Raw genomic sequence first — 288358 nt, 5'->3', positions numbered from 1 at the left:
TTATCTTTTTTCCCACCAGACCCTAGAGAGTTTTTCTCCTGTAAGTGCAGTGGAAGTTCAGGCTCCAAAAAGCCACCTAGGAAGCTAACCCATGGCCAACTTAAGACCCACACCCCTCAAGACCCAGCAGTAATGTACCGGAGGACTTAGCCAAAAGCAACATGGCAGGAGCCGTGCCAGGAGAGGAGCAGAGGGGTGAGAAGGTGTGTTAAGATTTTAAAGTTATTTCTTCTTCACTGGGTTCCATTACTCAAGATGGATAAAAATGAAGCACTTGGAGAACAAAAACACATTGAGAAGTAGCCAAAGCACTAGAATCCTCTTCATAAAAGAAGGAGGAAAAAGGAAGGGAGGGAGAGAGAGTGATGAGTGAATGAAGGAGAGAGAGAAGATTTTAATTTTTCTTTAGGGGAAACTAAAGTCTCTTATATAAGGAAGCCTAGATTTAGGGTTGCAAACACTTTCAAATATATCAGTGGCATACAGAAAAGACTGAAAATAAGTTGATAATACATCGCTTTTCAATGTGTTTACTTGCTCTCAGCTCAGTGGGTGGTATGCTTCGATTTGTGCTTTTCCTCATTATATAGTATAAAATGCAGTTAAGGAAGGGTCATCAGTAGACTAAACCTTCCCTTATAATAATCTTCTGTAATAATGAATAATCAGTCACAGGGAAAAGAAGATTAAAATAAAAGGCTTAGTCAAATCCTAAAACTACAGGTTGAGCACATAGCTGCAGTTGTGTGATTGCCTGAATACCTTTGTGTGAAGCCAATAGATGAAGAATATGCGTTACAGAAACGTCCTTATGCTCAATCAGTTCATTAAGCAATAGTTTTTTTTCTTAACGTTTATTCATTTTTGAGAGACAGAGAGAGCATGAGCACTGGAGGGGCAGAGAGAGAGAGAGAGAGAGAGAGAGAAAGAGAGAGAGAGGGAGACACAGAATCCAAAGCAGGTCCAGGCTCTGAGCTGTCAGCACAGAGCCTGATGTGGGGCTTGAACCCACAAGCTGTGAGATCATGACCTGAGCCGAAGTTAGATGCTTAACTGACTGAGCCACCCAGGCGCCCCTATGTGACAGTTTTAGTTCAAAGCCTATCATGCTGCATGGCTAAACACATTAGTACAAACCCAACTTTCCCCAAATTGGAACAACGACAATGACAATCAATCAGTCAATCAATCAATAAATATTAGGCCAATAGACTATTGGACTTTTTTAGGTATAATTAACATACAATATTATGCTAATTTCAGGTGTACAACATAGTGATTAAACATTTGTATACATTAGGAAATGATCACCAAGATAAATTTAGCTTCCATCTGTTACCAAAGTTGTAACAATATTATTAACTATATTCCCTGTGTTCATTACATCCCTATGACTGATTTATTCTATAACTTCAAGTTTGTACCTTTTAATTCTCTTCCCTTATTTCACCCATCCCAAGATGGCCCACCCCTCCAGCAAACCAGATTGGTCTCTGTATCTATTAGTCTGTTTCTGTTTTGTGTTGTTTTGTCGGTTCATTTGTTTTGTCTTGTTTTTTTTACATTCCACATGTAAGTGAAATCATAGGATATTTGTCTTTTTCTGTCTGACTTATTTCACTTAGCATAATACCTTCTAGGTCCACCCATGTTACCACAAAGGGCAAGATTTTGCTCCTTTTTATGGCTGTGTAATCTTCCATTGTATATATACCACATCTTCGTGCATTGGATATTCTTTATCTATTGGATTGTTTTGAGTAAGAATTAGGCTCAAAATGAAAAATGTAAATGAAAAGTATTCTTTATCTGTTTGATTGGCATTCTCTGTATTCAAATTTGCCATCCCAGAAGTCTAGATAAAATTATAAAGCCCAGAAAAGTATAAAGGCTGATAAAAATTCCAGCAGGTATATTTTTGAAACCTGATTTTTTGTAAGCTTCTCTCTAAAATAAATTTCACAGTGTTACCACTTTCAGACTCTAACTGGAGAATTCCAAAGCAGCTGGTTTCTCCCTGGATGATGTTGCATAAGGGTATCTAATAAAGCCCTTCCTAATATACTAGGTACATTCCTGCACTGTGGAATCATTACCATCAAAACAAAACTTGATATTCAGAGAAGTGTGTTTTTCTTCTGTAGTCCCCCTCCTCTTTCCATTTTTGATGATAATTTCATGATCATTCCCAGCTTTGCTCTTCTAGCGTTTTCTTATAGGGTCATTACTGGAATTCTATGGGGGATGATTCCTCATTATTCAGGACAGTCTACGACACTATAGGACAACATTAGTATTCCCAGCCCTCACTCACTACATTGAGTAACACCTCCTAGTCATTCTGACATCACACATTCTCCCCCACATTTCCAAATGCCTACCAGGAGGTGGTACTCCTCTGGTTGAGAAGCACTAATGCCTCTAATACATGCTTCTGTACGGACAACTACTATCTCTCCCAATCCCAAAAGGCAATTTATACTTCTTGTGGCTGGGACACAAGATTTCTTCTCATAATGTGATGATTTCTCTCCATCGATGTATTCCTCTCTGCTGAAGACATGGTTCCTATAGAAAGTGGGCCCATTTTGACCATTACACATGATCAGTGTTTAGTGTTTTCCTATCTTATATAAAGACACAGACCAATGTGGAAGTAGAAGTAAATGTATTTTCTTCACCTAGGAGTTCCCTCTCAAGTTCTCTCAGCACAACTCTGTACACATTCATCACTTTATACCACTTCCTCATCTGAAAGGACAAATGAAAGTGTTCCCTACGGGGGCCTGGGTGGCTCAGTCGGTTAAGTATCCGACTTCGGCTCAGGTCATGATCTCACACTCTGTGAGTTCAAGCCCCGTGTCTGGCTGTGTGCTGACACCTCGGAGCCTGGAGCCTGCTTCAGATTCTGTGCCTCCCTCTCTCTGACCCTCCCCTGTTCACATTCTTTCTCTGTCTCAAAAATAAATAAACATTAAGAAAGATTTTTTTTTAAAAAAGAAAGTGTTCCCTAAATATTGCTGTTGCACCAATTACATTCTTTTCAAGAAAAGGATTCTCAGTTCTAGTAAGAGGAACTACTTTTATTCACTGAGAGCTTTTCCCAGCAGCATATTTGGTGCAACCTCAGCCACATGAAAGAATTTCAGCAGGCCTAGGAAAGGGCTTTTTAGGCTCAGGAACCTTCCTAAAGATAAGAGACAAACAGCTGCCTGGTAGGAAACAGGGAGAAGTTATGGATTAGGAAGAAAGTAGGCCACTCTGATACCACCCAGATACTATCTCATCAATCATGCTAAGGCCTTGAAGAGCTTTGTGTTGAACATTTCTATCCCTTGTGATGGTGGTCTTATCAGTTCTCAGGTCTGTCCTCATCAAGAATTTTCCATTATTCAGATTATTCAGCATGAGAACATAGAAAAAGCAAATCCTTAAGTCCACATGATGTTTGGAGAGAGGTAAAACATTTATTTCGATGCATAGGTGGTGATCTTGGCATGACATAATGCTTGCCATGAACAGTAAAGCATTTTGGAATAAGACCAAACAAATGAAAGAGATCACCCTCAATTCCACCTCACTCCAAAAACTATTTTTTATTTTTTCCTGTATAGATCCTATCTATAATTGCAATCAGTTTACATGTCATTACTTATTGTGCTTTTAAAAAGCACATCACATTTTCTGTATTCTTACTTGCTTACATAACCATTACTATATTTAATGGTGGTACTAGAGTCTCTCTCATTTATAATCTGTAATTAGCTACATTCTTTTCTTATTGTTGAATATTTAATGTTTTTCTTTTTCTTTTTTTCTCTTACAGATAAAAACATCTGTCCTACATCTGTCAAAATATTTCCTTAGGAAAAATTTTCTAGCATAGGATTACTTGGTTAAATGAGATGAATGTCTTTGTAGGTTTTACTTAGGGTTACCTTATACCTTTTAAAAGGAGATATGTCCATTTGAAATGCTCATCGCTACATATTTATATCTCTACTTTACTTTCAACCCAGATGACATAAAATAATAACTCTCAATTGCATTTCTTTGGTTATTAGCAAGAGCACCTACCTTTGATTAAGCTATGCTCAAATTACCTCCCTACTCATTTGCAATTCTTTTGTTAAATGTTTTTATTATTTATTTTTGAGAGAGAGAGGGGCAGAGTGTGCAAAGGAAAGGGGCAGAGACAGAAGGAGACACAGAATCTGAAGCAGGCTCCAGGCTCTGAGATGTCAGCACAGAGCCGATGTGGGGCCACGAGATCATGACCTGAGCTGAAGTTGGAGGCTCAACCAACTGAGCCACCCAGGGGCCCCTCATTCACGACTCTTACAGTGGAAAGTATAAGAGCAATAGCAGTTTATGAGCTTGTGTTGCTTTCATCCAAATTTAAATCAAATTGCAGAGGAAAACACTCAAAGGAGACAGAGGAAGTATCATTTATCCTTTGTGTTTTGATAAACCCTTTCCTGACTTTCTCCTGTGATGAAAAAAAAAAAAAAAAAAAACCTCAAATATTTAGTGAAAAGCTTATATATGAGTTAATAAGCCTATACAATAAGTTAATGTTTCTTTGGCTGCACAAAATATAAATTTACATTAGTTACCCAAGTGAGAAAAAGAATTTGTAGGCAGTATACTAATGAATCTAATAAAACATAAGAAAGATTCTGGGTCATATGGTCTATCATTTAGGATATATTTTATTGCAAGTAACTGAAAATTTAAGAGTGGCTTTATAAATAAAGAGATTTAATTATCTAGCAAAATAATATTCTACATATTCCAGGGCTGGTTCTGCCACTTGACAATGTTATCAAGGAGCCAGACTCTTTCCATCCTTTTATTTCACCAGCCTCAGTATGCCAGCCATTTGGGGGCTTAGTTGTCTCATGGTCACAAGATGGTTGCCTTGACACCAGGTACTCCATTCAAAGACAGGAAGCAGTAGGTGAGGATGGTGGCTAGGGTAGAAAGGAACTTATTCTTTCTCTTTTTCTCAAGGAGTAATAAGCATTTCTCAGAAGACACTTAGCACACTTCCTATTGTGTCATAGTAGATAAAACTGAGTTTATGATTATTATTAGACTTATTAGACTGAACTTGGTTATGACCATCCCTAGCCTGGAAGTTAGGACCACTTTCTATGAGATCAAGGAATCTTCAGCTAACACTGGAGGGAAATTGTAGTGTTTGATAATGGATAAGAATAGAAGCTATGCCTCTAGGTAGACAACCAGATTGTGCGACACATATGGGAACCAGGGAGTTTGTGAACCTTCTTTTTTTCTATAAATGGGTTTTCATTGACAAGAAACTCAAATGTCTGTTTTTTTCCTTAGATCAAACTACAAATGTCTAAGAGTCTTATTGGTTCCATTTACCTTTCAGAGAGCACCTCAGAGTGAAAGTATGGCTTCTGATGCCTCATCTGACAATTCACAGGTGGGAAAGGGGAGAGCATCAGCCTTAAAAAAAAAAAAAAAAAAAAAAAAAAAAAGGGAATTGTCTTAAACAGCAATAAGCACAATGTATATCCCGTACATCTAAATTAAACAAAATACCATCAAAAGATATTTATTGATTCCCTAACTTGTAGAAGAAATTGTACCAGATCCTGTGGGGATGCAATGTATATCCCCTTGTCCTTGTCCCTAAAGTGACTACAATCCATTTCAGGACTATAGATAGCACTACAGGGAATAGATGAGAGCTAATTTTAAGATACAGACCATAAATGTTTTGTACCCTAACAACTTTGTTAAAGAGAATGGCACATAAACTATTTCAGGTGAAAGGAGAAAAGGCCTGGAAATGTTTAATTCATTCAACAACCCTCATGTAGTCAGCTGTGCCACAGCTCTTTCTTGGTCACTGGTCACCCAGGGTCTCAGCCTCTTCTTATGTTATATAGCCCACCATTTTGATGGCATGGGCCAATGGTGTGGCCTTAGCGATAGCTTCAAGAAATCCTGCTTCTTTCAGGCAGCCTTCATCTTTTCCACCTCTTCTTGCCCTTTTCAGGACATTTATTTTAACTCCTTCCACCTCTCACTGTCATTTTCTGAGTGGTTAGTGAAAACTATATTATTAGGGACAAAATTTTTCTAATCTCTTTTATAGCCACGAAGCAAACACATATTATAGGACACAGTTAATGATTCTGCTTTTGGTTTTCTGTGTGATAAAGAGCAAGTCTCTTAAATTTTCTGTGCTGAAGAAATCATTTAAAGGAAAAAATAATATGATTTGTTTCTTTTTCACCTTTTCAACTGAGTTTCTGATGTAAATCAGGGAAATAGCCCACCAAAACTTGTAGTATTTTAGCAAAATATTTTATGAAAATGTGTAGTTCTTTTAAGAAAATACCAGAGTTCAAATGGATTTGTTGTATATTCTCTCTTTTTTGAGAGAGGTAATAGCTCTTCAGCTGGAAAACCCAATTACTAAAGTCTATATATTTTATCTTGGTCATCAGAGCATTCAAGAAACACTATGAATCCAGTTAAGAAAAATAAATGTTCACACCCTTGAATGAATGATAGTAAGGAGGACTAAAATACAATTAGAAATGCTATTATCTGAAACTATTTGTGAGTCAAAAACCAATTGTTTAAACTAAAGCAGAGAGACAGACACCCAAACACTCTGGAATAGCATTTGGGTTGAAAATTTGGTTAATATATTCCTTCCAGACTGAAGCACCCAGATCTGGATCCATTATTGTCACACAGAGGTTCTTGTTTTTTAAATCATTAACTGCTATTCAGGACTTTCCTCAGGAAGCAGACCCTTAGTAACAGGAAGACTTTCTAAAAATTTCTCCTTTCAGGAAAAAGACTGGAAGTCCGGAAAAGGGGAATTCACTATATATTAGACTACATTATTTGCAGATGCAACTGAAAACCACTCCTTTGTAAAACCTTTTTTGATCCCATAAATTAGCAATTAACTTCCCTGTGTTGGAGACTACCAGGGCTGATAATTTTAATCTCTTCCTAGCATTTATGTTATTAACTTACACTACTGTTAGTTATTTCCCCATCAATCTTCCTCACCAAAGTTACAAGTTCTTGGGAGGAAACAACCAGTTCTTTCACATTTTTGACTCCTCCTTGCCCCCACAGTGTCTGGAATAGTTAATAATAACTTGTACTATGCGTCAGGCATTGTGTAAGCTACCAGACAGAAAATGGACAACAAAATTAGTACAGTACTCTTTGCCTCCTGCTTAAAATCTAGAATGTATAAGAGATATGATTGAATAAGCAATAACAACAAAATGCCATGCATCCTGGAATAGGAGTTGAGGTGTTCAAGGAGGGCTCATTTCCGTGACATGCCTGCATTATGAATACCTCATGGGTATGAATACCTGAAGTGTAGTTTGTTCAGTAGCATTCCATATGAGATTGAATATAAATTCATGGAAAGCTGGGTGAGTTCAGATGTCAGTTCCTTGTCTTTGAGTCTGATAAGAATCACGTAAGCCTCACACTCAGACTGTGTATGCACTAAAATGAAAAGGTCCCAACAGGCACCCTGAGGCTTTAGGATGGGGAGGAGGCAACTCTAACCCCCAATGCCCCAGCTTTGTTGATTGTTCCTTTTAATGAATGTTTTTCTACATATTTCTGAAGTCCAGTGTTTGCTTGTGCTAACACGTGTACGAGCTTCATCTTTCATGACAAGTTCAATGAACTGCGCTGGTAGATATCCCTTGCATGAAGGAAAGTACAGGAAACTGTGGAAACACACAGAGCATACAACGTAGTTTCAACACACATTCATTTGAACTATGAGTAAGTGATTATCAAAACTTGAGAAAAAAACAGCATTCAGATAACACTAAGAAAATTAAAATGGAAACAGAAATTATGAATTATTCATTCAACTAATAATTATTGATGACCTATTGCATGTATATTATCTTACAACTATAAAATCTGTGGTTACTTTAGAGTTTGGGGATTGTTCCTTCTCCTTCTCCTCCTTCTTCTTTTTCTCCCTCTCCTTCTCCTTCCCCTTCTTTTTCTCCCATCAAAGAAGTGAAAAGACAACCTATAAGATGGGGAAAAAATATTTCCAAACCATATACCTGATGAGGGGTTTCTATCCAACATATATAAAGAGTTTATACAACTCAATAGCAAAAATAAATAAATAACCCAATTTAAAAATGGGCAAAGGACCTGCGTAGACATTTCTCCAAGGATATATGAAAGGCCAACAGGTACATGAGAAGATGCTCAACATCACTAGTCCTCAGGGAAATGCAAATTAAAACATAATGATATATCACCTTATGCCTTTGAAATTGGCCATCATCATAAAGACAAGAGAAAACAAATGCTGGCATGGATATGGGGGAAAGGGATCCCTTGTGCACTGTGGGTGGGAATGTAAATAGGTATAACCACTATGGAAAACAGTATGGAGGTTCCTTAAAAAAAATTAAAAATAGAACTACCATATGATCCAGCAATTCCAATTCTGAGAATATATCCAACATAAACAAAAATATCAACTCAAAAAGATATCTGCACCCCATGTTCATAGCAGTATTATTTAAAATAGCCAAGATACAGGAACAATCTAAGTGTCTATCGATGGACGAATGGATTAAGATATATATATACAATGGAATATTATTCAGCCTTTTAAAAAAAAGGGATAGGAAACTGTTCTGGATTGTGGACTAAAGAAGTGCAACAACTAAATGCAATGAGTTATTCTTTTTTGGGTCCTGGATTAAAAAAATAAAGCTATAGAGGATATCATTCAGATAATTACAGAAATGTGATAATGGGCCATATATAAGAGAATAGTTTCATACACAAGCTACTTGTACCTCCTAAGGATTGGTGGATTATGATATTTTCAGATGGCTCAGAAAGAGAGAAGTGGAGAAGCAAAGGATTAAAAATGAGCTAGCCTAGATAAATAGATAAATATATAGTTGCTCATTGCTCTCATCTTGCAAATGTTCTGGAGATTTGAAATCTCATCATCAACAATGAAAAGAAAACAATGCAAGTGCTCTGTCTCCAGAGGTGGAGATTTATTTTATTTATTTAGTATTTATTCTCTAAGAGTAGAGAACAGCTTTCTCCATTCAGTCACTGTGCAGAACAGCATGGTGAAAGGCAGCATGGTGTGGTGGTAAAGAGGAAATTCCACCATTTGCAACAATATGGAGGGATTTTGAAGCATTATGCTAAGTGAAATAAGTCAGACAGAGAAAGACAAATATTGATCTTACTTATATGTGAAATCAAAAAAGAAGAAAAAAAACAAACTCACACAAAAAGAGATCAGACTTGAAGGAGGAAGGTTCTCAAAAGGCATAAACTTCCAGTCATACAAAAAATGCATCCTAGGGATGTAATGTACAACATGATGACATAACTAACACTGATGTATGATATGTAGGAAAGTTATTAAGAGAGTAAATCCTAAGAGTTCTCATCACAAAAATAATTTTTTTCTCTTTTCTTTTTTCTTTTTCTTTTTATTGTATCTATATGAGAGGGTGGATGCTAACTGAACCTATTGTGGTAAAGGAATAGGCTCTGGAGCCAAACTTCCTGGGTTCCTATTGCAATTTTTTGCATAGTAACTCTGTGGCTTTGAACAAATCACTTAACTTCCTTGTTCCTTAGTTTCCTATAAAATGGGAATAAAACTAGCACCAACCACATAAAGTTTTTGTGAGGGTGAAAGTATATAAAGTGATGCTGGCAAATAAAGAAGTCAATAAACATAAGCTATTAGCATTTCACCCCAGTGGTCTCTTAAGGCAAGACTGAATGTCCTCAAAAGATGTCAGTGAGAGAATACATCCTTTAAAATGTAATAATTGTGGATCTCACCAATAATAAAAATTATCATCTGGGAATATTTTTATTATTTCTTATTCCCTCTCTGGTATTCTCAGAACTTCAGTTTAGTAGTTTATGGGTTTTTTTTAATGAACAATTTTAATAATATCTTCCTGGTAGGGTTATTGTTATGATTAGAAGTCCAAGAATACTCACAACGATTATTCTGAGTAAGCAAAAAAAGTTAAATTATGTTTGGTAATCTCTATTAAATATGACAGGGAAATATTTTCACTTAGGGTGCCTGGGTGGCTCAGTCAGTTAAGCGTCTTGACTCTTGGTTTCGGCTTAGGTCATGATCTCAGGGTTTGTGAGTTTGAGCTCCGCATCAGGCTCCATGCTGACAGTGCAGAGCTTGCTTGGGATTCTCTCCCTCTCTCTCTCTCTACCTCTCTCCTTCTCATGCTTACTCTCTCTCTCAAAATAAATAAATAAACTAAAATTTTAAATAATTACAAAAATTAAAATTAAAAAAGAAATATTTTCACTTAAAATAATTTTAATTTTAATTTTAATATTTAAATTCGATTATGCTTTCAAAACTGCTTCTTTCAAGACTTTTCTTTCTGTTAAACCCACAATGGGGACTTGAAATAAAACCCAGGGACAAGCTAATGTATGAACCTAACAAAATATGTTCTTCCCCTTCCCCAACATGACTTTTTTCCTTTCATCACATTGACATTTTTTTTTTTTTTTTTTTTTTTTTCCAGGACAGACAGTTATTGTTGCAGATTGTCCCTCAGTTTAGATTCATTTTATTGCTTCCTCATGATTGGATGCAGGTAAAACATTTTGGAAAGGATAACATTTAGACAAAGTGGAGCCTTCTCAGTGAACCATATCATGGGCAAATAGGGTCAGTTTGTGTCGTTATTGGTAATGCTGAATTTGATCATTTGGCTAAGGTAGTTTCTGCCAGATTTCTCTGTGGTAAAAGCAATGTTTCCCTTTCAAATTAATAACTAATATGTAGTGGGGGAGCACCTGGGTGGCTCGGCCTGCTGAACGTCTGACTTGATTTCAGGTCAGGTCAGGACCTCTTGGTCTGGGATGATGCTGGAGGAAAAGGTGAGAAACACTGCCTGCTTCCCTAAACCCTTCTTTCATATGAAGCAAAAGCTCTATACCATTTGGATAGGGGAAGCAAACCGTCGTGCTGAGACCTACTTCCTGAAGGGAGGGTAGAAATAAAAATCCTGCAGGGCACCTGGTTAAGCATCCCACTCTTGGTTTTGGTTCCAGTCATGATCTCATGGTTCGTGATTCGAGCCTCGCATTGGGCTCTGCTCTGATAATGAGGAACCTACTTGGGATTCTCTCGCTCCCTCTCTCTCTACCCCTCCCCTGCTCGTTCATTCTCTCTCCCTCTCTCCTCCCCCCACTCCCTCAAAATAAATAAATTTAAAAAAAAAAGAAGAAGAAATAAAAGCCCTGCTCCTAGGGAAAAGACAGGAGTACCTCCTGGGCTCATATTCCTGTACTGGTATAAATTAAAGGTCTGCTGCCACTGGAAGGAGGGTAAGAATATATAAGAATGCTATTGAATTAATACATAAAGGAAAAAAAGATAAAATTTAGCAAAAGATATGGACATGTGTGTCATTAAAGAAGAAACTCAAATGACAAACATATTAAAAGTATTCAACTTTATGAATAATTAGATAAATGCAAATAAAAATCATAAAATATCATTACATATCCTTAAGGTTTGTATAATTTTAAAAATCTGGCACAACCAAATGCGAAGAAGTGAGTCAGTGGAGATTTTCATGCATTTTAGGGGGTAGAAATGGGGTATAACTGTTTTGAAAACCAATTTTTCATCACTAGTAAATGTAAATTTGTACTTACACTGCAGTTTTAGTAATTTCACTCCAACATATGTACCCTAGATCATCGATTCATGCCCATGAGCACCTGGGGACAAGTGTAAGAATAATCAAAGCAGGATTGTTCACAATAGCTCCAAACTTAAAACAACACAAAGCCTATGACCAACATTTGGGTAAATAAAATATAGATACTAACCAGCAATGAAAAGGAAGGGACTACATCTACACTGTTGAATATCACAAACATAATGTAGAATAAAATAAGCAAGTATAAAAGTATACATAAACTATGGTTGTATTTATAGAAAATACAAAGCAAGGCAAAACTAAAAAATATATTATTTAAACATGCAAACATTGGTGACAAAAATATAAAGAAATAAACTGAATTATAGACATAAAATTTTTACTCTCTCTCCATGCAAAGCGTGGAGCCTGCTTAGGATTCTCTCTCTCTCTCTCTCTCTCTCTCTCTCTCTCTCTCTCTCTGCTTTTCTCCCCACTCATGCATGCTCTCTCTCCCTCTCTCAAAGAAAAAAAGAAAAAAAAAAAGAGATACCAGCTCTCAAGCCTCATCTAGACCTGCTGAATCAGAAACTCTGAGGGTGGGGCCCAGTGACTCTCATTTTTACCAGTTCTCCTGGGTGATTTGGATGTGTGCAGAGTTTGAAGACACATCTCTATACCGCCCTTGGATTTACCTCAGAAAGCCACTAGTTCTCATCTGAACAAGAAAGTCTTCCTCTCTTCTCTTCTGAAAACACATTCCCCCCTCCCCTCTTCCCCACCCCCCACCCCCCGTTTTTTTGTCTTTTTCAGGCTCATCTCTAATGCTACTTAATGCAGGAAGCTTTCCAAGCCTGGAAGAACTAAATTTGGTTTCTCCCATCATCTGGAAAGAGTCACCTCTCTGACTCCCGCCCTGATCCAGCAGAGGATATTCACATTGTTTCTTTAAACAAAAATAAATAAATACAGAAAACCAGAATCAAAACTTCAAACCAACCACAGAAAGCATTTGGTGTGTGTTTAGATGATATGTGAGTAAACATGTGACATGTTTATTTTACTGCTTTAGAACTTAAACTTCTGGACTCAAGGAACAATAACATATATTTACTCTTGGGCAACAGAGGAGCCAAATACACTTTTAAACACTGTATAATTGTGAAAATACTCCCAAATCATGATTATGCCCGATTATCTGCTGTAGAATCCCAGGGCTGGATTGAATCAGTGTTCATGTAATTGCTTGCATTTAAAATTGTTCCTCAGAGGTTATGTCCCCATGGTGCTCTAACTACTGCATGGAATATATGACAGCCTGGCCCCTGTTCCCATGGCCACTTCCCTGTGGCTTTCTGTGCTTCTGGCTTAGCTTTCCCTGGGAAGAAAAACTGGATGCTTTCTTGGTACTGAGCCATGCTCTCATCTGGGATAAATATTAAGAAAGAGGGAGGGAGCTTTTGTTCAGATTATAAATGCCAGATCCTGCCACATTAATTGTCCTGCACATCCCAATGGTGCTTACTTCAAACATTTGGTTTTCAAGCCCTCCTCTCTAAAGGATGTGCTGGGAACTGTCAGGAATCACAGAGGAGTGAGTCCTACACTACTTTCATGAACACTTACTCTAAGATTGCCACTGACAGAATAAAGGGAAATCCCTGGACCATATTGTGGTTTATCAGCTTTCACAGAGCACAATGTTTCCCAGATTGGAGACTTCCATACCCCCAGGGAATCATGAGAATTGTTAAAGAGGTCACCATTTTGGCTTCAAGCCAAAAGGACATAAACCACCACCAATGAAAGGCTTTTTAGCCTTAGAGTTCGTATTGACTTATAGGAAACCACTCAGTTACTATAAATGAAAGAGCTCTTTGACCGTTTTCCTTGCAAAATCTGAGGGAGAGTAAATAGGCCATGGCTGATGGGCAGAAAGAAAGTAGCAAAAAGAAATGTGAGTGAATGATAACAGAATAAAGAGGAAAGAAAAGAATAGTCAAAGAAGAGAATGTGGAAAGAAAGAGCAAGCAGTGAAGAGGGAAAAACAGTGCAACAAGATCAACTCAATTTCTAATCCTATGTTTTTAATCACGGTGATAATTTTAGACACAGCTTTCAAGGAAAAAAAAAGGGGGTTACAAAGGATCCTGAATAAGATTAGTAATATTGACTTTTCTTTGTGTCTTAAGTTCCAGTATGGGCTGGCAAGCACTATTACTGATCCTGCCTTTCTTTAATATTTTAAAATTCTGTTCATCCTGGATTTTTTTATTTTTTAAATATTATTTATCCTGATTACTGTGTTTTTTGGTGTCCCCTAAATTTTGTACCTTGAGGGGGTTGCCTCTCATGCCTTACCCTAGTCCTGGCCTCATAGACCAGGCTTTTCTTCAAAATTTGATTTGGTCTTGTCAGAAAATGAGATGGAGAAAAAATACTTCTTTCGAATGGAAAGTCTAATTAAGTGTCTCAGTTGAGCTGAACACAGATTTTTAGGACTGGAAGGTCTCTTGAGAATCTATTTTCGCAGATTATATGGTTAGAGAAACGCTTGTACCTGAAGAATCAGATGTGAAGACTTTGAGTAAAGTTTCCTCCAAGTGCTCATTGATGTCATCTAGCCAAAGCCAGGCAAGTAATTTTCTCCTGGTTCTCTCTTGCTCTGTCACAGATGTAAGGCCCAAATATGAAACCAAAGACTCTTGTCCTGCCAAATCTGATGAGAAGGGCAAAACAGAAACACAGCAACTCCCAGGTTTAAATTGCAATTTGAGGGGCACCTGGGTGGCTCAGTCAGTTGCACATCCAACTCTTGATTTAGGCTCAGGTCATGATCTCAGGGTCGTGGGATCAAACCCCGGATTGGGCTCCGTGCTGAGTGTGGAGCTCGCTTTAGATTCTCTCTCCTGCCCTCTCCCCTGCTCTCTCCCTCTCTTTAAAATAAAATCTAAAAAGTAATATAAAAAAAATGCACTATGAACCTGACAAGCTTCTCCCTACAGCAATGTCGGAAGGTTCAGGAAAAACATGTTTTGAATGTTGTGGGAAAGGATATGTCAACCAGGCTTCATACGTATTAAGTCTGAATCTGTAGACTCTAGCAGGAGACCACAGAAATGCATTTGGATGAAGAAAATCCTTGTGGAATAAAACTAAATTGACCGACCTCAAAAATCTGATCTTATGCTACCATTCAAAGAAATGTACAATGGTATGTTCCAACTACAAATATGGGTGAAAATTTGGTATGTGTAGCTAACAATAATAGTTTTATGAAATTGTTACCAATTGTTAAGGGAGAACAGAGTACTAAGCATTTTATTTGTGTTACTTTTATTAATCTTCATTTTAACCATGAATAGAAGATTTTACTATAAAGAAACTGAAGCTTAGAAAAATGATCTGTCCTCAGGCTAATGAAGCAGCTTTAGTCATGGGGCTGTATTTTTAACCTGAGTCTATCTTAGTCCCAAGTCACCGTTCTCTCTTCTAAACCAGGACTCTGCAGGCTACAGACCACATGCCAAGTTCACTGGGCCACCTCACAGTCTGCAGACTACTGGTTTTTACACCTTTAAATGGCTGAGAAAAATCCAAAGAAGAATACCATTTCGTGACGTGTGAAAATAATTATTTTGTGGCATGTGACATTCAAATTTCAATGTCCATAAACGAAGCTTTGTTGGAACACGGCCATGCCCATTCGTTTCCTTACCTATCTATGTGGCATGCCCACCACAGTGGCAGAGTTAAGCAGCCACTACAGAGACCTCACAGCCCACAGCCTAAAATATTTACTGTCGGACTCCTTATAATAACACTTGCTGACCCCTGCTCTATATCACTTTGTACCCTAATTTGGTAGTAGCAATTTCCTTAAAATTTCATTTTGAAAAATAATAATCCCAACATTGACAGGCCTTCTTTCCTCACTGTAGACATAACCAATATTCCTGATCCACATCTCTTTTTCTCAATTTCCCTGCTTGCAACCTCCAGCCTGCAAAAGAAATCTCATTCCTACTTAATGTTCTACCAATCAGATCAAGTCAAACTCTTGTCTAATTCAATTCTAGTCTATGTGGAAAAGAAAACCGTAAACAAGCACATAGACATGACTGCTAGTTTCTTGATAAAACACACATTTCTGCCAACACCATGACTGATTATAGGAATCCTACACCAAGCCAAGAGAGAGACCCCACTTAAGTAGCATCAAGAGAATATTTGTTTCAAGCTACATAATCCTATGAATAAAGAATAACAAAATGATGGCAAGGTAAACATCACCATGCCACAATGCAAACAAAACAAAGAAGCTATTGCAAAATTCTGTATAAATATCTAGTCTTTAACATCTTCTTCCAATAGATTTTTGCTGCCTGCATTTCCTCTGACACTTACTCTGCTGACCTGGCATCCCAGACATCATTGTGCAAATGTTCTGGGAATCCAAGAGTCAGTTCTCAGCACCCTTCTTCTAGCCCCCAAGCATTATTCATAATGCGAATGTCATCACCATGATCCAACTGCAGTCTCATAGTCTCCTTGAAACAGTGGAAGGAAGAAAATGAGAGAAATGTCTATCCCAGGGACTTAAAAGGTAAGACTGAGAGCAGTGCTGCCTTCACAACAAATGGGTAGCCTGTTTCTGCAGCCCTTGCTTCTCAGGTCTCAGAGCTGCCTCCCTGGATACGTCCCCAATGTTTTCCAGTGGTACCCTCCAGTTCATAATATTTATGGCTCTTGCTGTCCACTAAAGGAATTCATTGAACAGCAATGAACTATTATTAATGGGCTGGTAGGAAGCTCTTCCTTGGCTGATGAGATTGAAGTTTCTATGCCAAAAGAAATTTTCTTACGTAGAAATTCTTCTTCTTTGCCTGGTCCTTAGTGGTTTAATTTCCCCCCCAATCTTCAGCCTTTAGTTAAATCATCTTTTCATAGGGAAAAATATTCCCAGCAACCTAAGTATACAACCAACTTTCCATGAAAATAAACTCCATTTCTCCATTCCCCTGACCTCCCAGATTTCTGACACTTTTGATATTTTCTAGAGTCTGCTAAAGTCAGAGGAGTTCCAAAAATACCTCACGCACCAATCTGTTTTTCAGACCTACTTGATATGATGCAGTTGAATTTTGACAGGCTAGCAGAAAGGAAATGACTTAAATCAGAAGCAGGCTTGGTTTAAAATTGTCTTGTCTGTCTGATTGTTTTCTTTTTTCCTAGATGGTTCCAGAAAAAATAAATCCAATTCTTTGTGAGTGTCTACTTTGGAAATTTGTTTTTTTTTTTTTCCCCTTCTTTGTCATTCTCTGTGTGAATTCCAAGGCGCTGCTGAAGAAAATTTTCCGGGAGCAAAAGGAAGAGAAGAGTCAGTGAAAGACTCAGTTTGCTTTTACTAACGTAACTCTTTCTTACTTGTGGGTGAGCTATCAGTCAGCCAGCAATGGGATTATCGTTGAAAGCTCACCTAGCTCCTTGACCTCAGGAAAGTAAGTATCCGTTAGTTCTTAAATGAAGACCAGTTTGAAAAGTTCTTTTTAAGGATCCTGCTAATTATGCCAGAAATGACTTAGATAATTAGGTGGTTCGAGACAAAACTTTTAAAATATAAAGTACTTTGGGGAGAAAAACAAGATTTTTTAAAAAGTGACATTCCAAGGAGAACAAAGATAACCCTTTAAAATGTGGGAAGAGGCTGAGTCAGACCCTGTCAGCAAGCTTCACTGAGGCCTGGGGACTTGTAGCAACATGATTAAAAAAAGAAGAGAAGAAGAAAAAAGAAAAAAAAAATTACACAGCAACTTTTATTCAAGGATCTCAAAGTATTCTACAAAAGTAAAATCGTCTAACATTCCATGGTGGGGGTAGATTTAGGAAATTACCATGGTCCTTCTAAATTAGAGTTTCTCAACCTCAGCATTATTGACATTTGGAGCTTGATTAATTCTTTGTTGTGGGGGGGGGGGGGGGGGGGGGGGGGGATCCCCTGCAATGCAGCATCCTTGACCTCTACCCCCTAGAGGTCTACCTCTACCCCCTCTACCCCCTTCCCTTTTGGTCATGACTACCAAAAATGTCTTCAGACATTGCCATGTGTCCTTTGGAGGGCAAAATCTTCCCCAGTTGAGAAACACTGTTCTAAATGAATAAACCAAGGACAAAGCAGTCAATAAACTTGCACAACAGCACCAGCCAGAAAACAGTGGCCAAACTGGAAGAAGAAAATGATGATTCGTGAGTCCCAAGCAGGTGACGCTTACCACCACTGCTGCCTACCTCCATGGAAAGTTGTGCAGGTCCCTAAGTTATTCCCCTGAGTCCCTAATTTATTCCTCGGGTTGGTTAGTTCTGACCACTAACCACTAGGACTCAGTGGTCAATATAAATTTTCCCTCATGATGTACTGGATGCTTGGCTGTGTTCAGTATGTCTGATTGGTGTTATTTTCCTGGGACTCACTAAGGAACTTCTGAGACCAACTCTTCTCTCAAAGGGGGCACGTCCATGTAGTATGAAATGGACGAGCAGCAAGCCTATAACTGTATGTGCAGAATCACTGATACTATAGAGTGTTTACTAAGAGCAAGGAGGCTTGTGGGCAGGATGGGTGCAGGAGGAGCCCACAGGATGACTTAGCCAAGCAGACGGATGCTTTTCGATTTGGTTATCTGGTAAGTCCTTCCACTACATTAATTTTTTTTTCAGGGCATTGCTTGGAAATGATTGCAACATATACTTCTGTTAATTGATTTATTTAAAAGATGGTTTCATTTGCATACAACATTTTTGGTATGTCAGTGCTTGTCTCTTGATAAATTAGAAAATGCCTGTTCCCTCCCTCTTCTTTATTCACATCGGTGTGCAAACTTGTTGATCTCTCCAAGTGAGTCAGGGAAATCAGGTACAGATTAATTCAAGCGATGAGCCACCTCCAGCATTTTGGAAATCGAGACAGGTGTAGAAAAGTATTTTTAAAACATGAGCTCTGAGGGGCACAAAAGAGGAGTGGGGTGGCATGCTGGTGGCAGCCATTTTGCAAAGCTGGATATAAACGTATACCACTCAGCTCTATATTTATTCAATGAACATATGTTGAGTACACACTGGGCCCAAGGCCCTGTACTGGAGAATACAAAACTGCCCAGAATCAGCCTCTGCTTTGAGATATATATTTTTTGCATAGGCTACTTTACAAATGAGTAAGTAATCAGACTGTGAGGCCAAAGGTGATCGGGAACAGACAAAGTCTGTGTCTTTGGCATTCCGCAATTTTTGGTCCTATGATACCACAAAGAATTAAGTTTTCATCATGACAGCGGTGTAGAGTAAAAGACACCGTGAATTTAGGGTGAAAAGTCTGGGCTGAATCCTGCTTCTTCCATTTCCTAGTTGCATACCTCTAAGCACATTATTTAACTTCGAGACTCATTCCCTCATCTACAAAAAGAGAACAGTAGGGCCTCAAAGGGTAATTGTGAAGAGAACGTTAAATTTTCAGATAAGTGCTAAAATTTCTAGTGTTAGGAATCAGTCATAGCTATACTCTGTTTTTGCTTACCTATGCAAAGTCCCTTAAGATACTGTCTTTAACTTATACAATAATCCTATGAAATAGGCATCATTATTTCCCTTTCATAGACAAGGAAATTGAAGGCCAGAGAGTTTAAGTGATTTCTCTGAATTCCTACAGCTGCATTCAACAGACTCTACTGAATCTATTGAACTTCAGCCTATTGAACTTAAAAGCATGCATAATTCCCACAGCATCACGCTGCCATTTTGCTGTGTCTCCATTTTGCATTAGAGAACAAAATGTATTAATAAACAGGTTACTATGGCACTCATTAAAATATGGAGATTAATAAAACAACCATCAAGGAAAACATTGATTTACCATATTTCAAGAAAAAAAAAAAAGAACAAATCCAAGTTACTCTCAAGAGGAGTCTCAGAAAATGAGACAAAGTAACTTTGAACTTGAGACCAAAAAAAGCGGGTATGAGGATGCTCACAGAGGTCCTTGTCCTAGTCTTTCTTTCTTCCAACACTGGAGCAGAAGGAGGCCCTGAGAACCTTGGGAGTTTTTGTGAGTTTGTGTTTGAACTCAGAGCCCAGCAGCACCTCTCTTACCTAGACCAGGCTAAAGCTGTATTCTGCAGTATGAAGAAATGAAAGAATTAGCTAGCTCTCCTCAAGAAATGAAGGCGTTTTCTTTTTAGCCACAGTATGACATATCAGAGGGAAATAATGTATGTTTATGCTTCACAGATTAAAAATGTTGCTTTTCTGGGACAGAACAGGGAAACATAGAATCATGCAAACTACTCAAGGCCAACAAGGATTTAAAGAGACTCCTTTATAAAATAGTCTGTTATAAGCTGGCTGTATACAGCTATCTCATTCCATCCTTAGGACATTAATGTAAAGTACATGCTAGATCACTGTTTTGCAGATGAGAAAATTGAGGTTCAATGACCCTTGTGTTTTCCCCAAGGTGTCTCTGGAGCAGTCATTTGTGTTGAGTGAGAACCTGTCTCCTCCAACATGAAAGGCTGTCCTCTCTCACCCACCAGGCCTGTCTTGTTCCCTGAGCACAGACTTACCTCCATTCACCTGCTCTGCCCCACTCTGCTTACCCTCCATCTGGCACCCAGACACACTAGCTGGCACCTAAATGAGCACTGAAGATGTTTCCAGTAGCCTGTGACCTTTGAACCCAACAATGTTTGACAGCCAACTCTCAGTTATCTGCAAAAGGCTTATGCATCTCCTTGGCAAACTCCTGCCACTTAGGTGTATTCCCACAATACAAGGGGATAAGTCCCTTGATGTAAGAGAATTTTCCTTTCGGCATGAGCAAAGAATTAGGAATATAAATCTGTAGGCAAAAGGAAGTATATGATGCCTCCAAAGCGAAAGAGAAACTCATTCTCTTTAGATTATCTATTGCTCTCCTCCATTAAGGCAGATAATTGGGGTTACCTGGAATCTCTAACCTTACACCAGCACTGAACTAGGTATTAGTCTATTTTTATAGATGATGAAAATAAGTCTCAAAGGTTAAGCAACTTGCCCCAGGCCATACAGCTAGCAGTTGCCAGAAGTGAGGCTCTTGAACCACATTTACCTTTGGTAAGGCATTCCCTTCCCAATGAAACGAACATCAGAGTGAAATGAAGGGGAAACATTCCTTTTCTTTAAAAGCATGATTAAAAACAGTTAAAACTTTGGCTCAACTATCCGGCCTTACACCTTGTCAGCTACTTACAGTAAATGTTACATTTTATTCTGGCCTTTTCCTTATATCTAGTAAGCTTCAGGGCCCTGTCAATGTATGTGCTCATTGACAAGAATCATATTAATATTAGCCCCAAAACATAGCATTGCAAAAATAAAACCAAAATGGGAAAACAACATCAAGATATCTGATTCATTCCAAGTCAAACAGAAAAGACCCAACTTGAAAAAAGCTTGGATCTATCACTTTATTAATTCCAACAATAAAAGTTACCATTAAGTATGGATCATGTTAGCTCTATCTAGAAATTAGAAATTATTATTCCTATATCAAGTTGACAAAACTAAAACTAAGCAACTTGCTCAAGATCGCTGATCTAGTAGGTACTAGAACCTCAATTCAAACCTAGGTCTTTATATACTCGCTTCCTTCCTACTGCACTAATATCTATGCCAAAGAGCTGTTTGTATTTACAATGCTTCATGTGATGACTTCTCAGCCTCTCAAAAATATTGGATGATGGAAAGTCACAAGACTAAGAAATCTGAATGGGTCCAGTGCCCAGAACCCTTCACCGCTGGGCTGACTTAGGGCTTGAAATTTTCACACTTTCAGTCATCTGACTAGAAGAACTAGTTGGTATCAGGAGCAAGCTGGGATAACTGGCATGATAGCAGATCAGCTTTGGGGGAAGAGGCCTGAGAGATACTCAGTCAAAAGAGGTCTCAGTATACAAGTGGTGACAGAAGGGCATTGGATGCCCGGGTGAAGTAGAAAACGTCCTCAGCTACAAGGTTCATCCCAACCGTTGGACCCAGGCTTGCTTTGGCTAGCAGCCCTCCCCTGTGACATGTGGAGAATGTCCTATATAAGATCTGTCGGCAAAGCCGTGGTTAAACCAGCAATGGGGCCTAGGATGCCCAGCTGCTAGTAGAGAAAATATACTTGGAAGACAGAGCTAGTGTTTAAATTGTGTCTTCAGGAAGCAAATTGAGTCAGGGGTGCCTGGGTGGCTCAGTCATTTAAGCATCTGACTTCAGCTCAGGTCATGATTTCACAGTTTGTGAGTTCCAGTCCCACATCAGGCTCTATGCTGACGGCTCAGAGCCTGGAGCCTGCTTTGGTTTCTGTGTCTCCCTCTCTCTCTGCCCCTCTTCGCTCATACTCTGTCTCTCTTTCCTTCAAAAGTAAATAAACATTTTAAAAAGTTTTAAAAAATTGTAAAAAAGAAGCAAATTGAGTCAAAATCCAGATTCGTCCACCAGTTACTGCAGGTTCCGTAAGGGTATCTACAGAGTCATCCCATGTCCAAGTACTTCATCACTCACTGAGGTTCTGACCCCAATCCCTCTTCCACTTTTGAGCTGGGTAAGTACAGCCCCTCTAACTTAATTAAAGCTTAGCCTAGAAGTAGGCTAAACTTTCCTAGGCTAGTGGTTCTCCAACTTTAACCTGCTTTAGCATCATCTTGTAGACTTGTTAAAACATAACTCACTGGGCTCCACCCAGTTTTTGATTCAGCAGATCTGGGGCCTGAGAATTTGCATTTTTACTGGTCCTTTGGTGATATTGATTGATGTAGCTGGTCTGGGGACCACATTTTGAGAATCAGTCTTGTAGACCTACACTCAGGCCTTGACTCCAGGGTCCTACATCTCCAGAAGCAGGAAGAGACAAGACAAATTCAAGGAAAGGGCACTTCCACACCAGGACAAGAACAGCTGGTAAATGCCTCCCTTTCTCAGAGCCCCATTCACTTCCCTCCAGGACTTCCAAAGGCCCAGGACTTCCCTGCCAATTGACAGGCTACCTCAGTTTGCCTCTCTTTGAACCAGCCACATGGAAAAAAAAAAAAAAGAAATAGAAAAAATTGAAAGGACAATCTGAAGATCAAAGTAAGTCCTCCTCCCCTTCCAGAGAGTACTCCAAAGAGTAGGAAGAAATGGTTAACCTCCTTGCTTTTCCCCCAGGAACGCCACTTCTTATCACAACGTCCTAATTATTGATCTTCCTTTCTCATGCGGGAACGGGGTTAAGCTTAGTTGTGCCATTAACAAGGTTTACAGCCTCGGTCTGTGTCAGGAGAACTATGTTTTGCAGAGACATTTACCATAAAGTAAAAGAATTGGCACGTCTACTAAAAATATCTTTTCAGAAATTTTATCCGACCATTCCAAGAAACATGCACAAAAATGAATCTACACATCAACACATGGTAACTCTGTAATTATTTTTTCTCTTAGGCCTATGGTCTCTGCAAGTGCTTTTAATCATGTAAATTAGAGAGGCTCGAGTTAATTCTATAATGCATTAGATGGTTGCTGGGATAACTATTGATTTTTTTTCACCTCAAAAGACATTCAATTAAGGAACATGTACAAATAAATCATCACTGCTTCCAGTTTGAATGGTAATTTATAAAGTTTTAGGGGGTGCCTGGGTGGCTCAGTCGGTTAAGCGTCCGACATCAACTCAGGCCATGATCTCACAGTCCGTGGTTTTGAGCAACCACGATGGGCTCTGTGCTGACAGCATCATGGAGCCCGCTTTGGATTCTGTGTCTTCCTCTCCCTCTCTCTGCCCCTCCCCCCACCTCTCTCCCTCCCTCTCTCTCTCTCTCTCTCTCTCTCTCCCTCACACACGCGTTCTGTCTCAAAAATGAATAAACATTAAAAAAAATTTAAGTAAAAATACATAAATCAATAAAGTTTTAGGGGTTAGAATATACAAAATAATTTTAGCTTGGAAGATGTCTTACAGGAATGTTTGTGGGAAATATCCTCTACATGACGAATTTCTGCTTCAAAATGCCTTGATTAATTAACATAAATAGCTCTGAAGAAAAAGGGAACAGCATCTCTGGCAGGACCCTGGCTGAGTTCTTTGGAAACTACAACACAAGCTAAACACAGTGAAGCCAGGACTCTTCCATTCATGGCTGGTCCAATTCCAGGGAAACGCCTTGGGCTTGGGACAGCTCTGGAAAGGATCTGCTCCAGTTGGCGGTTAACCAAAGTCCATTTCTTCTTCTGCTCCCAGTTCCCCTGAGAGAATGAGTCAGCTTCAGGGCCCTAGAGGTGTGGGCTGCGGCTGAGGAGATCTGGAGGACCTATAAAGAATAACCCTAATGCCCTGCTCTTTTCACTGTGAGACTGTCCTTCCACAATTCCAAAATGAAATGAAGCATTATGGGAAAGAAGTGTAGTATTTACTCAAAGTATCCTTCTGAGCTTTTTTAACATACATTATTTTGTTCTAACATTAATGCTGCAAGTCAGGATTATTGCCTCTGCATTCAGAGAGGTTAAGTAATATGCCCAGCATCACACAGCACATTAATGACAGAACCAGGAAAAGGACCAGAGCCTGTTTCACTCAAAAGTAACCATCTTCTCCACCAGTTCCCTCTAGTTAACTACAGGAAAGGGAACAATTCAAAACAGCTCTACAATTAAGCCACTCAGACATTGAGTGGGAAATAAGTTTTCAGGTCTTTCCCCTCGTCAGGAATGATTCCCACCACCAGGTCCTTGAGCGACATTGTGAAGTAGGTGATGTTGGGTTTACAAACTTCCCATCTCCCAACCTCCCTCTCCTGCCACCCGGGGACTACATTGTCCCTTCTAGGAGAGTTCCCATCCAGCTCCTGGAATCTTCCAGAGCCCTGATGTGGTTCCATTCAATGTCATCAAGACCATGTAGTTACACTAGCATCCACTCCACTGTACAGGAAGAAACCCACCTACCAATAGTAGGGAGGCAAGTGCCCCTTGCTTAAAAATGAACCCTTCCCTTCCCACTACCAACCTCTTAGCAACCCTTCCAACGCTTCCACATTCCTTACCTCAGCTTGCGAAATGAGAGTAAACTGTGGCTGAGTAAAGTAGTTTGTGCTATCTGAATGACAAGCAGGTTCACCTCTTCAAAGAGATGTATGTATTTTACAGCTTTTAATAAGTTGTTAATGCTGCGTGGGGAATTTTATGAGCTTGGGAGGGTTTTCAAAATGTATTTCTTCTTGTCTCTATCAATTTTCACTCTTCCCTAGTCATGGGCAGTCCAAGACTTGGCGTCCCCTTGTGAAAGTTTCTTAAGGTCTTATCTAACATTACCAGGTTTTGACTGGGTGACCCTTTCTGCTGCTGTGATTTCTTCCAAATAAAGAGATTTTATCTTTCTATGAACAATCTTCTGCCTAGAAATGGAATAATGCCAAGAAAACCCTTTGGAGTCAAGGCAGTCATAAGACTTCCCCAAGTTCCAGAACTAAATGGTATAGTTCCCCCCCCCCCCAAAGTATTCCATTGAACAATATATGTCACAAAACTTTTTATGTAAACTACTCAAAATATTCTCCGTTCAGACATACTACTTACTTAGGATTGTTGAATAGCCAGTATGTCTTGCTTAGCATCAGAGCACATACAACTGTAGTCAATGCAAGTTTAAGAAACTGAAATGTTAAACTTGATATTTACATTCAAAGCAGAAGTTACATAAAGTTGTCTTTTACTTACTTTGAAAGAAAAGTTGCCTGTAGGTTTAAAAATCCAATGGTATGTTTTCCAAAGCAGAATGGATGTGGAGTCCCTTACCGGTAGTAAAAGCTAAGCTTTCTTCCTACTACAGTTGGAAATAGAAGGAGGGTAAATACAAATAGTGGGGAGAGGAAAAGCAGGTGAGGTCACAGAAAACCCTACCACCTGTTTTCTATCACTACTCTGTAATCTGCCCAATCACTGGCTCTTACGGCACCTGCTATAAGGCAGGCTGTTAGTGACATCAGAAGAGTGGGCTACTGCAGATGATTGCCCTGGAGGCCCTCTTCTGTCCATAACATGTATTTCAGTCCCACCAGCGTCCTAGCTATTTCTCTGGTGTACCTCAGGCCCATCTGTCCTTGGCCTACACTCAAGCCCTTTCCTCCTCCAGGTACACACTCAGCCCTCAATCTTCCTCTCACTCATTAAATATCAGTCATTTATCAAGGTCCATTCTTCAGAATGTCTTTCCTGGTCCTTCCCAACAGGAGCATATCTCTTCCTGTTGAGCCTCTCAAGCACTATCTTCATATTTATTGAACAGGACTCTGATATATAGTTCTTTTTGTTTCATATTGCCATATTCCCCCTACCAGAACTCCCACCAGAAGGGGAACCAAGGCTTGTCCATCCTTGTACTTTTATTTTATTTTTTTAAGTTTATTTATTTTTGGGAGAGAGAGAGAGTGGATGCGTGTGCAGGTGAGGGAGGGGCAGGGAAAGAGAGGGGGAGAGAGAATCCCAGGCAGTCTGTCAGCACAGAGCCAGACACAGGGCTTGAACCCACGAACCGTGGGACCATGATCTGAGCCGAAAGCAAGAATCAGATGCTTAACTGACCGAGCCACCCAGGCACCCCACCCTTGTACCTTCATCAATGCTTGTCACAATGTCTTGAACACACAAGATAGTCAATAAGTGTGTTTTTTAATGGAAGTGAGAAGAAAATAGTAGCAGGCTAAGGAAGAGAAATAATCCTAGAATATTCCCTTCTTTCTCCCTTGGAAAAGGGAAAGAAGGATGGTTTTTAAGCTGTTCCCATATTTCAGGGAAGTGAAAGGGCTAAAGTCCTGAATATGAAATTCAAGTTATTGTTTTTGTGCTTTCCCCTCAGTTAGTTGTGATGCTGTCCAGGGATGACAATACTCATCCGGAGGGATAAGAGTGGGCACAGGCTAGCGTTCACCATGCAGAAAAAGAAGTAACAGGAGACTAGAATTTAGATAACCAGGATTGTTTATTCGTCTCCCACACTGACTTGCTTAGTGGTTTTGTAGGTTAATCCTACAAGGCTTTATATCTGGTCCAAAAAAATTGTACTTGGTGACTTTCTCACCTCTGAGGACCTTCAACAGCAGAGTCTATCATCCTGTGCTTTAGTAATCCTTGCCAGGCAATAGTATAGACCAGCTTGATTTCTTTTGACCCCAATCAAAATGTCCGATTAAACGGCAATCAGGAAAGATTCTCCACGTGAAGTTTTTAAATTTTGCCCGATTGCGCTTGAGGCATTTTATTTTTACTAAGTAATTTACCGGTTCACCTTACAGCAAGAGTGGACTTCCCCACCAGCCAGCCTCACCCAAGTTCTGCTGCAGAGACTTTTCCTCCCACACCACCACTGCCCATCAGGGGTTGGGGCCAGCCTTCTGTGCACAGGGTGCTAGCACTCCCAGATGGCCTCAACTGAAGGAGGAGAAGTCCATTTGCGGCAGTGTGCACAGTTTCCAGGAGACTTTGGCCCCTGTCCAAGGGTGATGTGAGGCCAAGGAGAGGCTTGCCCTTGGCTCTCATGCTTCTATCCCGGACATTGCCTCGCAGTATTTTCCAATGCAGCCTCCTTCCTCTTCCTTCCTCTCCGTCCCGCACACACTGTCAACCTCGGCTTCAACCAGTTAACTGTCGTCTAGTCCCCCTTTGTTAAGGCATAAACTCCAGGATAATCTATTTCCATTATCTTAAGTCCAGCTTGGAAGTACACAACTGAACAGTATCTGGTTATTCTTCAGCTTTCTCACTAACTAGTCCAGATGTTGTTATTGCCCATGACCTCTTGGTTTTCCTCAGAAACAGCCTAATCAGAGGCTCAGGGAACAGAGCTGGGAGATCCAGATGATATGGTTAGTGTTCTCAGACTAGAGAATGAATCTTTCTCCAATGGGATCCCCAGGGGCACTTCCTAGACAAGTCAGACCTGAGAAAAGAAGAATCAATTCATTTTAGCTAGCTTGCACGTGTGCCTCTCCTGCATACCCCGAATCCCCTGCTCCCTGCCCATAACACCCGTATCAGGTTTTGAACTTCCCAGCCTCAATCATCTCCTCTGTGAGTCTCTCTTCCCACGTGGACCCCCTCCTTTGTTGCCTGGCAACGAAAGCCTGTATAGCAAACTGCTGTCGCTTTCCTATAGGCCAGTGAGAAAACACCCAAAGCCCCCACATCAGCACACTTTCCACCCCTGCAAAGAGTGGTGCTACCAAGTGATAGAAGGTTGAGAGAGAAGCTGAGGGGGCCCAAGACAATGTCTGTCTGCTTTACAGTTTTTCCTGGGGTCACTCTTGAGAATCTTCAACCATTTCTCTTCAGCTCTCTCCAGTAGTACAAGCTGTTCACAAAGGTGCCATCCCATGCACATCACAGCACACTTTCAGTGGGCATGCTGGCTATTATGTACAGAAGTGTCAATTACCGGGGCGCCTGGGTGGCTCAGTCGGTTAAGCGGCGGACTTCGGCTCAGGTCATGATCTCACGGTCCGTGAGTTCGAGCCCCGCGTCGGGCTCGGTGCTGACAGCTCAGAGCCTGGAGCCTGTTTCAGATTCTGTGTCTCCCTCTCTCTGACCCTCCCCTGTTCATGCTCTGTCTCTCCCTGTCTCAAAAATAAATAAAACGTTAAAAAAATTAAAAAAAAAAGAAGTGTCAATTACCTTGAAGCTCCTCAGACACACCTCCTGGGAACTTTTGCCTGGGATGGAAAGATGGATAATTGATCTCTTCCTCACCTGTTTGTCTAATTTGACTTGCTTTGGCACATTTACAAGTGCAAAGGAGTGCGAAGTACAAAGTGTAGTAGTTAAGTGCGAGGGTCTTGCCATAAAAAAAAATCTGGGTTCAAATTGTGACTCCGCAACTCATGAGCTTTATGGCTTTGAGCAGATTATTTTTGTTTTCTTGGCTTTTCTTTTTTTCAAGTGAATAATGGAGGTAACATCTAACCTGCCAGGTGCTGTAAAGATAATACACATCTTTAGCACAGTAAGGATTCAGCAATGGTCGTCATTAACAGTACTGAGTGAGGACTCACGTCCACATGGTAACATGGGTGAGAGATGCTCCCTGGAATTGATCAGCACCATGTCTGCGGGGAAATTTTATTCTGTAACTCTGGAGAGATGTAAGTAAAAGGGGAGACCTTTCAAAGTCCATGTGAAGCAGAAGTTGAATAGCTAGTGGGCAATTCTCAGCAGCAACAATAGCACTTTCATTTTTACCTAAGTGTAAATTTGGTTCAGGGCAATTCTGGAGCTAGGGAGGAGGTAACCCCCTTTTACTAATTTTCCCATATCAGGGGAATATAATGATACCTTGTAGAACTCACTTAAAGGAAAAGCTTGCACATTTAATCAAATAAACACCTTGGACTTTTCAAAAGAGGACTGTAAAAATAGAACTTTATTTTACTATAAGTTCGCGTCAGGAAACACTAAGATTTTTAAGATGTAATGGGGTATTAGGCAAGAACAGGAGGAATATTATGCAGATTAGACATAATTAGATACAATGATTAGACATAATTGTTGCCATCAAGGAGCTTCCAGTATAAAGAGCAGGGATTCTTAACCTGAGGGTTACGGATGAGCCTCAGAAGATCCATGAACCTTCTGAAATTGTATACACAATTGCATGTGTATTTGTGGGCAATTTCTGTCAGAAGGTCTAGGGCTTTCTTCATAGTCTCAACGAAATAAAAAAAAAGGTTAAGAACGACAGATCAGGACTAAAGAATCATTTAATTGTAGTAATTTTTCTATGGAATGCTATAAAAATAGACTATTTACAGTCATCTAATTCTGGGTTTCTCACACTGGTTTGGATAAAGGACCAGCTTAATTCTTGGCCTGCTCAATTTAAAGACAGTCTGAGTCTTTCATTCTTCTGTAAACATGTGATTTTTCAATACATTTGGATTTCTCAGAAATTATTCACAAAACCTGTGCCAAGATCTATGGCCCCCTCGGTATTACATTTGGGCTGCCTTAAGCCACACAGTAATTTATGACCAGACTGCTGTGTCGAGCCCTCCTCCCTGTATGACTAACAGGAAGAGAAGTTTGGCAGCAACACAGTCTTAATGAATGAAAAATGCAAACCTTGCAAATCCCTCAGCATTTAAATCCCCCAGAGTCCTGATGCAGACGCATTTCCAAAAAGCCTGCATTTCCAAGATGCAATTTACTGCCCTGACAGATTTGTTGTAGGCCACCCAAAGTAGATAGGCCTTATTAAAACAGAATTTTATCAGCCAAGCAGATATAGTGATTTTGATGATAAAATGGGAGAAATTTGTTGAAATGAGAAGCTTCAGTGAGAATGATAAGTCACATATTATCATTGCATATTTCAGCTTGATTTGCACACAACGTCAGGAGAGAGAATTGATCTCTGACTCCACATTGGTTTGCTGCATTCCACCACTGTACCTTGAGGAAGGAAGGAGACTTCCAGCTAGTTATACCCTTATGTGGAATTTTCTACATAAAAGTAAATGTGTGCCAAGGGAGAAGCTACCCCTGAATTCTCACGGGTAGTAGCCAGTAATTTCTTTTCATTTGTTGCTTTGAATTCAATGCCATGAAGACTCTGGGGAGATGCTGGTTACCGAAAGGCTGCTTCTTTGTTAGCATATGAAAAATAAGTTTTCCTGGAACGTGGGGGTACTATTCACCCTAGAAACGAGATTTTGTTACCCTATGCAGGATACAAATTATAGTACAGGTCCAGGATCCATGATTCAAAACCCTGAAGGCCAGATGTGTTTCAGAATTTGGAATCTTTCAGATTTTTAAAAGGTTACTATGGGGCATGTACACTACTCTCCAGAGAAGATGGGGCAGCACCCCATAATCAAACAGACTCCATTTTTCCCCTTCTTTGAACATTAGAGTGTTGGTCATGTCTCCCCTCATGGTCTCATGATGGGTACAACAACTACAAGAATATTGTTCTCACACAATGATATTTAAGAGCAGGGAGAGAGGGACATGGGTTTCTCCTCATGTGTCTTTCTTATCATGGAGAAAAGTTCTTTCCTAGAAGCCCCAAGGAGACTTTCCTCAAATACCTTTGCACAAAACTGGGTCTGAGATGTATTCAAATATGAATTCCAGACAACATATTCCTTATACTTGGGACGGATATATCCTTCCTGAGCATGCTGCTGCCATAGCTGAACAAAAGATCCTTATTCAAGCACTAAGGAAGGAATAGTGTTGGCTAAGGCAACTAATGGTGACAACCACCCAGATTATATCAGAAAGTCAAGGCAGGGTCCTGGTTCCCAGGGGAGGAATGGCAGAAATGGCCTAACTGGCACCTAATTAAAGCATTAACTGTCTAGGATCCTAATCTCTGTGCTTCCTCTAAGAAGCCCCTGTAGACACGTGTTACTCAGGTACATAGATTGGTATAACCAGTGGTAATTAATGCCCTATCTTGGATTTGATGCTAAGGAATGGTGTTTGACTCTAAGCAATATAATAGGAGGGGATGACAATGGAGGAGATCAAAGTAAATGAGTAGAAAATGAAGCAATAAAGGCACAAGTTATAGACAAATCAGGGGGTCAGCGAACTATGGCTGCTGAGCCAAATCTAGCCTGTTACCTGTTTTATAAATAAAGATATATAGGTACACAATCATGCCCATTGGTTTACACATTGTCTGTGGTTGACTGTATGCCACAACAGTCGAGTTGAATAATTGTAATAGAGATCATATGGCCTGCAAAGCCTAAACATTTGTAATATAGTCTTTTACAGGAAAAGTGTGCTGATCCCTGAGTTAGACCAACTCGCCAAAGCAAGGAAATAAAAGAACAAGCATAAGATGACATTCTCCATTCTCAGATCAAGGAAGGGTCCCGGAGGAATTAACAGGGATTACAATAGATGGCCTGCGTGGCAACAGGGAATCTAGGTTAAATGTCCTAAAATCTGGGCACAAGGCCATAAGCATGTGGGAACTTGGAAGAAGGAATAGCTAGATCCCAGAGCTCATTGCAGGACTGGAGGATTAAACAGATGACTTGGGTGGGAATTTAAAATGAAAGCCAAAGTAGATGCATGGTTCTTCCAAATGGGCTTTTGCACCAGGGAGTGGGGAAGGGTGTGTGTGTGTGTGTGTGTGTGTGTGTGTGTGTGTGTGTAAATTCAAAAATTTGAAAACAACAACCCCATAATTAGGGTGAGAGTCCCACAGACGAGCAAGCTACAAATCAGGAAATTTGGTGGTTAGTAAAGATTTGCAGCATAGAGTCAGCATTTGGATATTATGTTTGGGATAAACCTGTAAGAGAACGAAAAAGTAATCCTTTACTGGTTTGAGGGGAACCTGAGGCCCTTGAAATAATTCCTGCCTCAAGCCAGAATTGTTCTGGGAACTGACCAGAACACAGCCAGATGGCAAGAGACCAGTAGCTCATCGGAGGGTCACTGGGGGCACTATAGACAGGGACACTGGGTGGCTGAATAAATCTAATTGTTTTCATTGGGAGTAATTACCTGAAATTGTTGATCTAGAATCACCACCCTCTGCCTTAGATAGCACTAAAGAAAAAACAATTATTTCCCAATTCTCTTTTTTCAAGATTCCCTTCAATTTAAGTACAACATCAGCTACATCCCACTTCCCCACTCTGTACTCTAATGATGTTGTTGTAATGTGTTGTTGCAAGATTATATTTTAGGTTAATGTTTCCTGGTGGCAGCTGGAAAGGCACCTTAATACCGATATTAAAAATACTTGGAAATGGCATTGTAAGATGGGCTTCCTGTAGACAGTGAATCCACCCCACGGTGCAAGGATCATTACAGCTCCATCAAAGAGGGTGTTCCCTTCCGGGAGGCAGTGTCCTTGCCTCTTCCTGTTCTTCTGCGGCCCAGATCTCATAGGAAAGCCTCCATATCCCCTGGAGATTTAGGCAGACTTGGTTTGAACTCCCAGCTTGTGTGAATCCAGGGCCTCCTAATTTTTTCCCAAGAACTCCTGGCCTTTTAATCTCCTGGTTCCCTCTCTATCTTTGCTCCTACATCTGTTTGTATAATCTGGGTCTCATCTAGAATGAGTCGAATTACATCCCCCAAGAAAGATATGTCCCCCCAGAACCTCAGAATGTGACCTTATTTGGACATAGGGTCTTTGCGGACGTAGTCAAGTTAAGATGAAGTAATAAAGGTGGGCTTTAATCCAATATGACTGATGTCTTTATAAAAAGGGAAAATTTGGACACAGGGATAGACTTTCAGGAAGGGATGATGAAGTCAAGAGACATAGGAGAAGAAAACCATCCATAAGATAAGAAATTCCTAAAAATACCGGAAGCTAGGATGGATCCTTCCCTAGTGTCTTCAGAGGGAGAATAGCCCTGCTGACACCTGAGTTTTGGACTTCTGGGCTCCATAATGGTGGGACAATACATTTCTGTTGATCTAAGCCATTTACTTTGTAGTACATTGTTACAGCAGCTGTAGAAAACTAACACACATGCCCAACAGGCCTGGGCTCAAGGCTCTGCCCATAGCCCACAGAACACCAAATCTGCTCATGCCAGGCCTCTCCTGAGTTTGCCAGTTAGAGTTCCCCAGAGCAGTGATGTCCCATCCAATTACCCATAAGAGAAGCTGTCAGACACACCGTTCCCCACCAAACCACCCTTCTCCCCACATTTTCTGGTCATCTCTACCTCTTCACTTGCCTCCCCCCTAACTTAAGTCACTATTGACTTTCTGTAGCAGCCACCTAATGGGATTTACCTGTTTCCCAGTCTTGCCCCTCTAATCCATCCTGCAAACTGTAGCAAACTTAAAATACATAAGTCATCTCACTATGCAAACCCTCAAGACAGGGTCTGAAATCCCTAAGTTGATCCAATCCTTTCTCTGGCCTAAAACCCTTGATAATACTTCATTCATGTGGAAATCTCTTCAGTTCTTCACAAATTCTACCCCATCTCTCCTCCCCCAACTTTGCACGTACTGTTCTCCTTGCTTGGCACACTTCTACCTCCTCATCTAGTGAACTCCATCCAACTCATTCACCAAGTCCCAACTGTAAGTTCCCTTCTCTCAACCAGGGGATTCCCTGAACTGGAGACCAGGTTATGTTTCTGGCTCTACATTCCCTGCCCTTCTCCTACCATAGCACTCGTCCCTGGAATGTCTTGTTCAATGTCCGCTTCCCTCACTAGAAGAGGAACTAACTCCTGCTCTCTGCTGTAGTCATCACTTCCAATAAAAAGCCCAGCATATCCTAGGTACTTAAGAAATATTTGTCAGAATTAATGAATTATTTAAATGAATTTGACCATAGAAGTACTTATTTGTTTATTAATTTCATTAATTCTAGGAAATATTGTTCCACTTGTTTAAACTGACCTGGGATTCAAGGCTCTTCAGAATCCTTCCACCTTCCTTATCAATGTTCTCTGTTCTTACCTTCCTGCATCTGGGTCCTAAGGATATTATTCTCTCTACTGGAATGCAAGATTCTGGCCCCTTATCTGCTCAAAATAGAACCACCCATCAAAGCCCAGCTCAGATTCAACCTCCTCCTTGGAGCCCGCTCTTCCTCTACAGCTAACTAACACTAATATCTCCCTTCTCTGAATACTTCTAAGAGCATGAAAAGTCTGCACGAGTAATTTTGCATTTTGTGTTCATGGTCTTCATGTTTTACCATATATTAACCATTTTTTCATATATTAACCATGAATTTCTCCCTGGATTTTCATATATTAACCATTATTTTCTCCCTGGATTTTCCCAATTCTTTCCTCTCCCTGACCCACTCAAGCACATCATCAGACCTGAGCTCTGACCACAGAGAAGGATGCATCGGAAAATAAATCTCTGGGTTTTGTTACCCATACAAGTAAATTTCCAGAATGTTTTAAAAATTAGGTCAAAGAGAAGAAGAGATGACCAAAAGATTCCCACAGACCAGATAGAAGAGTAAGGATGGAGAGGCCTTAAGCCAGGAGACCTCGTGGATCCCCAAGAGGGAGGGTTTCTCCACCTGTTTCAGGGAAGAACAAGACCTCTGAGAGGTATGGGGACTGAAAGCAGCAGTCATCTGCAGGATGCTTACTGCACAGAGCTCCAGGGATACAATAGGACTCCAGAAATCTGTCTGTAAGATGTGCCTGAGCAAATAAGGACATGAACATCGCAAATACACTTCATCTTAGTTTGGCAAGAAGGAAGCAGAATAATTCCTGGGTCTTCCAGGCATAGCATGGGAGTATCTGAGAGATTTGTAGGACCTAAAAACACCATCCAGACCCTTTTGGAATGAAGGACATCTTAGTGGCAATCTGTACACAAAAACAACTAGAACCATGGATCCCTCAGGGACAAATGATTCAAGGACAGATGGATCCTTTCCCAATATCCTGGCACTATTTACACCGTCTAAAAGTTAGACAAGCTGGAGATTAACCCTACTAGACTATAAGTTTCTTGATGGCAAAGATTTCATAACATTTCCTTTTAGTATCTCCTCACACTGGTGTCTTTTACCAGAAAGGTAAATGAATAACTGAACAAATCACACTCCCTGGAAGGATATGTCCAGTTGTCTAATTAGAGTCTCCAAGAGGAATATACTCCCCTAAGTCCCGAAGTCTAGGTAACTGCACGTTGAATATGGGGACTCAGGAAAAAGACTACTTCATCCCAGAGTGGAATGAAAAAGATATGTGAGTCCTGAGAAGAAGGCCCATTGGTTGCTCTAGAAAACAGGGACTGGTGAATGTGTATTTGGGGGCCATGTCTCACCTAATCCAGATTGTGCCTTCATTATGGACAGTAGACCATGGAGAATTTTGGTTTTTTTTTATTTTTTTAAATTTTTTTTTTCAACGTTTATTTATTTTTTTGGGACACAGAGAGACAGAGCATGAGACAGAGAGAGAGGGAGACACAGAATCGGAAACAGGCTCCAGGCTCCGAGCCATCAGCCCAGAGCCTGACGCGGGGCTCGAACTCACGGACCGCGAGATCGTGACCTGGCTGAAGTCGGACGCCCAACCGACTGCGCCACCCAGGCGCCCCAGGCCATGGAGAATTTTGTGATGATGGCCATTTCAAGTAGGCCTCAGAGCTCCTACTTTTCTCACAGATAACAGAGGAAGTGGACCAAGTGCCTTTACTGAATGTTCTCTTTCTATACTGTTGGCAATGTATGAGTTTCCATCAACTTACTAAAGATGTTTGTTTAGGTATCTAAGTGCAGAGATAAAAGAAAAGGGGGAAAGAGAAGGATTGTTGTTGGAATTCATTCGTGACTAAGTTTAAATAACCTGAGAAAAAATTTTAAAACTAAATCCTGAGAAAGTATGGACAGGTTGTAATGGTTTCATACTCTACTACAAGAGCATACATTTGTGTAGTGATTGCATGAAAAATCTTAAGGTATGAAAGAAGAGGATGATAAAAACTTGACTAGAAAACAATGCCATTTTTGGAAATCACTGGTAGTGTACACATTTTAAACATGTTAACTTCCTTTTTAGTGACCCCAAATAGCTCACAATTATAATAAGATAATAACTATGGTTTTGTTTTACTCTTTGCTCATTGCCAGCTTCAACTTTTTGTCGTGCAACTAGCAATCTGAAAATCATTAATCACTTATCCAGGAATTTAAAGATGTAACTATTTCCAGATAAATACATTAGTGCTTTTCAATGAGGAAACCTCTGGACTTAACATTTCATGAAAAGATAGAAAAGGAAAGAGAATCCCACAGTGAAACATGTTTCTAAACCATTCTAATTTGTGCAAGATAACTTTTACAATGAAAACAGTTAGATATTGGGTTCAGGAAAGCATACTTTTTAAACCACCGGGGAGGGAAGAGGGCTTAGAAGTCTGAGGAGGAAGAGCTGGCACCCACAAGCATCCCCAATGCAGCAAAACACTCTCAGGAGCTCCCATGGGTACTTTTCAGACCAGCACCTTGGATTCTCATTCCATTTGGATTCAGCATCTCCTTTTCTCTCATGCTTTCTGACCTCAACATTTTGTAGATTTATAGGCCTAGCAATATCCAGGTCTTTAGTGGCTTTGCTTGGATGTTTCCCTGATCTGTGTTTTTATCAAACAACTTGGAGGAAGGCTGAGGTGAGGGAGAGGGTTGTTCGTGGTGACCAGGTCAGTGAGGTCAATGAGGCAGAAAAGATCACTCATTCACATATACAAGAGCAGTTCTGGGCTGAGTCCTCTATCAGTATAACTGCTTTCCTCATCCTTCCCGTCTGGGTTACTAGAATTTATATCTGCAGTTCCCAATAGTGGTTATTCCATTTGGTTTGCAATTCAGCTTTGCTCCTGGCTGCAGACTTCTGACACCTTCTAAAACCCAGCTCAGTGCCTCTCATAAGAATACCTGTTGCCAGCTCAGCTGTCTAACCACAGTCCAGCCTTCTAGATATTGGGCAACATCTAATACTCAATCAAGACTCCAGTTGCTGACTGAGTATGCCCCCAGACTGGATCAGACAAGCCTAATCACGCTGGGATGCAATAAAGCCAAGTTTTCAAATCTGTGGATGACACAAAGCTAGGAGAGATGGCTCATATGATGAAGATATTTGAAGCTCTTGAGAGGTTGGAAGGCTGTTTCAAAAGCAACAGAATGAGATTTCAAAATTTTGAGTTTGGGTTCCAAATACCATTTCATAAATACAGATGATGGAAAAAATGGTTTGACTATTTTATGTGAAAGGACTGCAGCTTTTTGTTGATCATAAGTTCAGTGTGATATGACTTAGCTGCTCTAAAAGCTAATCCTCTGTGGGCTGCATTAATAGGATTGTGTCCAAATCACGCAAGGCAATAATCTCAGTAGATTCACCTTCAACTGGTCAGGCAACAGCTGACTACCCAGTTGTAACCTCCATTCTCTAAGAGTTGCTGTCAGCAACCACAGCCAACTCAGGGGAAGCAGACCAGGATGGAGAAGTATGAGCTCTCCACTGCGTAGGGAACAGTTGGGACAACTGCTTAGCCAGAGCGGGAGTTCTATATCAATTAAAACTCTTTTGCCACAGCAAAAACTCAGCTGGTTTAGGCAAAGAGGGGGTCATGAATCCTAACGATAGAGACAGGGCTGCCGTTCAGATGAGATACATAGGTATGGCTGAGCTAGTTGTTTATCTCTAGCATCTGCTCTGATTCATTGGTTCCCATAGAGTACCAGCTTTAAATATTTTGAATATCACCCCTAGAAACAGGAGTGCCTCATAGAATCCAAGGGTAGGAATATAGCTGAGCTTTAAGAAGGGCTAGAGCCAGGAAATGGAATGTCACTGGGAAGGCAGTATTGGCTCTCTCCTCCTCCCCTCTGCTTCATTATGCTTTGTCTCTGTGACACAGCTTTCTCCAGTTCCTAGCCTACTTGCCAAAAACTGGCTTTCTCTTTATCCTACTCCATGTTCCCGATAGAAGGGATTCTGTTTGATGTAGCATGGGTCAAGTACCTACCCCTATCCTTATCAATGTGGCCAAGTGGATGGAGTCCATTAGACAAACATGGATGCTAGAAACCCACAACTATGAATTGAGATGGAGATGATTAATGAAGTATTCTGTGGCAGGCAAATACCCAAAATGTTTTGTATCAGCTTCTTAACTTTCCTTGATGTCACATGCCTCTTTGAAAAGCTGAAGAAGCTTGTGTTTTCCTCTACATAAACACACACAATTTTCTTTACCTTTGCAAGAAGTTCCTAGAACCTTGGAATATTTCCAGGGATCCCCAAATAAGACACCCTGGCCAAGAGAATATATCTAGGGATCCCCAAATAAGAAACCCTAGCCCAGATAATGAGGGGAGAAAATATGAATATCTGCCTTCAACAGCTGAAGAATTGTTGGGGGAGGGGGTTAAATATGTAAATGTATGCATAGTAAGAAGTTTAGAATGCTACATAAAAATGAAAATGTGGTTCTCTTTGGGGATAGTAATGGATATTTACTAATGGATAATGGATAACTATCCATTTTTGGTTTGTTCAATCCCAGACGCACAGAACAGTGCCCAGCTAATAGTAGACAGTAGACATTTGCTAAAAGAAGGGAAGGAGGCAAGGAGGGAAGGAGGGGAAAAAAGACTTGAAGTGATCAAGCAAAGACATAGCGGATCTCACAGAAAGAGTTCCTGAAATGGGAGGAAAGTGTGGCTTGGACCACTTGAAAGTTTCCTTACAAGTCTAAAATTCTACAGGATAGAGCTCTTCTCTTTTTGCACCACAACCCAGATTTTTACTTACTTAGATTTATTACTTGCCAAATTTCTCAGGCAGGAGGCATTTGGTTACAAGGAAGAGAAACCTCCCAAGTTATATTAAATAAAAAGGGAAGTTTTAATTTCATGCATGGATTCTTATGGAGTCCAAGAACAAGAACTCCAGCGTGGCCCCTTGAGAGGCTAAAACCAGGATTGTCTCTTTGTCTTTCTGGTTCTTCATGAGATTCATCTCTCTTTCCCTCAGGGGCATCTCCTTTCTCCTTATTGGAGAATTGCAAGACCTCTCAGCTCCCGGGCCCATCACTACCTATTACAGTCTCTGTCTCAAGTCCAAATTCTTCAAGAGTGAATCTGATTGGCTTGGCACAGCTTATCAGTTGTTTTCCCATATGTCAAATGGTACCATCAGCTGTCATCAAAGACAACAGCATTAGGGGGCACAACTATGACCAAAGAAGCCACCCTGGTGGGCTTGGGAAGGGAGGCAGTTCTCAGAGAAGAAACACATGAGCTGAACAAGCAAACTGGCTAGCATGCCAAGGCACCACCCCACTGGAATCTAACTGCATTAACATTCTGAACAATCTAATTTCACTTCCCCAGCAATTTCCTGTCTGGAAGAGGTTGCTGATTTCTTTGAAGCTAAAATAGGCACATCCCTCACTTATAAAAATAATAAACAGCTTTCTGAGAAACTTCTGAGGAAATTTTTTTACCACCTGGAAAAGCACAATGAGAGGATTCATCTTCCAGAATAATAGTGGCAAAGACTTTACCCTGAAACAGATCTGCAACCTGTCACAAAATTCTGTACCATGATCACAGACACACACACACACACACACACACACACACAAATTGTTTTTTATAATAAATAAGCTTTTTAAAATTGAAGTCTGACATAAATACAGAAGTGTGCACCAATCATGTTCAGCTTGATGAATTCCCAAAAGGAAACATTCATGTAACCAGCAACCACATCAAGAAATCAACATTACCACCCTCCTAGATGCAATTTCTCCCCTGTCCCAATACATAGCAACGATAACCATTCTCCTGACTTCCATAGATTAGCTCTTCCTAAACTTAAGTGTTTGACCCTTTTTTCCTATTAAGTTGCCTATCTTGTTTTTGTTGTTGTTTTAGTTTTCAAAGCAGCTTTATGGAGGTATAACTGATATGTAGTAATTGCATGTATTTAAAGTGTACAAATTTTGGGGGGTGCCTGGGTGCTTTAGTCCGTTGAGCGTCTGACTTCAGCTCAGGTCATGATCTCATAATTCTTGAGTTTGAGCCCCGCATCAGGCTCTCTGCTATCAGCCTGTCAACACGGACCTGCTTCAGATCCTCTGTTCACCTCTCTCTGCCCCTCCTCCCACTTGTGCTCTCCCAAAAGTAAATAAATATTTTTAAAAAGTGCACAATTTGATGAATTTGTACACCACAATCAGGATAGTGAACATATCCATTCCTCCCAATCCCAGCTAACCACTGATTCACTTTCTGTCATTATAGATTCATTTGTATTTCCTAGAATTTTTTTATAAATGCTATCATACAGTATATCCTTATTTTTGCCTGGATTCTTTCACTCAGCATAATTATTTTAAGATTGATCCACATCATTATATGGATCATTCCTAGTTCATGTCTTCTTATTTCTGGGTAATATCCCATTGTATGGATATATCACACTTGGCTGATATAACCTGCTAATGGGCATTTGGGTTATTTTTAGTTTGGGGCTATTTAAAATAGAGCTAGTAAGAGCATTTGTGCACAAGTTATTGAATTAACATATGTTTTCATTTATCTTGGGTAGATGTGTAAGAGTGGAGTGCCTGGGTCTTATGTTATGTGTATGTTTAACATAAGAAATTACCAAAATGTCTTCCATTTTATACTCTCACAAACGGTCCATGAGGGTTTCAGTGGCTCCGCCTCCCACTAACACTTGATATGATCAATCTTTTTAATATTAGACATTCTAATAGGTGTATAGTGCTATCTCATTGTGATTTTAATTTCCATTTCCTTAATGATTAATGATCTTGAGCACATCTTTTGATGTGTTTATTTGTTATCCATATGCCTATTTTGGTGAAGTGTTGTACAAATATGCTCATGTTTTTATTAGGTTGTCTGTTCTCTTATTATTGAGTTCTGACAGTTATTTATATTATCTGGATACATGTTCTCTATCAAATATGTGATTTGCAAATAATTTCTCTTAGTTTGTGGCTTGTCTTTTCATTCTCTTAACAGTGCCTGATGAAGAGAAGAGATTTTTTATTTTGATTAAGTTCAATTTAGTAATTTTTGTCTTTCTTGGTCATACTCTGGGTGTCATATCTCACAAACTTTTCCCTAACACAAAGTCACACAGATTTTCTTCTATATTTTCTTTCAGAACTTTTGCTGTTCAGAGGTTTTACATTTAGGTCTATAATCTATCGTGAGCATTTGAGCATGTTCTGCCAAAGTTGGGTTTTGATTTTTTGGGGTTTTTTTTTTGGGGGGGTGGTTGTTTTGCATTTTGATATCCAATTGCTTCAGTATCAATTACTGAAAAGACTATCTTTTCTTTTTTTGAATTGCCTGTGTACCTTTGTCAAAAATCAATTGACCAAATACGTATGTCTATTTTTGGACTGTATTCTGTTCCATTAATCTATCTGTTTATCTTGATGCCAATACTACACTGTCATTACTCTTTTTAATGTTTATTTATTTTTGAGAGAGAGAGAGAGAGATAGAGAGAGAGAAGGAGAGCACGTGTGTAAGCGCACAAGCGGGGAACAGGGAGAGAGAGAGAGAGAGAGAGAGAGAGAGAGAAAATCTGAAGCAGGCTTCAGGCTCCAGGCTCAGTCTTAGCTGTCAGCACAGAGCCAATGCTGGGCTGAAACCCACGAACCATGAGATCATGACCTGAGCCGAACCAGGGTCAGACAGTTGACCGACTGAGCCACCCAGAGCCCCTACGCTGTCATTACCGATGTGGCTTTATATAGATCTTGGGGTCAGGTGTTATAAATTCTCTAACTTTGTTCTTTTTCAAAGTTGTTTTAGCTACTCTAGGTCCTCTGCATTTCAGAATTAGCTTATCAGTATTGCAAACAAACAAAAGCTTTGCTGAGGTATTGTGTTGAATTTATAGATCAATCTGGAGAAAAGTTGATAATAATATCATCTTGTGATTCATGAACTCAGCATATCTTACTTAGGTCTTTAATTTCTCCCACCAATTTGCATCTTTAATCTATGGGTTTACAGTTGCAATAAATTTGGATAATTTTTGGCCATTATCTGTTCAGATATTTTTCTGTGCCTCACCCCTCCTTCGGAGACTCCAATTACATGTACATTAGGCCAGTAGAAGTGGTCACATTTTTATTGATGTTCTGTTTATTTCAATATTTTTCTCGCTGCGTTTCATATTGCTATGTGTTCAAATTCACTACTCTTCTGTGATGTCTAATCTGCTGTTAATTTTATGAAGTATACTTTTCATGTCATTGCATTTTTCATCTCTAGAAGATTTATTTACATCTTTGTAATATCTTTTATGTCTCTACTTAAATGATGTCATCTCTCTATCTTCTTGAACATATAGGATATAGTTTTAATAACTTCTGTTTTTATCAACTAATTTTATCATCTGCGTCATCTCTGGGTTGGCTTCAGTTGATTTGTCTCTTCATTTTGGGTGATATTTACCTGTTTCTTTGTAATTTCTGATTGGATGTCAAACACTGCAAATTATATCTTGTTGAGTATTGGATATTTTTGTTTACATATAAATATATTGAACTCTTATTTGGGACATAGTTAAGTTACTTATAAACAGTTTGATTCCATAGAGTCTTGCTATTAAATTTTCTTAGACAAGACCAGAGCAGCATTTGGTGTAGTCTAATTTTGACTCACTATTGAGACAAAATCCTTCAGAGTACCCTATAGCCCTGTGAATTACGATGTTTTTCTCTCTGGCTGGGTGAATAGGAACTCTTTCTACTGTGTGTGACTCCCTGGTGATTTTTCCCTGTAATCTTTTCCAATGGTTTTTTCCCTAGTGTCAGGTACTTTCTTCACCTGTACCTGCTGATCAGTGTGCAGCTGAAGACTTGACGGGACCACTTGAGTAGGGGATCTCCAGGGTTCTCTCTCCCTGTAGCTATCTCCTGTCTAGTGCTCTGTCCTGTAAGTTCTAACCACATTAGTCTCCTCAAATGCCTAGATCCATCTTCTCAACTCAGACAGAATGCAAGCTCCCAGTGCTGTGAACTAGAAAGTATCTGCAGACAGTAAGCCAGGACCATTGTAATAATCACCTTGTTTGTTTCCTGCCTCCATGTATTACTGTCCTTCAATGTTCGAGGTCCAATGTCACGAAAATTGTTGTTTCACATATTTTGTTCTCTTGTTAAAAAGTTGTTTCAGTACGGTAGGTAAATCTAGTCTCCTTTACGCAATCTTGTTTAGAAGCTGGAGTTTTGAATTGCCTATCATCTTCTTACTGGTTCTGAGGGTGTTTCATATATTCTGAATACAGGCTCTATGGCAAATAGAAGCAATCAAATGTCTTCTTCCATCCTGTCACTTGTTTTTATATTCCCTTAAACAGGGTTTTGATGAAGAGATGTTCTCAGTTTTGATGTTGCCCAATATATAACTTTTTTAATTTTAGGATTAGTGCTTTCTGTTTCTGTTGACCTATTCCAAAATCAAAAAGATAGATTTTTGTTTTTGTTTTGAAACATTCTGGTTTTTTTTCACTTTAATTTTTAAATCCACAGATCATCTGGCATTGATTTGTGCATATGTTGTGCGATAAAGGTCAAGATTTTTTTTTTCCATATGAATGTCCAGCTGACCCAGGACCACTTATTGAAAAGTCTATCATTTCCCCACTGTACTGTACTATCAACTTTTGTCATCAATTTAATGACCACATGCATGGGTCTGTTTCTTTACTGTCTGTACACACTGTTTTTATCTCAGTCTGATAAGTAGCACTGTTATGAAGCAATCATTTGATAATTTTCAGTTTAAAAGAAAACTGAGTTGGGAGTGCCTAGTTGGCTCAGTCAGTAGGGCATGCTACTCTCGATCTCAGGGTTGTGAGTTTGAGCCCCATGTTGGGCATTGAGCTTAATTAAGATAATAAATAATAATAATAATAATAATAATAATTTAAGAAAAGAAGAAAAATAAAAGAAAATTGAGTTTTCTTAAGTATATATAACTTTGACTTAGTAGAATATTGTTGTTCATCCAAAATACAATTTTAACTCAAGACATGTGAAATATAATTATTATATTAAATTACTCTAGTACCATTATATGTAACGGTTTCTTATGTTACAATGACGAAAGTAATTTGGTTTACATTTTACAAAACAAATACTTTCTTTTATCCCAGTTAATAACTTACATTTTGAAGTATTAGGCTAGAGATAAAATTATACAATTCAGGCAGTTTTATCATAATCTGTTTATATTTTTCATGGCCCATAATAATTATAATTGAAATATTCTAAAAACAACCAATATTTTATTCCTTTGTCAAAAGACTGTTTTCTCATTATATCTGTGTAAATCTTATTCCAAGGATATTTTCATTCCAAGAGTATTTAAATAGAACTTCCTTAGAAACGCTTAGGTGTATGAAAGTTTCAACTTTTAAAGCTGAGGTTTAAGTGTTTGTTAATCTAAAAATATTACATGTCTTTTTTTTAACTTGAAATAAAAACTTCCAATTACAAATTTTTGTTATAGAGAAATCATCAAATATACATAAGATAAATGGAAGAATTTTAAAAGAAAAAAATCCACCTTTGGATAATGATACAAAGCATGGTTTGTCACTTTTTGGAGTCTGGTTATTCAGGAGACAACGTCTACCTGTCTTAGTCCATTTGCACTGCTATAACAAAAATACCTTAAAGTAGGTGGCTTATAAATAACAGAAATTTATTTCTCACAGTCCTGGAGGCTGGAGAGTCAAATATCTAGGCACCAGCTGATCTGGTATCTAGAAAGGGCCCTATTTCTGGATCATAGTTGACGCCTTCCTGCTGGGTCCTCCTACGGTAGAAGGTGGTAAGGGAGCTTTTACTGACTTTTTATTAAAGTCACTGATCCTATTCATGAGGACTCTGCTCTTATGCCCTAAGTACTTCCCCAAAGCCCTACCTGCTGATATCATCACCTTGAGAACTAAGATTTTTAACATGTGAACTTTGAGGGCACATAAACATTCAGACCATAGCACTGCACCTTGATGCCAGCACAATCTCTTGTTACCATGTCAGTAGTGAACAAACTTCTGGTTCACTCAGCCACCTGATGAAAGCCCTTCACTTCATCTATTCAGTAACTCATTGGACAAGCATGTGTTTGGTGTCTATTATATGCCAGCATATAATATGTCTGTTGTATGCTATGTGATAGGGGTACAAAGAAACTGAATAAACAAAATAGACATGGTCCTTTCCCTCTATAGAGTCCATTGTCTAGTGAGAAAGTAATTATCAATAAAATAACCTCAGAAACAGGTGCAAAATGACAACTGCCATATTTATTCAGAAGGAGAAGACAATAAATAGCGAGGTAAGAGGGTAGAATAGGGAATGTAACTGAACTAAGTTACCAGGAAAAGTTTCCCTGTGGGAGAAGTGGGTGACCTGAGATCTGAAGGGTGGGCAAGAATTAACCAGCCCCAATAAAACTAAATGAAAGTCACACAAGGGGTATGGTGGCATGCCAGGCATTGGAATAGCAAGAAAATAGGCCTTGTTGGAGGAAGGGAGAAGGGTGTATTTGCGGAACTGGAGGAAGGCTGAGTGATTTGGCACAGAAGGAGATAGGACAGTGGTACAAGATGAGGCTGGATACCTGTGGAGGGGAGAGGCCATACACATCTGTAGGCCATGTTAAAGAGTTTTGGTTCATCCTGTGATCAATGGGCTATCAATGAAGTGATTGTATTTGTGTTTTATAACAATTACTCTGGCTGAAAAGTGGAGAATCTACTGATCAGGGTAAATAAAATGTGGATACATTAAGAACATGACTAAAAGTCCAAGTGAGAGATGAAGTAGTTTTAAAAAGAGTGGTAGTACAGAAATGGATGAAATGGGAAATTATTCCACAGGAAGCTCATCTACATTTGGTAGTGGGCTGGTGATGGAAGGTGAGAGATGTAAGGAATGACTCCAGGAGAAAAGGAAGGAATCGGAGAAGGACTAGATTTGGTGAGAGCTGGGAGCAGATCAGGATTTTTATTTTGTTGATTCTGTGGAGCCAAGTGGCATATAAAGATGGCAGTTAGATTCACAGAATGGTCTTTCAGAAGGGAAAATTCGGCTGGAATAGAAATTTGTGAAGTGTCTGTGTGGAGATAAAGACACAGATACCACCACACAAGAGGAAGCATAGAATGAAAAGAGAGGTGAGCTGGACTTTAGAATGCCAAGAGGGAGTAGAAGAAGAGCCTGCAGAGAAATCTAAGATGTAGCAAGGAGACAGGAAGGTTCAAAGCTGCAGTGTCTCAGGGAACAGGGGTACTGAGAGTTTTAGGAAGGGGTGATCAAGAAATATGAAGACTGAAAATTTGGTCTGAGTTAGTGATGTGGGGGGTCACTAGTGATGTTGGCAACTAAAAGAGAGAAATTGGGATGGTAGCAGATTCAAGGAGGTTGAGGAATGATGAAAGATGAACTAGAGAGAGAAACCATGGTAGCACTTAATAATAGTCTGGCTGTGAGAGAAGAGAGAAGAGCTGGTACCTGAAAAGAAACATAAAATGTAGAAGGTTTTTCACATTGTTTTGTTTTTAATATCTATCTATCTATCTATCTATCTATCATCTATCTTGAGAGAGAGATAGAGTGTGAGTGGGGAAGGGGCAAAGAGGGAAAGAGAGAATCCCAAGGAGGCTCTGTGCTGTAAGCTTACAGCACAGAGCCCAATGAGGGGCTCGAACCCACGAACCATGAGATCGTGACCTGAGCCAAAATCAAGAGTCGGAAGCTTAACTGACTGAGCCACCAAGGTGCCCCTCACCTTGTTTTGTTTTAACAGAAGAGATATAGGTTTAAAATGCAATGGATAATTTAACTTGGTGATCAATTAAAACTGAAGAGAACTGCAGTTTATTGCCTGTAATCCTTTTGTCACCTACAATGCAGCCAATTCTTATTTTAATTAGATAGTAGTTTATTCAGAAGAATAATGCTAACATTAGGGAAGAATTAAATAATCTGCAATTGCATGTTATCAGAAATTTCATATAAGATTCCCCTCACAATACCTATTTTAAAAGGCATTATAGTAATGGTTCATTTCCATTTTAAAAACGGTAGTGCATCTTAATGTACACTTGATCAGATCATGATCACATAAAGCAAACTTTGGCAAACTATGGCCTGTTCGCCAAATCCAGCTGACCACTTGCTTTTGTAAATAAGGTTTTATTGGAATACATACATACACAAAAGGTGATGGAAAGGACTGCATTGAGTGTATTTAGATAAAGAAAGAAGAGATCATTTATAGGGTGAGGTTCTTGAGAAGGTGCAGTGGGATGAAATCCAAAGCATAAGTGGAGGGATTGGCCTCTCGTAGGAAGAAAGTGATGTTCTCTGTTTTCCATAGGAAGAAGGGAGAGTAGGAGGAGTGAAGATAGTATGCAGGTTTGCATATTTAATGGCTACAGGTTGAAGAAGTTTCCATCTAAGCACTCTGGCCTTCTGAGGATGCTGTAAGAAAGATCTTCTTCAGTTGATGGGGGGAGGTAGGGGAGTTTGGAAACTTGAGAAGTCTGAAGGTTTAAGAGTTATTGCAAGCATTATTTATAATAGCCAAAGAGTAGAAACAATCCAAATGCCCGTCAACTGATAAATGGATAACCAAAATATGGTATATCTATACAATGGAATATTATTTGATGATAGAAAGGAATGAGGTACTGATATATGCTACAACATGGATAAACCTTGAACACATTATGCTAATTGAAAGAAACCAGTCACAAAAGGCCACTTATTGTATTATTCCATTTATATAAATGTCCAAAAGAAGCCAACAGAAAGATTAAGTGGTTGTCAGGGGCCGGGGGGGAGGGGGGTATGGGGAGTAACTACTAGTGGGAATTTCTTTGCTAATGGGGTTTATTTTGGGGGCACTGAAATATTCTGAAATAAGTGATAAGGTTGAAGAGTTTTGTAAGTATATTAAAAATCACTGAATTGTGTACTTCAAAAATGTGAATTTTATGGTACGTGAATTATATCTGAATAAAGCTGTTTTTTTTTTTAAGACAAGTTATTGCAGAGGGTAGGCTAGTGCACTGTCCAGTTAAAGAAAGTAGGACTGCTAGGTAGCAGGGACATCCATAACACTAATGTAACTTCAGCACTGGGCCACTCATTTTACAGGCTCCCGTGACAGCAGGGAGCTGCTGGGAGAGGTGGAGTGTCCTAGTCAGGAGGCAAAGCCAGGATGCATTCAGGAATCAAATCTGTATAAGGATTCTGGTAAATCATTATAGAGCTCTCAAAAGAAAGGCTTCTGTATCCCCATGGCTCCAGTAATATGTTTGAGATTTATTTTTTCATTCCAAATACATATTCATCCTAATTTTATATTTGTTATTGTATATTCTATTCCTTTAAAAGAACTCCCCAAACCATAAAAGCTACAGGGCCCAGAAAACTAAGATCTGCCCCTGCAGATAGTTGAGGATCTACTTGAGGTCTTTGGACATGAATTTATAGAGATGCCACTTATCCTGTTGGGTGATTCTCTCCAACAGCACTTGGGTGCAGAAGAAAGTAGAGTTGGGCTTATCCAGAGTTGGGTTTTGGGAGTTGGGACCCAACTCATTAAAAATTAAAAATGTGCACCATGAAATTTAAACTGGGTAAGGGAGGAAAGTGGAGAAAGGAGAGGTCTGATGGATCGTGAGAAAGAAAAAAGTGTCAATAGGCTAGAAATAGACTAGAAAAGCTATTAAGATTACATAGAAAGGGGCATCTGTCTAAATGCCCCTTCAAGAAAGATCGTGAAAAGTCAAGTTGGAAGGTATGTGGTTAAAGTAGGATGCTGGAGGCGAATGACAAAGTCCATAGTGGCGATTGTTTGAGGTGATTTGAATCACAGGAAATTATATGATCATTTGCTCTAAGAAAAAGTTTAATCTGCAAGCATCTGGAACCTCACCCAGTCCAATGTCCCTCACACTTGCTTCACTGCTGCCTTCATTCAGGTCCTCAGGAGCTCCCTCTAGCCTGACGACTTGTGCACCTAGCAGTTTCTCTTTTGTGTGGAATACTCTGTTACTTTGCCAAGCTAACTCTACTCAACCTGAAGATCTCAGTTTAAAGTCGCTTCCTCAGGGTAGTCTATCCCTACCTAGCCATTCTCCTGCCTGGGGTAGATTCTCCTTTTATATGCCCAAATCAGTCTCTATTTTTCTTTTACCCCATTTCACACCACACATGACTGTATTGTAGAAGTTATGGGGTTTATTATCTGTAAAATGTTTTTTTCCAGGGTATTGAAGTGCAAGAGTAGGTCTGGCTTTCCTCCCTATTGTGTCCAGTCCTCAAGAACTTGTACATACTAGGATATACCATAAATATTTGTTGTATGAATGAAATTTAAGATACTCATGTATGATAATTTTTTCTAGCATACATTTTAATGTATAAAGATATAAAATGTGATTTAACAGATAATCTAAAAATGGCATACAATGTAAAAATGCAAATTTTCTTTCTAAAATACATGCATGAAGATGTATCTATATTCAACCTTTCCTCAACCCTTATTTGACCTCTAGAAATACAAATCTAAAACAACACAGTTGAACATAGAGAATATACTTAAAGATTTCTTCAAACATTCTTCTCTCATAGAAATGAGATCATTGAATCCCTTATTTGAAATAAAGAAAAGATTATTTGAATTTTGAAAAGCTAAATAGTACAAGATATACTACAATTTTCCATTTAAAGGACTTTGTAACAGGAATGGATAGTGATAAATTTTCTAAAGCCAACAATTAACTACAGAACAGTGAACTAATGCATGTTAATTATAAATACTCTTGACTCTGTGTACAGACACAGTTCCAATGGGCAAAGTGAAAAACCAATTCCATGATTTATTTTCCTTTGGACTTGTGACAAAATCTGTATTCACACACTTTAAAAGAATTACTTTGGTTTATTAGCTGCTGTAAAAATTATAATCACTGGTGTTCTAAAAAGCCCTACAATTTAAGAAAAGCAAGCCCCCTTGCTTGTTCTTTCTCTCTGCCCTCCTCATGGTTATCCCTTTTATTTTTTCATAAAACAAGTCTGATTCTCCCTTCTTCACACTATTTTACAAATCTGTCTAAATGCCCCTTCAAGGAAGACTTCCCTCTCATCCCATCTGAGTCCACCCCAGTATTCTTTCACATTACTGATTTGTTTCACATTACTGATTTGTTTCCCTCAGGGCACAACATTTATCACCATCTGTATGCCGACCCTTTGTTTAGGATCCTATGCCACCACAGGAATGCCACCTCCCTGAATGCAGGAATCTTTATCACCACCACAGCACCTAATTCTCCACTGCAATTGTACATCTTCAAAAATAGAGGAACTCCAGACTATGAATGTCATGTTAATAAACAAATCCCTGTGTTAACTTATCTCCTAGTATTTTTAGCGCTTTTTATTTGATTATTTATATTCTGAAATTTGTTTCATAAATAAACTGGAAAAGATATTTCTACTACAGGACAATGTTAAGCTCAGGACCAGGTGTCATAATTGTAAAACACACACAAGTAGGCAAATAGAAGTAGGACATCCAGTAAGTGTCCCCGTTCTAGTCCAACATTCCAAGAGTAGATTTTAAACAAAGTCAAGTGGAAGAAACTGGCAACAAACGGAGGGAATGTGAGACTTTAAAATGTCCCATAGACAGAATCAGTCAAATACTCTGGCCACACAAGGCACTCCCACCACTCTGGCAGGCCTGCTCTCGGGACCAGCCCACGCCAGCCCGGGTGGGTACCCCTTTGTCCACCCGGCCAGGCTAGTCGCCATGGAACGCTCCCCCTGGCCCTCTCCCTCCTCTTCTCGCCCTTAAGTCTCCCGGGCCGGGATCCGCGGGGTCGCGGTCTCCCTCCAGGCTGCTTTGATTTGCAGGCTGTCAAGTGGAGAAAACCCGCCCCCCCCCCCAACTCCCGATCTTCTGTTCCGTACAAACTCTGAACTGACATTCGACAGAGCCAACATGGCAAACCACAAACTGACGCTCGAACGTTCCTCGCTCCTCCCAGGGCCCGAGCCCCGGCGGCGCCGGCCTCGCCAAGGCCTCGGCCGCCCTCCCAGACTAGGTGCCTGCTGGGGGCTCTGGCCGCAGCCGCAGCCGGGTGGCCGAGGACCCCGCTCCAGCTTCCTGAACTACAGATCCCAGGGTGCCTCTCGGACTCCCGCTCCCTACCTCTCTCGCTCCCTCCCTCCCTCCGTCCGCTCCCTCCGCCCCCGGCCCTTGTTGTTTTGGCTGGAAGCGCTCGGCGGAGTTTCAGAGAAAGTCTGGGCTGTAACCGGAGCCGGCCCGAACGTGGGAAGGGGAGGAGGAAAGGAAGAGGGAACGGGGAGGCCGGGAGAGGGAGGGATCGGGACCGGGGGACGGGCCGTTCTGAACCTGCCGCGCGCCCCGCGGTGGGGGAGGCGGCGCGGGAGGAGCGTGAGGGGACGGGACAGTGGGGTCCGTCCCCGGAGCCGAGCAGCCGAGTACCTCGTTCCTCCGCCGCTCCCCGCCCTCTCCGGCGGTGGCGAGAACAGACCCACCCTCCGGCGGGACCTGCGCCCTGCCCTGCGCCCGCCGCCCAGCGACGCCCCGCGCTTCGCCGCCACCCGGGCGGCTCCTTGCGTGGCCCAGGACCTGCCCTGCGCCCGCACGAAACCCTCGCGGCTTCCCTGTTTTCCTCTGTGCGCCCCCCGCGCCGCGGGGAAGTGACCCACCCTCTCCAGAGGAGCGGGAAAGAGAGGATCTCGCCGGGCGCATCGAAGCCGAGACGGGCGAGCCAGAGTGGGCGCCACGCGGGGGCATTGTGTGTGTGTGTGTGTGTGTGTGTGTGTGTGTGTGTGTGTGTATGTGCGCGCGTGCAACGTAGTGTCTGTTTCGGAAAGAGCTCTGGGGAGGTCCTGTTCCTAGGGGGCGGAGCGCAGGGGACCGAGGCTCAGCTCTGTGTCGGGGCACAGTGCCGCTGAGCCTGAGCGCTGCTGAGGCGGCCGGCGGGACGGCGCGCGTGGCGGCTAGGCGGGCGCACTAAAAGGAGGCCGGGGCGCCCTCGGCTCGGCGGCGACCCCTGCCCGGAGGTGTCGGCCTTGGCGGCTCTACCCGCTTCTGTTCATATCTGCGGACCCGCGCGGGAGACACTCGGACACTCAGAGCCAGCGCGCTGCGGAGCGTCCTGTCTGCCCCGGCTGCGCCTCGGAAGAGCGAGGTCCTCGCCACCGCGCCGGCGGCAGGCGTCGGCTTTGTCGGGAGCGCGCCCGCCCGCCCCTCAGCTGCCCGGCCGGGAGCCGGAGAGGCGCGCACCATGAGCGGCGGCGAAGTGGTCTGCTCGGGATGGCTCCGCAAGTCCCCCCCGGAGAAGAAGTTGAAACGTTATGTAAGTAGAGCTTCGGCCGCCGCTCGGTGGGCCTCTGCGCCCGCACCCCTGCCCTGGTCGCACGCGGGACTGGTTCTTCAGCTTAGTCCCCCATCTCTTTCCCCTCGGCCCCTTCCTCCGCAGGCTCGTGACCGAGGCTGTACACTCACGCCCTGGCTCCCTCCACTTTGCCGGCTAACTTTCTTCCTCCAGATTCCAGATGGCCTGCTTTGCGGGCCTCATCGGCCCGTGGGAGGCCCCGGGATTTCCACCTAATGCCTGCTGCGTGTTTTTATTATTCCTTGTAGCAGAGGTTAAGGGGAAGAGCATTCTCCTTTCTTTATATCTGCATTTAATCACAATGGGGCTGCTGTATCCTGAATTTCCCGCAATCGGAAAACCGCTGAGGTTTTAGAGCTCAGCAGCCCTCTGGTGCGCTCTCAGTCATACCCCTCGAGGTGCATTGCGTGCGGGAGGCTTGTGGACCTGAAAAGTTGGTGTTAGAAACCAGCATCTCCGATCCCTGCAAAAGAGAAAGAAAAGTTACTACGCGCCCTGCCGTTTGCTTAGCAAGGGTTCGCATTTTCGCGGTTTTGAATCCTGGGGACCGTGGAGTATGGCCGGAGAATCTTGGCAGTTTGCTGCGAGAGGAGGGCACTGGGGGGAGCCTGGCGGCTGGTGTTTGGGCGCGTTGGACGCGCTGTCAAGCCTCGCAGGAGGGGGGACAGCTGCGGCCAGTAGGATTTCTGTGTGTTGCGGTCCTTTTCCAGGCCACCAGGGTTACATAAATGGCATTTGTGTAATTGATACAAGATACTGATTGTGTGTTAAGCTATTTTAGCTGTTAAAAATATTCCTTGAAAGAACCAACCTTACTTTGGTGGAAATCTGTGTCCTCTTCAGGGGTCTGGAATCTTACCCCTTCTCACCCATTGGTTCTTTTGTTGCTGCCCTTTGCAAAGGAAAGAAATGACACGTTCGTCCTGGCGTACGGAGCCAATGTTTTTCTAGTACAGTGTGTTTTCAAAAGCAAAACTTATGCCCCCTTAAATATAAATTCATTGTCAGTGACCAGCACTTCGAATGGAACTTGAATCTTGTTGAAGGATTTTTACACCTGATATTAGAGCCCAAATTAATCCTATTAGTCACTGCTTGGATGGTGGAGTGAAGTGCAATAATTAACTTCAGGGACTCGCTGGAGTTTCTGGTTCACTTTCTGCCAGCCTTTGTTATAGACAAGTAATTCTCATTTAAGGACTTGATGCCACACATCCGAAGAAAGTTCTCCAGAAATCTTGAACCCTTCCAAATCTTGTCTCCTTGTACTTACCACAGTTTGCCTGAATATTCTGGTGAAGATGCTAACTGTATTGCAAAATTTGGGGGGGGGGGTAAGTGTTTTTTTTCAGTTCTTGGTTCTAAAGAGAAGGTTGTGTATGTGTGAGAAGAGGGAGTAGGGAGAGAGGTGTGTTTGAGAGGCATAGGTTAGGCAACATATAGACCTAAGTAGGTTCTAGGAGGAAGCTTAAGGACAGTACCTTTGCCTAAAAAGTAGTGATTATAGAGACTTAAGGCATTCTTTCACACGGTTGGTTTATGGCTCTCTCAAAAGATGCCTAGCACTGGACTAGGCACCAAAAGGTTAGAAAATACAGTAGAGAAGAAGCCCTGCCTTTTGCCCTGCCTTTTGGGCTTGCAATTTAATGTAAAATGACCTAGGACGAAAATCAGCCTAAAAGATTGTCTTAACAAGGACAAAGAAAATGAAAAGTCCAACTTTAAAAAATGTATATTATTTTATTTGATCATTACACCGGTTTTATGAGGTAGGTGTTATCTCAGTTTTATAGATGAGAAAAGTTTCTGTATCCAGAATATGCCATGGATAGGATTTGAACCCAGATCTGCCTGACTGGGCTATATAAAAGGTTAATGACTCATCTAGTTCATTTCAAGTGGAGTGCAGACTAAATCATCTCTAAAGCTCCTTTCTGATTATAGCTTTCTAGGAGTCTATGAATATTAGTTGAGAATGCAAGGAAGAGGCGAGCTGGGGATCAGATGTGCAATGCTAAAGAAACATAAGACCCTTCAGGCAGTTTTCTGAGTCTTCGGGAAGTGAGACAAGAATATGTGAAAAAGTGAGCCCACAACATAAAGTGGTTTCAGATTGTGTGCCCAAGCTGATTGTTATTTATTTTTTTAAATAGATGTTTTGAGGAACAAGCTCAGTGTAGTCTGAAACCGTGGGAATACTTTAGAGACATAGCAGGATCCCTAAGTTGTGTTTTCAACAGGGGGAAGAATATGCTTTACAGCTGGGGGGAGGTGGGGATTTTCTTGCTTGGCTGAGCACTAGTGTTTTCTTTATACATGGCTATGGCCCAGGAAGACAGCGTGCAGGGTGCTACCAGAATTTAAGAGGTCCCTGAGGATGACCAGAATATTATAAGTTAAAGTGAGGTCGGTCTTAATATTTTAGCTGTCAGTTTGGTTGCCCAGAAGATTTTGACATTTCCAGATTTTTGATCTTTTGGCTTTGGTATTCAGTTCGGATTGTTTTTGCTAAACTAGCTTTGACCCTCAAAGACATTCATATGTATATGCATTTCCTATGCTTGTTTTCTTTTCATGTAAAATCTTTATGAAAATAAAGGGTAAAAGGAAACATTGTTGACCATCCAGTACGCAAAATGTTGCTTGATAATGGTTTTTAATGAATGAATTTGCTGTGAAAAGATACCTTGGATGAGTGGTACTGTAATTGTTAAACAAGACATCAGGGAGTTTGAGCATTGATTCTGTTGGGGAACTTTTGGCCCACGGAATTTTGACAGTTGTCTTGCTGTTTACAGTTTTTATAGGGTATTCAAACATTGATTTAGATGATCCTTAAGGGCTTTTATGTGGCAAAAATTGTTTTAGTTTCATCATTAAAGTCATCTCATGTTATGGCCCCGTTGCATTCCCTATACAACTCCATTTTATGTTTACTGTTTCATAGTCAACTACACAGCATTGTTGTCTTTGCACACTAGTGTGTTCATCTGATATGAAGGCTTTTCTTGAATTTCCTAAAGAGAGTAAAAGTGACGTAAAAGAGGAATACTGGAGTAGTGAGTAGTTCCTCTAGCCTTTTCATCTCGTTTTACTTTTTTCTGTATTTATTTGCAAAAGAGTAAGAACCTTTGTATGTGTTTCATTTCATCCTCTGTGAATTTTTTGAAGTCTACTTAAAGCGGAGGTGAAAGTGTTCATGCTTTCTTGCAATTTTGCTACTACCGTGTTTTGGTTTTTGTCCTGTGTTGTATATTAAACAGCTGCTTTTTTACTTTAAGGACCTGAATGGAATCATTTACAGATCACCGTTACTAGGGTTACAGAGAACAAGTAAACTCTTGGTAGTATGCACTAAACAGTGATGCTCAGATTTTTTAAAAGAGATCTTTAAAGACAAATCGGATGGTTGAAATAATGGTAGGATTTTCATCAGGACTTGAAATTTCAGCTGAGAGAAAATGTAAGTCTGAAAACAAAGGATTGATTCAAGCCAGCTGGCTATCACCATATCTCTGTAGGGGGAGCTTCCCTATGGCCTGCCTCAAGTCTGGACACTGAGTTTGCACTCCTCCATGGCCCAGCTGTCAGCATTGGGCAGGTATGCAATCTCAGCAGGAGAACCTACTTCTGAGGCTAGACCAAAGTGGCCTATTAGCTGCCAGCCAGCCTGGGAGTAAGACCTTGGCCAGTTCTTGGGTGTGTAATCTGTACCCAGCTTGGGCTCCACTCTTCCACTGTCACTTAATAGGATGGTTCTTGTCTAGAACATGCCCCTGGTTTTGGAAATGGGCCTAGAAACAGAAATAGCCTTTTCCTCCGGGTGGGCATCTGACATGTTAGTTACATGGAGGAGAGGGGCACAGACAGGCAGGCTGTCCTATTTAAGGACAGCCCAGGATCTGTGCTAAGCATTGTCTCTGCTCAATATTGTTGCTACAGCAAATGGGACTGTGATGTCTGGAAGCTCTTCTTGCACTTTTTTTTTTTCTTTTTCTTTTCTTTTTTTTTTTTTTTTTTGCAATTACCAGTAACAATCAGGGGATTCTGAAGCTTTTGCTTGTAGTGACTGAAGGAACATAATTATTCTGTTGAAGGAATTTTTTTTTCTGGAAAACTTCACTTTAGTAAACATTACACTCAAATTCTTAATGTTTTCTTTTTACTTTTTCTAGTGTGGCAGGAACACTGTTTCTATTAACAAAGATCATCAACTACCAATTACATTAAGCCTTTATGATAGGTAATAATAGTTCATTCTTTGATTGTGCCTGGACTTAATGATGAGTACAAAATTCTCCATGTAAAACTTGCTGGATTCCTAAGTCTGATTGTTGTCTTTTGGGATTCAAAATAACCATTAGGAAGTTCTATCAGTTTGGAGGGTGGTTTTAGAGTTCTGTGTTAAAAATTGGTTTTTAAATTTTTTAAAAAGATCATCTTTGGACAAAATACAGTAATACGACAAGAGTTACACTTGGATAATCTGGTTGCCAGCTGACTTGGTTATTTCTGTGTGTTTTGTCATTGAGTCTGCTTTAAAAATAAGAAAGATATAAAATGACAAAGCACTTTTTATGACTAAATAAAATTCCATATTTTGTAGTCAACATAAATATGTAGATACGTCTTGATAATTTGCAGATTGAGGAAGTTTAAGAGGTGATAGATTCAGAACAGTAAGTGTCATTACTCCTAATTTTCTTACAGAAGCTAACACGGGAGAAAGGACAATACAGCAGGTGGACTACTGCTTTATTTTTTTAGGAGTTTGGGGTAAATTGTGCTGCTGTGGAAGGAACTCTGGACTGAGTGTCAGGACCCAGGATTCGACTTGACTTTGCCATTATCCACCTGATACCTTGACCATTCTGACCCTCAGTTTCCTCGTCTGTAAAATGGAGAAATGTTGTAAAAATTTAGATTTTAAACTCTTGCGGCTTAACATTCCTTAGATATTTGCTTGGAAATGAGAGGCAGAGTGGGGAGCTTCTCAGTAGGCCTCTGTTTTTGGGAAATAAATTTTAATTTCTTGTTCATCTTAAACAGTTTAGTGGATTTATTAGGAACTGCTTAAGCAGAGTTCTTTAGGGACCCTCCAGCATTTGCTTTAACAGAACACAGGCTCACTGAACACAGGCCTGCTGCATCCTGCTGTGTGTGGGTGCCTCAGTTGTGACTCTAGCACCCAGAGCAGTGCCTGGCTCAGAATAGAAGAGCAACAAGTACCTGTTGACTGAATAAACAGGTATTTCTGGAGCTTTTGTAATGTGTCTTGTGTGGAATACAATGGACGGAAAGGCCCACTCCCTGCCCTCAAGGAGTTTCTAATCTATTTGTGAAGACAAGCTGTAAATGCACCTACATTTAAATCATTTTCCAAGACATATGTTATAAGGCCATATATGATTACTTGCCAGATGAATGATTCAGATAATAATTGCTTAAGAGTTCAGACTGGGAGGGAATGGAAGGGGGCTGCCAGGGAAGATTTCACAGATGAATTTTTAGGCTCTGTTCTTGGAAGAACAGAGGTACTTACTGTTGGCAAAAATAGCAAATCCTAAGGGAAGCCTGGCTTTAAAGGAGGAACGAAGACTTTGTGTTGATTTTAGACCTCCTAGTTAAGGGACGGCTTTCCGAACACCTCAGTTTCAAGCATGGAGTTTGGATGTCAGCTGTAACATCTAGTTTGAGAAGTTTCTGTTTCTGCCATGACCTAATGCTTCTGATGGGATCCTGACCGCAAGTGAATTTTATGTGTCAGACAAGAAACAAACAAAACAACTCCTTTGGTCACCTGAGCTTATTCAAATTCAAGGGCTGTGTGTTATTTAAGATTTCTTTATGTCTGTTTTGAGCTAAATAATTCATTCTGGCAAGCATTTAGTTTACAACAGAGAGGGAGCATGTTCTGGTGGGAGGGAGAATAAAAGAGCCTTTGATTCGTTTGCTCCTGAGTTCCAGCAGGAGGGCCAGCGCTGCCTTGGGCTAGTGTCTTATTTTGGACTTTGGAAGCCATCTTAGCCCAGCTGTGTGAGTGCCAGCTAGTGTTGGAGGAAAGAGAAGAACACCACTGGGTCTCATTAAACCCCCTCTGACTGTTGATGGAAGAGGTTCTCTCATTTCGCATTCCTCAAATTAACATGGTGGCTAATTTCCACCAACTTAGAGCTTCATCAGAATTTGCCATTTGAACTTTGGCTTGAAAGTCACAACGTTTCTGTGTGACTCCTTTTATCTCTGTGTGTGGATTTGAGTACAGGAAACTTATCAAGTCACAGGTCTTTTTTTTCCTCCCTCTTTGGCTACAAGCACAAATGAAATTAGCATTCTTTTCTTCTTTAGATTACTCCTGGGGAAAAGTGGTTCTTTGTACCGTGGATTTCCACATCCATTAAATAAGTAGCCTCTTCAGTTGCCAACTAGATGGCTGGAGTCTTACTGAATAGTAGGTGGCAGTTCAGGCCTGTGGAATTACTGGGAAAAGTCACTTTAGGAACTGGGCGTTTTTGACCATTCCAGGCTTGTACGCATGAGCACCTTAATACAAAAATAACTGGACTGGAAAAGAGAGTCTTTTATATCTTAAGCAGTTCTTTTATTCATATGTGCAAAATTCTCCTTAACTAAGGGAAGAATTCTCACTGTTAAATGCATATGAAGTAGAACCCAGCAGCTTTTGACTGTGTGATAGCCTGCTTTGTAAAAAATAGTTAACACGGTGCACCGAAATACATGTTTGGTTGTTATCTCTGTTACATTAGCTCTTGAAGCATTCTGATTACAACTTGTAGCTGCCAAGCCCTGTCCTGCAGTATTTATCTGGAACAAAAATTTTCCATGTGGTTGTTTTTAGCAGAGCTGCTATATGCAAACTGCACATGAAGATGTAAGTTGCAAAGAAATAGAGCTTCCAGAAGAGGAAATGTGAGTTATCTTAAATTTTTTCATTTAATATTCTTTCCTTTATGTGTATTTCAGAAATTTTTATTATCTTTCTAAACTGAGGGTTGTTTTGTTTTTTTTTTTTTAATACTGGAAAGAATGCCAAGTTCACCACGAGTTTTTCTTATGGTGGTGTTTCTTTTTCTTTCTCAGCTTTTTACTTTGAATTCATACTTGGCCTAAAAAATTCCTGTGTATTCAAAAAGAAAAAAAATATATACTAAAAGGAAAAAAAAACAAATGGGTACATTGTTCCATGAATTAAAAACAATATACGAGAGAGTCCAAACATGAGTCCAAACATTTCTTTTCAATGTAAAAATCTTAGGTCATTTTTTTTTTAAAGGAAGAAAAACACTAAACTGTGCTTTAACTATCCTGTTCATTGTTTTTCTTTTCCCTTTTTAATTTTTCTTTGACTCATGTAGTTGAAATTTTTTTGAACATAGTTTTATATGTTCTTTAAGAATGGCACTCATGGAAAAAGAAAACCTCAAAATTCCACTTTACATTTCAAGAGAAAAGTGAGAGGAAGGCATCCATCCTGTGGTCTGAAGAGGGGAAAAAATTGTCCTTTAGCGCCAAGGCTTTGTACATTACTTTCCTGTTGCTTGGTTGAGTTCAATATTTGTTGGTATTGTCCAGAGATATTTAGCTATTATACATGAAATAAGCAAGTAAATATAATATTGATCAAGAGGGTTTGCTTTTGTGAAATGAAGACGTAGGACAGTAGAAGGTTGAGAATTCTGTTGTTGTTGTTTTTATTTTTGTTTTGTTTTTAGTTTATTTTTATTTATTTTTTTAGTAATCTCCAAACCCGTTGTGAGGCTCAAACTCATAACCCCGAGATCAGGAGTTGCATGCTCCACCAACTGAGCCAGCTAGGCGTGCCCCTTTATTTTTGTATTTAATACATCAATTAGCCAGTTGCCATAATATTTTATTTGCTAACTTTTTTTTAAGTGGGAGAAAGGTAAAGGCACTCTTTGTCCTGCGGTTCTCTATCTAACCTCTTGCTCTTTTCCTCTTTGTTTTCACTTCTTTCTCTCTAATATAAGCCCCGCCACCAGTATCAGAGAGTATTTGTGTTAGAATCTTTACACACACATTCTTTTATCTTTTCTCTAAAAGTGGGAAGTTATTTCTGTCCCTGTACCCTGGTAATCAAGACTGGGAATAATAATGTTCAACCCAGCATGCAGATTGTTTTTCTCTCCTGAAATGCAGTTTTTAGTTACTACTGTATTGGGAAATGTGGTCAGGCCACTTTCCGAGTAGCAGATCTCCTCCCTGAGATGACTACCTGATGAAAGAATTAAGTACCTGGTGTGCTTTCTCAACTCCAGTCCATCACACATTCCCTTTAGTGCCTTGGCCAGAGTCAGAGCAGCCAGGATGAAAGTGCTTCTGGTGGAGGGATGACCATTTGATTAGCGGGAGAGGAGTTTTAATCTTGCACTCTTGAAAGAGAAACACTCGGTAAAATGCTCCCTCCAGTGTTTTGAATTCCAGTGGTGTTAGGTAGAACGTGAAGAGGAACGATAACCTCATTCAGTTAAGGAGGTATTATTTGAACCCCCTTCCCTCTGGCAAAGTTATAATTGACCCTGAAGTTGTGTAGGAGTATTAAATTTTACAAGTTCTCCCTGACAGTTTCAGGTTTAAATATTTGAAGTGTTGAGAAAAGGTAAAAGGGAATACTGAACTGGTAAGAATGCAAACTATTTGGGAAGGTAATTTGATCCTAGTGATGCTGTTACATAAAACCAAAGCCTTCTGAGTAATCTTCATTTGGTATATAGGTCATTTATCTCCAAAAAACAGGCTGCAAAATTAAACTGGTGCTGTTGAACAGTATTCCTTTTTTTCTTTTTCTTCACTTAAGTAAATAGTCGAAATAGGAAAAGAAAGCCTAATATATTTAATATATTTTTCTAGATGCTTTTCATAATGACCCACAGTATACACAGTCGAAGGTGTGTACACATGATCTGCTTACAAAGAAAATTATGCCTTCATTTATCATTTTTTAGTGTTTGTGATAGGACATTAATTTCAAGAGGACAAAGATGGCATTTGTTCTGTGTCTAAATGTACAATGTGATCCTTTGCATAATCTCTTGAGCAGCATGACCAAATAATTACAGAATTTTAAACCTAAATTTATAAATCATCTAGTTTGTTGTTTCTCAACCTTTCTAACCTATTTCTCTTTCGTGTATTGTTTGGATGTCCTTTGGCTTTTAATACAAAAGATTTGGATTTCTATGATTACCAGAGCAATAGCTATATTTCATAAATCTCCTTCTTCCCTAGTCAAGAACCCAACCTCTTCATTTTACAGGGAGTGAAAAATTAGCCTTTGGGAGACTAATTGATTTGTCCCAGGTCATACATGCTTACCAACTGTTAAGGCAGAGCCAGATCTCTCACCTCTTGGGTCACATCCTTCAGTCACTGAGGGAATACCCACTATGAACAAGGTACTCTGAAGAATTCAGAGGTGGACCAAGAAGGCACTGTCTTCATTTTTTGGGAGTTTATATGCTACATAGGATGCACTCAGTATTGCTAATTATATTATGATCAGTGATGTTTGAGGCAAGACTCCAGAAGAATCTAGCAGAAGGAGGTAAACTCAGGGACACTTGAAGGCTTAATGAAGGTGGTAAGAGATTTCTTACCACGACCTTAAATGGCGGATTCCATTTTCAAAGATGGAGCTGGAGTGAGACTCTTTTTATTGCTCCTTTTCTAGCCAGACTCTTGAGTAGGTTTTGTACGGTTGACTGCCCCTTCTTCCTCACCTGCCACTCATTTCATAATGGAATAGAGCCTGGGTCCTTTTCCACTGCTCTTACCTAAACAGTTCCCGCTGAGATCCCCAGTGACTCCTGGTTGCCAAATCTAGCAGAACTAGACTTGAACTTTTTAGCTCTTGCTTTTCGTGGACCTTCTGACTACATTGTTGAAGAGATGACCAGTCCCTCTTTCCAAAATCTGTTCTTTCCCATGCCATCCTGATACCAGGCTTGGGTTTCCTTATATGTGCGTGTTCTTCAGTATTCTAGTGCTAGCCCTGGATGGCCCATTCTCCCCTCACATGCTGTTAGTGGTTTGTCATCCAATGTGTGTTTGTGAACCCCTATGAAAATTTGATAAAAGCTCTCAGCTCTCAGTTTCTGCAGAATTCTTACAAACTTACACACAAACATTATCATAGCCTTGAACATTTTCTAACCTTTAAAGCCCATCTCTGGATCTTAAATGGCCCTGAATTATACGTGTGGATGCTTTGTAGGCATTATCTCAATCCGTTTCTCACTCCGCATCTGTGGATCTAACTGCTTAGGTTGAGGACTGCTTAGATCTCCCACAGCAACTGAGACTCAGCATGTCCATGCCAGGTCTTATCATCCTGTCATTAAACCTGGTCCTCTTGTTGTTCCCTCAGTCAGTCACTCCACCAACCCTTGTCTATTGGCTTAAGCCAGAGGTGTTCTGTGTTGTCCTTCCCTCATTTTCCACACCCAGTGACAAATCCTATCAGTTTTACCTCCCAGATCTCTCTTTTTTTAATGTTTGTTTATTTTGAGAGAGAGAGAGAGAGACAGAGAGAGAGACAGGCGTGTGAGTGGGGAAGGGGCAGAGAAGGAGGGAGAGAGAGAGAATTCCAAGCAGGTTCTGTGCTGTCAGCACAGAGACCAACATGGGACTCGATCCCACGATCCATAAGATCATGACCTGAGCCAAGATCAAGAGTTAGATGCCCAACCTACTGAGCCGCTTAGGTGCCTCCACCTGTCAAATATCTCTTGAGTTAATTGACCTCTGCTACCTAAGGTGCCTTTTGCCTTCTCAATTGCTGCAGAAACCAGTGGCCTCTACCTTTCCATTCTTTCACTTCTCCTCCAAACTGGCTCCATTGAGGCAGCCAGAATGGCCTTCTGAAACACCAATCTGAGAATGCTGTTCCCCAGTTTGAAGCTGCTCTGCTGTGTCCCTTTGCCCTTAGAAGTGCCCAAACCTTTTCTCTCAGCTTGCAAGGCCCGTTGTGATGAGGGGCCTGCGTGTGCCCCCCGTAGTATTTGTTGCTGCCTTCTCACTCTTGCCCTTTGCTTCAGCTGTACCGAACTTCCGCGTCCCAGGCCGTGGGACCTGTCTGTGTGGCCTTTGCTCATGCTCTTCTCCGGAAATTCTTGGTCCTCGCCTGTCTGCTTTCACACCAGGCTAAGTTCTGCTTGTTCTCTGCCCCCGAAGCCTCCTCTGAACTTCCACCACCACCGTTCCTCTCACACATAGAGCTGGTGGGCTGTGAATATCTGCTTTATCCTCCTTTGATGCTCTGCTGTTTCCATGGCATGGTGCTTGTGACACCTGATCATACATGCTTGTTTTAATTGTTTACTGCCCTTCAGATGGTGGGACCATATGGTGACTTTTATGAACCCCAGGTAATTTTGCTTTCATGGGCCCCAGTTCCTCTACAAAAAAAAAAAAAAAAAAAAAAGGAATAAAAATTGTACTTTGTATCTGTGTCACTATAAAGATGGATATGTTCCAAGCTGGTATTGTTATTATATTCATTTTTTATTCTGATTTTAAAAGAAATTAATATAAAAACACTTTTTCTGGGCTTCTAAAAAGTTTCATGGGCCCTAGCTCTGTGCTTCCTGTGCCTGATGGGTATGTTGGCTCTGTTACATGGGCATAAATACCTTGGGCCTACTCAGTTATTTTATTGTGTGTCCCTTTTCATAATGGCTTGGATAGCTTATTAAAACAATATTAAGATTTTGTGTTTTAGCCCCTGGTAATAGAAAAATTTATGGAAAAATAGGGTGATATACTCAAAAGGCATATATTTTATATTTATATTTAAAAGCAGAAATTGTAAGGTTTCTTATGATGTCAAAAATATGTTATATGAGCTATTTTACTAATATGAACTTTTCTTCATGCTGTTTCTGCATGGAACAGTGGTTTTTAGTGGGAGTGGGGAGGCGATTTTGCCTCAAGAGGGGACATTTGAGAATGTCTGGAGACATTTTTAGTTGTCACAACTGGGGGTACTACTGGCCACTAGTGAGTAGAGGCAGGGATGCTATTAAACATTCTGCATTGCACAGGACAACCCCAATAATAAAGAATTATCTAGCCCAAAATGTCAGTAGTGCTGAAGTTGAGAAACCCTATGTAGACGAATTCTTCATAAAACCTAGTTTCTACATGTGTTTTATTTAGTTTATTTTCCTATGTCCATTAAAAGCTATACAGTTGACCCCTGAACAGCATGCCTTTGAACCAAGTGGGTCCACTTAGACATGGAATTTTTTCAGTGACTGTATTGGAAGATTTTTGGAGATGTGCAACAATTTGAAAAACACACAAACCATGTGGCCTAGAATACCAAAAAAAAAGAAGAAGAAAAAGGTACTATTGTAAGGATGCAGTATATAATATATATAACATACCAAGTATGTGTCAATCGATGGTTTTATCGGTAAGGCTTTTGGTCAACAGGAGGCTCTCAGTAAAGTTTTGGAGGAGTCAGAAGTTATATGCAAGATTTTCACTAACAACCCCCGGGTTGTTCAAGAGTCAACTGTATTTTAGGTGTAGGATTGTGTTGTAGCACTGGAGCCAAACTTTTTTTTTTTTTTTTTTTTTTACCTCAGTAAGGCTAAGGAGAACAGTCACTGAGATGGCTGAGCTTGTGAACACACCAGAAGCTGCTACCCAGTAACCTTTCACCAGGGTTTATTTGATAGAATTTCTGTCAAATGGTCTGTTGTCATTTAAATCATTACCCAAATACTCTTTTTTGTCCTTGCTAATCCTAGCCAGAATACAACCAATTGTTGTCTGGGTGGGGAGGGGGATGTTGAGTCATTTATTCATGATTTTTATTACCTCTTGGCTTGAATATCCTCATTCATTGTTCATAAGCCGCCCAGCTTGTTTACTTTTTATAAATTACATGTAATCAGTCCTCTTGCAGGTCTGGCTACTGTAATTGGCAGTAGCCACAGAGCTGGGCTGACGAGTCTGCATTTGTGCTGATGTCTCACATTCAGCTTATATTCTACTCTCTGTGCTTTCTTGCCTCTTCCATCTGCTTTTTAAAAGGAAGGTGAAGGGAGAATTGCCACCATGCTCTCTCTTCTCAGATGCTCTGATGGTACTAGTTTATAGTTTAGTCGAGTCCCTGTGTCTTGGGAAGAATCAAGGGTTTGGGACCGTGATCTTCAAGCTTTTGTAGTGTGTTTAACAATCACCTGGCTAACTTTTAACGTGAGGAATCTTGAGCCCTACCCACCTTCTGATATTTAGTAAATTTAGGTAGAAGTCCAGAACACTTTTTAACTCAAGGCCCTGCTGATTCTGATGGAGGTGGTCCCTTAAATTATCCTTCGAGAAATCCTGAGTTGGGCATGGAGGGAAAAAGGGAGAAGAAAGAAAATCCAATAGAAGTAAATACGTATAAAGAGTGGGATAGGAAGGCAAGAACCAAAACTCAGAAAGTAACTTTAGCCTCTCTACTGTAAGGTAAAGGAAATATGCTGCGATTCTGTGTGCGTACTGTTTTCTAGCAGTGATTTAGATCAAACTGTCCCCTAAAGAGGACATATTTAGTGGAAGACAAAAGTGAAAGGGAAATTTTAAAAAGGTTAGCATGTGAGAATACCTGAGACTCTCAAAAGACATTATTAAATCAAGGAAGGTATTATGTAACTATTGATTTAAAAAAGAATGTGCATTCCCGAATCAAGCGTTTATGAATGACTTGAAGACAAAGGAGGGAAGGTGAAGAAGGATTAGTCTTCACCAGAAGTTCTGGTTATTCTGGTTTTTGGATCTGAAAGCATATTATTAAAGTATGGTCCAGATTTCCTAGAATAGTTCTAATTTCAAACACTCTTTCCCATTGTCTTTATTATTCATGTCTTGTTCACCCTAATTTTGGTTAGTTGAAATGTGGTCGATTTATAAAAGAGCACCAAAGCAGTTATACGTGACTAAAGAGGTTCTCTTGTTTTTCAGTGTGTGTGTGTGTGTGTGTGTGTGTGTGTGTGTGTGTGTGTGTGTCTCTGTGTGTGTATATGAGTGTTTAATCTAGACATTCTAATCTAGCTCTTTAAGTTTAAACTTTGATTTTAAAGTCCATTTTAGAGAAAGAGAAGACAAGACAAACAGACAAGACAGACTCTATTTAGAAAACTGGTCAAGAAGTGGACTAGGTGGGAGTGGTTATTTAATCTTAGAGGAATAAAGTAAAACCCTTACTTTATTTCCAGCTGCCTACTGAACTTAATCCATTTCGAGAAAGCTGTCTCTGTTTTTTTGGCATATGAGTTCCTTAGGACAACTTTCTGATTCCATTCAGTTACCTTACAGAAAGCTTGTGACACCCGCCCTACCCCCCACCCACAGTAAAAGGATTTTGGAGAGTTACCTACAAAATGATGGCTATCAGATTTTGTTGTATCATTCTTTTTTTTTTTTAATGTTTATTAATTTTTGACAGAGAGAGAGAGACAGAGACAGAGCATGAATGGGGGAGGGGCAGAGAGAGAGAGAGAGGGAGACACAGAATCTGAAACAGGCTCCAGGCTCTGCTCTGAGCTGTCAGCACAGAGCCCAACGTGGGGCTCAAACTCACGGACAGTGAGATCATGACTGAGCCGAGGTTGGACACTCACCGACTGAGCCACCCAGGTGCTCCTTTGTTAAGTTATTCTTGACCCTGCTCCAACCATCTCTGTGTCAGTATGCGTTTTTCCATGCTAGGAACCCAGGCTGTTGTAAAGCTTTTCACCACTATGGTATCATATTGACTGGCTTTGCTGATCTTTCCTCCCTCCCTTTTACCATCCTTCATGCTGTCTTCCTTCTCCACTTACTTGCTCAGGAATACTTCAGCCTCTTATGTACTCTGTGCATCTGCTTACAAGATCTTCTAGAATCTCCTCCACATCTGCTTTGTAAGTGTCGAGTATCATTACTGTTATTATATGAAGTGTCCACCACACCCTCTCGTTGCACTGTGAGTCCAGGTAAGTTTGGTTAGTAGATCACTTGGCTCCTGAAGTGTGAGTAGAAGGGCTGTTGCTGGATATGGTGGAGACCTAGAGCCAGCTTCTGCCACTTACGCTTGGCAACCAAGAAAGGCTAGACTCCTGGGACCTCTACTCTGTGCAAAGAATTGAAAGCAGGACTCACGACTTGCTCTCTTCATTCCAGGTGACCTTATTTCCTTGCTTTCTTGTACTTTTTAAGCCTTATACTTGGTAAACCTCTTTTGTTATGAGCCTCTTAATATTTCTAGTTATTTTTTCAGATTTTTTCCTATAATTTATTCCAATCCATATGTTCTTTACCATAGTGATAGATGCTTCAGATTTTGTATTTGCTGAAAACAAGGATGAATGCTCTTAGGGAGAACTGTGACATTAAGTAGTCATACAAGTGCAGCATAAAAAAAATATATAGCTTATAAAGTTTCAGTGGGGTATTTTAAATTAAAATTTTCGGGTTTGGGTTTAACTTGGAAAATATATTAGAAAATCTTAGGTAAGCAGATTTGTTGCCCTTTGCATAAGTTACTAGAGGGAAGGGTTTCTTTAATAATTACATATGATTTATTATTAAAGGAAATCTACATAGACGGACTTAAAATTTATAGTATGTTGATACTTTGGTTATTTATGTTTTAAGGTATAGTTTTTAATGCTCACACATATTTAAATGTTTAATATCTCCCTACTAATTTCAGTGATTCTTAAGCAATTCATGATACTCTTTTATGGTAAGTTTCGTACATACTAAATTTTTGAGGAAATTAGTTTTTATTCCTTAGAGAAATAGTACTTGTTGAGAAACCCATGTTTTTACTAAGGTAAATTGGAGCATGAATATTGAAATATTTTTACTCTTTCAAATAAGGTTCTATTCATTCATGTATGTTTTCAAATAGAATCTGTTGTGTTTCTAAACGATATATTTCCAAAGCAGAATACATTTTCGTAGCTTTGAGATTTTTATTGAAAACCTTAGGGAGAAGAAAATGACTCAAGAAAGATAATGGCCAGGTTTTCTTAATGTGATGAAAGGAAAAACACTTTTATTACTCTTCCTATTCCTAATGGGAAAAAATGAGGCCCTAGGCAGTTGAACCTAGGAAATACCCTGAGTCCAAGGCCAGCTGGTTTCGGCAGACAGAGGCGTGAGCACAGGCTTCTGACCCGGTGCCATTCCCAGCCTGCCATATCCCCCTCTGTCTGTAGTAGGTTGGTGTAATTTCTCACATTCAAACACTTAGACATTGTGAGAGCATTTTAGTTGTCCCTGAGAGCAATGGCAATATGGTAAGTTCACCGCAATCTCTCTTTTTAATTTTTATTTTTAATTGTAAAAAATACATACCATAAAAGGTACTGTCGTACCCATTTTTAAGTGCACAGTTCAGTAACGGTGAGTATATTCCCACTGTTGTGCCACCCCAGTGTCTCTTGCCTCTGTCTAATCTGTGTAGCATCAGAAACATCAGAAGGGGCTTCATACCAGCACCATCTGGGGAGGTTGTACACCTCACCTATGTTTACTCCTTCACTGTAGTAGGAAGTTAATTATGTGGGATTTGCTCACCTGAGCCACACAGAAGATCCTACTTGAGTGTACATTTGGAAATCCCATGCCCCTTTCGGCCCCTGAGGAAAAATTCTTTCCTGATCCAGAGTCAGTGTTGAATTTAATCCTGAGCGTATGAGAATGAGTCACCCTGGGGAAGTATGTAATCCCATTTATACCTTCCTTCCAAACTCCCTTTAATTTTTAAACTTAAGGCACTAGATCCTGATTTCCTGCGTAAGGTCTGGTGACTGGAGGACTGATCAGGGACTGGGCAATATTGAGATTGAGATTGTTTGTTTGGAACCAGCACTTTCTGTTCTACTGAAAATGAGTCTCTATGGCCTAAGTTTTAAAATTCAGAGTATGTGTGGAATGTCTGTGTGGATGAAGAAACAAATTAAATGCTTTTTTGGGAGGCAGGAGGAAAGAAGAGTGAAAATTTTAAGGTAGTCAGATTTGGGGGGGGGGGATTTGGGGATTTTTAGGATTTATACAAACCAAAGATGACTGACTAGTTGCTCTGTTATTTCTTTATGTACACAAAAGAAATACTTGATTTCGGGCTAAAGGGATATTGTTGGATAGGTGTATTAACTGATAAAATAACTGAGTTCTGCTTTTCATTTCAGTTACTGTTATCCATACAATGTGTAACCACTACTTGCATTTCTTTATAGAATGAAAAATATTTCACTGGGAAATTATTTTAAAAGAATACTTGTGAAGTACTTTGTAATCTTCAAGGTACTTGGAATGTGGTACTTAAAGAATATAAATCGTTAACCTTTATATTTTTATACCCACAGAGGTATATGGGAGTGGAAGTGACTTGAACCTCACGATATCCATTTTTAAAGACAGCATACATTTGAACAAGCCACTCTCCCTAAATGCTTATTTTAAATTGGCAGTGGGTTAGCCAGCAGTCAGTAATTTCACATAGCAAGTGTTTGGCACGCCTGTTTTAACCTGTACAGGTTCACTTCACACAAAGATAGGAGAGGTGGGGTTGCATGGTGGAAGCACCACGTTAGCCTCATTAACATATTTTGAATAACTGTATTTGAACATTTGCCAGCCAAGCTGGGCTATTTGGATGCCTGCCAAATGAGCAATGGGAATTTCTGAGAGGCCTATAGAGATACGAGCCTGTAAAATGTTTACTTTTTCTTCTTGGAAGGGAAACATTTTAGAAGTTACTATTAAGGATTTTTCCCTTCCCCTTCCCACAGAACAGCTCCCCCCCACCCCCAAATGTTTGTTTATTTTTGATAGAGCCCCTGCATGGAGGAGGGGCAGAGGGAGGGAGACAGAGGATCTGAAGTAGGCTCTGTGCTGACAGCAGAGAGCCTGATGCGGGGCTCGAATTCACAAACTGAGAGATCATGACCTGAGCTGAAGTCAGACACTTAACCTACTGAACCACTCAGGCGCCCTTTTTTTTTTTTTTTTTTTTAATACCGCAGAAATTTGAGATCTTCTCTTCCCACCACCTTTGTGTATTGTTTTTGGAATATGTACTTTAGGATTTGTCTCAGAAATACCTTTGGTAATCTCTCTTGGATTAGATTGAGTTCCTACTCAGCCTGTTTTTGTTCTTTGCAAAATTAGTCCTAAAGCTCTTTCTGTGAGCTGAGCTGGAGAACCTCTTCTGCAGGCTTATCATGTGAACACAGATGGTTGGAACAGGACAGACAGGATAAGCTAGGGCACATGTAGAGTCAACTCCTACCCCGTGGATGCTTGGATGATTAAGATGCCAGCCTGGCTTGGCTCTATAGAGTACAGAAATGGTCTTTACAAGGTTCTGGCTTTGTGGCCTGCAAGTGTGTCCAGAAATATTTTTTTGACCTTGTGTTGACACCTTCTGACTGAAACCACAACTTGGGGCTCTAAAACTAGTTAAGGGAGTAGTCAGCTAAAACCAGGGGTTCTCAGATATTGTGATGTAGCAGATTATAAAGGTAAGAAAATGAGGCAGCACATATCCTTAGTTCTATAGTTCTTATTTTGGGGGCAGGTCAGGGGAGTATCAGAGTACCAGGGAGCTTTTTCAAAAACGATTCACCTTGATTGTTTGTTCCTGTTCACTTATTGCAGTAAAGGGTGGAATGACAATGTAATGAGGGGGCATTTGAATCTACAATCTGTTGAAACCATGGGTGCTTACCACTGTGTGGTAATTTCCATAGTTTAGGCCAGTTTGCAACCTTGTGTCTCTTATTCTTTTGAATGGAAAGATGTAGCCTGGTAACACTAACTCTCACTGCTCCTATGAAAGATTTTAAAATAATATGTTTAATCTACCTTTAATAGGCTTGCCAAAAGAGGGTTTTTTTCCTACTTGGAGCTTTTTTTTTTTCTTTGTCTCGTCAAAGATGGTTCTTAAGACTGACTTTTTAAAATCACACAAATACAGTATATTGAAAACAGGAAAGAAAAATTTGATTATAGCTATTAAAAAAAACCAAACTTTAAAAAATGAGAAGCTGGGGAAGAACTCTGGTACATTGTCAAGTCCTAAATTTTTAAGAAGTATTATAATGAACGTATGTATTTATATTTTATATGCCAATCATGTATGTGTGTGTGTATATATATATATATATATATATATATATATACTTTTAAATATTTAGGCTGAAGTTACCACATTTCAGCTAGTTTTTGTTGAACTTCATTGATTTACTTGTAATTTTGTGAATAGTGTGTGTGATTTCTATATTTACAAAATCACTATCTACTCTTAACCTACTATATAAATATAACTGAGTCTTCATAGTTTTGTTTTTTTTCTGGTTGATTCATAACAGCCCTTTTAAAAGAAAAAATTTATAGGTGAATGTAATCATGAAGCATTGTGATTGATATTAATGAGTACCTTTGATCATCACTTCAGTTATTTATCTTTTTTTTTTTTTTTTTTTTTTTTTTTTTTTCAACGTTTATTTATTTTGGGACAGAGAGAGACAGAGCATGAACGGGGGAGGGGCAGAGAGAGAGGGAGACACAGAATCAGAAACAGGCTCCAGGCTCTGAGCCATCAGCCCAGAGCCCGACGCGGGGCTCGAACTCACGGACCGCGAGATCGTGACCTGGCTGAAGTCGGACGCTTAACCGACTGCGCCACCCAGGCGCCCCAGTTATTTATCTTTTTTATCATAAAATGTTAAATATTGTGTTTGTGGAGTTTCTCTCTTATGTTAGTTTATTGTGTTATGGGAATAGTTATGGAATATTACCAGTTCCATGTTTTGTACATGTTTAACATCTCTGAGGGTGGTAGATATAAAATCTGTTTCTCAAACAAGTACATGCATGAAACAATTTATTCAAGTCCTGTAACAACGCTAGTGAAACTTGAGTTCTGGCACTAGGCCCACATTTAAGCTCATAGGGTGCGTGTGCTTGTGTGCATGTGTGCATGCGTGTGTGAAAAAGATACTAATCATTGATGGTTTCTTTAGAATGTGTTAATATTTTTAGGTCCAAATATGAGTCATTCAGTAGGTATATAAGATTTTAAAAACTGAATGAAATGTAGATACTGACTTTTGTGTCCCTTTTAATTAATTTTAGTGACTCATTAGGTGGTATTTGTGGGGATACATATAATAATTTCTTCATTGGTTTTTGCATTCTCCACATTTTAGTTACAAAGTGCTGGGAATGAAATGTGAATGAAGAGGCTACCTTCAGGTATAGTGAGGTTTAGCTCATTTAACCATTGCTCTGTCTTACCCTCCTGTTAGGTGCTCCCTAGCTCCCTGGCATATTTACATATTATATAATCCAGACTGGTTTGTCCTGTTTGGTAGGTTTGTTATAAACTGCAGGGCTAAGTAAATGGGTGATAACATTTTAAATGGCATTAGAAGTTAAACAGTACTTGAGGAGTGATGTAGCAGAGGGCCCCAGCTGTCAGGTGCTCTGGGGTCTGCCTTCTTTCAGGCCATTTCCGTTTTCTTGTGGGTAACAGTAAATAAACACGAAACTGTAGTAATGCCTGGCCAGAGGACCACTCCATTTTACAGATGACATCCCACATGCATTTCTGATACTGAAAATGTCTGATTCTGAAAGTAGGTATTAACTGTGTCCATTAATTACTTGTATACATAGGCAGAAACCACCAAATCGAACTGGTAGAACCATTTTCATCTGGCTTTGCCCAGTATGAAAACAGTGAAGGAGGAAGGTAACTAGATGGGTTTTGTTCCCCTCCTCCCTCCGTGTATAATGAGAGAACATTTCCACATGCTTTGTGGTGAGCATTTCTTATGGCTGCACACTACTGGGTTAAGCCAACATATGGAGCTTAACTTATCCCCAGTTTATGGGGCTATTGGTTTTTTTAAAGCATCCTCTGACCTTACTTGTTTAACTTTGTGAAAGGTATTCATCTCATGCGAGTGCTCTAAACCCTCTGTAGGGCTGTGTCCCCTTGAGCAATGAGTACGTCCTTCTCATGTTCACTCATCAGGTCCCCAGCTGGAAACTGGGATCTCCTGGTGGGTGTGGAAGTCTTTCCTGGAATGCCCCTCCCCTCCATACAGGGCTGCTTTGAGGTTTGCATGGTACCTAGTGCCTCAGGGTGTTTGTTAAACTTACAGTGGGTGGTGGTGGTGACAACCCTGCCCTGCCATGCTGCACGCTCCAGTCACTCTACTCTCTCACCTGTTTCAATCTCAGGGGTTCTCTTTGAGCCAAGAGACTGGGGACCCTAACATAGAAGATCCTCAGTTTAACAGCAGCCTGCTTTTTCCTTGTGAGTCCATGCTTAGTTTGAAGTATGCTAAAAGAGGTTCTCATTTCTGTAGGTCAGGCAGGTTGCAGCCTGCTTGAGTTTTTAGTATCTCTGGTTAATAATGTTTGAGCATAGAAGAGGAAATGGCTTTTATGAATGTTGCATAAAACTCTGTGGCCTTGTGCAAATGATCTAACTTCACGTGAATCCTGCCTTATAGACAGAATCTGCATTTGTGTGAGTCGATTCACCACCCTGTGTGCTAGTCTGAAATAATGAGGGTTGGAATCATCCCACATTTAGCACATACACTTATTTTATTTATTTATTTTTATTTTATTTTATTATTTATAAATTTAAATCCAAGTTGGTTAACATATAGTGTAATAATGGTTTCAGGAATAGAATTCAATGATTCATCACTCACATATAACACCCGGTGCTCATCCCAACAGGTGCCCTCCTTAGTGCCCACCACCCATTTAGCCCATCCCCTCCACCCAACATCCCTCCAGCAACCCTCAGTTTGTTCTCTGTATTTAAGAGTGTTTTATGGTTTGCGTCCCTCTCTGTTTTTATCTTATTTTTCCTTCCCTTCCCCTGTGTTCATCTGTTGTGTTTCTTGAATTCCACATATGAATGAAATCATACGATATTTGTCTTTCTCTTATTTCGCTTAGCGTAATACACTCTAGTTCCAACCATGTTGTTGCAAATAACAGGATTTCATTCTTTTTGATCGCTGAGTAGTAGTCCATTGTGTGTGTGTGTGTGTGTGTGTGTGTGTGTGTGTGTGTGTGTACATACACCACATCTTCTTTATTCAGCAGTCAGTGGACATTTGGGCTCTTTCCATAATTTGGCTAGCACATACATTTTCTTAAAAAAAACAACTCAGAGCTGGGAAAATTTTCAAACAGTTCAGTTCACATTCTTCTGATTCTGATTTTTTTAATGTTATTTTTGCTATTTTAAATTTGCTTTTATTGTTTGAAATCAAAAATACATTTTTTATTCTAACTTTTTATTTTGGAACTGAAGATTTAAAACTTACATCCGTGGAATTATCATTGTGTCAGTGGTTAATTATCGTAATTTATAATCATAAGATGGTGAGACCTTTGGAGGATAAAATGGAAAATAAAATTAGGTTCGGACAAGGAATTCTACTTGGATATTGCAAAAATAGGAAAAAAAAGGGAATGAATAACTGGCAACACAAACCCGTTTTCCTGTAAGTTCCTTTTTCCCAATCCCTTGCCATCGTGCTAAAAAAAGTTTTCTTGCAAGTTGATTTTTCTCAGAATCCTGCTGCTTACTGTTAGTAATATTTTTTTTCATGTGCCAGAGTTTTGTTTTTCATGTGATTTCTGCAGTGTGATTTCTTACTGAAAATATTTTTTTAAGTGCAGTGGCAAAAGTTCTTGATTATAAGCCAAAAGGAAAATTTAATACGGACTTCTGTACAGTTTAGTTATAGTGATTAGGTGGAATTAAATGTATTATCCAAGGTGAATGAAGTTAAATTATTATAGGAAAAATAATTCTAATTGAAGAAGAACTATGAGTGCTCATTTTCAGTTTCAGAAATTACATTTTTCAGTTTCTACCTGGTCTTTCCCTCCAAGGATGCATATTTTTAAGATTGTTCTATCAGGCTAACGCAGGGTGATGCCGCTAACTGAACCAGCTTAATGGGATGACATCATGGTTTCCTTGGGAATAATTAAGCAGGGTAAAAATTCAAGTTTTTAAGAGGGCGTGATTGTACTTCTTGAGCAGTATGATACTTTAAAATACTTCGAAGATACTCTAAAGTAACTGAATGCTTTTAAGGGGATAGCTAGTGTTCTGCATCTCTCAGTCTGATAGGAAAAAAGAAATCATGTTTTAGATACTACTATTAAAACAGCATGTGATTTTTTTCCTCCTGTTATTCTTTTAAGAAATGATTTCAGAAATGGTCAAGAACATCTTGTTCAGCAGCTCACTCTGCCTCCTTGACTTACTGGGAGGCTCTCACTACATTTGTTTACTTTATAAATCTTACAGTGGCCTTTGACCAAAAGTAATAAAATGTTACCTGACCTGTTATATCAGTCAGGATTCTCAGTTGTAAGCAACAAAAACCCTGGCTAATTTCATGAGAAAAGGAGTTTATTAAAGACATTAAGTAGTGCACAGTGTCTCTGGAAAGCTGAGGACCTAGCTTAGAAGCACATCAGTCAGGAACTCCCTCCACTGGGGGAACACATCATCCCTGCCTCACAGGCCATGACCATAGGCCCTGCATCTCCTACTACCACCACCGTTGACAACTAGATACTGAACACTGCCATTGCTACCTCTGGAAGCTGCATTTGCTGCCCCAACCACAGACCCAGATTTTGTGCAGTTCTTATTTCTTGAGATTTCTTGAGATTTAAAATCTGGAATGAATTTGGTAGAACCAGTGTACCTGATTGTGTACCTGCACTCTGTTGCATGGTAGCTAAGAAACCAATTATCTGGAATTTTCTGCCTTTGTAGTGTTAGGGTTAATGATTTTCCGAAGATGGGGAGGGGAGTACAGATGCTGGACATCCTGAAAGAATCCTATAAGCCTACAGTTCCAGGCATATTGGGGGTAGAGGTAGAAGGATTCAAAATAAGGACAACAGGGGCACCTGGGTGGCTCACTTAGTTAAGCATACAACTATTGATTTTGGCTCAGGTCATGATCTCAGGGTTTGTGATTTGAGCCCCACATCTAGCTCTGTGCTGACAGTGTGGAGTCTGGAGTCTACTTGGGATTCTCTCTCTCTCCCTCTCTTTGCCCCTCCCCCACTGTGCTTGCACACGCACGCTGTCTCTCTCAAGGTGAATAAAATAAACTTAAAAAAAAAAATAAGGACAACAACTACCCTCCTACAGAACTTACAATGTCTGCTAATAATAGGTATGAGGAAAAAATGTCAACAAAACCCTTAATTTCTCAGTATTCTCATCTCAGCAGCTTCCACAGACATAAAAGCAAGCACTCTGTTTATTAAACAGCTGTTGTGTGCTGAGTGGTGGTTTTTTTTTTTTTTAATTTTATCTCTAATCCATAAAACAACCTTGAAAAGTAGACATTATTGCCCTTATTTTTACAGGTAAAGAAACTGGTGTTCCAAGGTAACTTCCCCAAATTACATAACTGGTATATGACAGTGCTGAAATTCAAACTCGTTTGTGTCTGTTCCAGAACCCCTCTTCTTTCTACTGTTCCGGCTTTGTCCTCCCAGAAATTTTGTGAAAGAGCACATACAGCCTCCCTGATTTAAACCAGAAGTTTTTGTGGGCGCTTCTGCATTGTTTCCCTTAATCCAGTACTTACCATTTATCATGAATTGGGAGACCCTCCTCGGCTCAGGAGAGGGACTGGGGCTAGAGCTGCAGATTCAGGAATGATAAGAGCCTAAGTGTCCCTGGGTGCTTTGGACATCTATGCCATCTTCCTGGAAGAATCTGTTGAGTGAGAGGAGTTGGTGAGACCTTGCAGAACACTAGTTTGTCAGGTGGATCAGGAGAGAGGAAGCAGCAAAAGACACAGTGACGGTCACTTGGTAGGAGCAGATCAGAATAGGGACTTGTTAGAAGAGTTTATAAGAAGGAGGGTGTGGTTGAGAGTCAGGTGCTTCAGGAATCGAAATAGAATGAGGTAGAAGAGAGCCACTGAGGTGAACTGGCCAAGCAAGAAGGTATGGTGGCCTTTTATAATTTGGAATAATATTCTCCGAATCTTACCCCGCTCTGTTAACCTACCATAAAGTGCAGTGATGGAAACATCATCCTGTATTTTAGGTTCACATACTCCACGGACATGTACAATTTTGTGTTTAAATTTTTAATTCCTTTTTAAATAATGCTTTGGTAGTCGTTGGGGCCACACCCGTATAGTGAACAGTCCGGGTGGACTAGAGTTTTCCCTACATCCCATTCCCTACATCACATTTATTTATTTAAAGGCCATCGTGCCTCAAGAGTGACTTAGATTGACTCCCCATCAGTCTTGTTATTTTATGTCTGCCCACATGGAAGCTAATCGTCTACTTTCCTTCCTACTCACGCGGACTTGTGAAATCTTCCAACCTCTTATGCTATTTGTTTGTCTTTTGCAAATCAGAGGAGCATCATGTCACCTTGAAACATCCTTCGAATTAAACTTCAGAAAGGATGAGTGATTAAAATTTAACTTTTTATAGTTTATTTAATTCTTCCCTCTCTAGAGAACCTCTTTAGAGTACACAGGCATAGGAGGAGTGAAAATAAAAGTATTCCTGAATGGGTTATAGAAAATTATGGGGAAAATTGGAGAGGTGTTGGAGTAGATTTTAAAAAACATTTTTTTTAATGTTTTATTTATTTTTGAGAGAGAGAGTACGAGCGGGGGAAGGGCAGAGAGAGACACACACACACAGAATCTGAAGCAGGCTCCAGGCTCCAAGCTGACAGCACAGAGCCCGACGTGGGGCTCGAACTCACGAACCCGTGAGATCATAACGCGAGCCGAAGTCGGTGCTCAACCGACTGAGCCACCTAGGCGCCCCTGGAGTAGATTTTAATGTCTATAAGGTTATATGTCCAGAGCAGAGTCTGTTTTGGATGAGCCCTGAGCAAGATAGCTTTTCCTGATTGAGGTACAGCTTATCTTGTCTGTTCCTGATCACAGCACAATTTCTCCTTTGTTTCAGAGTGATGGTATTTCCCTCCTCTCAGACCTTTTGGTTACTATACAGCCCTAGTGTTTGCTAGTTCACTCCTTAGCCCTTGGTCAATGCCAGTCATCTCTGCCCTACACTAGGAGGCATTGGGATTTGTTAAAAGGGAGTAGGGGAGATGAAAATAAAAGTTCTCCCTGCATCTCCTTTTTAGTTATTTCTGTCCCTCATCTCTTCTCACCCCAATGATGAAATGAATGTAGGTAAAGGAAGAAAGAGAGGGAAATGATATCTAATATTTTAAAATTCTTTTCCTTTTCTGTTCATCAAACCTTTCCTCTCTCCCCCTCATCCCTATTCTTATTTCTTACCTTCAATATCTGTCTTCCCTGTTAGAATGTAAGCTCCCGAGGTAGAAAAAAACCCATGTCACACCATTGTCAGTTTTGGTCGCTGGTATGCCCCCCATTGCGTAGCATAGGGCCTAATGTATAGAAGGCACTGGGAATGTGCTTGCTTGGTCAACGAGTGAAGAAAGGAAGCCATGGGAGTAAACCATTATTTCTGTCAGTATCATTCTTGACAACTCTATCCTGGTCTGATTTCTTACTCTGCCCCCCAGTTCTCTAATCCTGAAGGAACCTGCCTCCTGGACAACATCAAGAGGATGGCTCTCACAGTATGGTGCTGGACACATTTTCCTATGGTGCATTTTTCTGCATAGTGATTAGTCTGTTGGAACTTTGTACTTAAGGAAGCTTTTGTGGGTTGGTCAGAGAAGTGAACCATTATGTTTACAACATTGTTTCAATGGGCAAATGCATTCTGAGTTCAAATGAATCTACTTATATACAGACTTTTGGATTACAACCTTTCCATTAGTTGGAGACTACCATTGCATGATCTCCCATTCAGACTTTTATTCATTACTAATATATAAATGAACAATAAGCCATTTCTTTGTAGAAGGACCAGAGCCAGAAGTCTTTCTTTCTGAGATTATAAACTATAACATTAAAATGAATTTCATTCATCCAACAAACATGGTAGTTTATTTCAAATGTATTTATAGAGTGCCTAGCACATACTGGGTTTTGTACAAAGGATTCACATGTGGATAAAATAGGGACTGTATCCTGGTAAGGTCACAGCCAGGTTTCCATTTAAATAGGAATTGGATTCATAGAGCCCACAAGGTCACTTCCAGCTCTGAAATTCAGTAATTCCTGAGTTTTGAATTGCTCTATTCATTGACCCATTTTCCTTGTCATATGTGGCTCTATTATAAAATGTATTTTTAGATAATACTAGAGAAAGCATTGGCATTCACGAGTAGCAATTAATGGCAGCAAACCCACCTTTACAGTTTTTAAGTAATTCTAAATCTGTTTTTATTATTAGCAATGAGAAATCTAGGGGGGAAAACACTTATTTTCATTCTCGCTTCTTTCATAGAAAGAATGAAGCAAGATACATCATGAAATTGACATAAAAATACACTGAATGACGGGGACTTTAGTTTGAAAGCATGTATATTCCACAAGGGTAACATATATAAGTGTTGGGATTAACAAATATTTTTGTTTGTTTTTCTGAATGCTCTTCTGCAATTTTTGAACAGTTTATAGCAAGTACACGTCACTTTCCCACCGCCATCGTTGAACATACTCACGTTCATGTGCATACAACGCAGTATTTCTTCAGATAAGTAAACATATTAGTGAGGTATGTGTCTTTCCTCAAATCATTTACCCATGTGTCTTAATAAATAACTTGATGAACAAAATCTAGTTTCTGGGAATTGGAATGTGGAAAATTTGGATATTTAGATAAAAAATTCTATAGATATTTATAAAATATACTAAGAACTCTGTGGAGCAAAAAATAAGACTTTCTTGAGCTTTCTGACTTGTGACTTGAGTTCTGTCAAAACAGTCTTATTCTGCCCTGAAACTTAAAAAGTTACCTGGTAGTTAATTTCAAATATTGGAACCACAAACTTCCTTATTGATAGATCTCTGATTTTTATTGAAAGTTTGTAATTCAAGTAATATAACTTGTTTCTGGCAAGTGAGTTAATGACTGTTTCCTCCCAGCACCTGGAGAAAACAGGTACTATATTTAGCTTCTAGAATTCCGTGTTATGATCAGGGTTATCCCTGAATTAGTGTCTAGGGTTAAATTTGCAAATGCGTTTTAGAGTGTTATTTTTTTTCTCTACAATAACTAATAAACTACATGTTTTATTGCCTTATTGGTTTCCTATTCATCATTTTAGCAGTTTCTTTTAATGTAAAAATCAATCACTAGCTAGAATATGGTCCCCATAATTACAGGAGATTGAAAACCCACATTTGAGGAGTAATTCGGTTTTAGAGAAAGAACAATTTATAAATTATTCATTAGTTGGCTTCTGTGGTCCTTTATTCTTTGTTATTTCATTTAATGCAGAATGGTAACTCATACAGGTATATAACGCAGTGCTTCTCTTGACAAAAAGAGATCATTATCTAGAGTTGGCAAGAATCTTGCATTACTAAAACAAACTGGGTGCATATTAACTTGGTTTAATCAGTACTTGTTAGTGTTTCACCATTATAGGAATTGAAAGTAGAGGCACTTCCACAAGTTTATTGGAAGATTGTTTTTAACTAAAGTTTCTGTTTTAGGAGAAAATCACATTGCAAAGTAATGATTCACATTTAAAATGAGAGGAATGCTTTTCTTGATGACTGGCAAATACTAGGTACACAATAAGTAACAGTTTCATTTACGACAGAGAAGGTAAATATTCAGATTTAGAAGTTAAGGTCACCTCACAGGTCACAGATCTGCACATCATGAGGTATTTTCCTTCAATTTGTGTACATGGTGCAAAATTGGTAAGCTTTTAATCGTTTTACATGCACTCGTGTTTTTTTCTTTCATTTGCTTTTACTCTTTTTTTTTAATTTTGTTTTAATGTTTATTCATTTCTGAGAGAGAGAGAGAGAGAGAGAGAGAGAACGAACACGAGTGGGGGAGTAGCAGAGACAGAGAGAGGGAGACACAGAATCCGAAGCAGGCTCCAGGCTCCGAGCAGTCAGCACAGAGCCCAACACAGGGTTGGAACTCAAGAACCATGAGATCGTGACCTGAGCCAAAGTCGGAAGCTTAACTGTGCTCCAATTTGCTTTTACTCTTAAAATGAACTTTTGCTCAAGCTAGGTTTTTGCTTGTGATGAGTCACGCTTTGCTTATACTTAAGTTTTTCTAAGTTCACTGTGTATAGCAAAGCACACAATCAGAAATTTATGACAAATATGACCCTGAAGAGGAAATCTTGAGCTTTCTAAACTCTGAGTCTTTCTCAGGGAGACAGATTAGATTAAATACTAATATGAGGCCCACTTTGTGTAATTAAGAACAAATAAATCAGCTACCAACACAAAACAAAAACCAGCATCTGAAAATATGTGATTTGTCTTTTTTTATGCAGTCTTAGAAAACAACACTCCCAGTATAGAATGGAATGGAATGCAGCATTCCCAGGTTTCAAAAAACAATGCCATTTGAAAATTACACCTGATGCCATGTAAAAGAAACTGATTCTTTATACTAATAATTTTACCTTATGTTCAAATACTGAGCTTCATATAAACTTGTGTTTGCCATTTATGTAATACCTGAAATGAATCTTGAGTTGGGGGATTAAGAAGATAAGCAGATGCATTTCTTCTAGGAATGTTCTAGTGCACTGAATCTTAAACTTAAAAATGTCAACCTGCTATTATGTTCTATGCATATGTGATGTCCTCTATACATAGTTAATACATATATCTGGTGAAAAATCTGTTAGGGCATTAACTAGGTATCAATTTTATATAAACATAAATATTCAAATGGGTTAATTTTATTTTTTGTAACAGCTTTATTGAGATATAAATCATGTACTGTAAAGTGTACTTGTACCCTTACGTAGTGTACAATTAAGTGGGTTTTAGTATATTCACAGGGTTATGTATCTATCACCACTAATTCCAGAACATTTTTATCACCTCAGAAAAGAAACCCCATACGTGTTAGCAGTCATTCTCCATATTGCGCCCCCAGCTAACCCCCCACCAGCCTTAGGCAGTCACTAATCCATCCATGTGGATTTGCCTATTCTGCATATTTCATATGATGGAATTATATAATATGTGGTCTTTTGTGTCTGGCTTCTTTCGCTTGGCATAACGTTTTTAAAGTTCCACGTTGTGGCATATTTTAGAACCGCATTCCTTGCTATTGCATGGATATATCACAGTTTGTTTCTCCAAAGTAGATTGGAGATCTACTTTGTAGTAGATCTCCAAAGTAAAGATCTCCAAAGTAAAGATTCTCCAAAGTAAATTATTTTTGAATTGAAAATTTGGCAATCCTCAAAGCCCTCTGTAACTTTCCCAGGCTTCTTTCTCTTTCTTCTCTCTCTCCACATCCCGCACCTTTCATGGCTGGGTTTTCACTGTACTATTTCCTTGTTTGAGGAATGTCTCAAATGCTACTTCCTTTCTGAAATTTTTTTCCTCAATTGCTTGAGTAATAAGTAATCTCTTTCCTTCAAATTCTCACGGCTCTTCGTCTTTGCCATAGTTTCAACTTGTGTTTTGGTTATTTATATACGTGTCTCTCATTTCATATCTTAATGCATCAGACCAGGGACATTTCTGTTGCCATCAGAAATAACCCTGCAGATAGCCAAAAATCAATACATTGTTTTTAACGTAATGAATGAGATCATTGAAGATCACTTGGGTGTCATAAACCAAGGCTGTCATTCATAGTTATTATTTCTAGTTGGGATGCCAAAAACTGTCTTAGGAATTAAAGAAGATAACTATGTTTTTGGAAAAACCTATCTTCTCATTATTAATGCAGTGACTTAGTGTCTGGTACGTAATTGGAACTCAGTAAATGTTTGTTGAATTGGACCTGGTATCCGGTAGCAGGACTGGGTAAATTTTCAATGTCTCTAGAAAGGAAATTCTATATTTGTTTATAAAGACATTTAGAAACCCCAAGTTTAAAAGAGAGAGTGTGGGGCACCTGGGTGGCTCTGTTGGTTAAGCGTCAGACTCTTGATTTCGGCTCAGGTCGTGATCTCAACAGTTCATGAGATCAAATCCTACGTCAGGCTCTGTGCTGACAGTGAGGAGCCTGCTTAGGATTCTGTCTCCCCCTCTCTCTCTATGCTCCTCGCCTGCTCGTGCTGTCTCTCTCTCTCTCTCTCTGAAAATAAATAAAATTAAAAATAAATAAAAGAGAAAGAGTGATAAAGTGAGAGCATATGTTGGTCAAATGAGGAAAAGGCTTAGAGAACCTCTTTGCAGGAGTGCCACGGAGGAGTTGCTTTTCACTGTCCTATTTACATATGTCAGTATTTATTTGCTTTTTTCTTTTTTCTTCCAGAGAAGTAAGTTCTAATTACTACATAAGACTTAATAAAACAGACTGCAATTAAGTTGTCCTGTAAGTGCAAGGTCTGAAGGTACATCTTCCATCTTTTTTGAAGCCCTATTTGGACCAGCCTTACGTCAGGAGTACAGTTGTAAATTTGGATGAAGGTCTTTACGTTCCGACAAGGGGGCAGTCCACAAAATGCTCTTCTAGGGTGCGGCAGGGATCTTGATTCTGAACTAGTACTTTCAGCCACATCCATAGGGCTTTAAAGGAAGGAAGATGTGGGTCTAGATTTTGAAGAAAAAGAGTAAACAGGGGTTCCTGTCAGCATGGCAAACAATTTCTTATTTTCTAGTGTTTATTACTTTATGTGGTCAAAGATCAGAGAAAGGGAAGAAGTAAGCACCAGACTCTTGAGGTTCGCTTAGTTTCTTTTTTCCCCATGACAGTTGTCCCCAGAATAGGACTGTGCTGTTTTTGGAGTAGGTGATGGTACTCCATCATTTTGTGATTATATCTAAAACTTAGATTATTTAAACAATTTGAAAACTCCTTATTGTAGGAATTGTAATATAAAAGTTTCATTTTTATCTTCTCTATTCCCACCCTTCTAAGTTACTATAGATATGCCAAATTTCTATAACTATATACAATCAAAATATTTTCATTATGAAACACATAAGCAGCTGTTCTTGGGAGTAGATTTCCTTTAGTGGTTTTTGGTTATATTTTGTGCAGCTCTCAAAACTTTGTTCCTCTTTATTTATTTATAATGTTTATTTATTTATTTTGAGAGAGAGAGAGAGAGGGAGAGGGAGAATCCCAGGCAGGCTCCATGCTGTCAGGACAGAGCCTGATGTGGGGCTTGATCTCACAAACTGTGAGATCATGACCTGAGCCAAAATTAAGAGTCAGATGCTTAACCAACTGAGCCACCAGGTGCCCTTGTTCCTCTTCATTTAATAATAACTTACAAAGTTATCTTTATTTTCCTTTGTCTAAATTCATCTGTTTTTATGTGTAATTTTCCCACGTGATCTTTTATTTACTTAATTATTTGCTGTGACTCGAGGACATATAAAGAAACACCGACCCTTCCTAACATTTTCTTGCATTTTAAACCACTCTGTTGGCACTGAGAAAAGGCGGTTTTTTTCCCACTTGGTACATTCTTTACAAGGTAAGAATCAGGGCAAGGAGAAAATATCCTATTGCTCTAGTAATTCCTGCAAAAGGTCAGCCTCAATAATGAAAGATGAAAAAGAAGTTTTGTAGTGTTTGTTCTTTTACAAATTCCTATCTGGAGAAAACATAATATATACATGATTTCCTGATAACTGCCTTTGGTGTCCAAAATTTGATATTGTTGCATGATAATCTGACATTGCTTCCTGTTTCTGAAGGAATGATTGGATGTGAAGCCAAACTGCTTGCTAAACCAGGAAACTGCTACTTCAAAATGCACAGGAAATCAGACTGCTTGAGCAGTTGTGCTGAGGCACAAGGCTAACTATAAACTGTATAGGCTGCATGTCTTCCCACTGTTGTGGCTGTTTTTAAAAACCAGCTTCAAGGGGCGCCTGAGTGGCTCATGATCTCATGGTTTGTGAGTTTGAGCCCTGCATTGGGGTCTGTGCTGACAGCTCAGAGCCTGGAGCCTGCTTCAGATTCTGTGTCTCCCTCTCTCTTTGCCCCTCCCCCGCTCATGATCTGTCTCTGTCTTTCTCTCTCTCTCTCTCTCTCTCTCTCATAAATATTAAAAAATAAAAAATTAAAAAAAAGCTTCAAATAAGTGAAAGGCCTAGTGTTAGTATAATAGCACTAAAACTAATGAATAAGAATTACAGAGTTGACTGAATATAAAGGAGACATCTGTAACAATGAGAGCTGAGCAACAGAGCTCTCCAAAATCTAGCGTGGTCCCTGTCCATTCCTGTAAGCATTCATACAGGTCCTGGATGAGGACCTGCTTAGGTAGTGATTGGTTAGGGGCCTGGTGAGATGAGAAGCAGGTGACAACATCCATAATTTGAAGAACATTCAATAAAAAGACTACTTCTTAAAATACTGAGTATAGTGAGAATATAAGGGCACATAAATGGGGTGGGCAAAGGCTAGTACCTATTCCTGAAGAGGACAGACGAGGGAATGTTACCAAACCCCCAGAAAGATGGCAATGTAGAAATAGCTGCCTTGTAGGAGTTGAGATCTCCAGTCAAGGGACATGTCCATCCATTGAAAACAGGGATGCAAGCCAATCAGTCCCCTGCCCTCAGGCTCCTCTCTCTATTATCCGCATTGGCCAAAGCTGACTGAAAGCCAGAGAACAAGGGTTGAAGCAGTCGTTCATAGTTCAGCCCTCCAGGTTCAGAGCATGATAGAACATGATGGAGGGTGGATCTGGAGAGGTAGATGGCAACTACTACAGATGCCATAAAAGATTTCTGTATTGATTGGGGTATCCCTCTCATCCCTATTGATACAATGGAACTCATTTCTATGAAAAATCCTTGAATCTCAAAAATACATAAGGTTGCCTCGTTCAAGCATGCAGAAAATGTACACTTCCTATTCATCCAACGTCTAGCTTAATGTTTTCAGTTATGGAGAACAAAATCTTCAAGAAGCAGCTTGTTCTGTTGTTAAACAGCTGTAATTATTAGGAAGGTTTTTCTTGCATTGAAACCTACCTTTCTGTAACTTGTAGCGGTTGCCAGTTCTCTTGGAGCTATGCAGGAAAAGGCTACCCTCTTCCCATTTTTCTTTTATCCCCATTTAACTTTGTTGTTTAACAGTCATTCATTTATCAATCTTGTATTTATTGAATGTCTGCTGTGGGCCAAGACTTGTAGGTGCTGGATATTCAGTGGTGAACAAGACAAAAAACTCCTGCATTCATGAAGCTTCTATTCTGGTGGGTAGAGACAGACATTGAGCAAATATATAATGTGATGTCCAGCGGTGAAAAGTGCTGGAACTGTCAGCTGTTAGCCATCTTTCACAAGAGAAAACTCTGGTTGAGTTGGGGTCTAAATTCATTATGAGTCCGTTGTGTAATGCAGTTGCCAAAAAGCCTAATTCCATTTTAGGGCTATGTACATAGAATGTCCAGCATTGGAGAGGTAGTGTTTCCTCTACTTTCTTCTTCTTCTTTTTTTTTTCTTAAAGTTAATTTATTGTTTTGAGAGAGAGAAAGGGAGAGAGTACATGCATGTGCAAGTGGGGGAGGGGCAGAGAGCGAGGGAGAGAGTGAATCCCAACCAGGCTCCATGCTGTCAGCGCAGAGCCTGACTCAGGGTTCTATCCCAGGAACTGTGAGTTCATGACCTAAGCCAAAATCTAGAGTCAGATGTCACCTGAGCTACCCAGGTGCCCTTCCTCTGCTTTCTTATTGTCCACCTGGACTCTACATTCTAGAGGGACATTGACAGACTGGGACTTGTTCAGGAGATGTCCTCATTATAGCCTTTTAAATAGTTGAGGAAGGCCACAGAGTATTCTTTAGGCCAGACTTTCCCAGTTTTGTTAACAGTTTCTCATGTGATATCATCTACTTTTGGCCTTCCTAATCTTTCTCAGATAATTAATTTACCCTTAAAATTCTGCTTCTAGAATTTACTTAAAATTCTGCTTCTAGAATTTAACTCCGTTCTCTATATGTGGTTTTAACTTAGGTAATGCCTAATAAACTGTTTCTTCCCTTGATCTAGTTATTTAATTTTAGTAATGCAGCTGAGGATTGAATTTCCTGTTGTTTTTTTAAACAGCTGTGTTACTTCTGACTCCCAACATTAAAGTACTGTTAAGCCAGGTTTCCAGCATTTCTGTTTGTACAATTTATGTTTATACTCAAATATAGGATGTAATATCTATCTTTATTAAAATATCATCTCATCCCTGTCCATACAGTATTCTACATTGAGATTCTTTTGAATATTGTCTTTTTTTTTAATGTTTATTTATTATTGAGAGATAGAGAGAGACAGAGTATGAGCATGGGAGGGGGAGAGAGGGGGAGACGCAGAATCTGAAGCAGGCTCCAGGCTCCGAGCTGTCAGCACAGAGCCTGACACGGGCTCGAACTCACAGGCCACGAGATCATGACCTGAGCTGAAGTCGGACGCTCAACCAACTGAACCACCCAGGCGCCCCTGAATATTGTCTTTAATCGAACTTTTGGTCCTCTGCAAAATTATTAAGCATATTTCTCACACTTCATCTGTGTGATTAATATAACTGTTTAATTAAAGAAAAACAGTGACACCAGATCATTCCTTCAGATTATAGCAGCTCAGTAATTAATATTCTCTTAGGATGGTGTTTCAGAGAACTGTGAACACCCTTAATTATGTCATCCATGTCATATTTCTCTCTTTTATCCAGACATTTTCAAGAAATGAAGATATATTCTGTTTACAGTATTTCTCTCTAATACCGGGCTTATCCAAAAGCATATTAAGATAATTGGACATGACATTGGAAATACAATGGGCTGTCGCTGCCCTTCCCATACCCAAGTCTTTATAATCTGTCTACTCGAAAACCCAAGGTAGAGTTTTGTTCGAGTTGATACCAAGCATCCATGTCTGTAATTTCCCCTTTTTGTATGTACCCTTTTCTTCTTTTCTGGAACTCTAGGGAACTTGCCAGTGCTGATTGTTTGGTTCCTGAAGATGAGATGAGGCTAAAATTTAGAAGTGGCCTTTGTTCCCTTTTTTAGGGAGGGCTACCATTTCCAGTTTTAAGTCTCTTCCTTGATCAGATCTATAACATGGAGGCAATACGGAAGCTAGATGATTCTACCCTCTCACTTTTCCGAGGGTTGTGTCATTTTCCCCAGGATTTTAAAAGAAAGTGGGAAGGAGAATGGATGTGTTGCTGTGGTTGCTGCTGCTGGCCATACCTGAGGTCCTTCTGGGCCCTCTCTAGCCTCCCTGAAGCGCTTGCAGGGAGTACACTCTTACATTCAGCCCTAGGTATGTGTCTAGAGCATTAAGACATGTTTTTGGTTTGGTTTTTAATTTGTGAGCTCCTGTAAGACTACAGTATTTTTTTAGAGGCTTCCTTATTTATGGGTTGGAAAAAAGACAGTATTGGCCATATTCTTCATGCTAGTGTTTTTGTTTTCCAAAGAGTTTGGTGTCCTGTTTTCTAGGATTTTCTAGATTTTAAATATATAACATGTTGACTCTACTCCAATGCCTAAGAGCACATACACCTTGCTGGCAGTGTGACTTTATAGGAAAGAGTTACTGAATGAAGCTGTGTCTTGCCTTGCACACAAGTGGCCGTGGACCTTGTAATTAAACATGCCAGACCTGTAAAGTCAAGTGACTTTTAACTCCTGGTGTGCATTGACTGCAAGTACTAGAGATGTATGTGCCTCTGCTGATTGGAAGATCATTTATTAGCTAAGTTTCAAGACCAGAAGCTGTTTAACAATTTTTCTTGCTTTTCACATACTGCAGAGAAAAGGCTAACTCCATCTGGTGCATGCTATTGTGGGAACCTTATACATTAGATTCGTAAACAGCATGTTCAGGTTTTCTAGATTTGGCACTTCCCTGAGTGTGTTCTGTGTCAGTTTTATATAAGCATCAAATTTCTTTCCTTTTGACCATCACTGAATTTTAGTTGACTGAAAAGAGCAGAAGTTGTACTTCTGTTTAGTACCTGCAGCTGTAACCAGGCTTGCGTGGCATCGTTGTCCCCTTGGGGTTGCTTCACAAGTGCTGCCATGGCTGTCATACTTTAGTCAACACTTAACCCTGTTTTACACCATTATTCTGGCATAACTCCTTCTCCAAAGTGTCTTGGTTTGGAAGAGAAACTATATGGTTCCTTTGGATACATCCCAGAATATCCTAGAAAGCACATGCTTCTCACCATGCCATCATTGCCCTGACCTCTGGCCCTTTCTTACTCACCTTTCCTTACAACAAGAGCCCAGAATGACTTGTAGGACCAGAAAACCCAAAGATCGATGGAATACTGTTTGTCTTCTTGAAGGGGCATTTGATTCCATACTTCCTTAGAAGGATAGAGATGATATTCATGGCAGAGGAGCAACTTGCATCTTGTGGGAGATTGCAAACACATTTTCTTAATGTAACCAAACTTTTTTTGCTGAATGGATCTATTTGAGAACTTGCCAATGATGACTCCTTGGTAATGTCTGCTGTTTAAATGGAGGATCTTTTAAAGAACCGTGAACTTTTGCAGGTCGCATTGCACCTTGCTCTGTCCAAATACTGACCACCCTTTTCATTTATCTGTCCCCTTCTCTGGATGATAGCACCTGGAAGGCAGGGACCATACCTTATTCCTCTTGCCTCCAAGCACTGAGCATTCAGTAGATATGGCTGAGAGAAAGGGGAAGAAAGGGGCTGTGAATAAGCCCTATTGCTTTCTCCTTCCCTTTTAGGAATTGAAGCACCTGAGCTGCCTGTCTAGGAATATGAAAGGTAGTAAATATTTTAGGAAACGTCCTCTTCAATTTTCTAGATAGGGCACAGCACTTAGTTTCCCAGGGTTGTTACTCTGCCCCAGAGCTTCTCAACCTCTGCACTATTGACAGTGCTGGTCTGGATGCTTCTGTAGTAGGGCTGGCTGCCTGTGCATGGTAGGATGTTGAGTTAGCAGCACCCTTGCTCTCTACCCACTAGATGCCAGTAGCACATCCCACCCCCAGCTGACGACCAAAAATGTCTCTAAACATTGCCAAGTGACTAGGGGGCAAGATAGAGACCCACCCCACCCTTTTGAGAACTACTGCTGTACTGGAGCTCCTGTCTGAGATAAATGCTGAGACAAAGAAACCAGCAAATAATGGAAGTTTGGAGTTGGAAGGAACTTAGAAATCATGTCACATATTACTCCTCTGGTTCTCCTCATCCCCACCCCCATTCCAACACATACCACCGTTTTTTTACCTGAACAAACTATGATTCAGGGGAATTAGTGAATATAAAAAAGAAAAAATAGAAGTATTTGAAGTAATACTGAAATTGGACTGAAGGCTTTAGTTTGTTCATAGACCCTTGGAAAAAGAAGTGTCTCCTTGTAGGCAATTCAAAATAAGAAAACATAAGCTTATGATTCATATCACAGAAAAACTAAAGATTAGCACCACTAAAAAAGAATTAAAGATATACATTGAATACTTCTCAGATGGAAAAGAATAGAGCAACTCACTAGGATATGGCTAGATTTCTGGCACAGGCTTGTGAAGCTGTATGGGCTTCATATTAGACTATTTTAAGTGCACATATCTAAAAATAAACAGTGAAGAATATTTGAAGTAATAATAATTTGGCTTTTTCAAAATGACTTGCTTTTTACATCTAGATAATCATGATAATGGCCTACCTGATGAGATATTTCTACTGTAGGTTCTGTTTTATAAGGGTATTTTGTATCTTACTAAGAATTCTCACATAAAGGTAAGAACTCCAAATTAAATATTAGCTGCTTGTGGTTATTTTAAGACTCCTCTCAATAACCAAGAGAATTTGGTTCTCACACTTTGTACCTTTTGATTACAAACAGCTTTAAACAGGTTTATGTTGTACTTCATCAAAGATTATAGAGGATCGGCGGACTGAGACGCTTTGGGACTGAAATTGGGCAATTCAGAGTTTCTCATGCATGTAAGCCGCCTTTTGTTTTGATCCCTATCATTCTGAGTCTGTATTTCTTAAGATTCTGCTGGAAGGACTGTCCTGAGTGAGGACACCAGAGAAAATAGCAGGGTACTGAGGCACTGGGGCCACACGATACCTGCTGTTTGAGGTAGGGTAAAATCCAGCTGGCAGACTTTTGTCAGAACTTTTCTGCTGAGAGTGTCCTATTTAGATTCAGATGGTTCTTTCTTGTTTTTGGTTGGGTTTAAGCACAATACAGTCATGAACTTATACACAGTGTTTCTGAAAAATTGTAGATAAGTCCATTTTTAATAAACTGAACTTGCCAATTGAATTTATCATAATGTTCTTGTCCCCTGTTTCCATTAAAAGAACAGTGATTATAACCATGCTCTGATTTATTTCTTTATATAAGCTGGGGTTTTTTTGTTGTTGTTTTTAATATTCTTAAACTGGGCACCTTGATTCTCAATGAAAACACTTTGAATCATGCATATTGGTGATTTCTTAAAAATTCATAACCAAACCTACCATTCTGCTTTTAGTACTTGAAATCCCTTGGCAGGGAGGCATTTTTCTCAAAACACATCTTTTGAAGGACCTCACAAAGTTCATTATTTTGGCAAGAAGTCTTTTCTGAACTTTGAATCATTATAATAGTATGCTATTTATGTAAAGAGTGGATTCCGACTTGAATAACTGTAGAGTCCTGGCAGACGTGAACATGTCAGATGTCTTGGCACAGTTTGGGGCAGAAGGGGACTTTCCCACTTCTTTATGTAATCCACAATCATAATATGTGGGAGTTTTATGAAATTTCTTCCGTTATACTGAAATGCTTAGCTTTTCATACCATACATGCTGCTCAGTGAGAAAAGGCTCTGTGTATGTATGCATATATTTAAATGAAATGAAAAAGAAAAATGAAATCCAAGAAATTCCTTAAGTTTGCAGTGGTGATTATTTTTAGACTATGTTCATGTGTTAAAAGATCTCTTTTAAATCAGTTGATTGGAACTTGGAACAGAACTTCCCACAGAAACAATAGTATAGTATGTGTGCTGGTAAATTTTCCAGATGAGGCCTCACAGCTTATTTAACCCATCATATGCTAACATGCTTTGCACTACAAGGGACAGTGATATATAGCTTATCAAAACACTGTTGAATGGTATTCAAACTGCAACCTATTTCAGTGCTAGAAATTAAAATTGAAAAATTTTTAAATAAATAATAAATAAATGTTATTTCTATGAAAAGATGGGTCTGCCAGAAAGTAACTTAAAGAGACTTGGTGATGTGGTAGATGAGCCCCAGACCAACCTAAAGATATAACATTTGCTAGTTTGGGCATCTTGGACAAGTAAATGAACCTCTCGAGCCTCAGTTTCTTCAAATGTTGTCATTGTGAGGGTCGGAACAAAAAGTGCACACGATGGCGATCTGTAATCTGTACAGCTCTTTACAAATATACAGTGTAAGTTCTGGTTCTTCCCTTGAAAGAAAATGAAAATGCTATGACCTGATCTTCCTTTTCCTTGACATAGGTGTAGTGGTAGAACTCTTTATGCCTAACAATAATTAGTAAGGTCCCATTTAGCTCACAGACAAAATAAATACATATTATTTTGGCCCACTTGGAAGACAGTAACATTTGCTTTTTTGAGACTAATGAACTCCCACCATAACCTCTCTCTCTCCCTCCCTCCCTTCCTCCCTCCCTCCCTCCCTCCCTCCCCTCCCCCTCTCTCACAGACGTTTTTTTAGTCTCTAAATCTCTCCTGTTCTTTCCTTGTCAGAGTATCCCATTCTTAATCACCTTCTCAAGTTTCACACCAGGGCTCGCACTCCAGGCTGGCCTTCCAGTGGCCTGGCCTCTCTCTGACCTGTGCCTCTGGCCTCAAACCAGCACCACACTGCCCGAAGACCCTGTAGTTGGCCAGCTCTGACTGGGGCCCTCTTCTGCTTAGGGTCTCACTGGATACCAACCAGAGGCCTTGCTGGGGGACCGTGGCCTTGCTATAGTACTGCTGGTGTGACAGGTCCAGTCTTGAACCCTGATGCCAGGAATAAGGCTAGAAGTGCTTGGGCCTAATCTCCATAGAAGTGGTACCAGGAAAGGAAATGGGGACTCTGGCCATCACACAGCAAAGCTTTCCCATTCCCTGCCTGAGGAAGGATGGGCATGGGGATTACTTGTATACTTGTAAGAGTCATATTAACACACCAGACAAAGAGGCAAATTGAAAGGGGGGCTGATTAAAGTATTATTTTGGGGGTCAAAGTTATAAATTTAAGATGAAACAAAATAATATTTAATACTAGAAGAAGTATTAGAGATCAGGAAATGCAACGAATTCATTTTAGAGTAATCTTAAGCTGGACAGGTTAACTGATTTCCAGGTCTGTCGTGCCTTCCAATCCTAAAGGCTTTCATGGGACATTTTTAAGACACTGACACTTTTGCCAGTCCCCACTACCCCTCTGTTCTCTGTATGAGGTTGGCACTGATTTTGTACAGCTGTATACTGGGACCGTAGGATTTGCCTAACAGTTTACAAAGATCAGAAGGGAATCAGAGGTGGTGTATCAGGCTACCCACCTCCTTCCCTTCCCCCACCATAGTGAGAATTAGTAATATTTATTAAGCAAGGCATTTTGTAGAGGTTGGAGAAGCCAGAATCTTACCAGAAATCAGAACTTACAATACCGTATTATCTTACATCATTAGAGGGAGCTAATTCTGGACCATGTGGCACTCATTGAATTAGATATTAGCGCTCTGGGTTCTAGTTTTATTTCTTCCATTGATTCTCATTAAGACTTAGAAATGGTTTCGTTCTTGGGCCATAAAATGAGATTCAGTCCTGAAGTCCTTATATCTCATACCTTTTGTGAGTCACAGTCTCATGATACTTTTTTATTTTAGTCATCAGTCTCTTGAACCCTATTATTTGTTTCAAGAAATTTTTAGCCAGGATGTAGACACTAATTAAATTATATGCTGATGTGATAGGCAGCTTAACAATTTATTGAACCACAGGCTGGAAAGAGTGTGGGAATGTATAATGGTCCATAGCTTCAATTTTAAGGCAGAACTAGATCCCAAACCTATGCAAAATAATTTGTGTTGTTATATATACCTCATTAGCTTTATAAAATAGAATATACCTGCTTTTGAGTATTCACAGACTTAGAAAGTAAACTAGAGAATAATTATTATAAAATAATATTTTATAATATTATTTTACAAAGGGATTTGACCACAGAATTCTTTTCAGTAGTGAGTCCTTGTGCATGTAAAATATAACATGATTTGCGGAAGCTTAGTTTATGTGCATCAGAAATACATGGTGGTTTATATTTACGATGCATAGTTGTCTGCATAGTGCTGAGCATGTGCATGCCAAATGTGCTTTCTGGGAATTTTCTATGGTTTGAGAGGCTTTTTTGCTGTTACGTTGGAACTTTACACACCTTTCTTCCCTCACTCTTCGTGTTCCTCCCAGTCGTTCAGGCAGCGTTTGTTTGTGAAGCGATTAGCTCAATATGGACAGCATCTCTGGTTGTCGGATGAATTGCCCAGTTAGGAGATGAACTTCTGCCTGGGGAGGTTGGATGCTTTCTGTAATGGCAGGAGCACGGACCGTGTACAAACAGGTTTAGGCTCACTAGCATTAAGCAAGATACTTAACCCTCAGAATCTCAGTTTTTCATTGGTAAAATGGGAATAATAATTATAGTAATAATAGTAATGTTGATACATCATAGATGAGAATGTTTATCTTTTCCAAAGGAGACACTCTGCCTTTCCCCTCCAATCCAGGGAGCAGCCGGAAAGCAGGAACAAAATAGTAGCCCTGGGAGTAATAGCTTCTAAGGCCAGCCTCAGGTTTAGGCAAGCAGGGCTGCTGGTACTAGCAGGATTCAGTGTGAAATCGATAGCCTAGTGTGTTGGTTAAACCCTTGGCCTTCAGAGCAGAGCCTGGGTTCTACTGGACTAGCTCTGTGATCTTGGAAAGGTCACTTATCTGGTTAGTGCCTCAGTTTCTTGATCTGTAAACTGGGGATAATAGCACCTGTTTCATCATGTTGGGAGATCACGAGTGTTAATCTGTGTACAAGGCTCAGAACAGTTCCTGGCATATGATAAGTCTTTGTGTTTGCTTCAGTCTGTTGCAGTGAAAATCTTTTTTTGTTAGAGTTTAATGCAAGCTTTAAAAACATTGCGTGGAATGACTACATGCTTTATAAAGATAACCGATATTTTCTATTGAGGAAGCTGTTCTTTCCCAACAGTGCTAGGCCAGGAGATACATTTGCTCTTAGAAGTCTGCATCAGCCTTTCATCTCTTCCTCTCTCCCTGCATGTCCACTCTGTACAGCTTTTGTTATTAATGTGGAGCAGTTGAAGTCACTGACTTGGGTGCAGGCCAGACCAGTGTTTCTGTGGGCATATATTACTTTCCTAGACTCTGGCAGGAGCAGGATGATGGAAGTCAGAGGTACGGGGAAGCTGTCGTTTTAGGCAGCCCACATAAAAGGTGTGTTTGCTGTCTTCGTCACACTGATGCTGATAGATCAGAATCTTATTTAGTGTATGTAATTTTTTTTTTTTTTTTTTTTTCTTACCCTACAATCTATCTCTTTGAGCTGTCATTTTGCTTGTTCTCTGCCTGGACAGACTAATGCTGTTTTGTTATGCGTCTCTCTCCATTGTTGTTTCATTGTTGAAAATCTTCTCTTCAGTTAACTAAATATTTATTTAAGGCAGGTAAAATTTCTCTATAAAGCTGTGTATTTGTGTAGGATTTTATATATCCTATATAGTATATATATGACATTTGGGAATTATACAGTCTATATTGTCTTTTTTTTTCTCTGTAAATAAAATAATCCTGTGGGGAAATATTTATTGAAATAGCAAGTGAAAGTGTGTTTCCCTCAGGAATAGTGTAATTTGAGAACACATTTTTATTTTCAGCTCTGCTTTTGTGTTTGAGGCTGGGGAGACTTATGTTTTTGTTTTAGAAACGTGATGGAATTTTATCAGACATTTTCCTGAAACTCCCTCCCTTCACCTTTTCCTGAAATATTTCTTTCAAAGTCCTGGTTTCCTTTGTTCGAAGCCTCCATCGTTTAGAAAGTAAAGGAGTTTGGTTAGTTTAGGCCTTTTTGGTGATACCCTTGGCTTTACAAAAGAAGAGACTTTCTGAGAACAGCACTAGGAGGATCATATGACCATTAGAGTGAAACTTGGGGCAGTGATTTGTTAGCTTGAGCCGTTAAGATTTTTTTTTTCCCATTATCTACAAACAAATAGGTTGCCCCAGATCCTGTTGTGCCTTGTGACTTGGGGTAGGAGATCCCTTCTCCAATTTTAGACTTTATTCTAACTTCTGTTTCCAACTTGTGGGGATTTTCTATGGTTTTAGTAACTCCCATTATGAAATAGAAACTGATTTCTAGTTGATTTTAGCTACCGCTGCATTGTGACATGTGCGTATTTCTTTTTAATTTGACAGTTGTTTTCTCAATTTGAAAACAGTAATTGTGAATTAGAATTCCTGGAAATATTATTCTTCCATAATGACATGTCACAGATGTTTCAGTGCTACACACACTCCTCACACCATTTTTAGTGTCGATTTAGTGGAGCTGAAGTGTGGAGAATAGCTCTGTGTTGTAATGAGTCTGGACCCTCTCCCCAGTGGCTCTTTCTCCGTAAGTTATGGTTCTTCCTGAAATGTCCACTGTTGGAACATTGAGATTTGGTGTGTTTCGTATGAGTTTCCGAGATGTTCATATAGAGAGATTTGGACATAAAATAACTTGCACTATCCCCCAGATCACATTCTATATCCACTTACAGAACACAATGAAAGGAGAAGCCTGTGCCTTTAGTGTTGTGATATTCTTTATATAGTCCAGCTCTTTTAAAAATGTGTACTTTTATGTTACATTCTAGAAGATATTGAAAATGCTGAGAAGAAAATAAAAACCACTTGTAATTTTACCACTCAGAGAAAAACTGCTATTAAAATGTAGAGGTATTTACTTCCAGACTAATTTTCTATGTATATTTATATAGATCCATAGTCATTCTTTTATAAGAATGTCTACATACGTTTTTGAAAACTGCTTTTTTTTTTTTTTGGCATAGCAGTATATGTGAGAACATTTTCCAATCCCAAAATATTCTTTTAAAATGAGATTTTATTTTTTTATCTTTTAAAAATTAAAAAAAATATATTGATTGATTTGAGAGAGAGAGAGAGAGAGAGAGAGAGAGAGAACAAGCGGGGGAGGGGCAGACAGCGAGGCAGAGACAGAATCCCAAGCAGGTTCTGCACCATGCACAGAGCCTGATGCAGGGCTCAAACTCATGAACCTTGAGATCATGACCTGCGCCAATATTAAGAGTCGGATGCTTAATCGACTGCGCCACCCAGGTGCCCCTGAAAATATGATTTTAAATGGCTGTATAATTTGGCATCCATTTGGCTCTGGAAATACTTAAAAATGTGCCAAATTAAAAAGTCTGTTTTGGGGTAAGGTTCTTACTTCCTGTTTTTAAATAATTGGTTTAAAAAGTAACTGAGAACATGTTAATTTTTTTGCCTTTACTCAAGATAGACTTATTTATTCTTCACTGCATTTCTGTAACAAAACATTTTCTTTTAACTACATGATCCTTAGTATGGTAACAATTAATTGTAATAATTAATTTTTAATTAGCCTTTTATAGCTGATTAAACATGTGAGGTTTTCAAAACTTATCCTATTAAAAATCACACTGTTTTGAAATAGCTCTTGCCTTCAAATTTGAAACAAGGTTAACATTTCTTGGAACTGAATTTTGGTTTCATCTACCATGAACAGTTGGTGCCATTGGCTATGCTTTAATTTTGGGGTGGATTTGACTTTCCTTGAGCCTCTAGGCTGTACAGAACAGGAAAGGCCATGTGGTCGGGGAAATGGAGCCAGATGGTCCCCAAACGAGTGCCAGGCCCCCAGCAGAGACGGATGCTACACCTGGCAGAGTAGGGTCAACGGCACATGTCGGTGGCATTTCTCACCCTTTCCTGGAGAGAAGAAAATCTTCCCCTCTGCTGGTATACTTTGAAACCACTATGCAGGCTCCGTTCAGCCTGGTATAGCAGGTGTCCAGGCAGTTAACTTCTAATGGGCCATGGAGGAGGAGGTGGTGGCCTTAGCTAGGACCAAGTTGGCAGCCCCCATGGCCGTCTCATCAAATCTGCACTCTGGCATTCTCAGAGTCTTTCAAAAGAATCTGGGTACGTTATTAAACTTGTGTCATTTTGGTTTACTTGGCTCTTTAAGGGGAATAGTAACTAAACCAAATGGAGCTGTCAGCGGATCTTAGTGGTGCTTTTCGGTTTGGGAATTGAAACTTGCAGTCACAGAGCCATCTCTAAATATCACCCTAGAATTGACTACCGTGGCTTGTCCTTGACACAAGGGAGCTGATTTGTGGAAAAGTGTATGTTTGAGAGTCACGTCCCCAAGTTTGTATATCTGTGCAGCTACTTTGGAGCAGTATGACTTTGGGTGTATTTCTTAATGCTGTCTGAACTTTGTCTATAAACATGATCATCATGATACTTGCTTTCAGGATAAATGAGAGCTTATGTTAGTGCATGCCACAGAATAAGCTTTCACTTGGTATTAGTTCCTGTGATGGTGGCAGATTCGTGCAGTCATCTGACCAGTGTGTGGGTTTGTGATTGATCATTCCATAGCCGTGCAACAAAGTCATTTCCCCTTCAGAATACGATCTCATATGTTGAGCTAAACCTGAAAATGCAAAGCTTTATAAAAAGATGAGCCAGAATATGGTGGCTTAATAGGCTAAGAGGTTTGGGGGGCTTTTTCCTTCTTATTCTGTCTTAGAATAGTCCAGATGGTCCGTACTGCTCCAGGACTAGTTAACGGTTCTTCACTAGATAGATTTCTGCCATCTTGTTTCTCTGCCATCCCAAGGATATTGCCCCATCTTCACAGTCAAAGATGACTCAACATGACCTCCTTTCAGCCCCAGAGAAGGGGGCTGATCTAGAAGTTGTACAGATCATTTTCACTCATATCCTATTAGCCAGAACAGAGTCACATGACCACGGCTAGCTGTAAAGGAGGCTGGAAAACATCATCTTTAGCAAGTCAGCCTCCCCATGAAAGCTTCTGTTATTGTAGAACAGGGGTCAGCAAACAATGACCTGAGTGTCAAATCAGCCAGCTACCTGTCATTGTAAATAAAATTGTGTTGGAACACAGCCACTCCCATCTGTTCACGAATTGTCTATTGCTGCTTTCACACTACAATGAAAGAGTTGAATAGTTGTGCCAGAGACCATATTGCCTGCACAGCCTAAGGAAGTTATTATCTAGCCCTTTATAGAAGAAGTTTGCTGGCTTACTATCGAAAAACAGTGTTACTGAATGATCTATCTCAGTTGCTAACTCAGAAAACAGGTAAGCCCTGGCACACTGCCCCAGCCAACTGCTCATTCTCTGGGGAATCCCGAAGGGGGTTGGGCAGATAGAAAGCATAGAATCTGGCTGGGCTTGTCAACACTGGTGAAGAAAATCGGATAAACGTTGCAAGAGAAGCCAATAACTCATGAGATGAGGGTTTGGAAAAGCAAAAAGAGAAATTTATTTTGGATGCCGGCAGATTCAAGCCTTAACAGTCAACCTCTCTGCCCATAAGATAGATACCTAGAGGTTTGTAGGGAAAGGTTCAGGGGATATGTGTGAGAGAGCAGGCAGGGAGCACTGTGATCATGGGTGAGGGTCAGTATGTGTTCAGCTCATGATCATGGACAGAAAGGGATGTGTGGGTTGTTGTCTTCTAGGCATTACGTTGCTATCAGGGCTTTTCTGGACTGGTGGTTGGAATCTTCCACCAATTGTCAATGCCTCAGGAAAGTGTCATAAGAAATAGTTGGTGTCTGTAGTTGAACAAGAGGGCTCTCTGACAAGAGAAATGAATATAAGAGGAGCAACTGGTAGTCTCTACCCACAGGAAGGGGCCTGGTAAGCAGGATGAGTCACTGCCTTAGAAATTCAGAGTCAGGACTTTTTGCTTACGAAGTCTAGTGACCCATAGAGCAGAGAGTTGGTATGCAACTGACTGTTGAAGAAGCACTATTTAAGGAAAGATTTCAGGAGCTAAGCATAAAGTGATCTGGTAGAAGTAGACGAGGAGGGTACAGAAGTGAACTTCCATCTTTAAAGTAGAGCATGATAGCCCTTTCCCCCACGCTTCCTGCAGACCACTTCTCCGTCTTGCACGTGGCTTTGCTGTATTTCCATGGCCAGGGCTGTAGGTCCAGTGTTCTTTCCCCACTGTCTTGTCACTGGTCTCCCGGCGCCTCAGCCTCTTCTATATCCTGCAAGGTAACCTTGTAAGTGTGGCTCTTAGGCTGCTCCCCTTTAAAGGATTTCCAGTAGATCCCATGACCTACTCAATAAAGGCCCAGTCCCTTGGGTTGTCACTCCAGGTCTTCCCACACTTTGGCCCTAATCTTAATTTCCTGTCCTGCTTTTCTTCACAGCTTTCCACTATGGGCTATAGCCTCAGAGAAACACCTCACACCCACTCTGCACTTTGCTGTCTCTGCTGTCTTTGTGTACTTCCTCTGGTTGTCTCCTTAGCCTCACTCCGTTGAAAGACTTTGGAGACCTAGAGACTGTGGCTCGCACACAGTAGGCACATTTACAGCTGAAGCAGATGAGGGCACTGACTTCTTTCTGTTATCTCCCACGTTTCTATTTCCCTTTCTAGCTGGGCCCCCTTCTCCCAACCTTGGTTCCTCCTTGAATGCCTTGTTTCTATCTCTTGTGGTGCTCACTGCTTTTCTGTGTGGTGTTAAGAGTTACTCTGTGTGTATTTCTAGTTTTGCAGAGCCTGCAACATCTCTGTGGCCAGGTTCAGAACTCACTGCGCTGTGCAGTCTTCGCTTTCATCCGGGACAGGTTGGTCAGTGTCACGGTGATGCTGTTTATAGACAGTGCCGTCTGCAAATTTAGGTGCAAATGAACACAGAGCTCTGACAATTGTGTTCAAAATGAGTGCCACTTAAGATCTTAAAAACCCAAAGCCATTTTTAACTAGTTTTTGGTGAAAGAACACAGTATTTTTGAAGTGTTTTCTTAAGACCTGAACGAGTATTTGAATGCAGTCATATTTGGAAGTTTTAAACAGTTCCTTGGAAAGCCAAGGCTTAGCCAAAATGAGACCGTGCTTTTGTGAGGCATAAGGGAGGAGCATGTGGGCAGAATCCCTGAGTGCAGATGGGCCACCTGCAGCAAAGCCAAGTAGGCCACTCCTGGTGGAGGATTGGGGCATTTTTTCAGCTGTGCTGCCAGGGACATACCTTACCACAGAGAAGACCCCTCTAAAATCACGCCTGTAATACTCACAGAAAGTAGTATTTTCACAGCTTCGTCTTTCCACAGTTGGTAATCAAAAGAGCTTTTATTTTTATAGGAATGATTGGCACTATGGAGTGCCAACTCTCTTTTCTTCCTCGGTCTTTTTCACCCAGCCTAAAATGAGGAGGCCCATCTAAATCACGAAACACTTGCTCATGCCGGCCAAGAACTCATACTGTTCGCTCATCTCCTGTTAATTAAAACCTAGTGAGGCTGGCGCCAGTGTTGGGAAGCAGATGGATAAGGATGAATTTTCAGTGTGTATTCGGACCTTGTGAAGGATTGGAAGGAAGGATACGACCTAGACAAAGCGGCAGGGCTTCCCCTGTAAGCCCAGGAGCTGATCCTGGAGGCATAAATACACAGTGCTCACAGCCCCTCTGACAGAGGCAGGAAAAGGCGCAAAGAAGGGTTTTCTTTTCTTAGAGTCTCTGCATTTTGCAATTATTAGAATGTAAGGCAATTTATTCTGGAATTTTCACACAAGCTTGAGTTAGGGTAAAAAATCATTACCATTACAAGAAAGTCACGGCTTTACCTCTGTCTCCTAGCACTCTGCTTTTACTTACTGTTCTGTGTCCGTGTCTGATACAGACTCAACAAACAGTGTTCAGTACATATTTATTGAATGAATAAATAAATGGACTCTGGCACTTAATTATAAGAGCTTTCTGGAAGATTAAATGGATTGTTAAAAAAAATGGTTTTTTTAAGGCGTGAAATACAAAGTCCCCCTTGTCCCTTCACCCTGTCAGACCTCTCTAATACATAGATTTCTGGCAAATCTTCTGGTTTGAGTTCAAAAAGTTTGGAAGAAGTGAAGGTTGAAGGTGTGTGGCCTCATATTACTGAAAGGAAAACCCCAGTGTTGTGTAAGTGTTTCATGGGCCCTTTCATAACAAACACAATATTAAACACAGCCAAAAAAAGTTTGTTTTGAATTAATCCTGTGTCTTAACAGCATTGAACTGAGGTGTACAGACTTAGACTTTGCGTGTAATATGATAGAGTTTTGGAAATGGAGTAAAAAGTTTCAACCAGAAGTTTCAACTTGGCCTGCTGATTCCTTTGAAGTTTCGGGGTTTTATACAAATTTAGATCTTTAGCATAGTAAATTAAAGGCATTTATGAACAAGCCAAAAATAATTTTTATTCCTCCTTTTTGAGCTCATAATGTTTCTGCTCTAGGTATATGAGAGATAACACGGAAGAAAAATCTCAGAGTGAGATACTTGCACGGTGATCATTAGTAGTTTCCTTTTAAGGAACACTGTAGTGTGGTTGGGCATCTGAACTTTGCATCATACAGATCTGGAGTTGACCACTGCACCATCCTTACTGTTCTTTTCCCTTGGAAAAGCACTCACCCCTCAAGTCTGTTTCTTCAGCTGGGAAATGGGAATAATAACAGTACTTTCCTCAGAGGCGTGTTAATGAGATAATTCACGTAAAGCACTTAGAACAGAGCTACATACAGTGTTTGCATCAATTATGAGAAAGCCTGTGCTGCTGGAACAAAGAGCCCCGAACTATAATGAATTAAAGGAGATAGGACTTTATTTATTGCTCACGTAACAAAGTAAGCCTTCCAGGCTTTGCGAAACAGTCATGCCCCTTTGTGGAAGTTCAGGGAGCCAGGTTCCTTCTGCCTTGTTACTCCCCCCTCAACATTGCAGAATCCATCTATGTGGTTAAGGCAAGGTCATGGGCATGTCTGTGTCCTAGATTGAAGTTGGGGGGGGGGGGGGATTGTGAAGACATCGTGTTCAGTGCCCTTAGACCCACACCCTGAAGTGGTACACATCCCTGCCAGTCACTCCACTGGGGAGAATTATGTCACCTGGCCAGATGTGGCTACTAGGGAGCCTAAGTGTCACTGCTAGCTGGGACAGCCCTGTACCCAGTTACAACTCATTCACTGTGAAAGGATAGAAGAGCAGATTTGGGTGAGCAGCTCGGAGTTTGCTAACATTGTTTATTTAGTAAAAAAGAACATTTTAAGTAAGCGTTTAAATATCCTTGTTCTAGGGGAATCAAAGACCTGCTGCAGCTGAATTTTTTGCCCCGTAAGATGCTAGTTTTTTGGGGGGAAGGGGTCTTTCAAGTATTGAACCTCGAATTCAGGTAAGCCTAGGGGTAGAAAGGGTGGATACTGAGCCTGAGGGGTGGGATTGTGGGAAAGAGGAGTGAATGCTGATTTAACTGTGCTCCTCCTTCCTCCAGCCAGCCACTACTGGAAAGGCCTGATGTGTAAATTCAACTAAGCCTTTATCCGACCTGGCAAGGACAAAGTACACCAGCTTCTAAAGAAACTTTTTATAGGAGCAAGGTGATTATTTCAAAGCAGACAAAAGAAGGCAGGTTCATAGGGAGAACCTCCATCTTTGATTTTTCTCTTTAAAAGTTCTCCTTTGTACTGTGTTAAGAAACAATTACATAAATAATTCATTGAAATTATCTCTCAGTTGTCACAGTTGTCAAAGAAAAAGCAAAGGTGAAAGGCTCAAGTTTTTTGCATTTAGAAGAAAATGCTTCGGGTAAAAATTAACTATAAAGTAAGCAACTTTTCTCAGCAGAAGAAATGTACAGACTTTTTAAAATTTTTTTTAATGTTTATTTTTTGAGAGAGCATGAGGGAGGGGCAGAGAAAGAGGGAGACACAGAATCCAAAGCAGGCTCCAGGCTCTGAGCTGTCAGCACAGAGCCCAATGTAGGGCTTGAACCCATGAACCGTGAGATCATGACCTGAGCCAAAGTCAGACCCTCAACTGACTGAGGCACCCAGGCACCCCAGAAATGTACAGATTTTTAAGGACAGCCAAATTGGGAGTAAAGATGTAGTGTTACAGCAAATACTTTTAAATTCTTATAAAAATGACTTCTCCAGTCATTTTATTTGTGTGTATTTAGCAATTGCTAAGAAACGATTAGAAGGAATGAAATCATGTCCTGAGTTGCTCTATAGTATATATATATATTTTTTATCTGCATTTTTAGGCTTGGCAGGTAACTTGCACTGGACTCTTGTGTGCAAGTAATGCTCATATGTTTGATAACCCATCATCTTAAAGAGCAGGCATCTGTTTTTGTAAGTAACCCATTGCCTAATTGCTAAAAATAGTTGCAGTCATTTTAAACAGATGGTCCCAAGCTGATAGGAAAGACAGAAGTGAATCTGTTTTTCAGTTTTTATTTTCCCTCCACCAAAATGGCAAAAATAATTAACAGTAGTCCCTGAACCAAGGTTTATCTAGATGTTTACCTCTAAGGAGTTAGGTTTCCTAAGAGGTGGGATTTGTAGATTTATCTGGTTTGGTAGAGTCAAAAGCCAAAATAAAGTGCATAAATTCCTACTTTCTGATTGCATTTATCAAAATGAATACTGCATTGTTGAAATAGAGCTTTTGCTTTTTAAAAGAAAATTAAGCTGTGGTAAAATATATGGAGGCTAAAAATTTTAGAAAATTTTGAAATCATAAGACAGTGCTAAGTGGTGATAACATGTTAATGTGAGTAGAGGCTCCTGGTTGGCTCAGTCAGTTAAGAGTCTGACTTCAGCTCAGGTCACCATTTCACAGTTCATGGATTCGAACCCCACATTGGGCTCTGTGCTGTCAGTGCAGAATCCACTTCAGATCCTCTCTCTCTCTCTCTTCTCTCTCTCTCTCTCTCTCTCTCCCTCTCTCTCTCTCTCTCCCTCCCTTCCTCCCTCCCTCCCTCCCTCCATCTCTCCCTCTCTCCCTCTCTCCCCCTCTCTCCCTCTCTCCCTCTCTCCCTCTCTCCCTCCCTCCCTCCCTCCCTTCCTCTCTCCCTCCCTCCCTCCCTCTCTCCCTGCCCCCCCTCATGTGCGCATGTGCTCTCTCTCTTTCAAAAACAAACATTAAAAAAATATATATGTGAGTAGGACCTTGCCAGAGGACCTGAAGGAATACCAACTGAAGAAATTCATATTCTTACGGATTTCCAAATTCTTCAGGGGTTTTGAGCTAATAGCCAATTAGCTACTCTTCTTTAGTTTCTGACATGGAAGATCGTGAATATTTTGATAATAAACGATGAATTAGTATTTAGGAGGGACTTTGAAAAAGACATTTCTTTCATACGTTCTTAGACATCAAGGAGGAGATTACAATAGTAGTTCTGCCCAACAGATGAAGTAAGGAAGAGGCATATCCAGAGTTTTCTACTTATGAAATTAGGTTGTTGAAACTCACTTAGATTTTTGTTTTTTATTAATTCCCATTTGTAATAATCATACCTGGCTCATGTCTGTAAGCTATATGCTGTTGTGTGTGTCCACAAACCACCTACAATGCTTTGAATTTGATGTTTGTATTTTCTTTACTGTTTCACTGGCAACCCACAATTGATAGCTCTTGGGCGTTCATGGACTATGGATTGTAGACTACCTGTCTGGAATCTTTTACCGTTGCTTCTGTCTGAATTTGTCTAAATAAAAAGTAGTAGACTGGCTCGCAGGAAATAATAAAATCATAGCCCAGGAGTCAGCAAACTACAGTCTATAACCCTGATTATGTCTAAGAAGGTTTTTTACATTTTTTAAAAGATTGCTTAAAGAGACAAAGAAGAAAAAAACAATGAGATTAAGACCATGTGTAGCCTGCAAGGTCTGAAGTATTTACTGTCTGGCCCTTTACAAAAATGTTTGCCGCCCCCTGTCATAGATAGACAGTATAACAGTGGTTAAGGGCACGGGCTCTGGGGCCAGGCTGCACTGGTTCAAATCCTGACTTTACTACATCTGGTATGACCTGGGGCAAGTTGCTTAATCTCTCTGTGACTTGTTTTCTCATCTGTAAACCGGAGTAATTACAGTGCTGACTTCATAGAATTGTGGTGAGGACTATGTTAATGTGTAAAGTGCTTCAGACAATGCCTGGTATTTAGTATTCAATAAATGTTAATGATTATTTTATTGTAGTGGTGGTGGAAAGTCTTTAGAGGATCAAAACTAGTCCTTGCTTTTGACTGATGAATGTCCATAATATCAAAGATGATTTTCTATTTTCTGCATCAAGAATGAAGGGCCAGGGTTCCTGGGTGGCTGAGTTGGTTGAGCATCTGACTCTTGATTTTGGCTCGGGTCATGATCCCAGGGTCCTCAGATCGAGCCCCATGTTGGACTCTGTGTTGAGCATAGAATCTGCTTGGGATTCTGTCTCTCTCTTTCTTTGTCTCTCTCCTCTCCCCCTTCCCCACCTCTGTCCCTCTCCACAACTCCTGCTCTCAATCTCTCTCCCTGTCTCTTCCTGCCCCTACCCCCACTTTGTCCCCGGCTCATGCTCTCTAGTTCTGTCTCTAAAACAAACAAACAAACAAAAAGAATGCAGGGCTATTTTATTTTTAACAGTGCCTGCTGTACTGAAAAAAGATGTCAAGATGACCCATACTCAAATGTAAAAAAATGCTTGAAAGCATGAAAAAAAATAATAAAGAAACCTGTTTTTAAGTTAAGAAAAAGACATTAAATGTGACAGACACTTAACAAAAGCAAATTCTTTGATGTATATATGAAAAGTGTAAGAGGAAATGAACTGGATGAGAGACATGGTTAAAAAGAGAAAGAAAAAAAAGAAACAAGAATAGGAAAAGTAGTCAGTAGAAGAGGAGAAAAATTTAGATGAAAAGGAAGGCTGGGGGTGTCTCCAGCGTGTCCAGTGTTAACATTTCTACTTCCCTACGGAGCCCTCCTCAGTTATTCTCTCTGCCCAATTTAATTACTCCCATTTGAAGGAGAGTGTATTTCTTTCCGATTATTTTTCCTTGGCAGAAGTGAATTTTCAGCATCAAGTAATGTTTATTGAACACATATGTGCAAGGTGTGTTCCCTCAGAAAACCTGCCATATATACAAAACTATAATACTTTATTTATTTTTGAGGCCAAGTAATGTTATTATCTTTAGCCACTTGCCTTATTATCATAAATTTGTTTTTTTAATAACTTTCTTCATTGTCTCTAATACCTCTTTAAAAAAAAATTTTAATGTTTTTATTTATTTTGAGAGAGAGAGAGCATGAGCAGGGAAGGGGCAGAGAGAGAGGGAGAGAATCCCAAGCAAGCACTGCGCATTAGTGCAGAGCCTGACTGACACGGGGCTTGAACTCACAAACTGTGAGATCATGAGCCGAGTTGAAACCAACAGTTGGACACTTACCCACATGAGCCACCCAGGCGCCCCTCTAATACCTCTTCATTCGCTCCCTTACTCTCTCTCCGGTAGGGAAAGAGCAAACTTCGTTGGTTACAAAATGTAGAAAATGTTAAAAGAAACAAAAAAATGTAATGAAGGTTATTTCACGTTCTCTTTTTCCTTCTTTTTCACTTGAATCGTTTACTGTGTTTATGGATATTGGACCAGAGCAATGAGTGTTCCAGGATTGGTATTCGATGATGTCAAGGGACTGAAGTAATGGCCTCGTGTGGAGATTACAGGGTGAAGCCGCGCATTGATTACTTCATCTCATTAGCTGATGGAAACCTTTGAGAAGACAAGATTGCAGACCTTTCAAGCCTGTCCTCACTCCCAGGATCTGATCCTAAGAGCTTGATAATTGTCACTGCCCGGTGGGACTGTGTTAAGAGTAGTGGTGGCTTAGAGTACTAAAATACTTTCCATGAGAGTACTATAAAGTTCCATACACCCTTTGGATTATTTAAATAAGGTTAGGTATTCCAGATCAACTTTAGTTTTCCTTTATAGCAATTGTAGTACTCTAAAATCAGCCATGTTTGCTTGTTTTTGTCTTCCTCCACTAGGAAGTTTGCTGAGGTAGGTGAATTTTTGTTTCTTGAATTACTACTATTCCTCCAGTAGCCAGAGCAGGTAGTCAGTAAATATTTTTGGAGGAGTGAATGAATGAGTAAATTAAATACAGTTACTCATTTGCCACTGAAATACCCTCTTCACACTCCTGTAGATCACCAGTTGATATTATTTTAGATGTTTTTGTGCTAAGAAGAGTATTTTTGATTTTGAATGAATTCTGTTTAACAAGTATACAGTTGTATATAAAAGGGAAATTGAACATGAAGTCCGTGTTTTCATGGGTTAATATTATTGTAACTTAAATGGTAAATAATAAGATTATCAGATACACATGAGTTAGGCCTTTAGTTGCAGCTCAACCCCCAAAAAATGTTTGAAAGAACTTTTATAAATAGTTGTTTCCTTTATTCTAATAGAGTAGCATAACAAATACTCATTTTTTTTAAATGTTGTTTATTTTTGAGAGAGAGTGAGCATGAACTTGGGAGGGGCAGAGAGAGAGGGGGGCACAGAGGATACGAAGTGGGCTCTGTGCTAACAGCAGAGAACCCAGTTTAGGACTCGAACTCATGAACTATTAGATCATGACCAAGCTGAAGTTGGATGCTTAACCAGCTGAGCCACCCAGCCGCCCCTCCCAACAAATACTAATTTTTAAAACTGTTGTTTCAAATAGAAGTGAATTATGAACATTAGTAACCACTGTCCTGTGCTGTCTCCTTTAAGAATGCCTTCCATGTGCCCTTTGTCAGGATTTCAGTGTAACAAAATGAGGACTAAATCAAGAAGACATGGTGTGCAGGGGTTGGTGGACCCACCCTGGGGAAGCAGTGTAGGAAATCCGCAGGTGAAAGCCACAACCAGGCCTCTTAGCACCCAGTCCTGGTGAAGGAGAAGGGTGAGGAGGGGGGAGAGTGGACCTACGAAAGGAAGGAAATTGATAAGAAGTGGAAGTTGAGAAAGACAGTTGGTGAGGTAAAAAACAGAATCTTTTAGACTTTGGCCATAGGAGCGTTCTCTGTTGTGGAACATGGGGTAGTGACACTGACACTGGACAAGTATAGAGGCAAATGCAGTCCTAGCCCCAACTTGAGACTGTAGGGGAACAACACACCTGTCATCATGATAGTGTAAGTACCCTTTGCTGATTTTAAACTCTTGGACTCAACCTATAGAGTGAAAAAACAGAGAAGTGAGGTGGTTATACAACAGCATGTAAATATTATCAGCCTTGACAGTGCAAAAGTATATGTATAGCAGGTGATAACTAGGCAATGGAGGGGGCAGAGGGAAGATGAAAGGAGGGGATGAAAACTGATGGTTCCAAGAAAGTTACACTCTAGGACTGATAACTAAAACCTGCTAAAGTATGTGGCTTGAAATCCCCTCTGTGAGAGACTGGAACTGGTGGTGTCTCTATGTTGGGAGGAAGAAGGAAAGAAGCAGTAGGGGGAAAGTGAGCTGATCGGCAGGGCTGGGTAGATAATGTTGAAAAGTAATAAGTTATATATAAGCATGGTATTTGGAAATATGAGGTATCTTTTAGTGTCTTGGTAAGAGGCTGAATTCAGCTCAGAAGATTCAAATGCAGATTTTAATAAAGGCCTACTTACGGTGCTGTGGGCTGGGTTTAGATGAGGGTCCTTACACCCTTAGGGCTGGAGGGACAAGGGAAGACATAATAAAAGCTAATTTAAAAAAACGTACATAAGACCTGCGAGCTCTGAAACAGTGGAGGAGCCACCGCCCAGGGGCACTGTGCTTAGGAATTAGGCAGCCACCACTGGAAACTAGGAGCTAAAGCCAGGGGAAAAGAGAGTAAATACATTCACCTCTTCCCCAAACACAGAGAAGGGCAGAGAATGGTTAGGGTTAGAGCAACGCGGGGTGGGGGTGGGGGGATTAAAACAAGAATAACCAGCTGGAGAAATTACCAAGAGAAGCCAAAATGAAGACATGTTTGTCTTTAGAACAGAACCGGGGATGTGGATGACACAAGTGGGGATTACTGTGTTAACTGATAGTGTAGAATTTGATGTTTACCCTCCTGTAGGTATGAATTTTATAGGCTATTTTCATATAAATACTCTTATTTATATTATTACTGTTTCATCTGTTGTGCTGTGAGCTTGGTAGCAGGAGTGTACTCAATCTCTGCTCTTAAGTCACTTGTATGTAGTCTACTTGGAGAAAGAAAATGCTAAACAAACCAGCAGAAAAGATAATAAATATGATTACAAATTGGATGAATGCTAAAGTTTAATTTTGTAGCACACAAAAAAGTTAGTGTTGCTTGTATAAACTTAAGTCTACTAACGATACTGCACAGATTTTAAAAATACAATTATTTGAGAGTGGGAACAATTCTGTCTTGAGTAGCTTATTTTGCTCTTTTTAACTATAAATACACAACATACTGCAAATGAGATACACAAATTGAACAGCTGCCTCTTCATTGTTTTGTTCCTTTGTTGTTCATTTTAATGAATAATTTGAGCAGACTCCAAAACATTAAATTAGATGTATAAGCATGCTTTAAGGGTTGTATCATAATGTTAGTGTATTTAAAACTTAGGAGTGATATCATTGCCTAAATATAGTAAATTTTTAAAGTCAATTATTTTAGCTGCTTTACCGTCTATAAATAATCTGGTAGTAAAACAGAAAAGAGATAAACATTAACCCATGGATCCATATCCAAGTACAGAGACTAGGGAAATTCCCCCCCACCTCCTTTTTCCTGACATATGAACCTTGATGATTTGAATAAGTCTTTTGGGGGTCCCTGGTTGGGATTTGCCTTTTCCTGCTTTTCTAGTAGAGATCTGAGCAACAACAGAGAAATTGGGGAAAGCATTAAAAGCATAAGAGTTGTATCCTGTCTTCTTTGATACTTCCTGTCGCTCAGGGTGTTGTCCAGAGGGGAAAGATAAGCGAACGAGGAAGATGGATGTCAGCTGCCTCCTCCTTCCTCGCGCCTTTCATAGCCTTCACAGCAGTCTGAGAACAGAAAAACAATGTTAAGTCCTGTCCTCCTGTATCTTGAGCATTTGCTTATTAAAATAAACCTTTGAACATTTTCTCTCTCCTGATTTAGGCTACTCTGTTTCCTCCATGAAAGAGCTGGTGAGGGTGTTTTAAGCTGATACGGCATACGTGTAAAACGTAGTCATAAATCACTGGAAGCTCACTGCTTTTAGAACCTGCCAGAATTAACGTACTAATGCACTTCTTCAAAGGTTGTTAAAAATGGTCATTAAGTTAACTGTTTTCGTGCCTTTCTTCATCTCAATGTTTTTCAATGGATCCTCTCATTTGATTTTGATACAGTTCTGGGAAACAGAATTCCTACTAATGCAGGAGGAGTCTTACATGTTCAAGTACTTAAATATGGGAGAAAATCTAGAATTGCTTCTCTAGAAATCATTTTGTTTATAATTATCATGAATTATGCATTCAATTGCTCTAGAAGTTAAGAAATGGAACCACGAGATCACTGTAGCCCAGAAGCTGTGTCTAATACTTGCATCTCCCCTTCAGAGATCATTTTCTGATGTTTTCTTCAGTGAGTGTAATTTGTATATGCTGGCTGGTTGTCTTGCAAATGTGTGTCACCAGTCACGGGGGGATGGAGGGTGCCACATGATTGGTTATTTACATCTGTCATCTTCATATATAAAGAGTGTGCATGTTAGTGTGAAACTCTAGTATAAAATGGGCAGACAGTTTAGAGGAGAGTCGGTTGTTGCTGATGATGAGATCATAACCAAAACCCACACTCCTCTCTAGACAGACAGATCCCATGGAGATAAGCATGCTTTTTGAGAGGAGTCACTCAGTGACGCCGCCACTGAACCCTGGTGTCTGTTTCACTTTACCTGTTCCTTGACTTGAAGTACGGCAGAAATCTATAGTTTTCCAGAATCTTTGTTATGGAAATGACTTTGTTTTTAGCTATTCATGTCTGAGATATCTGAAAACCAAAAATAGTGGTCAGATCATGTCAACTTAGAAACTAGCAGTAAGTTGTTTGGTCTTCTTAAACATAGAGAAAACCATGTACTACCTAGATTCAATTTAGAGATGCCAACTCTTCCTTAAAAGGCAATGATCAGAAGTCCAAAGGTACTCAAGGAAATAGTGAACCTACCTAGGTTGATACGAGAGTTTTGTCTTTGGATCATGGTGTTTAGTAGGAATTCATAAATTAACTTTGTGTTCTTGAGTGACTGATTTGTAGGAGTCCAAAGTAAGTGCATCCTGCTTTGTTCTGTTCTGTTCTGTTGTTTTTGTTTGGTTTTCATTTTTGTGCTGCTTTTTGGTTGTTGTTTTCTCTGCTCATAAGGACTCCACTAGGGGGCAGACAGAAGAATAGAGAAGAAACCCATACCGGTGTATGCATTGACTGTAACCTTGAGCCCTATGTTTGCTGCTCCCAGATAGCTTGGGGGAGAGTTTTTCTATTTAGCTGTATTTCATATAGTAGTACGTATTTAAAGTGATTCTTTTTTTTTTTTAATATTTTATTTATTTTTTGAAGGAGAGAGAGAGAGAGAGAGAGACAGAGCATGCGTGGGGGAGGAGCAGAGAGAGAGGGAGACACAGAATTCGAAGCAGGCTCCAGGCTCTATGCTGTCAGCACAGAGCCCGACGTGGGGCTCAAGCCCACGAACCATGAGATCATGACCTGAGCCGAAGTTGGACGCTCAACGGACTGAGCTACCCAGGCGCCCCTAAAGTGATTCTTAATATGCTTGTTTCTACATTTAAAATGTAAACATTTTTATACAAGTTTAATGATAATTTTTTTAATTAGTCGTCATCATGTTTGTTTTGCTTTCATAGCATGTTTCCACCATCAAATCACTTAATAATTATTTATGGATGACCATAATGATGATCCCTATAAGGTTCACCTTACACATGAAGACTCTCATTCATTTGTTCACCTAACTTTAAGTCCCTCCTTTTTGTCAGGCACTGTGTGTGTCGGGTTTTGAGAATAGAGCAGTGAAGAAAAGAGGTAGAGCCTGGGAAACTGGGCATAAACAAATGGTAAGTTTCGGTTTCCTTCTGAACCATTTGATGAAAGAACTAGGATGAGAGGAACCAGAAGAAATTCTTAATGGCTACAGTGCTGGACACTTTTTATTAATGACTTAATTTTTTTTAACTGCTCATAAATATTAGAATGCCATGTGGGATTGGAGTGGGGACTTCAGTTGTTACGTGAGACAACAAGCCCCTCCTCTTAATCTGTGTCTAGGAGGACAGCCAGAGATGTTGTGTTTTGTTCTTCTTAACCATTGTCTTTGCTCCACCAAGAATTGCATCTTAGTTACCAAAAAGTTGTTTACTTCAGCCAACCTTGGGTTATTTAATCTGTAAGTGAAAATCTCATTGCTTTGCCTTTTCCTGGCCAATCATTCAACAAAATAAAGAGCAGTGCTTTTGTTTATTTCATTTTTTAAAGTCAGTCAAATTTTCACTAGAGATACTTTGTTTCTCCCCAACTTTCCTTCGGTTTTTGGAACAAACTATCCTTTGTTCATTATAGATAATCTTATAAATCTTTTAGTTTTTAAGGTATAAACATATAAATGGTCAAGAGGGAGAGGTATGTATTCCAGGAATGTCTTTAGGTTACAACGCCTAACATAAGTGAAATATCAAAAGATCTTTTTGGTGGCATAAATTCTTCATCTATTAGATTTAACAAATCGTTCTGTACAGTATGAGAAAGTAATTATTGGTAAAGCAAGTGATAGCCTTTCTGTCGAGGATTATACACATTTGTTCTGGTTATTATTTGTGTATAGCATAAACTGCATGCTGTCGTAAATTGGACAGGACTTAACAGGACATTCTTTGAGTTTATAATTAAATATCTTGGGACACCTTGGTGGCTCAGTCAGTTAAGCGTCCGACTTGAGCTTCAGGTCTTAATGTCACAGTTGGTGGGTTCGAGCCCCACATCAGGCTCTGTGCTGACAACTTAGGGCCTGGAGCCTGTCTCATTCTGTGTCTCCCTCTCTCTCTGCTCCTCTCCTGCTCATGCTGTCTGTCTCTCTCAAAAATAAATAAACATTACAAAAAAATTTTTTTTTAAATCTTAATTACTAACATGTATCTAGGATGCTGTGCTAAGAAAGTCCACGGTAAATAAGTATCTTGTGTTTGTACAGTCATTAAATATATTTTCTTTATCGGGTTTCAGAAAACATTTTAGCCAGGGCTTCACCTTCAACTTCCATAATTCTAGCGTGATAAGACAGACCTGGGAAAAGTCACAATAAGTGAAATATTAATGGATTGAAATTTTAAACTTGAGAATTTTCAACCTCTGAAAGTTAAGAATGAAGCTCATGAAACCAGAGATACATTCGGGGCGCCTGGGTGGCTCATTCGGTTGAGCATCTGACTTTGGCTCAGGTCATGATCTTATAGTTGGTAGGTTCAAGCCCCGTGTCAGGGTCTGTGCTGACAGTGTGGAGCCCGCTTCAGGTCCTCCGTCCCCCTCTCCCTGCCCTCACCTACTGCACTCTGTCAAAAAAACAAACAAACAAACAAACAAAAACAAAATAAACAAAATAAAAAAACACAAAAATACATTCATCTTATTTAAAAAGCTAGCTACCTAAAAAGTATATATGTACATGAATAAGAATTAGATGAATATATGGAAAAAATGTTTTTTTGATATTGGTAGGATTATATAGAATTTCTCCCTAATTTTTCAGTTGAATTCATTGTTCCTTGTAGTTTAGTAATAATAAAATTAAGAAAATGCCTATGTGACTTACACCATTTTATTCTAGAGAACACTTCACTTGGAAATTGGATAACCTCCAGAAATAAAGATCCCACCACAGTACTTTAAATTTCTTTTAATGTTTATTTATTTTTGAGAGAGAGAAAGAGATCAAGCATGAGTGGGGGAGGAGCAGAGAGGGAAGAGACACAGAATCTGAAGCAGGCTTCAGGCTTGGAGCTGTCAGCACAGAGCCCGATGTGGATCTTGAACTCACAGACCGCGAGATCATGACCTGAGCCAAAGTCGGACACCTAACCGACTGAGCCACCCAGGCAATCCCCACCACAGTACTTTAAAGTAAGAGGTGCAGGGGCACCTGGGTGGCTCGGTCGGTTAAGTGTCCGACTTCAGCTCAGGTCATGATCTCACGGTCCGTGAGTTCGAGCCCTGCATCGGGCTCTGTGCTGACCGCTCAGAGCCTGGACCCTGTTTCTGATTCTGTGTCTCCCTCTCTCTCTGCCCCTCCCCTGTTCATGCTCTGTTTCTCTCTGTCTCAAAAATAAATAAATGTTTAAAAAAAATAAAATAGAGGTGCAGACACTTGAAGTTTCTGACATGAAAGTATAGGGTGAAGTCTGTTGCAGGTTTTTCTTTCTCTTTATTTTTTAAATAGCTGCTACATTTTCAAGATGTCTAAGAATTAAAGGCAGAGGATAAAATTTAAACAAATCCTATCCAAAAATTAATATCAAAAATAATTTCACAGCGGTGCCTGGGTGGCTCAGTTAAGCATCCAACTTTTGGTTTTGGCTCAGGTCATGATCTCACAGTTTGTGAGTTCGAGCCCGACACCAGGCTCCGTGCTGACAGTGCAGAGCCTGCTTGGGATTTTCTCTTTCCCTCGCTTTCTGCCCCTCCCCCGCTCTCTCTTTCTCTCAAAAATAAACAAACTTAAATAACTTTACATAACTCACAGAGAACAAATGGACTTTTTTTCTGCACCAATAAAATGCTTCTTTGAATGTTCAAAAGTCTTAGTATAACCCACCCCACCCCCACCAATCCCAGTTGGTTTTTAGTTGGAAAATTTTCCATGTGTTTGGCTTATTTTTTTTTTAATTTTTAAGTTTTTAATTGAAGTATAGTTGACCTATAATATTAAATTAGTTTCAGATGGGCAACATAGTGATTCAAGAATTATATACATTGCAAAATGCTCAGTGCAATAAATATATTACAATATTATTGATTGTATTCCCTATGCTGTACTTTTTATCCCCATGACTTATTTATTTTTAACTAGAAGTTTGTGCCTCTTAATCCCCTTCACCCGTTTTGCCTGTCTGCCTGCTCCCCTCCACTTTGGCAACCACCAGCTTGTTCTCTGTATTTACGAGTCTCTTTTTCTCTTCTTTGTTGCTGCTGTTGTTGTTTGTTTTCAGATTTCACATTTAAGTGAAATTATAAATGGTGTTTGTCTTTCTCTGTCTGGATTGTGTCTCTTAGCATAATACCTCTATGTCCATCCATGCATTCACAAATGGCAAGATTTCATTCTTTTTTATAGCTGAGAAATATTCCACTGTATGTACATATGCCACATCTTCTTTATCCACTCATCTGTCCATGGACAGGTTGCTTCCATATTTTGACTATTGTAAATAATGCTACGATAAACATAGAAGTACATATATCTTTCCAAATTAGTGTTTTCATTTACTTCAGGTAAATACCCAGGATTGGAATTACTGTTGGTGGGATCGTATGGTACTTCTGTTTTTGGTTTTTTTTTGAGGAACCTCCATACTGTTTTCCCATATTGATGCAATGGCTGCATCAATTTGCATTCCCACCAGTGGTGCACAAGGGTTCCTATTTCTCCACATCCTTGCCAACACTTGTTACTTCTTGTCTTTTTTGATAGTAGCCATTCTGACTGGTGTGAGGTGATATCTTATTGTGGCTTTGATTTGTATGTCCCTAATGATTAGTGATTTAGAATTACCTCACTTTTTAGGAATAGAATAAAAATTAAACATGCCTATGCTCAACATGCCTTCAACATGCCTACTTTCATGTAGCAGCTGGGATGTGGGGACTTTTTCATATATGTATATGTTCCACCTCACTTCCTGTCTACATTTATGTGTTGCAGCAGCATCTAAAGTCACAGGAATGTGGAAGGGGTAAGAGATTGGATCGGAGAATGAATAGGTTGAATGGAAAAATACAGACAGGATATCCTTTTTCAGAAGGTCATGTCCCACCATAAAGAGTTGGGGGTTTGTGGTATTCTGGAGCCCTCTAATTAACTGGGGGGAAGAGGTACCATCTTTTCCTTTTCTCCTCATCTTCCCCATTCCAAATCTGCCCCTCCTTCACTCTAGTTAAATACCACCAATTGCATATTGAAAATAAAATACTGAAATGTGAGTTTCTGTGGTGAAGTGTGGGATGTCTTGATGACGTCCCTGAAAACCCAAAGCCAATCCTTGTCCTCCAAACTCAAGGTTTATATTTAGAAGACACTGTGGATCCTGTAGTTTCAAAATGCTGTAAACATGTTTGTGTGGTTATTTTTAGCTCTTACAGACTTTACTGAACTTTCAAGTTGGCAAGTCAGACACAGTCAGTTGTCGTCTGTTACCTCAGATGGCAGCACTTTGTGAATGACGCTGATTGTCTCATAGGGTTTCTAACATATTTAAAGCAGATAAGTTATCTTGTGTTGACTGTGTGTGGTGTATCTATATATGTATGATTCTGCATACTCTACATAATTTGTAAGCTTTTATGAACTGCGTAACTTGGCTAACAGTTTTGCTTGGAGTTCAAAGATGACTTGGGGACTGCCAAATGGCACTGTTACTCCTCTGGCACAAATAGGTGGTCGTTTTCTCCTTCCCTCAGCCCTTTTCTCCTAGTCCTCAAGCATTAAATCCTCATACAGAAGTCCTTACGGTCACTGTTATTTTCAACCCATTGTATCTATTTCCTGTGGGTCAAAGGTTATAAGGCTTGAGTGGTGTAGAGGGGGAGATAGAAAGTTGACAGAAAAAAAGAAAGCTAGGCTCATTTTAGGGCTGACACATCACGAAATAGGTAAGATGGCATTGAATTGTTGAAAACAAAAAGAAGTCAATGATCAATAGCTTTTCTTGTATGAGGAGATCATTATCTGCATGTTACATGGATGAAAAAGTGATTTTACTCAAAGAATCATGTTTTGTGAAACGGTAACCCCCACCCCCAGTGCCAAGGAGGGGAATGCGAAGTCACCAGCAGCAGCAGGAGTGCTTAGGCCGAGTCTTCCATGTTTGCATCAAAGATCTTCTTGATTTCATTTATCTGTGTCCTAACTTCTGTATCATGTTCAACTTTGTAGTCAGTTCCCTTCTTTGCATGAGGTTATTCTTCCTTGCATTTTGAACTTGATATTTTTTTTTTTTAATTTTTTTTTCAACGTTTATTTATTTTTGGGACAGCGAGAGACAGAGCATGAACGGGGGAGGGGCAGAGAGAGAGGGAGACACAGAATCGGAAACAGGCTCCAGGCTCTGAGCCATCAGCCCAGAGCCTGACGCGGGGCTCGAACTCACGGACCGCGAGATCGTGACCTGGCTGAAGTCGGACGCTTAACCGACTGTGCCACCCAGGCGCCCCTGAACTTGATATGTTTTATAGTCAGTGACTTCAGAATGCGTAACTTATCTATTTGGAAGTGTCTTTCTAAGGGAAACTCTCATTGCCACATTTCTTCGGTTCTGGAAGCTTTGGTGTGAGTTTTATGTTTAGCAGAAAATTGTACTAAGCATTACTTTGGTTTATTATGTATAAATGTAATTATGGAAATTTGAAATTTGTTTCTGTAACACTTCAATGCTTTTCCTCTAGTTCTTAATATGAAAGTGTTGTTTTTGAGCTGTGATCCAAGTCTCAACGTATCTGTGTTTTGCTTTATTGTGAATTGTGAATGTTCAGTAAGAAACATAAAACAGAAAATGAGAACATTTTTTGTATGTTTTGCTGGGAACTCAAAATACAAGCCCTATTCCAGCATTAATTATTTTGGATTGGATAGCTGAACAAGAAATAGAGTTTAGAAATGTGTTCAGTTTTATGGAAGATAAATTTCTTAAATTCCAGATTGTTACTGGTATTCACTTTTTAAAAAAATCTCTCTTGAAGCAAGCATGTTCTTTTCCAAGAAATAATAATAACATAGATTACATGTATTTGTGGGGCATAGTAACCTTTGGAACACAGTAAAATGAGGAAATAAGTTCACATAATTGATTGCCTCTCAAGTCAAAGAATGGACCTTAAAACTGCGCTGTCCATATAATAGTTACTAGCCCCATGTGACTAAATTAAATAAATTAGAAAATCAAGGGCACCTGGGTAGCTCAGTCAGTTAAGCGTCTGACTTTGGCTCAGGTCATGATCTCGTAGTTCATGAGTTCGAGCCCTGTGTCAGGCTCTGTGCTGACAGCTTGGAACCTGGAGACTGCTTCAGATTCTGTGTCTCCCTCTCTCTGCCCCTGCCTGCTCACACTCTTTCTCTCTCTTTCAAAATAAACACTAAAAAAAATAATAATAAAAAAGAAAAGAAAAGAAAATCAGTTGCACCAGCCACTTTTCAAGTCTCCTATGGTGACATGTGGCTAGTAGCTGCTGGGATGGTCAGCACAGTCATTTCCCAAGTTGCAGAAAGTTCTGTTGGACAGCACTGCTCCAAACTGCAATTTGAATTTGTATCTTTGCTGGAAATTTTTGTGACTTTAAGATGTGATATCAACTTCCTACCACTTAATAATGTTTGGCTAAAATTCTCACATCTTGTTCATCAGTTAAACATGTACATTGACATTACTTCGTAGCCCATGGCATTTTGCCCATATTCTCTCTGATGACATTACATTCTACCCTCAGGCACTGGAATATCATTTTACACACGTATACGCATATGCGACAGTTCTGAATGTATATCGGTATGTGTAGGGAGAAAGAGAATATAAATACATATAGTTAAATCTACTTCCGCAAAGTAGATGTTCTCCTAATACTGTAGGCACTGTCTGAAGTGGTAGTTTCCTAAGTACATTGGCATGGTTTCATAATGAGTTATTTCTTGATTAAGCTAGTTTCACTTTTTGGTGACTGAACCTTGTGGATGAGATTTGATAGGATTTATGGCTGTACTCTTACAGAATAAGAAGGCCCACTATTGCCTTTGGTGTATCATGCATTTATGTGGAGACTAAGTTAGTGAACAACAGAGACAGCATCCTCAGGGTCACCAGGAGACGTTGGTCCATTTGTTTAGGTAACAGTTGTCATATGTACCTTTTAAGCCTCCGAGTCCTGTCATGTTGTACCCTGTGCTAAGCACTTCGATTAAAGGGGAATAAGACAGGGTCTTGGGGAGGAAAGCAGCTAGAGAAAGGCCTGACTGACATGCAAGGTGAGAATGCTTTGATAGAAGTTTGCACAAGGTGCTGGGGACACCCTGGAACAGTCAGCTCTGCCTAGCACAGGTGACAGGTAGAATGATACAAAGGAAAGTTGCCAGTATTTCTTCACACCAGTTTCCAGTTACTCCAAAGGAAAAGATTAGTTCCTTGCCAAGATCTCTCAGTGTTTTGGAAACTTTATAAACCATGAGGGGAAAGTCTTTTTTTTTTTTTTTTTTTTTTTTTTTTTTTCATTTTATTTATTTTTGGGACAGAGAGAGACAGAGCATGAACGGGGGAGGGGCAGAGAGAGAGGGAGACACAGAATCGGAAACAGGCTCCAGGCTCTGAGCCATCAGCCCAGAGCCCGACGCGGGGCTCGAACTCACGGACCGCGAGATCGTGACCTGGCTGAAGTCGGACGCCCAACCGACTGCGCCACCCAGGCGCCCCGAGGGGAAAGTCTTAAAAATGCCTTTCAAAAGCATCATTTTAATGACTGTGTAAGACTGCTTTGTGGAGATGTATCCTAACTTAATTTACTCGGTTCCCTTCTGTGACCTACCTTACTGGTCTGCTCAGGACTGAGGGGTTTCCCAACTTGTGGAACTTTCAATGTTCTAAAACAGGGATGGTCATGGGAAAACTGGGATGGTTGGACACCCTACCTATGGTTGAATATTTAAATTGTTTCAATTATATACTCACATTAACAACACTGTGTTGAATATTTCAGTGCCCACATATTTAGCTGCATTTTGCATTATTTCCTTAGATGAGATTCCTAGAAAGGAATTAATGGCTCAGTGACCCTGGATGTGTTTGGAGCTCATGATAACGCTCACAGCCCTTTATTGTATTTACTTTTTCTATTTTCAGCTAGGTTGATAAGAGTCTGCCTGGACATTTTGTGCTCCCTCTGTGTCCACAGATTCTTAGGGAGATACGCAGAAGACAGAGATATGTATATACTTGCTATATCACTAGCTGTGGCTCCCTTTCTAAATCGCTAACTGGCCAGACTACGTATGACATTCCAACGACCTTTTCCTTTTTTTTTTTTTTTTTTTTTTATCATTTAACACTCTCATTTTATTTCACATAAATATTTCTCTTTTTTTTTTAATTTTTTTAATGTTTATTTGTGAGAGAGAGACAGACAGTGTGAGTGGGGGAGGGGCAGAGAGAGAGAGGGAGACACAATCCGAAGCAGGCTCCAGGCTCTGAGCCGTTAGCACAGAGCCCAACACAGGGCTCGAACTCACGAACCATGAGATCATGACCTGAGCAGACGCTTAACCGACTGATCCACCCAGGCGCCCCTCACATAAATATTTCTTGAAGTCCAGTTACATTTAACAAGTATTTATTACCTAGTCTGTGTTTAGTTTCATGCTGAACAAAGTGTGGCAAAATATCAAATAAATATAAAATACTGTCCCAAATCACTATTAGAACACAAGACTAATAATTGCCGTAAGGCAGTCTACTTTTTGTCTAGGCCAGAGGCAAGGCTGAAGTCTGATTCCCAAAAGATAGAGTGGACTTCCTGACTCCATTCTCCTATGACCCTTGCTCCTTCTTGGGGCACATCATAGTAAGAAAAGGATGAGATCACATGAAACCCAAAGCTGGCGATCTTTCTTCCCAGTACAGGTGCAGCTATACGTCACCCAGGCCTCTACCCCTCGTCACTCAGGATGTTGCAAACTTATCTTGGACCCACTGCCAGCCAGGATCCTGCCCCTCTTCAGCCTGCTCCTGGTCAGGGTAAAGAAGCCATGAAAACCCCCAGACTTAGAGTGTGTCCCCTCAACCCTGACAGTTGGGAATATGATGAGATACTTGAACTAGCATTCACAAGTAAAAATATATTTGACTTGCCCCACCATGCTGTATTGAGAGTTAATGCTATGAGGTGACCTACTTTCCTGTGGAACTTCAGTAACTACATTTCCCTGGTTGGGGTCCAAGGTCTCATACCAAACTGTTCTTTGTAGTAAGAAATATTAAAGTGTTGTTCTATTTCAGACATTCTTAACATGTGCCTCAGAGGTCCTGTGAACCCCTAAAACTGTGTACAATGTTATTTATATGCCTTTTTCTAAGAAACGTTTCCATTGCTTTTATCAGATTCTCAAAGCGATCTATGACCCAGAAAAGGTGTAAAAACTGCTTTGTATACACTGAACACTCAGCAGCTTCTGCTGTTGCTTCTTTCGTTTGTTTGTTTTATGTAGGACTTAGGCCAGGGCTTTGAGGTGGGCATCAGTTTAGCAATGATTTCAACAAGTAAATTATATGTACTTTTAATTAATTGCAAATTCCCTGATTTTCTTCCAGGTACTATAATATTTTTTTCTGAATTGAATTTGATTTTTTTTATTGTTGTTGTTGTTAGTTTTGCTATTATGAAGTTGTTTCAGGTCCAGCAGTTTGTTTTTGTCCAGGCAATATATGTAAACTATTTAAAAGGTTTGTGGAACAGTTGTTAGCCTACATCTAGGTATTGTTCTGCATTATTTTTGGTGTATTCTTTTGTTTATATTACTAAGCTAAAGTTAGCACAGATAGCACCAGGCTAGAAAATGGTGACAATAGTTTGAAAACAGGAAATTTTAGGCTTGTGTGTGTTTGGAACAGATGATCATAATGATAGAGCCAGTGGAGTGGAAACTTCCACCGAGCCTGTTTTTTCCTTATTTTGCTCTATGAGAAAAGATGGTGTTTCCTGGAAAACAACTCAAGTCTTTTAAAGCAAATGGTTTTCTTTTGTCCTTGTTTCATGGCTAATTTGTTTTTCTTTATTTTATTTACCTTAGGTGTATTATTATGGAAATTTAATATTTTAATAGGTAAAGTAATTCCTAAAGTGCTTATTTTTAGATATTTAAATATCTAAGTATGTTACCACTTACTGACATGGTTTTTAAAGAAAATTAAAATATTAAGAATATTATAACTATCAAAACTTTATGGGAAATCTTTTAAGTGTTCCCAACTTGCCTTTTTTTTAACCCCCTAAATTCCAGTCATTGAAACAAAGTTAGTTATACTTTGTCTAAGCTATTTCCTGACTAAGAGCCCTTCCAGATGTATCCTGGAATTCTATATTTAAAAGAAAGGCTAAATTCATTCACTAATTTCAGAGTAAGAAGAGTATACATTTCCATACATACGCAAACCCTTTTTGTTTTGTGTACATTGTTCCTAAATTTTTAAATAGTAATAGACTTTCTTTTTAGGCATTTTTAGTCATAAGCTTTTTAAATATGTAACTTTTTTACATTATAATTAATAAATGGGAACTCCTTGAAAAAATCAGACTATACAAAAGTATATAAAATGAAAATATGAAACTTGGGTGACCTTCCCATCCCTATTCCTGGAATTAACCACAGTTAACACTGTCAATGTGTCTCCTTCCAGTCTTGTTATCTAAACATAGTTTGTATGTATAAGCACACAACCATTTCAGACAAATGTCAAGTCATACCATATGTGTAATTCAGAAAGTTGCTTTTTTTTTTTATTTGACAGTTATCTTGTGGGCGTTTATCATATATATAAGTCTATCTCATGTTTTAAGTGTTTTGCATCTATTTATTACCGTATAGAAGTCTCGTCATTTAATTTAACCATTAACCTTATGAAGAAGTTTAGATTAAAACCTGTCTTATTAAAAACAGCATTTTCATCTTATGAAACACATGTCTTCAACTCTAAAATTTTACACATTTCTATGATTATACATAAATTTTGAATTATAGCAAATTCATGGTAATGATTTTCTTTCCTTAACTATCAGTTGTGAAATAAGTATCTTTTAAGAGATTGCAAATAAGAACGTTCCACTGTCCTTGCTTTCCCAGTTTCCTAGGATGATGTAGGGTTAATAAAAGTACAGTGATGATGTTTCTTAGGTAGTTGGCTCAACAATGTAGAAACTGCTGTTCTTCAGCTTATTAGGTCCAGGCAAACTTTGGCAATGATGAGGGACCTAAATGCAGGCATCAGAGTTCTTTCTGAAGGGAATGGGCTTGCTAATGGGCTGCTTGGGACCTGTATGCTGAGAGCTCAGAAGAGTGAGTGTAGCAGGTAGATGCCTTAATGAGGGAGAAGCTGAGGAAAGCTTCAAAGAATAGGTCTTGAGCTTGGTCTTGAAGAATGAGTGTGGGAGCTCATTGGGTGAGAGAGAGAGGGTGTGTTAGACTCCAGACAACATAACATGGGTGTTTGGTGCAAGTTGTCTGTGAAGGTGAGAGATTAGAGAGGTGAGGCGGCAGGTAAGTGTGACTTTAAAGAACCTTGTATGACTGTTGTATGAGAAGAGTTTGGAGTTTCCCCTGATAACAGCTTTAGACTTTTTTTCTTTCCCTGAGATCTTTTCATTTAAGTTTGCTGACTCTGCAATCATTCTGATGAACAGAAAACTTTAAAAACATCCCATCAAGGCTCTGAGGACTTCACAAGTTGTAAAGTGCTATTGCTGATACAGAATAATTTAAGGAATGGTCTTGGCTTGCCTTTTTTTCTTTTTTTTAATGTTTTAAATCTTTATTTTTGAGAGAGAGAGCGTGAGCGGGGAGGAATAGTGAGAGAGACACACACACACAGAATCCGAAGCAGGCTCCAGGCTCCAAGCCATTAGCACTGACCCCGACTCGGGGCTCGAACCCACAAACTGCGAGATCATGACCTGAGCCGAAGTCGGACGCCCAACCTACTGAGCCACCCATGCGCCCCTTGGAATGGTCTTGACTTTCAAGGAACTTGATGTCTAGTTGGGAAAATAATTCATAAACATTTGGAACATTTGGAAATATATGTAGTAAAATAACAGATGGTTCCAAACTGAACTGTAGCAATGCAACAGACATTTCAGAGCAGTAACTGATGAGTTGCCAAGAGTCCAGAGGGAAGGTGTGGAGAGGAAAGGGGAAGGTTAGGATAGAATCTAAAGGAATGGATTAGGTTTCCAACAACAGAAAGGAGTTCAGACGTTCACCAGTGGGATAAATACTCAACAAAAACAAGGAGGGAAGTATATTTAACCTCACTGGCAAGAGTAGAAGGCATGAGGAATTAGATAGACATAAGCTTGAAAGGATCTCTGATTGTTTTTGAAATTCCATTTCGTTGAGCAACCTAATTCTGTCTATTGATTGGACCAGTGGTTCTCAGTCTGGGTGGTACATTAGAATCATCTCTTTAGCATTTAAAACTATGTGCCAGGGCTAATGTCCCAGACCTACTATCTATCTGAGATGAGGCCCCAGGCACCGTTTTTTGTTTTTTTTTTAAGTAAAATTCTCCAGATATTTCTTTTATTTATTTATTTATTTTTCATGTTTATTTATTTTTGAGAGAGAGAGAGAGTCGGGGAGGGAAGAGGGAGAGGGCGATACAGAATCCAAAGTAGGCTCCAGGCTCTGAGGTGTCCACACAGAGCCCAATGCAGGGCTTAAACTCACGAATCCTGACATCTTGACCTGAGCCAAAGTTGGATGCTTCACTAACTGAGCCGCCTAGGTGCCCCTCTCCAGATATTTCTTCTGAGCAGTTAGAGTTGAGAATCACTGGACCACTCTGACCTCTTCTTTTTTGCCCACCCATATACTTATTTCTTTAATAATTAGTTCTTCCTGTAAAGGAAGGCACTAGGCAGTCTTGGCAAGGGTTACACCAGGCATGTTCTCTGTCAGTTATGCCACAGAGAAGTCAGAAAACATCAGTGCAGCAGTTACAGTGTATTCTTTAAAACTGAGCCCACTTGCCATATTAGGCAAATTAGGCATATTTTGTGAATTTGTTAATGTTATTGCAGGTGATGGTTTGAGGCTAATCTAGATTGAAATTTTTTTTTCTTCTTCCCACTAGATAATGGGACTCCATCTGTACTTTCTAGCCAATGTATGCACACCGATACTCTGTAGGGTATATGATAAACCTACTTTAAGACCTTGCTTCAATGTGACAAGCTTATCTTCAATTTATGTAATTTGCTTAAATGCAGAAATATGCTTAATTTAAAAGAACAACTCCTTTAAAATGAAGTTTAAAAATAACTATTATCTGTAGAGTTTTTAACACAAGTTAATTTATAGCTTATACACCTCTACCTTGCCCGACAGTTCTCCATTTACAAGTGGTTGGGCAGAGTATAGTTATATCATTATCCCCATGACACATAGGTAATGTGAGAAATTCTGTATTTTTATCCTTGCCTCCTATGATTGGCATATTCAGCAGATGTAGACTGAGTACTTCCTTGGGGTTGGGCAATGGAAAACAAAGATGAAAAGGTGAAAAAATATGGCTTCAGCCTACAGGAAACTCACTTTTGGGAATGTCAAACATCATAATTAGGATCAAGGTGGAAATGGAGAGCTTAGAGGGGTCCACTCAGGGATGGTGCCCTGAAGGGGTCTGAGTTGAGTCTAGAAGTAGATTATGTGCCACAGGGCAGCATGTATCAGGGCCAGAGGCAGGACAGAAGCAGAGCATTAGAGGAACTGCAATAATTTCCATTGTGGTTGGAAGGCAGAGAGGCAAGAAGTAAGGTTGGGGAGACAGAGAGAGGCGTGGAGGGCCCCATGTGCCCTGCCTACCAGAGAGTTTGGTCTTTATCCTGTAGGCAGTCACTGAATGTAGGGAATGGGTAAATGGCAATGCATTATGGACATTTAGTTTGTCATCTCATCTAAATAGATTTCCATTGGCATCCATGGACTGTACAGGCTCTTCTCTTTTGATGTTAATGTAGTAGCCAAAGTTATTCTTAAAACCCTGAGACAAGACCCGGGGACCAGAGTAGGGTGCTTTTAAGCTACTTTAAAACACAGACCTGCTGATGAAGTCTTATTACTGCATCATTTATTCAACTTGAAATGATTATTGCAACGTAAGGAAAGACAACAAAGTAGATTTTTGCATAGTTCCTCTTAAGTAGACCTGCTTGTAATGGAATGCCAGTAGTGAAAATGATTTTCCACATGAATTTTGTTGAAAATTGCTTTGAGTAATTTTTTTTTTTTTGAAGGTTTCTAGAAAACTTGTCCTCTTTTGTCTGCTACTGCTGCAGGATTGGTGAGGCAATGTACAGCTTTCTCTGGGGCTACCAAGGCAGCGAGGATAAAAATAGGGCAAACTTTAAGAATCCCAGATATTTTCAGATAACAAAGACTGATTTATGTGGGCCCATTTTGTGCTCTGACAAAACATAGAGAAGCTTTTGTGCTGTGATTAGCAAGGGCGCTGATGTCAGTTCTCTTGTCGAGCATCAAGCTTTATTCTGTGGCTAAATTGTGCTTTGTACCATAATCCAGAGAACCTTTGTATCTGCCTTATTAAAGTGTGTAGTTTATGTAATTGCTTTTGTTTTCCAGTTTAATCTGTGCCAGATTCAATAAGAGTGACTCATTTTGTGACTGAGACAAACATTCACATTTGGACCATGTTAAAAATAAATAAATAAGTGGCAGGTGCTGTTGGCTAAATTCTGTGTTTTAATGCTGTAATTTCCTGCTGTAAGGGTTCATCTCTTATCCTCTGTAATCGCCAGTACAGCCTAGCTAGTACTCCCTGATTCTACTCCTGTTCCCCAGTGCTACTCATGTCTTGGCTATTTATTTTAGTTTCCAAGGGCCTTTTACATTTTAACAATATCATTTCAACAGAGAAGCAAAGAAATGGCTGGGGAGCCACAGTTAACCAGAAGACAAAGAGTGACCCATAAGCTGTAGCAGAAGGACACATTCTTTTCCTTTCTTTTTGTCATTTTTTCTAAGGTGTTTTGTGCATGTGTTTTGGTAAAGCTGTCTTAGTTATGTTTATGTTATTATGTGTATGTTCAGTATCCAGGTCTTTTTCTCAAGTGGAAGAGTTTTTGAAAGCACGCCTTCTGTTCAACGTGGCCCTTATATCTAATCTAATATTCGCAAAATTTTACAACTTCAGAGTCTTAGGGGAAATTCTCCTTATCGTACAAGTATTTCTAGGTACCAGGTGCTGTGTTATGCATGGAATATGTAATGACAAGTCACTATCTTTGTGGATTTTACAGTCTGCCTAGGGAGTTAGATACTAAATAAATAAATACAAAGAAAATTTAAATTGCAAAATGATAATAATCCTTTAGGTAGTAAGGTACCTTATTACATGGGTAATAAGGTCCCTAAAACTGTGCTCTACTTAAATTAGGGGTCGCTGGGAAGGGAAGACCCAAAGGTCGGAGTCCGCCTGGCAAGAGAACATACTAGACTCAGGAAATGGCATGCGCAAAGTCTCTTGAGGCAGGAAGCAGTTTGGCATCCTATTAACTGTATTATTAGAAGAGAGAAGTGACAACTGACAAGGCTAACTGTATTAAAAAGATTATAGATCAACTACGCAGGCACAGCAGTAGGGCACTATTTAGTATAGCGGCAAATAGTTGAGCAGCCTCTCAGAGCTTCCCTGAAAGTGCAGTATAGATGTTGATGCCTATAATACTTCGTCTGAGTCATTGGGGAATGGGTGGATTGTGTTCAATGAATTATGTAGTGAGGCATTGTAGAAAGATTTTGACAAGAGACATTAAAGTTTTAAAAAGTCATTTCTGCATTTAAAGACAAAATACTATCTGGAGAGATCACTTACTAAAAGATATGATTCCTTGATGGCCCTAAAGAAGTGACATAATACTATATTTCGTCTCTCTTTTCTTCCCTATTACTTTTTCAGGCTTACCGCTTGATAGAGAGGTATCGCATAACTTTACTAAGAGATGATATTTATTTATTTTGAAGTAAATAAATGTCTTACTTACTAACTAAATGGATTTTTGTAATCCAGAAACCAGTGCTAAAGTCATGTGAATTTAACATGTTAGGATTTTTCAGTGTTCTCTAAAGCATCTAGAAGAACTTCCCACTGCCGTCTCTTTCTGGACACGACTAGTTCCTCTTTGCTTGGAGTTATAGTTGGACTGAGAAGTTAATTTAAAACCTTGTTGACATTAAAGAACTACGTAATATTTTCAGGCTTTTGTGATATTTCTACTAAATCTTATTGAAGGATTGTATCCAGTTTTTCCATGAAGGAATGCCTCTCCATTTAGCAATAGTTCTGCAGGTACGTTGACAGGTTTGCTGTATTATCAAATATTTTCATGTATTGTAAATATTTGCTTCATGATTAGTCAACTCCTTAAGAGTAGCGATCATGAATTACCTACTTGTAGTTCTCCCCACAGGTATTTACAATAGAATAGATAACTTATTGACTGGTTAGCTCACTGATTTACCTTTTAATGTAGCTACATTTCCTTGAATGGATACAGTTTAGAGTCTATTAAAATGTTAAAACTAAAGTTATCGCCCAAGCTAATTCAGTTGTAAGTACAGTTGTCCAGGTTTTAAGAAGGCGTTCGGGGTGTCTGGGTGGCTCAGTCGGTTAAGTGGCTGACTTTGGCTCAGGTCATGAATTCACAGTTCATGGGTTCGAGCCCCACTTCGAGCTCTGTGTTGACAGCTTAGAGCCTGGAGCCTGCTTCAGATTCTGCGTGTCTCTCTCTCTCTCTGCCCCTCCCCTGCTCATGCTCTGTCTCTTTCTGTCTCTCAAAAATAAATAAACATTAAAAAAATCTTTTTAAGAGAAAAAAAAAACATTCAAGGAGGATTAAGACTTAATATTGTTTCTGGGCAGAGTTGTTGGATTTAAAGACTGCTGAAGCACTGTTTCAGTCATTCAGTTCTGTTTTTATTATTTAATCAACGAGATTTTAGAGAGTAATAGTAAAAGAATTTTAGGCCTGTTGAGGCATAGTATGAAACCCATAATTGACCAAAATTTGTGGAGGAAGTACATGGTGAGTATAGATCTAGATTGCTAGTATATGTTTGTTGGGAAGAAAAGGGAAAAGAGAAAGAGAAAGGAGGAGGAAAATTGCAACCCATAAGAATACAGATCTTATCCATGTGGTCTTTGAAAATAGACTCACTTGAAGAAAGACACAGCCCATTTCTTTGCTTGCTTTTCAGGTGAGAAACGAGGAAAGCTTTTAAACTCTTTTTTCTCCATTCCCCTCACACAGAAGTGAGTGAGAAGCTTAAAATACAAAGGAGTCTTTTGAAGAAGTACCTTTATGTATTCTTTTTTTTTTTAACATTTATTTATTTTTGAGAGACAGAGCATGAGTGGGGGAGGGGCAGAGGGAGAGAGAGAGGGCTGTCAGCCCAGAGCTGGACGCAAGGCTCGAACCCACGAACTGTGAGATTATGACCTAAGCTGAAGTCAGACACTTAACTGACTGAGCCACCCAGGTGCCCCCCGCCCTTTATGTACTGATGGCTTGATAGTAAGGCATGAAAAACCTTGCCTTTTTTTTAATGTAGTAAGCTGTACCTAACATAAAGTTTACCATTTTAACCATTTTTAAGTGTTCAGCTTCAGTGGCATGAAGTACATTCACTTTGTTGTGCAACCGTCACCAGTATCTATCTCCAGAATTTCTTTATTATCCCATACTGAAACGCTGCCCACTAAACACTATTATCCCCATCTTCCAACTACTGGCAACCACCATTCTGCATTTGGTCTCTAGATTTTGATTATTGTAAGTCCTCGTATAAGTGGAGTCATATACTTTATCCTTTTGTGACTGGCTTTTTTCACTTAGCATAACATCTCAAGATTCATCCATGTTATAGCGTGTGTCAGATTTTTCTTCCCTTTTAAGACTGAACAGTGTTCTTTGTATATTCCACATTTTGTTCATTTCTTCATTCATCAATGGACACTTGGGTTGTGCCTACCTTTTGACTGTTGTGAGTAATGCTACTATAAACATGGGGTGCAAATACCTGTTTGAGACCTTGTTTTCAATTCTTTTGGTTATTTACAACTGGAATCTTTTGTGGAACTGCCATACCGTTTTCCATACTGGTTCTAATTTCTGCCATCCTGGCCAGCACTTGTTATTTTCTGTGGTTTTTATAAAAGACATTTTAATGTGTATGAAATTGTATCACATTGTGGTTTTGATTTGCATTTCTCTGATGATAGGATGTTGAGCATTTTTTCATGTGCTTATTGGCCATTTGTATATCTTCTTTGGAGATTCTGTTTAAGTCCTTTGCCCATTTTTAAACTAGGTTATTTTGTTGTTACTGAGTTGTAGGAATTCTTTATATATTCTAGACGTTAATCTTTTATGAGACAAATTATTTGCAGATACTTTCTCTCATTCTGTGAGCTGACTTTTCACTCTATTGATTGAGTCCTTCAATGTGTACATTTTAAATTTTGATGTAATCCAGTTTACCTATTTTTTTCTTTTGTGTTTCTTCTGCGTTCGTAATGTCCTGTCAATTGCCTAATCTAATGTTATGAAGCTTTCCCCTGTGTTTTCTTCTAAGAGTTTTCTAATTTTAGCTCCTGTGTGTAGGTCTTGGATGATCCATTTTGAGTTAATTTTTGTATGATGTAGAGTCCAACTTCTTTTGCATGTGGATATCCAGTTTTCCCAGCACCATTTGTTGAAACCACAGTTTTTTTTATATTTAGTAAAAACTCAGTCTTCCTTAGTTTATTGACCTGATGTTACAATATGTAATACCATCTAATATAGATCAATATCTTCTAATATTCTATTAGATCTAATAGAAAATAATAAATATGTATATATAGACACATTTTTAAGTTGAGGCATCAGTAAAGAGTGATAGATTATTCCCTGGAAACAAAGAAAACATGTATGTGACTTTCAACAATTCATTTGTGAAATGTGCATTGATAAATGTGCATCTTCTTGAAAAATGTCTCTCAAATTAATACTAGATGGATATTTTTGTTTCATCCCTAGGCATGGAAGAGGAGATGGTTTGTGTTACGCAGTGGTCGCTTAACTGGAGATCCAGATGTCCTGGAGTATTACAAAAATGATCATGCCAAGAAGCCTATCCGTATTATTGATTTAAATTTATGTCAGCAAGTTGATGCTGGATTGACATTTAACAAAAAAGAGTTTGAAAACAGCTACATTTTTGATATCAACACCATTGACCGAATTTTCTACTTGGTAGCAGACAGTGAGGAAGAGATGAATAAGTGGGTTCGTTGCATTTGTGACATCTGTGGGTTTAATCCTACGGAGGAAGGTAAGCTCAAGATTTTATTATTCAACCTGAGTTCTCCTTTATTGCTGCATTTTTAGAACTATTATAAAAGTCTTTGTTATTTCAGTTACTCAGTATAATATTTTCTTTTTTATAATAGCTAACACCATTTGGAAAAAGCACTAATAACCCTCTAATCATTTTGGGGAGACGCTTTTCATAGGTTTTAGAAAGAGAGACTTAACCATGTGGGGCAGTATCTAAATAAATGTCTTGAAGAAGAAGGTGACAAGAAGACATACTTATTTGAGAGCATTTCCTGAGTTTCTATATAAATACTAAGTTGAACTTTATAGCACTGCTGATACTTGACTATTTTTCACCTATTTTAAAAACAGCATTTTTATGTGACTCAATTATTTTGATGTTATTTTAAAAACTATATTGGATTATGGGGCACTTGGGTGGCTCAGTCAGTTAAGCATCTGACTTCAGCACAGATCGTGATCTCACTGTTCATTGTTTCAAGCCTCACGTTGGGCTCTGTGCTGGCAGCTTAGAGTCTGGAGCCTGCTTCAGATTCTGTGTCTCCCTCTTTCTCTGCCCTCACCCCCTGCTTTTCCTCTCTCTCTCTCTCTCTCTCTCTCTCTCTCTGTCTCTCAAAAAATAAATATTAAAAAAAATTTAGAAGACCATATTGGATTATGAAGTTATGAAATAGTCAAGAGGATTATCAATACCTATGAAAAGCAAGTGACAGTCACAAAACATGATAAAAAAAGTAACAAATGAGTTTATTTAACACAAAGATCCTAAAAACAGCATGGAGGAAGAAGAGGCTCAAGGTTTGGATAACAGGTAGTGAAGACAAGCTTCTCAGGTAAATTGTAGGTTTTTGAAGGAAGTAGTATTTCTTTTTTTTTTTTTTTTTTTAACGTGTATTTATTTTTGAGACAGAGAGAGACAGAGCATGTACGGGGGAGGGTCAGAGAGAGTGGGAGACACAGAATCTGAAACAGGCTCCAGGCTCTGAGCTGTCAGCCCAGAGCCCAACGCGGGGCTCAAACTCATGGACCTCAAGATCATGACCTGAGCCGAAGTCAGACACTTAACTGACTGAGCCACCCAGGCGCCCCAGGAAGTAGTATTTCTACATAAATGAAAAAAGGGATGTAGAACCCTCTAGGCTTAGGGGCAAGGGAGAGCAAGGACTCTGAGGTGGAACAGAATCATATGTGACTAGAGCAGGGGGCTGTGAATGATAAAAGTGGGGGTGGGAGGAGAGGAAAGAGAGTTGGTTGAGGCACTGAGTTCTGGAGTATCTGTCCTGGGAAGAACTGAATGATTGAGTAAAGGTCTCATAAGGAATTTTACACGTGGGGGCACCAGGGTGGCTCAGTCAGTTAAGCGTCAAACTTCGGCTCAGGTCATGATCTCACGGTTTGTGAGTTTGAGCCCTGCTAGGGCTCTGTGCTGATAGCTCACAGCCTGGAGCCTGCTTAAGATTCTCTGTCTCCCTCTCTCTCTGCCCTTCCCCTGCTCACCCTGTTCCCCTCTCCCTCTCAAAAATAAATAAACATTAATAAAAACATTTTTTAAAGATTTTTACAAGCAGAATTCCTCTTCAGGTGCTTATATAGCTGTCTTGACCACTTATTCCCCGTCCACTTCTCTGCTTCTCTTACTTTGACAACAAACACATATCTAGGGGACCCCAACACAAATTTAGGTCTGTAAACCCAAAAATCAGAAAGAAAGGCGCCCTCAGGTCTTTGAACTTAGCATCTTCATGGTTATACTGCCATTTACAGTGTGCATTTCCAAATATCTATATTTAGGAGTGTTGGAGTTTCAGTGAGGGCTGGAAAAATTGCATCAACAATCAACATCAAGTTTTGAATTGAAGTGAAACAGCAGTCATCTCTAATTAGCTCAGGTCAGCATGCTGCTTCCTCTCTGGCCAGTCAGCAGCCCACAAGGAGGAGCCTTCCAGGGCTGGGATTGGCCCAGTGGGGTGGGGAAACCCCTTGGTGAGAGAATCCAGAATCCTGAGAGGGAGCAGCACTGAAACAGGCAAGGAGGCATCCAGTTTAGACAGGAGGTGGCTGATGAACTAGAGCTTTTCAGCAGAGTTCTAGTGATTAAAAGCCTCAAGAAATTGTTTCACCTGTGGAATTAAGCTTTAGTGGTTTTTGTGAAATTACTAATAAGTATGTTCACATTTAAGTGCGTATGGAGGTATGACTCCTAACTCCAGTTAAACTCCTTTCCATTCTTGCATATAAGGTCTATATTTGAGTGCAGTAGAGGATTTTAAAGTTAAAGTCACAAATAAGATGGCTCTCTAATGGCTGTTTAATGACCATGCAGTAATGATAATTTTTGGATTAAGATACCACATTAATTTCATTATGTGATGGATTTTCAGTTAAAATAGTTTAAGTCCTTGTATACGCTTTTGGGTGATGACTTTCTTTTCAATTTAGATTTTGTTTTTAGGGACATAAAAGTAGACTTCTGTCTTCATCGGTTGCCTGTATAGATTTAGTTAATCTGAAAGACTAAGTAGTAGGGATTCTTCCGTCTCTTTTTGTTTTCTGTATAATTCTCCTAAATATATTACCAAAGGAAATGAGATACCCTCCAAGAGGAGATACATTCTTCAGTCGAGGAATATGTCTAATTTTTGGAAGCCCTTTCAGGGGTGGGTAGAGTTGAGAACCCCCAAAATAAGAATTTCAAATGCACAAGTATCTGAGATTAACTTTGTGAGTTTCAAGGCGTGGAGTCTGGTCCATTTGTCCACCTTAGAATGACTCTCATCTCATCATCTGGAAGTTTGATGAACACCCAGTCATCTCTGGGAAGAAGGAAGATTTTATCTGTTTTGGAAATTGATTCATTAATTTACCAAATTACTGAATTTGCCAGCACTCTACTAGGCTTTGGATATTCATTCAACCTATATATTATTAGGTGACTAGTTAGGGGGACAAATGGCAAACATTACAGATGTGGAACTGAGCGTCTAGTGGGGAAGGATTCATACTCAGAATAATAATTCATTACAGTTGATGAGTGCAAGATACATGATGTGTGTGGAAAAAATATATATAATATATATAATTTAATATATTTAACAATTATATATATAATATATATAATTTAATATGATTATTAAAGTATGATTATATACATATATCAAAGTATGAAGCTATGAGACTGTGTTAATACAGCTCTTGCCCTCATAGAGCTTATAGTCAGTCTAACAGAGACAGGAAAATAATCTAGGAATTATAATATTGTTAGATAAGTGTCCAGTTAAAGAAAACATAAATAAGCATAGATAGCAGTTAATTTAGTTTTAAGAAGGTCAGGAAAAGCATAGGTAGTTTTAAATGTCTCTGTACTATAGCTGATAATGTACCGAGAACTTTATTTTATACTTAGTGAAACATTTTCGTTGTATTTGTAGTCATAATCAGTCACAATGTCTGTTTTTTGCTTCATGAATTTACCAATATAGGGAGGGGCGCAAACTCCCAAATCCTTTTAAAATAGATTAGAAATGCATTTGTCTAGGGGCGCCTGGGTGGCTCAGTCGGTTAAGCGTCCAACTTTGGCTCAGGTCATGATCTTGTGGTTTGTGAGTTCGAGTCCCATGTCGGGCTGTGTGGTGACAGCTCAGCCTGGAGCATGCTTCGGATTCTGTGTCTCCCTCTCTCTCTGACCCATCCCTTGCTCATGCTCTGTCTCTCTCTGTCTGTCTCTCTCTCAAAAATAAACATTAAAAAAAATTTTTTTAAATACATTTGTCTTGAATGAAACTCTTAATTTGTGAATGTTTTATCTTCACAATATCAATAAAAGGGGAGGTTGTGAGAAAATTTCCAGTATTGTTAATCAAATTTGATGTATATAATGAGTTAGTTACCACAAACAGCCGTACTAATCATAACTCACTTTTATTTGTTCACATAACAGGCCGCTAAGGACTTCAATTTGCCAGTGCTTTCTAAGTGTAGTTCATGAGCTATATCTAAATGCAACTACATTTGTTTTTTTAAGTTCTACAATATAGAATTTTTTGCAAGTTCATCCTGGCTTTCTCCCAAATAGCCACAATTAGAAATGTCTTACTATGATGTTGAAGACTTGAGTGTCTCATAAATTATGAACTTGTAAATAAATTAGTAGGTCATATATCAGTGAAAGATGACTAGTCCTTCATTGTGTAGTATCTAGGAGCCACAAAAAAATTTTTTTCTATAATTTTGATTTTTCATGCATAGTAGCAAAACTGCAAAAACGCTTCAAAGTTAACCACTACATTTTATTCATTGGTAGTAGCTGACTTTGCTAGATGCCTTAACAAAAATCTACACATTTAAAGATTCAAACAGCAAAGAACTGCTATTATCTTTTGTGATCACAGTCATACAATTTAATATGACAAAGTAAATATCAGAATGTCTTTGTTCTTCCATTTGCTTTACCACCTGCTTTATATTCTCTTGCTTCTAAATAGATCTCCCCACCAATCACTAAATAATAGGTGTTTTTGTTTTTACCTAGAATCTGTCCCCTGAGCCCTGTGCTCTTCCCATTTCAAAGTTGAGTATGCTCTTACTCTTGGCTTAAAACTAATGACACGAAATCATTTTTCCCTATACTTGTGTCAGGCAAGATGTGGGAAGAAATATCCTATGCTTGGGTATTACAGTCTGAGAAAATAACTATCCCCAGTCCCTATGAGAGTAACTACTTTTTGCTGAAAACAAAAGGAAAGGGGAAAAATCTGACCTGTGTTTTGATTCCAGGAACCTCTCAAAATATCGTTACCATGTTATTTCCGCTGCCCCAGGTGACCACTGCTATTATTGAATACTCAGAATGCTGGCAAGCTGAATCTGTTTTTAAATTGTAGCTCATTGAACTGTGTGCGGTTCCTATGAATGCTTTTATTTAGCAGATTTGAGGGTAGAGACTAATTTCTTTTGTTTTTCTTGGAAATGTGCAGATTTATTTTTGTTTCTACACCAAGGTGGAAGCTGTTAAATCTGCTTAACAAGTGCCAGGAAACACAGCCTAAGGGCTCTAAACAGCTAACTAACTTGGCGCAAAGGCTCCTGGTCTAATTTCAGGGTGCAAGATTAGAAAGTTGCCTCTTATCAATCAGTTGAGTTGCTTTTCTTAAAGTGCCCAGATAATAGTGGCTTAAAAATAGTCACTGTTTGATATTCTTCCCTTTAGAAAAGTAGGTAAACTAATGTAAGAATATACATATGCTCCCTTTTCCTGTAAAAGCAGTTCTTCTTAGAGAACTGCTAGATTTATTTTTATTTACTTTTTATTCAGGTATGACACATTACTGTCGAAGGTACAGATCTTAAGTATACAGTACAATATAGTTGTATACATCCATCTATATCTATATATAGAAACATAAATCTGTGTAACTGCCACTCAGAGTTAAAAAAAGAGAATATGTCCAGCCCCCAGAAGGTTTTTTCATCCTTCTTTCCAGTACAAACCCAGAAAAAAATTTTTTGATTTTGATTCTATAACCATAGATTAGTAATGCCTGTATCTGAACTTTATATGAGCAAAACCATTGAATCTGGCTTCTTTTTTTCCAATAGAAGTCTGTGAGATTCATCCATGTAGCATGTAGTGGGAGTTCTTCATCTTGTGTAGCATTCCATTTTATGAGTATATCACAAATTATGGATCTGTTTGAATGTTGATAGACCTTTGGGTTATTTCTATTTTGATACAAATAAAGCTATTGTGAGCGTTGTTATATATATCTTTTGATGGACATAAACCCTTAGTTCTTATGGGTAAATAGCGATGGATGGAATTGCTACATCATAGGATATGTACTGGTTGCTTTCCTACCAGCAGTGTAGGAGACTGCCAGTTATCTACATTCTCGTCAACATTTGGTCTTGTCAGTCATTAATTTTAGCCATCCTTATGAATGTGTACTGGTGTCTCATTGTAGTTTTATTATTTATTTTTATTTTTGAGAGAGAGAGGGAGAGAGACAGAATCTTAAGTGGGCTCCACGCTGTGCACAGAGCCCAACAGGGGACTGGATCTCACGACCCTGAGATCATGACCTGAGTGGAAATCAAGACGTGGCTGCTTAACCCACTGAGCCACTCAGGTGCCCCTCATTGTGGTTTTAATTTGCATTTCCCTGAGGACCAGTTTAACTAGAGTTTATTCTGTTTTTGTTTTGTTTTCTTACACATTTTCAAGTTACTGCTCTTGAGATCTTGATTCATTGAGTCTCCTGGGATGGGGCTCCAGCACCTAGATCTTTAAAATCCCCGCAATGATTCTGATGACAGGATGCCTCTGGATTAAGAATTAAGACATTTTCAGCACTTCCTAGGGGTTTATTTAAAAAGTTTCCAAGAATGTTTGCACAACCTATTAAGGAGATCATCAAAATAAAAAAAATTCTATTTGAAACACATTAAATAGATTGGACTATGATTAAAGGTCTTCAATTTTTGAATAAATAAATTGAAATTGCAGGTTGCTTCACTAAAAATTGCAACTACTGATGTTTCTCATTTGTATACATTTGTTAGATTTACCTTTACAAAATGTTCTTCTATAAAAAATGATGTGTTCTGAAATGAGAAAACAGTTACTTTAGGATTGATATTAATTGACGCATAATCTTTGTCCATAGACTCTTAATTTGTTAAGTTTATTAGGCATAGATCAATCAAAGTGCATCTCTTGACAAAAAAAAAAAAAATTCTACAACAGACCAGGTAAATTAGTAATTAATAGAAACAGAGTAACCTTGACCTATTTGCCTGTTGACCTGTTTGTGAACATAAAGGTAAAATTTTTGCTGTAGAAACCAAAAAGTATCCTATCAGCAAATGTAGCCCAGCTTGAGAGAAATGGATCTCATCTAGTCTTCTGACAAGGACATGAGCAACACTGCAGTTTTATTACCACATGCTAAATACAGTATGGCAGTAGTTACAAAATCAGAGGACCTGTCATATTAACTTTGAAATATTCTCCTTATCAATGAGAAAGAGTAGAATTGCTTCCCTGGGCTTGAGCTCTTGTGCCTTTATATATATATATATATGTACATATGTATGCATGTATATATGGGGTACCTGGGTGGCTCAGTTGGTTGAGCATCGGACTCTTGATTTTATCTCAGGTCATGATCCCAGGGTCATGGGATCCAGCCCCATATTGGGCTCCTTGCTGAGTGTGGAGCCTGCTTAAGATTGTCCCTCTCCTTCTGTCCCTCTCCCCGACTCACATGCTCTCTCTCTCTCTCTCTCTCTCTCTCTCAAATTAAAAAAAATATTATTTAAAAGAAAAAATATATCTGTATATATTATTTTGACTGTTTAGAGGCATTACGTAGGCACCCGACTTCTATGAGGGACAGTAACACCAGGGCATTATGGTTCCAACCAGGATAAAACTGTGCATTAAGCCAGGGTCATGTGGACCAATTTATTATTTGTAGTTCTCTTCACATAATAATATACTTCTCTTCACCAAAAGCTGGTTGAAGCTTACCTTACCAGTACTTGTTACCTTTCTAAGTAAAATTTAGTTAAGAATTTGCTCCAGCAGCTTATTAGGCCTTTAACGAATGCTAATATACTCTATGTTTTTTTTAATTAAGACACAGGAAATGATTTTACACACATAAGCAAACCCTAAGCTGATATTTGGTTCTCAGAAACTTGATACCAGCATTACTTAGAAAGAGCAGTAAGTTAGAGACCCAGGTGAGGCAGAAAACAACAAACGGGATCTGCTCAACTACTTGTCGGGCAGAATGGGGTAAATCATGTGTCTTTGTAAAGTGGAACAGAAGTTTTTCAGACCAATTGGTTAACTTTGACCAGAAATGAGAGTACTTAGACACACTGCAGTGCTTGCATTAAAATATGCAGAGCTGAGTATATAGTCAAATTAATATGAGTAAAACAGCCCCAAAGACTAAAACTTTGAAGATAGTGCATTATCTGAGCCAAAGTGGCAGAGCAGTGTTCCCTCTCCTTTTTTAAAAAAAAATTTTTAATGTTTTATTTAATTTTTTTGAGAGACAGAGCACGAGCAGTGGAGGGGCAGAGAGAGAGGGAGACACAGAATCCGAAGCAGGCTCCAGGCTCTGAGCTGTCAGCACAGAGCCTGCCCCGGGGCTCGAACCCACGAACGCAAGATCATGACCTGAGCCGAAGTCAGACTCTTAACCGACTGAACCACCCAGGTGCCCCGGTTCCCTTTCCTTTTTAAGTCTTCATATGCCATCTTGTTTGGAATGGTTGGGCTTGCTTTTCATGGCTGTTTAAAGGTCTTTTCTTTCATGAGCTTGCTAGTGAACATAGTGGAAGTTCTCTCCAGTTCTTGCCTCTTAGAAGTAGATGCAAGCTTTCCCATATTGTGAACAAGATGCTATATATTTTTTAAAAAGGAACCTTTGAATCCCAGTCTTTTTTTTTTTCTTCCAGAAATTGAGAGGATCTTGCATCTCTAAAGAGGATAAAAAACTTTAGTCATTCACAGGTAGAAGAAATGGAAGGTTAAAAATGAGATGGTCCTATTGTGTTAATAAAACAGGGTCAGATAAAAGGATTGCCTGGCCGGGTGATTCTTTTCCCACACTGAAGATGAATCACTGTGTTCATTTAGTGTGTAGCTATCAAGTTTAGAAAAAATATTAAAGGAAAAGTGTATCTCTAAAAACATCCACCTGAAAAACTTACTTTAGGAGTTACAGTGGAGAATTAGGTTTCAGACTGTTTTATTTAGTGATGTGTTTCCAGTGTTGAGTTTCATTTTGTTTTGGTCAGAACTAAAAATTGAATGGGATCATACGATTTTACCACATGTCTATGGCACAAAAAGAAGTATGTAAAATGTATTTGTGAATACAGCCTATAGGATATGGTAACTGCTTTCTGACCTCTCGCCTCCCCCCCTTTTCTTCCTTGAAGTTGTATAGGTTTTTCTGAAAGCTCTTCAGAAAATATTTTTTCTGAAAATTTTTATATTTCAGGTAAATATTTTTCATAATTCTCTTAAGTTTAACAATGCACAAGGATTTACTGAATCACTGATGTAAAATCCTCTTAACTAAATCTTTATATATTTGTAACTGAGTCAAAACAGTAAAACATTTCACAGAGTACATTATGTACACTATTGGCAATCAACATCTATTAGACATAATGAGGTATTTATGAGTTCCCAATGAAATTATGGCATTATGTTGTATAAATGTCCAAAAGAATATTTTTCTGTTCTCACCATTTTCTTTTCTCACCTTTCATAAATAAGAAGGAATTAACTCCTGGCATAAAGTATTAGATTTTATTAGATGAGCTTGTATGAAGACTTGACATTGCATGCAGCATAACAAAGAGAAAATGTTAGAAATTAGCTCAACTTCTATGTACTCAGGCCAAACTCTCCAAGTGAAAGAAGTCCTCATACTTAAATTAGCACCTAGTAGAGCTGACATAATGCTTGAGCAAATTCCAAACTGCACTTGCAGTTGAATGGATCTTGAAGATTTGGGAGTGCCCCTTGCCTTAATCTCTTCCAGCATGATGTAGAGAAAGTGCCTAGTGGGGCACCTGGGTGGCTCAGTTGGTTAAGCTGAGTCCAACTTTGGCTCTGGTATGATCTCACAGCTCATGAGTTTGAGCCCCGCATCCGGCTCTGTGCTGACAGCTCAGAACCTGGAGCCTGCTTCAGATTCTGTATCTCCCTCTCTTTCTCTGCCCCTCCCCTGCTCACACTATGTCTCTCTCTCCTTCAAAAATAAACATTTATTTATTATTTATTTATTTATTTATTTATTTTAAATAAACATTTAAAAAAAGAAAGAGAGAGAAAGAAAGAAAGTGCTTAGTGAGTTTCTGCTAGGTGAATGAAACACTTTAAGCATCTACCACCTGTGGGGCACACTGATGCATAGGAGTTCTGATCCTTTGTGTTTGTTTTGGGGACCCATAAATAAAGGTAAACTTATATTTAGCCATACTAATGGGTTTATTCAAGCTTTATAATTATGAGCTTTTTTAAAAAGTTTATTAATTTTGAGAAAGAGCATGCATGAGGGCGGGGGGGGGGGGGGAGAGAGAGAGAGAGAGAGAGAGAGAGAATTCCAAGCAGGTTCCACACTGTCAGCACAGAGCCCAGTTCAGGGCTCGATCCCACGAAGCCATGAGATCATGACCTGAGCTGAAACCAAGAGTTGGATGCTTAACCGACTGAGCCACCCAGGCGCCCCATGATATGAGCTTCTGTGCTTAGGAAGAACAGTTATAAAATATAAACTACATAAATTTTGCTGTGGTGCATATACAGATATTAAAGTTGAATACATAAAGACATTATCAAAACCATGTGGACTTATCCTGTAGTGTCTAGGGAAGCTAGAGCTGACATGTAGCTCCTTCCTGGTGACTTGACAGGTCATATGACCTCCCATTTGATTTTGTTTGGTTGAACATATTAAATCCTTTACCACTTTTTAGTGTCTTTTAGATAATGTTTTGTTATTTAAAAAAAATCTCCGTTTGAAGCCAGCCTTTTCTGTTGTAACATAAACAGACAGTAAATAAATTTGTTTATTCATATATGAGTACTTACCTTTTTCTGGATTTTTAGTCTTGTATTCCTAACCACACTAACAGAGAATTTTTCTTCTGGGTTCTTGAAAATTTATTTGGTTGTGTCAGTGATTAACGTGGGATTTTATCTCTAGGTTTTCAGTTTGTTTTCAGATTACTTAACTGTAAACAATTTAGCTAGCTTCATATATCTTCTCAGAACATTGTTAAGTGCTTAATAAATTACTCCTTCACTTGCTGACCCCTTTTGCCTGAAAATATTACAGAAACCCAATAAATGGTAAATGAGGCTATGAGCTGAGGGGAGAGGAGAAGCATTAAAATCTCTTTCCCTGAACATGAATCCCAGAATTTGAACTATTTCTCCTTAGTCTGCTGAGGAGTAGAAGGAAAAGAATGAACAGCAAAATAAAGATGGGGCAAAGAGGTGATCCTCGTGCCTGTGAATGCCACATAATAAAATGGGCCTCCTTGGAAAGTTGGCTTGGCATGGGAAACACTGTTTTTTTATTATGGAAAAAAATCTACCTCTGGTGCTACGATTATATAACATCTTCATTGCCAGTAGCCTCAAAACTAAAGATTGTTCAAGGCAAAGTTAACATGGCTTTATTATAGCCTCTGGAAGAAAGAGCCTTTACTCTTCATATCTCTTTGACAAGAGCCAATAATTTCTTGTACAAATGTTGCTGTATGGGTAGAATTTGTTTTAACTGACATTGTCATGGTTTATCACGCTCCTGTGTGTTTAAACAGTTTGTCTTCAAACTTTCAAGGAGCTTTATTTAAGAAACAGCCCTTAAAATGGGATAGACGATGACAGTTCTACTTTGGTGTTGCAGATCTTGTGAAGCCCCCTGGCAACTCTGCCCAGGCGCCAGCCGATTTACCTTTGGCGGTCAACACAGCACCACCGTCCACCCAGGTAGATTCATCCTCCGCTGCTCCACCTCCTCCCTATCAGCTAATTAATCTTCCACCACACCTGGAAACTGTTGGCATCCAGGAGGATCCTCAAGACTACCTCTTGCTAATCAACTGTCAAAGCAAGAAGCCTGAACCCACCAGGTAAATACCTGTGCGTGTGTGCGTGCATGCGTGCGTGCGCACTTAGAATCTTGAAACTTTTTAAATTCTGATTTGAAGGCTTAACAGAAACCCAGCTATCTAGGGTTATAGTTTAGGCTTACTATATTTCAGGTTATATTCTTCTAATGGTTTCTGATATTCAGGAGTTTTATGGAAGAAACGCATTCTCTACTATCTTTGGCAAAGAACACTTATACCTACAAGGCTCTTTTAGAAATCTGTCTCCTGTTTCATAGTCTTTGTTACAGACTCACAGTATTACTTGCTTAACAGATTGCACTGATTTATAAATGGTGATCTTGCTCCATTTCTTATGTGATTGTAAACCAGCCAAGGGTCATCTTTTGTTTCTGAAGAAGGAGAGGAATACCTACTACTAGAAGATTTTGAAAGCAAAACGATTCCGTTGCAGTGAGTGTGTTGTGGTTGCTTTGGATCTGTGTGAAAAATTAATTATACGGGTAAAATCCCAATATAGCAAATTCTATGGGAATATATAAATTGGGTTTTAGTGAAATTTGATGAAATTTAATCAATCAAGTATATTGCTAAAAACCATAAAACTTTCCAGTCATCGTACCTAGCCGTGAAGCAGAGCTTACCTCAAGCTCTGAGTTTATACATCTCTAAGTAGAAACAAATCTGTGGACTTCAGTGCTTGCCCAAAGGTATCATAAAGCCTTCCCCAAATCCTTGGTTTCCCCATCATCTCCCTTCCTGCTTCTTTCTTTTCTTCTAAGCTGTGCAGTAGTTTCATTTGATCACTCTTGTCATTTTCTGTTGATTGGAAGGCCAGAGGTAACAGAATTGGAGCCAGAAAATGAAGACCAGGGAACCTGTGTCTGCCATCAGCAGTGTGGTGGCAACTAGTGATGTTGGGGATATTTATGTCCTCACTTGAGGAATATAAAAGTGGGAATTACATAGTAGATGTGAAAGATGCTTTTTAAATGGAGTGATTGGATATTAAGCATTATTTTATAACAAAAAAATTGTTGTGATTGTTTTCATGGAGAAAGTGACTGTTACCAGACTAAGATGGTACAAAGTGCTTGTTCAGCAATTTTTATATAGAATTTGTCAAGAACCACAGATTAGGTTGTTGTGAATGATTCCCCGAGATAATGGAATACAGACATTCCAAAGATGGGTTTCTAGATATTTGTTGTAATGGGATTTTACCTGTAAGAGCAAAAAAACAAAAACAAAAACAAACAAAAATCTTTTTATAAATCAACACTAGTTAATAATATCAAATTCTAACTTGATTTTGCTTGTTTGCTGTGAGTATTTAAAATTATACATTCGCAACTTTGTTACCTCTGCTACTAACTAAGATTTTATTTTATAGAGATTCACAATTATTTTTCAGTATCAACTTTTTAAAAGCCAATAGCTAAGTCACAGTTTTCAGTGCATTTTCTTGTTATATGGTATCTTTCATTGATCTCATTGGTGTTACAGCTTTCCTGTTATAGTAGAAATTATGCTGAGAATCCCTGCTCAGATAGATTTTGTATCTATGTATTTTGCAGAAGTGACAGTTAATTGACAGATATTTATGAAGTACCCACTATGTGCCCACTGTCTTGGTAGGTGCTGTGAAGGAACAGACTAACTACATAAGCCGCCTCAGATACAGTCACCCTCAGAGTTTACAAGCAAAGCTTATGAAGAAGTCAAAACATGCGAACGTTAAGTGTCTGCAGGTGAAGGCAGGAGAATTGCTTTGCAAACTCTTGTTCATCTGGCAGGACTCAGGATTCAGCTCAGACATCTACTCCTCTAGGAAACATTCCTCCAAACTCCCAGCCTGAACTAAATGCCTCTGTGGGTTTTCATAGCATCCTGGTCATGCCTCCCTTTTATCACAGAATTGGAAATAGTTTGATATATATAGTTTATTGTTCGCTAAACCATAAGCTAGTCAAGAGCAGGGAACTTATTACTTGTGCTTCTAGCTTCTCTTAACCCACATGTTTGAATTAAATGAAGTGCAAATTTAGAATATGTGTAGATGCATTAGAAATTCCTAGAAGGGACAGTGCAAGTGTTCTTAAAATGGAAGGTGAAACGTTTCCAAGGAGGTGTAGGATTTGAACTATACTTGTTGGTGAGAGAAAAGGACCCTGTCATTAGCAATCTGCATAAAAAGCATTTGAGAGAAAGGCGAGGTGAGAGTGAGGGGCCAGAGGAAGCAAATGAGAGGAAAGCCTGCCCAGAGTAGAGGGTTCCACTGGGGGAGAGTAGGGCATAAGATAGCGCATGTCAGGCGGAGCCAGGGATGGTAAGTGGAGTTGCTTGTGGGCTTTTTTTGTAGTTCCCCCAGCCTGCTGGGACCTTTAACAGTATTTTCTCCAAATAGATGAGTGATATGAAAACCATGTTCTGAAAATACTGACCTTATAGCAGCCTCACAGTATGGTCCCTTGAGTTCACTGGAAGAGGGAGAAACTGGAGGAAGGAGGTCCACTGAGACTTCTTAAGAGGGTTCGGTGGTGTGGATCTTAGCAGAAACCCAGACCTGAACTTGGGGTGGGGACAGTGGGAACAGAGCAGGGAATAGTTACTTGGTTAGGAAGAAGGAGTCAGTGCCTGCAGGGGGATGGTGGAGATCAAAGAGAGTGAGTCAACGCTGATTGCATTTTGAGCCTAGAGAATCTGGATAAAGACATTTCTTTTCATGGCAAGTCAGAAAGGACAATCAGTTTGAGAAGTAAGTTGAATTTGGCTTGGTATGCATAAGCAGGGTTAACACTGGGGTAACCATATAGAAATATATTCGAACAGTTTGAAAATATGGGACTCAAGAGTTTGGTGAGATGATGGGAGTCATCAGCATTCAGTGGAATGTGAAGTCATGAGAAAGGAGGGTTTTTAAATGGTGTGTGTGGTCAAGAATCAGAATCCAGAAGACTGGATTCTGTTGGCTGTTCCCGGGTAGAGACACGGGAGAAGGAGCCAGTCAGTGAAACAAGGGAGTAATCAGCGAGGGAGAATGGAAGTGAGGATGTTACAGTATGGGTTCCGTGACAACAGCGGTGGAGAGTTTGAATAAATACATGTGATACATAGTGCTAGGTGTTACTAAAAGATCAGGGAAGATCAGACCTTAAAGAACTCTCACAAGTTACATTTTAAAAGATTAAATTCAAGTTCCTACCAGACTTTAGACATCACTCACAAGAGGTTAACTATCTTGTTAACCGTTAAGGAAGTGCAATGTGCTGGTATCATTAGCTTCATTTTGGCTTTTACCCAAATTTTGTGATACCACAGAAAGCAAAGACTGGAAGTGTACCCAAAACATTAAATATACTCTAATGAGATTTCTCAAGGTTAATTATTTTTTGGAGTTGGCGAACTCTGTGCGTTATATGTTGATCGTCTTTATAGTATTGGCTGAGTGTTTGTTAAAGAAAATTAGTAGAAAGGAAGATATACAAACCTTTCAAGTTGCCACCTCCTTGTAGGTCACATTGAATTTATTCAATACCAGGAAATCATTAGACTTATAGTCTTGCAGAACAACGAATTTGCCACAGGTGGGCTAAAGAGCAATGGACCAGCTTGATAAACTGCATTGGCACGAGGTTTCTGCATGCTCTTCAGGGGAAATGATTTTCCTTGTGTCTATGTCTTAATCATTTACCTTTCTCAGAGTTTTGTACCTTTCTAATTCCAGTGCTTCAGGGATCATGGATTTAATAGGTGGATTTGGGGGTGTGGGCACGTACAGGGCAGGAATTAGGGAGAATGCTTTTGGTGGTTTTGTGGTGGTGGTTTTATTGTCTGGTGTATAATCATAAAAACTAAGGAACATTCATGCTTTAAATCTTATGGATCACACAAAAAAATCTAATGAAAAAAGCCATGTAGTTTGATTGCTAAACTATAAATATATTTATTAAAATGTAGTCTTATGTCTTCACCATGTTTTATTTTCTGTCATTAACAATTTTTATTTAGAACACATGCTGATTCTGCAAAATCCACCTCTTCTGAAACAGACTGCAATGATAACGTCCCTTCTCATAAAAATCCTGCTTCCTCCCAGAGCAAACATGGAGTGAATGGCTTTTTTCAGCAGCAAATGATGTATGACTCTCCACCGTCTCGTGCTGCATCTGTTTCTGTAGACTCCAGCCTTTATAACCTGCCCAGAAGTTACTCCCACGATGTTTTACCAAAGGTGTCTCCATCAAGTACCGAGGCAGATGGAGAACTCTATGTTTTTAATACCCCATCTGGGACATCAAGTGTAGAGACTCAAATGAGGCATGTATCTATTAGTTATGACATTCCTCCAACACCTGGTAATACTTATCAGATTCCACGAACATTTCCAGAAGGAACTTTGGGACAGACGTCAAAGCTAGACACTATTCCAGATATTCCTCCACCTCGGCCACCGAAACCACATCCGGCTCATGACCGATCGCCTGTGGAAACGTGTAGTATCACACGCACGGCCTCAGATACTGACAGTAGTTACTGTATCCCTACAGCAGGGATGCCACCATCACGTAGTAATACCATTTCCACTGTGGATTTGAACAAATTGCGAAAAGGTCAGCTCTAACTGGCTTCTACTGTGTTAGAAGTTAACGATAGAAAATCTGTTTATCTGAATATTTGTTCTTTTCAGCATAGAATGATGGTAAATGATAGTCCTTTTTTTCCTCAGCTCTGCAGTCACCCACTCATGTAGGAAGATGGCAGAGTCTCAGTAGATCCTTTGAAGGGTGTTTGTGCATGCAGCGAGTGTCTGTGTGCATGCTCTGCTGGAAGGGAGAAAGAGGTGGAGTTTTCCATCCCTGAAGAAGTATGGCCTTAGTAATACCTTCCTGCCAAAGGAAGTGTGCACCCCTCTTTCCTGCTTTCCATGTATCCTGGGTGTGTAGACTCTAATGGGACAGAGGAGCAGGAAAAGGACCAGCCACAAAGCCTCTCCGAGTCATCCCTTTCCTGTATTTGTGTGCCATCATAGCTGCTTCCGTGTCACATCTGTTGGGCTCCGTTTCCTTCCTTCCTCGATAAGCAATTTATACGTTGTACCCAACGAGTATACTCAGTCCTAATCAGTTGTTTGTTTGGTTTTATTTATTTTTAAAGCTCTGAATCTTCTCTCCCCTTACCCTAGCCACTTCACTGAGTCCTATACCATCTCCTAGAGCCTGCCAAAAATTACAGACCTTGAGAGGGGAAAAATTCAGTCTGGGTTCCAATCTGAGGTTCTTAAAGTCCTAAAAAATAGAAGGCCAGAGTTTAAGAGGCACATACCCTATAAACTATGTGCCAACGTTTCTGTGTTTTGTGGTAGTTATCCACCTGTCCTAAAGAAAATGAAGATTTAATGCATCGTGAATAGTACTAATATGGATACTTTATTTGGCCATTCAATACCAGTTTTTAATTCCCTACTTGAAGTAGCTCTGTAATCTAATTATAGGTTACTGAGATATAAGTTAGGCCCAACGTGGTGCAAAAGATGGGAAAATAGAAGTATTTATTTTCTCTGTCATTAAATACCCATCTCATCCCAGGCTTAGACAATCATTCATTGCCATAATCAAATGCTGGTACTGGTTAGCATATCAGTGAGTGTCTGTTTTCTGGTGGTTTAATGTGCCCATTCAAGATACTGTTCTGTGAGCATCTTTTTAAAAATCTGCGCATGTGCATGCTTACCTGCATGCATGCGTGTAAAGAAAGAGAACAGATCATTCTGAGAATCCTAAGAGATGGCAAAGATGGGAAGAAATGCTTATAGTTTGTTTTCTATTTTAGATGCTAGTTCTCAAGACTGCTATGATATTCCACGAACATTTCCAAGTGACAGATCTAGTTCACTTGAAGGCTTCCATAACCACTTTGTAAGTATAACTGACCTTGGTATCAAGTGTGTTTCATTGTCCGGATCTTCACACTTAGTGCCCTGAAACTAAATGAGATCATGAAATAAAAGTCCTTTCAGATCCATATGAATAGGTGTGACTTACAACTGTGTTTTCCTGTTTGATAATAGTTTTTGTTTAATGTATGTGTGTTTTAGAAAATCAAAAATATATTGACAGTGGGAAGTGTATCAAGTGAAGAACTGGATGAAAATTATGTCCCAATGAATCCCAATTCTCCTCCACGACAACATTCCAGCAGTTTTACGGAACCAATTCAGGAAGCAAATTATGTGCCAATGACTCCGGGAACATTTGATTTTTCTTCGTTTGGAATGCAAGTTCCTCCTCCAGCTCATATGGGCTTCCGGTCCAGCCCAAAGACCCCTCCCCGAAGGCCAGTTCCTGTTGCAGACTGTGAACCACCCCCCGTGGATAGGAACCTCAAGCCAGACAGAAAAGGTAAGAAGGGCCTTGGCATAGTGAAAGGGCCAGGGACTGCCAGCTTAGATCTGCACTTAACTGTCGTTAAATCCAAAATGGAATTGGGACTAGAAATTCTGAAGTATTTCATAGTACCTTAGTTATCAATCTGTTCATGTGCGGTGTTGCTATTTGTAGATTAATAATTGTTGTATGTTGATGGCCCAGGTGAGATTTCTGCCTCCTGTCTCTAGAGCAGAGGTTACAAACTGAAATACTCACAAGGTTTGGCAAGCAACAGGAGAAAATTAGGAGAAACTGGAATGCACTTGTCCATTCTAAATGGAATAACTAACTCCTTGGCTATAATCCTTTGTTGACTTGTGAAAATAATACGGGCCCATATGGGCAAATCATCTGATGTATCAAAAGAAGCCAAAAATTTCAGCACTTACATATAAGTATTATCTTTTGATTTTGGAGTTCGATCAGCTAGTTTAATTTAAAAACAACCAAATAAAAACATTGCAGACCAAACCAAACACTTCTATAGGCTAGATTGGTCTTTGACTGCTGTTTTGTAACCTCTTCTCCGGAATATAGAATATCAAATCAGATTTGAGATTATTAGTGCATTTGCTAAAATTGTTTAAGAATAGTGAGGTTGCTTGCACAATTTTTTCCAGTCCATATGACAACTTCTTAAAAATTATTCTGCCTTTGCTGGGTTATTATAAATGCTTCTAGTCTGTTCTTTCACACTGGCCCTCCTAAGTAACATAAAATTCTAAGGTAGCATGGTTTGCTAAGAACTCAGTATAAAAGAAAATTCTCAAACTGGTAATACATACCCAGGTTTTGGGTTTGAGTGGTTAAAACCCAGACAACTAGCAGTGCTGCAGCATGCTGTTAGTGTGATTTAATCTTGACAACGAAGTAAGTTAGTATATTGGCTCTGTGATAAGTTGGCACCATTTCTGGGGAATTCAGCACATTTGAAAAGTCTCATGTGCTGTATATAGCTTTTTAAGAGCATGTAATATTTGTGTAAACTTCTCATTAACCTGGGTTTAGATCATTAATAATAATTCTAATTAAGTTCCAATTGTGGGGAACAGAGTGTGAGACTCACTCAGGGTATACGAAGAAAATGAGTTTTGTTTTATTTTGCCTTTAAGTAAGTAAGGATGGTCCTGTGCTGAAATGAGAAAGTTACTGGAAACAGAGGCACTCCCAGGGGACTGTCCCTTTGTCCTGCTGTCTGCATTTCTGTCCTCTGGGAAGTCTTTGCATCTGCTTTGTTCTATCTCACATTATTTCCTTCTTTTCTGTTTCCTGTTCTATATCCTCTGCACAATTTTTTGCTTTCCTAGAGCTTTGGCCTACAGTGCCCCTCTGTGGCCTTGGTTCTGCCTCAGGGCCCCTTTTTAGTGCCCTTGCAGCTTCCACATCTGCTGCTAATTGCCTTGATCATTATTCACTCACTTTAGAGTGCTCATGGATAATCCGATTGCTGTTATTTGTCTTTTCACACCAGACCATGTGATTAATTGCAGGCCAGCCCATAGACTGGCTGCCACTGGTCAGCTGCCCACCTTTGGTCTCACAGCTGGAAAGATAACCATGTGCAACACTCACAGCCACCCAGACAGCCCCAGCAGCAGGGCCATAGTCAGGAATAGTTACCTTAGAAAGGGTGTGAGCATCATAGGCTTTTTATTTGACAACTTTTCCTTTTGCTTCTCTTTGTCCTCATTTGTCTTTAAATCTATTTAGACATTTTTAGTCATTTTCTTCTTTGCATACAATATGCAAAAGATCCCCTTATTTATATGTTAGAAAAGTTTTAAGATCTTTTAGTATTCTCTAGGTCTGACAGCTCGTGTACCCCATTTTATAATATGTATTATCCTATGTATATATCATGATAATATGGCATGTATGCTATGTATCATTTATATTACATTTATGTATAATTATACCTCCCTATTTATATGGTGAAAGTACAGTATATTCTAAGTACATTAGAGATTAATTGCCCCAGTACTCTAAACCAACCTGAAGTGACTTTATAGTAGAACAGAACAAAGTAGGTTCTTAGTTACTTCTGGAGGTTGTGTTCAGTCTTAAAAGTTAAGTGAACTATTGAGAGACAATCCTGAGTTCATTGGCCAGTTGCTTATTTGGTATCTATGCTTAGATACAAAATGAACTGAGAAAGCACCCAGAATAAAATATATAGTTTAGGCAAAATCAAGAAGAATTGGTTTAGCAAAACAGTAAAGAGATTACTAAAATCATAGTAATTTAAAAAAAAATAAGGTTTTGCTTTTCGTTAGTACTATTCTACTTTTTAAATAAATATACAAGAAAGGAAGCATGAGAGACTATTTAACTTGGCAGTTTGTCAACTCACTTTAGAAAGTTAAAGCGATTCAAGAAAAATATATTTTAAAACCCAAGTAAAGATCTTGGAGCAGTTTGTCTTTAAAAACTTAAGCTGTAAAACAAATGTCTTTTTTGTTCTTCTTCTCATGAAATTCTTCTCATGCATAGCAGCAGATGAGTCTGTTTTACTTTCACATTTTGTGACATCAGATGCATGTCTCAATCTATTGTTCTAGTATCTCTTATTAACTAAACTTCATAATTAGCAAACCGAATTCTATCAAATATGGCTTGATTCGTTTCAAAGCCCAATATAACTGGTTCAACACCCAATACAACCAATTTCTGTGATTGTCTTCTTTGGAAGAGTCTGCAACAAATGAGTGACATTCTGGCCTTGTTTATAACCCCAAATATAGATGTCAGCTGCTGTAGTTAGCAGTTCAGATACGTTTTTCAAATACTTCTGAGTAACTGAAGCTTCAGAAATACATAGATGTTCTTAACATTTATGTTTAATGTATTTTCATGGACCCTTTGCCCGTCACCCAACTTGTGGTAGCTATATTTTCAGCCATACTATTTCTGTCATGATAGTATTTGTTTTGAACCAAGTTTTGGGTATATTAATAGAGGAGAAAAAGCATAATTTATATAGATTGTATTAAATATAGAAGATCATATGAGTCATTGTAAATGCAGAGCAAATTGTTTTGATTGCTTCAACTAAAATTTATATTTTACTTGAAAATCAAGTTTATAAAGTTTTAGAAATTTCTGTATTTATTGTGGCTTCTCTTAAAGTAAATCATTACATGAACCTACCATATTTAATCACTGCACTGACCTAGGTCCCCCTACTTCCATCCAGTCTCCTTCTAACATGACGCGGCAGCCATTTGAGCCTCAGATGCTATCTTTATAGTTTGTTTTCTTCAGCTTTGTCCATCCATGGCTTTCTGCAGTAGTTCTGACCATTAGTTATTGTATGGATTTTGATTTATTTCTGGTATTTTTGTACATTAGTCTGATTAGAGTATCTTCAGTCTTCACCTCAGTATAGGTGAAGACCAGTCCAGATCCAGAAGACGAGTCCCAAGGATCTTCCCTAGATGGGTCTTTTTGGCACAGTTGACATATGGGCTCTAAATGTTTTTTCAAGAGATCTTTTAAAGTTTTTGACTGTGACTAAAAATTAACATACTTTTTATTTTTATTTTTTTAATGTTTATTTATTTATTTATTCACTCTGTTTAGAGACAGAGTGAGCGTGAGCATGAGCCGAGGGAGGGGCAGAGAGAGGAAGAGAGAGGATCCCAAGCGGGCTCCGTGCTGAACATGGAGCCTGACTCGGGGCTCGATCTCATGACCTGAGCTGAAATCAAGAGTTGGATGCTTAACTGACTGAGCCACCCAGGTGCCCCAACATGCTCTTTAAAAACTACTTTTATACTATAATAAATGTTTGGGAGTTGGATGAATGATACTAGTAAATAAAACTAGATTTTTAATAAACAAGTATTAAGTTTGAATCTCAAGTCAGATTTTTGGTTTAGAGTTAGAATTTAAAAGAAATGAGAATGGAGTGCATTTTTGGAGAGCCTTGCTGGCTCAGTCAGAAGAGCATGAGAGCCTTGATTTTGGGGTCATGAATATGAGTCCCACATTAGGTATAGAGATGACTTAAATACACACTTTTTAGAACAATGGAGTGCATTTTTATAGCATAACTTTTACATGCAGGGGTTTTTTTTCCTGAAAATTCTTTACCTTCCAATATATAAGTATCATTATTATATTCTTCTTCATATGATGAAACTATTAAAACAGGTGTGAAAGTTTTTCACGATACTACCCGGATTACTTTTTGGAATTTAGCAGAGGATAATAATGTTGTGAATTATCTTTCTTCTTTCTTAATTTTCGAGATGCCTAATGGAAACAAAATGATCTGTAAAACTGCAGAAGAGTAAATATTTTAGGCTAAGATAAACCTGTAATTATACACAAAATAAATGTTCTACTTTGTGCTGAATTTATGTAAGCAGTGCCTATTAAAATAATACTTGATAGTGTATGGACTTTCCAAAAAAGATTGCATCTGCTTATTTGAAACGTGACCTCGTGTGACTTCCTTGACCATATTTGGGGTGACCAACTTTTGAAACAACATTCAGTTGCTCTTAGTTTCCATTTAAAGGACAACAAAAAATTATGGTGTTGATCAGATTAAACACCACCAGCTGTAAGAGAACTGCAGTTCATCCACATAGATTTACGTGCCTGCCATTATAGGATATAGTCTTTGCTGGGTCTTGGGTCTTCAAATACAAGGAAGGTATAAATGGCTTCCCTGAAGAAGCTCACTGTCTAGTGGAGGAGGTTGAAAAGTAAACACATTATCATAATTAGCGTGGAAAGGACTGTGGTTGAGGTAAGCTTTTGGCACTGTTATCTAAGCTCCCCTGAGGAAAGTCTGAGGGGGTGAATGGCAATTAAACGATGGTAGAGGAGGGGAGGATGGCAGAGATTGTTTTAGTCCGAATAAATGGCATACCCAGATCCTTTAAAAGAGGACAGATGGGACTGGCTGAGTCGCGAGTGGGAGGGAGGAAATCAGATGGGAAGGGAGGACGGGAGTAAAGTATGAATGGAGGAGGGAATGCCAAATGCCTTGCAGGTGCCTGATCCTGAGGGTGTTATAATCCATGCTAATGAGTCTGGGCTTTATTCTGGGTACACCATTAAAGGGTTTTATGCAGGCAAGTAACATAATCAGGTTAGCCCCTAGAAAGCTCAGTTTAAGATTTAAGGATATGATAGAAAAAAGAAAAAAACCTGCATTCTCTAAAATGTTATAAAAATCACATTTTTTCAGCATCTTCCTCAGAGAGTGCTTCGCTCAGTTTTCCAAATCCAAGGTTCTCAAAGCCTTGGTTTAGAAGTGATTAGATGGGTAAAGGCATAACAAAATCCCTTTCCTGGCTCTCATGGTCCCTCAACTTGGGGACTTAAGTGATTTTTACAAGTTTTAAGGGCATTTAGAATATAGGTGGAAGTCATTTAGCCATACAGTGTGAGCTCATCACTTTCAGGGAAACAGACCAGGTAAGTGAAGTGCACTTTAAAAACAGGGAGGTTTAAAGAATGGACTTCAGACTTGCAGATTTTTTTATTTTCTTAGGTAAATGAAAACAGACTATTGTCATTATAAATATAAATTAAAACTTACAGAATAAAGATTAGAGAGAAAGTAGAAGCTAGAATGACTCCTAAGAGATCTGCCATGGCAGCTGCTAATAGAGAAAACAAAGCAGGTTTGTGGTGCTGAGTCAAAGGATAAATTCCGTTTTGAACATGTAGTGTGAACGCTGGTGGAATATCCATATGGGGTAGTTGTGCAGAGGTGTAGGTTAGGATCTCCAGGGAAAGATCTAAACCAGAGATGAAGATTTATTAATTTGTACTCCAAATGAGGGAATAAGTCACATGATCCAGAGATTGACCCCCTCAAGTGTTAAAGTGCAATAGGAATTTCGCCAGTAGTGAATGGCTGTCTGCAAAAGAAATAATGTTGCTTTATCTGTTCAAATTTAGTGTAGCTAAAATCAGGTTGCAAACTGCCTTGGATTTAAAAGTTAACTGCTCAAATGAGTTCCTCTGGTTACTCTTAGCATTTGAGAATCAATGTATCTCCAAAGTTGGTTTATTTTTGCCTTTACTTTATTATTCTTATTTCTTCTTATTTCATACTTTTCTCCAACAATCAGGGAAACATTCAAATATTTGCCAGTAGACAGTAGAGAAGACAGGGCCACGACAGGCATACCAACACCTTGGATCCGTTTTCACCTTTCTCTCCTCATAAGCAATAACTGGGCTCTCATTTGGGTATGACGTTCATTTCTTTCTGGAACATGAATGTCAAATTGAGTTTGGAGGGATGTAAAGAAATAAAGCTAACAAAATGCCTAAAAGTGACTCACTACAATTCACTGCCACATTTCCACATCGCGACTTGAGCCCCAAAATCATCCTCAAGCTTTGCATGAAGTGGAAAATACAGGTAAATTTTATAAATACACTTTTAAAACCGCACTTGATACAATATTTTCTTTTTATTTTTTTAACACTTATTTATTGCTGAGAGACAGAGAGAGACAGATCACGAGCAGGGGAGGGGCAGAGAAGGAGGGAGACACAGAATCTGAAGCAGGCTCCAGGCTCTGAGCTGTCAGCACAGAGCCCGATGCAGAGCTCGAACCCACGAACTGTGAGATCATGACCTGAGCTGAAGTCGGACGCTTAATCAACTGAGCCACCCAGACTCTCCAATACAGTATTTTTTATTAAGAAAACCAAGGAGTACCCTTGAGATACTTAAAAAAAAAAAAAAAGTAGAATTGGTTTAGAGAAGAGATGATCATTTCAGGGTCAGGTATTAGAAAGATCACTATGAAGACTTGTCAGACAATGGAAGAATGGATAGTTTCACAGGCAGGTGGATTTAGCAGTCACATGACCTCGAGTATTTAACTGTAAACATAGATGAACATAACTGAGGGTGCAAAGTTGAGAGAGGCTGAGGGTGACCACTGGGAGATAACCACACTGAAAACTCGGAAGGAGGCTGAGAGCTAATGAAAGTGGGTCTTGCTGAAAAGGAGCAGAGCAAAAGACACTGAGTGAACACCACCAAACCAAAAGTTGCTCTGAAAAGCAATTTGTAATTATTAAATGTCACATTACTCACGAATCAATTATGTGTGGCTTTAAGTAGATGTAAGATCTCAAACTGAACTTAGCAGTTCAAAACTGACCTCTAAACACTGGTTTCTTCGGATTTTCTCTTCCCAAAGGGATAGACAATGTGGACAGCACAGGAGCATACACCAACAGTGGGAGGTTAGGGGAAGACTTCATTTGGCCTCCAGTTAATGTTGTGACCCAAGCAACCTCTTTCCTTAACCTCTTTCATCCTTTAAGGGTATTTCATCCATAAAATGAAGAAGCTGGATTTGATCTGTAAAAGCCTTTCGGCTGTAAAATAAGTGTATTTTTCTGTAGTAAACCTTACCCTCTGCCTCTTACTTTTTTTTTTTTTTTTTTTTGAAGGGAAGTACATTATTTTGGGGAGTTTATAAAAAGCTGACATCCTCCATTGTTTTAGGAAAGTGACCTGCCATTGGGGGCCCTGGATAGGTCAACATTAGGGGTAGGATCATGGCCTCAAATTTTATCACTCACATTTTGAACTAAGCCTGCCCCCTTTCTGAATAAACTCAAGGTATTAATTACCTAACTCAGAAAATTGGCTCATTAGAGAACTCTTCCTATTTTATAACCTAGGGACTCATATTTTCAGAAACTTTTAGCCTTTGGTAGATCAGGTACTAGATATTGTCATTTAATCGGCAAATTCTGATTTTGCCATCTATTAGATGTCGACTAAATTTTGTAATTGCCAAAAAAGAAGTAAATTTGGTGCCATTGAGAAGACAGTAAATAACCGATTTAATAATCAAATAACTGATTTAAACGATGTTGCTGCTCTAGCTTCCAAGCTTTCTGTGGGAATAAGTGAGGCCACTGCTGGGTGTTAACTCTGTACTTTTCATAAGGCTTTTCAGCAGTACTTACATGTGGCAGAGAGTAAATGAAAAGAAAATAATGGCAACTGAATTTATGCTTTCAAATACTTAAAGCTAGACAGTCATCAGTTCCAGAACCTAGCTTCTGATCCTTGCAAAATTATGTCACCAGGCATCTACCAGTATACCCAGGGGAGACAAATGTCGGTCTTGGTTTTAATGTTGGACTAGCAAACACCATGGCATCAACCTGCTTTTCTCAAAGGGCTTTGGTCAAGAGGTAAAGGAATAGTCAGATTAAGGTTATTTAAACACCTGAATAAAATTAAGAAAATAATACTATTGGGAAGTACGCCCCGGTACTTTCATATCAGACATCAGACTTCAAAGAAAAGATGTGCTTGAGGTCTGATGGAGGTATTTTATAATTTTTTATTTAGTCCGGTTTTCTAAGGCATGTTAGAAGAGTAACACGGCACATGGCTTTCCTCCCTTCCCCCAAGTAAAGATAACCACTAACCAGGCTGGTTACCCCACGAACACCCTGCCATCTTTTATAACACTTTGCTTGTTACCCTGTTGCATGCAGCTTCATCCTTTCCCTTGGACTGAGCATGAGTGATGTGTGGCAAGGTTAAAATATTCTCCACAATGAAACTTATGTTTATGCTTTTGAGGTGTGACATTTCTGCTCAGGGCTCTGTGGCTTTTTTACAGAATCCATTTTTCCAATTAAAAAATAACATTATATTAAGAGCATCTTCTTTTTACCAATTAGGTCAAAGTCCTAAAATTTTAAGACCCAAACCCCCTGGTTTAGAGCGAACTGATTCACAAACCATAGGTGACTTTGCTACAAGAAGAAAGGGTATGTACTTTAGCACCGCATGCTGGATGGGGCATTGGGAATTTATTTTGTGATGTTTTTTCTTAAAAAGTAAAGGAGAAGAGACTTAAATACTACCGCTGTTGTAAATAAAGTTTCCTAGCACTATTTCTAAAGTGAATGCTTCCCATAATGTGTGTCTTCCCATTGTCTTTCCATAGACGTAGTAAGTCTACTTGTTATGCCATTAACAGCAGCATGTTAAGTTTGATAATACATGGTATTCAGTCTTGTTCTTTTCCATTATTCTCTTAACCTTTTAGACATCAGTGCATTGTTTTCTTTAAGCTTGTTAGCTACTTGTGAGTTCCAAATGTGTCCTTTATTTATATATAATGTTGTATGTATTCTATTCTAAGACAAAATACAGAATCACTTCCATAGATTCATTATTTTATGGCATTATTTAGAATTTGACTGCTAAACTGCCATTAGCCTTTGGGTTTCAAAAAAGTGAAACATAAGGAGTTAAAGAAATACGTTCACTTAGCACAGTATTCTGTGCTGGTCCATTTTAAGGGTATAGATGAGCAAGATTTAAATTTAATCTAGTCTTCAGAAAATCGCACTGAGTTTTTCGTATTGAACAGACAAAAATACTTATAAGCCGCAGTGAATCGACATTGCCCTTTAAAATGACCACCTATTTTATAGTTTGATTGTAAATATAACATAGTTGATTAAAAATACGAGTTGAGTAAAAGTATGTCTATATATGGACAAAGACTAGAAGAAGGAAACCTAGAAAAATGAAAACTTTTCTTTGGAGTGGCAGAATGAAATGTAATTGGAATATTTACCTAATATGTTTAAATAATCTCCTAAAATATAATTAGCATTAACACATAATACTGTTTTAGTTCTTCTGAAAAATGTTTCACTCTCATGAAAAAAATGAGAGCTCTGTGGTATGCACTAGCGTGGTAATTGCCTATTGTGATAATGAGGTAAATAAACAAAGACCACTTATAAATCAGGCTAATAAGAATATTATTAGTGTGTTTATTTAATTTGACATAAAGGATATTGTTGGTTAAGTTAAGCTGAAAATTCAAGGTAATTGTTTAATTAGGCCTTCTCTCAGCTGAGTGTGAGTCTTAAAATATTATTGCTTTCTTTTATTTGTTTTCAGACTGGGCTTGAATTAATTTAAAAGATTTAGTGAATTCTGTTTTCAGTTTTTGATTTTATCGGAGTTTTGTATTTAATACTTTTTTTGTACGTCATACGTATAGCTGTACAACTGATGCTTCAATATTGAATAGAAATGTTTTTACATAGATTAAATCTCCATACTTGAGAATAAAATTATTTAAAAAAAAAAGAAATAAGGAAGTAATGAAAACTGTACATCAATTAACTGTTAAGGAATTGGGTCACATTACCCTTTCTTTAGTTTATATTCATAAAATATTAAATTAAGGAGCAACATGATGTAATAGAGCTTTAGACTTTGAATCAACAATCGTGAAACATTATCTGATTTAGCTTTTGTCACTAATTATTTAGCTCGGTAACCTTGGGCAAATCACTTAACACCCATGAACTTCGTTTCATGTATGAAACCATTGGTCTTAGGTGTGTTTGGCTATAACACATAAGTAGAGACATAGAGGATCTTGTTTTGTTTTTCAAATGTCTGTATACTGAAGCCTCTTTTTCTCCCTTTCATTTCAGCCAAGCCAGCACCTTTAGAAATAAAACCTTTGCCAGAATGGGAAGAACTGCAAGCCCCAGTTAGATCTCCCATCACTAGGAGTTTTGCTCGAGAGTAAGTCTTTGTTTGAAATGTGTACCTTGATTGTTCACTGTGATGGAAAATACTTGAAACAGTGGTTCCCAAAGTATAGTCTGGGGACCCCCCCCCCTTTTTTGGGGTTCTGTGAGGTGAAAACTATTTTCATTAAGATTCTAAGATGGCATTTGCCTTTCCACTCCTGCTTCTCTCATGAGTGCACACTGGAGTTTTCTAGGGACCGCGTAACGTATGATCACATCCCCGAGACAGCTAATAAATAGAATGTGTATTTGTGTACTCTGGGTTTTAAAAAAAATGTTCTATTATTTGTAATACAGTAAATAGATACAACCTATATAAACAAAAAGTTCCTCAGGGTTCCTGGTAATGTCAAGGGTATAAAGCATTCATGAGACTAGAAATTTCTCAGAACTACTGATCTGGCAAATACGGTAGTTTCTTGGCAGAGGTTATTTAATCAAAATTTGCTAAACTGTACATAGAAGAGGCGCCTGTCTGGCTCAGTCAGAAGAGTATGCAATTCTTAATCTCTGGGTCGTGAGTTCAAGGCCAACATTGGGTGCAGAGATTATAAATGTAAATTTATATATTTAAATTATGTATTTATACAGAGATATAAACAAACAAATATATATAGGTAATTAAAGGATATGTGAAGTTATAAACTTGCGTTAAATATGTGTTCATGTTTTATGTTTACATATAGGTAGCTGTATTTAATAGAAACTTAAATCTTCCTTTTCATGTCTGTGACTTTCTACTTGTCCCCCAAATCATTAGCAATACTTCTTTTGTTTTACACAGGAATTTGATGCCCAAAGGCCTACTTTTTACAAGATAGCTATAAATATTAGGTGTGCATTTGAGGGTTTGCAGTAAGTTGTAATGAATAAATGTGTACAATAAATGATTGTAAACTTTAGTGACTGTTGGTGAAAGAATGTAAACGATCACTCATTTTTATCTTGGAAGTGATTTTAGAAATTGTTGTCAAGGTTTAGGTTTGTAACGGTAATCTCTTTAATTAGTTCCTCTAGATTTCCCTTGTCTCCCCGACCGGATTCAGTGCATAGCACAACTTCAAGCAGTGACTCACACGACAGTGAAGAGAATTATGTTCCCATGAACCCAAACCTATCCAGCGAAGACTCAGTATGTAAAATTTGCACCTTAACTTCTGTCTTCCTGAGCAGCCCTTCCAAGTCGTGCACCTTTCTTCCAGTCTCTAAATCTGGCCCTTACATCCTTCTTTATATACTTAAGGAAACAGGATAGAAGACAACTTTTTAAAATGCTTTTTAAAAATAGCATTGTAAAATTTGAAGCCGATAATGGGTCAAAGTGTAATGCCAGTATTTATAAAGTAGATTAAAAATGAGTTAAAAATCATAAAAGCTTTCTAGTTATATTTATTTTTGAGAAATAATTGATTTTTGAAACTGTTCAAGAAAATATACTAGAAGCATTTCATAATGCAGTTCTCCAGAACCTCTTCATGGCACTCTTATAGTGAAGTGATCTTCTATAGGAGGTCTTTTGATAATCTTCAATAATACACTCTTAGATAAGGCTTAAAGATTAAAGACCTGTTACAAACCTAACTTGTTTCATATTGGCTGTATTACCACAAGGCACAAGAATTTTATAATCATAGCAAGCCTGCGTTCCCCAGTAATTAGATAGTTGCCAGAAAATACTTCAGATACTTAAGAACCAACCCATTTTAATTTTTAAAAATATTTTGCTTATGTTTTCCCTCTAATCAAATTCAATTCTTGCTCTGCTATTTGTATTTTAGTAGATTAGTGTATTGGTTATGATTAGGTTCACCTCTGAGTAACAGACATTTATCTCTTTCTCGTGTAAATAAGTCCAGAGAGAGTTTAGCCAGGGTTGTGTGGCAGCCCTGTCCTAGGAAGCCCTTAGGGATGCCTGCCCCTTCCAGCTCTCCAGTCCACCATCTTCTGGGTGTGGCTCACATGCTCCTAGAACAAGATGCTGCTGCACCAACACTTCACATCCCAAGCTACAAAACAGAGGAAGGGAAGAAGAAGCAAGGGTACAGCCTGACTAACTGCCTTATAAAGACGGTTCCCAGAAACTGCCATACACACAGAGACACAAAGGGGCTGGGAACCATAGCTTTTCTTCTGAGGGACAGCGGGCCTGACTAAAAATCCCATTCATGTGAGAGAGGGGAGGGCAGATATTATCAGGGCACAACCAGGTAGTATCTGCCAGGAGAAGCAGAAATCTGATGTCAAAATTTGGAAGGATTAACATTTTAGTGGCTCAAAATTTGGAAGGATTAACATTTTAGTGGCTTTATTTTCTTTAATTTTTTTTTTTTAACGTTTATTTATTATTGAGAGACAGAGAGACACAGAGCGTGAAGAGGGGAGGGGCAGAGAGAGTGGGACACACAGAATCTGAAGCAGGCTCCAGGCTCTGAGCTGTCAGCACAGAGCCTGACGCGGGGCTCGAACTCACAAACTGCGAGATCATGACCTGAGCCGAAGTTGGTCGCCTAACCAACTGAGCCACCCAGGCGCCCCAGCTTTATTTTCTTTAAAACAATACTCTTTAGGGATTCAAAATACAAAGTCCATTTCTCTCGACATGTTTTACGTCTTTAATGTACTTTAGGCAAAAACAGATTCCTCACAACCCTATGTTGTCAGGAAACAAAATTAAGTGATTTGAAAAGCTTGATTTGGTGCTTAAACTCACTTTAAAATATCAAATTTTGGCAGTGCTCAGAATGAATAAGGTAATGTAAAATATTTACATCAGCCTGGATTAGAATACAAACCAGCTATATCAATAACACTTTCCCTAATTTTAAGGCACAGCAATTTTTATTAATTGGCTTCTGCTTTGGGATTCACTGTTTTTCAACTTGATAAGTGGTGTTTTATTATTTTTATTACCTTTTTTTTTTCTCATTATAGCAAATAGACTGGGAAAAGTCTACATAAATCCTCAGTGCTACATCAGAGTACATATTATCACCAATTTTAATCTTTAGGTGGCTGAATGGACTTTTTATTACAAAAGTAACTTTTTTCTGAGATACTAAAGCGTGCCGTTTTGCCTGAAATAGTAAATTACCATAAAAATTTTGCAAAGGGCATGTAATAGGAAAGTTTGGATGTGTGATTTATCATGAAGGGAAAAGACTAGAGAGAAAAGTATTACAATCAAAAAGTCAAAGGAAATAAAAATATGAAATTGTTTGTTCTTTTATACCTCGTAAGGTATAAAACATTAAGCCAGAAAGGTATTTTTGCCTGCCAGCTGGTGAATTTCTGAAATACTTAGGTCCTAAGTGTTAGAAAAAGCAAAAATGTTCTGGGTGAAAACATCTGCCCACCATTCACAATAGAAAAACCAGCCACCATTTCCATCTCTTCACACTGCCAGCTGCAAGGGTTGATCATAATCCGGACAACTCTTCCTTAGAAAAGAATGTGATAGTTACAGGATTATTTTCCACACCTCTTTGCAGTTAGTGCATTAAAGGTATACCATAGAAATTCACAAGATGTCATTGTGCCTGGATTGATCAGTAAAAAAAATTTGTCTTGGAGAAGTTGAGACAGGATCAGATCAAACCTGGCTTATACCTACAATGAAGATTAAATTCTATACATTGACGTTTTGAAGCATGACTTATTTCTCATACTAGTGATCATGGAGCAGGCGGTGTTTAATGAAACAGTGAATTGGTGGTGCTGCCTGTTAATTTATAAAAAGATCCAAAGTCAGGCATTCGTGAGGTGAACCCTTAATGTGACACCTAAAATGTGAGTGACCACACGTCACTATTAAAGACATGAATATTGTTATACAACAGTAACAACAAAAATACCTTCAATAACTTTTCACATTTTAAAAAGAATTTTAGAAAAACAAAGCACAACTGTTATCTTTTTTCTTAATTCACAGAACATTTATGATAACTCCTAGAATCTTAGGGTTTTTCTAAACTGTTTTGGGAAAATACTGGGTTAAAGGCTAGAACGCAGAGACAGGCTATTCGTAGTTGAAATTAGATCTAAAGCAAATGGACTGCCTTGCAGGGACACAAATTTTAACAATATTTAAAGATGAAAAATTTCCAATTCTAATAATAACTAGACAGAAAACAGTTTAACCAGCAATTCTGAGACATTTCTCTGTAGGAACAACTTACTGAAAGTAAATGTGTACATCATATGAGCTCGTGTGTTCCTTTCACAAGCCTTGCAATAGTATGAACAACCGTAGGCATTTCCAATTAGGGGTATTCCAGGTGGGGGTTCTTTCACAAGTCACATTTGAATACAAAATTGTACACACACACCACTCCCCTGCTTGATATTTTTATATGAGAATGAAATGTAGAGTTTCAGAAAAAAACCCAAAAAACTAGTTTCTTTATAAATAAAAAAAAAGGGGGGGAGAGGGGAATGGCTATTTGTACATCACCTTTTTTGTGCCTTACATGTTATTGTTAAAATTTTTTTTAGTGTTTTATCACCAGTAGTTGGTAAATTCAGTTTAAAACTCTGTTCCCACAGGGGTGCCTGGGTGGCTCAGTCGGTTAAGCGTCTGACTTCAGCTCAGGTCATGATCTCATGGTTCGTGGGTTCGAACCCCATGTGGGACTCTGTGCTGACAGCTTAGAGCTCGGAGCCTGGAGCCTGCTTCAGATTCTGTATCTCCCTCTCTCTCTGCCCCTCCCCTGCTCACGCTCTGTCTCTCTCTGTCTCTCAAAAATAAAACTGCGTTCCCACAAATAGAGCCCTCACATTCCAGCATGCAGGTTGCTTGCTCACATTACACACAGTACGTAATGTGTCGAGTAGACTGCATAGTACTGCATTCATGAGTACATGCAGTTCAGACCATGTCCTGCTCACTAAGCTGTGGGCCCTGGCACAGAGCTGGGTAGCCCCACAGGAAGGAGCACCATTTTCTAATTCACAAAAATGTTTCACGTGGGCTGTCAGCAGCCCTGCTTCAAATGAGGGAATAGAGTCAATATTGCAAATTCTAGCAATTCTCTTTTTCCTAAATCACAGCTTACTCTGTGTGACTTGAGCAAAGACAAAAGGAGTAGTGATATATAAAAGGATTAGCAGATCCAGGTTTATGCAGTTTCCAAATTGTTTTGTTCATCATAACAAGTATAATTTTAAGTATATCACATCGTTAAGGTTTTCTTCAAAAGTATGTGAGTATTCCTATCTCTGTGATAGAAGACAAAAGAATGCTAGCTGCTAGTAAATATATAGTCTCACCTATGAGAAGTCCAGAACATTTCTGGGTGAGGTTCAAAGCAGCAAGGCGGAGAAACAAGGCATTTGTTGGCACACCTTGGGAAGGACTGTCGTAATTCACATAGAGGTCATATGTAGGGGCGTCAGTTTGTGTCATGCTTTCCTTCTTATGAGCATTGATCTTGAAGTTTCTAACATCCTGTTGATTTTGCATTTTTCTGCCTTAAGCTTTTTTGTTTTTGTCATGTATTGCTGTCCTCTATCTGTCCTTTATCTGTTTATGGAGAGTAACCCTTGTATTGTACAATTCCTAGTAGGACAGAAGGGATAAGGCTAAAGAGAAGACAGAAGAAATTAAGAGCTAAAAATTCCAGGTTGAAACAAAGCGGACTTTGCCAGTGCAGTCATTGTTTGTAGGCTTTAGTTAACATACATATTCTAAGCTAAATTTTAGCGTGAAAGTCTTAAAATACAAAACTTTTTAAAAATTTTAATTAGAAAGCAAGGAGTGAAAGGATCCAGTAGTTTAAAAATATAATCGAGTAAAGATATCATTTAAATAATGTTCAGTTGAGCTATTGCAGCCAACTCTAGCTTGATGTTTTGGTCTTAGTTTGAACCCAGTTTGACTCTTGAAACCATGTTTAGCTTACTCTAAAGCCTAGTTGTAATCAGTTCTGTTATATCACATATGTTCCTCCAATCCTAAAAGCAGATTTAATTTTCTCAGAAGACATTTTTTTTTTATTAAACCATAGCCTCTTAAAATAAATATTTTGGCTTTGGTAGATGGCAGACAAAATAAGCAACAGGTCTCGTGGATGTTCAATAGTAGATTTCATTGTATCACCATTTTCAGAATCTTTTTGGCAGTAACAGCCTTGATGGGAGAAGCAGTCCTATGGTCAAGCCCAAAGGAGACAAACAAGTAGAATACCTAGATCTGGATTTAGATTCTGGGAAATCCACACCACCACGTAAGGTAAGTGAAATCTCATTCTATAGACAAAATTAGCTCACCTTTTAAAGCCAAAGAATCATGTTTCCTTTGGGGAAATTTTATTAGTATGTTTAATTTAAATTTAGTAAAGTCTATTACTTAATATTGTTTCATAAGTCACAATTAACAAAGTCATGGAGAGTAATCCCTAATGGTATATAATAGAAATTATACACGTTCTCCTCTTTTAGTGGTTACTGTTGAAATGCCTACTTAACAAAATCTTGTCTTCATTCTCTTTCCAGTGTTAGCTCACATTATTCCCCTTTTGATTTACATGCTATTTTTGTCCAAAGTTTTGGTTTTTTACTTTTGTTAAACCACAAATTACACATTAGTAGTATTCTGGGTTGTTTTTTTTTTTTAATGTTTATTTATTTTTGAGACAGAGAGAGACAGAGTGTGAGCAGGGAAGGGCAGAGAGGGAGGGAGACACAGAATCTGAAGTAGGCTCCAGGCTCCGAGCTGTCAGCAGAGTGCGACACGAGGTTCAAACTCACTGACCGCGAGATCATGACCTGAGTCACAGGACGCTTAACCAACTGAGCCACACGGGCGCCCCAGTAGTATTCTTATTATATAGGTAGTGCTTACTTAACATTGTCCTACATATTTATCACCTTCCCTTTCTTATCATTCCATCTTGTTCCTCAGTCTTTCCTGTCATAATCATTTTTTCTTCCTCCTGAAATACATTCTTTAGAAGTTCCTCTTGTGGAGGTCTGTTAGTAGTAAATTCTTGCAATTTTTGTTTGAGGGAAATGTCTATATTGTGCCCTCATTTTTGAAAAAGAGTTTTTTTGCGTTCACAGTTCTTGATTGGCAATATACTTCTTTCAACACATGGAAGATACTATTCACTATCATCTGGCTTCCATTGTTCCTACTGAAAAGTATGTTGTCAATCTAGTTACAGTTACTCTATAGATAATTTGTCTTTTCTGTCTGGCTGATGTTAACATCTTTTCTGTATCTTTGGTATTCTGCAGGTTTACTACAGTGTGTCTAGACATCTAGACGTAGATTTCTTTTTATCTATCATGCTTGATGGAAGTTGTGCTGTTCTTATTTCTGGATTTGTATTTTTTATCAGTTCTGGCAAAGTCCCAATCATCTCTTTAAATATATAGCTTTTCCACTCTTCCTTTTATCCTCTCATTTGAGGTTTCTTATTAAAGATTAGTCAGAACATATTCTATTTTCTGTGCCTCTTTTCACTTTTTCATATTTTCTCTTTATTCATCTCTTTGTTCTTACTTGGATTATTTCTTTAGTTCTATCACCAGGTACACTAATTCTCAATTATTCTGTTTAACCCATTGTTTAATTTTTAATTTCAATTATTTTTAGTTCTAACATGGAATTTTGCTCTTTTGTTTCAAATATGCATAGCTGTTTTGAATAGCTTATTTCATGATATTTTATTCCTTTTATTTAGTTTTATTTTTTAATTCCTTTGAAGATTTTATACACACATAATTTATTCTGTTTATGCAATCATTTCAATATCTGAAGTCCTTGGAGGTCTGAATCTGTTTATTGTTTCTGCTCACACTCTTGATGGCTTGTTTCCTTCCATGTTTTATACATTTTTTTGCAAATTCATTTTGCTGAGTCTATCTGAGAATCCTGCAGACTTCAGTTTCCTTCAGAATAGATTTACATTTTCTTCTGCTGGGAAGCAATGTGCTACAACTATAGGACCACCCCAGTTTGTTTCGTTGGTCCCTAGCTTAACAGGATAGCCTCAGATTCGACACACCCTCCCACTACGGGCCTCCTGATTGCATTGCTGAGATTGACATTCATCTGAAAACCACGGTTCCTGTAAAGTTTACATTGAACAGCTCTTCATGTCCTGTTTCCCTCACACATTGGGTATTTCTCTTACTTTCTAGAGAGCCCAGCAACGCATTAATAATTCTGTTTGGGGACGCCTGGGTGGCTCAGTCAGTTAAGTGTCTGACTTTGGCTCTGGGCAAGATCTCACCGTCTGTGGGTTCCAACCCCGCGTCGGGATCTGTGCTGAGAGCTCAGAGCCTGGAGCCTGCTTCAGATTCTGTGTCTCTGTCTCTCTGCCCCTCCCCCGCTCACGCTCTGTCTCTCAAAAATAAATAAATGTTCAAAAAAAATTTTTTTAATGTTTGTTTATTTTTTGAGAGAGAGAGAGAGAGAGAGACAAGAGCACAAGCAGGGGAGGAGCAGAGAGAGAGGGAGAGACAGAATCCGAAGCAGGCTCCAGGCTCTGAGCTGTCAGCACAGAGCCCGACATGGGACTTGAACCCACAAACCGTGAGATCATGACCTGAGTTGAAGTCTGGTGCTTTAAGCAACTGAGCCAACCAGGTGCCCCAATAATTATATTTGTTTTAAGTTAGTTAGTATGTACTTGTATTTTAGAATAAGAGGTCGTGTCATCCTATGTAGTTTGCCATTCTTGAAATACTGTTTTTCAAAAAACATTTCTCGGCTCTGCAAGTCAACACTGGTACATGTTCTGAGGATTTGAAAAGGTCAAGGTTAAGCTAAAGGGAGAAGCAAGCTGTGTATCTTAAGATGAACCAAGTGTCTGTGATCCTTATTTTATAAGAATTTCATCTGTGTTGGGAGCATTCATCTAAATTCTTACATACAGTGATTTTAAATTTAAGGGGAAAACAGTGTACAGTGAGGAGAAAAACAACATTGTTAAATTGAAGTAATGTTATATTTGTATGTATGTGACCCAGTAGAACTTCAAGAGTTATTCACAGTGCATGAGTGTCTATGTTTTAAGGCTAAATTTCAGCAAGAAGAACTCTCTTACACGTGGGGTTTTATGGTTTTCTTTCTTTGCTTTTTAGCAAAAGAGCAGTGGCTCAGGCAGCAGTGTAGCTGATGAGAGAGTAGATTATGTTGTGGTTGACCAACAGAAGACTCTGGCTCTAAAGAGCACTCGGGAAGCCTGGACAGATGGGAGACAGTCCACAGAATCTGAAACACCAGCCAAGAATGTGAAATGAAAATATTGCTTCGCTGTTTCTGAATAACGAGAACTGAATTGTAAACATAAATCCTGTTTGAGATGACCTGACACTTCTATTCTAGGTAGATCCTCAACTGAGTAGAATTGAAGTCAGAGGACTTTTCACACATAATCAAGCAATTTAGACTGTAAATGGTGCTTTGTGGTATCTCAACAATCCATAACATGTAAATAATGTGGGAAAATACTATTGTTTAGCTCCCAGAGAAACATTTGTTCCATAGTTAACACACTTGTAGTATTACTGTATTTATGCACTTTTTCATTTAAAACGTTGGTTTGGGTATTCCCAAATGTTCCTTAACATAATTCCTTTGGGAGTTCTTGTTTTTCCTCACACTACTCTATATAACAATACTAAGTTAACTAAGCTACTTTTAGATTTGGAAATTGCTCTTTAAACTGCACTCTAACAACATTAAAATGAGAAGTAGATTTACAATTTACCTGTCTACCTGAAACATCAGGTGATAGCCATTAGCCTAAACTACACAGTATAGACGGGCTTGTCATTCACTGCGTTCCAAAGTGCTGAGGATAATATATGTACTGGTGTCAGGAACTAATTCTCTGGTTCATGTACATTTAGTTTTCAATGGTGGAACTTTATTATATTTTGTTAATTACAGTGTTTTTGGTTCATTGAGTGAAGATTCTGCCAGGTGGGATCTTGCACCTTGGGAAGACTGCATAATTACACTATCAAGTAAGCCTACAGATCACTTACCGGCATGCAGTGATGATGTGCTCTCACACTTGTTAACATGTATTAAACTTTACATTATTTGCAAAGATAGATTATATAACCAGGTACGTACCAGGCACTGATGTGCTAATACACTGATCAGGTTTAGACAATGAGCTTTAGTTGTGTTCTTGTTAGTCCTAATATTGGTTTCCAATTTGGACTTAAGGAAACATTCACTGTTAGTTATAGCAACATACTGTGATTTTTTTTTAATTAGACAGTAATTCAGATTTATTACTCTAAGAATGAAATTCTATGTTTTGACACCATAGTGCCCTTTCTATGATTTTTTTAACTTTACTTAATATTCTTCTTGGCCTTATATTTAAATCCCTATGCAATTAATATTTTATATCTACATTTTTTTAAAAAAATAGATGTTCTATAAGTGATTCTTGTATGTAGCACCAGTTGCTTTTCCAGTAAAAGAATTAAGGATTTTGTACTGTGATTTATATTCACTGCCCTAATTTGAGAAATTTTGGAGTATTGTTATAATGTGAAATCTTAGAGTCATGAACCTCTTCCAACCAGATGTCTGAAATCACCCGAGGAATTATATAATTCTGTCTCACCTGTAATACGGTCCTGTGATACGGATATCAAAACCACAAATTATATATAGTGAGACTACAGTTGTATTTATCTGTTTTGGCTTTGCAGTGTAATTTAGAAAGCAGGTATAATTTGTTTGTTTGCTTGTTTTTTTAACTAAGTTACAAACAATTTCTTACGTATTGATTTGGGACTTACTAACAGTTTTTGGAGGAGGCAGAGATAAGAGTACCCACAGCTGAGGCATGACTCCCTCCATTCAGACCTCTAACTGTTGCCTGAACACACAGATGTGCCCTGATTTCTGGTCTTTTGGCCATAGTACTGTGCCTAATCAATGTAATGGGTTTATTTCCCCAATCCACGAACTAAAATTGTTCATAACAAGATGAATTGTAGACTAGTAACATTTGATGCTTTTAAATGTTTGCTTCTTTTTAAACAAAAACTAAAACTCAGAAGTGAATTTTCAGATGGATTTTTAAATAAAAAAAGATTGTTTGAATTTGGTGTGCACAAGCTGTTTTGTAGTGAAACCACAAAATAAAATCCAAAGTTACTGAAATGTGCCTAAACCATTAAAACACACAACACAGTTGATGTGTGAAGATGCTAAATTGTGTTATGTGGAAGATGAATGTATTTTCAGAATTATAACACAATAAGTATATTATTAATTCAAAAATGGAATCTTATCAGAAGAGTTCTAAGGCAAATAGACTTTTAGTGCAGTTTTTCAATTTTTTACAAGTTATCCTTTTTGAAGACCTGCAGCATTCTAATTGGTCGAAGTTTTTCCCATTGTGCAGAGTAATCTAATAACTGAAATGTGTTAGACAGTTTTAGCAAATGAAATCACATTATACATCGTATTAACAGATTAAAAGATAGTTTCTTACGGAGCATTATTTTCCAAACATTTGTTGAATAAAATTTTGTGTAACCCCAACACATAAAGCCTGAAAAGTTCGTTTTGTCAGTATAAATATTTTGGGTTCACATTTAAGTTTATTTTGGTCCATTACTAGGAATAGAATTTGTGAATAACACAAATGTGTAATTGGCATTATAGAGTTGGTAGAAAACCTCAGCAGCCCATTTATTTTTATATCTTATTTTATTTGCATACTATCAAGAAAATTTGGGTTCACACAAACATAAGTAAGTGTAAATAATAGCAGGTTTTAAACACACATCTCAGGAGGTTCTTTAATTAGAGATAGCTGAAGTTATATTCCAAGGTTAAAAAAAATAAATTATTCTGGTAGTAGAAGTTAATACATAAGCATTCTCCAGTATGGTTTCAAAAAAAGGGGGGGGGATATTTAACACATTAGAATGTGCATTTTTATTAAGTTTTCAAAACTTAATTTGATTCAAACCTTTTGAAAACCCTAATCACCTCCAAGAAGCTGAGTTTTGGCCCAGGGAGAGTTGAAAGCCACTGGTTAATCATGTGACAAAAGTCAGAAGTCTTTTTCTCCCACATGTTTGATGTTCTTACTTTCTATTCCTTATTTTGAAAAACTGTAAAATCTTATGAAGGTTTGAATACCAAAGCACAGTTCTGCTTTCAAGAATTGAAATTTAAACTTGAATAATTTAAGCTACTTAAGCCACAAAAGGTATCACTTAGTAAGCTATAAAAGATGATTTTTATCTACACTCTAGTTTATACAGTTTCATCTTTATTTTCATCAATACCATATAAGCTACTGTGAGCATTTTAGAGAATTCCATAAAGGTACTATGAATGTGTGTGTGTGTGTGTGTGTGTGTGTGTGTGTGTGTGTAGCATTGTATTTAATCCTAGACTAAATTTGATACAGAAATACTGCTATACTTGCATCTTAAGGTCATGCATCAATTTCTTCTGGACTCTTTGTATTTAATTAATGGGGGTCACAATCTTCGTATTCGTAAATGCGTTTAAACTGAAAATTGAACACCAGTGTTTGTCTTTCTTTTTCTACTAGTAGGAAGTTGTCTGCTTACCCCCTTTAGTGAAAACGGTATTTTTGATGTTTTTTAAAATGTTAGCTACTTTATGCCTGTACTATAGACACTGATCATAATTCTTGGATGCTTTCAAACACTCTTAGTGCCTCTTTCTTTGGCCCATTGAAAGTACTGGTTAGTAGTATTTTGAATGAATACAAAGCCAGTAAAGTTATAGAGACAATGAGGTGAGCCTGTCCCTCCTAATCCTGTCCTGGGTCATTCCCGTAGGTCTTGTCCTTTATTGTCAGATAAGCAATCAGCTCCATAGCAGGGATTGTACATATGACCAAATCAAGTGATTACAGGGAGAGAGACATCTATCCTAGGGTAAGACTTCTTGTCAGTAACATCTGATATGTTATATGTAAATCTGTATGTAATTTAAAATACAGCTCTTAGATGAAAAGCCATGGTGTATATAAATAATGTAGACATTATGGACTTGATAAGATGAAAAGTTGATTGTTGGGTTGTGGAGATAATTGGTTTTTACTCTGACTAAATATGTTTATTACTACAACTTGAAATAATTTAGTTTGTCTTCTCTTCCATAGACGTAACTTTCTTTCGGTTCATTATAATGTCTGTTATGAGTCTCAACAAACTGTTTAGTCAACGGATTAACATAGCTTCTACTTTCTTAACATAGAAAGACATGGACTTGTGTGAGTTGTTGTAATCTGAATCAATTGTTGATAATCATCCCAAATTTCAACAGAAAAATCTTATGTATAAGTTTATTTTTCCCTCTTGCACAACTTCTTTTGTAAAGATCCAATTGTAGATATTTTCTGCTACCAAATAAAACTTTTCAAACAGTTTGGTTTCAAGACTTTAGTCAGTTTGGATACTGAGATTGTAAACCAAAGACATATAAATTTATATTTCTAACCCTTCCTCAGAGTCTTTATCTAAATCAAAAACCCAACTCTGCCATTAACTATATGTTGTCCCTTGAACAACATGGGTTTGAACTGTGTGAGTCCACTTATTCACAGATTTTTTTCAGCAAATACAGAGCAGTATTCTAAGTGTAATTTCCTTATGATTTTCCTAATAGCATTTTTCTAGCTTATTTATTGTAAGAATACGGTATCTAGTACATGTAACACAAAATAGGAGTTAATTGTTTATATTATCAGTAAGACATTCGGTCAACGGTGGGTTATTAGTAGTTAAGTTTTAGGGGAATCAAAAGTTATATGCATATTTTTGATTGTGCAAGGGGTCCGTGCCCCTGAGTCTTGTTCAAGGGTCAGCTGCACTTCCCAGCCCTACGTCTATAGGGGTCACTCATTTTCTGCAACAAAGATTGCACTAGATCATGCTAAAGTACAACAAACACACCCTAAATAGGAAAAGCTTCTGAGATGGTTGCCACATGCATATGCTCTTGTTATTCCCTCATCTAACCAGTACAACCAGCCTTTTGTTGAAGAGAAGGCCGATAAGTAAGGGTCTGCATGCAACCTTCTCCATCAGAAAATACTTTTTATGTATAAAACACGACTTGGGAAATGATAACTGGCTGGGCTTTTTCATTTCTATGAGAGTTTCCAAACACCTCTACTACTTCATAAAACCCCAAGAAGGACCATGTGAGTCCTTTGGCCACTCATTCCAGCATTTTGCAACTTTGACTCATTAAATCGTATTTGGGAAGTTCTGGGAGGGTGAGGTTATCTTCTCTGAGATCATTCTCTCCTCATCTGTGTTTCTATCACCTTGTAAATGATGAAATTTCTGACTATTTGCATATTATTTCTTTGGGAAAAAAAGCTGCTTTGTCTGATAAACACTTTCTGAGTTACAGTTTTATTAGGAGAGTTTTATGGAGAATAACTTGGCAATTCTGTGAATGTGTGTTATTGCATATTTAAAAACTGAGTCAATGATAGGAGGCATTTTATTAACTGTCGTGATGGGTAACATTCCTCCCTTCAGTTCCCTGTTTTATTACAAAAAGTGTTTCTGTAATAAAATAAGTTGAACATATATAGAAAACTAAGTTTCTAAGATGTGTTTCTATACTTCATTAGACAGAATTTTATTACTATTGCCGTGGTTATCTTGGTGATTAACTCTTAGCATAATGTAGCTCTGATTTTGTGTTCTGTGTAATGCCCAGAACATTTATAACACGCAGTGTGAGGGATGTAGAGTGTACAGAAAAGAAAAAAAAAATGCCCCCAAAAGCCCACTTTCTCAAGTACCAGTATTGTGATGGTTGTGTCATCGTGGCTAGGCTGTGGTGCCCATGTGTTTGTTCAAACACTAGTCTAGATGTTGCTGTGAAGGTATTTTGTAGATGTGGTTAAAGCAGATCACCATCCGTAATGTGGATAGGCGTCATCCAATCAGTTGAAGGTTTTAAGAGCAAAAACTGAGGTTTCCCACAGAAGAAGGATTTCTGCCTCAAGACTGTAGCGTAGAAATCCTGCCTGGATTTCCACCCTGTCAGCCTGCCCTACAAATTTCAAACTTGCTGGCACACAGTTGTGTGAACCAATTCCTTAAAATAAATCTCTCCGATGGATGGATGGATAGATCAGTTGATTGATTCTCTTGGCTCCTTCCTCTTAGAGTAACAAAATCGGTAACCCCACCTATTTTTCTTATTTGGTTTTTATGATGGTGTATTAGTTTGCTAGGGCTGCCATGACAAAGTATCATCAACCGGGTGGGTTAAAAACAAACTTAATTTCTCACAGGTCTGGAGGCTGGAAGTCCAGTTATCAAGGTGTTGACAGGTTTGGTTTCTTCTGTCTTCTCTCTATGACCATTCATCTCTTCATCTCTTCAAGTCCTGGTGTCTTTCTTATAAGGACACTAGCAGCATTAGATTAGCACTTATGCTTATTAGAGCATAGGATCACCCTTATGACTTTATTCAACCTTAATTACCTCTTTAAAGACCCTATCTCTAAAAGCAGTTACTTTCTGAGGTACTTGGGATTAGGATTTCAACATTAGTTTATGGGAGGGGGAGAGGTGTGGACAGAATTCGTTCCATAATAGATGGCTATAATATTCTCATCTACCTGACCGAATGCACCTTGGAATAAAAATTATGTCTTATCCGTCATTATTTCAGTGACATTCCTGGCAGAAAAAGATGGAACACTCAAAGAAGTAATTGAAGAGAGTCAAATGAAGGAATTACTGCATATCTGGATCCGGTTAAGGGAACAAACAAGGAGTGGTTAAAAACCACTTAGCAGCAGTCAGAAGGCATTAATATTTCTAGAAGTAAGAAGGCAAGTGGAGGGCACTGTAACTGATCTCCAGTTAGCAAGATAGCAAGAACTATCCACCAGCAGGTGCCTTACTCTTAGGTAGAAGGACACAGCCGCTACCAAAGTCAGACCAGAAGGGAGGAAGTCCAATTACATCTTCCATGATTTGCCATTGGCTAAAATTGGCTAGCAGCCAGAAATAACCCAGGAAATGAAATATAGGGGTCAGCCTCCCATGGCACATGTCAAGGCAGAGAAAGGTAGAGGGCATCATCAGATCAGGTGGGTCAAACAGAGAAAATCTTTAACAATATTTATAATTATCATGTCAAACCATCAAGGAAATAAAGGGCCTGTGAAAGATTGGATTGCTAAACAGTTGATCCAAGCTCTTTTTGGAGTGCCATCCTGTACTACAGGAGCTGTAAGTATAAAAACTACATTTCCCAGACTTCCTTGCAGCTTGACTTTTGCCTATATTTGACCTCTAGGCTAGTCGCATTCACTCAAACTCAGAAACCGAGTCCGTGAAGAGGGAGGCAGAACTTTGTAGGGGCATCAATCTTGTTAAATCTAGCAGTTTGCATTTAGTAAATGAAGCAATGAGTTCCTGATATTTGGTTCATACCTAAGGTAAGGTATTCTGCACCTTCATGACACTATGGGCACGTGATCCTGGATTCAACCATTGGTGCAGTGGTTTCCTAAACCCAGACTCCTGATTGTTCCCATGTCTGGTGGTTCTATGGCATTGTTCTGAGAGTCATCCCTAAAGACCCTTCATGAACCTGTCAGCGATTGTAAACTCTTAATTCTGTAGCTTAAATACCCTTTTGTTTAAAATTAATTGGAGTGACTTAAGTCTGGTGAAAGTGATGCAGAGGCCAACCTTGCATTCTGGATTTTTTTTTTTCTTACCCACATATTGTAAATCTGTGATGAAAGAAAATTTGGGGGGAGAAACAGGAAAATTCCTCACAAACTGTGTTACTTCACTATCTTTTCCTGAAAGTGCAGTTGGATTCTGGGTTTCTTTGCATTGACTGCTGTCAAATATTCCCTCAGGTGTGAAGGATCTGAATCGTCATCTTTAAAGACTGAATAATACTCCTTCCAGTATTTTCAAATACTCAATGATAATATCCAATGTTGATTCAGGTGTGGAGGGTACACTGGGATCATAAATTGGTACAACTTTTTAAACCAGCACTTTATCAATACAATCTTAAAGTCTTAAAACTGTACATAACCTTTTACCCAGCAATTGCGTTTCCAGGAATTAACTCTAAAGCATTAATTTAAGAGGTGCACAGGGCATGTGGGGAGCACACTGGCAGGGGACAGTGTGGTCGCTCCCCGCAGGCTCTCCAGTTGCCCGCAGTCCCCAGGGCTGGAGCCTCCCCCCACCTCCCACTCTCTCTCCACCACCACTGGGGAGACTGGCTGCTGCAGTGAGGCTGTCACGCTCTTGTGACCCGAGAGCCCCGCCTGCCAGGGATAGACATGAGCCTCCTGCCTGGGAAGGTGGTGGCGCTATTTAAAAAACAAAACAAAAAGTGTGCGCAAAAGTTTAAGGAGTTAGAAGCATCCAACAATGGAAGTTTGGTTAAATTGCACATACATACATATGTATATGCATATGTATAATATAGAATATAATTCTCAGCGTGTTCTTCCAACAGGAGAGACCTCCAACGAAAGGGAGCCCAAGTATTGGAGAGATCCAAACACCCCTTCACTTTGCCTTAATCAGGCTACTTCCACTTTTTCTGTTTCTACATTGAAAGATAATAATGCTTTATTTGAAAAATAGGTTCCATGGCATGAAAAAGTTCAAGGTGGTGCAATAAAACAATATTTGATGTCATTAATGGTTTTTCAAGATACACTGCTGTGTAAAACTTAAGGCTATATAACTAAATATAGTAAATCCTATGTTTACCTGTAACAACAGGATATCACCACAGATATCACAGACATTTAAAAGGTAAAAAAAGATGGACGACCTTAGGCCAATATTTTGGAAATGATATAAAATCAACAGATTGCTAGAAAAAAAACAAGCTGCCAAAACTGAAAAAAAAAAAAAAAAAGAAAAGAAAATTTGAATAGTTCTGTATCAACTCAAATGAATTTGTTATTAAACACTTTTACAGGGGCACCTGGGTGGCTGAGTCGGTTGAGCGTTGGACTTCTGCTCAGGTCATGATCTCTCAATTCACACTGGGCTTGTGCTATCAACACAGAGCCTGCTTTGGATCCTCTTTCCCCTCTCTCTCTGCCCCACCCATGCTTATTCTCTCTCTGTCTCTCTCTCTCAAAAATAAATAAAACATTAAAAAGGTGAGGGGGGACTCTGGGCTCAGATAAATGGATTTTACCAGTTAAGAAATAAATAATGCCAATTTTATGCAAGTTCAAGAATGAAAGGGAAAAATTATACAATCATCTCAATTGATGCAGAAAGATGGTGATAAATTTGAACATCTATGCACGATTTTAAAAACAAAATTCTTAGCAACATGAAGTAAAAGGGAAATTTATTACAAAGAAATAAATTGTGGTGGCTCAGTTGGTTAAGGACATCGGCTCAAGTCATGATCTCGCAGTTTGTGAGTTCAAGCCCCACCTCAGGCTCTGTGCTGACAGTTAAGTGCCTAGAGCCTACTTCAGATCCTATGTCTCCCTCTGTCTCTGCCCTTTCCCTTCTTACATTCTGTCTCTCTCTCTCAAAAATAAAATAAACATCAAAGAAAATAGTATCTATTTTTAAAAATCCATCAGCAAGCCTCACACTTAACTGGTGAAATATTTACAACTTTCCCTTTGAGACCTAAACAAGACTAGTATATTCACTGTTACCATTTCTGTTCATTATTGTACTGAGGGACCCAGCCAGTGAAAAGTATAATATTTGGACATAATAAATAAAACTGCCCTTGTTCACAGATGATATGATTGTGCATGTAGAAAATCCAAAAGAAATCTACAGATTAAAGATTGCTGCACACAAGATCTATATGTAAAAATTAATTTTTTTATGTACCTACAACAAAAAATTCAAATATGAAACTTTTATAAAAGTTGGAGATTATGATAGCATAAAAAATCAAATACTTAGGAATACACTTAAAATAGGATGTTAAAAATCTCTAATGTAAAACACTATTAAGAATAAATAAAACCAGAATGAAGGAGTATGCAACATGCATGGATTGGGAAATTGGGTAGTCAGTACTGTAAGGATGTCAGTCTTCCCCCAAATTTAACCCTTAAATTCAGTGCAATCTCATTCAAAATCCCAGGAGGATTTTTGTTTCCTTGTTTTTTAATGAACCTGAGAAACTGATTTCTTCAATATTTATAGAAGTGCAAAAGGGGCGCCTGGGTGGCTCAGTCGGTTAAGTGTCCGACTTCGGCTCAGGTCACGATCTCACGATCCGTGAGTTTGAGCCCGGCGTCGGGGTCTGGGCTGATGGCTCAGAGCCTGGAGCCTGCTTCTGATTCTGTGTCTCCCTCTCTCTCTGCCCCTCCCCCATTCATGCTCTGTCTCTCTCTGTCTCAAAAATAAATAAAAACGTTAAAAAAAAAAGAAGTGCAAAAGACTAAGCATAGCCAAACACTCTTGAAAAAAACAATGTGAAATACACTACACAAAATTTATGAGTTACTGTAAAGAGACAGCAATTAATGCAGTGTAATATTGGTACAAGGAAAGAAAAATATACTAATGAAACTCAAGACAGAACACAAAAACAGAAGGCCACAAAAATGGATACTTGATTTAGGACAAGGCAGTCTGCAGAGCAGTGGGCAAATAATGTCATTTTCAACAAATTGTGGTGGAAAAACCAAATATCCATGTAATTAAAGATCATTGACTTTATTCTTTATTTATATTTGACAAATATCAGTTCCCAGTAAATCATAGACATTGTGGGAGGCAAAACAATAATAAAGCTAATATAGGATTATTTTATCATGATTTGAAGAGAAGATTTCTTAAAGAAGACAAGGAAGAATTAACCAAAAAAGGAAAGATTGATAGGTTGGATTACATCAAAATTAAGAACATCTGTTCATCAATAGGCACCATGAAGAGAATCAAAAGCAAAACACACTGTGGATTATGTTTGCAACTCATGTAATTAACAAAGGACTCATACCCCAAAAATATTTAGGTTAAGGATCAAAAAGAAATATGGTAATCCAAAGAAGGGAGGAAGAAGATAAGAGAAATAAACAGAATTTTCACAAAAACATACAAAAAGGCTGAAACATGAATGGTTCAACCTTTCTAAAAAGAGGAAATGCAATTAAAACCACAATGTCATATTACTGTACCTCCACCAGAATGATTAAAATTAAAACTGCCAGTACCAAGTGCTGACAAGGATATACAGCAACAGTTATTCTCATACAATGTTAATGGGAGTTCAAACTGGTACAGTTACTTTGAAGACTATCATCTTTTATGAAAGTTGGACATATGCATACCCCGTGGGCCAATAGTGATATTCCTGAATATAAGCCCAACTGAGATGCATGCACATGTGTACCAAGAGAAAGACACAAGAACATTCGTAGTAACATTATTTATAAAAACCAAGTATGTGAAATAAGCCAAGTGTCCATGAACACTGGAAAAGACATGAATTAAATATTCTTACAACAAAGCTATGTAAATGAATGAACTACAACTATTCACACACACACAGATGATCTCACAAAGACAACGTTCATTAAAAGAAGCCAGACATGAAAGAACACTTAATCTATGGTTTTAATCATAAAGTTCAAAAACCGGGAAAACGAAATGGCATTTCATGCGTGTTTGGATGGTAAAATTACAAATAAAGTAAGGAATCAATTTCCATAAAAAGAATAGTGATTATGTTGGATGGGGAGAGAGGAGTAAAGAGTTATGAAGGGGTCCATGGAGGGTTTCTGGGGTGCTGACAGTGTTCTATGTTTTGATTAGGACAGCAGCTATAAAAGTGTGTTTATCTTGTAATAATTCATTATACTGCTTTTTTGTTTTTGTTTTATGTATTTTGTTTTATAATACAAATGTTAAAAACTGTCAAAAAATTTTAACCTGAATCTAATTTCCAGAGAGCAGAGGAACAATTCAAATGATACTACTAGGAAATGATCAAATGTTCCATATAACACAACTTGCCTGGTCTCTACAAAAAATTAGTCATTAAAACAATGAGGGAATGCTCTAAAACAAAAGAGACTGAAGAGACATAACAACCACAGTACTTTGTCTAAACCTTGATGCTGGGCGGCAGACTATTTTAGGCACAAATACAAAATTTTAAATGGACTGGATAATAAACTATATTAAAAACTACCCTTGGGGCACCTGGGTGGCTAAGTCGGTCAAGCGTCCAACTCGTGCTTTTAGGTCAAAATCTCACGGTTTCATGAGCTTGAGCCCTCTGTGCTAGCAGTGAGGAGTCAGCTTGGGATTCTTTCTTTCTCTCTCTCTGCCCCTCACCCACTCATGCCTTTCTCTGTCTCTCTCAAAATAAATAAACAGGGGCGCCTGGGTGGCTCAGTCAGTTAAGCATCTGACTTCAGCTGAGGTCATGATCTTGAAGTTTGTGAGTTTAAGCCCCACGTAGGGCTCTGTGCTGACAGCTCAGAGCCTGGAGCCCGCTTCAGATTCTGTGTCTCCCTCTCTCTCTCTGCTCTTCCCCCACTCACACTCTGTCTCTCAGAAAATGAATAAACATTAAAAAATAATAAATAAATAAATATACTTTAAATAATAAACTTAAAAAAACTACCCTTAATTTTCTCAGGTGTGGTAATAGCATTATGGCAGTGTAATTGAATATCTTTCATCAAATAGCTGCATACTGAAATATTTAAGGTTAGAGTATCTGAAAAAAAAACTTGAAAAAATGCTCACCTTACAAGTATATGTAGAGAAACAGTTTTAAACAAAACAAAAAATTATTATTGTCAAAATGGTGAGTACTTACTGTAAACTTTTTTCAAACTTTCCTTTGAAGAGTTTGGTAGTAGAAAATTGAAAAATAATTAAAAATTAAATAATCTTTCCTATACCTGGAAGGAAAGAAAGAGGAAAAAAGGAAGGAGGAAGGGAAAGAAAGAAGGGGAAAGAGAAAGAAAACAGAATGGCAATAATAAATAACACATGGGAAGATTCTTGAGTTCATTAGAAGAATGTTTTTAAAAAAGCTACTAGTATAAATTGGCAATCATTTATTAAAATATTTTAAAATCATCTGTCTAAATTTTGTACATATTCTCCACATCCTTTTTTATCAAATTTGTATATTAATCTAAATAGGCACAAAATAATTTTCCTAGTAAGGTAACATTTCGCACAAACAATACAAGCACATAGTTCAGAACATAAAAAGCATAAAATATTCAACAAAAAGTATCCCTCTCAAGAGAAGAAAAGGAAACCCATGTGCAGTGTAGGTGGGAATGCAAGCTGGTGCAACCACTGTGGAAAACAGTATGAAGGTTCCTCAAAAAATTAAAAATAGAAATACCATACGATCCAATAATTCCACTACTAGATATTTATCCAAAGAAGATGAAAACACTAAGTTGAAAAGATACATGCACCACTATGTTCATTGCAGCATTATTTACAGTAGCGAGGATGTGGAAACAACCTAAATGTCCATCAGTAGATGATGAATGGATAAAAAAGATGTGTATATATACACAATGGACTTTCACTTGGCCATTTAAAAGAGTGAAATCTTGCCATTCGTGACAACCTGGGTGGACTGAGAGGGTATTATGAAATAAGTGAAATAAGTCAGACAGAGAAAGACAGATACCATATGATTTCACTTTTGTATGAGGAACGTGAAAAAATGAACAAACAACAATAAAACAACAAAACAGACCCATAGATACAGAGAACAAATTGAGAGGAGACTGGAGGTGGTGGAGAGTGAGTGAAATAGGTGAAAGGGATTAAGGTACAAATTTACAGTTGTAAAATAAATGTCAGGAGATGAAAAGTACAGCATAAGGATAAACGTTAAGAAAAATTTTTAAAAAGGCGGGGGGTGGGGGGCAGGGGGCGCCTGGGTGACTCAGTTGGTTAAGCGTCGGACTTTGGCTCAGGTCTGATCTCACCATTGGTGAGTTTGAGCCCCACATCAGGCCCTGTGCTGACAGCTCAGAGCCTGCAGCCTGCTTCGGATTCTGTGTCTCCCTCTCTCTCTGCCCCTCCCCTGCTCACGCTCTGTCTCTCTCTCTGTCTCTCAAAAATAAATAAAACATTAAAAAAATTTTTTTTAAGTAAAAAAAATAAGAAAAGTACAGCATAGGGATTTAGTCACTAATATTGTAGTAACATTTATGCTGACAGATGGTAACTACACTTATTGTGGTGAGTTGCATAAAATTGTCAAATCAGTATGTTGTGTACCTGAAACTAATATAGCATCTTATGTCAACTATACTTAAATAATAAAAATTAAAACAAACCCCCCAATGTATCCCTCTCATCCATGTCCATGTTATTTGCCCTTCTAGATATTGTGCACTCATAAGCAAATTCATATATATATATGAATATATACATATTTTTATATATATGGTACTTATAAATATTAGTTGTTTTTTTTCCTATGACACTTTGGTTTTTTCTGAGATTTTGTTTACTTTCCTGCAGCTTTGAACAAGTTTGTCATTTGGTGGACAGTGCCCTCTTGTGTATAAAACTGAATCTGCATGTCAAGTTCCGACAAAAAGTGGAATAAACTCGAAATTCCTTTACAGTTGTAAAAGTTCCTTGAGGTCATATGGTGTGTCTTCACATCAATTATTTAGTTAAGGCCAGCTCTAAAATATTAGACCTTTTTTTTAAGCCCTTAAAAAAGGTGTCCCCATGCTTGCCTTAGTGATTTCATATGTATTTGATACTTTTTGGTTTCCCAAGTATTGTCGCATCCATATTTTGTTTGATTAGAACAGGAGTTACTGTCCTTTTCTACTGAGGTATAATTCACATACCATAGAATTCACCCAATTAAAAAAATTTTTTTTATTTATTTATTTTGAGAGAGAAGGACCGCGTGTGCGTGAAAGTGCATGCACATGAGTGGGGAAGGGTCAGAGAGAAGGAGAGACAGAGTCCCAAGCAGGGTCCGTAACATCACCAAGTTGATTTATTACATACTTGCCAATAATAATAATTACAAATGAGTCATACATAAAGTCAACACAAAACCTTCTAAATAAATTTATACATCAAATTTTAACGTGAAGTTAAAAGGTATTTAAAATTGTAATTAAAATAATTGGGAACTCATTCATCATGAAATTATCAGTATTTTTAAAATTAATCATAACAATCAAGAATTTGAAACAACTATGAAGTAGTAATTTTAAAAATAGTAATCTAGGGGTGCCTGGGTGGCTCTGTGAGTTCAGTGTCTGACTCTTGATTTCGTCTCAGGTCATGATCTCAGGATGCTGAGATCAAGCCCTGCATCAAGCTCCATGGAGCTTATTTGGGATTCTCTCTTCCTCTCTCTGCCCCTCCCCCATTCACATACACGTGCTCTCTCTCAAAATAAACTTAAAAAATAATAATCTATTAAAATCATAGAAATAAAATTCTTTTTTAAAATTAAAAAAATTAATGTTTATTTATTTTATGAGAGAGAGAATGAAGGAGAGAAAGAGAGAGAGAGCAAGCAGGGGAAAAGTAGAGAGAGGGAGAGAAAATCCCAACTAGCTTTCACACTGTCAGTGCAGAGCCAATTTGGTGCTCAACCTCACAAACCATGAGCTGAAATCAAGAGTCAGAGGCTTAACTGAGTCACCCAGGTGCCCTGAAATAAAACTCTTTAGAACTATTTCAGTGCTTACTTACTCTCACATCTCATTTTCCACGATAGTTACCAGATTCATGGTCTTTCTTGCCACATTATAGGCTTAAGTAGTTTGCAAAAATTCTTAATTTTGCAAAATTAGCCAGTCTCACTGACTAATAATACTGGAAAAGAAAAATATCCCTGAGAGCTCCAACAGTATTTGGAAATGTGTTCAGTAAAGTCTTGCCATAAATATATTGTAATAATTAAACAGAATTCATACTAGATTTTAGAAAATAACAAGGTTTTCAGGTATGCATCAATGAACTATTGCTATTACATTTATGGCATCAGAATCTGCTTTTTTTTGTTTTTATCTGTTTGTTTTATGAATGAATACTTAAGCTTCAGCATTTTGTGTGTGTGCAATGCATGTAAGATTATTACCTACAACAATGTTGAAAACATTGTTGTAAACATTAGGAAATAATCAAGTAAAGTTCATTGCATGGTGCCTAGTATATACAAGAATCTCAGCAAACTTTAGCCATTATTATTATCACTGTTATTTTCTGATGTTTTAGATACATTGTCAAAACTTAACTTTTTGTCAGCAGTTCTTTTACCCCAAAGGTCTTTTTTTAATTCAAATATAATTAACATACAATGTTATATTCATTTCAGGTGTGTAATATTCAATAATTCTGTATATTACTCAGTGCTGTTCATGGTAAGTGCACTCTTAGTCCCCTTCACCTATTTCACCCACCGCCCACCTGCCTCCCCTCTGGTAACTATCAGTTTGTTCTCTATAGTTAAGGATTTGGAGGTTTTTTTGTTTTCTTTTTTCATTTGTTTCTTAAATTCCACTTATGAGTGAAGCCATAGGGTATTTGCCTTTCTCTGATTGACTTATTTCACTTAGAAATATTCACCTCAACATCCATCCATATTATTGCAAATGGCAAGATTTCATCTTTTTAATGACTGAGTAATATTTCACTGTGTGTGTGTGTGTGTGTGTGTGTGTGTGTGTGTATCCATTCATCTATGAATGGACACCCAGGTTGTTTCCATATCTTGCCTACTGTAAATAATGTTTCAATAAGCATAGGGGTGCATGTATCTTTTCAAAGTAGTGTTTTCATTCTGTTGTGAAATACTGGCTCATACAGTAATTCTATGAATTTGTTTTTTAATATGATCCAGTAGTGATTCACATGTACACTAAAGTTTGAGAAGCACTGAACTAGAAAAGCCATGATATTTCAGTATCGTAAGCTAATCTTTTTATGTAAAGATAGGAGAGCTTTAGTGAGGTATAATTGATGTATATGAAGCTGTACATATTTAAAATTTATAAATGATGAGCTTTGATGTATGTATACATCCAGGAAATCACCATCACAATCTTTCTTTTGAAGGTATTATTGTTGTGGGTGCCTGGGTGGCTCAGTAAGTTGAATGTCTGACTTTTGATTTTGGTTCAGGCCATGATCTTAGTTTTGTGGGATCAAGCCCTACATGGGGCTCTGCACCAATAGTCCAGAACCTGCTTGGGATTCTCTCTCTCTCTCTCTCTCTCTCTCTCTCTCTCTCTCTCTCTCCCTCCCTCTTCCCTCCCCTGCTCATGCACTCTCTCTCTCAAAATAAATAAATAAATAAATAAATAAATAAATAAATTTTAAAAAAGGTATTATTGCTGTATCTAATGTACAAACAAACCAAATAAATGTAAACAGTTTGATGTTGGATCAAAGACAGCTTGATTGTGACATTTGCTATCAAAACGATTTCTCACCCTTCTAGATCTTTTTTTTTTTTAACGTTTTTATTTATTCTTGAGAGAGAGATAGAGACAGAGCACAAGCAGGGGAGAGGCAGAGAGAAAGGGAGACACAGAACCCGAAGCAGGCTCCAGGCTCTGAGCTGTCAGCACAGAGCCTGATGTGGGGCTCGAACTCACAAACCGTGAGATCATGATCTGAGCCAAAGTCAGATGTTTAACTGAGCCACCCAGGCACCCCAGTAACAGTTTTTATTGTGGTAAGAAAACACATAGGGGTGCCTGGGTGGCTCAGTCAGTTGGTCATCTGACTTTGGCTCAGGTCATGATCTCACAGTTTGGTTCATGAGTTCAAGTACGACACCTGGTTTGCTGCTGTCAGGACACAGCCCACATAGGATACTCTGTTCCCCGCCCCCGCCCAGTCCCTCCCTCGCTCACACTCTCTCTCTCAAAAATAAATTTAAAAAATTTACAAAAAGAAAAAAACCACATAATATAAAATTTACCATCTTAATCATTTTTAAAGTGCATAGTTCAGTAGTGTTAAGTACATGCACATTTTTGTGAAACAAATCTCCAGAACCTTTTCATCTGCAAATCTGAACATCTATACCAATTAACAACATCCGTATCATTCCAATTTTTATATACATGATGTTAAAGCAAGCACAATAACGTATGCCTTTGTAAATTTCGTCACTGTGTTTATCTTTGTGGATAAAGGGCATTATTTACAAAGTCTTGTATCATTTTGGCTATACCATACTTTTTACTTAAAATAGTCAAGTTTATCCTGAGAAAACAAATTTAAAGGGGATATTTTCAATTTATGCCTATAGCTTGAGTTTTAGAATCTCCATCTTTATTCATGACATCAATAATGTCTACAAAAGGACTGCATATTAGCTATAATTGAGTTTTTAATGGCCTGGTGGTATCATCTCAATTTTCCCATGATGTATTGGCAGTAGTTTCAATTGCTGTTTAGCAAATGTGTTTTTGATACATTTCAATGTGTTCTGGAAACCAAAAAGTAGTTGTAAAATTAGTGTGTAAAATTCAGAGTATAAAAGACATTCTTCTGTTGCTTCGTTTATTACCAAGTTTAAAGAATAAATAGAACAAGGACCTGAATCCCTAGATTGTTTTTGAGTATCTGTTTTTGCATCAGATGCATGGCCTTGTCATATCCCTGAACTCCCAATTTTTTTTAATGTTTATTCGTTGACTTTGAGAGAGAAAGAGTGAGCAGGGGAGGGGCAGAGAGAGGGAGAGAGAGAATCCCAAGCAGGCTCCACACTGTCAGTGCAGAGCCCAATGCGGGGTTTGAACCCACTGTGAGATCATCACCTGAGCCAAAATCAAGAGTCATACACAACCAGCTGAGCCACCCAGGGAGATTCCCAATTTATTTTTAACAAGATTGAAATTTAAGTAGTCTACTAAAAACTGTTCAAGGTAGAAATAATGGCACTTTTAAATCCATGAATCTAACAATAATTTTAAACTATTTCACATGATTTACATCTACTACTTCAACTGAAAAATAATCAGGTAATAGCACATCTTACTTCATTGAAAATGATTTTGTGAATCACAGTTGCTATTATTTACGTTGTTTTTGTATTTCACTCTCTCCATGTATTATGTCGTATTACCTCATGTCAGTGTTTGTATTTTGCATAAATATATACCATAATGTTATGAATTTTTGCTGTGGTTTGTGTGATATGAAAAAACATTCTCAGTATCTCACACTAACATTTATTGGACAATTCTCTGACGGTTAAACATGGCCTTGTCAAAAACCACATCATCTATGTCATAAACTGGACACTGTCTTACCAGTACAACCTGTTTTGCTGCAAAGTTAGATTCCTATCAACTTTGAACACTTTACAATGTTCATTTCACTTCATGTTTACTAAGAATATAATACAAAATCTAACAGTCTTTATGTCTGTTCTCATTCTTCAGTTGCTTTTCTCTTCATTCCCAAAGAGGTTCCAAAACAGACAAAATACACAATCCTGTAAGCTAATGTAATAAAGACCAATTTTTCCCCTGCTTGGTTCCCCTCCCCTGCCCCCGCCACCACCATTAGGAAAAATATATCTATAATAAATTTCTGAAAAATCCCAGTCTGAACTATCCTTTGAAAAGTTAAAACTTATCACTTGAGGTGTATTATTTTCAACAAGAGTGCACCATTGTTTAACATTCAAATTACTTGACTATTACCTAGAAAGATTTAATAGTCTCTGTGAATAACGAGAAATACGAATTTGGTCTCTGCCCAGGTTCCTGACACAGAGCTCCTTTAAAAGACTCGTGGGGCGCTTGGTGGCTCAGTCGGTTAACCATCTGACTTTGGCTCAGGTCATGATCTCACAGCTTGTGGGTTTGAGCCCACATTCGGCTCTGTGCTGACAGCTCAGATCCTGGAGCCTGCTTCAGATTCTATGTCTCTCTCTTTCTCTCTCTCTCTCCTTCTTTCTCTTTTCCCCTCCCCTGCTAGCACTCTGTCTTTCTCTCTCTCTCTCTCTCTCAAAAATAAATAAACTTAATTTTTTTTGTTTTTAAATACGCTTGTAATTTCTGGGGTGGTAAGAGCTCTAGAAGCATCTTTTGGTCTAATATTTGGTGTTTGACCCCAGTTCCTGACACAGAGCTCCTAAGTCCCTCACAATTTCCTGGATGGTAGGGGCATCTTTTGTTCTGATGAGGCAATTCTTGATAGGCTCCTGGAGAGCTTGGGGGTGGGGTGGGGTGGGGGCTGGGTCACGTCAGGAGAAACACCAAGCCCTGATTAGAAGTTTGGATCTTTCAGCCCCACCCTCAGCCTCCCAGGAGACAGCGTTAATCATTGAAAACACCATAAAATTCCCTAAATTGTAGGGTTTGGAGAGCTCCCGGGTTGGTGAATACATACACATGCCAGGAGGGTGTTGTACCCCAACTCCATGGGGACAAAGGCACCTGTGGGGGAGACCTTTCCAGACCTCACCCTACATAGACCTTCATCTGGCTGTTCATCTGTATCCTTTATTATATCACTTATAATAAGCCAGTAAATGTGTTTCCCTGGGTTCTGTGAGCCATTACAGCAAATTATCGACCCTGAGGAGAAGGTTGTGAGAATCCCCAACTTATAGATCTATGTAGCCAGTTGGTCACAAGTACGAGTGACAACCTGGGACTTTCAACTGGCATCTGAAGTGGGGGCAGTCTTGTGGGACTGAGCCCATGAATAACGAACACAGGAATAAATATGTCTTAGAATTAATGAAATGTAGTAATTTTCTTTCATGTCTTTTCTGATGGCTTTATATTTTTCCTTTTCTGATATGTATATATATTTTTAAAAATTCTTTCTGACATTACAGAAATGTAACATATAGCTTAATATTTTAACTTAGCATTTGTAGCATTTTGATATAATATGCAAACAATATACACAATTTTTGTGTTGAAGAAAAGTTCATAAAAAAAACAATTTTTACAATTACTTACCAACCTTTCCTTTATATCTTTATAGTTTATGTATAGTAATATATCTGTTTAACACATTTATTTATAATAATATGTTATCATTATAAGTATATCATAAATATATAATACAAATATATATTTATGCCATATATTTATAAATATAAATATTTATTATGTACCTATGTTGTATGTTATATTTTTCAAAATATATATTATTTATGTGATGTTTATTTATACATAAAAACATTATACGTGTATACGATGTATAATACTTTCACGTAATATATTATCTCCATTAGGATAATATACACACTACCTATAGCATGTAGTAATATATTTTATAATATAATTTTATATTTATATATGTCTACATTTATAAAGAATTACCCTGTATCATATATATTTATAAAAATATATTATTTACATATGTATAACATCATACATATTAAAATATTTATATTATGAATACATAATTTTTATTATAGTTACTTTTTTATTCATTAAAGATGATTTGTCATATAGTGAAAATTTTTGTTGATTTAAACTGGGACTCACCAATAGCATTTGGTACACCAAACATAGAGGAATATCTGAACCACTACATGAGTTGTTAAATTTAACCAGTGCAACCAGTACCGAGAAGAGATTTCTCTCTCTCTCTTAAAAATTTTCATTATCTTTGATAATCATTCTATCAGCCAGAAAAACAGTTTTTTATGATAAGCACATATTATTTTAGATAATAAATCAGTGAGATTTTTCAGTTATCAAATTCTTGCCTCTTTCATAAAATGGAATACAAAATATCAATCAGGTTAGAAAATGACCCTTAACCTTCATTTGTTGGATGACTATAATATAGTGATTTTGTTAGCATAAGACACATCAGTGCTGTCTGTTGGAAAATTATCACTATAATTTTGCAACTCATCCAAAGTAATAAAGATATCTGTATTAGTTATTTATTGCTGCCTAACAAATTACCCGGAAACTTAGTGGCCTTGGACAACAATGTACATTTATCATCTCACACAGTTTCTGTGGACCAGAAACTTGAAAGCAGCTTGGGTGGTTAATTCTGGCTGGAGGTCTCTCCTAGGATTGCAGTCAAGATGTCAGCCAAGGCTACAGGGACCTGAAGGCCTCACTGAAGCTGGAAAATCTGCTTCCAAAGTGACTCTCTCATTTGTATCGGCCAGAGGCATAGTTCCTCACTCTGAGGCCCTCTCCTTAGGTCTATGTGAGTATCCTAAAATCCTGACATCTAGCTTCTTCCAAAGCAAGTGATTTGAGGAAGAACATGGATGCCTCAATATGTTGTAAGACTCATCCTCTGAAGTCATACACTATCATTTTTACAATATCCTATCGGTTGGTTATTCCCACTAAGCGTGGAGGAAACTATACATGGACATGGTACCAGGAAGCTAGGATTATTGGAAGCCATCTTAGAGGCTGGTTACCATAATATCTATGATGTAAATGTAGCGCTCTTGTATAGTGCACAACTTGAACAACCATGCATGGCAGCCTTGAGCAGTTACATCGAACAATATACAGTGTTTTTAGAGAAGATGTTTTCTTTCTCTCTGAGCAATAAACTAGTTTGATAGGTAAGATTTCTTCCTAACTTCTGTGGTTTTTAAATTTAATTTGTATATTTTCCCCTATATTATCCTATCCTAATGTGTTCTTTTCCTGATACTGTATCTTATAATATGGTAGATGGTCTTCATAAATACTTATTTCTCTTTCCTCTTGGTTCTAATATATCTTGTTTCTTCTTTACTCTTTTCTTTTTCTCTTTTAGTCCTACTCCATTTTCCCTTTTTGACTGTCTACTTCATTCAAACAGTGAATAATTTTAAAACTACCCTTAAATAAGTGTTCTAAAACCATCAGTTCTATACAAACTGCTTCTCTGATTAGGATGACATACAGACCACATCCCACCATAGGATGATGTCTACCTTCTGCTTTATACCTGTTGAGCTGGTGTAATTTTTTTTAATATGAAATTTATTGTCAAATTGATTTCCATACAACACCCAGTGCTCATCTCAACAGGTGCCCTTCTCAATGCCCATCACCCACTTTCCCCTCCCTCCCACCTCCCATCAACCCTCAGTTTATTCTCAGTATTTAAGAGTCTCTTATGGTTTGCCTCCCTCCCTCTCTAACTTTTTTTTTTCCTTCCCCTCCCCCCATGGTCTTCTGTTGAGTTTCTCAGGATCCACATAGGAGTGAAAACTATGGTATCTATCGTTCTCTGTATGACTTATTTCACTTAGCATAACACTCTCCAGTTCCATTCACGTTGCTACAAAAGGCCATATTTCATTCGTTCTCATTGCCACGTAGTATTCCATTGTGTATATAAACCACAATTTTTTTTATCCATTCATCAGTTGATGGACATTTAGGCTCTTTCCATAGTTTGGCTATTGTTGAAAGTGCTACTATAAACATTGGGGTACAAGTGCCCCTATGCATCAGCACTCCTGTATCCCTTGGATAAATTCCTAGCAGTCCTATTGTTGGGTCATAAGGTAGATCTATTTTTAATTTTTTGAGGAACCTCCACACTGTTTTCCAGAGCGGCTGCACCAGTTTGCATTCCCACCAACAGTGCAAGAGGGTTCCCGTTTCTCCACATCCTCTCCAGCAACTATAGTCTCCTGATTGGTTCATTTTAGCTACTCTGACCGGCATGAGGTAATATCTCAGTGTGGTTTTGATTTGTATTTCCCTGATGAGAGTGACGTTGAGCATCTTTTCATGTGCCTGTTGGCCATCTAGATGTCTTCTTTAGAGAAGTGTCTATTCATGTCTTCTGCCCATTTCTTACTAGATTATTTATTTTTCTGGGTGTGGAGTTTGGTGAGTTCTTTATAGATTTTGGATACTAGCCCTTTGTCTGATATGTCATTTGTGAATATCTTTTCCCATTCCCTCGGTTGCCTTTTAGTTTTGTTGATTGTTTCCTTTGCAGTGCAGAAGCTTTTTATCTTGATGAGGTCCGAATAGTTCATTTTTGCTTTTAATTCCCTTGCCTTTGGAGATGTGTCAAGTAAGAAATTTCTGCGGCTGAGGTCAGAGAGGTTTTTTCCTGCTTTCTCCTCTAGGGTTTTGATGGTTTCCTGTCTCACATTCAGATCCTTCATCCATTTTGAGTTAAGAAAGTGGTCTAGTTTCATTCTTCTGCATGTTGCTGTCCATGAACTGGTGCAATTTTAAAAAGCTTTCTGTGACTCGTAAGCATCCCGAAGTAGACGATAAATTGTATGGTATAAAACCGACAGGGAATACTAATAGGGAATTTATGTCTATTTTAGGCAATTTTATACAAGTATGATTCTTAGACAAGTCAGTTGGTTTTATGAATATTAAAAATAACTGACAATTTTCCTAGAAGATGGCTGCATTTTGGTGAAGTGTGAAAACCAAGGTAGTCTGTCTGTTAATGCATCATGAAAGATTGGGTGCTGTTTGTGGTTGCACTTAGTCTTATTTAAAAGTGCTCTTTAACTATTATTGAAGCCATGCATATTTAGCAGTAGGAGGTGGGCCTATTCTATTGATGGAGGAACAATAGTTTAAAACAAGTCAAAAACATTCTGCTAACTGTGGCTTGCATGATTTTAAAATGTATAACCTGCTTAATGAGGTTTTAGTCATCAGTGTGGGTGGTTTATAACTTTGATTTGGATAAAATACTCAGAGTCTTTAATGAGTCTAGTGGTGCTAATTCAGAGAGACTGTCAGGTGGAGAAAGGGGAAGAAAGACCTGGTTGGAAGAGTGTCCAGAGACTTAAGAGAAAACTAAAGAATTCCCTGTGGTAAGGCACCTGATAAAAGCCAGCTGCTGGTGGGCATCCTAACCTCCTTCCCTCTCTCTTTTCTCCCTCCCTTCCTCCTTTCCACCCTTCTTCCTTCCTCTTTCTTTCTCCTCTTCATCTTCCTCTTTCTCTCCCTCCCTAACCCTCTGTTTCTGTCTCTTTTCTTTCTCCCTCCCCCACTTCCCATTTCTTGCTTGCCTGCCTTCTTACCATAACTTAATGGAATTAAGAGTGATTTTTATCTCATATTTGAACATGCTCAGAAATGTTTCTCACAATTAGTTTTCGTGTGATTTAATTATGACCCATCAGATTCTACTTTTTTTTTTTAAGTTTATTTATTTATTTTGAGGGAGACAGCAAGCGAGGGGGGGAAAGTTTGTTTATTAAGCTTATTTATTTATTTAGAGAGAGAAAGAGAATCCCAATCCCAATCAGCTCCACACTGTCAGTGCAGAGCCCGAGGCAGGCTTGAACCCATGAACTGTGAGATCATGACCTTGAGCCGAAACTAAGAGTCGGACGCTTAACCAGCTGACCCACTCAGGCACCCCCACCCACCCTTTATTTATTTATTTTTCCTTTTGACACTGGCTGAAAGACAGTTTTTATTACTTTTATGTACCAAAAATCCAACAGTGTGCCCTTAGCCCAGTTTGGTGGACAGTTCTTTGCCTTTTCCATCTTGGCAGTGTGACCCACCCACTCTGAACTTGGGTGTTGCCTCCCCAGTGACGGTGGATCTCAACGTACCTATTGTCATCATTGGTCCTGCTAGCTTCCACCTGCTTAGCCAGTGCTCTCCTGGCTTCAAGTTTACCTGGGTGAGGGTGACAGTGGTGCAGGTCTTCCTGTGGACCAGACGCCCCCGCCTGAACTTCCCCTTGATGATTGCAGTAGGGAGCCCCCATCTTACCACACAAGGCAGACAGGAAGACGACCAGCTCAATGGGATCCTGTGCAATCACTACCAGCTGAGGCTTCTTGTTTTCCACTATGGTGGTGACACTATTAACCCTTGCTTGAAGGATAGGTGGCATCTTTGTGGGGACATCCCCTTAGACAGCAGCTTTCTTCTCTGTCTGGGTCAACAATCTCTGTTCTTCGCTTGCTTTGTCTCTGGTCTGTATTTGTGGGTCAGTTTCAGCTGTTGAATAGCTGCTTGGTGGCCCAAGGCCTGAGTGAACTGAATGGCCGCAGGCACTTTCAGAAGCCTATAGAGAAGAGCCATCTGTTGCGGCAGCCGGATGTAGTAGGGCCATTTGACAAAGCAGCACATGAGGTCCCTTTGGGGCTGGATGTACTGTCCAATGTCAAAATTCTTGGACCTTTTCTGTCAGGGGATGGAATACCTTCTTGGCCTCCTGTGTCTTCCTCCCATCAGCCCTCTTTCCTTTTGCATCTTGGGCAGCAGGAGGAGAGATGATTCTACTTTAAAAAAAAAAAAAAACACATTGGTGATAGGTTGACAGTCATCAAAATGCTGTTCCTTGACCTCTGAACTTTGGGTTGTGACCTCTGAACTTCAGGTTCTCTGTAAGCACATCTCCAAACACCCCAAAGTACTTACTTACCTTTTTTCCTCCACCCCTTTATTTTTAGTACCGCTTCCATGATTTTCTCCTTCTTCAATGCTTTTATAACCCTAAAATAAGATTTCTGTTCTTGTACTTCCTCTTTTCTGCTTTTTGGCCATAAATTCTGTTCCTAGTCATGGATACAATATATTCTTGTGTTCCATTTGATGTGTTTTTATGTGTTCTCACATGTTAAGAATTGAAATTACTAACTTTATAAATCCTAACTTATTTACTTCTTAGTTTTCCACTGTAGTTGTGCAAGATTAAAAATTAGAGCACTCTCTTCTTTATGAAAATTCTGTATCCTGGGTATCTGTCCTAACCTGGGCTCGTATAAAACTCATTTTGCATCGACACTTCTTGGCATACTCTGCAGGATATAGAACAACTCTCCTGAGACCACCTGGGGGTTCTCTGGAACTTGGTGCTTGGTACCAGCAAAGGCCCTTTGTGCCCCTTCGACATCTCAGTACCTCACAGGTATATGAGGTGAGTTCTCCTGCTATCTGGACCTCCTCAATTTGAGTTGATGGTCCTGACTTTTATTCATACTCTTGAGGGTTACCAGGAATGTTCTGTAGGTGGAAATAGCTTGGAGGGGTTGGAGTTGGTGTGTTGGTTGTTGTAATGTGGCATTATACTGATGTTATTAATGTAAGGTTTGAGTAAATTTACTGTCTAGAAATATGACAGACTAAATCACTGAGCTCCAAAGAGCAGGGACACTTGCTCCTTCCTGCCAAATGGTGCTTTCAGGTGACTGAAAGCCTAGTGGAAGTGTCTGAGGATATTCCTGGAGATGTGGTCCCACAGGAATTTCCCATCTCATAAGATACTTAATGATTGGCTAGTTCAGGGATGCACCCATAAGGATTGATCTGTCAGTGCTCTGAGCCCCCTTGATGGTCTTAGACCTCACTGAGAGAAACCGAGACAAATAAGAAAGTCTATAACGACCATTTGGAAGTGATTGTCATTAGTAGCACCCTCTTGACTCACCACACTTGATATCCTTGGATCTTATTCAAGCCTTATTCTAAAAGCTGAGACTGAAAGAAATGGGGAACCGTGCTTCCAAGGTTGGAACAGCTCCCAGAAAACCAGCATCCACCCATGGAAAACTGCAGCAGGCTATGTGTACAATGCATATGGAACCTATACTTGCAAGTGGTTACTTCGATGGGAAAATTTAAGGATAACCTGGGTCTCAGCTGACCCAAATAATGTTCTTTCGACATGTCTGAATTCGTTTTCTTATATGCACAATTAGAGAAACCCAGCTATAAGACCAAGTACCCAGAAACTAGGGAGTTACTTGGTGGAGTCAGTGAAGCCCCCAGCTTATGGGGAGGAGTCTCCAGTTATAGAGATTCTCAGGGCTTGTTTGTTCGTGTTTGTTCCTGCGGCTTTTGGTATCTTTGCACAAAATGGCCGTGTTCTAACTAGAAATGAAAAATAATTAAGGGCTCCATAAATTATGACGCTGTCTCATTATTAGTTTTGTTTTAATAAAAGGGGGCTATTTGGCAATTGGGTCTTTAATGTCCTCTGCACAAATATTAGTGAAACAAAGGCTAAATTTTGTCTGCATCTTGTTTGTGCCCATGTGTGTTATAAATGTGAGATATTTTCTTTACCTCCGGGTAGTATGTAGCTAAAATGAACTTGTAATGGAGCTCTATTTAATTGATTTAAAGGCGAGCGCATGTCAAAAGTGGGCATTCTAGGGGCGCCTGGGTGGCGCAGTCGGTTAAGCGTCCGACTTCAGCCAGGTCACGATCTCGCGGTCCGTGAGTTCGAGCCCCGCGTCCGGCTCTGGGCTGATGGCTCAGAGCCTGGAGCCTGTTTCCGATTCTGTGTCTCCCTCTCTCTCTGCCCCTTGCCCGTTCATGCTCTGTCTCTCTCTCTGTCCCAAAAATAAATAAACGTTGAAAAAAAAATTAAAAAAAAAAAAGTGGGCATTCTAAAACTCAAAAAGATAAAAACCCAAATATTTTTCAATGATGTTTTCACACGATCTGGGATAAAACTCCCTACATTTAGACTTTTATGTGACTCCATAATAAAGATGCATCACAGGAAGGGACCTAACAGGTGGTCCAAGGAGATAAAGATGAACAAAAATTTTAGACACCTCAATACTGTCCCTTCCGAATAGTCAGGATAATGAGGAAGAGGAGGAGGAAGACAGGCAGACACTAGAAATCCTAAATCCAGCCCCACCTCCAGGCACAAGCCCCAGAACCAATGCCCAGCCCGCTGCCTGCTCCTCTTGGCTCTTCCAGAAGGCTGAAAGTCAACCAGAGAAAAAGCCTGTTCTGTAGGAGGAAAAGAGAGGAGATGGAAATTATGTTCTTTTAATGTTTTTATTTATTTTTGAGAGAGAGACAGAGCACGAGTTGGGGAGAGGCGGGGGGGGGGGGGGGGAGAGGGAGAGAGAGAGGGAGACACAGAATCCGAGGCAGGCTCCAGGCTCTGAGCGGTCAGCACGGAGCCGGACGCTGGGCTGGAACTCCTGAACCACGAGATCATGACCTGAGCTGAAATTAGAAGCTTAACCGACTGAGCAACCCAGGCGCCCCTATTTTTTTTTTTTTTTAAGTTTATTCATTCTTGAGAGACAGAGACAGGGGCGCAAGCGGGGGAGGGGCAGAGAGAGAGAGACAGAATCTGAAGCAGCCTCCAGGCTCCGAGCTGTCAGCACAGAGCCTGGTGCAGGGCTCAAACCACGAACTGTGAGATCATGACCTAAGCCACCCAGGCGCCCCAGGAGATGGAAATTATTAAAGAGAGAAAAAAAAAAAAAAAAAGATGTCGTTAGTCCCAAAGTTTCAATCTGCCTCCGGCCTTGCCAGCAGCACACCTGATGCTTCCTCCTCCCCCTCCTCCTACACCTGCACCTGGGTGCTCACACAGCCCCGCCCCATTCCATCATCAGTGTCTCCACGTCACAGGCTCCCGCTCCTCCCACCCTCACTATCAAGGAGCAAAAAGCACCCCAAGCCGCTGGGCCACCTCCCTATGAGGTTCAAACTGGAGGACCTCCTCCATCAGCATGAAGAGACCCACGTGCTCCCCTGGACCAAAGCGCCCCGCGGAAGCCCCAGGTAACACTGACTGTGGGGAAGCAGTGGATTGACTTGTGAGGGACACAGGTGCAACATATTTGGTATTAAAGCTGCTTCAAGGTTGTTGGCTTAATGAAAATAAACGTGTCTTTTGAGTTATCCTCATGAATGTAAAACCTTTATTCTACCAAGGTTTACTCAAGTCAAATAAGCTTGTGTTATCTCAGTTGCAATTTGCCAACAAAAAGTGACTGAAAATGATGGTTGATTTTTGTCTGTCTCATAAAGTTTTCATGGGTAATTGTTAAGAGCCAGTAGGTTAGGTAAAAAAGTTTACGGATACACTTTTAAATAACTTCCAAAATCTTTGGTAACCCAAAACTTTGGGGGTTTTGCTACGTTAAATGATAAATTGGGTTGAATTCATTGGATTTCTAAGTCTTTTGTAAATAAGATAAAATACTGAAACATTAATGACTAAACCACAAGGTTTGTCTGTGTTGTCTCATTACAGAAAAGCTAAAGATATCTGGGTCTGTTAGGAAACGTATGAAAACATTGCTGAAAACAACGTATGTTGTATGAAAACAACAAACATTGCTCGTTCTCTACTGTTTGCGTTTCCAGATTCAGGGAAACTTTTTCTCTTAAGACATCTATGACTTACAAAATTTGATAAAATATTCCTTTATGAAAAAAATATAAGCATTTACCTTTTCTCCATAACTGAACCCTCCAGAATTAAAAAACTCTCAATGAATATTCTTCTTTCTCTTATGGAATTATAATTATTTGGATTAGTTCAATAAAAATATGTTCTTATAACACGACATCATTGGAAACATTGGCTATATTACTAAGGCTTTGACTGAAATGTCATATTTGAGAGATGCATGCATAGACTCAGATATGACCATATGACTTTAAGGAGCTCAGGTCGATTTTAAGGAACCAATAGAGCTCTTGGAAATGTTGGCCTGATACCTTGCTTACAGAGTTCCCAGCAGACTTACCAGGTGAGTAGAAGATGTCACTTCCTGGCAGGTGCAGGAACCTCAGGATATTTTGGGGACCTTGAGAAGAGAGGAATTCGCCCAATCTACAGGTGTTGCAGATGAATCTAATGGCAAGTTATTTGGCTTGGTGTCTGGCCTTAAAAAGCTGTTAGAGTCTCCATTTGAAATTCTTTATAAAAAGGTCTAGCAAAGCAAATGAAAAAAAAAAAAACCTATATGGTCAATCACTATTCTTACTGTGCATATGCAAATAATTTGGCCAAGTTTGTAAAAACTAGACTTATTTCACAAACAAATTAGTCTTTAAAATTTTTTTTAAAAACGTTTATTTATTTTTGAGTGAGAGAGACAGAGTGTGAGTGGGGGAGGGGGGCAGAGAGAAGGAGACACAGAATCCAAAGCAGGCTCCAGGCTGTCAGTGCAGAACCAGAGGTGGGGCTTGAACCCACAAACCGTGAGATCATGACCTGAGCTGAACTCAGATGCTTCGCCCCTTATGAGCAAATTAGCCTTAATTTGGCTATCTTTGACAGGAAAGAAGATGAGTTTAAAGAGAAAGGTTGTATTTCAATAACACATTTTTGTGCATGTTAGGTTCTACGTCTGGTTAATTATCTTTGAATTTTTGTTGTTTGCCTATAAAACTGGACTGACACTGAATTCTTCTCGTTTCCTCAAATATCTGACCGTGACTCTCCAAACTAAAGATTACAATCTTCTCCTGTTCTCTTATCTTAAAATCATTAAGAACTAAAACTTTCTTTTTCCTGAAGTCCTGCAAACTGAAGTTGGACAACTTGAGATTAACTTCAGAAAAATTGCCACAATAGCTCATGTATAGACAATGTTCATGCCTGTTCTCTATGAGCCACTCAAAAGGAGCACCAGAGACATTTGAACTACAAAACAGAAAAATCCATCAGATTGCTGCTGTGTGCTCCCACTCTTTCTGAGGATGCTTCAAGCCTGACACCTAAAAATCTTCTCTCTAGGACTTGGACTCAGACACTGGGCCTATAGTTTGCTCCAACAATTAACCTGTGTTTCTTTTATTTCCATTGAAATGCCTCTTGTTAATTACTGATTGCTTGCTGAAAAAGGCAGAATCTATACAATGTCTGATACCACTTGCCTTCACCCATATTAACTCCTCCTGGGAAATAAGAATCCATATAAAATCAAGCAGGAAGCCACTTGGCTACAAGAAACCATTGACCACCATACCCCCCCCCCCCCCATTTCCAAGGTGGCTGGGACTGGTTTACTGATCTGTTGGATACCCATCAATATCAGATCAGTTTTAGAGGGAATGAAAAACTGGATTTGACTCTACTGTTAATATTTCTGGGAGTATACTTGGGGATAAAACTAATAATGTCATATAGTGCCAAACCGTGCAGAAAAATATCCAAGTTCTCAGATAAGGAAAGATCTGTGATACCCCATCCCTTAGAATAAGGGAGTTACAGCCTGTACCATGTTAAATCCTTCCATTCCAAAGCCCTTCTGTGCCCTATTTTGGCTTGAAGCAGTTACAGAAGACCACCTCTGCCCCTGTTCCATAGAAATGGAATAAAGATTGACAATGGAAAATTATAACAGGAGAAAATTTAGCATGTCTGACTCTTTGTTGCTTCTATTTCCCTTGCTGCTAAGACCTATAGATTAAAAACTTCTGCTTAGTCCTGCATATGGGCATGTTACAGCTCAGATTTACAAATAAAAAATGTGTGCTTTCTTTGGCAGCACATATACTAAAATTGGAACAATACAGAGAAGATTAGTACGGCCTCTGCAGAAGGATGACATGAAAATTCATGAAGTTTTTCATATGTTTACCATGAAGGTAGACTTAGGGAACTTAGTGACTTACTAAAACATAATAACATAGGAGTCCCAGAAGATGAAGGGAGGAAAAAGGGGGCAGAAGGTTTGTTTGAGCAAATAACAGCTGAAAACTTCCCTAATCTGGGGAAGGACACAGACATCAAAATCCAAGAAGCACAGAGAACTCCCATTAAATTCAACAAAAGCCAGCCATCACCAGGCATATCATAGTCAGATTCACAAAATACACAAATAAAGAAAGAATCCTGAAAGCAGCAAGGGAAAAAAAAATCTTTAACCTACAGGGGAAGACAGATCATGTTTGCAAATCTGTCCACAAAAACTTGTCAGGCCAGGAGGGAATGGCAGGAAACACTCGATGTGCCAAATGGGAAAAATATGCAGCCAAGAATACTTTATCTGGCAAGGCTGTCATTCAGAATAGAAGAAGAGATAGAGTTTCCCAGACAAACCAAAAACTTAAGGAGATTGTTACCACTAAACCAGACCTGAAGGAAATATCTTTGAGTGAGGTGGGGGGAGACCAAAAGCAACAAAGACTAGAAAGGAACATAGATGACCAAAACACCAACTCTACAGGTAACACAATGGCATTAAATTTGTATCTTTTAATAATCACTCTGAATGTAAATGGACTAAATGCTCCAATCAAAAGACATAGGGTGTCAGGGGTGCGTGGGTGGCTTAGTTGCTTAATCTACTAATTCTTGACAGCTCAGGTCATGAGCTCATGGTTCATGAGATCAAGCTCCACATCAGACTCTGCAGTGACAATGTGGAGTCTGCTTGGGATTCTCTCTCTCCCTCTCCCTCTGCCCCTCTCCAGCTCACACACTCTCTCTCTCTCAAAATAAATAAATAAACATTAAAAAAAGACACAGGTTATCAGAATGGATTAAAAAAAAAACAAGATAAATCTATATGCTGCCTACAAGAGACTCATTTTAGATCTAAAGACACCTGCAGATGGAAGGTGGGGGGATGGAGAACCATCTGTCATGCTAATGGACATCAAAGAAAGCTGAAGTAGCCATACTTATATCAGACAAACTAGATTTTAAAGTAAGGACTGTAACAAGAGATGAAGAAGGGTATTATATCATAATCAAGGGGTCTATCCATCAAGAAGATCTAACAATTGTAAATATTTATGCCCCCAACTTGTAAATACCCAATATATAAACCAATTAATAACAAACATAAAGAAACTCATTGATAATAATACAATAATAGTAGGGGACTTTAACACCCCACGTACAACAATGGACAGCAGATCATTTAAGCAGAAAATCAACAAGGAAACAATGGTTTTGAAAATTAAAAATAGAACTACCCTACAACCCAGCAATTGCACTACTAGATATCTATCCAAGGGATATAGGTGTGCTGTTTCAAAGGGTCACATGCACCCCAGTGTTTATAGCAGCGCTATCAACAATAGCCAAAGCATGGAAAGAACTCAAACGTCCATCGACGGATGAGTGGATAAAGAAGACGTGGTATATATACAAAGTGGAGTATTACTTGGCAATCAAAAAGAATGAAATCTTGCCATTTGCAACTACATGGATAGAACTGGAGTGCATTATGCTAAGCGAAAGTAGTCAGAGAAAGACAAATATCATATGACTTCACTCATATGAGGACTTTAAGATAGAAAACAGACGAACATAAGGGAAGGGAAACAAAAATAATATAAAACCAGGGAGGAGAACAAAACATAAAAGACTCTGAAATATAAAGAACAGAGGGTTGCTAAAGTGGTTGTCGGAGGGGGGGTAGTCTAAATGGGTAAGGAGCATTAAGGAATCTACTCCTGAAATCATTGTTGCACCATATGCTCTTTGGATGTAAATTAAACAATAAATAATTTTTTTAAAAAAAGGAAACAATAGTTTTCAATGACACACTTCACTGGATGGACTTAACAGACATTTTCAGAAGATTTCATCCTAAAGCAGCAGAGTACACATTCTTTTCAAGTGCACATGAAGCATTTTCCAGAATAGATCACATACTTGGTCACAAATCAGTCCTCAACAAATACAAAAAGACTGAAATCATACCATGCATATTTTCAGACCACAATGCTATGAAACATGAAGGCAACCACAAGAAAAATTTTAGAAAGACCACAAATACATGGAGGTTAAAGAATATCCTACTTGGGGCATCTGGGTGGCTCAGTTGGTTAAGCGTCTGACTTAGGCTCAGGTCATGATCTTGCAGTCCATGAGCTTGAGTCCCACATCAGGCTCTGTGCTGACAGCTCAGAGCCTGAGGCCTGCTTTAGATTCTGTGTCTCCCTCTCTCTTGCCCCTCCCCTGCTCATGCTCTATCTCAAAAATAAATATTTAAAAAATTAAAAAAAAGAATATCCTACTAAAGAATGAATGGGTTAACCAGGAATTAAAGACAAATAAAAAAAAGTACATAGAAGCAAATGAAAATGAAAACACAGTAGTCCAAAACCTTTGGGATGCAGCAAAGGCAGTCCTAAGAGAGAAATATTTTGCAATACAGGCCTACATCAAGAAGCAACAAAAGTCTCAAGTATACAACCTAACCCTATGCCTAAAGGAACTAGAAAAGGAATAGCAAATTAAGCCTAAAGCAAACAGAAGAAGGGAAATAATAAAGATTAGAGCAGAAATAACTGGTACAGAAACAACAACAAAAAGAGCAACAAGAAAACAGTGGAAGATGATCCTGGCAATAGATGCAGAAAAAGCATTTGACAAAGTACAGCATCTATTCTTGATAAAAACCTTCAAAAAAGTAATGATAGATGCACCACACCTCACCGTCATAAAGGCCATATGTGAAAGACCCACAACTAATATCATCCTCAATGGGGAAAAATTGAGAGCCTTTCCCCTTTGGTCAGGAACAAGACAAGGATGTCCACTGTCACCATTACTATTTAACATAGTACTGGAAGTCTTAGCCTCAGCAATAAGACAGCAAAAAGAAATAAAAGGCATCCATATCAGCAAGGAAGACATCAAACTTTCACTATTTGCAGACGACATGATACTTTATGTGGAAAACCCAAAAGACTTCACCAAAAAATTGCTAGCACTAATACATGAATTTAGCAGTCAAAGGATATAAAATCAACATGCAGAAATCTGTTGCATTTTATACACCAAAAATGAAGCATCAGAGAAAGAAATCAAGGAATCAATCCCATTTGCAATTGCACCAAAAACAGATACCTAGGAATAAACCTCACCAAAGAGATAAAAGATCTGTACTCTGAAAACTGTAGAACACTTATGAAAGAAATTGAAGAGAACACAAAGAAATGGAAAAGCATTCCATGCTCATGGATTAGAAGAACCAAATATTGTTAAAATACCCTATCAAATACCACCCTATCAAAATACCACCAGCATTTTTCATGGAGCTAGAACAAACAATCCTAAAATTTGTAAGGAACCACAAAAGACCCTGAATAACCAAAGCAATACTGAAAAAGAAAAATAAAATGGAGGCATCACAATTCTGGATTTCAAGCTATATCACAAAGCTGTAGTCATCAAGATAGTATGGTACTGGTACAGAAACAGATACATAGATGGATACAGATACATAGTGGAACAGAATAGAAAACCCAGAAATGGACCCACAATTCTTTGGTCAGCTAATCTTTGACAAAGCAGAAAAAAGTTGCCAATGGAAAAAAGACAGTGTCTTTAAAAAGTGGTGTTGGGAAAACTGGAAAGCAACATGCAGAAGAATGAAACTGGACTTTCTTACACTATACATAAAAATAAGTCAAAATGGATTAAAGACCTAATGTGAGACAAGAAACCATCAAAGCCCTAGAGGAGAACACAGGAGCAACCTCTTTGACCTTGACCATAGCAACTTCTTACTAGACATGTCTCTGGAGGCAAGGGAAACAAAACAAACAAACAAACAAACAAAAAAGAACTATTGGGACTTAACAGGATAAAAAACTTCTACATAGTGAAGGAAACAATCAACAAAACTAAAAGGCAGCCTAAGAATAGGAGAAGATATATGCAAATGACATATCTGATAAAGGGTTGGTATCCAAAGTCTACAAAAAACTTATCAAACTCAGCACCCAAGAAACAAACAATCCAGTGAAGAAATGAGCAGAAGACATGAATCGACACTTTTCCAAAGAAAGCATCCAGATGGCTAACAGACACATGAAAAATGTTCAACATGACTCATCATCAGGGAAATACAAATCAAAAGCAAAATGAGATACCACTCACACATGTCAGAATGGCTAAAATTAACAACACAAGAAACAATAGGTGTTGGTGAGGATGTGGAGAAAGGGGAACCCTATTGAATTGTTGGTGGAAATGCAAACTGGTACAGCAACTCTGGAAAACAGTATGAAGTTTCCTCACAAAATTAAAAATAGAACTACCTCACAACCTAGCAATTGCACTAATAGGTATGTACTCGAAGGATACAAAAATACAGATTTGAAGGGGTACATGTACCCCAATGTTTATAGCAGCATTATCAACAATAGCCAAACTATGGCAAAAACCCAAATGCCCATTGACTGATGAATGAATAAAGAAGATGTGACATATATATATATATATATTTATACTATATATATACTATACATAGTATTATTTCATTGTGTGTGTATATATACATATATACATATACATATATATACATATATATATATATATATATACAATGAAATATTACTAAGCCATCAAAAAGAATGAAATCTTGCTGTTTGCAATGACATGGTGGAGCTAGAGTGTGTTGTGCTAAGCAAAATACATCAGTCAGAGAAAGACAAATATATGATTTCACTCATCTATGTGGAATTTATGAAGCAAAATAGATGAACATATGGGAAAGATGAAAAAGAGAACAAACTGAGGGTTGGTGGAGGGATGTGGGTGGGGGATGAACTAGATGGGTGATGGGTATTAAGAAGGGTGCTTGTGATGAGCACTGGGTGTTGTATATAAGTAATGAATTACTGAATTCTGCTCCTGAAACCAATATTGCACTGTATGTTAACTAAGTAGAGGTCAACTAAAAATTAAAAAAAAAAAAAAAAAAAAAAAAAAAGACTTACAAAAAATGCTCTTTACCCAAAACTTACCTTATCTGAAGCAATGAGGAAGTAGCCAGAGAGGTCATCATCCCAATTCTTCAAGATTGAAAAGTGATCAAAACTCAGGGGGGAACTGAAACTGTGCCCCATAGAGTTAATGAGATTAAACTACCAGAAAGTTTAAAGTTTGTTTTTCAGGTAACTGTTTCCCCCTGATCAGCTATTGTGTCTTTTCAGACCCCACCCACAAACTCATTAGCTGTCTCTGCAAGGGCCTGGACTCCAGGTCCACTGATATGGTTCCAGCCTAGGAACAAGCAAGGCCCTGCATGCCTTAACCTAGACCACAAGCCTAAGACCCATCCAGGTTATACCAGCTCTTGGAGCAAGTCCATAGCCCCTTCTCCGTTCTAAAGTAATCTCCTGATGTCAGGGACTGAACTTTGCCTTGTTCTGATGTCAAATCTCCACCCCAAAGTGAACATGGGAATATACATTACATACATGTTTGTTCAATCCACATACTCCATCTTTCCTCATAAATAATCATAAATTTCCTTACCCTTTATCAAGATGTATGTAAAGGATTCTTTGGATTTTTTTCTCCTGTCTGTTCAAGTCTATTCCAATGTTGCATTGTTCCTTCACATTGTACTTACTGGAATTATTTTGTTATCCGTGCACTCTGTTAAAAATGCTTTACCAAATGCAAAAACAGATGATCTAAGACAAACACAAACATGTTTGTTTGTCAATGGGACTTAACAGAGAATATATATCACTTTTAAGCTTTTCATCATTTGTGTTACACTAAGTTCCCCCCAATGAGCAACACTAGGTTAAAAAATATATGTATTCATATCTAGTAATGAGGGGCTCGATGGACTCGGGGAAGATCAGTCACCCTGTCACCAAGGGACATAAAAACATAAGGTTGATCATCAATGCTTTCTGAGGAAAGATTACTGGTCAACAAGGGGAAATGATAAAGGACATTTTCAACTTTTAATGTGTGTGGGACCTGTTCCTGGGCTCTTAGAGAAGCTACACTTTAATGTTTATCAAGGACAAAATGACTCAGCAAAACCTCAAAGTGTGGGCTCCATTTCTGCCCCAAGCACACATTGTTCATCTGCTTCGTTAAAAAAAGAAAATAACCAAAAAGGGGCTTTCTGAACATAAAGATGATAAAAACAAAGAAAACTCTCTTGTTCCCATCAGATTAAAGTCATACAGCCTTGCATATACTAAACACGTAAGATAAAGTCTGTAACTTCCTAGAATGTCCTTCATCATGATAATTTGTAACTCTTTATGTAAAAAATATATATAACCCTGCATCAAATGTCCCTTTCCTGGAGCACTCTCTTCTTTGTGAAGATTGTGTATCCCTGGCAGCTGTCCTAATGTGGGCTGGAATAAAACTCTTTTCCTTTCTCTTTAAAATTTTTAAAAAGGTTTGTTCATTTTGTGTCAACAATCCTGGCCCATGGAAATTGTGAGACAATAAATATATGTTGTTGTAAGGCTACAAATTTGTGTGTGTGTTTTTAATGTCGTAATAGAATACAAATATGTTTCCTCTCTGGCCTCATTTTCTTTTATGTCTCCAAATGCTCTTGCCCTTCTCTCTTCCTCTACTTTAATACAGCCCCAGGTGTCCCTGGTTTTCCTGGGGCTCTAGGGTTATTCAGCCCTTCCTGGGATGAACTGCAGGCTGTGCCTGTCCTAGGAAGGCTGTCCCATCCAAACCTGATCCAGAGGCTGGGATTTAGATGGCACGGAGAGAGAGAGGAAATGCACTCAAATATGCATCTGAGGTGGTCAGAGAATCCTAGGATACAATTCTCATTCAAAAAAGAACAAGCAATTCCAAGGAACTAGAGCACACAGCATTTAGGATATCTCTTCAGTATAGCACTTCACATCATCATGGCTCCTGCAAGTGCTCAGACTTTCAGGGGAGCCTGTGTGTTTGGTAATTATTATGTATATGAGGGCTTTTAAATGACGAGACAATTATGTCAAAAAAAAAGCTATATTTTCTAAAATTTACAGTTCTGTAAGTATACATGGAAAGTTGTAAACTGATTGTTACCAAGGGGATTTAATTGTTGTCATACACCTCCTCTACTAAAGTGATCTCAGTTTAATCTAAATGACTTTTCAACACTGGTTTCCAGACATACATGAAACAGAAGTTACAACTGTTATCATTTAGCCACTATTGTGTGATTCCTTAAAGTATGACACCTATTGATTAATGTCATTGTTCCTTTCGTGTCAAAAATAATTAGGAGAGTTTGTAACAATAAAAAGCAAATTACTATAAAGCTGTACTCAAAACACTATGGTACTGGCACAAAGATAGACACATAGATTAATAGAACAGAAAGGGAGCCCAGAAATAAACCTACACTTATATGATCAATTAATCTCTGACAAAGGAGGCAAGAATATGCGATGGGGAAAAGACAGTGTCTTCAATAAATGGTGTTAGGAAAACGACCACTTTCTTCCACCATACCCAAAAATAAACTAAAAATGGATTAAGGATCTAAATGCAAGACCTGAAACCATAAAAATCCTAGAAGAGAACATAGGGTCAGTAATTTCTTTGATATCAGCTGTAGAAACATTGTTCTAGATATATTTCTTCAGACAAAGGAAACAAAAGCAAAATTGAACTGCTGGGATTATAACAAAATAAAAAGCTCTTGCACAACAAAGGAAACCATCAATAAAACAAAAAGTCAACCTACTGAATGAGAGTACATTTGCAAATGACATATCTGATAAGGGGTTAATACCCAAAATATATAGAGAACTTCTACAACTCGACATCAAAAAAAACTTAACAATCTGATTAAAAATGGGTGTAGGACCTGAATAGACATTTTTCCATACAGATAGCCAATGGACCAATGAAAAAATGCTCAACCTAATTAATTAGCAGGGAAATGCAAATTAAAGCCACAATGAGATATTACCTCACTCCTGTAAGAATAGCTAAGATCAAAAACACAAGAAATAACAAGTGTTGGCCAGGATGCAGAGGAAAAAGAACCCTCATGCACTGTTGGTAGGAATGCAAATTGGTGCAGCCACTGTGGAAAAAAGTACGGATGTTCCTTAAAAACTTAAAAATAGAACTACCGTTCCATTACTGGATATTTACCCAAAGAAAACAAACAAAAAAACACATTATTGGTGCATATAACAACCTGGATGAATCTTCGGAGAATTATGCTGAGTGAAATAAACCAATCCCAAAAGGTTACTTACTGTATGATTCCATTTACACAACATTCTTAAAATAACAATGTATAGAAATGGAGAAGAGACTCATGGTTGCCAGGACATCAGTAAGGGTTGGGGGTAGGACAGAGTGGGTGTGGATATGAAAAGACGCAAGATGATTCTGTGGTGATGCAAATCTTCTATATCTTGCCTATATCAATGTCAAGATCCTGGTTGTGACATTGTACTATAGTTGCCCAATGAGATTTTTGTTGTGATCCCCAAACCCCATAAAGTCTTACATAATACTTAGTATAACGTGAATCACTTAGACTATACTAAATAATATAAAAAAAATAAACACAACTCATAGTGGTAACAGTAAAGGACAGTTTTAGTGATTTACCAATAAAGTTTAGGATTTAAAAATCTATATTAATAAATTTGAAGAGGGAAATAATAATTTAAAGATTGAGAAGAGCACTAGACTTGGAGTCCAAATGGTTGAAGGGTTGAGAGGACCACTAATTGCCCATAGAACTTTGGACAATTAATCTTAATTTGCTCAGATGAAAAATGATTGTGCCAGATCACAGAGCTTTTATAATTTAAATAGAACTCAAAAAGTGCTAGCTGTAAAACAAAAGACTGAAAGATAAAATTGTTAACTTGCAATACATTAAAATTAGGAACTCTTGTTTATTAAAACATACTATTACCGAATGAAAAGCCAAGCCACTAGAGGGAAAAGAAATATATGTAAATGATAAGGACTCACATCTAAACTATATAATAAACTCCTACAAATCAATTAGAAAAGGCAAACAGCTCCGTAGAAAAGTAGACAAAAGACTTGAATTGGCACTTAAGAGATATGGCAACACATTCAACTTTTCCCTGCTTTATTATTTTCAAGTAAAACAAATTAAAATCACATTATGATTTACTATACACCTATCAGAATGATTAAAATTAGAAAGACTGACAATATCAAGTATTGGCAAGGAGTAGAGTTACTGGAATTGTCACATAATGAATGCTCTTACAAATTGGCCCAGCCACTTTGGAAAACTATCTGATAGTATTTGCTAATGCTCAGCAATGCATTCCTTGAAGCCCAGCAATTCTACTCCTTAGATACTTACAGAATAGAAATGCATATGTGTATTGCTCAAAACACAAGGATAAAATATTCACAGCAGCATTATTCACAATAGCCAAAAAACTAGGTATACCCAAATGTTCATAAACAGTAGGATGGTTTAAGAAAACAGTGGTATATTAATCCAATGGACTACTATACAGAAACAAAAATGAATGAACTGCTTCTGCATGCACTGGGAGTAGGAATCTCTTAAGCGATATTTTTTCAAGCTTTATTGAATTATAATTGACATATGGCATTGTGTAAGTTTAAGCTGTACAATATGATGATTTGATATAGGTATATATTGTGAAATGATTACTGCATCAAGGTTAGTTAAAATTTTTATCACCTCACATGGCTACCGTGTGTGTGTGTGTATGTGTGTGTGTGTGTCTTGAGAACTTTTAAGATCTACTCTCTTAGCAACTTGCAAGTATAGAATGCAGTATTGTTAACTGTAGTCACCATGCTATACATTACATCCCCAGAACTTATTCATCCTATAACCAGAAGTTTGTTTCCTTGGACCACTTTCACACGTTTCCGTACCCTCCCCCCTACTCTAACTACCCCCCATTCCCACTGGCAACCAAATAAATGAGATTGACCCATGGGAACTGTGGGATAATAAATGTGACAGCTACTGATCTTGTGGTAATTTGTTAAGCAGAAATAGATAATTGATGCAATCAATTTGAGATTTGTAGTGAAGTGTAGTGAATAAGCTAGAGAGTGGCATACGATGATGTTCAAAAGTAGGCAGGAAGAACTATATTGTACAGGATGTCATTCTAAATTTAAAGAAGTCATTGGATGGGGTTTAAGTATGTAAATGACATGATCTAAGTTTTAAAATGATTGCTCTGGGTACTATGTGGGGAATACTTTTAAAGGGCAAGAGCCAAAGTAAAAAGGCTAGTTAGGAATTTCAGTAATTGAGGCAAGAGATGATGTTGCCTTGGACTAGTACATGGAAAGAAGTGAATGGATTCAGGATATATTTAGGATATATTCAACAGGAGGTCCTGAGAGATTAGAAGTCAGGCGTGATTAACTGGCTAGATTGTGCGCCCATTTATGGGACGGGATAGACTTGAGGTTTGAGGACAAAGTTCTGTTTTGCCATTTTAAGTTTGAGATATGTTCTAAATATTCTTACAGAGAAGATAAATATGCTGTTGAATGTGATAGAGTTTCAGGGGGAAAGCAAGGATCAAGATAGAGATTTGGGAGTTCTCAAAATATAGATGCATAAATCTAAAAAATGGATGAGGGTGCCTAAGGAGAATGCACAGTTAGAAAAGAGAATTCGTCACAGAACTAAATTCAACATGTAGAAATCAAGCAGAGGACAAGTAATCAGTAAAGGAGACTGAGAAAGAACAGGTAGTAAAGTAGAAAGGAAACCGGGACTGTGTGGTCTCATGGAAGAGTATTTCAGGAAAAAGGGAGTGGTTGAAAGTGTGAAATCCTACAGAGAGTTTAAAGTAAGATAAGAACATAGAAGCATCCAGTTGATTTGGCGCCATGAAAATGGTTGGTTGTCAAGAGCACTTTTAGTATAGCGGTGAAGACAACAGCATGGTTATGGCGGTCCAGATGGGGCCAAAGTAGAGACGTCAGTATCATGGCTCCTTTCAAGGAGTTTTTCTATGAAAAGACTCAGAAATATTGAGGAGTGGGAGTGTGTGATATCAAAGATGTGGGGTTTTCCTTTTTTAAGAGTATTAGACATGGAGCGCCTGGGTGGCTCAGTTGGTTAAGCATCTGACTTTGGCTCAGGTCATGCCCCTGCCTTGGGCTCTGTGCTGACCAGCTCAGAGCCTGGAGCCTGCTTCAGAGTCTGTGTCCCCCTCTTTCTCTGCCCCTTCCCTGCTAGCACCCTGTCTCTCTCTCTCTCAAAAATAAACACTAAAAAAACTTTTAAAAAAAGTTAAAAAAAGAAAAGAAAGAGTATTAGACATGAGCCCATGTTTACATGCTGATAGCAAGGATCCAGGAAAAATAGCTATGATATTGGGAAAAGAAAGAATAACTTTAGGAGCAAACTCTTTGAAACGGCTACAGTTGGAATTCAGAGCCCAAGTAGACTTTGCTAGGAGCAGAGATACCTCATGTAGACTTAAAATTATTCAACATTCCTATTTCTATTTCTCCTTTTGTTGGTTTTAGATTTCATGTTTTTCTAGGATTTTGTACATTTCAAATAAAATTTTCAAATTTACTGACAAAATGTTCATAATAAGCTTTAATCATTTCAATGCCAAGTGGCTTTGTAGTGACATTCTTTTTTCATTCCTGGTATTTTATTTGTCCTTTTTCTTTTCTTTTCTTGAAGTTTATCATGAAACTTATAATTATTAATGTATTTTAACCAAACATTTACCTTTTTTCTGGATAGGTGACACATACACATTTATATAGAAATTTTAAAAAGAAATTAATTTTCAGACACTTGAAAAGTATCTTTTGTTTTCTACTAAAGGGTACCTGCTCTATGTAAAAAACCACTTTTGAGTGTTTATCTGTAAATAACTTTATTTCCCTTGATTTCAATTAGTTACAAAAAATCACAGTATCAAGGCCAGAACTGTGCACAAAAGAAAAATTAAACTTTGTATTATTGAGTGTAGATTCGTGGAGTGTAACAGGGGCTCAACATAACAGTGGCTTGCAGAAGATAGAAGTTTATTTCTCTCTCAGCTAAGTGGAGCATGAGAAACTGTGCTCATCCTTCACTTACATGGCCACCTGGCTGCACAGGAGGATGGGAAATGCTGTCTTCACTCAGCATGACCACATGCCTAACTAAAATGAGAGTACTGGAGAATGGTTTTTGGAGAAGAACTCTAAGTCCATCATAATTACACATTTTAAAATGAACCTTCTCAGGTAAAAAATTATATAGGAACTAGTAGAGGTACCAACCTTTTCATTTTTCTTAGAATTAGCCTTTTTCCACAATTATATATACACACACACACATACATGTATATATTATACATGTATAATATTACAAGTGTGTGTGTGTGTGTATGCATATACTTTGTAGTATTTATTTAACTTTTTATTGTAGGAAACCTCACAGCATGCATATATAGCATGATAATGTAAATAGCATTTTATCAGCATTACCGTTAAACAGAACCAGACTATTATTAGCGGAATAACACAAATTGGGTGACTTCCTGAGAGACTGAATATATGAACTGATCAAATATGACAATGTAACTCTGACCCACAAGTCTGTAGCAACCAGTCTGAGAAGCTAAACCACAACTTCTACAGTAATCTGCCCAGAATGATCAGGACTTGGTCAATGACTGTCAGCTTCCCTATTTTTTTTTTTTTTTTTTTTTTTTTTTTGCCTCAAACTCAGGACCAACCAGAGAAAGGCAAACATTCTCCCCAAACCAATCATATAAGATGCCCTGCTTCTAGTTAGTTCTCCTCTAGCTTTTCCCTCCGACAGTCTCTAATCAGAGCTTATCACCGTGAAGTTTTCCACTCCCCACTCTGCCACTTTCCCACCATGCCAAGTGCAAGTGATGGTACCTAACTCCCTAACTCTGCCTTGGTAGAGAGTAGGCCCTGAATAAATAGCCTCTGGGTGTTCTCATCTGGGTGGCCTTCATTTACTTCTTCACTCAAAATAAGCTACCAGCCCTGAGCTAGAGGTTTCGTCTTTACTCTTATGCAATTTGGTCTAATTAATTGGCAATATCACACACTGGTGGTACAATGCTCTGCAGGCCACTCTACCTTCTGTGTCTGTTTCTCCTTCTGCAGAATGGGGACAAATATTACCCACTTCACGAGGGCTAACATGAGGGCCAAATAAGTCAGTACATGCAAAACTCCCAGACCACTACATGGCACAATACATGTGATAACAAATAAATGTTAATTATCATCATCATCATCATCATCATCATCAAAGTCCAAGTCTTCTTTCATCTAAATTTTTTCTAACTCTGAGTACCTTAGGGATCTTTGTGAGTACAAATAAGGGTTCAATGATAAGTTTATGTTTTATTTTTCCACCCTGAAGATTGTGTAGTGTGTGGGTACATATACATGTGTGAACAAAATCAGTTGAAATTTGGGGCGCCTGGGTGGCTCAGTCGGTTAAGCGTCCGACTTTGGCTCAGGTCACAATCTCGCGGTCCGTGAGTTTGAGCCCCGCGTCGGGCTCTGTGCTGACAGCTCAGAGCCTGGAGCCTGTTTCAGATTCTGTGTCTCCCTCTCTCTCTGGCCCTCCCCCGTTCATGCTCTGTCTCTGTCTCAAAAATAAATTAAAAAAACGTTAAAAAAATTAAAAAAAAAACAAAATCAGTTGAAATTAGTCAGTTAAAATTAGAAGACAAATTTATTAAAAGTACGTATTGTTCTCTTTCCAAAATATGTCATATATATTTGTGGTGACTGTAGGGAGAAAAAAGTTCTTTTTCTTTCTACCTCTCAGGTTCTCTGGCTGGACGCTTGTAAAGTTAGATTGGCAAACGATAGATTAACAAGAAAAAAAACAAACAATTTATCAACATGCACAGGGCACATCATGCAGGAGAAACCCCAATGATGAGTAACTCAAAGGGGTGGTTAGAACTTGGGCTTATATAGCATCTTAACCAAAGAACAATACATTTGTAGAGAAGTGACAAGACAAAGAAAAAGTGTTTTAGGCTTTCAAGTGTGGCAAACTGTGAGAAGGTAATATATAGGGGAAACTAACGGAGTAGGATATTTTTTGTGTAGATCCATGTGGGTGCTGACCTTTAGTCTTTTTCATAGCCATAAGACTTCCCTGGAGAGAGGGGATTTGCAGCACTCCTCATTTTTCAGATGTTTCTGCTTTTGGTCAGAGAAGAGAAGCCCTGGGATGGCTTTTTTGTGCATCTCTTGATTCACATTTACCTTTAGCTCAAAATAATCCTCAGGCTGAAGTGGTGTATTTTAAAGTGTCATGTTCTGGCCTCCTACATCACCGTGACACCTTGACCTCAGCTCTACTGTGGTAGGCCCAACCTCTGTTCTTCTGGATCAAACTCCATAACCCCTCCATCTTCTCCTCACTACAACCCCCATAAAAAACCTCACCCCTGTGTTCTGCTTAAAGCACACTTCTTCCAGGGGGTTCCAGTAGGCAGTGGTGCTGTAACAGGAGCATTACCATGGCACATGGGACTGATCTAACAGGAGACTATGGCTTGAAGACTCCACAACGGTGTGGTCAAAACTCTCTTCGAGATCTGCTATAAACGGAATTCCTCCTTCCCAGCCCTCCACTTTACTTTCTTCTGCACAAGTATTAGCTCTGCATCTTCTCCTGAAGTTGCTCCCCGCCTGCTCCTACTTCCCCCCTTAGCAGGTATTTCCTACCCAATAAATCTTTTGCATGTTCAATCCTATCCTAGTGCCTGCTTCTGTGAGGACATGGACACAATATATAAATAAAATGCCAACCAGCTGGAAGATACCATTCCTAACACAATTTCCACCTTAAGGTTCTGATTTGGAATCAAAGTACTTAAGATTTACTAGTTTAGTAAGGGAAATTACAGCATCATAAATAACTACTTCCTTGTGAGCTTAACTAAAATCCAGAATTAAAATTCAGTCTATTTCCAAATATAATGGTTCATCTATTCAGAGTACTGAAAGAATGTAAAACAAGAAAATTCAATGGTAAAAGAACTTGGATTTTAATGGCCATGAAAAGGAGTGACCAAAGTATCAAGCAGGAGCAGCCTACAAAGTTCTTATTGTCAAGGTCCTTGTGCGGTAATTCCTGACTCTCTTGCAAAAGAGTAAGTGGAAGCCTCCTTTGACATCCCCTCCTTCTCTTTTATTTCTGAATGTGAGACTTACAAAATCTCCACTTCCTTCCACTAGGTAGGATCTGAAGTGGCCCATCTTCCTAGGGCAGAACCCAAAGTTGTGCCATTTTCTTAAGAATGCAACTCAGTGGGTCTTCTGACTGGTAACAGAGACTTAACAGAATTTTTCTCCTTACATGCACCCTGGGACATCTACTATAGACAGAAGATAAAGTTCAACACTATAAAGAGCTTCTATTTTGAGATATATCAAAAACTGAAAAGAATTTTTTAGAATTTCTAAGATACTAAGTTCTTATCGTCTTTCATGATGAGTTATTATAGAATAATAACTTCATACCTAAAAAGTTAAGAATCAAATTTCAAATGGGTGAAATTAATCTCTAGCTCTCACAAAAACATATTTCAAATACAATTTGACTGAATGTCTTTCAAGTACCAATGAGCTTAGAATTGACACCTTTAATGAAATTTAAACTGTATTATAAAAATTAAAAAGATCATAGTGCTATGTAATGTGTACACGCACACACACTGAAATATTACTCAGCCATAAAAAAAAGAATGAAATCTTGACATTTACAATAACATGGATGGAGCTAGATAATATGCTAAGTGAAAGTAAGAAAAAGACAGGCACCACATGATTTCACTGAAATGTGGAATTTAAGAAACAAAATGAATGAACAAACAAAGAAAAAGATGGACAGACTTAAATACAGAGAGCAAACTGGTGGTTGTCAGGGGGAAGTGGGTGAAGGGATGGGTGAAATAGGGGCTGGGGATTAAGAGTACACTTATCATGGTAAGCACTGAGTAAGGTATACAATTGTTGAATCACTATATTGTACACCTGAGACTGATTTAACACTGTGTGTTAATTATACTTCAATTAAAAAAAGAAAAATAGGTGACTTAGTTGGTTGAGCTTCCAACTGTTGATTTTGTTTCAGGTCATGATCCAATGGTCATGGGATTGAGCCCCACATTGAGCTCTGCACTAAGCATAGAGTCTGCTTAGGTTTCTCTCTCTCTCCCTCTGCCCCTCCCCACTTGTGCTTTCTCTCTCTAAAATCAAAAATAAAGGGACGCCTGGGTGGCTCAATCGGTTGAGTGTCCAACTTTGGCTCAGGTCATGATCTCACAGCTCGTGGGTTTGAGCCCCGTGTCGGGCTCTGTGCTGATGGCTCGGAGCCTGGAGCCTGCTTCGGATTCTGTGTCTCCCTCTCTCTCTGCCCCTAACCCACTCACATTCTGTCTCTGTCTCTTTCAAAAAATAAATAAACAGGGGCGCCTGGGTGGCTCAGTCGGTTGAGCGGCCGACTTCGGCTCAGGTCACGATCTCGCGGTCCGTGAGTTCGAGCCCCGCGTCGGGCTCTGGGCTGACGGCTCAGAGCCTGGAGCCTGTTTCCGATTCTGTGTCTCCCTCTCTCTCTCTGACCCTCCCCAGTTCATGCTCTGTCTCTCCCTGTCTCAAAAATAAATAAAGGTTAAAAAAAATTAAAAATAAATAAATAAATAAATAAATAAATAAATAAATAAACAAACATTAAAAAATTTTTTTAAAAATAAATAAAATCAAATCAAAAATAAAAAAATAAAAATAAATAAAAGTTTATTTTATTATTTTTTTTTTAATTTTTTTTTTCAACGTTTATTTATTTTTGGGACAGAGAGAGACAGAGCATGAACAGGGGAGGGGCAGGGAGAGAGGGAGACACAGAATCCGAAACAGGCTCCAGGCTCTGAGCCGTCAGCCCAGAGCCTGATGCGGGGCTCGAACTCACGGACCGTGAGATCGTGACCTGGCTGAAGTCGGACGCTTAACCGACTGCGCCACCCAGGCGCCCCAATAAAAGTTTATTTTAAAAAAAAGACCACAGGGGCACCTGGGTGGCTTGGTCGGTTAAGCGTCCGACTTCGGCTCAGGTCATGATCTCAGGGTCCGTGAGTTCGAGCCCCGCGTCGGGCTCTGTGCTGACAGCTCAGAGCCTGGAGCCTGTTTAAGATTCTGTGTCTCCCTCTCTCTCTGCTCCTCCCCTGTTCATGCTCTGTCTCTCTCTGTCTCAAAAATAAATAAACGTTAAAAAAATTAAAAAAAAATTAAAAAAAAAAAGACCACAATGCTGAAATGGGAACATTAGTAGGTTTTTCTATAAAAAATAACTTACTTTCTGTGGCATAGACTATAGACATATGTTGGAGATGCCAGACTTTGTGTTGACCAGTCTCTTTTTAAAGAAAACCTGCCTCCTGAGGCACCTGGGTGGCTCAGTCAGTTAAGCTTCCGACTGAGGCTCAGATCATGATCTCACATAGGTTCGAGCCCTGCATCAGGCTCTGTGCTGACAGCTCAGAACTTGGAGCCTGCTTCAGATTCTGTGTCTCCCTCTCTCTCTGCCCCTCCCCAGCTCACACTCCCTGCCCCCCCTCCTGTCTCAAAAATAAATAAACATTTGAAATTGGAATACAGATAGTAATCTATGAGGTACTACAATGCATAGCCCATTGGAATGCACTTAACTGGGGGCAGGGAAACAAAAAGAAAGTAGAGAAAGCTATCCTAGAGAGATGAAGGAGAATGGCAAAAATAGTGGTTACCAGCATGGACTTGAGTTGAATTTCAGTTCTTACACTTAATGCAAAATGAAGAAGAATTAACCAGTTACGAGGCTACTTAACAGTCCAAATGAAAATATTTATAATAATCTAAGGCAGTGGTATATAGGGAAAAATGTGCTTCAGTGACAATTATTAATTATCTAGAGTGTAGAGGACAACACTCTAGGTATTCTGATTCTATGGGACTATTTTAGAATTCTAAATTGCAAATAACTGATACAAATGCAAAATAATTCTTATCCAGAGCAATGCAAATCCTGTCCTATTCAGTAAACAGTAAACTGACATTCCACCCCCACTGTGAAAGAAACTAGTTTTACCTCCATTTGTATGTTCCTGTCATCATTCCTTTACTCCTAGAAATTTGTGCTGTTTTGACTTCCTTAAACTGGTTCTAACACCTCATTAATTGCCTCACTGCTAGGTTAAATAAAGCACACATCTAACATGCATTCTTTTTCAGATCTATATGAGAGTCATAGTTTTACTTTAAAAAAGTTTTTTCTTTAATCAGTTTCAAAAGTCTTCCACCATGATGTCCAATGAATTCCTATTAGGACCAGGTAACTTGGTTCCTGGAGAAGTGCACCTCATGGGTGGGTTAAGGCCATGTATGTCTTTTCTTGGTTCTTAGAAGTGGATCCCAAACAACAAATTTGTGGTGCTGTTTTTTCTATTTAAAATTTACCTCTCCACTAATTTTGTGCTTTGTTTTGGTTCGTTTGCATCTTATAAACTTCTTTCTATTGGTGGCAGCAATGATTGCTGATTTGGTTTTATGGTCTGATCATTTGATGATTTCTCTAAAAGAATTAGGGTTTTGTAGAGACCTATTCTCTGCTGGGTGAGAGACAACAGAGTATTAGGTTTGGCAGTGTTTTGTATATTTATCTATTGTGAGCTCAAATCAATTAAGAATTTCCTGGGGCACCTGGGTGGCTCAGTGGGTTAAGCGTCGTCTTTGGCTCAGGTCATGATCTCATGGTTTGAGAGTTTGAGCCCCGCATTGGGTTCTGTGCTGACAGTGCGGAGGCCTAGAGCCTGATTCAGATTCTGTTTCTCCCTCTCTCTCTGTCCCCGCCTTGCTCGTGCTCTTTCTCTCTCAAGAATGAATAAACATTTTTAAAAATTTAAATAATAAAAAAAAGAATTTCCTGCCCAACACTAAGAAAAATACCTCTTTGATATTTGGACCAGACATTTACTGTGATGTTGTGTTTATTCTTGCTTGCCTTGAGGCCAAAATTTTAGAAGTGAAACTGTAAGCGCTATTTGTCTATAATTCAGAAAGATCTTTACTTTTCATCACGTGAGTATGTAATGCTTTTCCATCTCAGGATGCTATTGACAGATGAGATCATAAACTCTGAAACAGTCCTGTTCTGATTGGTGGATAGAGGTAAATAAGCACTTACATGGATTGAATATTCCTAAAATTCCTAGAAAACAATGAAATTATAATACTTTAAATGTGTTAGAATCTTAAAGGAAAGAAAAAGTATTCTTAGCAAAACTAACAGATAACTTTTGAAGAAGGCAAGTACACAAAATTTAAGAGAATCTCAAGCAAACAAAAGTAGTTCAATATTTTTGGTTTAATAAGTTCAGCTATGTCTTCTCTGGTTTATCACTGTTAAGTATAGTACAAGTCTGTATCTTATTCTGGTTGGGAATGTTCTTTCTAAATTTACACTGGTTTATTGATCAAATAAGCTAGCATTACTTCCACTTAATCTTTAAGATTATAAAAAAATACAAATTTGTGTTTAGCCAAATTGAATCATTAGTCTCATTTTCAATAGTAGTTACATTGTACAGTATGTTAGCTTGGAGGTAATTTCTTTAGGTGACTTAAAACCTTGGACTTCGGTGCACCTGAGTGGTTTAGTTGGTTAAGCATCTGACTTCGGCTCAGGTCATGATCTTGTGGTTTGTGGGTTCGAGCCCCGGGTTGGGCTCTGTGCTGACAGCTCATAACCTGGAGCCTGCTTTGGATTTTGTGTCTCCCTCTTGCTCTGTCCCTACCCTGCTAGTACTCTGTCTCTCTCTCAAAAATAAATAAAAACATTAACAACTTAAAAAAAAAAAACCTTGGACTTATATTAAATTACTTTTCATTGGATGTTGAAATCATTTCTAAGATACAACACTAAAACATTGATTACTAAGCATAGTTTTTAGTTTATATGCTTCTATTTGTATTTTAAGTGCTATAAAGAGGTTATCACTGAGGGCTTGTTAATAAATGTACTTATTTTTGCCACTTAGAGAAGCCTTATAAAGGATGTATATGGCTGTAAAATATCATGTTATGTGTATTCATGAGTTTTGTCGGTCTGCTAAAATGTCAGTGTATGACATACAGTTTATAATTACTTACTTCTAGTTTTGTGTGAAATAAAAGTTACTTTGGTTAAAATAATAAAATAATACAAGTTACAATTAATACAAATGATTGAAACTATACCTAGGAGCAATAGTTTCAGAGACATAATTGTGCACATGCTTTTGTTTTTCAAGGAAAATATTTTTTCCAAAAGCAGCCATTCTCAGAGTTTTTTGGTCTATAAACTCTACACTACATTTCCACCAGCAATGTATGAGTGATTCAGTTTCTCTCTATCCTCACCAGCATTTGGTGTTATCATTATTTTTTATCTTAGTCATTCTGTTAGGTGTGAAGTGATATCTCATTTGGTTTTAATTTGCATTTTTCAAATGGCTAATGATGTTGAACATCTTTTCATGTGCTGATTTGCCATGTGTATATCTTCTTCGGTGAATTGTCTCTTCATTTCTTTTCCTTGTGTTCTAAATAAACTCTTTGCTTTTCTATTTGTTGAATTTTCAGAGTTCTTTGTATATTGTAGATACTCATCCTTTGCCTGATATGTATTTTGCGAATATGTTCTCCTACTCTGTAGCTTGTCTTCTCATCTTCTTAACAGTCTTTCACAAGAGCAAATCTTTTTAATTTTGTGATTTGGTTTATCAGTTTTTCCTTTCATTGATCATACTTTTGGTTTCAGTTTAGGAACTCTATGCTTAGCCTTAGGTCCTTAGTATTTTCTTTTTTCTTTTTCTAAAAGTTTCTTACAGTTTTCTGTTCTACATTAAATGTATCATCCATTTTCAGCTAATTTTTGTACAAACTGTGAAACCTAGGTCAAGGTGTTGTCTTTTGTTTGTTTGTTTTTATTTATCGATGTTTCTCCAGGACCATTTGTTGAAAAGCCTATTTGCACTGAGTCCACATGTTCATTGGTAATTTATAGAAATACAGTTGAGTTTTGAATGTTTATCTTGTATCCTGAACCTTGCGTAATTCACTTACCAGGCATTAAGATGTTCTATGTAGATTTCTTGGGATTTTTCTACGTCAATAATCATGTCATTTGCAAAAAAGGACAGTTTTATTTTTCCTTTCCAGTTCTGTATTGAATATTAGTGGTGTGAGCAGAATTCTTGCCTATTTCTGATCTTAGGGGGAAAGCATTCAGTCTCATCAAGCATAATGTTTGCTGTAGGTATTGTGAATGTCCTTTGTCAAGTAAGCGGAGGAAGTTTCCCTCTATTTTTTTCCTGAGAGTTTCTATCATGAATGGGTGTTGAGATTTTGTTAAATGCCTTTTCTGCATTGGTTGATATGATCATTTGGGTTATAGGCAAATAACATTAGTTGACTTTCAAATATCAAACCAGTCTTGCATCTCTGGAATACATTCTACTTGGTCAGGGTGCACAATTTTTTTTATATATTGCATAACTGTATTTGCTAATATTTGGTAAGCATTTTTGTGTCTATATGCATCAGTGATATTTCTTTTCTTTTTAATAGTGTCTTTGTTTGATTTGGTATCAGGGTTATTATAGTAGTGTCATAAAATGAATTGGGTAGTGTACCCTCTTCTATTTTCTGAAGGAGATTGTGTAGAATTGGTATAAAATTGTGCAAAAATATTTGGTGGAATTCTCCAGGATACTATCTGAGTCTGGAGATTTCTTTTGGGAAATTATTAAGTTATAAATTTTATTTCCTAAATATTTATAGTGCTATTCAAATTGCCAATTTCATATTGTCTGAATCATGGTAGCTTGAATTTTTCAAGAAAATGGTTTATTTAATTTAAGTTGTCAAATTTATGTTTGTGGTAGTCCCTTGTTATCCTTTTGATGTCTTCAGAATCTGTAGCAATAAGTAAGTTCTGTTTCATTCTTAACATTGGTGATTTGTGTACTTTGTCAGTTTTCCTAGAAACTGTCACTTTTTTTCTGTTCAAAGAACCCGTTCTTTGTTTCATTTTATTTTATTTAAGTTTTTATGATTTAATTTCATCAATGTCTGCTTCTGCCTTTATTACTTCCTTCCTTTTGCTTACTTTGGATTTACTTTGCTCCTGTTTTTCTAGGTTTTTGAGATGGAAGCTTAAACATTTTTTTTAATGTTTATTTTTGAGAGAGAGACAGAGACAGAGACAGAGACAGGGAATGAGCAGGGAAGGGGCAGAGAGAGAGACACAGAATCTGAAGTGGGCTCCAGGCTCTGAGCTGACAGCACAGAGCCTGACGTGGGACTCCAACTCACAAACCCTGAGATCGTGACCTGAGCTGAAGTTGGACGCTTAACTGACTGAATCACCCAGGTGCCCCAAGAGAAGGAAGCTTAGATTTGAGACTATTCCCTTTTCTTGAATATAAGTATTTAGTACTATAATTTCCCTCTCATCACTTCATCTGTGTTCCACAAACTTTGATATATTATATTTTCATTCATATCAATTTACTTTTTCTCTTAAGCCCTCCTCTGAGACCCATGGATTACTTAGAAGTGTGTTGTTTAGTTGGAGATATTTCTTGTAACTTTCAGTTATTGATTTCTAGCTCAATTCTGCGGGTGAAGAACACACACTTCTGTATGATTTCAATTTTTAAAATTTGTTGAGGTTTGTTTCATGGCCTATCTTGTTACATTTTCTGTGGGTTCTTGAAAAAAATGTGTATTTTTCTATTGTTGTGTGGAGTGTCCTATAAATGTCAGGTAGATTCTGCTGGTTGGCAGTGTTGTTGAGCTCTTCTATATCCTTGCTGTTTTGCTTCCTGGTTATTCTTTTTTTTTTTTTAACACTTTTTTTAAAGTTTATTTATTTTAAAAGAGAGAGACAGAGAGAGAGAGAGAGAGAGAGAGAGAGAATGTGCATATGAGTGGGGGAGGGGCAGAAAGAGAGGGAGAAGGACAATCCCAAGCAGGCTTTGGGCTGTTAGTAGGAGGCCCTACAAAGGGCTTGGGTCCACAAACCAACTGTGAGATCATGACCTGAGCGGAAATCAAGAGTTGGATGCTTAACCAACTGAGCCACCCAAGTGCCCCACTGCCTAATTGTTCTACCACTTATTGAGAGATGCTGTAGTCTTCACTTATAATTGTGGATTTGTTATTTTTTATTTCAGTTCTGTCAGTTTTTGCTTTCCATATTTTGCTGTGTCGTTTCATGCATACATATTTACAATTGTTGTATTTTCTTGGTAGATTGACACTTCTTGGTAGATTGACACTCTCTTTGTAATTTTCTTTGCTCTGAAGTCTACTTTACTTGATAATGATGTAGCCACTCTTGCTTTCTTTTGAATAATGTTGGAAGCATATCTTTTTCCATTACTTTCAGTATTTTGAGCAAAGGTATTCCAAATTTCTTAACCATAGTTTTGACCATAGTTAATTCTTTTGAAAATATTTCAGGAGTGGTAGTAGTTAAAATTTAACTTTGGATTATATTTAGCTTCCTAGGAGTATTTTACCTAGAGCAAATTCAATAAAGAAGAAAATATTTTTCACAAGTAGGAAAAAATGTGCAGGGAACTTGAATTTTTAACTTGTATACAGTAAGGAAAAGCTAACTTTAAATGATCACATAAGTATATGTATAAACACCTAATGGATACAAAGTCACCCACTGTGTGTTAGTAACCAAACATGAGGAAAATATACTTAAACCTTATTTATCTTTTTTATTTAGAGCTGAGCTAATGTTTTTGTTTAATCAAAATGTTCTTACATGGCAAATGACCCATGTAAGAGAATTCTGAAAAAAGATACATAGAAGATGTGATCATTGGTATCTTGTGTTGGAAATCTCCACAGATACAAACTCAATCAATACTGTTTTATTATTGTCATGTAGTAACAGACTTTATTTTCTTAGACTTTCACAAAATAAAATAAGTATGTGACGAAGAGAGGCTCAGCATTCCTACTTTGTCCTTGATAAATGTAACTCCTTTCTGTTATCATTCAAGGCCAAAATGTTGAGTCCTGGCTCTTGAGAATCTTTTGTCCTCTGGCAACATCTCTTTGTTCTACTCTCCAGCACAGAGCATGCTGTTCGGGTACACTAAATCTAACAGAGGAAATTTTAGGTGTAAACAATATATATTTGCATATTTGAGATAGAACACTGACATGTTTCCACATTATGACATTCTATTTCTGGGAACATGGTTAAAGCAGCATTTTTTTTTCTGGAATTTTCTTGACATGATTCATCTTCCCTTCCTCTTATTAAAAAAAAATAGATTACCATCCCTCCAACTGGACTGATGCTTTGGCTTATGATTCTTCAGGATTTGAATACCTAACACTTGAACACAGAGCTCACTCCATGTCAGGCACTGTATTAAACACATTACACACACTATCTCTTTAATTTTATGATGTCATTGCAAGAATATTACCCCAATATAAAGTTGAGATAATAATAAAAAGATGAGAAGACTGATTTCAAAGAAGTTGAAAGATAACTTGCGGACATTCATGCTGCTACTAAGTTCTTGAGCCTGCATTGGAATCTATGTTGGCCTGACTCCCCAGTTACCTTCCTACCACTATACTAATCCATGTTATACTATCAGTTCCAGAACTAGCTATTACTTTAACCTACTAGTCTTTGAAGAAAAATAGGTCTTTGTGATTTGGCCACCAGATAAGTACTATATGCCTAACTTAGCTAATGTCCCTATAGCTCAGTGTCCAGGCATCCTGTGTTTTCTGCAGCTTCTCTCTCCTCTTTCTCTCTGCTTCTATCTCCTGCTCAAAATTTCTCTGTCCCTAATGTTAGATTAGTGGATTTAAACGTTCCGTCTTCTCTTCCTCCTTTCTTCTAAGTACCTTTCCTCTACAATTCTTAAGATTCTTATATAGCTTTCATATGTTCATATGAGAAACTCACAGTATAAATGCACATGTTAAAATACAATTGTCATTTTAAAGGAAATTTTGCTTATTGCTTTTCTTGCTATTTACTGCTTTCCTTAAACAGTTGTCTGGCTTAGGAACCTTCCATTTATATACTTCAGTATATAATTTTTAGAGTTTTCAAACCAGGACCCAAGATAGTTACCATCACTATAGAGAAATATACTGAATACTAAACAAATGTTATATTCTTCCTACTTAACAATACTAAATAAATTTCTGTCAATAACTACTTGTTGCATGTCTATATGTCAGGTACCACCCTAAACACTACCTTTTACTCTTCCACCCAAATGTTTTTAGGTAAAAGAACATTTTAAAAAATTTAAAAAAAATATTGTAGCGAGAGCAAGAGTGCACAACCAGGGGAAAGGAGCAAAGGGACAGAGAGAGAAGAGAGAGAGAGAAGAGAGAGAGAGAGAGAGAGAGAGAATCTTAAGCAGGCTCCTGACTTGGGGCTCAATCCCATGACTCTGGGATCATGACCTGAGCTGAGATCAAGAGTTGGATGCTCAACTGCCTGAGCCACCTCGGCACCCCAAAGAACATTTTTTAATATTAAAAATAAGTTTTCTCAGTATAATAATATAGAAACCCATTTTAGAAAAATAAAAAATACAAACAAAGAAAACTTAGGAAATATACACCAGCAATACTTTCAATACTTTGATGTATATCCTTCCAATTTTTATCTATATTTTTGAACTGTTAAATTTTTTTCAATTAACACCATGTAATAAACATTCTTCTATGTTTATCATTGCTAAACGATTAATTTTGTGGGTGTACAGCATAGTTTTAAAAACAGTTCAATGTTGAATTCAGCCTATTGCTAGCTTTATGTAATTATATGTGAAGACTATGTTGAATGCCATTGTAGGTATTTCTGTCATATATCCTTAGGCAGTTTTTTACAGTCTTAGAAATAGCATTTCTAAGGGACTGGTGGACATTTTCTAGATCTCAAAGAATTATCATTTAGTTAAAAGTTTGTAGTCTTTGTGTTCTAAGGAGGTCCTTCGTGTGTGAAATTTAACATAATTAACCAGTTAGCTAAAACCTTAATTCTTGAAAAGCATGTCTCCTCCATTCACTGATGGAATACTTGACAGGGGGATGCAAAAATGAATAAAACCTTGTGCAGTGCAAGTAATAATTTACTGTAATATGCAGATTTGTTATCAAATAGAATACAATGTGCTTAAAATCTGTACTGGATGGATGCACTAAGACCCTTAGGCTGTGTTGAGAGCCTAAGGTAGTGTACAAAACAGTGGTTACTTGCAACATTTCTTAATGAGAAAATAATGTATTTTTTATTAAGTATTTGGTGGTTGAGGAACAATACAACCCACCACGTCTCTTCCTTGATTACTCATGTTTCTCACTCAGAAGGCAGCGTGCACAGTTTGCTTACTTTTAGCATGTAAATTTGGAGGCAATGTACCGAAGTAGAAGAAATTTAGAAAGGACTGATACAGCTAACATGGGAAGACCAAAAAAAAAAAAAAAAAAAATCACACTAACGGACAACTTTCCTGAGAAAACAAACAAGATGTCACTTGGGATAACCATAACGTCAACACTACGGTGTCATGCCATAAGCGGAGGCGGTACAAGTGTTAAAGTCAGCACAGGCCTCCACGTTTCAACAGACGCCGCAAAACCTGGGCAAGTTTTCAGGGGGTGACACCGACCCCCGGCCAGGCCCAGAAGACAGGGCAGATGAGTACAGCCGTTAGGAACTGCGTTCGCGTCACGCCGGGGAGCCGACGCACAAGGCTACGTCCCCAAGCTCTTCCTCGGGGCCCCGCCCACTCCTCGTCCTAGAGCCCGCTGGGGGCCGAGAGAGGGCGTGGCCAAGGGTGAGGAGAGGAGACCGCGCAAGCGCACTCAGAACCGAGTCAATTAGCCAACTATTAATCTCGCGAGGGTTGAAAGTCGGTGGCGTAGGTAGTTGTCCTGGATGCTGGCGAGATAGATGATTTCTACCAGAGAAAGAAAAGGAGGCGGCGAAACTAGTTCCTCGCGTCGGTCTCTTTCGCATTCCTTTCCCCTTACCCAACCCTCCGCCCTCCCGTAAATTAACCCGCCTTCCCTGACCTCGGTGACCCAGGTGGCCCCGCCCACTCTCGTCGACGTGATTCCCGCCGTGAGGTAAGCGCCGGTCGAATCCCGAGCCCCGCGGAAGAGGAGGAAGACGAGACCGGGAGGCTGCTGGGCAGGGCTTAGGCTCTTAGCTGAGCCGCGGCGCAGGGGCGCATTCGGGTGGTCCTCTCGCACTTCCGTCAGCTCGTTGCGACGTAGCCACCCAGGCCTAGGCCTCCTCATCTCTGCCGGGCCTCTGGCAGCAGCGGGTGACGCAGACGGAACATCATGTCGTCCGCGGCCGAGCCTCCGCCACCCCCGCCTCCCGAGAGCGCGCCTTCCAAGCCAGCAGCCTCGGCCGCCGGCAGCGTGAGCAACAGCAGCAACAAAGGCGGCCCCGAGGGTGTCGCGGCCCAGGCGGCTCCCTCTGCGGCCAGCTCCGGCCCCGCGGACTCCGAGATGGAGGTGAGGGTGGCTTGTGGCGCGGGGAGAGCGTGCAGGGGGGCGAGGAACTGGTTCCCTCGCCCAGATTTTAGTGCTCAGACGCAGAGCAGTACTCCACCCCTTCGGCACTCAAACTCGGCCTCAGACCCTTTGGAACCGGAATGATTCTTTCACCCTTGCGCCCTTGTGCTTAACCTACCCACGCCGACTCCTATGGATTTCTGGCATTTCACATTTACATTACTTATCTCTTTAGCGAACCTTGCCAAATCCTCGAACCCTTTTATTAAACAGATGTTAGTGATTACTGAGGCAGAGAGGGATCTACCCGTTTTTGTTTTTTTGTTTTTTGTTTTTTCCCGGTGGACTCCCATAATTCCCTGGCCCATCCGATTCTTGGTTTTAGTTTCCACTAAACTTGCGGGATGGGCGAGGGAGATGCCCCTTAGTAGTCAGGGAAGGATGCACCGGGTGGGGAAGGCATTTAAAAGCTGCGCATCCGAGGATTCAGGCCTCCTTTTCTTAATCCCGGTCCTTGTGGGGGCGGTATCTGTTCTGGGCAGAAACAATGGCTAGAGCTGGATGGCCGAGTGCGCAGTGGGGATAAGCGGGGCGCAGCTGCTCCTGTGAAGGGAACGGAGGCTCCTCCCAAGCACTGTTCCTTTGGGAGGGAAGCGACCGAGGTAGCAGCAGCCGTCGTGGACGCTCATTTAATTTTGAGTCGGGGGATGGATGGGAGGATGGATGAATTGATGAATCTGGGGCGGTTAGCTTTCAGTCCAGCGCAATTCCTCTTTTGAGGCCTTGGCCTTTTTTATTCACTTATTTTTTTATTTTTTGAAAATTGGTATCGCTCGCTGCCGAGCCTGCTCTAAGGACTGGGGTTGGCCAGGGTATGGTGACAGTGCTGCGGGGGTGGAAAGTTTGGGGAGTTGCCAGGCGGGTCTCTTGGGTATGCTCCAAGACTGTGCGATGTCTGGGAACAAAGTGATTGCTTGCTCCTTCCATATTTTATTCCTGGCCTTCGATCGGTTTTGAGATATTTTAAAGTCGTAGCCCAAAGATTTCTGGGATTTTTCCATCCTTAAGATACAAGGGGTGAAGGTAATACTGCTCTAAAAAAAATGATCTTTTATGCAGTATTAACAAATCAGTAAATGGAAGTGCAGTTTACCATTGAAGCGTTTTTGGCACAGCAGAGTTCTATTTGGGCACCCAAGGTCTAATCTAGAGTGAAGTAACATGTTAATAGTTTATGAGCGAACTTTTAGTGGTGAGGGTAGATTTTGGTGCAATAGAACATTGATATCCTGTACTTTCAAGTGATTTTAGATCTGTTTCAAATTCCTCACTAGTGTTGCCTTACTTTTCTTACTTAAGGTTTAAAGTGGTTCTTCGGATTACTAGGGCTGTTTAACTTGGATTCCAGCTCCATGGTGTGGGGGTTTGAAGATCCGTCACACTGAAAGCAGTTGTGTGTAAATGGACAATTCTCTGCACAGTGCTGTCCATAGTTTCTGTAAGCTTCTCAAAAGAGTCTCCATTCAAATTCTGGAATAACAACCAGTGTCTCACTAGAGATGTTATTTAAATATCAGAAAGAGTAATAAAGCCTAATTTGGCTTTTATTCGCTGTTTTTAAACTAAAGTGGACTTTAAGTATGGACATTCGTGTTTGATAGCCAGTACCAAATGAAGTCCAGGGTATTTTTATTTGCTCTATAAAGAAATTAGTCTTCTGATAAGTAGAACCTGTGGTAGAACCCAGGTCTGGCTCTGAAACTGATCCATTTCCCACATATTTTACTCTCATATTCTTTCAAGAAGGATGTTTGACAATTTCATTTCTTGAAGAATGACAGTTATTTTAACCTTCTCAGTACAGGAACATTAGTAATTTCATCTTTCATAAGTTTCTTCACTGACTAATTTTAGCCTGGATTTTTTTTTCTCTGCATGTTATAGTGTGATTAAAAAATTTTTTTTAAGTAAATGTACTTTCAGTCTTTTCTGAACTGAATTTGGAAGTCATTGAGGTTCCCTGGTAAAAAACAGATTTGAGCAAAAATATGTAATATATTTGGCAGTCTTAAATGCCTTTTTCTTGTTTGAAAGTAGAATTTAAGGTGGGTGTTTTTCAAAATTAGAAAACAAATGAAATCTTGCATTCACGAACTTTTTTTGACAAGGCTGATCTTCCCAGAAATGTTAGCTAGCTTTCACATGTATTCAGTTAAGTTTTCATTTTTGCTTGGATACTGATAAGTCAAGGGAGTAATTCCAGTTTTTGTTTATTATGATCTTTTTGGAGTTGTAGATTGAGTCTATCTTTGCCTTTTTTCGCTATTGACTAGACTGATTGATAGGTACACTAAATGCCGACAGACTAGGCAGATAGACACACTGTGTATGTGTGTCGTGTGACCTCAAGAGTCTTGGAGTCCAAATCCCCATTTTTTTTTTTTTTTTAACTATGGAAGAAATAATGACTACTATTGGAAACCACATTTTATTTTTTTAGGGTGTATTTGGCCTTTCATGACATCCAATACTATTTTGTGAAGTAGGCTTACAGGTGGCTTTATCCTTTTTACTTGTGGAAACCAGAGATTTGTGATGAGCTTAAGTTACGGTTACACAGGTACCTAAAGCTCTTAGCAATGAAGTTAGACTAGAATTTAGGTCATTTGACCTCTTTACTACTCTACCACCTCCAGCCCTCCCAATTTTTTAATCACAGGTAGCTTTATTATAATACATAGTACCAAGCCCAGATTTGTACATTGTTAATGAAAATTATTCTTTTACCAACTATTCTTAGTTGCTGTTTTGATAGGTGAGTGGAACTTTGCAGTATAGTTGTTGCTGTTTTTTGTTTGTGGCATTTTGAATGTCAGGGTGAATAAATTCACAAGATAGGATATTTACTACCAATTTAGGAATCAGATTGTTAAAGAGTATTTGATTTATGATGCATGAAATTTTTTTATATTTTTCCAGAAGATGGAAATCAGCATGACTAATGATGCTGTATTTCAGGTTTATAGTTACATACAAGCAAGGTAGATACTGCAGTTTTATAATTAAAAAGGAACATGATTTCTTCATAGTATATACTATTTAATTTGGTTTCATAATTATTGAGTAAAAAAAGAGACAGATTTGTTGAAAGTTATTCTTTTATTCTAGGATGATGTAGATAATAGTCTTGTGTTGTTTAAATCTTGGCCAGTAGCCATGTAGTTTACATATTTGGGTTAAATAGGTTGTTTTCATCATGGCGTTTAATTTCATCAAGATATCCTATCAGGTTAGATAACAGCCATTTGAGTATCTAGCAAGTTTGCAGTAGAAATGTATTACTTAGAATGTGTTTTCAGCAGAAATTAGTTTAATAATGATGTGTTGACTATTTTTGAAGAACAATCCATGATTTTTCTTTCCTACCAGGAAGTATTTGATGATGCATCTCCTGGAAAGCAAAAAGAAATCCAAGAACCAGATCCCACTTATGAAGAAAAAATGGTATGCTCTAGGTATATGAATAGAGTCTATAATTACTTAAATTAAGTGACTGAATGGACCAAATTTCTGCATTTAATTTTTATAGTTGAGGTACAGATATTCAGTTGAAGTGTGTGTAACATAGGATACTGTAACTTTTGTTGTTTGCATACGTAAAGTACTTCTATACAAATATAGAAGTACTACATAAACGCACAAAATAATATCATATAAATATTTGGGTTATTTTATCTCCCTTTATTTTATGATTTAGTATCAGAGAGTGGGGAGAGTAAAAGACCAGAGAAGTAGTTATTCAAGATGTGTGTATTCTGCATCTATTTACCATTGTACTCTAACGTTTCTTCTTGAATAGTTCGATCCTTGTCATTGGTCTTTTCTTTTCTTTTCTTTTCTTTTCTTTTCTTTTCTTTTCTTTTCTTTTCTTTTCTTTTCTTTTCCCCTTCCCTTCCCTTCCCTTCCCTTCCCTTCCCTTCCCTTCCCTTCCCTTCCCTTCCCTTCCCTTCCCTTCCCTTCCCTTCCCTTCCCTTCGTTTTATTTCTAGGTAATCTCTGCATCCAATGTGGGGCTTGAACTCACAACCCCAAGATCAGGTGTCAAATGCTGTATTAACTGAGCCAGTCAGGCCACCTCATCATTGGTTTTCTTTAAACTGAATTCTTCTCAATATTTACCTCTAGCCCAGATGCTTCCAACCATTGTATTTTCATTTTTTGTTGGACATTTAAGTCCCTTTGGTACCTCTTACTTAGGAATATCCAAAATTGAATTTATTCTGTGCCTCACACATATACTTAGTGTTACCTCAATCATTGACAGTTCCTCTTAATATATACCCAAAGCTGTCTATAGCAGTACTTCATAATTTTAATAATCTTGCAAGTTAAACATGATAAATACTTCTCTTTTTCCCTTATTGTCCTAATTCATCTTTCTTCTGTTGCATGGGTTATTTCGTTGGCTTCTGTATTTGCTTCCTTTCTTATGATCGGGCCTCTTCCAGATCTCTTCATACATTTTTCCAAATTTTTCAGTCTCCTAATCATTTCCTTTTTCAACATCATGGTCTTGACTAACATTTTCTTTTTTTAATCAAGCTCCCCTGTCATTTGCTAGCTCCTAACTATAGGTAAGTAAGTCTCAGTATCCACGCTTTATTCTTGAACCAAGGATACTGAATACTACTTGAAAAAACTGAATAATAGTGCTGATTGGTACCAAAATAAATTTATGGTTTTTACTCTCAGGCTTTCGGTATTTATTGCTCAACAATCCCATTTAGCCATTTTAAAACTTTACTTACTATTCTGGTTAAACTTTCTATTGCATTTCTGCCACAGCCTTATTTTCAGTCTTCCTCCACAAAGAATTACAGGCTTTTCTTCAGTTTATTTCCTATTTCCAAACATGTATGGCCTCTGCTGCCCTGTGTCATTTCCTTTTGTTTCAGAGAGAGAAACTGGTTTAAAGCTATTGATTTTAATCTTCCATTTGATTTTATGATTCATGTCCTTCAGGTTCCTAATCTTACTCTATTTTTACTTTTTAAGGATCTGTTTTTTCCCTTTAAGATCTCACATCATTTGATGTTAATATTTTCATTCACAACCAAGGTCTTTGCCTGTTTTTCCCTCAATGTTTGCCATAATTATTATGTAAATGTTGTTCTGAACTCCTCCTTGGTTCTTTGCAACTAGTTTATAATCCTACTACTACTTGAATGAATGAGTAGTGAGAATTTTGAAGTCATTGATCATGTGTAGAACTGTGGTGAACTCTGTACTTAATTCCTTAAGGCTGTAGTTTCAAAACTTGATCATGCAGATCAAGTTTTGGATATTTTTGCTCTGATGGGTTGTGAAGCACTTTGAAAATCTTAAGACATCTAGAGCCATTAAAGGTTTTTGAGCATTAGAGATATGTGATAAGATCTAAGAATGAGGGTGGAGGGGACCCTCTTCTCTGTTGAAACATCATGTCTTAGGACTTTTCTGGTCATCCCCGTTAAAATTTTAGTGCCATTCCCAGTTCCTTTTATCCTGCTTTATTTTCCAAGCATTTACCTTCTGACCATCTTAAATAATGCCTTATGTTTATTTTTGATACTGGAATTTGATGAACAAATGTGCCTTTTCTGGTAGATACACAAAAGTAGTTGCTGAATTGAAAAGCTATTTAAGAAGATAATGTTGATTGAAAACTTTGGAAGAAGTGAAGAATACTTAGTGATTTTTAAATACTGCAGAATAGCACTTCCCTTAAAATGTCTAGCTCTGACCTATCTGAATTAATTTCCATAGCTTAATTTATCTTGATTCCAAATGTAATTACAATAAGTGAATAGATGTTTTTCAGGCCCAACATCTGCTAGTTGCTTGCCTTTTTTATTATATATATATAAAGAAATGAAATACTGTAAAATACGCATAAGTATATTATCAGTACTTTAAAATAATTTTTAATCTTCATAGGGTACCTGGGTGGCTCCGTCAGTTAAACATCTGACTCTTGATTTCAGCTCAGGTCATGATCTCATGGTTTGTGAGATCGAACCCCACATCGGGCTCTAGGCTGACAGTGCAGAGTCTGGTGGGGATTCTCGGTCTCCTCTCTCTCTCTCTGCCCCCTCCCCCCTTGCATGCTCTCTTGTGCATGCTCTCTCTCTCTCAAAATAAGTAAACTTAAAATTATAAAATAGTTTGTAATTTTCAAAAACAAAAAACTGAAGCTTGTCTTCTATAGGAAATTGTCATGGAGAGAAGTATGCTGATTTCAGTGATCTTAAGTTTTTTTGGTTGAAATTCTTCCATTCTCTTAGTGTGGTAATAGAGAGGATTTCAAATGGCAGGTGTTAGAAATGAAAGGAAGAAATAGTATTAATAACTGCATTGGGTTAGTGAGTATTTCATGAACTTAATAGTTTTTGTTTTAAAGTAAGCTCTGTGCCCACCCAGCATAGGGCTCGAACTCATGACCCTGAGATTAAGAGTCTCGTGCTCTACTGACTGAGCCAGTCAGAAGCACCTTAAACATTTTCTTTCTTTCTTTGTTTCTTTTTTAATGTTTTATTTATTTTTGAGAGAGAGACAGAGCATGGATGGAGGAGGGGCAGAGAGAGAAGGAGACACAGAATCAGAAGCAGGCTCCAGACTCTGAGCTGTCAGCACAGAGCCCGACGCGGGGCTTGAACTCACGAACTGTGAGATTATGACCTGAGTCGAAGTCAGGTGCTCAACCGACTGAGCCACCCAAGCGCCCCTGGTCAGGAGCACCTTAATAGATGTATTTCAACCTGATGCCTTTTTAAAATTTGGCACAGCTTAACTGATGAATGACCAACACATTTTTTTCCATTTCTGAATAAATTCACTTCTTTGAAAACTGTTTTAATTTTTTAATGTTTTTTGGTCAACCAAATTGCTGTATAATTGACACACAACAGTTTTAATTTTAAGTTAATGAGGTTTGGCAAATTTATGCAATTAGTTAGCCACCTTATAGTCATGATGTAGGACATTTTTATTATCCCGCCCAAAATGAGCTCTTGTCCTTATCCCCTTGAACACTCCAGATGAGCTTTCTATCTCTAGCTATAATTTCGTGTAAGTAAAATCATAGTACACAGTCTGTGTTTGTCTTCTTTCACTTAGTATAATGCTTTTGTGTGTATGTGTGTGTGTGTGTGTGTGTGTGTGTATATATAAGGTATAATGCTTTTGAAACTCATCTATGTTGTTGTATGTCTCAGTAGTTCCTTTTTGCTGAGTTTATTGTATAGGGGAATGTTGAAGCTTTGATCTCTGAAGTTGTATTAATATTCTGATAAAATGTGTCTTAAAAACTTTTTGCAGCAAACCGACAGAGCAAATAGATTTGAGTATTTATTAAAGCAGACAGAACTGTTTGCACATTTCATTCAGCCTGCTGCTCAGAAGACTCCAACCTCACCTTTGAAGATGAAACCAGGGCGCCCACGAATAAAAAAGGATGAGAAACAAAACTTGCTATCAGTTGGCGAGTGAGTAAGAGTTTGTATTTCATAGTTGAAACAAACTTATTTTTGATAATCTTTATTAGAAACATTAAAATCACTTCATTAAGAATTTACTTCATTAAGAAAATTGTTTTAGGGCTGTTACTTATTTGGCCCCAGTTGTTGGCTTGATAAGATGTAGCCATACGTGTATAAATAATTAAGAATAATGCATAATGCCTTAGCTGTTACAGCATTATACTGTTTATGGAATTCAGATGTCATCCATTCCTTGGAGAGAAAACAAATGCAGAGTGTAAGCAACCTGTTTAACATCCCTTAGAAGTAATTAGAATAGTCCAAGCTTGACTTTCGGTCTGATTTGGGATAGGCCCTAGTCATAATCCTCAAACATGCATCAAGTGGATTGCTTTTGTCTGAAGTCTGTGCTTGTGTATGGAATATAGTGATGATTTATAACAGCAGTTTGTTTAAAATTTTTTATTATACTTAGTTGTCCTTCTGTAAATGGAAGTGCCAGATTGTATCCTGCTCTTAGGTGGTTGTTTAAAATGTGTAAAATACCTCTTTAACATGTTTGGTTTATAAATACTGCCTTGGAATTTTTGTGCTGGTTGGATAATCAGGATGTTTAATTAGTGATAACTAGTAGATTTAATATTAATAGATTTAGGACAATCTCAGTTCTCTGGAATGACCATGTAATTCCCAAGGTGAAAAATGAAAAATAATCAGTAAATAAATACACTTAAAAGAGGAAATTACAAACTCACCAATAACATTAAGTTTACCACACAATTTACAGAAACACGGAAGTGTGAGCTATATCTTGAAGGGATTATGGTCAAAAAGCATAAGCATAATACCTTAATCTTACTTGGATATTCCAGTCATCTAATCTATCTTCTTACCCATTGTGTGTAATCAGAGTGCTTTTTTTTTTTTTTTTTTTTTTTTTAAATTTTTTTTTTCAACGTTTTTATTTATTTTTTTGGGACAGAGAGAGACAGAGCATGAACGGGGGAGGGGCAGAGAGAGAGGGAGACACAGAATCGGAAACAGGCTCCAGGCTCTGAGCCATCAGCCCAGAGCCCGACGCGGGGCTCGAACTCACGGACCGTGAGATCGTGACCTGGCTGAAGTCGGACGCTTAACCGACTGCGCCACCCAGGCGCCCCCAGAGTGCTTTTGTTTTAATACTTATGAAACTTTATAAGAGAGACCCTTGTACTTCAGGTGTATTTAAATTGTTCTGACTTGAGAAGTTTCAGCTATTTAAATAGCATCAGATGTCGTGCTCTGGAAATGTGAATTACTATAATGGGTATTTTATAGTGTAGTTAATATGTGATGGAAAGAAACATTTGTATTAAGATTATATAACATAAAGGTATTCTATAGTAAATATATAATATATTGTATATTGTTTAGCTTGGTCTTACTAGTGTTATTGGGGACAAGGAGTCTTGGTTTAGCACATTTCTTCTTTAACCTTTAGACCATCTTAAATGGAAATTTAGCTTATGTGAACTAATTAGGGTGATGGTACTGTCTTTAAGTATAAGGATGTGTGTGTGTGTGTGTGTGTGTGTGTATATATATGTATGTATTTATTTATTTTAATCCATCATCCACAGTTATGTTCAGTTAACCCTCAATTTGAAGTAATAAGCACATTCCAGCCTTTATCTTCAGTTTTATGACCATAATAATCAATCATCTTGGGGCGCCTGGGTGGCGCAGTCGGTTAAGCGTCCGACTTCAGCCAGGTCACGATCTCGCGGTCCGGGAGTTCGAGCCCCGCGTCGGGCTCTGGGCTGATGGCTCAGAGCCTGGAGCCTGTTTCCGATTCTGTGTCTCCCTCTCTCTCTGCCCCTCCCCCGTTCATGCTCTGTCTCTCTCTGTCCCAAAAATAAATAAACGTTGAAAAAAAAAAATTAAAAAAAAAAAAATAATCAATCATCTTGATAAGAGCCTGTGAGGAGATTTTATTTAAAAAAAAAAAAAAAATAAGAAAAGAAAGTTAAAGTTCTTTCCTAGTTGGAAGTGCCTGGATGGCTCAGTCAGTTAAGCATCTGACTCTTGATTTTGGCTCAGGTCGTGATCTTACAAACCAGTTCCTGAGATCGATGCAGTGCCCTGTGTTGACAGCAGAGCCTGCTTGGGATTCTCTCTCTCCCTCTCTCTGCCCCTCCCCTTTCTCTCTTTCAAAATAAACGTTTAAAAAAAAAAGTTCTTTCCTAGTTTATGGAGAATAAATTGGAATTGAGGGTAGATCTTTGTATTAAGATTTATAGGGCTAAAAGGAGGAGAAGTATGAAAAATAACTAAGACATTCTACTTTGAAGCACATGAAACAAGAATATTCTTGCATATATTTACTGCCTTGGTCTGAGTTTCTGAAGAATTCTTCTGAGAAGGCTAATTATCCTCTTCTTTCAAGCATGTAGTTTTGGTACAGATCAAACTAGCACTTAGATTTAGAAGTTACAAGAGTGGCATAATCTACTGTTTTCTAACTTAAATGAAAATATTTGTTGGAAGTATGAAGGTTCAAAATTGGAAGCTTCAGAATTGGAGAATTGAAGTACTTCTAACCTGAGCCCTTTAGAGATTAAGAAATTTGGCAATATTAAAACTGCAGAAAATTAGGGGCTTATCCGATTTAAGGGGCTGTATCCGATTCTCTTGGGATGTAGAATCTGGGCATTTGTAATAGGCTTTGAGTAGTTCTGATGAAATCTTGGATGAAGAGTCATTGCTTAAGCACTAAATTTCTGTTCTGCATATTCTGCAGCTTTTGCTGAAAGTTGTAGATTTAAGTATATTTATTTTTAATGGCATAGTTGACATACAATGTTACATTACTTTCAGGTGTGCAGCAGTGATTCCACAACTCTATACATTATGCTATATTATTATCACAGTGAAAGTCACAGTTATATTTTTAATTTTGATTTTTGAGTATAGTTGACATACAGTTGACATTAGTTTTGGGTGTACAGCTTAATGATTGGACAGATTTATACATTATGCTGTGTTCCCCATAAGTATAGTTACCATCGGTTCCATTGCATCACTGTTACAATATTATTGATTGTGTTCCTGTGCTCTGCTTTTTCTTTCTGTGACCTACTCACAGCATAACTGGAGGCCTATATGTCTCTCCCATTCACCCATTTTGTCCAGTGCCCCACCCTTTTTTCCTCTGGCCACTCAGTTTTCTGTATTTACAGTTCTGATTTTGCTTTTTGTTTATTTCTTATTTATTTTTTTAGGTTTCATTTATGAGTGAAGTCATATGGTATTTGTCTCTCTCAGTCTTATTTCACTTAACATAATACCCTCTAGGTCCAACCATATTGTCTCAGATGGCACAATCTCATCCTTTTGAAAGTTGTAGTTTTTAAAATGTGATTTCTGGAGCTTTTTTTTTTTTTTTTTTTCTTTTTCCTGGTGGAAATACTTTAAAATATAACTTCAAATTACAAATTATGAAATTTTTCTGACTGCATAGTTCCTTGAAATGAGATTATCACATTACTTCAGGTGTTACACTGTTGTAATAATTGCATTATATGTATTTTAGAAAGCCATGTAAAATATTTCAGGTTTAAATTTACTAATACCTATTGTTCCACTTTTCTGGTCTTAATGTAAATGCCTCTTAAAAATTATTGTGGAATCTTGGTCAGCTACTTGACTATTATGTTGAAATAGTAGCTGGTAGTTAAAACTAAAGTGCTAATCAGTTGATTTTATCATGAACTTGACAGCTACCGACATCGTAGAACTGAGCAAGAGGAGGATGAAGAACTCTTAACCGAAAGCTCTAAAGCAACCAATGTTTGCACTAGATTTGAAGACTCTCCATCATGTATGTTATACATATTTATAACTACTTGATTTTTTCCAGAATCCCCTTTGAAACATTCTTTGGTTAATGTTTTGGATTTGTTTTGATTGTAATTTATAAAGGGAATTTTTAGTAATCTTTTGAAATTTATTGAATGTGAAGTTTCAGATTTTTTTTGGATGGGAGTGGTAGCATATTAATAGCGATGCTGTATTTCAAAGGGGCATAAAATGCCATTGTGTTTGTTGTTGCCTGAATGTATGTGTAAAACTAGAAATGGATTTTGCCTTGTTTTTGCCCCAGATAAGAAAACTTAATGTGTAAAGAAAAGCACTTCATGAACACTTTGGTTAACTGATCTCAGGATTTTGTATTAAGTTAGTTTTAAATTTTTTTCTGAAACATTTGTTTTTTAATGGTTTTCCTAAAGAAAACCTGGTTAACCAGATTTAAGTTTTACATATATATAATTTTGTCTGGTGGCATGTTTGTCTTTACGGAAGCCTGATAGTTTTTTGTTTTTTTTTTTTTTTGTTTTTTTTCCTGATCTCCTTTCTCTTACTACTGGATAACTTGTTTGTGTGGTCATAATGGTTGTTAACCAACAGCAAAACTTTATAAAGGTCACTATAGGACCTACAGTTTGGACTTGTTATTTAAATTAACTGTAATTTTAACTCTTAGCAAGTTGAACTTCAGACAAGACAGGATCTGGTTAGAAATTCAGCGATCTGTTTAAAGTATGTATTTTCAGGGGTTTTTTTGGGCTGTGGAATACCCAGTTTCCATTTCTTTTCATGAAGTTAGAAAATAGAGCCAGGTGTTTGGTGCAGAGGGAGAAGGAAATTTGAATTATTTGGGTTGTTTCTTTCTCACATTTCTACATTGTAGCTAGTTTTCCCAGAAAGCAGTGGTTTTTGAAAGACGATAGGGTATAGATGTGCATATTTAAAAAAAAAATCTGGTGATTATGATGTGTATACTTAGTAATTTTTCTGGGGTGGGAAATGTGTAGTAAACCCCAGAAGAGATATTGTCTCTTTTGAGCCTGTTAAAAAAGTAACTTATAAAAGGTAAAGGAAAAACAATTTCTGTATATCTTGTCTTATTTCCCCTTTGTTAGGAGGAAAACTAAATCCCCAGAGAATGTCTATGGGTTATCATGGAAGGTGAAAACACTTGGTTTAAAAACATTTGTGATAACATTAAAAAAAGGATATAAAGAGCAAAGAGAGTCTCTAGTACCAATATATATTGGTAACGTAAGAACTGAGTGATTGGGGTAGGTAATCCGATGCTTTACAGTCATGTTTTTTGCACTTGGTTATTCTCCTTATCCGTCCGCTCCTTCTCGGCTCCAGATCACAGTGGTTGCTTCTAATGACTTGCAAATTGAAGACAGGAAAGTCACAGAGTAAACCTGTGCAAGTCCAAGTTAAACTCAAGTATCAGATGAAAGGGACAGCCTTTCTTTATTTCTTGTGTCTTTAAAATGTGCATTGTGTTTTCTCTCTTATTCTCAGATGTAAAATGGGGTAAACTGAGAGATTATCAGGTCCGAGGATTGAATTGGCTCATTTCTTTGTATGAGAATGGCATCAACGGTATCCTTGCAGATGAAATGGTATGTGTTTCATAGTTTTTTAGAAGGCCATATTTTTGTAATTGAAAATCCTTTGTACCATGAAATTTATACAAGTTAAGACAGTAGAACATAATTTTTGTTGATTACAATCTAGAACTGTTAGCAAACTAAACTCTGTCAGACTTGCTTTAGTTGCAGAAGCAGAATCTATACTTCAGTTGTGAGAAATTATTATTTATAAAAGTGTAATAAATTTAAAAGTAATACATTTTGAGAAACATGTTTTTGACAGACTTTTGTAATAAAATGTTTTGGCTGTTTCCCTCCACTTCTGTAAAACACAAGTGAGGCTCATTGATTTTTCATCAATGAATATTTTCTCAGTGTGGCAGCTTGTATAATTCTGTCTCAAAACATTTACCTCGTTTACTACTTATTAGTTATGTAGTGAAATGTTTCAAAATTTCCATACAGCGATAGTGCTAAAACACTTAATTGCATGGAGTCAAAAGAAATGGGTCTTAACTTCTAGCCCCGCTATGCGACTTTGGGAAAGTCACTTAAACTTCTGGGCCTTATGGGCATGGTAGTACCTCCTTATAGACCTCTGAAGATTAAAAAACAACACTGCTGAGCTTGACACATATCATGTGCTTGCAATTTGTTAGTTATTACAAACACAGCTTTGCTTTTGAATATTTTTGTATGTGAGGAAATACAAATATGGATGTCTACTTTGTTTTTGTTTTTCATTGCTTTGTGGTTACTTTTTCAGGGCTTGGGAAAGACTCTTCAAACAATTTCTCTTCTTGGGTACATGAAACACTATAGAAACATTCCTGGTCCTCATATGGTTTTGGTTCCTAAGTCTACATTACACAACTGGATGAGTGAATTCAAGAGATGGGTACCAACACTTAGATCTGTTTGCTTGATAGGAGATAAAGAACAAAGAGTAAGCTTTTCATGTTCCTTTTACATTTTTGATATTAAAACAATTTGAATTTAGGTTTAGGGGAGGGGGGGTAACTAGAAGAGGATAAAAGAGAAGGAGTCCAATAGTAAACTTGGGTCTTCACAAATATTCGTAATTTACAGATGTCATATTATCTTGGTGGTCAAGAATCCTACTGGGGAAAAGGAGTTGTAGACTGTATGATGCCATATGAATATAGTTTCTTTTATTTTGAGATTGGTTGTATAAAATCAAAGGGCATGTTCTCATTCTAGAAGCAGAATCCTTGTTTAAAGAAGTTTTGAGTTTGAGAAGTGGTTGGAAATTTGAGGAGCCAGATTTTGTTTAGATTGATATGCATAATGGTAATTAATAGTCACGGTATTTTTTAAAGATGGATTGAGCCAATCACAGTATTTTGGTTAGCTGGTGTGGTATTTATTGAAATAAGTTAAAATGTTGGTTAGTTGAAATTTTTTGGAAGGAAATAATGATACTTTTGAGAATATAAAGTTCAGATTTTAGGGGCGCCTGGGTGGCGCAGTCGGTTAAGCGTCCGACTTCAGCCAGGTCACGATCTCGCGGTCCGTGAGTTCGAGCCCCGCGTCGGGCTCTGGGCTGATGGCTCAGAGCCTGGAGCCTGTTTCCGATTCTGTGTCTCCCTCTCTCTCTGCCCCTCGCCCGTTCATGCTCTGTCTCTCTCTGTCCCAAAAATAAATAAACGTTGAAAAAAAAAAAAAAATTTTAAAGTTCAGATTTTAAAGTGTACTATGTTAAAAGTAAATGTACTTAATTTTGTTTCCTCTTCATTTAGCAATCAGTGATGATTCTAGATTTCTTTTTCTCCTTGTATAGATATTTTGGGTATTTTAAGTTACCAAATTGCTTTTTATGTTTTGGAGCCCAATTTAAACCACTTTTTGCTTTACTTTCTTGTAAAATAAGACTTACAATAGCAAAGCCTTAATAGATTGTAAATATGAAAGGAGTGAAAATGGTTACTGCAAACCATCCTTGAGTCTTCACTTTATGGCACAAACCATACACTCCTTTGCCTAAACCTGTCTCTCCTAAGAATTTTAGCACCTGTTGGAAATGAAAAAAGACATTTAAGAGTTAGTTTATTGAATTTTGCACTGATCAATTCGTCAATTATTTTTTTACTAAATGGCTCTGACACTTAAAAATGATTAGTGAAAATGATTAATGAAGTTAGTTTGAGCCATTTCTGGATGCTTGCATACTATAGGTAACTATCTCTTTTTAATATTTCTACCCTCTTTTATGTATTAGATTACTTGTCATCAATAAATTTAATGTATAGTTTATATCTGCCTGATGTAATTTTTTTCTCTTGCTGCACAGGCTGCTTTTGTCAGAGATGTTTTATTACCAGGAGAATGGGATGTATGTGTAACATCTTATGAAATGCTTATAAAAGAGAAGTCTGTTTTCAAAAAATTTAATTGGAGATACTTAGTTATAGATGAAGCTCACAGGATCAAAAATGAAAAATCCAAGGTAATTTGGTATTTGGAAATGAAAATCATTTGTACCTTCATTTAGAATTTGATCAATATGTAGAATCTTCTAATGATAAATTTGGTTCTTTTAGTTGTCAGAAATAGTGAGGGAATTCAAGACTACAAATCGACTATTATTAACTGGAACACCTCTTCAAAACAACTTGCACGAGCTCTGGTCACTTCTTAATTTTTTGTTGCCAGATGTCTTTAATTCAGCAGACGTAAGTATGTCTTACCGTTTGGTTGGAATGTTAATGTTTTTGTTTAGTGCTATACATTTTTATAATAAGATTGACCTTTCAGCCCTGCTTGAGATAATTGTTAATTTTTCATCTTTTATATGGCCTGGTATAACCTACCAAATTTTTTCTATGCCTCCTGAGAGTTTACTTGTGTCTTTGGGTTTCTTTCTTTTTTTTTTTAACTTCTTTTTTTAAAGTTTATTTATTTTTGAGGGAGGGAGGGAGAGAGAGAGAACACGAGCTGGGGAAGGGCAGAGAGAGAGAGGGAGACACAGAATCTGAAACAGACTCCAGGCTCCCAACTGTCAGCACAGAGCCCTACGTGGGGCACACAAACAGTGACATCATGACTTGAGCCAAAGTCTCATGCTCAACCAACGGAGTCACCCAGACAAATGTCATTTTACAAACCATTGTTTTCCCCCTCTGGAATATCATAGATTCATATACCAAACAGGTAGTCACGGCCTGAATTTCAGCGGCTGTCGGTGGACTGCCTGTGTTCTTAAGTACTGCTCAGGTTATACCCCAGGTGAATTTGTGAGCTTCACATTGCTTGTGTTTTAAGTCCCATAAATGTACTCTTCCCGAGATTGTCTTCAAGTTCGGTAAAACCTGTCTAGCCATCTTTTTTTATGGTCTGACAAACATTGAACCTAAATGTTACCTTTTAATAGATTATTTGCACTCATAAAAATGGTTAGGTACTCAAACTGTTGGCTGTACCTAAGAATATAATGTATATTGAAAGTCTATGCCGTTTGTAATTTCAATGTTTTGCTGAACCAGAGTTCATTTGTTCATTTTTTAGCTTTGTTTCCATGGCTGGAGAGAGCAAGAGATACAGAGAGCGTGCGCGCGAGCGTGTGCGTGCGTGCGTGTGTGTGTGTGTGTGGCTTTGAAGAACTCAATTAAGTTCCAAAAGGGATAATTTTGGATTGTTGTGTTAAGGATCATTTTAAAAGAATAGAGAAATTTGTGTTCTTGGAAGACATTTAACTCAGAAAAATACTTTAGTTCTGCTTTTATGTATTTAGACGCTTTTGTTTGAGATCATTTCTTTTTCTTAGTGCATTGATACTTTGTTTAGCAATAAGTTAAAGTTTTCTTGTAGTTAACACCGTTAATTCTAAGATTATGCTTACTAACAGAGCACAAATATATACCAGATATGCTAAAGAGGTAAGAATATGGAAATGTTACCCTTTTTCAGATCCTACCCAAATACTAATGAAATGTTGGTAATTTAAATTAATTTAGTTAAAATTGACTATTGTTCTGCAAACTTTGTGTTTGAGTAGTCTGAGTAGCCTTAGAGAACCAACTAAAGTGATTATAATTTTTAAGCTTTTCTAAAGAAAGATAGTTTTCAAGAATATTAATTCTCTAATTCTACAGAATTTCTCTTCCAACTATTGTTTTTTTTCATTGTGAAACTTGTCATCTTTGTTTTTGAGAAAATTGTTTAGGAAGTAATCTGATTCTCAAAGTAGTTCTAAAATTAATTGCTAACAGTGACACGTGAAATGTATGGGATTGAACCAAATGATTTTTTGCAATCTACAACTCAAATACTCAACTAATTCTAGAAATCATTGTTATCTCTAGCATAAATAGGGTATTTGTAGTTAATACTGGTAGTTAATATTTCTGATCTTAATATATTTTTGGTTTGTTAATCTAGGACTTTGATTCATGGTTTGATACAAACAATTGCCTTGGGGATCAAAAGCTGGTTGAGAGGCTTCATATGGTAAGTATTTTGGAATAAGGTTAAAGCATATTTCTAATGGGAAACATGAGTAGAGAGGTTTAAATTAGTGGATTATTTTTCTGTTAACAAACAAAACATAGTGACCAGAATCAGATCTATTTGTTTTTATTTATTTATTTATTTATTTTTTTAAGTTTATTTCTTTATTTTTGAGAGAGAAAGAGACACCCAGTGGGGCTGGGGCAGAGAGAGAGGGAGAGAGAAAGAATCTCAAGCAGGCTCCGCACCCACAGCACAGAGCCCGATGTGGGCTCAATCTCACAAATCGTGAGATCATGACCTGAGCTGAAATTAAGAGTTGGTTGCTTAACCAGGTGAGCCGCCCAGGTGTGCTGCAGAATCAGATCTATTTGAATCCTATCACTTAACCATTTGATCTTACAGTAAGGGGGAGCAGGGTGAGGTATGGTGCTTTTAATGTTAGAACCTAGGATGAAATCCTAATTTAATAAATGCAAAAGTAATCTGAATTTAAGACATGTGGTTCTCAAAGACTAAGGGGGTCAGTCTTTTGTTTTTAAATCCATTGACTGTATAAGCAACCGCTAATAGTGCATTGTGAGCAGAGTTGGTAATTTTTTGTTTTGATATGTAGCTTTGTTCCTTCTTCATGAAGGTTCACAAGTGAAAGTTGGTAGGTAATTTCTCAAATAGAACCCAGATTAAGATAGTGTGTCGAGCAGAATAAAGCCAGACCTTGTAAATGTGGCATACAAGGCCTTTCATGACCTAACTCATGGGTTCTCAACTCATATTGACATTTTGGTCTAGATAGTTTTAGGTGGTTTTCCTGTTTAACAGCATTTTTGACACTTCCATCCACTATATGCCAATAGCATGTCCCCATTTGTGACAACCAAACGTGTTGCTGGGCATTGTAGGTGCCCCCTGGCGGGGTGTGGGCAGCTCTCCTCCCCAACCCCCATGATTTAACTTTTCTGACATTCTCTAACTTCTGTTACACTTCTTACATCAGTTTAATTTGTTAGAATTCCTGACCCCACTGTCAGTTTTCTGTAAACATTGTGCTAATGGCAGTTTCTTTGTCTTTGCCTATCCTTCCTGCTACATCTAGTGTCCCCTTTCCTACTCTCCCCCTCTTTCCCTACCTAGTCCAGCACTCAGTGGTAATGTCACCTTTTCCACTGAATACCGAGGACAAGGCCAGCCTAGAAATTTCTTTGTATCCCATCTTTAATAATCATGGCATTCTAACTAGAATAGGACTTTGCATAGAGTTTTGAAATGTTTAATCTACAAATGTTTTTCCTGCTGTGCATTGTAAACACAAAGTCAGGAAATATGTCTTACGTTTGTATCTCCAGCACAGTGCCTCATTCATAGTGGATATTTGAACAGAGGAATAATTAAGTTTATGAATGTTCAAATACTTGTTTCTATATAAATTAATTATGTGTTTTAAAATTCTCGTGTACTGAAATTTAATTATATTAAGTATTTGAAGGTGATAATCTCCTAGATGTCTTTGTTTCAATTTAGGTGGCATTTAAGCATGTAAGCACCCAATTTAGATTTACTTACTAGGAGTGTGGGGTATATATGTAGACTTTGCTTTAATAAATAGGTACATGTACATAAAGCCAACTAAACAATCCACATAACAAAACCATCCACTTTTGGCATCTCTGTTTTGTTCAGAGTATTATGAAGATGCTTACCAAGTTGGGGCCTGGTAGCTACCTTTCTGTACTCTGTCTTGAAGTTCCCACTGTAGTTCCTGTGGTCTCATGATGAAAGAGGATATTCAGAGTCAGCATAGGTATACTTAGAAATGAGATTTTTCTTACTTGATGTATTAGTTACCTGTTATTGCAAAATACTCCTAACATCCTCCCCCCCCCCAAAAAAAAAAAAACCCTTAATAGTATATATTTTAGTAACTCCAGAATTTATGGGTTGGCTGAGTGGTTTCTTTGCTGGTTTTACCTGGATTTGTCCAGCTGCGTTTACCTGGACAATTCTAGAAAAGGGCCAGTGGGGCTGAAGGTCTTCACTAACATGTCTGGCAGTTGGTGCTGGCTGTCATCTAAGACTACACTAGCTTCCTTACATGATGATATTAGAGAAGTGTTGCTGATTCTTTCACCAGTTTTTAATTTGTTACGTATTTTTATAGGCTAGTATAAATAGAACATAGGAAGATAAAAATAAAAAATCTTTAGTTTTGTAGATGTTTTAAATTTCATGAAAATGAACTACATACGATATAACATGGGTAGGTTTACAAACATGCTGAATAAAAGAAATGAGATAAAATGTATACAAATACAGATATACTGTATCTATGTGGGTAAAGTTAAAAATAACAGGCAAAACTAATCTAGGATGTTAAAATAATAAGATTATTGTTTACCCTTGGGGACAAAAAAGAATAGTGACTGGGATGGTTGTAAGAGGGATTTCTGCAGTATTCTATTTTTATCTAGGTGGTAGTTGGTTACATGGGTATGTTTACTTGATTAAAATTTATTCAATTGTATAGTCATGATTTGTGTACTTTATGTGTGGTCTACTTCTGTAAAAAATAGGGTAGTAAATTTTTTTTTACTAAGTTTTTATTTTAATGGTATAGTATAGTGTACCATACAGTGTTATATTAGTTTTGGGTGTACAGTATAGTGATCCAACAATTCAGTACATCACCAGTGCTTATCATAAGTGCACTCCTTAATCCCCATCATCTATTTCACCCATCTGCCCACCCATCAAAAGGGTGGTAAACTTAAAAACTGTAACCATAAAAACATTTAAATGTGAGCATAGCTTTAAGTACTGTTGGACAAACTACCTGCAAGTACAGTAGTCCTGTCCCGTCCCTCCCCCTCCTTCCCCACCACCTCTTGTCTGCAGGTGATATGTTTCAAGATTCCCAGTGGATGCCTGAAACTACAGATAGTACCAAACCCCATACATACGGGTTTTTTTTTTTAATACATACATACCTGTGATAGTTCAATTCATAAATTAGTCAAGGTAAGAGATTAACAGCAGTAATTATAAAATAGGATAATTGTAAATATTCTGTAACATAAGTTGTATAAATATGATCTCTCAAAATACCTTACTGTACTGTTGTGATAAGATGATAAAAATGCCTACATGATGAGATGAAGTGAAATGAAGGACATTAGGCATTGTGCTATAGGGTTAGGCTACTATTGACCTTATGATATGTTAGGAGGAGGATCATCTGCTTCCAGACTGTGGTTAATACACAGATAAGGGAGTACTATGACTAGTTTTAAACCTGAAAGTCAGTGACTATTGAAAGCATCAATACTTAAATGTTTTCAGTATTTTGTGACAATATGGCAAGTATATACTCATTGTATGTGTTGAATGAGTAATGATCTTGTATTACCCTTTAGGAAATTGGTAATAAGAAATTACATATTTAGAAGGGAGAAGTCCTAAAAAATAGATAAATTTCCATGTAATAAACAATCTTGAGATCCTGAAATAATACTTATAAATAAGGTCATCTCCATTTCTTTTTGATCTGAAAGGTTTTGCGTCCATTCCTCCTTCGTCGAATTAAAGCTGACGTTGAAAAGAGTTTGCCTCCAAAGAAGGAAGTAAAAATCTATGTGGGTCTCAGCAAAATGCAAAGGGAATGGTATGTGTTCTTAGACATTTTGAAATCACTATTGATTCTTCACTAACTTTTGTTTGTACCTTGTTTTCCTAATTGTGTCTTCAAGGAATTCCTGTTTGCTCTCTGAACTCAGACTGAAGAGTTTTCTGGTCATATGACTTAGGACTTGCTAATCAAATTTACAATACAAAGACTTGAAACTAGTAGCTGACAGAATCAGAGTGGGAGGTTCATGAATCCAAGGATTAAACTTCGCATTTAACTAAACAGGGGTATATATATAAACCCTTCTACTTGGATTTTTTAAAAAGAAACTGATGGCACAGATGTAGGCATGTAGTTAACTTGGTGGTTCACAAATACTGGATTGTGGATTAGTGCTAATCTCTGATGAAGTTGGAGATTGTAGAGATAGAAAATTCAGGTGCTTTCTTTTAAATTGTAAAGCTACATATGTTTAATTTATAAGACTCCATTCTGAGTTGATGTGTTATTTTAGGCAGGATAAAATGGCCTTTTGTGAATTTATGGTGGTAATACATGGTAGCTATTTTTAAACATCTCTCTAGGGCGTAATAAAAATGTTGAAAACCTTGTAAGTTTTCTCTTTTCTTAGGTTTTATGTGTGTATGAAATCCAAAAGGCTATAAACCACTAACTTAATATTAAAAAAAAATTTTTTTATAGATAGGTCACCATGAATCTACAAAGTGAAATGGCTGTAAAAAAAAAAAAGACATTATTATCTTAGCATATATTAATATAAGTATAGTGTTCAAAGGAGGGAAATAAACAGTGCCCTTTTGTTTACTGGTTACGGTATATTTCAAGTGTATTTAATTCTGTACTTGATAAGTATTTGCAAAGGGCTGGAGTTGTTGATAAAAGGACAGAAAAGATAGAATGTAAGAAATGGGCACATTATCTGGGAAAGAGGTAACTACTGTAGAAGGTAGTCCATCCTAAATGTCCTCAAAACTTTTGGAAGGCTTTTATAAGGTTCAAAGCTATTAGGCTTTGTCTTCTGTGGCTCTAAAATAACTACAACATTGAGTCCATGTTAAGGGAAGAGAAGTCTTTTTTTTAGTTAAAAACTTTGGTGAACTTTGTATCAGTCAGAAATGTGATGGAAAGGTCTACCATGAATATTTTCTGCCTCGTAATTGGAATCGTTAAGCATAGATGGCTTTAGGTTATTGAAATTATTTTGTTCAGAGGATTCAAGGTCTTGAAACTTTGGTATTTAGACAGATTACTCTTACCTGCAGGATGTTTAAGTTCTTGATATGCATTCAAGGCTTTTTACAATACATATATGGCTATAGCTTTACTGCCCTCATATCTCCTTCTCCCCCCATGTACTTCTGTTTATATTTAAATCACATTGTATTCATTTTTTTCTCATCATCATGCCTTACCCTGACATGATTCTTTCCCCCTCCCCAGATCCTCACATTCTTACCCAAATTCTAAACTAGCTACATTGAATAGTGGTACTCTTCCATTAGGAAAAGACTACGAATTAAAATTACATTTAAAGCTTAAGTGTTAGTTTTGATTAGTTAATGTTGTGTCATACTGCTTTTAATTCATCCCAAGGAGACATACTGTTTTGGACCTCAAGGCCCAAAGCCTAAGTGAACATTGGAAGAGTGGGGGCAATAAAGAAAAACAAGAAAAAAGAAAGATGTTATAATAGATGGTAAACTCCTAACCGCATCTTAGAAGTTGATTGGTTCTTTACAGATATTTTTGGGTTGAGGTAGGGGAGGGAATTAAGTATCTAACAGGGACTGGTCAGGGAAAACTTGAGCCCTTTTAAAATGTTTTTCTTCTCAATAGGTATACTCGGATATTAATGAAGGATATAGATATACTAAACTCTGCAGGGAAGATGGACAAAATGAGGTTATTGAACATTCTGATGCAGTTGAGGAAATGCTGTAATCATCCATATCTCTTTGATGGAGCTGAACCTGGTCCACCTTATACGACAGATATGCATCTAGTTACCAACAGTGGCAAAATGGTGGTGTTAGACAAGCTGCTCCCTAAATTAAAAGAACAAGGTATCTATGTTCTTAGTATCAAATTGAGAAGTGATGAAAACTGTTTTAAAATTTCTAATGTAAAATGAGGGACCACTACAATTTGAAATTACTAATCTGGTACTTGTAAAGTTGAAGTGTGGGACATTTACAAATTTCTATCCATTATCTGAGCTTCACTTCTACCCCCTAATTTTAGGCTTATAAATCTTCTTAGTGATCAGTAGTTAGGGCAGTTATAGTCCTGGACTTTGGGAGAGAGTTCTCATTTTATGGATGCTTTCCTGCATATATCAGCTTTTTGTTATAAAATGCCACGAATACGCTTTCCACCTTACACAGGTCCCAGATACTTTGGTAGGCAGTGTTGTGTTCATGGTATTGTTCAATTATTTATATGGGTATTTACATAATTATTAATAAATTATTTAAATTTAAACAAGTTAAACAATAAATTATAAATTATTAAATATGTGCATGGACCCAAAGCAGTTTTGTTTATAACATGTTGACTTTTTATATGAAAATGAGTATGTCTGTAGTATATGTGTAGAGATGTGTTTAAAATACATGACTATAGAACAAATTTAGTATGATGCCAGCTGCAACAATTACAGACTTAGGGCAAAACTTGTTTATACGTATCTGCTTTTCTCCTAGATTATTTTGAAGGAAGCCCTAGACATCAAAGCATTTTGTACACAAATTATTCTGTAATGTGAAATAATAGAAATTTCAAATTTTTCAATTTGTGTTTCTCGGTGTGTTTTGATAAGAATGATTTTTGTACCAGTCTCCTTTAGGATATTGACTATCAAAAATCTAATAAGAGTTGTCAGTGAATTGGTTTGCTTTTTTCTTACTGCTTTTATACCTTTTTGTGGAAATGTATTTTCTAAAAATGCTTTCTTTGAAAGCTAAGTAGTAATTAAAGGATTGAATTGGTGGAGAGAAATAGCAAGAACTTGGTAGGAATACTCAGATATTAATGCAAGCTGTATTAAACCCTGTAAGAAAAATGGGGGCCTACTGAACATCCTTAGTATTTCAGGTGTAAGAAGGTGAGACAACAGCAGATTATTGGCGTCAGCTTCCAAAACAAGATAATTTTATAATCATTTTTTATAATGATCCCTTGATCTTCATACATTCCACTGAAGGCATTGTGCAGCTGGCTGGAAAAATGGAAGGCAGTTGGATAACTTGAATCATGGCATAAGTGAAGGATGACCAATGTAGATGTGAGGCCACATTTATATTCTAGTCTTTTGATCTGGATTTGGGTCTTTAGAACCACAAGGAGATGGTTTTGAATGTGTTAGGGGATGTTTGGGGCCATCATGTGGGAGAATTACAGTGGTGGTGATGGAAAGTTATTTTTAAATGTATGTGGAATAAAAAAAAAAGAATGGTTCTCTCAGCCTTGGGATGGCAAGACCTCCCATGCCAGAACAGATAACCCTTTTCTGTTTACTTTAGTGTGTTGTACAGATTTTCCCCTTTTTCATTTGTGCCACAATGGGAAAAATGTGGAAATGACTGACTTGGGTAAATAAATAATGTGTAGTTTTCTTATGACCAACTAGGTAACTTGGAATTAAGGGGGGGTAATTGGTTAGTCTTAGTTTTGGTTAGCCTTAAATTTTTAAATAATTTTTTTTTACTTTTGAAGCTTCTAAAACTAGGATATTCTGTTTGCTAACAGGTTCACGAGTACTAATCTTCAGTCAGATGACAAGGGTATTGGATATTTTGGAAGATTATTGCATGTGGAGAAATTATGAGTACTGTAGATTGGATGGGCAGACACCCCATGATGAGAGACAAGTAAGTAAAACCCAAGGAGGGAAGATGAAAAATAATCAGATAAAACAATTTCCTGACATTTGTTTTATTTTGTATCTATAGGAGTCCATCAATGCGTACAATGAACCAAACAGCACAAAGTTTGTTTTCATGTTAAGTACACGTGCTGGTGGTCTTGGCATTAATCTTGCTACTGCTGATGTAGTAATTTTGTATGATTCAGATTGGAATCCCCAAGTAGATCTCCAGGCTATGGTAAGAGATGTTCTATGCTTAACATTTTCATTGGCGCAAGATAATAGTCTACAACTGTCAGTGATTTAAACCCAGTAGCATTTTATTTTTCTCTGACTTAATAATTCAGTGAGGGTATTTTATAGATCTTTCATCTAAAGCAGGATATTTCCGTCTTTATAGCTTTGCCATATCTTAGGACCTTGGAGTCCAGCTATGTCCTGTGTATACTGATGACAGAAGGGGTATGACAGAGAGCTGAGGATTGCCTAGGAAATTTTTTCTGAGTCAGACCTGAAAGTGTTCCCACATTCATTGGCCAGCACTCAATCACATAGCATAACTGGGTTGCAAGAGAATTGATAAATGATAGTATAGTTGTGCCTTGCGGGGAAAGGGAAACAGGTTTGGTGAGCTACAAACCTCCCTGTTTGGGAGTGTGGGAGTACTTTGGCTAGATCAGGAAGATCATTTTTAGGTTGAGAAAATTTGTGATTTGTAGATAAATATGAAAACTTACGAATTCTTAAGTTTGGTACCATTAATGACCCATAATGTTGTTGACCATAACTCATGTTGGTTGCTTTTATCCTATACTATTTATAGGGGTAGATGGGGAATGTTGATCAATTAGAAATAAGGGATGTTTTATAAAAATGTGTTTGTTGAACTTAACAGGAGTTAAACAGAAATGGAATTTAAATTAATTTGACTACTTATATGTAGTTAATTGGGTTATATTGTTGTGGAGTTTTTATTCATGTTACTTCTTTTCCTAATTAAGCAGTGAAAATTTATATATGATTTAGGTGGAAAGGCAATTTGAATGTAAACATAAAAATAGATTTAGGAAAGATTTTTATTATCCAACCTAAAAATTACAATTTTTTCTGTTTTAGCTAGAGACGTGAATTTTATGTCAGTATAACTTAGTAAAAGTAACCAGGTAGTTTCTCACAGATTTAGCATCTGATGTATTGCATACCTCTTAAAAGTTTCCCTTGTGAGATAACCAATTAATCTTATTGAAATGGAGAATCTTTGAGAATCTAAAAAATATTAATCTAATAGAAATCTATTTTTAGAGTAGTTTTGTTACCTTAAAAACTGTTTCATTCTTAAGAATATTTTATTTGCCAGTGTACATAATCAAATGTTATTTATGTGAATTTTTAACTGTATTCAAAGTAACATAGTAATTTACCTAGGACCGGGCACATAGAATTGGACAAACCAAGACAGTCCGAGTGTTCCGCTTTATAACTGATAATACTGTGGAAGAAAGAATAGTGGAACGTGCTGAGATGAAACTCAGACTGGATTCAATAGTCATTCAACAAGGTGAGCCTTAGAACTTTGAAAAATTTACCAAGTTGGATTGACACATTTGCTTCCTAGATTTTTTAGGAGGTGCTTGTTATTGAGCACCTATGGAATCAAGCTAGCAGCCTGGACGGTTATATTCCGGAGAAAAGTGAGCTTTAGTTTTATTAAGATTGGTTTGGGCTCAGGAAGGTTGAAGTTTGCATGTTGACTTTGTCAGCAGTTTTTTTATACCATCTGAGCCTATTTTCTCATCTGTTAGATGGGGATAATGGCAATACTGTTTAGGACTATTAAGGATTAAAGGGGATAATGCATATAAAAAACCCAGCATTTAGTGTGGTACACATTAAATAGAGCTGTGGTGAGTATGATTTACATGTACTAATAAGCACTCTATTAATTACTCTGGGGTAAAATGAAGAAATACAAACGAAACTCAAAGAATCTGATGTTATTCTTTTTTCTAGTCTGCCAACTATTTACTGAACAGCCACCAGATGCCAGGCATTGTTCTTATTGCTGACAATACAGTGGTGAATGAAAGCAACAAGTGTGTTTACTTCCATAGAGTTTATAATTTAGTGAGAGGGTGGGTGATGTAATGTTACAATGTAATGTTTATTACATTAATGTAAATAGGACTAGAGGGTAAGAGTGGGATTTTATTTTGGGTTGATTGAAGAGAGTGAAGTTCTTGTGCCAGATTAGCTTTTAAGGAAGACATTTACATTTTCATGGAGCTATATCACAGTAAGGTTGGTGATGGGATGTGTAACACGGAAAAATAGGGGGGAAAACCTCATTAACCTTGGAATCACATTGGTTTCTTTCCTTCTCAAATTTGCATTATGAGCATGTACTTTTTATCTGTCTATAAAGCCCAGAGATACACTGGTTAATACTGCTCACTGATGATTCCATGTTACCTGTCTTCGTTTTGTCAACCAGCTTTTAATTTTCATGTGAGTAAGGGACTGTTACATTTCTTTGATATCCAATTAATGCCAGCCATAGTGTTAGTCATGTCTCTGCATATGTGGCAATAAATGATGGCTTATTAATTGTTTTTATTAATAATTACTATCATGTGCTTACTTTGTGCCAAGCAAGGTGCTAAATTGCATCCATTACTTCCTGTAGTCTTCATGCCAGCTTGAGGTTGGCATAAGTAGAGGCAAGTCACTAGTTTACCATTCGTATACCTAGGAGGTGACTCGTCGAGGACCAAGAACTATATTAACTATTAGAGTGAAGTGTTTAATTATGAAAGTCTCTGGGGCCTGCCCAACAGTGAGTTTTCTCATGGGTAATGTAATGGCTAGTTCTTTTTTTCCCCCTCACATTCTTCATCCATGTTTTTAGAAAAACACCTGCCTTGTGTTGTTTTTAATTCTCATCTTTGAAACACTTTTTAAAAAATATTAAAAATTAGTTGACAGCTCAGAAAACCTGTTTGAGTTTTTTACTTAGTTGGGTTTATTGAGAAGGGCGTCAAATTTTGGAGCACATTTTGTGCTAATAGCTTTACAGGAATTAGTCAAACAGTAAGCCTCAGGTGTATACTTTTGTATTACTGTCTCGTGGAGTAAGGAACATAATTAAAAATATAAGAAACCATAGAATACTTTATGTCTGAATAGCTCCCCCCTGTCCAATAGGGAAGTAGTTTTAATAAGGCTGAGAACATTTTGATAGTGAGATAGCTTTCAGTCCAAAGAAACAAGTTCTGTAGGTCTGTCCTAACTTTGTAACTCATAGATGTTTGTGCATTCTGTTAGGGATCCAAAGCCATGATATATAAGCATTTAAGATCTGAGAGAACAACTTGGATCTTTATTCACTTATTACAAGTTGATTGGAATAGAAAACTTGACGCTTGTATGTTGTATGTGAATGGCCCTTCTGGGTGAAAGTAATTTTTTGTATTTTGGCTTGTTTTGTTTTGATGCCTGCATTTTTTAATACAGTTACAGTATTGGCCAGATTCCTACCAACTGAAGATCTTAATTTTCTTATGTTGAATTTGTTCTACAATCAAAAAATACTTTTAGGAGTTTCAGTTCTTAAAATTAGGAAATTTTCAGAAATTGATGTATGTTTCAGACCTTAGATAAAGTTTGGCAATGTAAAAGTTTTTTAGTACTTCACTTTTTGTTTTGTTTTTTTTTACTTTTCTAGGTAGAAAAAGCTGATTGGGGAGTTAATATTAATGCTTTTCTGCTTATCAGAAATTTCTTGTGTTTATAATCTCATCTGTTGATACTTAAAAACCTTGCTAATTTGATTTTCAAAAATCCCAAATTGCTTTTATTCAGCCCATATAAGAATGTATTTTATTGAGATGGTATACAGTAGGCTTCATTATGTAATAGATAAACTTTAGAATATTTCAAAGCTTACAACTACGAATTTGGCATTGTTTATGTGAAAATGAAAATTATCAGAAATGAATAAACAGAAATGATTGATGCTTGAGGCAGAATACATGGTATTACATCTAACATTTAAAATACCAAGTTTCCAGTAAAATATAGTTTGTTTAACATTATATAACATGTGTTTTGTTTGTTTTTGTTTTTTATTTCCAGGAAGGCTTGTGGATCAGAATCTGAACAAAATTGGGAAAGATGAAATGCTTCAAATGATTAGACATGGGGCAACACATGTATTTGCTTCAAAGGAAAGTGAGATTACGGATGAGGATATTGATGGTATTTTGGAAAGAGGTGCAAAGAAGGTGAGGTACAGATTAAATGACAATGTTTTTATTTTTTTAAGTTATTTATTTTGAGAGAGAGATGCACAAGCAGGGGAGGGGCAGAGAGAGGGAGAGAGAATTCCAAGTAGGCTCCACGCTGTCAGCACAAAGCTGGACACGGGGCTTGAACTCACAAACTGAGATCACGACCTGAGCCGAAATCAAGAGTCAGACCCTTAACCAGTTGAGCCACTCAGGCACCCCTAAATGTGATAATGTTTTTAATATATAAACTGTTTTAAATCAGAACTGTTTGAGGAAGTACTTGTTAATGTGAACCATAAAAAGAAGCTTTTGTGTACTGTAAAGCCTAATTTTGACTACAATTCTTCTGGATTTTTTTTTTTTTGTCTCGAATCTGTTTTTTTCCCTAGACTGCAGAGATGAATGAAAAGCTCTCCAAGATGGGTGAAAGCTCCCTTAGAAACTTCACAATGGATACAGAGTCGAGTGTTTATAACTTTGAAGGAGAGGATTATAGAGAAAAACAAAAGGTAATTTTGAAAGACATTTTGGTTACTTGAACACTTTTACTTGAAACTTGCAGTTTTAAGTGTTAGGTGTAATGCCTTGTAAATTTATCTCAAAGCAGTCATTTCTGTATATTCACATCTAAATTATTTTCAGTTAGTAATCTCTGAGATGTTTTAAAAATTTAATGAGGCTTACTGTATATACTATTATAGTTGAAATATGGGGTGATTATAGTTTGGAATCTTTGAAAATTAAAATAATTGGCAAAGAAATTTGTCACAACCTTACTAGATTTTTTTTTTTTTTTTAACAAAATTGGCTGGTAATTAAAGGGAAAAACTTCCTAATTCCTTAAACAATACTTGTTTTTATTGTAGAGAAATTTAAAAATACCTACAGGTTGGAAGAAAAAAAGAATTTTACTCACTGTTTTTTCTGTTAACATTTAGGCCTGTATATCCTCTGAATGTTTTCTGGGCTAAGTACACACCTACATTTTTCTCCTAGTTTGGGTTATAGCACATTCTGTAATATTTTTCCCCCTACCCGATAGAATGTTCTTCATTTGATCAAGAGGTACTTACTATGTATATATGTTATTTACTGGACACTGTCCCATGTATTGATTACATAGTTTTGAGCAAAGTAGCATAGTTCCTATCCTCCTAGAGCTTATAGTCCAGCATTTTACGAATGTCTTTCCATTACAAACAAGAGTTGTAATGTACACAGTAAGAGTTGCATTCGTATAAGATTTGTGACTGTATATAATAAAAATAGGTAATATGAATTATTTCCCATATACTAGATAGCATTCACAGAGTGGATTGAACCACCAAAACGAGAAAGAAAAGCCAACTATGCTGTTGATGCCTATTTTAGGGAAGCTCTTCGTGTCAGTGAACCTAAAGCACCCAAGGTGAGTTGACAGAGCAATAAAACATTTAAAAATACCGGAAATGTAATTTTTTTCTTATATTCTTGCAGTAAAATCAGATTGAAAATTAGGTATTTTTGTCACTTCTTACAGTGTATTTCCTTCAGTTTTTGTTTTTTTTGTTTTTTTTTAATATTTTTTAATGTTTATTTATTTATTTTTTTTATATATATATGAAATTTATTGACAAATTGGTTTTCATACAACACCCAGTGCTCATCCCAAAAGGTGCCCTCCTCAATACCCATCACCCACCCTCCCCTCCCTCCCACCCCCCATCAACCCTCAGTTTGTTCTCAGTTTTTAACAGTCTCTTATGCTTTGGCTCTCTCCCACTCTAACCTCTTTTTTTTTTTTTTTTTTCCCTTCCCCTCCCCCATGGGTTCCTGTTAAGTTTCTCAGGATCCACATAAGAGTGAAACCATATGGTATCTGTCTTTCTCTGTATGGCTTATTTCACTTAGCATTACACTCTCCAGTTCCATCCACGTTGCTACAAAAGGCCATATTTCATTTTTTCTCATTGCCACATAGTATTCCATTGTGTATATATACCACAATTTCTTTATCCATTCATCAGTTGATGGACATTTAGGCTCTTTCCATAATTTGGCTATTGTTGAGAGTGCTGCTATGAACATTGGGGTACAAGTGCCCCTATGCATCAGTACTCCTGTATCCCTTGGGTAAATTCCTAGCAGTGCTATTGCTGGGTCATAGGGTAGGTCTATTTTTAATTTTCTGAGGAACCTCCACACTGCTCTCCAGAGCGGCTGCACCAATTTGCATTCCCACCAACAGTGCAAGAGGGTTCCCGTTTCTCCACATCCTCTCCAGCATCTATAGTCTCCTGATTTGTTCATTTTGGCCACTCTGACTGGCGTGAGGTGATACCTGAGTGTGGTTTTGATTTGTATTTCCCTGATAAGGAGCGACGCTGAACATCTTTTCATGTGCCTGTTGGCCATCCGGATGTCTTCTTTAGAGAAGTGTCTATTCATGTTTTCTGCCCATTTCTTCACTGGGTTATTTGTTTTTCGGGTGTGGAGTTTGGTGAGCTCTTTATAGATTTTAGATACTAGCCCTTTGTCCGATATGTCATTTGCAAATATCTTTTCCCATTCCGTTGGTTGCCTTTTAGTTTTGTTGGTTGTTTCCTTTGCTGTGCAGAAGCTTTTTATCTTCATAAGGTCCCAGTAATTCACTTTTGCTTTTAATTCCCTTGCCTTTGGGGATGTGTCGAGTAAGAGATTGCTACGGCTGAGGTCAGAGAGGTCTTTTCCTGCTTTCTCCTCTAAGGTTTTGATGGTTTCCTGTCTCACATTTAGGTCCTTTATCCATTTTGAGTTTATTTTTGTAAATGGTGTGAGAAAGTGGTCTAGTTTCAACCTTCTGCATGTTGCTGTCCAGTTCTCCCAGCACCATTTGTTAAAGAGGCTGTCTTTTTTCCATTGGATGTTCTTTCCTGCTTTGTCAAAGATGAGTTGGCCATACGTTTGTGGGTCTAGTTCTGGGGTTTCTATTCTATTCCATTGGTCTGTGTGTCTGTTTTTGTGCCAATACCATGCTGTCTTGATGATGACAGCTTTGTAGTAGAGGCTAAAGTCTGGGATTGTGATGCCTCCTGCTTTGGTCTTCTTCTTCAAAATTCCTTTGGCTATTCGGGGCCTTTTGTGGTTCCATATGAATTTTAGGATTGCTTGTTCTAGTTTCGAGAAGAATGCTGGTGCAATTTTGATTGGGATTGCATTGAATGTGTAGGTAGCTTTGGGTAGTATTGACATTTTGACAATATTTATTTTTCCAATCCATGAGCAGGGAATGTCTTTCCATTTCTTTAAATCTTCTTCAATTACCTTCATAAGCTTTCTATAGTTTTCAGCATACAGATCCTTTACATCTTTGGTTAGATTTATTCCTAGGTATTTTATGCTTCTTGGTGCAATTGTGAATGGGATCATTTTCTTTATGTGTCTTTCTGTTGCTTCATTGTTAGTGTATAAGAATGCAATTGATTTCTGTACATTGATTTTGTATCCTGCAACTTTGCTGAATTTATGTATCAGTTCTAGCAGACTTTTGGTGGAGTCTATCGGATTTTCCATGTATAATATCATGTCATCTGCAAAAAGCGAAAGCTTGACTTCATCTTTGCCAATTTTGATGCCTTTGATTTCCTTTTGTTGTCTGATTGCTGATGCTAGAACTTCCAGCACTATGTTAAACAACAGCGGTGAGAGTGGGCATCCCTGTCGTGTTCCTGATCTCAGGGAAAAAGCTCTCAGTTTTTCCCCGTTGAGGATGACGTTAGCTGTGGGCTTTTCATAAATGGCTTTTATGATCTTTACGTATGTTCCTTCTATCCCGACTTTCTCAAGGGTTTTTATTAAGAAAGGGTGCTGGATTTTGTCAAAGGCCTTTTCTGCATCGATTGACAGGATCATATGGTTCTTCTCTTTTTTTTTGTTAATGTGATGTATCACGTTGATTGATTTGTGAATGTTGAACCAGCCCTGCATCCCAGGAATGAATCCCACTTGATCATGGTGAATAATTCTTTTTATATGCTGTTGAATTCGATTTGCTAGTATCTTGTTGAGAATTTTTGCATCCATATTCATCAGGGATATTGGCCTGTAGTTCTCTTTTTTTACTGGGTCTCTGTCTGGTTTAGGAATCAAAGTAATACTGGCTTCATAGAATGAGTCTGGAAGTTTTCCTTCCCTTTCTATTTCTTGGAATAGCTTGAGAAGGATAGGTATTATCTCTGCTTTAAATGTCTGGTAGAACTCCCCTGGGAAGCCATCTGGTCCTGGACTCTTACTTGTTGGGAGATTTTTGATAACCGATTCAATTTCTTCGCTGGTTATGGGTCTGTTCAAGCTTTCTATTTCCTCCTGATTGAGTTTTGGAAGAGTGTGGGTGTTCAGGAATTTGTCCATTTCTTCCAGGTTGTCCAATTTGTTGGCATATAATTTTTCATAGTATTCCCTGATAATTGTTTGTATCTCTGAGGGATTGGTTGTAATAATTCCATTTTCATTCATGATTTTATCTATTTGGGTCATCTCCCTTTTCTTTTTGAGAAGCCTGGCTAGAGGTTTGTCAATTTTGTTTATTTTTTCAAAAAACCAACTCTTGGTTTCGTTGATCTGCTCTACAGTTTTTTTAGATTCTATATTGTTTATTTCTGCTCTGATCTTTATTATTTCTTTTCTTCTGCTGGGTTTAGGCTGCCTTTGCTGTTCTGCTTCTATTTCCTTTAGGTGTGCTGTTAGATTTTGTATTTGGGATTTTTCTTGTTTCTTGAGATAGGCCTGGATTGCAATGTATTTTCCTCTCAGGACTGCCTTCGCTGTGTCCCAAAGCGTTTGGATTGTTGTATTTTCATTTTCGTTTGTTTCCATATATTTTTTGATTTCTTCTCAAATTGCCTGGTTGACCCACTCATTCGTTAGTAGGGTGTTCTTTAACCTCCATGCTTTTGGAGGTTTTCCAAACTTTTTCCTGTGGTTGATTTCAAGCTTCATAGCATTGTGGTCTGAAAGTATGCATGGTATAATTTCAATTCTTGTAAACTTATGAAGGGCTGTTTTGTGACCCAGTATATGATCTATCTTGGAGAATGTTCCATGTGCACTTGAGAAGAAAGTATATTCTGTTGCTTTGGGATGCAGAGTTCTAAATATATCTGTCAAGTCCATCTGATCCAATGTCTCATTCAGGGCCCTTGTTTCTTTATTGACCGTGTGTCTAGATGATCTATCCATTTCTGTAAGTGGGGTGTTAAAGTCCCCAGCAATTACCACATTCTTATCAATAAGGTTGCTTCTGTTTATGAGTAATTGTTTTATATATTTGGGGGCTCCGGTATTCGGCGCATAGACATTTATAATTGTTAGCTCTTCCTGATGGATAGACCCTGTAACTATTATATAATGTCCTTCTTCATCTCTTGTTACAGCCTTTAATTTAAAGTCTAGTTTGTCTGATATAAGTATGGCTACTCCAGCTTTCTTTTGGCTTCCAGTAGCATGATAAATAGTTCTCCATCCCCTCACTCTGAATCTAAAGGTGTCCTCAGGTCTAAAATGAGTCTCTTGTAGACAGCAAATAGATGGGTCTTGTTTTTTTATCCATTCTGATACCCTATGTCTTTTGGTTGGCGCATTTAATCCATTTACATTCAGTGTTATTATAGAAAGATACGGGTTTAGAGTCATTGTGATGTCTGTATGTTTTATGCTTGTAGTGATGTCTCTGGTACTTTGTCTCACAGGGTCCCCCTTAGGATCTCTTGTAGGGCTGGTTTAGTGGTGACAAATTCCTTCAGTTTTTGTTTGTTTGGGAAGACCTTTATCTCTCCTTCTATTCTAAATGACAGACTTGCTGGATAAAGGATTCTCGGCTGCATATTTTTTCTATCTAGCACCCTGAAAATCTCGTGCCAATTCTTTCTGGCCTGCCAAGTTTCAAAAGAGAGATCAGTCACGAGTCTTATCGGTCTCCCTTTATATGTGAGGGCACGTTTACCCCTTGCTGCTTTCAGAATTTTCTCTTTATCCTTGTATTTTGCCAGTTTCACTATGATATGTCGTGCAGAAGATCGATTCAAGTTACGTCTGAAGGGAGTTCTCTGTGCCTCTTGGATTTCAATGCCTTTTTCCTTCCCCAGTTCAGGGAAGTTCTCAGCTATTATTTCTTCAAGTACCCCTTCAGCACCTTTCCCTCTCTCTTCCTCCTTTGGGATACCAATTATGCGTATATTATTTCTTTTTAGTGTATCACTTAGTTCTCTAATTTTCCCCTCATACTCCTGGATTTTTTTTATCTCTCTTTTTCTCAGCTTCCTCTTTTTCCATAACTTTATCTTCTAGTTCACCTATTCTCTCCTCTGCCTCTTCTATCTGAGCTGTGGTGGTTTGCATTTTGTTTTGCATTTCATTTAAAGCGTTTTTCAGCTCCTCGTGACTGTTCCTTAGTCCCTTGATCTCTGTAGCAAGAGATTCTCTGCTGTCCTGTATACTGTTTTCCAGCCCAGCGATTAATTTTATGACTATTATTCTAAATTCACTTTCTGTTATATTATTTAAATCCTTTTTGATCAGCTCATTAGCTGTTGTTATTTCCTGGAGATTCTTCTGAGGGGAATTCTTCCGCTTGGTCATTTTGGATAGTCCCTGGTGTGGTGAGGACCTGCAGGGCACTTCCCCTGTGCTGTGGTGTATAACTGGAGTTGGTGGGCGGGGCCGCAGTCAGTCCTGATGTCTGCCCCCAGCCCACCGCTGGGGCCACAGTCAGACTGGTGTGTGCCTTCTCTTCCCCTCTCCTAGGGGCGGGATTCCCTTTGGGGTGGCATGGCCCGTCTGGGCTACTTGCACACTGCCAGGCTTGTGATGCTGGGGATCTGGCGTATTAGCTGGGGTGGGAAGGCAAGGTGCACGGCGGCAGGGGGGGCAGGCTTAGCTCGCTTCTCCTTAGGTGATCCACTTCAGGAGGGGCCCTGTGGCAGCCGGAGGGAGTCAGATCCGCTGCCGGAGGTTTGGCTCCGCAGAAGCACAGAGTTGGGTGTTTGCGCGGAGCGAGCAATTTCCCTGGCCGGAACCGGTTCCCTTTGGGATTTTGGCTGGGGGATGGGCGGGGGAGATGGTGCTGGCGAGCGCCTTTGTTCCCCGCCAAACTGAGCTCTGTCGTCCGGGGGCTCCGCAGCTCACCCTCCCTTTGTCCTCCAGCCTTCCCGCTTTCCGAGCAGAGCTGTTAACTTATGACCTCCCAGACGCTAAGTCGCGCTTGCTGTCGGAACACAGTCCGTCAGGCCCCTCCGCTTTTGCAAGCCGGACTCGGGGGCTCTGCTTGGCTGGCGAGCCGCCCCTCCGCCCCGGCTCCCTCCCGCCAGTCCGTGGAGCGCGCACTGCCTCGCCGCCCTTCCTACCCTCTTCCGTGGGCCTCTCGTCTGCACTTGGGTCCGGTGACTCTGTTCTGCTAATTCTCTGGCGGTTTTCTGGGTTATTTAGGCAGATGTAGGTGGAATCTAAGTGATCAGCAGGACGCGCGGTGAGCCCAGCGTCCTCCTACGCCGCCATCTTCCTGTCTCTCCTTCTTCAGTTTTTGTTAAAAAATCTTCTAAAAATTAGTTGTGAATGTATGCATTTAAAATTTGATTAATGTTCTAAAAATAGAACTACCCTATGACCCAGCACTTGCACTACTAGGCATTTATCCAAGGGATATAGGTGTGCTCTTTCGAAGGGATACATGCACCCCCATGTTTATAGCAGCACTATCAACAATAGCCAAAGTTTGGAAAGAGCCCAGATGTCCATCGATGGATGAATGGATAAAGAAGGTGTGGTATATATATACAATGGAGTATTACCCGGCAATCAAAAAGAATGAAATCTTGCCATTTGCAACTACATGGATGGAACTGGAGGGTATTATGCTAAGTGAAATTAGTCAGAGAAAGACAAAAATCATATGACTTCATTCATATGAGGACTTTAAGAGACAAAATAGATGAATGTAAGGGAAGGGAAACAAAAATTATGCAAAAACAGGGAGAGGGACAAAACAGAAGAGACTCATAAATGTGGAGAACAAACTGAGGGTTACGGGAGGGGTTGTGGAAGGGGGGATAGGCTAAATGGGTAAGGGGCCCTAAGGAATCTACTCCTGAAATCGTTGCACTGTATGCTAACTAATTTGGATGTAAACTTTTAAAAATAAAAAGTAAAATTAAAAAGAAAAATAAAAAATTTGATTAATGTTCAGTGTTAATAATCGATCAGTTGCTTAGAGAATTGGCTGTCACAGTGTATGGAAACAGGAAGGTTACCATTAATTAAAACAGGTTTTTTAAATGAACAATGTTTTTGTCTTTAGGCTCCTCGACCTCCGAAACAACCTAACGTTCAGGATTTCCAGTTCTTTCCTCCACGTTTATTTGAATTATTGGAAAAAGAAATTCTGTATTACAGAAAAACTATTGGGTACAAGGTAATGGGAGTAACACTTTGTTCATAACTAATCTGGTTTGTTTTTAACAAATGGTATATAGCAGTATTTTTTTTCATGGTTGGATTATTATTTTTTTTTTTTAGGTGCCTCGAAATCCTGACCTACCAAATGCAGCACAGGCACAAAAAGAAGAACAGCTTAAGATTGATGAAGCTGAACCCCTTAATGATGAAGAGTTAGAGGAAAAAGAGAAGCTTCTAACACAGGTATAGTCTTCAATCAACATAAAACTTAGTAACTATCATTTTGTAAGATACTGTGTTTAGGTTGTGTTGGGGTATACAAAGTACAAGTCTTCTTTAAAAAATGGAGTAATTGGAGATGATAAAGCATGCTACATTTTGATTGTTATGAGTTGTTGAGGTAGTTTAGAAGAGGAGAGATTTGCACCAGCCTTGGTAGAGTGGATAACCTTTTGATCACCTTTCTTTCAGTATTCTCATTTCCTTTTCCTGTGAATCTTGCACACTGGTATTAAGTTACTATTCTCAAATACAAGTTTCTACTTAACAACCGTTAGGGTTTAATCAGGGTCTTTCAGAATCTGGCCTTACTGTAGTATCTGGCCTACTTTTGAAGCTCTGTTTTTCTTCTATTTTCCCACTTGTTATGTCTTTGCTCTTTGCTATATGTTTTTCATTCCTTTTTGCAAAGTCCTGCTAATCCTCAGCACTCAGCAAAAAGGTCACCTTTGCATGCAGCATTCCTTACTCTCTTCCACTCAGATTTAATTGCTTGGTTATCTAAGCAATATATGACATATTGCTAAAAACGCACATCTGTGTGTATGAAAAGTTACCACTTTAAAAACTTAAAAACAAGGAGTAGTTGAAAATTTACCAGTTTTTCTTAAGTGTTACAGAAAAGTGTAGTAGCATCTTATCCATGTTCAGTGTGTGTTAATATTTTGTTTCTGCTGCTTTGAAGGGATTTACCAATTGGAATAAGAGAGATTTTAACCAGTTTATCAAAGCTAATGAGAAGTGGGGTCGTGATGATATTGAAAATATTGCAAGAGAAGTAGAAGGAAAAACTCCAGAAGAAGTTATTGAATATTCAGGTAATTTTCTTCTTATTTTAATAGATACAAGAATGTTCTCAGGTTCTTTGGAGAGCTATTGGGGAGGTTTAGTTTTTTTGTGTTTTTAAAAAATCAAGTTAGGTCTTTTAAAAAATCAATTTAGAAAATGTTCTTTAAAAAAAAAAAACATACTTTTATTTTTTACCCTAGTGAACTGGCTATAGCCAAGAAAATAATAGGGTACTGAATACACTGAATAATTGTGCTTTCATTTTATTTTTCTCTGTAATGACTCAAGTATTATATGCCTCTGTTTCCTGAAGTCACTTGGATTGTCATATCAATAGGTCTGGTTGTGCTGTGATGAGTCTGCTTAGGATTCAATAATAGAAATTTAAGAGTTGGGAGATACTTAAATCATCCAGCTCATCTTTTTTTCTTTTTTTTTTTTTTTTACAGTTAAGAAAATTAAATAATTGACTTATTTACTTTGTAGTATTAGATACGAGAGAAATGGAAATATTTCTTAATCCTTAGCAAGTTAAATAAATGAGAGCATTTGTGAGAAATTATTTATATCTTCCCCCTTCTTCCACCTGTCCCATCTGTCCAACTTTTTTACCAGCTGTATTCTGGGAAAGATGCAATGAACTCCAGGACATAGAGAAGATTATGGCTCAGATTGAAAGGGGAGAGGCAAGAATTCAAAGAAGAATTAGTATCAAAAAAGCACTTGACACGAAGGTACTTTGTGTATTAATAAATCTGGCAGTCAGTAATATAACTTCTCCCTGAGAATATGCGAGTTAAAGTAACTTTTTAAAAGGAAATGAAATGATGGTTTCAAATGTAAATTTTCTTCAAAGAACAACATTCAAATGAAATCTCAACAGAATTTACCTTAGTACGTCAGTTGATGGATCTTGGTCAGCAACCCTATGATTTAGCTCTTTCCTACATAGTATCAAAGTCTCAGCCTATATTTCTCTTTAGAATAATAAAGACTATAAGGTTGTTTCACAACAAAGGTTATATAACGTAGTTGAGGTGCTTTGGATAGAAAATTCTGATTTGGAACATAACATTTTTAGCTAATTTTACTAATGCTGATTTGAAATATGTATTATACAGGATTTATATAATATAAAATTTAACTTTGATAGATTGGACGGTACAAAGCACCTTTTCATCAGCTGAGAATATCGTATGGTACTAACAAAGGAAAAAACTATACTGAAGAAGAGGATCGTTTTCTAATCTGTATGCTTCACAAACTTGGATTCGACAAAGAAAACGTTTATGATGAATTACGACAGTGTATTCGCAACTCTCCTCAGTTCAGATTTGACTGGTTTTTGAAGTCCAGAACTGCAATGGTGAGTGCTTGGGCCTTTTTGTGTAACGTAGCAAACCATTCAGAGTAAGTATTGCTTAATAGGTAAAATTGTGGTTTCATTCCATCTTTGGAGTACATTTTAGTTACAGTATTGTAAGTATTAGAGGTTAAATCAGATCATGAGAAAACAGTTATCTATAGTTAAAAAGCTGTTATGGAGGGGCGCCTGGGTGGCTCAGTCAGTTGAGCATCTGACTTCAGCTCCGGTCATGTGATTTGTGGTTTGTGAGTTCAAGCCCCGTGTCAGGCTCTGTGCTGACAGCTCAGAGCCTGGAGCCTGTTTCAGATTCTGTGTCCCCCTCTCTCTCTGCCCCACCCCTGCTTGTGCTCTGTCTTTCAAAAATGAATAAACATTAAAAAAAATTAAACTGTTATCATGGATAACTTAAAAAATTTCCTGGTTCTGTCCTTTAGTATCCCATATCTTGTAACATCACCACGTCTGATAAGCTCTGGTTTTTGATATTATTAATTTTAGTCAGGTTCTAAATGGGAAGCATCACCATCAGTTCCACCTTTTGAATGTGATGATCATAATTTAAAACTTGAATTGTTTAGAAAATTTTGGTTTTCTAAATGAACATTTTTTTTAATTTTTTTAAAATTTGCATCCAAATTAGCATATAGTGCAACAGTGATTTCAAGAGTAGATTCCCTAGTACCCATTTAGCCCCCCTCCCACAACCCCTGTAGTAACCCTGTTTGTTCTCCATATTTATGAGTCTCTTCTGTTTTGTCCCCCTTCCCTGTTTTTATATTTTTCTTTCCCTTATGTTCATTTGTTTTGTCTCTTAAAGTCCTCATATGAGTGAAGTCATATGATTTTTGTCTTTCTCTAATTTCACTTAGCATAATACCCTCCAGTTCCATCCACGTGGTTGCAAATGGCAAGATTTCATCCCTTTTGATTGCTGAGTAATACTCCATTGTGTGTATGTATATATACATATACATACATATATACCACATCTTTATCCATTCATCCATTGATGGACATTTGGGCTCTTTCCATACTTTGGCTGTTGTTGATAGTGCTGCTATAAACATGGGGGTGCATGTGTCCCTTCAAAACAGCACACTTGTATCCCATGGATAAATGCCCAGTAGTGCAACTGCTGGGTCGTAGGGTAGTCCTATTTTTAGTTTTTTGAGGAACCTCCATACTGTTTTCGGGTGCACCAGCTTGCATTCCCATAAATGAACACATTTCTATAAAGAAAGAACTTGTACTTAGGCCTCTGCCCATTTGGATATTGAGTCTGGATTATTTTAAAAAGCTGTTTTTGATAAGCAAGTTCCTAAAGTTATAATTCAGGAAAGTTGGGCTTCAGTGAGTTAATTCCTCTTTTTATTGTGCATTTTACTGCTTCTGAGCTTTTAACTTCCATCTTGTTTTATTTAGGATGAAAATGCTAAAAATGTTCTGTAGTTTTAGGTTTGGGATATACAAGGATAAGCAAAGTTTAAACATCTTTCATAGTAAGGTTTCTCTTAGCGTATTTATGTTGTCACTCTTTAAGATGGAGGATGGTGCACAGTCTTTTCGTGTTTGACCTCTGGAGGGTTATTTTTCACTAAGGGCGTCTCTTGTGTATCTTTGTTTGGGAAATGTTGCATTATAAATGCATTATAAATATAATTAAAGAGTGATTCAGCTGCTGTTAGGTCTGTTTTATACATTTTATCTATGGGGGGTGTATAAATGATTTTATATTACATTAAAACATTACAATTTTCTTTTTATTTTAGGGAGTGGGGGGAGAGGGAGAAAGAATCTCAAGCAGGTTCCATGCTAAGCATAGAGCCCGACCCTGAGCTGAAATCAAGAGTTGGACACTCGAGCCACTCAGGCACCCCAAAACATTATAGCTTTATAACTTGGGTATCATGAAAACAATGGAAAATACATGTTTACCATATAAATTTATTTTTACAATTCAGGAACTCCAGAGGAGGTGTAACACCTTAATTACCTTGATTGAAAGAGAAAACATGGAACTAGAAGAAAAAGAGAAGGCAGAGAAAAAGAAGAGAGGACCAAAACCTTCTGTAAGTATTCATGAATATGTAAATAACATTCTTAGAAGACTTTTCTTTGTAAGAATTTGAACATTACTTAGCTATCATTGAGGTGTTAGTCTTTTTTTTTTTTTTTTAAATAAGCTGCTTTATGCATTCTGTGGGGAATCGGATGGTAGTTCATAATTTGGGCATTCATGAAAACCTAGGAAGGCATGTCCTGTGAATGCCAGGAGCTTACAGTTGACATTGAGGAATACAAGTTACAATTTTAGAATATGTAAACTTCCAAGATTTGGCTTATTGTCCCAGTGATATCTTAGCAATGTGAATACAGATATTTTAAGAGAAAAAAATGTCATATTTTTATTTAGATTTAATAATTTAAAAAGTCATGAATAAATGAATGCCTCTAATGTCCTTGGTATTTATGTAACTTCATAAAGTAGTACTGCTTTCTTTTGGTAGGGCATGTTATACTGGTTTGATGTGTTGACTCACTATTGCTTATTGTAAATCATTTCATTAGCAATAAAATTTGTGTTAGTAAAGTGAGTAGATAAGACTATTTGGAGTATTAAGATTATAATAGGTGAGAAAGTCTAAATACATATTACTATGTAGCAGTTATTAACAAAGTAAAAATAGTCTAGGTTTTACCTTTATTGTCTTGTGCTGAAAAAGCAATCCTTCTGTTCATTTGTAGACACAGAAACGTAAAATGGATGGAGCACCTGATGGTCGAGGAAGAAAAAAGAAGCTGAAACTATGAATACATATTTGTTTCATAATCACTAACTTTAAACCAGTAGTTCGTTAATTTACGGGTCTTCATAAGATGTACTGTACAATGCTCAATTGTTATGTCATTCAAAGACATCAGGTTCATCTGTTTACTGAGCTAGAAACATAGTATGTAGTTTCACTTTTTTAAATGCAACAGCTGTGCTGAAATTTTTTTTATCATTAACACTTGAAGTAATAAAACAGGCTTCATTTATTAATAAATGTTTCATTTGATTTATTTTTCTATTATAGTTTCATTTGTGAAGATTGTGACTTTTTGTTTATCAGCTATGATTTCTACACTCAAAGCTTAAAAAAAGAAGCTTAAAAAAACAAGCAAACAACTAAAATTGCAGATAACAAACATTTGTCCCTTTGGTCTTAGTTGTGTAATTGTTTTCATTCACTTTGCCTTTGCAGAAATTTGGGTATCTTTGTAGTGCTATATGGAGTCTCATCTGGGAAGATTATGTAAATTGCATTCTCCTTGATTATTATATGGGTAGAATGGAAAAAAAAAGGCAAGACAAATTATCCTTAAATTCTATGCATATTTCTGTTATGCTTTGTGTCTGTAGTTGGTTCTGAGGTGTGAATATGCCCTATTCTGTTGGAAGACTGGCCTTTTAGTTGTATAGCCAAAGACATTTAGTATTTTCTGGTTCTGTAATGTGTTATTGTACCATTTTGTAAAAGGAATATTATTTTTACTGTTTGGTAAATGTTTTGACATACTACCTTCTTGAAGCAGCCACAACTTAGAAAGAATGTCAAAACTAAGGTGATAGTTTTTTTTAAAAAGACCCAGCCAAAATAAGGTATGAATTTGTCATACTGTTAAATTGAAATCGGTAACAAAGTGTGTCCCCTTCCAGTTTACCTTTTTTGAGTTTTTAGAGTGAAAATTTTATATTTTAAAATAATTTCTAAGTGTGAATGGCAAGATTGAGTATAATACCAGTGTTTATTTTCTCTGAACAGACTTGATAAACTGGAGACCCTGAAGCAGGATTTACCCAAATTGTAGTGTCAGGATTTTAGCTGTACCAGAGGCCTTTATGTGCTACACATAATTTGTATAAAGTTTTATATGTGCAAATTGGGTACATAAACAGTTCTCCATTTTTCTAAGGGAATGCAATAAATGTAGCATCGTGAATAAATATAACTTTTATAATCCTTAAGTGGTCTTTTCTTTCCATTTCTTCAATTTTCTCATTTTTTACCTTTTTTCCTTAGGACATTATCTCTTTCCTTTAGATTTCTTCTAAAATTCCTATCACTTGTCATCTGCCCATACATGGAGATTTTTATTTTCAGTGTTGATTTTTTAAAGTGTTACTAATACTGCTCACTTTTCCAAAATGTGGAATTGTTGCTATCGGTGTCCAGCAAAATTCAGTGTCTAAGGCTGTAATTTGAGTTTGTGTTCCCCTCCAGATTGACCTCATTTTAACTTTGGGTTCTGAAAACAGTTTTGGGTCTTATGTACACAAAATTTGAGGAATGATCGCCCTTTTCATGAAACAAGTCACCATTAAGCATGGGAGCCTCATTTTTGAAGAAATACTTAGAAAAATATAAGGCTAAAGGTAACTGTTGAAAGTCACCAAAGACAAGTTTTCAAGAGGAAGAGAAACAGCCTAATAGCATCTGGTGCTAATGGGTTAGGGATGGGAAGAAGTAAACTGTGTGTGATAGAAGACAAACAGCAATATATATTGACTAGTTTTTGGTATCTACCAACCAAATAATTGACTTACCAATTTAGTGGCTTCAAATCTTTGTCAAGTAGAATTACACCTTTTAAGCACTACAAAAATAATTATGAAGATTTTATATATATATGTATATTAAAATTCTGTATGTTTATAATTTTATATATAAAGATCTGCATGTCCTAAAGAGTGGTAGATGGGTTTAGTTCTACCATTTTAAAAAAGGAATATTTAAAAATTTCCTAAGGAGCTGCCAGCCCTTAACACTTCTGTTAGTGTTTTAGTGGGCCAATTCAGTGGGCAGTCTCAAGCTGAAAAGATTTGAAGAGGTTGAATCAAGTGCCGAATGATGGACTTGCTCATAGAACATGGTTTGACCTGATTCCCAAAGACCATTTTCAAGGAAGGAGCAGCTTTTTATAAATATAGTGTAACCTATTTCAGTATACAGGCCTACCTCAGAGATACTGGGGATTCAGTTCCAGACCACTGCAATAAAGTGAATGTTGTAGTAAAGTGAGTCAAATGACTATTTTGGTTTCCTAGTGCATACATTTACAATGTAGTATAATAGCATTGTGTTTAAAAAAGCAACGCACATGCCTTAATATGTGGTTGCTAAAAATGCTATCATCTAAGCTTTCAGCAAGTTGTAATCTTTTTGCTAGTGGAGGGTCTTGCTTTGATGTTGGTGGCGGTGGTAGTTCAAGGTCAGGATGGCTGTGGCAATTTCTTATAATAATGAAGTTTGCCACATCAACTCTCCGTCCAATGAAAGATTAGCAGGCAGTGCTGTTAGCATTTTATCCACATTAGAACCTCTTTCAAAATTAGAGTCCATCTTAAACTCTGCTGCTGTGCATCAACTAAGTTTATGGAATATTTCTAAGTCTGTTGTCATTTCAAGTCTTCACAGCATCATCACCAGGGATAGATTCTATCTCAAGAAACCACTGTCTTTGTTCATAAGAGGCGACTCCTCATCCGTTGAGATTTTATTAGGAGATGGCAGCAGTTTAGTCACATTTTTAGATTCCACTTATGTCTTGACACCCTTCAAAAATTATTCCAGAGGGTTCTAATCACCTTCTTCCCAACTCCTGTTCATGTGGATACTTTGACCCCTTCCCATTAATCATGAATGTTTTCAATGGCATCTAAAATGGTGAATTCTTTCCAGAAGGTTTTCAGTGTACTTTGCCCAGATCAGTAAGAGGAATCACTATGCCAACCTTATGAAGTGCATTTCTTAAATTAGAAGACTTGAAAGTCGAAATGACTCCTTGATCCATGGGCTGTAAAATCGATGCTGTGTTAGACATGAAAATAATATGCATCTTGTCTATCTCTGTTAGAGTTCTTGGGTGGACCAGATGCATTCAACATTGTCAAATAAGTAGTAATATTTTGAAAGGAACTTTTTTCTGAGCAGTAGGTCTCATCAGTATTCAGTAAACCATGTTGTAAACAGATGTACTGTCATCCAGGCTTTGTTCTTCCACTTATAGAGCACAGAGCACAGGCAGAGTACATTTAGCATTATTCCAAAGGGCCCTAGGATTTTCAGAATGGTCGGTGAGCACCAGTTTCAACCGAGAGTCACCAGCTGCATGAGTCCCTAACAAGAAAGCCTGGAGAGAGGTGCAGAACAGCCAAGTTAGGGAGCAGTCAGACCACATGTAACATTTATCCATTAATTTTGCCCTCTTACATGGTCATGGTTTATGGAACCCCAAACAATTACAGTAACATCAAAGATCCCAGGTCGCCATAACAATTATAATTAAGTTTAAAATACAAACCTTCAATTTGTAAAAAAAACAAAAAACAAAACAAAAAACCCACAGTATCTGCAAAGTGCAACAAAATGAGATATGGCTGCTGTATCTGAATCCAAAATACTGGTGTATATAGGCCCCACACTTAAGATTTATGGCAGTCAAGTTTTATGCCACATCCCAATGCTTAAGATTGGGTGGTCACTGATCACTGAATTTGCAGAAACAGCTGGGGTAGCATTCTAATGTCCTCACCACGTACACTTCTCTTCCTGAAACCACTTTTCTGCTTAAGTCTCAGGCATCGCTCAGCATTGCAAGTTTCACCTGAGGGGGGGGGGGGGGGAGTATCACCCTGAGTCTGATGTATTTTGAAAATTGATATCACAGTAATCTTTAGACTTAACAGTAATAGGTAAAGGAGATTGTTAGAAATGTAGAATCTAAAGCCTCAGGCCAGACAGGCTGAACTAGACTCTGCATTTTAGTAAGATATTCAAAGGTGATTCATATGCACAGAAAAATTTGAAAAGCCACTGCCGTAAAACAGATTTTGCCAAAGCAAAATAAAACCTCAATAGCCGTTTAATAATACCTTTATATTAACATGACATCAAGGTAACATGGATTTTTTTTTTTTTTTTTAGTTTAGGAGAGGAAAATCATTCAATACTATAAAAAAGGCTTTTATCTTAAATTTGGGGGATGCAGATAATTTTACTGGGTGCCCCTCTGGTGAGTTTCAATATGCTAGCATTTAAGTCATTACATCCCAAATACGTTAGGAGAGTGGAGTTTTACCCCATTGTATAGGGTCTGAGGACCAGCAGCAGTAGCAGCAGCCGGGAGCTTGTTAAAAATAGATTCTCAGATCATATTCTAATCTACTAAATTGGAATCTCTGTGGGTGGGGCCCTGAAATTTAAGTCTTAAACCCATCAGTTTCAGGCATACTGCAGTTTGAGACATACTGTATTAGTACATCTCCATATACCCGTTGGTTATCGTTTCCCTTTCCTTTAAATGGAATTATTGGATTTGTGATTGTGACTTGGTCTTAAACTAATAAATCTAGTCATAAGACTAAAAGAATAGTGCTGAGCATGTCGATAATTCAATGAATGACACCTGAGCAACCTCATTCTTATAATGAATCCAAGGCACTGGTTTGGTGGTTAAAGAACGAGTCTTGCTGACAATGATTTTGGATGGATTGGGTCCTCTCACAGGAAGGACAGTTTTTAACAACAAAAAAAAGTAATTCCCAGCATATCTGCTGTATATTCTTTTCAGACTCACTTTTTAAATGGTTACTCTGGTTTGAAGTCAGAAAAGCAGTTTCCCATGTTGATGTACAGACAACCAGATCGGCTTCCCAGATACGGTCAAGCTCAACTTGGCAGAGAAGGGTCTTCAAAATTCATTGGACAGTTTGGACTTCTGAGGAGTCACCATAACTATATAATGGAGTTATGGTCTGATTACTGTTAAAGTTGCTTACAGATGGGTTGTTTCTCACCTGAGGCATATGTCTCAGAAGAAGGGAAGTCCATTGATCTAAAAAAAAAAAAAAAAAAAAAAAATCCATGTTATCTGGATGTTAATATAAAGGTGTCTGTTAAACAGTAATAAGAGACAAAATGCACCCTCTAAAATGGACATGGTACTGCTTTGAGTATCCATACTTATAGTTTCCACATCCATTTGCTCTCATGAGCCTTGTCATCTGGGAACTAGTTTGAAGACCACTTATTTAGAATCGTTCAGGGTGATATGTTGAATATTAATTTTCCTATTTTTATCCTGAGATTGGGTCAGGAACTCAGGATTGGCTCTTCCACTGTTTCAAGGTTTTGCCCCCAGCAAAGAAGAATATGGACTGATGATACTCCAAACTCTTCTTTCCAAATGCTGTTTGCATGCCCTCTTGATCAGACAGTGTAAATTGTGTGGATATGTCCCTATCTCCCAGTTGTCACCTTTGAAGGAAACAAAAATCTGCTTTAGGGAGTTTACAAAGTAGGAGAAGTGATAGGGACAGGGGAAATTGGAGGCTACTGTTGAAATGTGAGTTGCTGGACATATATACCTGAAAGAGGGCAGCAGAGGACTGGCTGAAAACAGATCCTGGCCATTCCCCTAAAGGAAGTGCTTCCTTGTGGCTTGTGGCTGAGTATTAAAATTCACATTGCCAAGTTTTCTGACTTGGATCTCTGGATGAGCTTTATCTTAGAAGATGACAGGAGATAATTTGGTATTAGCTTTTAAACGCTAATATTCAAAAGTAAATTGTCCATAAATTTCTTTCTGAATAAAGTGTAAATTTTTTATTTCAAGAATCACCATGAAATAAAGCTCATGAAACTGGGCTCAGCATATCTAATTGGCTAGGTATGCCCCCCTTTTCCCTAAGGTACTAGATTACTGACAGAGTAAATGTTAATAAATATACAAAAATCACATACCAGGATATTGGTCCTGTAGAGTATGGAGGGTAAGTCAGCCACAGAGCCATACTTATGTCCTAGAATATTTGGGGACACATTAATCTGTTTCTGTACACAGGAACACCTTCTCAATGTTGCAATGCTGAACTGGGTCCACTGTTAGATCAATGAACCTGAAAGAAAATATGCAAGTCTAATGTCATGTTGACCATAGGGGAAAAAGTCAGATCAGATGAGAGTTGTGTGCTAAAGTGTTTTCCTGAGTTTGGCATTTAGATTTTCTTTTTTAGATGCAAAGCTAGTGATTGCAAGTGTTGAAGAATGGAAAAGATCATAAAGACCTGAAGGAGACACTTTCCAGATTTTGTCAGGAACAGCCAATACATCAGATGATGAATATAAGGTGCTCCAGGAACTTCCTAATAAAGCTGAAATATATAAAAGTTATTGAGATAGAGGATAGCATTACTCTCTCAAAGTTTTTAACAATAGATTACTTATCCTGAAGAAATGAGGAATTTTTAAGATTACTGAAAGTGATATCCTTGTGCCTAAGTTCATACTAAGATTTTACCAACAGATGATAAAATTTAGGATTCCTGGCCAATGGTAGCACACTCATGCATGCAGCTTCTGTGGTATTTTAAATCATAAACAGTATCAGGTTTCATTGCTTATGACAATTCTGATAGCTAGTAGTAGCCACTTGGAGATTTGGGGGTTTCAGCAGGACAGGGAGAATACGATTAACATGTTTGTCTTAAGTTGGGAAAGAGAATGATGTCGCGTTGTTACAAGGGCCATTTATTTGCTACCATTAGGCTAGAGATTGTGGACTTACGTATACTAACTATGAACATAATTCTAAATTGTACCTTAGATATAGAAGGGCCTTCACATTCAGAAAAGATCACATCAGTTTCTTCCTCAAAACTCATGGACCCATCCGATAGTCAAAGCTCCTTTTTGGAGAAAAGGAACATCTGGGTATTGAGACCAAATTAGCTGCAACTGGGTCACTGACCTAATGGGTAGGAGAAAAAGAGACAGTTACGTAATGAAACCCAAATAATTTAAAATAGAGTTATGATTTATAAGTCTAAAATGATGAAGCAATATATTCTCTCATACATAAGGCTTGCCAAGCAACACCATGAAAGTGATAGATCCCACAATACTGTGGTTTAAAGACATGATTAACATCACTATGTTAAGTGTCTGAGAATTCTTAGTTTAAGTTATAAAGAATAGTTATGTATTATAGATTAATGTAGATCAGAGAATATAACTTCTTAAGTTCTTCCTAGTGAGTGCTAGTATTCCAATTGATCTAGGATTTGCAGAGCATCTAAGAAGGTCAAAGAGACTTTTCTAGTCATTGGAGACAACAGGAAGGAAGACCATACACATGTTTGGTATAGTATTTTGGAAAGTGTGGATCTGAACTCCATTTAATATGTAAATGCATTAAAAGCTAGGCTTTGGGAATAACTGAGCAACGGACACAACCTCCCATGGAGTTTGTATTAATCCTGGGGAGACAAATGATTTATTTAAGAGTTTCTTGGGGCACCTGGGTGGCTCAGTAGGTTAAGCATCTGACTCACCTCAGGTCATGACCTTGCAGTTTGCAAGTTTGAGCCCTGCGTTGGGCTCTGTGCTGACAGCTCAGAACCTGGAGCCTGCTTTGGATTCTGTGTCTCCTGCTCACGCTGCCCCTTCCCTGTTCATGTTCTGTTTCTCAAAAAAAAAAAAAAAAAAAAAAAAAATTAAAGAAGTTTCTCAATCTCAATTCTATTGACATTTTGGGCCAGATAAGTTTATTGCAGAGACTGTCCTGTGCACTGTAGGATGTTTAGAAGCATCTCTGGCCTCCACCCCCTAGATGCCAGTAATGTTCTCCCTGTTGTGATAACCAAAATGTCTCCAGATATTGCCAAATGTCCTCTGGCAAGTAAAATCATTCCTGATTGAGAACCACTGATATATAAACACTTTCATGAAGTGGTAAATTCTGTGAAGAAAAATAAAGCAGGATTTAAAAGACTAGGGAAAAACGGAGGATCGACAAGGGCTCTTCTAGACAGGATGTTTTCTGAGGAGGCTCCATTTAAGCAGAGACATGAAGGGAGGGAGGGAGCTTTGTGCAAATAACCAGGTGAAGTCTGCAGACAAAACAGCAAGTGTAAAGACTGAGGTCAGCAAGAGAAACAGCAAGCTAGACCTTTACGGCTAAAAAGAAATAAGCCAGGGGGAGGGCAGAGTTTAGGCTGCAGGTTTGGGGACTAGATAGTATAGAGTCTTGTAGGATATGGTGGAAGATTATGTTTTTATTCTGAGTGATATGAAAAACAATGGGAGAAGTTTGAGTAGAAGACCAGTATGAATTATCTGTGGTTCTCGAACCAAATTTTTTTTTTAGGTAATTTTGAATAATTTTTAAGACTAAGTTATTCTAAAATAAGTAGAGAAGAGTATAATTTGTATTTTCTCAAAAAACATATTTACACATTCTCAAATTGCTAAGATTACTGCAAAGCCTTAAATATTAAAATGGTGATTAAGGAAACCTTATTTATTGTTTAATGGTATATCTAGCAAAATAAAGTGTTGGTAGCTACTATAAATTATAAGATATTATCTTGGAAACTTTTTGAAATAAGTATATAACCCATAATACATTCAGTTTATGTAAGTGCTTGTAGCTACTATAAATTATAAAATATGGTCTTGGAAACCCTTTGACATAAACGGAATGTATTCTCGGTTATACACTTTTAAAAGTAAACCAGGAAGAGCCAAGATGGCAGAAGAGCATGGAAGTTTTTTTGGGGTCTCACGTCCCTGAAATACAGCCAGATCAACACTAAACCATGCTGTACACCTAGAAAACTGATTTGAGGGTTAACACAACAATCTGCACAACCAGAACCATAGAACTCAGCAGATATGTAGTGTGGAGAGGTGAACTGGGGGAGAGAGAAGCTGCAGAGGGCAGGGAGCTATTTTTGTACGCAGAGAGAGGATGGAGATGGTGGTGGGGGGGGCAGGGGAGGCAGAGAATATAGGAACCCCCCCCACAAAAAAAAGCAGCTGGAGAGAAAGTGAAAAAATGAAACAGCCACAGGGACTGAACTAAAAAGGGAGAAAGGAGAGGATTTAAATTCCATTAAGACACTATAAACAGGGGGAACACAGTCTGAAACTCCACAGCTTGATCTGGAGGTGCCCTGGTGAGAAGGGCAAATCCTGGAGCAGAGTGAAGTCTGGGGGTCTTCAGGCAACATGGGGAGAGGCAGTTCCCTTGCTGGGAGGACATCTGGTAGAAGCTGTGTGGCTTCCCCATAGGCACAGGCCCCAGTGGACCCGGAAGAACAACCACATTCGCTGGTGCTGGAACAAGGTCATTGGGGGTGAAGCCTGGTGCTAGATGTGTGTTGTGGTTTTCCATAATTCCTGAAACACTGCTGCTACACGATTGTGTGCTTTTTCTGGGGTGGGCTGGCATCCAGACACAGTCTCTGGGCATTGGCAGCAGCATGGTCTTGCAAACATTCCTGGGTGCGGCCAGCACCCAGCCACTGTCAGTGAGACCCTCCTGCAGAGGGGCAGAATGGGTTAAAACCACAGTCCCTCAGAAATAAGGGGTCAGAAAACACAGCCACACCTGAGATAAAACTCAGGAGGGAGGTGCTGCTTAAGGCTTGGTCATGGACAGGGTAAAGGCAGGGAGTGGAGGCAAGCTGAAGACAAAGAACAGGTGTGTGATTGCTGATAGGGGAGAACAGAGTTCCAATACTAGAGATTGGATAGCTGGGTGACGCCATTTTCACCGCTCCCGTGCATGTGCATACACACCTACAAGCACCACAACAATCCACCCCAGTAAGCTAAGCAGCACCATCTAGAGGATAAACAGAACCATTACACTAAGCCCTGCCCAAATGGGCCAACCTTGCTCTTCAGGAACACAAATCTCTCCACCTGCTCAGTTTACAGACTGTAAAGCACTTCATAGTTTGAATTCTAGGGGAAAACAAAGTAATTTCAAATCGTATTTCAGTCTGTTTGCTGGTCCATCTATTCAATTTTCTTTTTCATTTTTCTTTTTCTTGAATACAGAAAGAGAAAATATTTTTAATTTTTATGAAAATTTAATTTTTTCTACTATATTTTTTACTTTTTCAAAATTCTTTCAAATTTTCAAAATTTTTTCAAGTTCTATTTTACTTTCATCATTTCATTTTATTCGATTTCAGTGTATTCATTTTTAAAATTTTCAAATGATTTTTTTTCTTTCCCCTTTTTTTCCTCTAATCTATCAAGCCCCTTTCAACATCCAGACCAAAACACACCTAGGATCTAGCATCATTTATTTGATTTTGTGTGTGTGTGTGTGTTTTAATTTTTCTTTTTACCTAATTCCTTTTCTTCCTTCAAAATGAAGAAACAAAGAAATTCACCCCAAAAGAAAGCACAGGAAGAAACAACAGCCAGGGACTTAAACAACACAGATACAAGCAAGATGTCTCAATCAGAATTTAAAATTACAATAATAAGAATACTAAGCTGGAGCTGAAAATAGGTTAGAATCCCTTTATGCAGAGATAAAAGAAGTAAAAGCTAGTCAGGATGAAATAAAAAATGTTATAACTGAGCTGCAATCTCAAATGGATGCCACAGTAGCAAGGATGGATGAGGCAGAGCAGAGAATCAGTGATATAGAGGACAAACTTACAGAGAATAATGAAGGAGATTAAGGCAAAAGAGCACAATTTAAGAATTAGAGAAATCAGTGACTCATTAAAAATGAACAACATCAGAACCATAGGGGTCCCAGAAGAGGAAGAGAGACAAATAGGGGTAGAAGGGTTATGTGAGCAAATCATAGCAGAAAACTTTCCTAACCTGCAGACACAGACATCAAAATCCACGAAGCACAGAGGACCCCCATTAGATTCAACAAAAACTGACCATCAACAAGGTATATCATAGTCAAATTCACAAAATACTCAGGCAAGGAGAGAATCATGAAAGCAAGGGAAAAAAAGTCCCTAACCTACAAGGGAAGCAGCAGATCTATCCACAGAAACTTGACAGGCCAGAAAAGAGTGGAAGGATATATTCAGTGTGCTGAATCAGAAAAATACGCAGCCAAGAATTCTTTATCCAGCAAAGCTGTCATTCAAAATAGAAGGAGAGATAAAAAGTTTTCCAAACAAAAATTGAAGGAGTTTGTGACCACTAAACCAGCCCTGCAAGAAATTTTAAGGGGGACTCTCTGAGGGGAGAAAAGATGAAAAAAATATATATAGAAATAAATAAATACCAAAAGCAACAAAGATTAGAAAGGACCAGAGAATACCACCAGAAACTCCAACTCTACAAGCATCATAATGGCAATAAATTCATACCTTTCAGTACTCACTCTAAACATCAATGGACTCAATGCTCCAATCAAAATACACAGGGTAACAGAATGGATAAGAAAACAAGATGCATCTACAAGCTGTTTACAAGAGACCCACTTTAGACCTAAAGACACCTTCAGATTGAAAATAAAGGGATGGAGAACCATCTATCATGCTAATGGTCAACAAAAGAAAGCCGGAGTAGCTACACTTATATCAGACAATCTAGACTTTAAAATAAAGACTGTATCAAGAGATGCAGAAGGGCATTATATCATAATCAAGAGGTCTATAGACCAAGAAGACCTAACAATTGTAAACACTTATGTGCCAAATGTGATAGCACCCAAATATATAAATCAATTAATCACAAACATAAAGAAACTCATCAATAGGAATACAATAATAGTAGGAGACTTCAACACCCACTCACAACAATGGAGAGATCATCTAATCAAAAAATCAACAAGGAAACAATGGCTTTGAATGACATGGGACCAGATGGACTTAACAGATATATTCAGAACACTTCATCTTAAAGCAGAATATACATTCTTCTCCAGTGCACATGAAACGTTCTCCAGAATAGACCACATACTGGACACGAATCAGCCCTCAACAAGTATAAAAAGATCGAGATCATACTGTGGATATTTTCAGACCACAATGCTATGAAACTCAAGATCAACCACAAGAAAAAAATGTGGAAAGATAAATACTTGGAGACTAAAGACCGTCCTACTAAAGAATGAATGGGCTAACCAAGAAGTTAAAGAGGAAGTTAAGAAGTACATGGAAGCCAATGAAAATGATAGCACCACAACCAAAAACCTCTGGGATGCAGCAAAGGCAGTCATAAGAGGGAAGTATATAGTAACCCAGGCCTTCCTTGAGAAGTAAAAAAAGGTCTCTGATATACAACCTAACCTTATACCTTAAGGAGCTGGAAAAAGGACAGCAAATAAAACCCCAAACCAGTAGAAGACAGGAAATAATAAAGATTAAAGCAGAAATCACTGCTATTGAAACCAAAAAAATGGTAGATCAATGAAACCAGAAGCTGGTTCTTTGAAATAATTAAAGAAAATTGATAAACCCCTAGCCAGTTTGATCAAAAAGAAAAAGGAAAGGACCCAAATAAATAAAATCAAGAATGAAAGAGGAAAGATCACAACCAACACAGCAGAAATAAAAACAATAATGAATATTATGAGCCATTATATGCCAATAAAATGGGCAATCTAGAAGAAATGGGCAAATTCCTAGAAGCATATACACTACCAAAACTGAAACCAGAAAAATAAAGAATTTGAACAGACCCATAACCAGTAAAGAAATCAAATTAGTAACCAAAAATCTGCCAAAAAACAAGAATCCAGGGTCAGATGGCTTTCCAGGAGAATTCTACCAAACATTTAAGGAAGAGTTAACACCTATTCTCTTGAAGCTGTTCCAAAAATAGAAATGGAAGGAAAAATTCCAAACTCTTTCTATGAAGCCAGCATTACCTTGATTCCAAAACCAGACAAAGAACCCACTAAAAAAGGAGAAATATAGACTAATTTCCCTGATGAACATGGATGCAAAAATCCTCAACAAGATATTAGCCAATGGGATCCAACAATACATTAAGGAAATTATTCACCACGACCAATTGGGATTTATACCTGAGATGTAGGGCTGGTTCAACATCCACAAATCAATGTGATTCATCACACCAATAAAAGAAAGGACAAGAACCATATGATCCCCTCAATAGATGCAGAGAAAGCATTTGACAAAATACAGCATCGTTTCTTGATAAAAACCCTCAAGAAAGTAAGGATAGAAGGAACATAACTGGAGATCATAAAAGCTATATATGAACGACCCAACACTAATATCATCTTCAATGGGGAAAAACTGAGAGCTTTCCCCCTAAGGTCAAGAACAAGACAGACATGTCCACTCTCACCACTGTTATTCAACACAGTATTGGAAGTCTTAGCCTCTGCAATCGGACAACACAAAGAAATAAAAGGCATCCAAATCGGCCAGGAGGAGGCCAAACTTTCACTCTTCGTAGATGACACGATATTCTATACAGAAAACCCAAAAGATTCCACCAAAAAACTGCTAGAATTGATTCATGAATTCAGCAAAGTTGCAGGATATAAAATCAACACACAGAAATCGGTTGCATTCCTATACACCAACAATGAAGCAACAGAAATCAAGCAATCGATCCCATTTACAATTGCACCAAAACCCATAAAATACCTAGGAATAAATCTAACCAAAGAGGTGAAAAATCTATACACTGAAAACTATAGAAAACTTATGAAAGAAATTGAAGAAGACACACACACACCCCAAAAATATTCCATGCTCCTGGATAGGAAGAACAAATATTGTTAAAATGTTGATACTACCCAAGCAATCTACATATTCAATGCAATCCCTATCAAAATAACACCAGCATTTTTCACAGAGCTAGAACAAACAACCCTAAAATTTGTATGTAACCACAGAGACCTGAATAGCCAAAGCAATCTTGAAGAAAACCAAAGCAGGAGGCATCACAAACCTGGACTTCAAGCTGTATTACAAAGCTGTAATCATCAAGACAGTATAGTACTGGCACAAAAACAGACACTCAGATCAATGGAACAGAATGGAGAACCCAGAAATGGACCCACAAACGTATGGCCAACTAATCTTTGACAAAGCAGGAAAGAATATCCAATGGAACAAAGACAGTCTCTTCAGCAAGTGGTGCTGGGAAAACTGGACAGCAACATGCAGAAAAATGAATCTGGACCACTTCTTTACACCATACACAAAAATATTTCGGAACCAGGCGGAAACAGGATTGTGGGTTTCCGTAGTGTAGCGGTTATCACATTGGCCTCACACCATACACAAAAATGAACTCAAAATGGATGAGAGACCTCAATGTAAGACAGGAAACCATCAAAATCCTCAAGGGAAAAGCAGGCAAAAACCTCTTTGACCTTGGCCGCAGCAACTTCTTACTCAACACACTTCCAGAGGCAAGGGA

At 38.3% G+C, this 288358-nt stretch overlaps 2 protein-coding genes, 1 long non-coding RNA gene, 1 other non-coding gene and 1 pseudogene across 7 annotated transcripts; 4 read left to right on the top strand and 1 right to left on the bottom strand.

Moving 5' to 3' along the window:
• The first annotated feature begins 51784 nt into the window (after positions 1-51784).
• GAB1 (GRB2 associated binding protein 1) lies at positions 51785-175502 on the top strand. 4 transcript variants are annotated; one of them, XM_030313005.1, is made up of 12 exons: positions 51785-52732; positions 133148-133442; positions 144889-145114; positions 145466-145546; positions 149105-149706; positions 150926-151011; positions 151191-151494; positions 160213-160302; positions 161998-162091; positions 163108-163231; positions 168203-168325; positions 171187-175502. In XM_030313005.1, the coding sequence occupies exons 1-12, from the start codon at positions 52661-52663 to the stop codon at positions 171343-171345; spliced, it is 2256 nt and encodes a 751-aa protein (XP_030168865.1). In that variant the 5' UTR covers positions 51785-52660; the 3' UTR covers positions 171346-175502. The 4 variants fall into 4 exon arrangements, with proteins under 4 accessions (XP_030168865.1, XP_030168866.1, XP_030168867.1 ...); XM_030313006.1 differs by lacking the exon at positions 145466-145546 and having other exon boundaries at positions 51786-52732; XM_030313007.1 differs by lacking the exon at positions 160213-160302 and having other exon boundaries at positions 51786-52732.
• Positions 75165-88754, top strand: LOC115512207. Its single transcript, XR_003968312.1, has 4 exons — positions 75165-75336; positions 79407-79468; positions 80406-80509; positions 88589-88754. It is a non-coding gene; the product is annotated as an uncharacterized LOC115512207 (long non-coding RNA).
• Positions 175503-179201: 3699 nt separating the features above from the next.
• On the bottom strand, positions 179202-204184 carry LOC115512998 (annotated as a pseudogene).
• LOC115513125 lies at positions 203251-203357 on the top strand. Its single transcript, XR_003968552.1, has one exon. It is a non-coding gene; the product is annotated as a U6 spliceosomal RNA (small nuclear RNA).
• A 26313-nt stretch (positions 204185-230497) lies between the features above and the next one.
• On the top strand, positions 230498-275148 carry SMARCA5 (SWI/SNF related, matrix associated, actin dependent regulator of chromatin, subfamily a, member 5). The gene is made up of 24 exons (XM_030313004.1): positions 230498-231090; positions 234520-234594; positions 238446-238612; positions 242365-242465; positions 243968-244068; positions 244805-244984; positions 246350-246505; positions 246600-246731; positions 248437-248505; positions 252054-252163; positions 253985-254211; positions 255896-256017; positions 256099-256251; positions 257439-257571; positions 260145-260293; positions 260689-260808; positions 261597-261707; positions 268608-268721; positions 268826-268948; positions 269670-269802; positions 270389-270507; positions 270927-271139; positions 273101-273208; positions 273885-275148. The coding sequence occupies exons 1-24, from the start codon at positions 230914-230916 to the stop codon at positions 273948-273950; spliced, it is 3159 nt and encodes a 1052-aa protein (XP_030168864.1). The 5' UTR covers positions 230498-230913; the 3' UTR covers positions 273951-275148.
• The last annotated feature ends 13210 nt before the right edge of the window (positions 275149-288358 follow it).

The sequence above is a fragment of the Lynx canadensis genome, chromosome B1, assembly GCF_007474595.2.
Source record: "Lynx canadensis isolate LIC74 chromosome B1, mLynCan4.pri.v2, whole genome shotgun sequence".
NCBI classification, from domain to species: domain Eukaryota; kingdom Metazoa; phylum Chordata; class Mammalia; order Carnivora; family Felidae; genus Lynx; species Lynx canadensis.
Note: the sequence above shows the minus strand (reverse complement) of the source record. Positions and strands in the feature narration are given on the sequence as shown.

Bases quoted from the DNA above. Each gene is read 5' to 3' on its own strand.
- GAB1 (XM_030313005.1), top strand. From the start codon at position 52,661: ATGAGCGGCGGCGAAGTGGTCTGCTCGGGATGGCTCCGCAAGTCCCCC. The intron at 145,115-145,465 runs GTAAATACCTGT...ATTGTAAACCAG, and splicing joins AAGAAGCCTGAACCCACCAG to CCAAGGGTCATCTTTTGTTT. The intron at 163,232-168,202 runs GTATGTAAAATT...CACCATTTTCAG, and splicing joins ACCTATCCAGCGAAGACTCA to AATCTTTTTGGCAGTAACAG.
- SMARCA5 (XM_030313004.1), top strand. From the start codon at position 230,914: ATGTCGTCCGCGGCCGAGCCTCCGCCACCCCCGCCTCCCGAGAGCGCG. The intron at 246,732-248,436 runs GTAAGTATGTCT...TTGTTAATCTAG, and splicing joins ATGTCTTTAATTCAGCAGAC to GACTTTGATTCATGGTTTGA. The intron at 248,506-252,053 runs GTAAGTATTTTG...TTGATCTGAAAG, and splicing joins TGGTTGAGAGGCTTCATATG to GTTTTGCGTCCATTCCTCCT.